Here is a 251,169-nt window from a genome sequence, read left to right on the forward strand (position 1 = left end):
ATTGCCAGCCTGCACCATAGTCCAAGTGCGTAAGAAGCAGGGTGTTAACTGATGATAACTTACATCTGCAAAGAACGTTTCCTGAAGAGACTTTCTGAAGTAGCTCTCACAGCTATTTTACTTATCTGATACTTTTCCTTAGAACACAGACATGAATTTTCTCCATCAATAAATCTCAAGCAAAAATTTTAATCCTGAGAATTTTTAACGCATTGGTGTTTCCTATTGAAGCCAATGTTTATTAAAATATTGAAGTAAATACCTTGAACAACTTTCATACTCGAATGGAATTTAAAAAGTTATCACTGGAAAATTGCCCTAAAGTCTAGTTGTAACACTGTAATACAAACAACAAAAAATAGTTTTCACTCATCTAAGCCTCCTTATCTGTCTATTGTTTTTGGGTTTCATTCAGTTTTTCATGGTCTCAAATGCATGTGTTCTTGTTTCTGGTGGGAATTCTTGCTAAGTGATATGTGTCTTTCTCTTCCTTTGGGATTTGAACTATCCCAGAACCATCTTTTCTCTTTTTTTTCCCATAAATTCTGCTCCTGGGATGACGGTGTCCGTGTTTGGTTTCACAAACATCTGAATAAAATGTGTTTATTTTCCTTTAGAAATATGCATTGTAAACCAAGTGTACTTTCGTTTTTAGAAAAGTACAAGGTGGTAACTCAAGGCCTAGATAGACAGAGGATTTTTATATTCAGAGTAAGTCTAAGAAGAGTAGACTTATTTTCCAAAGATTTCTGTGCTGAACAGCATCTTGAGATGAGAAATAAATTTAATTAGTTTGGATAATTTTATCTGTCTAGCTATTTGGCTTTTGATCAACAATTTTGAAGCAAAGATTGCCTTTTATTACAGAAGATTTTTCTTAATTCTTATTTTATGTTCTTATCAGAACAGTAGTCTAATAGATCAAAAATCTCTAACTGATGGTGGCAGCAGAGTTGTTCTTGGGAGGTGTTGAGTGCAAAGCATTTTGTGTTTGGGGAACTCATTACAGTCTCAAAACTTTCTTCATTTTCTAAGACAATTAGGAAAATAAGAAATCTTGACATCTTAGGACAACTTCTATTAGATACACCAGGAGGAAGCTTTTAAAGACATAATTTAGGAGCACACAAGAGATCAAGTAACTTCAGAAAAGAAACTTGCACTTTAGTTTCAGGACAAGCTATAAAGTTGAAAATTTTGTGATAGTAAAATACTAAACTTGAGTAAATTATAGGCACTGATACTTTAGTCTGAACATATGTTTAGAAGCAATCACCACCATCAGTGACTGTAGACACGTGCCAGTAGGTTGGATTGCTGAGAATCATATGTTTTCATTTATTTTTGAGCTAACAACTTGAGAGTTTCATGGCAGTGGGATTCTGACAGTATTTGGAGCAATCTGCTGCTATGACGTCTATATAAAGATTCATGTGGATTCCTAGGCCTGACGTATATTTGAGAGCCTGAGCTCATGCGCATCTTCTATGATTTGTGAAACTGGAAGTAATGACAATTTTCTTTATTTAGAGAGAAATATTTTTAAAAGGGTCATTAAAATATTTAATTTTAATTTTACCTTATTTTAAAACATCAAACATAGATTAGGTTATTATCCAATTTGATTCAGATTCAATTCAATTTTTGTTTTTTAAGAAAACATAATTTCGGGCACCTGGGTAGCTCAGTCGGTTAAGCATCCAACTCTTGATTTTGGCTCAAGTCATGATCTCATCCCACATTGGGTTCTGCACTGGTAGCGTGGAGCCTGCTTGGGATTCTCTCTCCCCCTTTCTCTGCCTCTACTCCACTCACACACTCTCTTACAAAACAAATAAATAATCATTAAAAATTTTTATTAAAAAAAAGAAAATGCAATTCAAAGATGCCAAATAGCAAGAATAATGCCCATAACCACAAAACATGCAAAGGATTGATTTTATATTTTTTATGAAGAAACTCTACCAGTGACCACTAGATTTTCCTTTTTTCAACAATATAATTCTGTGGTAGAAACTGCTGAAATTTCTACCCAAACATGAACAACTACTTCTTGAAAATTATTGTCATCTAGTGCTGATCAACCTATGACAGAATAGAAATAGAAGCAACAATTATACAAAGAGAAATAGATTTATGTAATATTCCATATTTATTAAAAACTCTTAATTGACTATCTACTAAAATGAAACATTAAACATTAAACAGAAAAGTCTTTGTCAATAGGGGTTTCTGTTCTAGGGGCACCTGGTGGCTCAGTTGGTTAAACATCCAACTCTTGGTTTCTGCTCAGGTCATGATTTCACAGTTGGTGGGTTCAAGCCTCACATCAGGCTCCATGCTGACAGTGCAGAGCCTGCTTGGGATTCTTTCTCCCTCTCAAAAGAAATATATATATTTTAAAAAGGAGTTTCCATTCTAGAGGGTGAGTTTAGGAAAGAAACAGGTACTATATAATGCAGATATTGAGAAACTATCACTCAAAGACCAAATATGGCCCACCACATATTTGTGTAAATGTTATTTTATTAAAACACAGCCATGCCCATCCCTTTGCATGTTAACCAGTGGCTGCTTTTGCACTACAACAGTGGAGTTAAGTAGTCATGACTGAGACTTTGGCTCCCAAAGCCTAAAATATTCACTATCTGGCCCTTCACATCAAAATTTGGTTGACTTCTGGGAATAATGTGTTGATGGCAATAAACGGTTTTAAAAGGCAGGGTGAATTTTTGTGTAGAGTGATCAGGGAAGTGCTTTCTGAGAAGGTAACATGTGAGCAAACCCGAAGAAAGTGAGGAAGAAAGCAAGAAAGCTCTGCAGATTTGACAGAAAAGAATCCCGAGGAAGAGAACAGGAAGTACAAATGAAGTGGGAGTGAGCTTGTCATGTTTGAGTAACTGCAAGGAGGCTGGTGAAGCTAGAGTGTATTGAGCAGGGGGACCATGATAAGAGGGCTGTCAGAGATAGCAGAAGGGCAGATAATGGAGGACCTTGTAATCCAAATAATGAACTTGTTTCTACTCTGAGACAGTAAATCACTGGGAGCTACAGAGTGGAAGAGGGACATGATATGCCTTATATTTTAAAAGGAAACCTCCAGCAATAGCTAGAGGGAAAACTGTAGGGGAATAGTGGTGGAAATAGTAAGCTCATTTGGAGTACTAATTGCAGCAGTCCAGGTGAGTGACCATGGTGGCTTGGACTAGGGTGGTGGTGGTCAAAGTGGTAATAAGTACTTGGATTTAAGACACATATTGAGAGTAACCAACAAGATTTGCTAACTGACTGGATGTGATGTGTGAGAGAAAGACAGCCACAAATGACTCTAAGGTTTTTTTCCAAGCAATTGAGAGAAATAGGGTGAAATTTATGAGATGGGATCCACTAGAGGAATAGCAGGCTGTTTTGGAAGCAATAAAAAATGAGTTCCCTTCCCTTCCCTTCCCTTCCCTTCCCTTCCCTTCCCTTCCCTTCCCTTCCCTTCCCTTCCCTTCCCTTCCCTTCCCTCCCCTCCCCTCCCCTCCCCTCCCCTCCCCTCCCTCTTGCTTTCTTGCTTTCTTTCTCTCATATTTTCAGACCTTTTATTTTTAGGTCAACAAAATCAGATTGAGACTTGCAAAAAAGAAGGAAAGAAAAGAAACTTCTTTAATAGACAATGTAAAGACATTGGAAACACTTTCTAGAGCAGCAGGTGATGACTAACTCATAGCTCACTCTATGGCTTCTAATCAGCTTCCAGGCACTTTACTTGGACCCCTGCCTCATCTCCCTTCTCTTTCATTTCAGCCTAATACATCTTCTTCTTCTCCCCTTCTCTTCATGAGTCCAGCTGCAGCAAGTAGGCCTCATGGACACATGCCCACAGCTGCTAAAGTCTGCTTTTGAACTTACAAATTTTGATATGACCATTAGCATCCAAGTGATCATGTTGAGTAGGTAAGTAGATACCTGAGATGAGTTCAGGGAAGTAGTCTTGGCTGAAGAAAAAAATTGGGGAATCATTTGGGCATAGAGATCATAGATCATGGCACTGTTGGAGACGACCTGGGAATAAGTGTATGAAGAGGGAAAAAAAAGTGTAAAAATACAAGGATTCCCAAGAACCATGTTTAGGATGATGAGGAAGAACCAATAAAGAGAATGAGAAATGCAGCTGGGCAGGTAGAAAGGGAACCAAAAAAGTTGGTGTCCTGGAAGCCAAGTGAAGAAGTTGATTGAAGATGGAAGGAAAGGTGCGTTTTCTCCAAGGCTGCTGAGGTCAAGATGAGGAGTAGGAATTGACCTTCTGATGTGGAGGTGTGGAGGTCATATAGGACCATGTAAAAAGCTATTTCAGTAGAGGGACAATAGCCCAGTTAGAGTGGCCTCAAGAGAAAAAGGGGATATTCATGGAAATAATGTGTCTGTGGAGCAAATGGAGAGAATGAGAACAGGTAATCTTGTGAGAAGATTTTCAGTAAATTCAATCAGGGAAAGGAAGCAGTTGCTAGAGGGAGTTAATGGGTCAAGAGAGGATTTTTTTTCTTCAAACAGGAACTATTATAGTAAGTTTTTATATTAACAACAATGACTTATAAAAAACTAGAATGTGGCCTGAATGAGGTCCTTAAGTAAGCAAGAGCAGTAGAATTCAGCGTGCAAGTGGAAGAGATAGATTTACACAAGAGCCCAGGAGGTTCATCCCCAGAACGGGAGGAAAAATAAAGTGCAGAAGCATCCAGAAAAGACAGTGTGATAGGTTTTATAGTAGACCCATGTGGATTTTCTCTTGTAATTTGATTCATATTTTTCAGCAGAATAAGAATCTAGGTCATCAACTCAGAGTGCAGAGCTAGGAAAATGGGTAAGTGAATGAATTAGGGGAATGAGTAGAATTGTCTGGCAGCATTAAGGGTCTATTCTAAGTTAATAATCATCATTTTATTTATTTTTTATTTTTTTTAATGTTTATTTATTTTTGAGACAGAGAGAGACAGAGCATGAACGGGGGAGGGTCAGAGAGAGAGGGAGACACAGAATCCGCAACAGGCTCCAGGCTCCGAGCTGTCAGCACAGAGCCCGACATGGGGCTCGAACTCATGGACCGCGAGATCATGACCTGAGCCGAAGTCGGCCGCTCAACCGACTGAGCCACCCAGGCGCCCCAATAATCATCATTTTAAAGTGAGACCAGTCAACATGGTTGAATGCATTTTTTTTTCCCAACTCTGTTCGCCTCCTTTGGTGCATAAGAAAACTAGACACAGGGTTGTATTTAACCAGGTGTGGAGTTTTGGCAGAGGACTACTATGGAGAGGAAAAAAGGTGAGAGGGCATGTGTATGGGAGTAATGGTACTGATAAATTGTAGAATCTAAGCTGGATAAGAAGGAAGTGAGAACATGAGATGGATAAGGGACAGTGAAGAGGTTGTAGAAAAATTGGAGGTCCAAAGACAGGTGGAAATAAAGTTGAGCACCTAATTGTTAGAGTCAGGGAGAAAAGTACACAATCTTAAAAGGTAGGATGTGGGGCTGGAGAGAGGTACATTTGAAACTGAATGGGGTAGTTATTGGTAAAGCATATGGAAGATATCATTGTGCCAAGGTGAATTAGGCAGAATTAAGGACAGGCACAATTCAAGAAAAGAGGCATGAATCTGAAAGGACAAGATAAAAGAGGGCTTGTCTACCTGGATAGGAAAACCACCAAGAATTATGGCAGAAGTCCTTTTGGACTGACCATTGCTGACCTCCCATGGGGGTGGTCCTGGATATCCACAAATGACTGGAATAAAGAGAGATAGTGAATGATATTGTCTGATGGCATGAACTGAGAGTTTTAGATATCAGCCCAAGAAAAGACTAGAAAATGCATAGGCCAAAATTCCCAAATTTTGCTGCATCCTGGAATCACCTGGGGAACTTTACAACACCTGGATCCCCACATCATAGCCCATACTAATTAAATCAGAATATCTGGGGATAGGAACATAGCATGAGTATGTCTTTCCAGTTCCGAGGTGATTTTGGTGTCAGCATAGTTTGGCGACCACCACCAGCGTCAACCCTACATTATATCATTTGGTGAGAATTAAAGTAGAACAAATTGATCTTGGCTGAAAGGCTGATTTTTTTCTGAAAATATCTCTATGTAAATGGAGAGCAGGAAATGAAAATAACATTGAGAACAATAACAAAAACAGCTGTTGGAAATCAGCCGGAAATGGTGAGGTTGTTATGATAAGAAAGTTGACAGTTTGAGAATTGGAAGGAGTGTTTTAGTTTAGATAATTAGCTTTAATATCCATGTGGCCATGTGCCAGGTACTTAACTTTATTCTCAGGTTCCTCATTTATAAAATGGAACCAAAATATATACCTTTCAACTATTGACAGAATATGAATATCTTGGCAGAATTCCCTTATTGAATTCTTCCATTGAACATTTTTGTATCTTCTGCATAAATGCCTATGTACTATTTCTTTGATACAGATATTTTTGTTTTATATATGTATATATAATTTATATATGTTATATGTAATTTACAGTGTATGTGTATGTATGTATGCATCTGCCAAATAAAATCACGACAGCAAGCCCTATGTGTAAGAATTTCATCAGGCTGAAGCCAGGTTCAATTCTTTTCTCTCAAAGTCATTGTCTGATAAAATATGAGTGTACCAAGCTCCTCATCTTCTCTTGCTTTGTGAAAGGATTGTAAATAACATTTCTGGAAGTGAGAAAGGGGAAAGAGCTCATCACTTGCCTTCTAGCTTCGCTCAGACCATGTAGTATGGTCAAGTGTTACAATCACAGTGTAAAGTCAGGCATGGGACTAAGTTTTAGTTGTATAGTTTTTAACTTAACCTTTCTGAATATTATTTTAGAGCTGTTGAGATAATATATGTGCCAATTGAATAAATTAGTAATTGGCCTATAGTAAAGAGGAGTATATGTTTAATAAATGATCACTATTACTATTCACCATTTTTAGCCACTTTATTTATTAAATAATTTCTAAATTTTAAAAAATATTTATTTTAGAGAGAGAGTGAGAGTATACAAGCAGGGGAAAGGACCAGAGGGAGACAGAGAGAGAGAGAGAGAATCCCAAGCAGCCTCTGTGCTGTCAGCATGGAGACCAATGCTGGGCTTGATCTCATGACCCTGGGATCATGACCTGAGCCAATATTCAGAGTAGAATGCTCAACTGACTGAGCCACCCAGGCAACCCTAGCCACTTTAATCAAGGCCATTTACAGTTTTAAAGTCAATGTTACCATTAGAAGAATTCAAAGCAATGTGTGAAAAATACAAAAATTCCTAATGTTAGAAAAATTGGCGTTTCGTGGGTTTTGAGAATTTTTCTGACACTTTGTTTACACAGGACATAAAGATTGCAAGGACAGGTATTTAATTTCCTCTGACACAGAGGCTGGCAGGAAGTTGAAAAAAATCAAGATGGATTGTTCCATAAGGGCTTGATGTTACTTAAGACATGAACGCCACCAGGATAGAGACCTATCTAGGGAAATGGTACTTCTTTTTTTTTGTGAGCCAGTGACCTATTGTCCCTTCTTACAATTTGCTGAATGTGATCTTTGCTCAAGTTAATCACAGAGAGCCAGTTTTGCAGGGTTCCAACAGCAGCCTTCCAGTGGTGAAGGGCCAATGGCAACATACTGCAATACTCGCAGGAAATCCACTGCTTTATGGGTGAAATAGGCTCTCCAAAAGAATCTTTAATAGCATGGTGTTGTTTCACATGAAGCTATTAAACTGTCTACATGAGAAAGAGACCTGCACTCCAAAGCTCTCTCTGGTCCCTTTCACTTTGATTTTTCTGGCTCTTATAAACATATATAAATTCAGTTTGAAATTTTCAAATCCTGTAAACGGCTCAGAAAATTTCAGATCAGTTAACAAAAACCCAGTTAAGCAGTCTCTTGGCACAATTCTGTAATACTTAACAGGTTTCTTTGGGCCGTAAATTAAACAGCCCCTCACAGGAGTTTAAATAGCTTATGGGGAGGTGGGGTGGGCTGGTGGTCTTTGACAAAAATAGCCAAGGAAGCGATATATTGATCTAAAAAAAGGTATGATTTAATGTCTTCTATTATTTTCTTCTTAGATTACCAAAACCTTGTATTCCACAAAATTACTTTATATGTACCAATAGTAGCAGTTCTTGGTAGATAACGTGTTGCCATCTTCAGAAAGTGATAATGTTTGATTGCAAAGGTCTTGTTCTGTTGACTGTATAAATCCTAAAGAGCGAAAAGGGATTGTTTTTCTCTGCAACTAACTGAGAGTTGGTAGGAACTTCCAACATGGCTTTGAAAGGCAAACTTGGCAACAGTGGTTTCCACTTTAATCAGAGAGTATAAATCTTTTTAAAATCTGTATTAAAGAGTCATGCAAAAGAGAGGAACTTAAGTTAAATTTCTGCCTCTATTTTTAAGAGCTAAAAACTTATATCCACGTATCCTTCACAGAGGTCCAAGTCCTATTGTTTCTAACTAACTTATTAATGGTGTCATGTTTGGCAAACTACCTTAACTCTCTGGGTGTGTTGGCCTTTTTGGAGTAACCGTAAAGAGTGAATGAAATAATGTGTATAAAATGCCTAGAACTTAATAGTTGCTCAATAAATGTTTACCCCTCCGTACCAAATTTGGGCTTTATAGGATTTACCATGACTAGAAAAGTACAGGCACCTTGCTGAATCAGTTTGCTCTGCTTATTTAACATATGCTTTCTGCATCTCATTTCTTTTTCCAAAAAGCTAAAGTGAAAGTGGGACCTGAGATCTTGTCTGCTGTAGGTGGGCTCTCTGTCTATATTCCTACTCCTTTAATGGTGGGTACATTTTCTAATTCATTATGTGTGTTGTGGGTTGATGTCCCTGAGAAACAAACTCTAAGATGGACATCAGCATGCAGGAGGGATTTTACAGGGTGTCCTTAGGATCAATGCTTATGAAGAGAAGGTGAGATAGAGGAAAAAGTCTAGCTTCAAGGCACTCTCAATGACAGACTCAGTAAACTCTATGGGAAGTTCTGAAGGACATGCCACCTCCCTTAGTGGAGATGAGAGAGAGGGGCCTTTCTAGTCCCATGCCAAACACTGTTAGGGTTTGGGACATCCTTGAAAAAAACTTGACTTGGACAAGTTGACTCTCTGCAGTTGAGGAAATATTTGAAGGAAGCTGGTACTAGGAACCATCTGGAGGCCGTACTCCCAGCAGCAGGGGGAATAAGTCTTTCATCATAGCCAGAGATCTAAGCATATACCACAGTGTTCACTAGTGCTTGGGCCCATGCCAGGAGCATTCTGAAAGCCTGTAATGCCTTCAAAAGCAAGCTCATGCCATGACTATGCTAAGGTGAACAGATGTGCTTCCTTGTTCATACAGGTTTATGCTGATGCAAGCAAACACAAGCAGATACTTATCCCTTGGAATAATGAATGGTTATGAAATAGACAAGATTAAATACTCATGTGTGAAAGGATAAAAGCATTTATCGATAATGTATAGGGTACTACCACTGAATGTTTGTTGAATGAATAAGTACAAGTAAAGGAGATGTTGCTGAGGTCATACCATCTTTGAAGGTGCCATCAAGGAGTGAATGTAACCCAGGGAAGCTGTGTGGAGGAAACAGTAGTCACAGAAAAGGGCTGAACTTGGGTACGTTTTTGGATATACATTTGGCATAGAAGTCCAAAATAAGAAACATGAAGTTGTTCAAGAGGACTGAGATTGAAAGGCTAGAGGATGATTTTCTGTGAATCTAAATCACAAAAGAAGGGAAGCAATGTACAGTCACTTGGTGAACACTTTGGTCATACAGTTTTAAGGAGTGGACCTGGGCATCATAGACCCAGTAAGGCACTAGAAGGTGGTGTGGACAGTTGCGTTCGTTTTACACACAGGGCATGAAGCAAGAAGTGCTGGAGATTGAGATTTGGAGAAGGGGGTGTTTCAGTAATTGCATGAACTGATTAAATTAGCTGGGGTAATAATGGTGAATGAAGCAGAAGTTATAGGCAGGAATAATTTAGAGAATTTGTCTGGAGGCAAGTTGAATTTTTCTTACTTGGAAAATAATGTACACAGGGCTTCAAATAATTTGGGGTTATATTCAGTTTGTATGTAGCTATGAAGACTGAGTTGTGAAAAGTCATGTACTATATTCCTTTTTTTTTTTTCCTAATGACACCAGGATAAAAAACTGCAGATTTGGAAAGAGCTCTAGAGATTATTTATTTCAGCTCTTTCATTTTACACGTGAGAATAGCAAGGTGGAGCAAAATTAATGACTCGTCCCTTGCAGTGGTGGAGTAGTACAAGTGGGGCCCTCTGTTGCCTGGGGTATTTTCTTACCTACAATTCCAGACTGTGGTACTACATTTACAAAACATTATTAAAAAAATCTAACAGGTAAAAATATCTCGTACTAACCCTGTGCCATTATAATATATACTGGGGCTCCCCTCCAGGTTCCAATCACAACCATCTGATGGGCTTTTTTTTTTCTTTTTTTTTCAACATATGAAGTTTATTGTCAAATTGGTTTCCATACAACACCCAGTGCTCATCCCAAAAAATGCCCTCCTCAATACCCATTACCCACCCTCCCCTCCCTCCCACCACCCATCAACCCTCAGTTTGTTCTCAGTTTTTAAGAGTTGATGGGCTTTTAAAAATATGTAGATTTCAAAGTATATATTTTGAAGTTCTACAAGTGGTTTTGTTTCTGAAAAGAAAGGTTTAAAATGTTAATATCCTAACAAACCAAAAAGCAAAAGTAATAAATCAAAGATATTACACCCACAGGAAAAATTGTATTATGCATGTGAAAACCAAATGGAATATGTTTTATATGTATATTTGTGCATTCTCTGAAATCTTTTGCTTGCATGAAGTTATTGGCAGGAATCCTGGCTCTTCTAGAGCATTTTACAGACAGACACAGATTGGCTCAGTGCCCTCTGCACTGTGTCTTCGGGAGACTAGGGAGGGTGTAAGTTTTATGACTCCTCCAATGTAAAATATTATACTTATGAAATACTTAAAATAGCATATTTATGCAAAAACACCATATACTGAGAACAACCCAGTTGGTGCATATTTAAAGATATGTAAGGTTTTCCAATATTTTTCTGTCTGGCAGTTACATGAATCAGTGTCCCAGCGTTGGGCAGATGGCACATTCAGATAAGAATCATTTGAGGATGGTTTAAAAATGGGTCTATTTACATGGGTGTGGGCAGGGTGTAGTGGAACTACAAAGGAAAATGCATCAACCTGGCTAGGGTCAGCAGAAACTTTACTAGTCTTTAATCCAAAGGAATGAGGGGAAGAAGAAGTTACTAGAAGGGTAGAAGAACATGGAGTGACCTTAAGCGAGTGACCTTAAGTCAGGGGACACAACTGATTCAAGGTGACTTTACAGGGAAGGAGGGAGTGGGGGATTATGTGCACTGGCCTCAGTGTCCTCTCTCCTTCCAGTCTCCTGTCACCGCTGTCCACTGGCCAAACCAGCAAGAAGTTGGAGTGCAAGGGAGTGGAGGTAGTGGAGAGTGGATTCGGGGAACAAAGGGAAGGTATCTAGCACAGGAGTTGAGGGGGAGCAGTGAGGCCTTGGAAAGGTTAGTATCTATTGATGACATCATCAACTTCGTTAACTTGTTCACCACACGTGTACGGAGTATTCACTATGTGGCGGGCACTGTTACTTGTCATTGGGACACAAAGGTAAATAGTACCAAGTTCCTGTCATGAAGGAGCTCAACTCCTTCATGGAGAGAACCGAAAATCAATGCAAGAGTGAAAATACCTGTAAGTGCAAGGTTAAAATCCCATTTTGAAGAAGAATGGCAGCAACTGCTTTTGATATTTTCCTCCCAAGATTCCTTAAAGATAACAGGAAATCCACTTCCAGGAAGAACCCGGAATCTCACGGGTGATCCGAGAGAAGAAACAATATCAGGATGTTACATCAAGACCTGATAGCAAGGAGTGACGTTGATAAAAGTCCAATTAGAGAAGTTCTGAAGAAATACGATATTCTTCTAAATCCGGGAAGGTTTGCGTGTGTCTGTGTATAGGGTGGCAGTGCACTTATACACGGGGTGTTAGGATGGAAAGACAGGAAGCAGATAAGTGTTTACGAGAACCTTAGATTCTGTGTCAAATGTCATCATGGAGAACTAATTTAGGGAGATTCCTTGTGTAATTCAGACACCAGTGGGCCTTCCATGTTCCCTCCGTTTGCACAATTTCTCTTTCCCTCCTGTGTTAACCTGTACCCACGAACTCAGCCCCTTCACCAGTTTCTATATATGCACAGAACTTTGTCATGGTAGGGTGTGGGATATTTATGAAAAGTGTGCCACAGTCGACCATAATACTTGCCTTCTTTTCCCTTCTTCTCCTTCATTCCTTCTCTCTTTCTTCTTTCAGATTCTGCCCAGGTACTCAATTGTTTCCTTCTATCATTGTTAACCTAGTAAAAAGCAGTGGTTCCCAAACCAGCATTATCACAATCCCCTCAAGGGTTTGTTAAAACACAGATGTCTGGGGTTCTAGAATTTTAATTTCTAGCAGGTCCCCAGATGATGCTGATGCTGTTGATCTGGGGACCACACTGAGTACCATGGCCTTAAGTTCTAACACCACACATCTCTGGTAGCCATTTTAATCTTCAGGTGATTTCGTTTCTCTGCTGATGTCACAAGGATAGGTGTAGATAGAAGCCTTCAGAAAGACACCTCCGGTAACTTTGGGAAATGATGTCTCTTTTCACTAGACTGAACTGAGTCCTCTACCCTAGCCATCCTGAGCGTAATGTGTCAGGTCATGGTCCTTCTTCAGCTGGGACTTACCCAAAAGCCAAATTATAACACATTCCTTGATTTTGTTAGTTGCACGAGACTCAGAGGAAGACAGAGATAGACTGGAGATCATTACGTGATTTTTCCTATTAGTTTGCCACTCAATAGTACCAATATTTGATATAACTGTGTGTGTACTTTTATTGTTTAAAAAAATAGACCATCAGCCTGAAAGCAAGTGTTGAACACAAACGAGAGCTAAATCTACCTGAAACATGTCTCAGTGTTCAAGTTACCCTTTGATTTATTGTATCTTATTAAACTAGTATTTATCAATTCCTGGTATATGCATAGTGCTTCCCTGTCTTGGAATGAATATGAAATTTGGTGGAGAAAACAAACATACACACAGAAAAGGGAGCAAATAAATGATAGAAAGGAAAAACATTGCATTATGTAAAGAGAGGAAATGGCTGACATCAAAGTACCTAGCCAAACCTTGGTTCTGTAACTTGTGAACATTTAAATCTTTGATTGATGGTGTTTGGGACACAAGAATAGATCACTGTCCCAGGATTAAGCTGGGCTCCAACGGCCAGTGTCTATTGGCAATAGCATAAATAAATAAGGATTTATTTTCCTTTCATAAGTAGTTGTCTGGAAGTAGGTAGTTTGATGTGGGTTCAGGAGTTCAATTTCATTGCCGAGATTTGTTTTGCTTTGTTTTGCTTTGTTTTGATTTAGATTTCCCCTTGTGGCTTTAAAGTGGCAGCTGCAAGTTCCACTATCCTCTTGGTCACATTTGGGGCAGGAAGAAAGGAGGAAGGAAGATTTGGGTCAGTCTTGTCCCTCGTTTCCTTCTGGGAAAGGTTAGAAACACAACCTTTCCCAGAACCACCCTGCAGAATTTAATTTACATATTATTGGCCATGTGTCATGTGGCCAGCTGTGGCAGCAAAGAAAGATGAAAAAAGTTTTTAGGTAGGTATATTCCAACCCCAAACAAAATCTGGCTTCCATTGCAAGGGGAAAGGGAGACAAATAATGTCTATCCCAGCGAGGTATCTTGGGAAGCTGTTTGTAACTGTCAGGCTGACAGTACCTGCCATCTGCCTGATCTTGCTGTCCTATCAGGATTTACACTTGGGGACGTAGAGAATGTAGTTAAAATCTCCAGCTCTAGCATCCCATAGCTCTGTGGTTTAATCCAGGGTTAGACACAAATAAGCTGGGTGACCTTGAGAAAGTTAATTGCCTTATCTGAGCTTAAATTTTCATAGCTGTAAAACAGGGATAATAATATTAGTATCTTCATCCCCAGGGTAGAGGTGATTTTAAATGAGGCACTGTATGTAGCACCCTTCCTTCAGGGCCTGGCTTATAGTGGGTACTCAATAAATTAAAGACTTAGAGTTTTAGTTGCTGAGATCCTTCTCAGGGAAGTGAAAGCATGGATGTCCCAGGACGGCTGTAGCAGAGGATCATGTTGGGATGCGAGAATAAATGATAGACTAACCCATAGCTCATTACAGTCTCTCAAATTATTATAGTTGTCTACATAAGCAAATTCTTTCCAGTCTACTTTTAGCCTGGCACTGTTCACACTACTAACTTTTACAGACTTGAGTGTTTATGTGAGCCAATGAAAATGAACTGTAACTCAGGAAATGTAACTAGAAGAAGTTCAGTGCGCTATTGTAGTGTGCATGCAATAATCTGTCGGATTTTCTCTGAATTCTGTTCTCATCCTTGTGAAGCATAGAAGGTGAGTTCTTCGGTAGTTGTAAACAACTTCCTCCTCATGATTCAATTCACTTACTTGACTCTAGAATCTGCTTTATAGTTTTGCTTGGTATTATGAAAAAATGAGTGCCATATTTGTCCTGGTAGTATAGGAGACTGCTTCATGCCAATCACCATTATAAAACAACAGTGCCATTCTTGGGGACTTTGTAGAATGGTCATGTGAAGTAAGTAAGCTGAGGTCCCCGTGGCTGAGATTGGGACGAAGCAGGAATGTGCCACATCAGAGCCCAGGGCCTCTTAGAGCTGTTGGGATGAGGGAAGGAATGGAGTTTCTCGTGGAGGCCAAGAATTTGGTACTGAAGAGGACAAAGTTAAAGCCATGCTGAGGGGGCAGGACAGGACCAAGGGCTCAGGGGGTCCATCTCAAGTAATGGCACAGCAGCCCCTGGTGCTGCAGAGTCATGTAACCTCTACCGTAGAGGCATCAGCTCTTTTGCCCTTTGTTGCAGGACCCCCTTCCAGAAGGAAAACCAAACGGCTCTCCTTCCCATGTCACCACTTAAAACTCATCTTGATCAGTCCAACCCACTTTTCCTTTTTATTGAAATCATAGTGTTGAGCCCTTGCTGTGTGCCAGACCCTGCTCTGGGCAATTTGAACTTGCCGTTCCCACTTCCTGGAATTCTTGTTCCTCAGATATCCACATAGCTTGCTACTTTAAATCTTTCCTCCTTCAAGTCTTTTATTCAAGTATCACATTCACAGTGAGGCCTTTCCTGGCCTAGATCTTTAAAATCATGCCCTCCCCTCTCCCCTTCCCTATTATATATTTCATGGCGTGTAGCAAATGTGCTATGAGATTTACTGATTTGTGATGTGTGTGTGTGTGTGTGTGTGTGTGTGTGTGTGTGCTCTCTGAAGAGAAGGTAAGCATCACAAAGGTTTTTGCCTGCCCTGTTTGTTTTAAAATATGTTCCATCACTGTTGCAATTCATTGCCTAAAAAAATGCCCACCACATAGTAACCTCCCAAGGAGAATTTGTTAAATGAAATAATGAAATACACTCCAGACAAATCCCTTGGTATTCCAGTGTTAAACAGTCTATGTAGACATTATTTTGTATATTTGGACTATGTACACTCTACTTCAACCTTGGTGTTGATATTGGGTTTTGGTGGTAAGCAGCACCTTTTATAGAATATGATCTTAACAGGATCTTACTCTAATAGTGTGTATGTATCCATGTTACATTCTCTGAACGTATAGATGGGGCTTCTTAGTTGCTGCAGTTTCCAAGGTAAATGAAATTTTATGTTAATTGACTTCCATAACTACTTTTCTTTTATTTTCTCCTCCTCTTCCTCCTCCTCTTTCCTCTTCTTCTTCTTCTTCTTCTTCTTCTTCTTCTTCTTCTTCTTCTTCTTCTTCTTTTTGAGACAGGGAGGGCTCAAGTGAGTGAGGGGCAGAGGGGTGGAGGGGAGAGAAGTGGGGCTTACCCAGGGCTCCTGTATTTTACCCAAAGCGGGGCTCTGGCTCACCCGACATGGTTCCTGAACTCAAACTGAGATCATGACCTGAACCGAAGTCAGATGCTTAACGACTGAGCCACCCAGGTGCCCTCCACAACTCCTTTTCAAAGTGCTAACACTAACCCTTATTTCTTATTTCTACCCTCCACTATTGGAAGGATATGAACCTCACCTTATCTCACTAGCAGGGACAGATCCACCATGAAGCTAATGAAGTTTAAGTTTCTGTGATCCTTATGTATATGGATCCCATCTATATCACAGTATTTAATTGTGTATTAAGTGTAATTTATATATTATATTATTATAATAATGTATATATAATAATTATGTATATTATCTTAAAGAGAACCTCAAGTTGTTATCAGCTTCAAGATGCACCAACCTATACCCACTCCTATTCAACAGCTATGGTCTTTTTATTGAATGGGTCCTATGTGAAAGAATTGTATCTCATGGAGTTCCCTCTAATTCTCATGCTCTATTTCCCTAAAACATAAAACAAATGCTTTCATTTCCTTGAGATTTCATTGTAGATAATTTTAAAATATATCTGTCCACTCTCTTTCATTATTTTTTCTAGCATGATAAGCTTGGACAGTGTGTAAACTTGAAGATTACATTATTTAAATAAATATGCTATTAGATTATATTATTTAATAAATATGGTATTCAATAATAACACTCACTGTTATTGAGTGTGTACTAAAGATCCCCTGTTGTTTTTGCATTTTACATACATTAACTAATTTAATTCTCATGATAACTGTGCATTATCCCCATTTAACAGATGAGGAAACAAAGGTTCCAGAGGTGTTTGTTATATGTTAGTCAAAGCCTAAATACCACGTAATTTCCATAGCAGGGTAAAGACTGAAAATTTGTGAATTGTATGATAGTGTAGGTGTCTAATCACAAAGCTGATTATTTGTCAAACTTTTAGCACCTTTTGGAAAAGTGACAAGAATAGTATTTGAGGTTTTTGGTTTTTCTGGTTTCTTGAGACAGGGTGACATTTATATCCATATGATTGCATATACAATTTACTCTAAAAGGAAAAAAGAAAAGGAAAAAATAATCTTACTGGCTCACTATCCTATGCATCAAATAAAGCCAGTGATCATGAAGGCAAGAAGAAATGGAAAGTGGAAATTAGGAAATGAATGCACACAAAGAATTATGCTTAGGAATTAAGCTAAGCATCATTTGCTTTTCCTAATACCATGCAATAAAATGTTTTATATATACTGCTGCTAAAAAATGCATCCCCATGATTGCTAAATGTAAAAAATCTGCTTTCAAAATTCAGTCAGGTGGCTAATTCTGAAACTGGATAATATGCATTGATATTAATAATATGCATTGATAATCTTTATGATGATTATTTCTGGTATCTCTTAGCCTTTTATTGCTTAGAAAGGAAATCAACATCAAAATTCACACCTGCGAAACGTATATCATTTTCTTAGCTGTTGTGACTTATGATTCATGATTCGGTTGTTTGTGTGTCTGGCTAAAATTGTGAGTTCAATGGCTGGGATCCTATTCTCTGGATGTCTTGCCTAATGCTTAGCATTAGGCAAATTATTTAAGTCATAACCCCTAACATTCTTGTCTAGACAGTCTTCCATGTGGTGTACTTGTTCTTATTTCCATGTTTTCATCAATAATAGCAGAATGAGTTTGAGGTTAGATGCAGATTTTTTAGAACAAATTTTTAATGTTTATTAATTTATTTTTGAGAGAGAGAGAGAGGCAGAGAGAGAGGGAGACAGATAATATCAAGCAAGTTCTGTTAGCGCAGAACCCGATGCAGGGTTTGAACTCATGAACTGTGAGATCATGACCTGAGCTGAAATCAAGAGTTGGACACTTAACTGACTGAGCCACCCGGGTGCCCCTAGATGCAGATTTAAAAAAAAAAACACAGCTTCTCCAAATAACAGAGTGTGAACCATTCTGGGAACCATATTTTGTAACAAAGAGCATTTCAGAAAAATTCTATTTAATTTTTATTACAATTATATATATTATATATAACTATATATATACAGTTTTCAAGTTAGTAGTCTTGGCTTTAGGAATAGAATCCAGTGATTCATCACTTACATATAACACCCAGTGCTCATCCCAACAAGTGCCCTCTTTAATGCCCATTATCCATTTCGTCCAACCCACATCAATCCTCAGTTTGTTCTCTGTATTTGTCTCTCATGGTTTGCCTCCTTCTCTGTGTATATCTTATTTTTCCTTCCCTTCTATGATCATCTGTTAAGTTACTTGTATTTCACATATGAGTGAAATCATGTGATATCTGCCAATCTGTCAAGAAAAACTCTATTTAGTTTGGAGAGTTTCTTTCTTTTTTTAATGCTTTATTTTTGAGAGAGAGGTAGAGAGAGAGAGAGAGAGACAGACAGACAGATAGAGGGAGAGAGAGAAGGGTGGGGGGAGAGTGCGAGTAGGGGAGGGCAGAGAGAGAGAGGGAGACACAGAATCCGAGGCAGGCTCCAGGCTCTGAGCTGTCAGTACAGAGCCTATGTCAGGCTCAAACTCAAGAACCATGAGATTATGACCTGAGCCGAAGTTGGATGCTTAATCGACTGAGCCACCCAGGCGCCCCTAGTTTGGGGAGTTTCAAGAGTCATTTTCATATCAACTGGGTTTTAACAAATAAAGTCTTTATGGTATAGAAATCTGAGGCTAGGATAAGCAGTTGCTATCTTTTCCAATTGATTCTGTGTAATGATTAATGTGTGGGCCTCCTCCACATAATGAAACTTCTGTTGTTTAAACAAGCACTCAGTTTTGTTAAAGGTCAGACCAATTAGTTACACACAGTCTTTAGAATTCAGAATTATTGATTTCTATTTCCAAAGGCACAAAACTCTGCTACTAATAGCTTCTTTATTTTTCCTATATGTTGAAGTATATTTAAGAACAGTGAAATGTAAAGATGTCATTCATTAAAACACAGCTATCATTTATATCTATGACTGTCAAACAAGACATGACAACTTTAAGAGCAACAGGATTATGTATGCCATATAAAGTATGTTGCCAATCACTTAAAGATCCCAGAAAAACATCCCAGAAGATAACTAAGATGTTTGTGGTGTTCCCTTGCTTGTTTGGCTCTGGAAGCCAGCTCCTTTAATTTGCTTAGTAAATTATCCTCCTATTTGAACATGAAAGTCTTGATCTGAACTTCAGCAGAGGGCAAAAAAGATAAACAGCCAAGATAGGTCATGTGAGGATAGTAAACTTGGCTGAATACTCTCTCCTCTTCTGGAGTTTGATCAATATCTGTAGGTGAAAATAGTTCTTATTAGGTCACTAAAATGTTTATGAGCTAGCTAGTTTCAAGTTTTCTGCTTTCCCAACTTCCTGGCATTGTAAACGTTCAGTAATTATCTAATGGTGACTTTTTTTTTGAAAATCAGATACGAATTAAAAAAAAGACTTATTTGGGAATCACATAAACCCTGGAACTTTCATGATCTTTATCCTCAAAAGCATATAAACAAATATTGATCCCATACCACAGTCATTTAAAGACTATTGAATTTCAGTCATACGTTTGGCCTGCTGGTTTCCTTCTACATTCCTTTCTTGATGCCAAAAACCCCACTTGGCTCCAGTAATTCCAAATTATTCCAGCAACTTCTTATTTGATAAATATTATACTCAAAAACTATAAAGGCTAAGAAGGAGAATAATTAAGAAATTATAACTCATTATTAAGGGTGTTTCCTATTTGACTCAAATGTATTAGTTATATGGAGGGGTTTTTTTTAACCTAACATTTCGAAGACTTATTGTGGCATAAAATAAAGGCTTTTTCAGAATATTTAGCTCCTAGTGAAAAAAAGAAGTTAGAATTATCACTAAAACACTTGAGATCACAGTTAATTTCTAGATGGTGTCCATACATGTTACCACATTTGATCTTACAACAATCTTGTCAAGTGATATTATTTCAATTCTGCAGATAATATATATACATGTTATCTGTAAAATTTAAATTTTTTTTACAGGAAATATTTTTATTTTTATTTTTTTAATGTTTATTTTAAGAAGAGGGAAAGCATGAAGCAGGGAGGAGCAGAGAGAGAGAGGGAGAGAGAAAATCCCAAGCAGGCTCTGCACTGACAGTGTGGATGTGCTGGGCTTGATTTCATGAATTGTGAGATCATGACCTGAGCAGAAACCAAGAGTCCAATGTTCAATCGACTGAACCACCCAGGCGCCCCACATTATTTTTAAAAGTATGTCTACATTTCACAAACTCGTCTTTAGAAAGTTGGCTAAATAAGTCTCTGGTTGAATTTTTAAGGAATTCTACAATCTGGTTTTATTAGTTTTAAGATGTTTTCATCCGTTCTCTCTTCAAATATTGTTTTTGACCTTTCCTTTCCCTTCTTTCTGGGACTCCAAATATAAGTATTGCTATTGTTAGTCTCTCACTCTATCCTCTATGTCTTTTACTTTCTCTTTTAGATTTTCTACCTATTTGTCTCTTCATGTTTCATTATGGATTTATGGTTTTAGTTTCTGATCTCTCTTTCAGTTCGGTAATTCTCTCCTCACTCTTTCTTACCTGCTGCCGTACCCTTTAATTGTGTTACCTATTGAGTTCTAATCTGCTGTTAGATATGTCTATTTCCAATTCACTGTTAAAATTTTTAATCTTGTCATTTCCTTGAACCTAATGAGTACTGTTGTTTTAAAGTACTTCTCTGATAACTCCAACATCTAGAGTTCTTTTGGGTCTATTTCTACTGTCTGTTATTTCTGCTAGTTTATTCACATCATTTTGTGTCCTTATGTATCACCATTTTGTCTTCACCTGCATAGAATTGGTGAATTCCTCTAGGTAGAAAGTAGCTTTAAATTCTAGCTCATCTTCCTAGGCCTCCCTCTTTCCATGGATTTCATCTCATAATTCTTTACTATTTTATTAGCTCTCTGATGCTTTCAGCAGAATTAAAAAAATACTTCACCAATTTTTTATTGTCTTCAGCAAAAGAGTAGTTTATTTAATCTGTGATTGCTCAGAAGCAGAATTTTTTAATGCATTTTTCTATTAACAGCATATGTGCTAATTAGGTTTGGAGGCCCATTCATAAAAAAAATCTATTGTCCCTATGTTTTGGGTGTAGTTCCTAGAAGCAGAGTCAGATCTTGGGATTCTTTTGCAGGTCATTGAGGTAGTTCTCTCAGAGGAAACACCTGTAAAAAACTGAGGGAAGCAGGGTAGGGCATGGGGAAAAGTCAAGCAAAGATATTCAACTACAGTATGAGCTCACCAATCCCATGCAGAGTTCTAGAATTTAAAATGTGCCACTGTATTGTGCCAAATTGAGGTAAGGGGCTAGGCTTTTATACCCCTAAATTAATCATTCATTGGCCTCAGGCTAACCCTAAAGAAGGAAGTTATAATTTTCCAGGCAGTTCCATACAAAGTAGTTCCTGTCAGACCATGGTAATTCTGGGAAAAAGGTGTAGTGCTGAGCTCTTAGTAGCCAGCTCAAAATAGATGAGGGATGGGTGCCCTCTTCCTAGGATCTGGGCAGGACATCAGCAGCAATCTTTTACATCTCATAAGCCACCTGAAGTATAAGGGAGTATTTTCAATTTCTAAGAATAAATGCATTTGTTTGAGAATATGTATTTAGATTTTATACTTTGAATACCTGCCAGGCTTTTCTCTCTCTGCTGGGACTTGAGCAACTTTTTCCACACTTTCCAACTGCCAGACAGAGAAATAAGGATTCCTTAAACTACAAGCCATGATGGTAGCTCCAGTATCCTGGCACAGAGTGTCCTGGAAGGAAAATAATAGAAAGGTGAGAGTCTTTAGGGGGGCAGATAATGAGTTCTGGGTGCTAGTGAGGAGCTAGAGAATGAGGACTATTCTTAGACTTTCTTTTCTTTTTTTTTAGATTTGTTTTTAATGTCTACATATTTACTTTTGAGAGAGAGAGAGAGCTCACAAGGGAAGGAGAGACAGAGAGAGAGAGAGGCACACACACACAGAATCAGAAGCAGACTTCAGGCTCTGAGCTGTCAGCACAGAACCTGATGCAGGGCTCAAATTCACGAACCGTGAGATCATGACCTGAACCGAAGTTGGATGCTTAACTGACTGAGCCAGCCAGGCACCCCTTTAGACTTTCTAATTTCCTGGTTACCTTCTGTTATCCGCACCCCCCCGACCCTCTCTTGATTTCATTTCTTACTTCTCTCATCTCCACCTGTTGTTTCCTCACAGGGCTTTTTTGTATGCCTCTTAATCTTTTGCTGAGATTTCATTTGAAAAAACCACCTCTCCTAGTCTTTGCCTATTGTCTTTCTGCAGAAGAAGACCTTCACCAACCCTGGCTAGGGGTTCCAGGACCTCTCCAACATTTTTTGAGCTCTTGCTTCCCTGGACAGTTGCATGTGAAACTGTACTCTGATGTGCCTGGGGACAAGCCTGTTTCTAGTAGCTTCCATACTATGCCACCAGTCCAGTCAGCATTTGGCATCAGAAGAGACAAAAATCAGTCTAATTAGGCAGATCCCCGACAAGCCAGAACATTGGATGCATGGTCTACTCCTTTGTTTTGTCCAGAAGGAAAAGCCCTGTTATGGAGAACCCCTTCCCAGTTGTGCTGCACTAGCATTATAGCCCATGGGGAGGGAGGTGTGGACTGATACACAAAACTTGCAAAACGATTTCCACCCATTTTCCTGGAATCCCTTCTTGGTTTTACATTGGCCTGGGTGCTGTGCCTTCTCAACAGGTCTCTAGAGGTCACAGAATTATTCTTGTCTGTATATATTTGTTAACTCAGTTTCTCTTTGAAGGAAGGAGGGCTTGGTGCTTCCTCGTCTGCCATTTTGCTGATGTCACTGTGTGGGATTGTGTTTTGTAACATGAGTGACCATCCCAAACTCATTTGTTTTATAAATCCTTATTTTTATAAGTTAATTTTTCTTAAAATTGAGTATATCACCATGGGAGTCATTGCCTCTTGGTCTTTGTCTCTCTCTGAGGAAGCTGCTCCTGTACTAATAGTGGTATCTTAGCAGAGTACCTCCCCAGGACAGTTATGTGCTCTCTTTCTATATTACAAACCACAGGTGAAGCTGCTGGCCAATATCTTCTACGTCAAGCTACACATTCTAGCTATTTGGAAGAGCCTCTCTTGTGTTAAAGTCACAACTGCAAAATATGTTTTAAAATAATTGCTTAAGTGCAAACTTCTATTATTGAGCTTCTAGTTTTCAAGGTTTATGAAATTTGAAATAAAGACAGTCTGTTGTCTTCTATTACTTTATAAGTAGATACAGTCATGGCTTACATGATAGATTTCTGGTTAGGTCCTTGCCAAAACTTATTTGATAGCTCACTATCAGTTAGTAAATCATAAGGCATTAAGTGCCTTGCCCAGACCTTAAAAGAATTTGGGTAGCTCAGTGAAGAAGCTATTTTTTAAAATAAAATATTACTTATTTGTGTCTTAACACGAGTAAACACTGAATGCCACGAATATAGAACATGAAGTAGGACAACACTTACTTTTGGAAATCTGTTTTACCATGAAAATTCCACCTGCCTTTCAGCCTACCTGATGTAGCTGGAAATGTGCTGTACTTTTTGCATGGGTAAATCACTCCGTTTTTCTTTTTGATCATTAGGAGGTGGGACATACTGATTTTTCCCCCCGATTATTCTTCCAGTCAGAGTGTCTTGAATAAATTTTCCAAGAGAATGGAGCATTAAAGGATCTCTTTCCTATTTAGGCCTGGAGAATCTATTTCGAGTTTGTGTTCTGAGATGTCCGAAGAGTGATTAGGGAGGCTTGTCTAGGACTCTGGGTGTGCAGCTTTAGGTGGTTGCCTCTCATCCTCCATTCTCCCTTTTCCACCTCTGCCCTGTAGTGACGCCAGCAGAAGCAGCAGGCTGGCCTGTCTTCCCTGAAAGATTCTCCCTTGCACAGGGTGCCATCCTCCAGCCTAGGCTGCTTCACCTGATACCCATGTTGAGTCATCTTGGGGTTTTCACCATGGTGCCTGTTCTCATGGTCCTAGACAAGCTGTTGCAGTCTTCATGTATCTTTGGTAAGTGTGCTGGTCAGCATGATTTTTGCATGACCTCAGATGGCAGACAGGACTGTATTTGCAGGAACCAGCAGTGGAAGGCTTGCTCCAGAAGCAGAGTGACAATTTACAGTGTGTAAACTCAACGGCCTGGTGGGTGTGCCCTAGGTAAGACAGTGACCTACTCTAATTTTGTTTTCACTCTTTTCTTATGTACCTTTGTCCCTTTTTTCTCATCTTGTCTTTCCTTCCCCCTTCCCCACTCTCTAGACATGAGGATTTCTGGAGATGGTGAGATCATGGCTTACATCCATGTTTTTATAACTCTCCTCCAAAGCCTTTTGAGAAGGTGAAGTCAGATGCTCCAAAATTTTCCCTCTGATGTTTCCTTTCTAGCTACAAAGCTCTTTTACTGCAGTTTTCTTTCCTCAGCAAAGTGTCTAAGAAAAAGTAAAAAAATTAACTAACTCAGAAATTTTTGTCAATGACTAAAATAACATAAGATGTTATCACCCAAGGTGTATTTACAAATTAGAAGTGTGTGTAAGAGAGGCCTATTTTCCTAACCATAGGCATGCGTAGCAAATACCTGCTTAATTGTTAGTGTGCTGAGGAGAGAGTTAAGAAGGGTGTCCTAGAGTGACAACAGGTTCCACATTACAGAAGATCAATCCAAATTTGCTTTCTGCCTATCCCAGATGTTTGTGTTGTCTGCAGAAGGCTTACCTCTCGCATTGCTTCACACCCACTTAGGACCCACAGAATCACCTGAGTTTCCTTTCATTTCAAGGGGGTTGTGACCTCTATCATCTATGATGCACTGGAAGGAAAAGGGAATGCAGTAATGTAGGTCAGCAGTTCTCAACTGGGATTTCAGACTGGTGGTGGGGGTAGGAAGAGAGGAAGGGTTAAAATTTTTCGATCTTCCTAATTTTATTTTTTTAAAAAACCTCTACTGCAGTGAATGGTGCTAGCTGAGTATAGGCTGAAATTTTGTCTTTCCAGACATGTTCTAGAATAAGATTCCACAGTGTAAGAAGCTTCCCTTGGGCCTGAGATGAAAACAAGGTCATTTTCCCAGGGGAGTAACCCATCGAGCAAGCGTTTAAAGTAAACAAACTGCCTGGCTCTGGCTTGAAATGAGCTGTAGTTATCAAGATTTATTGCAACTGACTTTGGACCTCATCCAAATGCTGAATTAATACAACCTTCTTATTAACTAAAATGGAGTCTCCCTTTTGGCAGATGCAATAGAAAAGTTCCTTTTCCCATATTCTGGAAGATTCAATTGCCTTCTCACTCCCAACATGGGTCACTAAGCATCCTAAGTGGAGAAGCAAGTACTTTCGGTAAGCATTGTATACGTGGTCTGATTTCAATGCTCATAAAACAAAATAGCACAATTCATTTATAATATGCAAAATTAGGACCTCTTTTCACGTTAGTTGAAAAAATGTAGCAATTCAGTTAAAATAACATCGTATATCTGGTGTAGTTTAGTGTAATACATGTGATACCTATAATTTTGATAAGTATGGTATGGTTTTGATATTTCTGCCCTTTTCCCCCAACTATATCATTATACAGTGGAGAAGGCAGAATACTAAAAGCCAGGCGAATTGGTTTGACCTCTCCCAAATGACTTGACCTTTAGGATGCTTGTCAATAGAGAAAAGAGAGTTGCCTTACATAACCTCAGAGCTTCCTTTTAATCTTAACTTTCAAAGAATCTATAATTTCCTCATCCTTCTCTGGAAGATGAGAAATAACTTGACATTTCTAAGGAACCCTCCTGTGCCTGCCTTGCTAACAGGCACTAAAATATAAGGATGCACAAATAGAGATACAATCCAGGCACAGATTCTAGTGTCTTCAAATAATTGAGGTTTTGGAAGTAAGTGAAGTTGCTTTATTTAGGGAAATAGAGAGAGAATGACTGAGAGTACAAATCCTAAACTAAAACAATAGGCAAAGTGACCACTTTGAAAAAAAAAGTTGTGGTGTCTGGGTGGTTCAGTTCGTTAAGCATCTGACTTCGGCTCAGGTCATGATCTCAAGGTTCATGAGTTCGAGCCCCACCTCGGGCTCTGTGCTGACAGCTCAGTGCCTGAAGCCTGCTTCAAATTCTGTGTCTCCCTCTCTTTCTGCCCCTCCCCCATTCATGCTCTGTCGCTCTCTCTTTCTCAAGAATAAATAAACATTAAAAAAAAACAAAGAAAAAAAATGAACTAAAGATGTGGTGTGGTAGGATGCACATGAAATGGAACCAGTACTTAGATCAGCTAAAAGGGTTCTGGGTTCTAGGCGGATGGTGTGGGGAAGGCTTTAGGAAATGCCCACCTAAAGTTTTTGTCAGTCTTGCATGTGTAAGATGATGATTAGAGGGACTTTCTCTTTTCCCAGAATTGGCAACTGGGGCTCAACAGTGAGGTCAAAGAATACTACATACCCCATGTCCTTATTGAATTGTGGGAACCCCATAGCCTCTTCACCCCCTACCCCTAGCATTTATAAGAGATGACAGAACCCAACTCCCATCGCCAGCCACAGTCTCCAATCTGTCTGCACTTTCTGTGCCTATGTAAGACGATTGTGAGAAGAGGAAAAATGGCTAATGTCACGTGTTAGTGGGGGTTCTGTGGCTTTTCCTCCCATTCTTTATGAGACAGGGCTCCAAGAGAGCCCTCATAAAGTCTAGGGTTGCCTGCAAAGTGTGAAGACTGCCACCTCATTCTCTGGATGGATGTTTGCTAAATTGTGATCCTCTCAGCATGGAGCGCATAGGTGACTTTCTGGCAGTTTTATTCATGCTCTCTGGAGTTTTCAAAGCCCTTTATGAATACTTGGTCTCATTGTTTAGAGAAGTCTGAAGGTATAAGTCTTACTAGAATTGATTGTGACAATGGAGTGAAGATATTGTGGTATAATGTCCCTGGGAAAATGAGAGCAACTTCACCCAGAGTCTCTGTGGCCTTTGCAGGATGCAAGAGTGGAACTCAGTTCTTTCTGAGGCTCCAAGTGAAGGAGTTAGGGATAGAGGGTGGGGCAGGAGGAAGAGGGTGGTCCAAATGTCTATGGCAGGTTGACTTTAAAATGTCCTCTAATGATCTCAGTCTCCTAATATTCACACCCTGTGACTTCTAACTAATAGAATATGGCAAAGATGATAGAATGTCACTTTCGGGATTTTATTACTAGGGTTGTAATTTACGTCTTGCTAGCTGACTCTCTCCATTGCCTTCTTGGCTTGCATGCTTTGGTGAAGTATGCAACCGTGTTAGGAAGCCCATGAACTGAGAGTGACTACTGGCCAGCATTCAGCCAGGAACTGAGGCTCTCAATCCAATAGGTTGTAAGGATCTAAATCCTACCCACATCCACATGAGCTCAGAAGCAAATTCCTTTCCAGACAAGTGTTCAGATGAAAGTTGTTTGGGCCTCATTAGAAACTTTGAAGCAGAGGGACATAACTAAGCCATGCCTCGATTTCTGAACCTCATAAACTTTGAGATATTAAATGTATGCTGTTTTAAGCTATTAAGTTATATAGCAAAAGATAACTAATACAGAGGCATTGAAGGCATGGCCACTGGAAAAGGATGAATGAAGAGTGGTAAACCTCTCACTGAAGGGGTACTCAGTAATATAATGGTGAAGCTATAATCACCCCAAGAAAAATACACACACATCATGTTGATAGAGACCACGACACTGGCGGAGGCTACTAGCAACACATGGAAACATACTGGGCACCAGTTATATATTTTTCTACTATATCGCTTACTCACCCTTATCTCCCCAATACCCATGATGCCAAAAAGGAAGAGAGAGGAGGTGTCCTAATGATAAGACTTTTCTCCAATGTGAGGGAGAGGGAGGAAGATAAAAAAGAGCAGGCCACATCCACTCATTTATTTCCAGTCCCCTGGGCTACAAGCCTTTCTAGGGACAGGAGAATAGAAGTTATTAATCTGATATGTGATTGGAATTTTTAAGTGGAGAATGTTTTTGGAAATTGTGCAAAAATTTGTCACGAGATTTTCTTCCCCATCAGAAAGGGAAATTTGACATGTTATACATAAGACAGTGCTTGGAGAAAGCATAATCTGTTTCATGTATATATTCCCACCACGTTTAGACTCCATGAGATGGGTAACACATTAGTACAGGCAAGAAAGCATCTGAAACTCTGAAAAGTGGAGGTTGCCTTGGGAAAGGGATTTTAAGCTCTGAACTGTGAGAAAATGCTTCAACATCTGAGAAACACCAAGATATCTTTGGCTGCTAATATGGAACCAATTGGCTTAATGTGGAAATTCCCAAGTGTTTGATAGTAGTGGGTCAATACTTGCATATAGCCTCTGATGAACCTCTTGAGTCATATGTATCTGGGTCAAATCAGGATATTGAATCACCTTAAAATATGATTTGAAAATGACCATAGTGACTCAAAGAGATGTATTTTCCTAACTTTCTCTGTCACTTCGATACTATTGTTCATTCCCATCCTTTGGGGAGTTCTCCTGTTTTAGGGCTTTTGTGACACATTTCCCAGGTTTTTCTCTTGCCTTTCTTATACTTCTCTATCTTCTTTACAGACTTTCCCTTCTTCCTATCTCTCTGAACTTTGGCAAGTTTTCTTCCTGGCTCTACTTAGCATTTTCCCTCTTCTTTTCCCTGTCAGGAATATCCACTTCTGTGGTGTCATCTGAGTTGTCTATGCACATGCCTTCCAAATATACACATAAACACACATGTGTGCCTGCACACACACACACACACACACACACACACACACACGTGCTGCTTTCCATCCTGGATCTTCGAATGATGAAAAAAAAGACATAGATTATACTTACTCTTCTTTGACCCCTGTTGCCCCCTTGTCTTCTCAATAAATCAGCTTCAAAATTTCATAGTTTTCCACTCTCACAATGTCCTGTGCATCTAAAAAGAGTCAGGTGCCCCCATAGCTTTTTTGGCTTTAATGATAACTACCCTAATCCTAGTTCAAGCCCTCATTACCTGTTGCCTCGGCTACTACAATTACTTTCAATCTGGTCTTCATGCCTCTCCTTTCTCTGCACCATCCAACAAATTGTTAATGACATAGTTTTCATAAAGTAGAACCACTGTTATGTCCTTTGTTTAAAAAAGCTTAAAGACTTTCTCTTACCTTCAAATGTAAATTCATACTCCTCATCCCAACACTCAAAGCCTTCTATAAATCCCTAATCTACCTTCTGAATTCATCCTTCTTCCTCTCATTTATTTTTCCCATAAGACTTCATCTTGTCCCCTCTTGCTATACTTGAGCAAGCCCCTTTGTCTACCACTTTGCTCACAGCCACCAGAATAAACTGTAAACATATATGTATATATATATATATATATATATATATATATATACATATCTATTAGGCAATGATAATCCCTGCTTAAATCCTTTCAATGCTTCCCCATAGCTTCGAGAATAAAAATGGAGGCCTTTTGTGCTGACTCTCCAAAGGCTCTTTCACTCAGGCACAAGGCCTTTGTTCTATTCCTCTGAACAAGACCTGTCTTGGGCTTTTACACTTCTCATTGCCATTCCCCTGGCAACTTCTTGTCCATACCTCAATAGAAATGGTGCCTTTTTTACAATCTTTCCGGCATGATCCCACCTAAAGGGTTGTCCTTGACCCACCCAGTCAGGTACATAACCCTGTTTGTTTCCTTCATCACTTTTTATATCCAGCAGAAATCATCTTGTGGTTTAAATATATATATTATAATATTTATATTATATCTATTATATAATATATTTATTATCGTATATATTCGATTATAATATAATATAAAATTAAATATAATACATATATACACATATATACATGTATATACACATATATACATGTATATGTGTGTGTGTGTGTGTGTGTGTGTGTGTGTGTGTGTGTATTTACCTTTTTGTTGTTTGTCCTCCTTCACAACATGATAAACTCCATGATGCCAGGGATTTTTTTTAAGTTTATTTATTTATTTTTGAGAGAAAGAGAGAGAGACAGAGCACAAGTGGGGTAGGGGCAGAGAGAGAGGGAGACACAGAATCTGAAGCAGGCTCCAAACTCTGAGCTGTCAGTGCAGAGCCCTGTGCTGGGCTTGAACTCACGAACCATGAGATCAGACCTGAGCCGACTGAGCCACCCAGGCGCCCCCTTCAGGCCAGGGATTTTGTCGTCTTGCTCATGGCTGTGTTCCCACCTCGTTTAACATAGTGCCATTCCTTATTTAACAAATATATGTTGAATGAATGAATGAATGAATGAATGAATGAATGAATGAATGATTCAGTGTCATTTATTCTGAATTGATATACTCCTTACTCTCACTACCTGTTGAAAATAGTGGTCTTGCCAGGTTCTGCTTGTTATTTTAAACCTTCTATCATCTGTTCATTAGACTATAATTTTCTTTAGCAATGCAGTTTTATTATATTCATCTTTACATCCAGTTACTGTGCCAAACAATTATAATTACATACATAGCTGATATATTGAATTAAAAGGCAAGAAATACCACAAGAAATAATGGGAAGTTTTCACAAATGATTTCATAGTTCTGTTGGTTTTATTTATTTATTTATTTATTTATTTATAATTTTTAAAATTTTTAAGTAATCTCTACACCCAACGTGGAGCTCGAACTTACAACCTCCAGATCAAGAGGTGCATGCTTTCTGACTGAGCCAACCAGGTGTCCCCATAGCTATGTTGGCTTTAATGGTATTTTTGTCTCTGGCGCTAATTATTGATACAGGAACTGATAATGTCCACTGGTACCAATTAATAGTTGTAAAAGGCAGAAAATGTAAATCACATTATTTTAAAGAAAAAAAATCAATGATAAAGAATTTTCCTTTTTGTTTTTGGAGTCAAATAAATGGTTCCATGCATGTGAGTATCTAATAGGTCTAAAAGGACCATAGTGTGAACGTGACTTGAATTTAAAAAGTACAAAGTGGTAAATAGTATCTATCTAAAATTAGCAAAATATCAAATTATATTCAAGTATAATTTGTGAAAATCCCATTAGTGCCTGTTTCCAGAAGCATCTCTTTTACAATGATATAATTCATCTTATTTCTGCCATTTCTCACTCTCTGTTTTATGTATTTGTTTATTTTTTGTATTCTTGACTTTAACTGGATTTGTTTAGTCTTTTTTATGTTTATTTATTCATTTTGAGACAGAGACAGAGAGAACATGTGAGTAGGGGGAGAGGCAGAGAGAGAGGGGAGAGAAGCATCCGAGGCCCTGTGCTGTCAGCATGCTGTCCAATGTGGGGCTCCATCTCACAAACCACAAAGATCATGACTGAGCTGAAGTCAAAAGTCAGATGCTTTACCGACTGAGCTACCCAGGTGCCCCTCCTTCGCTAGTCTCTACCACTTATGGTCTCTTGATGGGCTAGATATTCTATACCCTGCCTAATAATTCTAATCTTGTTGCTACCTTGTAGTGTTATCGAATATATATAAACTTTTCTGTCAGTTTTTATTTCTAATTGCCACCGAAGATAAGCATTACCCTGGCTGTGGCAATACTAATTTTGGAGCATGCTGATGACATGAGGACATTGTTGTTAGTTTTGTTCTGGGTGTGATAATTGCTTGTACAGATTCCATATCTTTTTAAAGTTTGTTTATTTGTTTTTGAGAGAGAGAGAGAGAGAGAGAGAGAGAGAGAGAGAGAGAGAATCTCAAACAGACTACGTGCTGTCAGTGAGGAATTCATGAACAGTGAGATCATGACTTCACCCAAAATTGAGTCGGACTACTTAAGTTACTGAGCCACCCAGTAGCCCTCCATATCTTTTTAGATATGTAGTAAAATATTTATAGATAAAAGTATATGATGCTGGGAGTCCTTCAAACAATGAGAGAAGGAAAGAAGGAAGCATAGGAAGGTAAAAGAGGAAAAATGATTGGTCCGTTAGTCATTACTGAGGTGACTGATGAATAAGTGTAGTTCATTATATTATTCTCTCCACTTCCACATATGTTTGAAATTTTCTCTAGTAAGTTAAAAAGAAAAAAGAGTTACAATTTCCCCCAATGAAGTATAATTGACTTTACTGGTAATTTGCAAAAGGAAATCGGAGACAAAATAATTTTATTTTGAATGAGCACACAGAAAATCTTTGATTCAAATGCCAGAAATTTTATTTAAATTTGATAAATTCTGTGTGTTAACTGAACAGTTGTTCTTTGTTGTATTTATGATATTTGCCATTCCAGCATTCCAGATTAAGCTCTCTATATGTGTTTCTCCGTAATGTTGCTTCTATCATGACGCACATTTCCATGGCTACTGCAGTGTCCTGCACAGCCTAGTTTTAGTCTTGAAATCATCTTGCGATTTCTCCAAAATGCAGGGTAATACCATTCAACTGCAAAAGAGCAAAGTTACCCCAGAAATCCTTTCTGCCTAATGTAGATCCACCTAAAATGGAAATATAGTAACTTGAGTTATGTTCCTGGGTAATTGTTTAAAAAGGTTTAATGTCTGTACCAAATGTAGTTTCTTTAGAAAATGCCAAAATTGTGATCTGTCAAAAAGTGTATCAACATACATAATCTTTAAACATAAGTTGTGACCAAATGTTAGGAAACTTCAAAGGGCATTGAATAAAACTTTTAATCCTTGGATTAAAAAGATCCTCTTTCTCTCCGTATCACTTGCGATGGCCCAGGTTATCTGCAGGCTGAAAGCCCCCGTGGCCTCACTAGAAATTAACCTGAGGGTAACGGATGCCTAGTTACTTACAGGACCAATCAATCATCACTGTCTGTCTGCAGAGCATCACGCATCTGCACAGCCCCGCACTGTCCCCACATCATTGTCTGCTCCTGCTTCTGCTCCCAGCCCTATGGTCTATGAACTTTGGATATTTCCTGACCTTTGTGAAAAACTACTTGTCTAGAGACTCTCTACCTTCTTTTTGGTAAATCTGGGTAATATGACTCAGCTCTGACTGATTTTCGCAGCAAGTCCGTTTCATCTTCTTTACATTTTCCAGGGATTCCTCGGGGTTTCTCTCCCACTGATAAAAAGATCTCTTATTTATGGGACTTCAATAAATTAATTATGATTTAAAAATTTTTTTGGTTTTCTTATGTCAGTGACAAGAGGACAAGCTTTAGGCATAGCTTATTGTTTTTCCCTAAACATCCTACTCGTACGCACTCAGTGTTTTCATGCTTCTCTGATCCTAAGCCACTTAACCTCTGTATGTGCCTGTTACCTATGACATAAAGATGGAGATTAATATGAGAAGAGATTTTTGATAGCCTCTCTCTTTCCTTTCTCTGCCTTTAAACACTCATGTCTAAGATATGTCTGTTTGTGAAATTAGACACACAACTTGGGGAGGAGGAGGGACTTTAGGAGTTGATAGCCTGGTAGCAATTTTCAGTGTCTTTGGTCGAAGATGGGATTTACCCTTCATTGTATTCCTGTGCAGTCACAGTGGATACTCTAAGAGCTTGGGGGATGATCTAGAATAAATTTACTGGTCTTCCCTTTTCATGGTTTCTTATTGCCTTTTCTGCTAGATATCCTTTTTTCATTTCTGCCTTTTGGTTAACACTACTGTGGGAGCATCACACCATTCCAGCTGCTGCCAAAATAGTAGTAATTATAATGATATGCTTAAGATTTACTGAGGGTTGGGGCATCTGGGAGGCTTAGTCAATTAAGTGTTTGACTCTTGATCTCAGCTCAGGTCATGACCTCATGGCTGTGAGATGGAGTCTTGCGTCGAGCCCCATGTTGACCGTGGAGCCTGGTTAAGATTCTCTTTCCCTCTCCCTCTGCCCTTGCCCTGCTCATGCACCTGCACACATGTGCACTCTCTCTCTCTCTCTCTAAGTAAATAAACAAGAAAATAAATGATTCATTGAGGACATAAACTGTGTTGAACACAGTTGAGTGTTCTAACTCCTCAAAATATGAAATATGTTATATAAAATAAATAATTGCTATATTGTAACTATATATAATGGTATATATGATATAATTACTGCCTATAACTATATATACTATACAGCATTATAATACATATGCATTATGTGTCTTATATGTTATATGTATTCTATATGTTAAATATGTTATATAAAATTATATATAATATATACATATTGTATGTGTTATATATGTATTATATACACAATAACATAGAAATAATATAATTAAATGTAATCCGTTAGACTGTAGGCATCTTGCGATGACTTCATTATCATTTTGTTCCCACAGTTTAATACAGTGTCTGACACTGAGTAGTTGATAAATAAATAATAAACGAATGATTGTATTCAGGCTTTAGCATGAGCTGTAAATCTAATAGATTGTGATACCAATGGAGTTAAGTGAATTTTAAATAACATTAATTTTGTAGGATCTTTTGATAGTCAATTTAGAAAAATTCAGTGCATTTATCACATAATTAGAAAAGTAGAATTCTATCAGTGTTTATTAGTTTTAAGAGATTCGTTTTTTGCCTCTCATTGTTTTTCTCTTTAATGTATTTTGTGTGCTGAAATTCTTTTAAATTTTATTGAATGGAACTGTGGTTATAAAAAAGTGCACAAGTGATGATGTACAGCTCAATGAATTTTCCCAAGGTAAATATACCTAAGTAATTAGCACACTGTTCAAGAAACAAAACCTTAACAGAACCATGGAACCCCCCCCACCCCATGCTGTCTTCCAGGTACGATCCTTTGCCCGTTGCCTTCTGAAGGTAAATGACATCCTGACTTGTAAACACCGTGGAGTTGTGTTGGCTGTTTTTAACTCTTTTGATTTGCTCAACAGTGTTTATGAGATATCTTCCAATGTGAGTAGTTGTAAGTTTTTTATTCTCATTGTGCTATAGAATTTTATCATATAACTGTACTGCAATTTATATATCCATCTTATAGATAAACATTTGCGTTGTTTTCCTGTTTGGGGCTGTAATAATGATACTATAAACATTCGTACACAAGCCTTATGAGAATATACCCAAAGTGGAATTGCTGAATCGTAAAGTTTCTTATATTTAATTTTAGAAGATCCTATGAAACAGTCCTTTAAGGTGCTAATGGCATAATCGCGTTCGACTAGTAGTATATGAAAATTCCTCATCTTCCCCAACACTTGTTTTTTGTTTTGATATATATTTACTAGTTTTTATATAATAAAGTCTCCAATAAAGGATACAGATGAGTGGCTAGATGAAGGGTTGGATTATATAGGGTAAGGACTTAAAGGGTTCTACACTTAGGAGCTTCTGTCCCTGTGAAGTTGGGATACATACCTCTCCAGCACATGGATGTGTTCACCATCCTGGAAACTCTTCTAGCACTGAGCCCCATACTAACAGAATTTTGGGGGGAATTTGCATATCACTCATTTTAAAAAATTTTTTAAAGTTTTATTTTTTTGAGAGAAAGAGAGAGCATAAGTGGGGGAGGGGCAGAGAGAGGGGTGAAGAGGATCCAAAGCAGGCTCTGCGCTGACAGCAGCAAGCCTGATGTTGGGCTTGAACTCATGAACTGCGAGATCATGACTCGAGCTAAAGTTGGACACTCAACCGACTGAACCACCCAGGTGCCCCGCAGAGCACACATTTTTAAAAACATTTCTTCCAGTTTTATTGAGAAATAATTGACAGAGACTACTGTATATGTTTAAGGCATATAGCATGATGGTTTGATTTACATATATTGTTAAATGATTACCACAATAGGTTTAGCTAACATCATCTTTGCATCTAGATAATGAAAACAAAGAAAAAAAGAACAAAGAAGGAAACTCTCAACTTGTGATAAGAACTCTTAGAACTTACTCTATTAATAACTTTCCTATATATTATACAACAGTATTAACTATATGTTATACATGACAACCCTAGTATTTATCTTATAACTGGAAGTTTGTACCTTTTGACTACCTCCCTTCACCCCTGCCTCTGGTAACCACAAGTCTGACCTCTTTTTCTGTGAATTTGCTTTTTTGTTTTTTAAAGATTCCATATATAAATAAGATCATACAGTGTCTGTCTTTCTCGGTCTGACTTATTCACTGAGTGTGATGCCTTCAAGGTCCATCAATGTTGTCACAAACAGTAGCATTTCCTCATTTTCTATGGCTGAATACCGTTCTATTGAATGTATTTACCATAACTTCTTTACCCATTCATCCATCATTGGACATTTGGATTGTTTCCATGTCTTGTCTATTATAAATAATGCTCTTTGATCATGGAGATGCAGATATCTTTTCAAGTTAGTATTTTCATCACCTTTGGATATATTTCCAGAAGTGGAATTGCTGGATGACATGCTAGTTCTATTTTTAATTTTTTGAGGCTCCTCCTACTGTTTTCCATAGTGGCTGCACCAGTTTACAATCCTACCAACAGTGCATGAGAGTTTCCTTTTCTCTACATCTACTCCAGCATTTATTATCTCTTGTCTTTTTGATGATGGCTGTTCTAAAAGGTGTGAGGTGAAATCTCACTGTGATTTCAATTTGCATTTCTCTAATAACTAGTGATGTTGAGCATCTTTTCATGTACCTGTTGATTTTTTGTATTTCTTTGGAGAAATGTCTACTCAGGTACTTTTCCATTTTTTAAATTGGGTTATTTGTTTGTTTTCTACTGAGCTGTATGAGGTCTTATCAAAAAAAATCACCACAAAGACCCATGTCAAGAAACTTTCTTCCTATGTTTTCTTCTATGAGTTTCATAGTTTCAGCTCTTAAGTATTTAATCCATTTTGAGTTAATTTTTGTGAGTGGGATAAGATATGGATCCAGTTTCATTCTTTTACATGTGACTATCCAATTATCTCAGAACCATTTATTGAAAAGACTGTCTTTGCTCCATTGAGTATTCTTGGGTCCTTTTCAAATATTAGGTGACTGGGTTTATAGTGGGGATAACCCAGTGGGTGACTGGGTTATCTGGGTTCTTGATTCTGTTCCATTTGTCTGTTTTTCTGTTTTTGTGCTAGTGTGATATTGTTTTGATGACTAGAACTTTATAGTAAAGCTTGATATCAGGAAGTATGATACCTCCTGCATTGTTCCTTTTTTTCCCCCAGGATTTCTTTGGCTATGCAGGAAACTTTTGTGGTTCCATATTGATTTTAGGGATTTTTTTTTCCAATTGCCATTGGAATCGTGATAGGGAATGCATTGAATCTACATATGACTTTCTGTAGTATTGACATTTTTATAATATTAATTCTTCCAATCCATGAACACAGATACCTTTCCCTTTATTTGTGACTTCTTCGATTTCTTTCATCAATGTCTTATAGTTTTCAGCATGATATTTTTTGCCTCCTTAGTTAAATTTATTCCTAAGTATTTGATTGTTTTTGATGCTATTGTAAATTGATTCAATTTATTTATTTCTTTTTCAGAAATTTTGTTGTTAGTATATAGAAATACCACTGATTTTTGTATGTTGATTTTGTATCTTGCAACTTTGTGTAAGTCATGGCTACGTCTAACAGGTATTTTTGGGGGGTGGGGTGAGACTTAAGATTTTGTATACATAAAGATATTCTTTATATATGGATTTTTAAATAATTTATTGTCAAATTGGTTTCCATACAACACCCAGTGCTCATCCCAACAGGTGCCTCCTCAATGCCCATCACCCACTTTCCCCTCTCCCCCACCCCCCATCAACCCTCAGTTTGTTCTCAGTATTTAAGAATCTCTTATGGTATGCCTCCTTCCCACTCTGTAACCTTTTTCCCCATATGGATTTTTTATATATAAAAAGATTTTAAAGATTTTCTGTATATAAAATCATTTTGTCTTCTAATAGTGACAGTTTTACTTCTTCCTCTTTGATTCTGATACATTTTATTTCTTTTTCTTTACTGATTGTCCTAGCTAGGACTTCCAGTATTATGTTGACTAGGAGTGGTAAGAGTGAGCACCTTGGTTTCTCCCTGATCTTAGAAGAAAAACTTTCATCCTTTCACTATTGAGTATGATGTTAGCTGTCGACTTGTCATATATGGCCTTTATTATGTTGAGATATGTTCCTTCTATGGCTAATTTGTTGAGTTTTTATCATGAATGAATGTTGAATTTTTTCAAATGCTTTTCTCTGTTTATTGCTTATTGAGATAATCATGATTCTTTTCTTTCTTTCTGTTAGTAATTTGCTGTATCACATTGATTGACTTGTGTATGTTGAACCATTCTTGCATCCCAGGGAGAAATCCTACTTGATCATGGAGAATGATCCTTATAATGTGCTGCTGAATTCAGTTTGCTGTATTTTATTGATAACTTTTGCATCTACATTCATCAAGGGTGTTGGCTTATAGTTTTCTTCTCTAGTAGAGTCCTTTTTTTGGTTTTGGTACCAGAATAATGCTGGCCTTGGAAAATGAATTTTAATTTTTTTCAGTTTATTTATTTATTTTGAGACAGAGACAGCGTGAGAGGGGGAGAGGCAGGGAGAGAGGGAGAGAGAAAGAGAATCCGAAGCAGGCTCCTTACTATCAGCACAGAGCCTGATGTAGGGCTTGAAATCATGAAACTGTGAGATCATGACCTGAGCTGAAACCGAGAGTCTGACGCTTAACCAACTGAGCCACCCAGGTGCCCCAGAAAATGAATTTTAGAGTGTTCTCTCTTCTTTGATTCTTTGGAAGAGTTTGATAAGGAGTGGCGTTAATTTTTTTTTAATATTTGCTAAAATTCGCCAGTGAAGCCATTTGGTGCTGGGTTTTTCTTTGTTGAGAGATTTTCGATTACTGATTCAATCTGTTTACTAGTAATTTGTATTTAGATTTTTAATTTCTTCCGCATTCAGTATTGATAAGTCTGCATATATATATATGTATGTGAATATATATATATATATATCAGAGAGAGAGCACAAGTGGGGGAGAGTGGCAAAGGGAGAGAGAGAGAATCTTAAGCAGACTCCACTCTCAGTGTGGAGCCCAATGCAGGGCTCAGTCCCACAATCCTGGGATCATGATCTGAGCTGAAATCAAGAGTCAGACACTCAATCAGCTGAGCTACCCAGGTGCCCTTATAAGTTATATATTCCTAAAAATTTTTCCATTACTTCCAAGTTGTCCAGTTTGTTGGCATATAGTTGTTCATAGTGGCCTCTTCTGATCCTTTGATTTTATGTGGTATAAGTTGTAATGTCTTCTCTTGCATTTACAATTTTATTAATTGGGGTCCTTTGTCTTTTTTTCCTTGGTTAGTCTGGCTAAGGGTTTGTCAGTTTTGTTCATCTTTTCCAAGAACCAACTCTTAGTTTGGTTAGCCTTTTCTATTGCTTTTCTTTTCTCTATTTTTATTTATTTTGCCTCTAATCTTTATTATTTATTTCCTTCTGCCTACTTTGGACTCAGTTTGTTTTTCTTTTTCTAGGTCCTTAAGGGGTAGAATTAAGTTGTTTATTTGAAACTTTTTTGTTTCTTAATATAGATGTTTGTTGCTACGAACTTCCCTCTTACAACTGCTTTTGCTGTATCCTATAATTTCTTCTATGTTGTGTTTCCATTTTCATTTGTATCAAGAAACTTTTATTTCTGGGGCACCTGGGTGGCTCAGTCGGTTGTGTCACTTTGGCTCAGGTCATGATCTCATGGCTAGTGAGTTTGAACCCCGTGTCAGGCTCTGTGCTGACAGCTCAGAGCCTGGAGCTGCTTCAGATTCTTGTCTCCCTCTCTCTCTGCCCCTCCCCTACCTCACGCTCTGTCTCTCAAAAATAAACAGTAAATTTTTTTTAATTAAAAAAAGAAATTTTTACTTCATTTTTAATTTCTTCTTTGATCCATTAGTTTAGGATATTGTTGTTTAATTTATATGTGTTTGTGAATTTTCCAGTTTTCCTCTTGTTATTTCTATTTTCATGCCATTGTGATAAGAAAAGTCTGCATCAGTTTGCATTCCCATCAGCAGTGCAAGAGGGTTTCCCTGTCCCCACATGCTTACCAACTTGGTATGATTTCAGTCTTCTTAAACTTGCTAAGAGTTGTTTTGTGACCTAACATGTAGATTATCCTCGAAAATGTTCAATGTATGCTTGAGAAGAATGTGTATTGCTGTTGTTGGATAGAATGTTTTGTATATGTCTTAGGACTGTGATGTTCAAATGCTGTTTCCTTATTGGTTCTTTACCTGTATGATCTATCCATTGTTGAGAGTGGGGTATTAAAGTTTCCAACCATTATTATATTACTGTTTGGTTCTCCTTTTAGCTCTGTCTGTTGTTGCTGTATATATTATATATTTATATTACATTTATATATTATAAACTTATATACCCAATGTTGGGCACATAAATATTTACAGTTGTTTTACTTCTTGATATACTGACCCTTTTATTGTTATATAATAACGATTTTGGTGTCTAACACTTGCTTTTAGGTTTTTAAGATTAAATTTTCTGTTGATATAAAATGGTATTGAATTGTGGTTATTTGCATTTTTTAGTTACTAGTGAAATTGCACATGTTTTGATATATATGTAGGCACTTTAGGCTCTCTCTTTTGTGATATGCTTTTTCATGTTGCTTGCCAATTATTTCTATTTGGCTGTTTTTACTTTTTATTGTACTTTTTTATTGATTTGTGAGAGTTCTATATAAATGGCAGATATGAGCCTTTTGTAGCATATGAGGATGACAAATGTCTTTTGCTATTCTGTGGGTTGTGAGTCCATTTGATCTAATTTAGCATTGTAGTATTTAGGATAAAATTTAAGCTTGAGTGTAGTAGTAAAATATACAAACATGCAAATTTTGAAAAACTAAAAATACCCCACTAAAATTATATATATATTGGGGCGCCTGGGTGGCTCAGTCGGTTGAGCGTCTGACTTTGGCTCAGGGAATGATTTTGCAGTTTGTGAGTTCGAGCCCTGCGTTGGGCTCTGTGCTGTCAGCTTGGAGCCTGGAGCCTGCTTTGGATTCTGTGTCTCCCTCTCTTTACCCTTCCCCACTCATGCTCTGTCTCTCTCTGTTTCTCAAAGATAAATAAATGTTAAAAAAATTAATATTATATATATAATATTAAATATATATTTTTATAAATTAAAATATATATATTATATATATGTAATATATATATATTTCTTTATTTCTCATGTAACTAACTGTCTAAAGGTAGATAGTCCAGGCTAGTGTGACTCTATTCCACAAAGTCATTTAGTGTCACAGGTTTTTCCATCTTTTTGCTCCTTGGGTTTTGTCATCATTAGCCTGGTGAAAGCTGACCTCCACCACATACGTGTCTGGTCCATGGGAGGGAAAAAGAAGGTGCAGAAATATAAGCTCAGGACATTTTCTTATTATTTATTTAGCTATTCATTTGAACATTAAAAGTATTTACATTTCAATTAGTTAATGTACAGTACAATATTGGTTTCAGAAGTAGAATTCAGTGATTCATCACTTACACACAGCACTCAGTGTTCCTCATGACAAGTGCCCTCCTTAATACCCATCACTCATCTAGCCCACCGCCGTCTACCTCCATCCTTCAACCTTCAATTTTTTCTCTATCTTGAAGAGTTTCTTGTGTTTTTCTTCTCTCTATTCTCTTTTTCCACCTTCCCATATGTTCATCTGTTGTGTTTCTTAAATTCCACATGTGAGTGAAATCAAATGGTATTTGTCTTTCTCTGACTGACTTATTTTGCTTAGCATAATATATTCTAGCTCCATCCAGATTGTTGCAAATGGCAAGATTTCATTCTTTTTGATGGCTGAGTAGTATTCCATTATATATATACCACCTCTTCTTTATCCGTTCATCGATTGATGGACATTAGGGCTCTCTCCATTGAATTTTTCACAATGCTGCTATAAACTTTGGGACGCATATACTCCTTTGAATCTGTATTTTTGTATCCTTTGGGTAAGTACCTAATAGTGAAATTTCTGGATTATAGAGTAGTTCTATTTAGTGTTTTGAAGAACCTCCATACTGTTCTCCAGATTGGCTGCATCAGTTGCATTCCCATCAGCAGTGCAAGAGGGTTTCCCTGTCCCCACATGCTTACCAACACCTGTTGTTTCTTGTGTTGTTAATTTTATAAGCTCAGAATTTTTAAAAGATTTATTTATTTTTTTTAAAATTTTTTTTTCAACGTTTATTTATTTTTGGGACAGAGAGAGACAGAGCATGGACGGGGGAGGGGCAGAGAGAGAGGGAGACACAGAATCGGAAACAGGCTCCAGGCTCTGAGCCATCAGCCCAGAGCCTGACGCGGGGCTCGAACTCACGGACCGCGAGATCGTGACCTGGCCGAAGTCGGACGCTTAACCGACTGCGCCACCCAGGCGCCCCAAGATTTATTTATTTTTGAGAGAGAAAGAGAAAGAGCAAGTGGGGAAGGGACAGAGAGAGAGAGAGGAGGACAGAAGATCCAAAGCAGGCTCTGTGCTTACAGCAGCAGCAAGCTTGATGCGGGGCTGGAACTCATGAACCGTGAGATCATGACCTAAACCAAAGTCGGACGCTTAATCTACTGAGCCACCCAGGTGCCCCTAAGGTCAGAAATTTTAAAGTCAAGAAAGGGAAGACATCCATTGACCTCTGTCCATGGGCTGTTGACCCCAATTAAGCATGTGACCACAACTAACAGCAACAGAGTCTGGGGAAGGTAGTATCACTAGCTAGACAAATTTGTTGCTGTGAAAGGAAGAATAGATTTGGGGGAAGGTAACTCTCAATTTGCTGTTACCATTTATTTGTGGTAAGTAGTTTGGGAACAGACAGACTTTTAATCTAGTTAGGAATATGAAAATATGATATCAAAACATTATATAGTACCAGTTATTATGAAATGACCAATAAACAGGTACACATTATGGGAATGAAGAAGTACTTAAGGTGGAGGATTTGAAAAGGCTTTGTAAAAGCTATAGTTATGGTGGATAGAAAAAGCACAGATTTCAGCCTCAGAGACTTGAGAGACTGAATGGAGCATTCAATAAACTTGAAGCAGTATAAGGTATTGAGGAGAGGGGCAGGATTGCGGACGGAAGCTGGGAGGTGAGGCTGGAAAGATGTGTTGGAATCAGACCACAAAGAGCCTTGAGTATCATGCTTAAAGAATGTGGGCTTTTATCAAAAGTCAATGAGAAATAATTGAAGCCTTTTTTTCATGAAAAGGCTATTTTAACTTCAGTTTTACAGATAGCTATTTTATCTTCTACATTTTCAATATTTATTTAATGCAAACCAAAGTAATCTAATAGTATATAGAAATCCAGCCTTAATATTTTTGTTTTTTCAAGTGATTAAAATAAACACTGTGCAAAGTAATAGTTTCATTTAAATTACCCCAGAGAGTATTAGAGTTGGGGGGAAGGGTGTCATACTGTACTGCCAAGAAAATCTTCATGAGAACTGGGGCAACAATCAAAAAAGAGTACTAATGAAGATGTGAATAATCTGCCATGAAATTTGGCTCCGATGTGATATTTTGATCTGAAGTTAAAGACTGATTAAGATTTTCATGAACTTAAACTTGAATCTGTGCAGTAAATTATCAAGGGGTGTAATTAGAGTCACTTCCTTCCTAGGTCTACGGGGAAATTCCCATCACCATTGATGAGAATTGTGCGTAAAGATCATGGGAAGAGCATGGCCCTTGGGTTTCCTCTTAAACAGCCTGTAGGATTTGTTATGGTTATTTTAATGCACTGGTCCTTAGAGACACTAATTTCAGATCTGCCTCTACCTTCGACATGCTGAAAATGACAAAAGTTGGGAGTGGGAACCCCAAGAGACATAGATAACTTGTCATTCTTCTTCAGCTATAATTAATTTACTTGTAAAGAGGAAACTTCTTGTTTCTTAAATGCCAAATTATTAAACAACAACAACAACAAAAATGATTCATATCAATGGAGGGGAAAGAATACTGCCTCGTGTTGACTAAGTGGCTAGCAACTTCTCTGGGAGTTAGACTCTGGGAACTGAGGTTATTTCTTTAAGTCACTGCTGGTTCTGAGACACTTATGTGCCAAAACACTTGGCCAGGGGTATTTAGAAATGTTTGTGGCTTGGGAAACAGGATTTTTACTCAGGAAAAGTCTTGAGACAAATGGCAAATGATGAGAAATTATAGAATAAAACTGATATTGGGATAAGGTAAAGCAGGAAAACAATGGTAGTTCTAAGGATTAACAATGTTCTGGTTTCTCATGCAGCTCTCAGCAAAGCCATATGTGCAATGGCCCTGGATCTTCTGTTGTCTTCCCATGCCCTCTTAGTAGCTAAGGGTAGGTCTTAACTTTGATTTTGAGATGGAAGTGTCTTTTTGGTAATTCTTTTTTTTTAATGTTCATTTATTTATTTTGAGAAAGAGAGAGCAAGCGTGAGGGGGAGAGAGGCAAAGAGAGAGAGAGAGAGAGAGAGAGAGAGAGAGAGAAGGAGAGACAGAATCCTAACCAGGCACCCAACCAGGACAGAGGCTAGTGTGGGACTCGGTCTTATAACTAACTGTGAGATCATGACCTGAGCTGAAACCAAGAGTCAGACACTTAACTGACTGAGCCACCCAGGCACCCCTCTTTTCTGTAATTCTGATACACAAGCCAGTGTTTCCTCATACTTTCCATCTTAGATTACTTAAGAGCAGAATCAGCACCTACCTTGCCTATAAATTTCTGGTCCTTTTTCATAAAACGAAACACACCTAGCTATTTTTTGCCAGATGGTAAATGTCAGACATTGAAAATATATTGCCAGATGAATAAACGAATGATAGATATGTAAAACCAGAAATATCCTCTGTATATAAAATATTTCCTTTTATACATTATAGTGTTTTATACATTATACTAGTTGATGATAGGCAAGTGGCAGTATCAAAGAATCAAGAAACACAATAACTGGAAGTGGGCAGATATAAGGTCTCTGCTGCAGATTTAAGAGATTAGATTTACACTGCAAAGATCTTTTGTCTCCGTCTTAGAGAACAAATGTAATGCATTGAGTTACTCATTTACTAAGAGTGCAACTAATTTCAAGGCAGTCCTTCATTTCAAGCTTTTGTTCTGGGCAACGAAATTAAATTCTTCTGAGCCCTTTATACATGTTAACTCACTCTTTACAAAATCTTATGAGGTAGGTACCACAATCATTCTGCTTTTATGCATGGGGAAAATGAGGTGCAAAAATTAATTTGTCAAGACCTCACAGATGCTAAGTACGGCTGCAGTCTATTTCCTTAACCATAATATTGTATTGTCTTATGAGACGGCACTCCAGTCACTAAATAATGACAGGAGAGGCCCGTGAGGCTTTCTGGGAATAATGCTCCAGGTACAAGCAAATCCATGATCTAAGAAAGTATGTATGGTTCCTTTTCAAAGAACACCAAGGCCAGTGTGGTAGAGAAGGGAAAGAGTGATGAGACGTAGTGGCTTACAGGCTTTGGGAAAGATTTTGGTTTTCATTGTTAGAAAACCGGAAAGCCACTGGAGGGTGTTAAGCAGAGGTGCGATGTAGTATTACTTAAAACAATATTGAGGCTCAGGGTGTCTGGGTGGCTCAGTTGGATAAGCATCTGACTTTGACTCAGGTCATGTGATCTCACGGTTCGTGGGTTCAAGCCCCTCATCGGACTCTGCTGAGAGCTCAGAGCCTGGATCCTGCTTCCGATTCTGTGTCTCCCTCTCTCCCTCTCTCTATGCCCCCTCTTCCACTCGTACTCCGTCTCTCTCTCTCTCAAAAATAAACATTAAAAAAATTAAAAAAAAAGAATATTGTGGCTGCTGTATGAAGATTAGGGTGGGAGTAGAGACTAAATATTTAATATAAAATAATACTTAAATTCAATACATAAGTCAAAATTACCCCCCACACACACACATACACACAGAGTCTTCCTGTTTTCTAAAACTAAATAGTTCTGAAACTTTTTAGCCAGTTAAATATATTTTTAAAAAAACATAGGTTCTCAAATTCTTGTAGTATCCTAAAACGTTTGTATAGTTTTAGGAATTATTACTGTGATCTTTTCTTTAATGTGGCCGTCACCAGCTAAATGATGTCCCTGCCTGAGCCATGACTTGACATAGGAGGCCCCATCGAAATTCTTGGTTGACTTCCCCATTGAACTGATGGTCATTAGGTGTTTGGTATTTAGTATTTGGTTGCAGCTGGAAGGGGGATGGAGGAATTGCTCACGCTCCATAGCTAAATTTGCCCCAGTGCCAGGGAATTCTGTATCACTTGGACTCAAAAATCCTGCATTTCAGTCCCACTGACTGTACCCAACACTACCTACCCTGTAGCCTGTGTCATCTCCGCTAACATTGGCTTGTCATGGGGCAGCAGGCAGGCATTATACACAGTCTTACTGTTGGTGTGGCAGCTGCCTTTCTGGGTCTGTTCAGCTGCCCCAGGGTGAGAGTGGGGGACCTGCACCTGTACCAGAACTGCTACGAAGTCTGATACCAACCTCTGAAACCTCCGTTGGGTGAAGTCTTATTAAGATCTATTTTTTTCTTTGGCATCCTTTTCCAAAAATGGTTTAATATTCTAACAATTGGTAGAGCTGCATCTATATATTCTGGGTAATGAGCACCCAGCTTGAACTATGGAGGGAGAGGTAGAGAGAATTGGTCATACTCTGGATGTATTTCCACCGCAGACCTAACAGGTTTTGCTAATGCATGGCATGTGAGGTATGAAAGAGAGGTGTCAAGTATGATTCCCAGGTTTTGGCCTGATTGGAAGAAAGAGTGGGGATAGGGGGTAGGTTTTGTTAGTGAAAATGGAGTGTTTGGTTTTAGGCACGTTTTAAATGCATATGGGGTAACCAGGTGCAGCTTTAAGTACCTGCTTGCTACATGAGTCTGGAGTTCAAAGGAGTGGTTAGAACTGTTCAGAAATGATTAACTCAGTAACTCAACAAACAATTTCCATTCATCGATTAGAATCATGAGTCTTTTGTTTAATTTAGGATTTTAATATATTTGTGATTATCTGCCTATTTCAAATGTTCATAAATGAAGTAAAATAAAATCTCCAAATCTGTGTAAAAGGCTGTACAAGAGCTCAGCTTTCTGATGTTTCTGATGTGAAACAGAGCAAACCCAGAGCCTCTCAACTAAGTGCTTGTCTTTGTGCCCTCATCCCTTCCTTGAAGAAACAGGAGCTCAGGATGATTAGCTCAAGCTTTGATAGAAAATATCACTTTAGCAAGTGAAATAAAGCTAAAATTATGTATGGTAGGCCTGAATTCAGGAAGGAAGTATATTTTTAAGACGGAAGGTTGGAGATTCAAAGAAAAAAGGTTGTAAGATTTCCATGATACACCAGGCTCAGAAAGAAGAGCTAAGAAAACATCTCAAATCTTGGAAGGAAATAAAACCAAAATGAAAGAAAAAGATGTAGTGCCCTTGGAATAACCAATTGCAAAGGCAAGAAGATCTGAGAGGTATTATCACTGTATATCTCTTTCACATGCCTCTAAAAATGCTTTTTTTTTCCCCTTGAGCTTTGACTAGGGATAATATTGTGAAAGAGAAATCACAAAACTACAGTGAATACAAAGAAAATATTTTAATAAAATATTCAATACAGTATTTCCCTATGGGGGCTTGTAAGAAGTGAGAAGCCAAAAAAGTAACTGTCACTTTTAGCAATCCAGTCCTAAATGGGACAGGAATGCTCTTACTTTTCTCTAAAGCTCCTTGCCCAGTTCCACCAATAGGCTGCCATCAGGAGGATGAGGAAACCTGCAAAGGTCATTGTGAAGAAGTAACTGAACAGACCTGTTTAGAAGCAACTAGAGACCAGCAGGTTTTGCCTCAGGCCTCTCACCAGGTACGGTATCTGGGAAAAAAAACAAGAAGAAGGCAACATAACATACTGGTTGATATACAAAAGGTGTTAACAACAAAATTTTGGGTTTCCATCCTTTATCCTATTTGCATTTCCAGAGTGACCAACAGAAACAGAGAAATCTGTTTTAACCTCTTTTAGTGGTTTTAACCTCTAAGCATTTTGAACAGATCATTCCTTGGCCAACTTTTATATTCAAGGTCTATTATGCGATTCTTGGGTTTCAAATGGAGAAAAATGAGAACATACTGTTTCCTATACATAATATAACTGCAAATACTGCATGTATGAAACAAGTGTCAGCCATGAATCCTCCACCTTGTGTGTTACTGTTTATTGACACAGAAAGTGCTGTTGCTTGAATATGAGTATCATCTAGTGCATGAAGATATAGAAGGACAATTTACTGTGTTTCCATTCTGGAATAGTCTGACAGTGCTTTGCACAAACTATCAAAACTTGATAAAAGACTTTCTTGAGGTTGTCTTGCTGTCATGATTCTGATGTGTTTTGATTTCCTTCAGGAGTCATAAATTGCACCTTTGGCACAATGAGGGATGAGTTGTTCCTTCGAATAGAGTTGTTTCTCCTCATAGAATTGTTTCTTCTCATGGAATTGCGCTTCCTCAGAGAATTTTGATGGGATAGTTCACTCTTTTGGAGAGTCTGAATAAGGATGGAAGGCTTCTCATCCAGCTCTCGGGCACTGCACCTTGGAGCAGCTACTTTAACAGTGTTGCCAAATTTGGAGTAATCCACAGAATACACTCCTTCCTCCTCAGTAACAATGGACACAAAGCGATGGCCCCATTGTATCTCCTCGGCGATATAGGAGGTTCTTGCTTGTGTGGTAATGCCAGTAGTCTCGACCACTCCTTCGAGAATCACTATGACCTCTAGGTCTTGGTTGGCAAGGTCAGTTGCTGAGATATCATACAAGGGGCTGCGCTTGTCAATCACATGGCAGATGATCAAAGGGGCTACCAGAAAAATGTTATTGCTCTCAATTGGGTTATCAACAGGAATGTCCAGCTGGTGAATAGGCACCACCTCCCCTTCAGGTGTGGTTGTTTTCTTGACCACCTGGATGCGCACTGAGGCACTAATGATCATACTTTTCCTTAGGTCACCCACTCGGAACATGAAGCACAGCTTGCCATTTCTAACGGCAATCACAGCATGGCGGCTGAAAATCAAGGTTTCCGCCCTTCTGTGAGCCTGAGCTGTTTTCATGAAAATGCAACCCAACATGACTGCGTTGATTATCAAACCCACAATGTTCTGGAGAATCAAAACTGTGATGGCCAGGGGACATTCCTCTGTCATCATTCTCCCTCCAAATCCAATTGTCACTTGAACTTCAATGGAGAAGAGGAAAGCAGAGGTGAAAGACCTGTAAGGAGTGATATCAGAAAACGGTGCCATCAGATCAAATTTTGAATAATGAAATAACATGCTAAGCTGAATTTTCCATTTTCTTCCTCCAAAAGCTATTCAATACTTTTGGAAACACCTGGCAACTTAACTTGTCAAATGTCTGATTCTAAACACAAGCACTTTCTCTCTCCCCCTCTCTCATCATAATGCCTCCACTTTCAGACTTCTGGGATACAATTCTGTTATTTTCTACATCACACAATGATGGGCCTACTTATATGAAAGCATTAAAAGAATAAGTTAAAATAATAAATACATATTTGTATCTACTGGCATATTTTACTTTGTGAAATACTTTCACAAAGGCATAGTTTACTTGGTGAAACTTTCTATGTTTATTATTTATTGCATATCTGTGTTTAAGTGACTTGAGTCATATGGGAAGGTATTGAGTAATAAATGAACATTTTATTATTTACAACCCTTAAAATCATACTCATTGGCTAACACTTATTGTATACCTTATACAGACAAAGCATGGTGCTTAAAGGTGGTACAAAACACATGACTCAAAAATATTAGTATTTTTAATAAAAAAAGAATGTTTTGCCATTCGGAAAGAAAACTTTTTTTTAAATTGATTGTCCCATTTTGTTTTCTAATTCTAGTGAATACTGAAGCCGTTAAAGGAAAAATTTGAGAAAGAGATTTGTAAGTGGCTATGTCAAGATCACATAATTAATGAGAACTTGAATTCTGTCACTTCTAGCTTAGTGATCTTTTGAAAGAAGCAAAAGGAAAGAGTGGACAAGTGTCAGTATTTTCTTGGGAAGTTTTTTCAAATTGTACCCCTCTTCCATATCTAGTGCAAACACTGGTTTGGTAAGTTCAAAGTTGACTGGGCAAAACTTACAAAAAGCTCTCAGGTTAGTCTGATTTGTTCCCCTGGTTAAGATACACCACATTTGGTTATTCTTAAGGTTAATTTATTCACTTACCCACATAACCTATATTGCCATGGCTTCTTTACATAAACAAGGTTAGTCCTATGTTTGTCCCCAATGCCAATTCCAAAGTCCTCTAATTTTATAGATTAACCATGCGTAGGCTATCTGCCAGAGTATTATCTATCTATAAATGCCATGCACAATGAGTGGGCAAAATGCTTAAACATTTGAATACTGAGTATATGCACTGCCCTTTGGTGCAACACCATGAGGGGTAAGCATATATGATGCTGTTGATTAGCTTTCCAGTGGAATGTGAAAAATTGCCCTTTTTTACCCCTTTTGCTGCTAAAAAGATTCATGGAAACCACAATAATTGCTTAGTGCACTAGCTACACAGAAGATGTGTTATATGATACAAAAACTCGTAAAGATTAAGAATGGACCCCAGGGGAGGAACTTGGATACAGCACTGATTTCTAATAATGTATATGTACTTCATGGAGCAGACTGACGGTGAATATTCCCACGTTTCATTTTAATGGCTTGGGAGATTATTCATATGCTGTATTTTATGTATTGTTTATTTTATGAAAGAATTTAATTCTAAATATTACGTGGTACAAGACCCAGCCTTTTATGGACACGTGTCATGCTAAACACCCTCAGAAGATGAAAGTGTTCAGCTGTTCATTTGTTCTGGTACAGAGGGAGTTAGGTTGAATGAAAGAAAACATGTTGGTTTATTTTCTGCCTCATGTTGGAAAGTCATCCACATGAAAGAGAAAGTGAGCCATCCTAAAATGAGAATGGTAGAATGTTATTTGGACATACTGGTGAGTAACCATCACTCTAAGTTGTTTCTAATTTTGATGACATGGTGGGACATTTAACTTACTAAAGGTAAGGAAATGTAAAGAATAAGAAATATTATCAGACATCTTTTAATCCCCTTTGGGAGAGAATGGAGATTTTCTGGTTCTATATTTTTGGTGAAAAAATTTTTATTATGTGCAGTTGGTTATGATTAAACTAAATGTTGAGATGAAGTATAAACAGTAGGAAAACGTTAAAAATAAAATTAGTAAGATTTTAACCTTAAAAGATTTCAAGTTATTTTTTTAGGTAAGAAGCAAAACTAAAAATCAAAAATTGTCATGCTGAGGAGATCAGCTTTGTCTCACTGTATTTGAGACGTCATTTCTCACAGTAAATGGAATATTCATACCAGCAGGAATACATCAGCGTAATGAAAATGCTTCAGAACACATCTTGTGAAAAATAAAAGCTAGCAGTAAAACAGCTTTTAGCAACCAGTGCATTCTATAAAGTTCTTTTTAAAAAATCATCAAAAGGATGTTAGTTTTGATGCTATATCTTTCTAAAATTTTTTTTAACATTTATTTATTATTAAGAGGCAAAGATAGAGCACGAGCATGGGAGGGGCAGAGAGAGGGGGAGACACAGAATCCGAAGCAGGCTCCAGGCTCTGAGCTGCTAGCACAGAGCCAGACGCGGGGCTCAAACTCACAAACCGCTAGATTATTGACCTGAGCCGAAGTCAGGCGCTCAACCAACTGACCCACCCAGGCGCCCCAATGCTATATCTCTAATAAACTGCTTCATGACTTCTTTTTCACAGGAAAAGCCAAAATATTTGTCTTGTAAATAAAATCTGCCATTTATTTTTGAGGTTTATTGTTTTTTACTCTCTTTTTATGAGTTATCTACTGCACGTTTGTTAAAAATTTATCTTGATATGAAATTGGTTCATCAATATCAGTGTCCATACATTTCTTAAAGAGAAATATTATAGAAAATGATACTTGGCCTACAGATACCTGTTAAACACAATGTTTTGTTTCTTTTATATCTGGTACGCTGATAATCACCGACATTTTTCATCTATATTTTCTTTCAGAGAAAAGTTTGTGAAAAGTTCAAGACACAATAATATCTACTTGATGATAAAGGCAATGGATCAATTCAGTATATTTTTCTCTTCTCAAAATCTGAGCTGAAATCTGTGATGTGTGATCTCTGCACACAAATGTTGCATCTCTTCCTGATACGCTGGCATTGAAGTTACTTAGGAAATGGAAGGACGGACAAGGACAAGTTCAAAGTCTGGGTTTCCGCTTCTGGCAATGGTATGCTAAGTTCAGAAGATTTAAGGGTCAGTAAAGGTCTCATTCTTTACAGCTGCCTGGCAGAATGGTGCTTGTTCAAGTTGCTTTGCTTTGTACACTACGCGAATTTGTAATATTACTCAGAAAATGTCCTGGCAAAGTTTCCAGTATTATTGCCATTGTTTTGCTTCAGAGTGACTATTTTTGCAATTGATATACATGATCTCTTTGCACCTTCCAACAAAAATTAAAGGACAGATCACCCCATCTAAATGTTCTTAGGCCATGTGAAAATATGTTCTTAGGCCAAGTGAAATCAAATTCACTTTACTTACCACTGAAACACTTACAAGAGAAAGAAGCAAAAGCTAGGCAGTCTGAGGACGGTCTTGTTTTTACTCTATTAAAACTTGTAAAGAAAATAACAACATTAAGGTACTTCTGTATAATCCCTTCCATGAAAAACTTGGATCAATTTCCATTAAAAGTTAATTTTTTTCTAGTTCTGCATCTTAGCATAACCAATGCTAGCAACCAGCTATTATATAAGATACTCTTGATAAAGAAGGGCTTGTAGCTACTTATTTCAATTTTAGTGGATTTTTAACCTAGGACACCTGTCCGCCAGTGTTTTCCCATTTCCCTCACTATTGCTGGAAATGTCATGGGCATTGGAACAATATTGCTAGCATTGACACAATATTTTTTGTTGTTCAGAGATATTTACCCGTGGACACTAGAACTATGGCCAGCAGCTTTTTCATACTGAAAACTAAATATGTGCTTTTTCCGAGTGAGGCATTCTGGAATCCTCTGAATCATAACCATTTTTATAATAACCAGTGCAGTATTTTTAAAGCTAGCCAGAGGGATTGAAGCTCCACGTTTGCAGAGACTCCTCATCCGTAAAGCTTCCTTTAAAACGATTTTAATGTGTCAGATTAGTTTTGTTTTTTTGTTTTGTTTTGTTTTTTTACTTCTTTGTGCCCGAAGGTACTAAAGGAATGCTTTATTTCACTTTCCACAAAAATAACTGTAAGAGGAGAGCAAGGGCAGTTTCCTATTTTTTTCCCACACCGTTTTCAATCCCTGCCTCATCCCACTGCATTCTTACCTGACGTTAGTCACACAAACAGTGGACTCCAAACCACTTTTCTCCATTCCGCTTTTCTCCATGTAAGCGTAGATGTCCCCATGGGCAAAGGCCACGAGCCACCACATGATGGCGAAGAGCAGCCAACTGCAGAGGAACGACATGGTAAAGATGACCAGCGTGTGGCGCCATTTCAGGTCCACCAAGGTAGTGAAGATGTCCTGAAGGAATCGCCCTTGCTCGCGGATGTTCTTGTGCGCCAGGTTGCATGCCCCGCTCTTGGCGATGAAGCGGGCTTTGGGGAGGCGGTCTCGGACGCGCGGCTTGCGCAGATTCTCCGCGGCGATGCGCGCCAGCACATACTCCTCGGGGATGATGCTCTTTCTGGCCAACATCGTCCTGTCACCATAGCCAGCTTATTCACCTGTCTCTGACCTGACTCCTCTTCCCTCGGGACGTCCTCCTGCATAAGGCAAACGACGATTTTAAAACTCCCCCCTCCCCCATTTTCTCACCTCTTCAGTTCTTGCATTCAGGGATATGTGTATACGTTCCAGGTGACCTGCAAAGCTAAGGTATGATTTTATCAATCCCAACACGATTCTAGTTTTTGCGCTTGAGTTCTGGAGTCGCGGAGAAATTATTTGGTACGAATCGGAAGTGTTTCAATTTTCCGTATCGTTATGAACACGGGCAGAGCCTTAGTGAAACAAAACCAGGAGCCGTCCTGTAAACAGCAGGCTCAATGATAATTCCGAGATTAACCGCGTCTGTAGATTAGTGCAAAGATACAAACACGCGGCGTCTATGGTGGAAATTAAAACCAGCTGGGTATTACGATCCACTTATTATTTAGACGATATAGCAATATGAAAAGTACAGAGAGGAAATTCTTCCTCCGTTATTTTTAGAAGTAGGCAGAGAAAAGGCCGTGGCCTCTTGCGCAGTATAAATAACATGTTTAGTGAAATTTGACAAAATAATAATAAGCGATGTGCTATGTAACTTGAAAACGATGGAGAAGTATTTTAAATTTTAAAGAAGTATGAACTGCATTAAAAAAAGAGAAAAAAATCCCATTGGAATTCATAATATTGTAAATTGAAAACTTCACAGCGAAGGCTTCAAACAAACATACAAGCCGCAGGAAAAACCCGGACAGTAACCTGCGGATTGCAAGATAGAGTTAGAAGAGTGTGCCCCGAAAAGTCCCTCTAATACTGTAAAACTTCTGCTGTGTTTGGCATTTTAAATCATTTGCGGGGGTGCGAGCAGCCTCCCCCTCCCCTCCCCGGGAGGAGCGTTGAAACTTACAGACTCTGGGCAGCGGGTGCGGCAGCTGCACCTCCCTACACAGGCCGGCCGACCGCGGGCAGGTCCCTCGCTCTCCCATCCCGGCGCGCGGGTGCAGGGACCGCGAATGCCGGAGGGACAAATCCGGGGACCGCGTGTCCTAAGGAGAAGAGTTAAAATAATAAAAGGTGCAATTGAGTCTGAATGCGGGAAGGCTAGAGGAAGGGGGATGGGTGTAGATCTTCCCCTCCCCCGGTTCAGCGCTACTCCCCTGGCCGTTGCAGTGCAAGGAGGAGGGGCTGGGGGAAGAGAACCTTGGGGGTGATGCTCTACAAATCAGCCTCCCGGTTCAGGCTTTGACGCGCGCCAGATCTATGAGGCCGCCGGAGTTGGCGAGATAGAGAAGGGAGGGGAGTGGGGGAAGGCGCAACCCGCGGAGGTAGGGAGCTGGCCAGGGGAGGGGCAACCGGGAGGGGGGTAGGGAGGGCGGGACCTGTAGGGCCAGTTCTCTTCCAGTAGCGGCGACCCCCCGGGCCTCCAGTTTGACACGCAAGTCTTTAAAAGGCTCCCTGCTCAGGAGGGAGAACTTGCTGAGTCCAAGTTCACTGACGTAAAGAGAATTTATTTTTTATTTTGTAATCTGGTAGATAACTGGGCTACTTAAGATTGAATAAAACCAGGTATAGAAATCAGAAAACAGTTTTCCGAGGTGTTCACGCTGTGTGCACACATATTTATATACATTAAATTTCGAACTAGTGGGGATGATACAGGTGGAAGATGTTCTGAAACCCAGTAAACTGTTTCTTCACCAGCCAAAGCTAGTTCTCAGGAAATTAAACGCGCACGTGCACACAGGCACACTAAGACACCCGCCCCCACCCCCCAACCTACAAAAACAAAAACAAAAAAACATTTGGGGTCCCTTCCAGTGAGAAAGTTTACCCCCAACAAAAAATCGCTGTCAACACTTAGAACTCAAATGGCCATTTTTCAGTAATTGGTTGCTTTCTGAAATGTTGCAGCTTCTCTATCTTGTCTAGATGGTCTGAAAGATAGAGCAATTGCGCACAAGAAAGATTATACAGTGAATATCTTTCTATAGCTTTTTGAATAGGAGCCAGCAAAGACAAATGTGCTTTGTCCCATAGATCAGGCCTCCTGATTTGGCACTTGTGTTAATGGAAACTTTAATTCTTGGAAATTTCACGTATTTTCCAAGACTCAGGACAGAAAGTGTATGGAGAATAAACAGTATGTTCACTTAATTTCCAAAAGACCTAAAATTAGTGTTTAATAATGGCAGTGAAGAACTTTTTCCTATTGTGGATAGATCTTAGTGCCTTTCAGCCTGGGGATGCTGGTCTGTTAGTGGTAGCTCTCCTCTCTACTGATGTTAATTTTTCCAGTAATTTATGTCATAGATTTACTACAAGTGTGGGGATCTATTTGTATAGTTAATCCCCTCATTGTTCTATTTTACAATTGAGTTTGGTGTACAACTTTTTCCCTATTATGATTTTAGCTCAGGGAATATTCATTGAACACCTATTTTGTAAAGACTTTTTGTTTTTTTTGTAGATATATATATATATATATATATATACACAGTCATAGTTGCTGTCTGAAGAGGCAAATGGTTGTAGTGATAGAAATGGGAGTTTGATAATAAATTCCAATACAAGCAAGGATGTGAACCAAATGAGAAGAAGAAATACAACCAAATTGCTATAGGAATTCAAATGAGAGCTAGTAAGACAAAGACAATAAGGAAAGCTTCATGGATGAATTGACGTCTGATCCAGTCTTTAGACAATGTATATTTGGGGTATGCAGAAAGGCAAAGATAAGACATTCCACAGAGAGGAAACATCATGAACAAAATTATGAAGTACTGGCAGGGGTGGGCTATGATTTAGTAACAGAAACTAAATGAATTACCATCGATGAAGCAAGGTCAACAAGATGGCAGGATTAGACACTTGGCGTTCAGTGTTGCCTGGGCAGCTGTGGTCACCACTCTTCTCAACACATGGGTTATTCGTGTACTTGTCTCCATGCCACTCACCCCCCCATGAAATGAGAGTTACTAGAGGGCAGGGCTAGGAGTCCTTTACCTCTGGGTCCTAACTAAACCTCTAGCTTACAGCTCAAATGACAGAGGTGCTAACAAAATACTTTGGAATCAATATGTGGAAAAGGTAAGGCTGAAAACCGTATTGGGGACTTGAAAATAAATGCATTGATGGCCTTAAATGCTCAACAAAGGAGTCTGGGCAGTTTTCAATGCATAAGGGTAAGCCATGGAAAGATTTTGATTAGAAAAAACACAGTAAGAGTCTGATTTAGTAGGGTTGATCAGGAAGCAGGGGCTATGATGGCTTTGGGAGGTGCATTTCTGAGTACAGTCCCTTGGGCTCCAAAACTCTGTGATTGGCAGAGGGAGATACTGGAAACTATTATATTAATTAAAAAAGGAATTGCGGTCTGGGGCTGCTAAGCAAATATATACAAAAAGAATGTTACATAGAATCAGTAGTGGGAGAGGGAAAAGTCAGAGCTGACTGTGATATTTACTGTGGTGACAGAAAAATACAATTGACACTTGAACTGCATGGGTTTGAACCACACAGGTCCACTTCTAGGCAGTTTTTTCCCAATAAATACAATACAGTACTGTAAATGTATTTTTCTTAATAACATTATTATTATTATTTTCTTAATAACAATTTATTTTCTCTAGTTTACTTCATTGTAAGAATACAGTATATAATGCATATAATATACAAAATACATGCTGTTTGTTATTGGTGAGGCTTCTAGTCAAAGTAAGTGATTAGTAAAGTTTTTGGGGGTGTCAGAAGTTATATGTGAATTTTCAACTGTACATGGGGCCGGCACTTCTAACCCCTAAGTTGTTCAAGAGTCAGCTGTATTTATTATTGATCGATATCTAGTTTCTCTCCTTTTTGATCTTCCTATTCTCATATTATGGCCCAAATAGTGAACATTTAAATTTACCTTTGAGAAGCTTGTTAAAGAAATCAATGTTTTAAGAACACATTTACTACTTAAGGCTTATTTTATTGGTCTACTTGTTTAATCATTATTTTGCTGTCATCCACTAACAGTTACACGTGTTTTCTTTACTCTTCAATAATTTTCCTATTTGTTCTTTGATTAGTGAAGACTAATTTGTGCTCCACTCTTGAGGAGACCAGTAATAAGTTTAGAACAGAGCTAACTTTTAAAATCTTGTGATTTTCTTGACTTTAAGATATTAAAAATTCTGTTAGAATCTGCTCATGTTGCATACCAGAGGAATTTATGTGACTGGGAAGCAATTCAAGGATATCTGTTCACTTTTAAGTAAACATCTGTTAGGTTCCTTTTAGACCCTATGAGCATTTTATTTGTGAATAAAGAAGTTTCTGCAATTCCTAATTTTTCTGAAAACAAAGTTTGTCAGGTGCCTTCAAACAAGTAGAGAAAGTATTAGGCTGATGCTTTTCCCAGTTGTCTATGGCTTTGATTATCAAATATAAATTGGTGAAATCCTTGAAAGTACTCTCTAGATAAAGGGTGAAGTCCTTGCATTTAATGTGCTTGCCTTTGACTAGACTTGTGAATATCAAACTCTTGGATTTCCTGAGCCATATTAGACGTAAGAATTTGGAGAGTCTTCAACATGACAATGGAAAGGATTCATGTTAGCAGCCCAAGTAACAGTTGGTCTATTTGCTTGGTATGCTGCCTTATTAGTGTCCTCATATAAACCACTTTGGAACACATTGCTTGGGAATCAGCTTAATAAAACTCTTACATAAACTAGTAATCAAAACAGCATGTTATAAACTCACTTTTTTTGAGTTATCATGAAATGGCAATGACAGTATAACTCTTCTTACTTATCTGTTCCAATGAGTTTAGAGACCATTTCTTTTTGAGATGTGTATCTATTTATGTACAAAAAAGTCTCCCTGTCCTTGAAATTAGGTCACCCCATTTCTTCAAGGATATCCATCAGCACCATTCATGAAAAAGAATCCACCCAGCTTGCATGCTCAGCTCCTCAAACTTATGGCAGCTCAAGGTGTGGATCCACAAGTCAGGAAGGGAGGCATTTGTAGTAATCACTACCTTTTAGTACACATCTAGGTGAACAAAACAAAGCCTCTGTGCCAAGGCGTTCTTGGGGAGGAAGCAGTTAGCAAACAAGTAACTGAGTAATACATTGTGTAGTTATCAATGGTGTCAAAATTTATAAGGAGAATAAAACAGAAAAGTATTGAAAGTAACTGGAGCCAGAAATGGACAATTTTACATATGGCTCAGAAGAAGCCACTTTAAGAAGGAGGAATTTGAAGGAAGGATTAGCCAGCTGATCAACAGGGGGAAAGAGTGCTTCAGGCAGCTCAAGAGCAAGTATAAAGGAAATGGTTTGGTATATTCAAAGAACAGGAACAAGATCAAATATAGAAAGGAGAAGAGGGAAAACAGACAAGTGGGGGGAAAGTGGCAAGAATATTCACTTATCTATCCACCCCTCCATTTACCCAAAGAATAGAGAATCTGCATATACTAGGCTCTGAAAAACATTGACCTAATCCTTTATACAGCTATGCTGGGTTGTTTTCTTCCTTTCACACACGACTCTATTAAAGTATGGCTAAATAACTTACCCCATATCAAATACCTAGTAGATGAAAAGCTGCAACAAACTCAAAACATCTGAACCCAAATCCTGTGCTTTTCTCACTGGACAGTATCTCAAAGGGATGGTTGTTATTCCATCATCCAGCTACATGAGAAATACCTGGTAACATTATTTTATGCCCCTCTAGGCTTTTATTGAGCAAGAATAGAATAAGATATAAAATCTTAGGCCCCCACATGAAAATATCTTTAATGAGAATGCTTAAATACTCTAATGAAATAGAGCCTATTTAAAGGTTCCCCTGGAGATTCTCTTGCCCACTCAGGTATAAGAAGCTCACAGAATTGTTATGAGGGCAAGATGACACAATCCATATCAAGCACTCAGATAGTGACTAGCCTGTTAAAAGTACATATTAAATGTCAGTTCTTATTAATGTAGCAATGCTGATTTTGGTTTGGTGATGGTCGAAAGATCTCAGAGCTGGGTGTGGAGGTGGGAAGGGGGGAAGGTATAGACCCACAGATTCCTAATAGTTAACTACTAGTTAACTATCTTCCCTAACCTAAGACTGAGAAAAAAAGACATGACCCATGTCATTTTATAGACTTGAGTATTATTTTTGAGAACTCACTGACCTTCGGAGTGTTCACTAACCAACACTTGCAATAGTGTCTCCTCAACTCTTGAATTTAATCAAGACACCAGGAACTGAAAAGAAGCCAGCCAAGACACTAATAAAATAAGGACCCAGGAAATCAACATGTCTGCTTTACTATAATAGTGTTTCCAAGAGAAAAATGGTTCCTTCAGTCAAGTGGAGAGTACCTGTGGTAATTATTTTCTGCTGGTAGGGCACAAAATGCTAGTACTAAATAAAACGGGTAGGGTCTTTTCCAAGAGAAGATGAAGAATAGTGGCCTTGAAATTATGCTTTGATATTCTTGTGCCAAGAAAGACAGGTTTGCATGAGCCTGGGATCTGTCTTGCTATAGGAACTCTTTGCAGGCTTGTCTGAAGCTCTTAGGGAAAGAGCAATTCCCAACAATGTCCTGATCTGTTGCTAAGCTTTCACGTCACAATGTTTTGAAAAATCAGTGACTCATATGGTGCTTGGAAAGGGAAATCTGACATTTTCCAGAACTCTCAGTAGGGTGACTCCTTATTGCCACCTTTCATAAATGCCAGTTGCAGAAGGGATTATAGAAGTTGAAAGTTTTAAAATGATATTTAGACTCCACGATTATTTGCCATGATTTTTTTCCCTGCTACTAAATCATCTGGATTTTCCTTTAGGTAAAAATTATCTGTGCCAGAAAAGCTTTCACAAAGTCATTTTTCTAAACAGGTTCATATCAGAATTAAATAGTTGGTATTTGTTACTAATTTAAAATGCCAAGTTACCTCATTTATTGTTAGAATAAATGGGGTAAGGGGTGCCTGGGTCAGTCGGTTAAGTGTCTGACTCTTGGTTTCAGCTCAGGTCATGATCTCATGGTTTGTGGGTTTGAACCCCGCATCTGGCTCTGTGCTGACAGCACAGACCCTGTTTGAGATTCTCTGTCTCTCCCTCTCTTTCTGCCCCTCCTATGTTAGCTTTGTCTGTCTCTCTTTCAAAATGAATAAGTAAGCTTAAAAAAATAAAAATAAAATAAATGGGGTAATGATATAATCTTTCTGTAAACCTACAGAAATTTATTATGCAGTTGGGTAAATCTTTTTTTTTTTAATAAATTTTTAATGTTTATCTATTTTTGAGAGAGAGAGCATGAGGAAGGGAGGGGAAGAGAGAGAGAGGGGGAGAGAGAGAATCCCAAGCAGGCCCTGCACTGTCAGTGCAGAGCCTGATGTGAGGCTTGAACCCATGAACCGTGAGAACGTGACCCCAGTTGAAATCAAGAGTCAGATGCTTAACTGAGCCACCAAGGCGCCCCTGGGTCAATCTTTTTTTTTAAAAAGTGAAGAACTGGGGAAGATGCATGAAATATACTGTAACCTTTTAAGTTCACATAGTTTTAGAGTCAGAAAGATGTGGGATCAGTTGTCAGTTTTGCCTCTTCCTTAGTTGGTGGCTTTGAGCAACATACTCTATCACTCTGAACCTCATTTCCTCTTCTGTAAAATGGAGACACTAACGTCTGCCTCTCAGAGTTGTAGAGCTGAAATTAGGTGAGGATGTAAGGGATTTAGCACACACCAATATACTTAAAATGTAATGTGTTCTAAAAAAATCATAACTTTGAGACAGCTTCCTTAATTAGTATTTAATCAACTTATCACTATAACTATTTTAATATTTTCTTAACCTGCATTTGTTAATATTTTTGGATCAATAGTGGGTAATAATGGTGGTAACAGGCACGGTCTTCTCCTTAATGATTTTGAGACAATGCTTCCAGAATATGTAATTTACATAGTTATCATTTCAAGGTAGATAGGTGTTCTTTCTACTTTTCTAGGTTTTTAAAAATTAATAATGGCTGGTGAATTATATAAAATGCCTTTTTAGCAAATGTCAAAGTTATTTATTTATTTTTTTTGTTTCTTCCTTGGCCAATTAACTTGGCAAATTAAGTCACTAGATTAAAAAATGTTGAATTATTTTTACATTCCTGAGATAAACTGCACGTGGTCATGGTGAATTATTATTTTAATATAATGCTGAATTGCATATACTTATTTAGGATTTTTGCATAAATATTTATAAGTGAGACTGGTCTGTATTATTCTCTTTGTGTTCTCTCTGCCTGGTTTTGGATGAATGTTATGAGCCTTTGTAAAATTAACTGATGCATTTTCCTTCTCTCTGGATCAGAATAGTCTAAATAGAATAGGGATTAGTTCCTCCTTGAAAGTGCAATAATTTTGAAATCATCTGAGTCTGATTTTTTTTAGGAATAGTTCTTGGCTCTTTAAATTCTCTTCATTCTTTGTTTGTTTGTTTCCCCTCTGAGACACCTGTTTCAGAACTTCTAATACGTTCTCCATATTTTCTTATTATGCTTCATATTTTTTATCTGCTTGTTCTGTGCTGCATTCTGGGTACCTTCTAGATCTGTGTCCAATGGAAAAAAAGTCCCTCATCATCTAAGCTTAATTACTATTTAATTTGTCCATTGAGTTTTTAATTTAATTCAATTTTATTAAAAAATTTATTTAATGTTTATTCATTTTTGAGAGACAGAAAGAGAGCGTGAGTGGGGGAGGGGCAGAGAGAGAGGGACACACAGAATCCGAAGCAGGCTCCAGGCTCTAAGCTGTCAGCACAGAGCCCAGCGTGGGGCTCAAACTCATGAACTGTGAGATCATGACCTGAGCCAAAGTCAGACACTTAACCGACTGAGCCACCCAGGCACCCTGAGTTTTTAATTTTAATGGCTCTTTTTTCTTTGCTAGTTCTATTTGGCTATTCTAAATTAATCTACTTTCTCTCACCTTTTAAAAACCTGTGCATACCACCATTTAACCACTGCATGGATCACAGATCAAGACAAAATATACCTATCACTCTAGAAGATGTCCTGCTGCTCCTTTCCAGACTGTCATTGCTCCCTACCAGAGCTAGCACTATTATGACTTATTTCATCATTAGTTTGTTTTGTTTGCTGTTGAGCTTTGTATATGTGGACTCATAGAGTAGGTACTCTTCAGTACCTGCCTTCCTTTACTTAATTTTGTGTGAGATTTGGCTGTGTTGTTTTACATGTATTTCAAAGTGCTACTAAACCACCATTTATTTACCCATAAATAAATTTTTTGGGTTTTTTTTTTTTTTTTTTTTTTTTGCTTTGGGTTTTGGTTTTTTTTTTACTATTATGAATAAAGTTGCTATGAACGTTTCTGTACAAGTCTTTTTGTAGACATAAGCACTGATTTCTCTTGGATATATGCCCAGGAGTGGAACTGTAAGTCCTGGTATAGGCACATATTTAGCCTTAGTAGAAAAAGCCCATTTTCCATACAAGTTGTGCCATTTATACTTCCTTAAGCGGTGTAGGAAAGTTGTAACTTCACCAACACCTGCTACGGTTTGTAGTTTTAGTCTTTTTATTGCTAGTCTTTGTAGTTTTAGTTGTCTTTATTTGCATTCCTGATGAAGAATGATGTTGAGTACATTTTCACATCCTCATTGGCAAACATACATATTTTTAAATCTCTTATAGATTGTTTTAATATTTTTAGTTCTTAGGGCCCCTGGGTGGCTCAGTTAGTTAAGCATCTGACTCTTGATTTCGGCTCAGGTCATGATCTCACGGTTTGTTGGTTGAAGCCCTGCATCAGACTCTGCACTGAAGGTGTGAAGCCTGCTTGGGATTCTCTCTGCTCTTCCCCTGCTTGTGCTCTCTCTCGAAAGAAATAAATTAAAGAAAATAGTTTAAAAAGTATTTCTAGTTCTTGTGCTAATATTTCTATTGTGTCTCTTGCTTCTCCTCATGGTGGTTCATTTTCTCATGTGGTTTTAATTTTGAGTGTGAATTAATTTTATTGTTTGTTTTTCATTTCCAGGAGATCTAGGTTATACCCCAACAGACTGATTTTGCATTTGCTCTTTCCAGAACCCCATGGCTATCAATATTCTAGAGCCATTTTTATATAATATCTCAGCTTGACTATATCATCTCACCATTGTAAAGTTGGAAGCATATCAATTTTTTAAGAGGGAAAAAGCTTATTTTGTGACTTAAAAAATAATCCCAAATCATACTATTAAGATATGGTATATGTAGTGGATTCTCAAGACTAATATCATATCAGAATGTGCTTTTCAAATCATAAAATCCTTTTACCACCATTTAATCAGAGATTCACAAAAACTTGATGAAGCCGACAGAGCAGTTATCATGCCTTTTTGTGTTGTTTTTGTTTTTGTTTTGTTTTGTTTTGTTTTTTTGTGAATGAATACTTGGAAACTCAGGCTTAAAATGATTAATCCAAGGCCACACATCCAATATGTGATAGACCCAAGACTAGAACTCAGGTTTTCTAATTCCCGATCCAATTCTTTTCAATATATTCTCCATAGGCTAACATATTATTCTTTATTATATATCACAGATCATATAAATCATTTATTTCCAAGAGAAGTTCATAGATTCGCTAAATGAATCCTCAGTCTAGTATAGTGCATGGCCAGGAGTGTGGGCCTTGAGGTCAGATTGCCTAAATCTCTGTTCCACTAAACCTTGGGCAAATTAGCCAATCTGAACCTCAATTATAAAATAGTGATAATGTTTACCTTGTAGAATTGTTGTCAAGATTAAATGAGATGATACTAAAAGGCTCACGTCATATCTGCTCAACCTGTTCATTGTAATTATCCTTTCATCAAATTTTTAATGAAATGGTTTATGCGATACGCATTCTACTGATACCCTAATTGATTTTACATTGCTCTTTTCTTCTTTCCCCCAGGGATTTTGCTTCTCTCGTGTTGTTTGATACAAGATGGTACTAGACATTACAGAGATATGATGTTTAAATCATAAGTCATTATGTCATCTCTCTGCTTTATTGGCACACATAGCTAAGCTTTATTAAAATATTCTTTAAGCCAAGAATTTCTCATGAAATATTAGGCTTGCTAATTTTTTCCCTACGTTTCTGGCCAAAAGCCTAGATGCCTTGTGTTTCCAATATAATATTTTACTGAATTTAATATATGCTAGAAGTCCAGTGAAGTGGGAACAAAGAAAAGGAGCTCCTATTTTCAGGTGAAATCTTGTCCCAAGTCATAGTCTTTTGCTACCTCTCTTTTCCAGTTTGCCAATGACACAGCAAATTCAGTGCCTGGGCCAAGTGCTTGGCATTTGTAAGTGTCTGAGAGTGACAGGTCACTGGGAGGACTTGGTGCCTCTATCTAAAATATGCTAGTAATTGTCCTATGTGTTGAGGATCCTAAAATGGATGAGAGAGTGCAATTCTAGGTGGGTGTTACTGCTTGTTTTGAATGGGTGGTTGTGAGAAAGCATCTCACAGGCTGTGAGCTATGCAGTCATTCCCACAGGGAAATAAAACTTGGGCTTAAAAAGTCAATGTTTGGAGGTGATTACTTATGGCAGGAGATTTTGTTTTGTTTTCTTGGTTAAAAGAAAATTACATTCTTTTTTGGACTTTCCCTCTCTCTCTGGAGCAAAGGTAGGGTGTGGGACCATGTAAAGAATGTCCAAAGGGTTTAGTCAACCAGCTCACTCTGCTGCTCATGTGATAGAAGAATGGGTCTCCCTCCCTTCAGTTTTTTCTTTTATTCCAAAGGAAAATAATCAGTAGCCAGCTTGGTATCATCACTCTTTTTCTGAAACTACTGGTTGTGATTTTGGTTTGTATTCTTGCTTTCATGTCACTCTCCAGACTGTGTTAAATTTTCTCAGCATAAGATATTACTTCCAATTGGCATATACTGCCTGGCCACAAGCTTTTTAGGTCAGAGGTCAATCCCTGACCCAAAGTGAAGTAGTACAAAGTGGGCTGGTCATGTGTAAGATAGAAAGATGAGCTGGACAAAGGAGATTCCTTGCTTGATACTTTGAAACTGACAATCTGAGAAGTGGAGATAGTTGTGGGCCCCGGTGCTAGAAGCCTTCATCTGAGATAGGAGTGGTTGGTAAAGGCTACATGCAAAGTGAGAAAGAAGTGGACAGAAGGATAGAATGCACAGAAGGGTAGAAGGAAGCTGAGAAGCTTGAGACAGAGAGATGGAATTAAGGGAGTGGACTGTCTTTAGACAGGCCATTAGACCTGGCCTAGTCGTCACTTCTGAGATCTGACAATTCTGCTTTCCTTAGATTCCAATGCAGAAGTGTGTTTTCAACACATCCCTGTCTCCCACTCCCATCCCCTGGTGCTTGAAGTGCCATCTCTGGAGATAGATCAGTGATTTGGGGGTGATAGACTTAAAATTTAACCTCAGATCCTTACCTGTAAAATAAGTAAAATAAAGATAGTTATTTCAGAAGATTTTATACTATTTTTAGGGGCACCTTGGTTAAGCATCTAACTTCAGCTCAGGTCATGATCTCACAGTTTGTGGGTTCCAACCCTGCATTGGGCTCTGTGCTGACACCTAGGAGCCTGGGGCCTGCTTTGGATTCTGGGTCTCCCTCTCTCTCTGGCCCTCCCCTGCTCACTCTCTGTCTCTGTCTCTTTGTCTGTCTTTCTCAAAAATAAACATTAAAAAATTTAAAAAAAGATTTTATACTATTTTAATATACAGTAAAGCTTTGTGTTACCCTGAAAAATAATCTCCTTGAATCATACTTTTTTTACTCAAAGGTGAACACATAGCAGATATTCATAACAGTATTACTCAAGATGAAAAACCAGTTTGTTTTCATGTAGCATCCTTTAATAAGGAGATAGCCACCTTTCTTTCATAGATGCCCTGCTCAGTTCATTACCCTTATGACAACCATTATCATCTCTTTGTTGAACTAAAAAAAGCCCACTCAACATAACCCAACAATATGTTGCCATTGTTATTTTTTAAAATAGAAAAAAACAGTTGAATTTCATATCACTGGAAACACATTTTATGATCTATCCATAAGTGAAATGTCCTCCTAAGGTGGCCTTAGGGCTAGAAGATCACTTATAGATTATTGTGATAAGAATTTCTCTTTATGCTAGCCATTGTACGCTTATCTATGCATTTGCATTAATATGTGATGCAAAGGTTAACTCAACTTTATTCTTCTTTAGGACAGCAAGATAAAATGTGAACATATGTGTGCATGTGGAGGGTGGCATGCATATGTACTGAGGAGTTGGAGGATAGGATGTAACCTTTGAAAGAGGGTTAACAGTACACCTTAAGAATTTAAACAGTTGAGAATTCTATTTATGTCTACATTCAGACTTGATAAACATTTTGGGTGTCTGAAAGATTAATTTGTTTTAATTGCTCCTTAAACTAGTGTTGGAACAAAGCCCCAATTACTATGGGTCAAAGAGCAAATACCTAGATATGGAAGAGCTGGTCTAAATCCACTTGACTCTGATAATATTAAAGGTCAATAGTCTTTCACTTAACAATAACTGATGTGTATAAATAGTGCATAATGTGGCTCTAAGAGAAAAATGGGAATGGAGTGGCATTAAGTAGCATTGTACTATTGCTGCATATAAACACATTACTTATTTTATGCAATGGGCAGATTAGGTAGGTGATAAAAAAAATGATCGGAAAACAAAGCTCTTTGTCATTAGTGTGTAGTGTATAATTGGACATGATCTGTGATGGTTGGTGGCACGAAGTTCACAGAGAGCATTCTTCTTAGAGTCAGCTAACTTATTTAGCCAGGTATGACTCCTTTGACTTTTTGTCAATTTAGGAAGAGGGCACTGGTGACCATGGTGTGAACGGCAAAGGGAAATTTGCTACTGCCTGTAGAAAAAGAAATAATTTAAATCCTATGTAGTAGATATATAAAATGAATATATCAACATTTATGTATCAGTGATGATGACAAACACCTGTAGAAAAAAATGTGAAGATGGAAAGGTGAATAATCATCGCAGATAACTCACCTTCATTCCACAGTGTGAGGTATCGATAGTGAAACTTACCCAAACCCCTCACATTATGGACTGTGAACATTTGGAAATATGATTCCAAATTCATCAGAATAACATACAAATGATTCAACACCTAACTCAGATGTGGGCAGGGGAAGCTTTGTATTTTTGTGAAGACATTTTCCCCTTAGATTCCATATTGCTGATTAAACCACAAAACAAAAGAAAATACATTCAGAACCCATCTTCTTGGGTAATATTCAGTTCATTTAACTATATGTTTCAATGATGGAACTAAGGGGTTCGCTCAATGACACTGAGAGGCTTGTTTTAGACATCTGGAGTGAGGTAATGTCAGGAAAGAGAGGAAACATGTGAAAATCACCTTCACTATTCTCTGACTTCACATTATGCATAACAAAAGGAAACTACAGTGATGAGTGAGGTGGGTCAGTGATTCCCAAACTTGCCTAGTTATGAATCTCATCTGGAGACACTTGCCAGAACAGAAGCCCTTTCACTGGAAAGTTGACCCAGGTGATCCTTACTAGTGCTTGAGAAAAACCATTGTGAATGATGTGCAATTACTAAAGAAGAAATCAAACTTAAGTTACAGGACCCATCCTCTTGACTACTGTTTCTTATGCTAAAATGCTAAGGTTAGAAGATTGCCTTTAACTTTAGATAAATCAATAGGGATTTATCATAGTACTATAAATCACAGAACTCCAAAGAATGTAGTACAAAATCAGTGATAAAAGATACATTGGAAGACAGCTATAAAAATTGATCAATAAACCTTAGGGAAAAGTCCAGACATCTAGCCATTTCATTAGAGATGTCATAAAATTTATCCATATAGCTGTTTCACTTAATGGAAACTTCCACATAGGACCTATATATAAAACTAATGAAGTGCATGACTGTGGCAAATGTGAAACAAAATTGTCAAAGCAGGGTATTATCTCAGCAATTGGTGTTAATTTACATCTATTGATCACCTTGGTTGATACCCAATGATACTATAAGTGAATGAATAATAACCCTATTTAATCAAGCAAAGAAAAAGAGTAATTTATGATATAATACCAAGTCAGTATAATTTCACAGTAGAATAAACATAACCCAGAAGGTGAAGGGAATAATCCATAATACTAGGCACATGGCTAGTGGTAAGATAATCAGTGGATCAATAATCTACACTTATTAGGGCCTACTGCAAGCTAGACACCATTAAATGCAAAGGGCAGAAAGACAAAACAGACATGGTCCCAGATCTCAAATATCAGTTACTTGAACTCAAATACCAGTCTTCTGGTATCTAATCTAGAGCTAAGTTGACTTTTAAATGGGTGATGAGTAGTAGCATAAAAATAGAGGATGCACAATCCTTTAAGAGAAATTTTTTTTTATCTCTCAGTGATATTAGTTACCTTGTTAGTTTTCACATAAATTTTATGCATTAATTTATTTTATCAAATATTAAGGAATTAAAATTTATAAAATTAAGTTTGGTTAATTAAATGTAAAATTTGTGAGTGTAAAATTTGATTTGGTTAAGTCTCATCTTTTATAGATATGCACCTATTTAGTAAAGAATTATTTCAAGATGAGTCATTTCTATATTCAATAGATCAAACATGTGATATAATAAATGATTAAACAGTTAAAAAAATCATCCCTGACTTTATTCAGTCAGTTTAGTTTTGTAAACAAACACTCAACTTAAGTGACTAAAAGTTATGAGGGAACCAGTGACCACTCGGGTGTTAGAATGATAAACGTGATTCTAGGTTTAGTGTAATTAGCTGCGGATCTGTTGACATTGCTGGTACAGAAGTATAACTTACAAATATTGTAAGGAATCACTCTTATGGGTAAGTCCCCATTTCTCTGTGAGAATGAGCTATAAGTTGATAACAAGCGTCATGTAAATGCAGCCTTGTAAAACATTCCCATGTCAGAAATACTTGGAGGAGATTGGTAGAAATTTTAGAAAATATTTTCAAGATTGATTTAATAGTTATTGATTCCATTTTGTTTACCTTTTGGGGAACAGTAAGAGGATTTTTCTCCCAATGAAGTTCTTTATATGCAACAAAGAGTGACAATTTAAGCAAAATAACATAGGACATTGTGTCCGTCCTTGTGGAACTTACTAGGTAAACATCAGGACTCTATATTCAGGTAAAGGCCCAGTCATATATTTTGGATAAATAAGTATTACATATTTCCCAAGAGTGAGTACATAATATAATAAACAGAACACAAGAACTATATGGAGGAAGCATAAATTCTCTTTTTCCATCAGTCATAATTCTTCAAAATCTAACAATGCATATGGATCTTCATATGAGAATCAAAGGTATTTATACAAGGTGGGCACAGAATTATAGTAGAATGCTTTGGCTGCTAGCATGACAAGTGCAGATAAATTTGGTATTTTAAAATTTGTTAATTTATATTTAAGCAAAACAGCATTAATATTCCATACATTTTTGATGCACTCCTAACACACATACTAATATTAAAATAACATTTTGATTCCTTTTTACATGTACGTTAAAATTAGAGCAAAATGGATACATGTGTGACACCACTGTGCATAAAAAGAGGTATACTCTTCCATCTTGAAATAGACACTTGTTATATATATACTTATATAGGCAAATATAAATTTGAATCTTGAATAATGTGGAATTTTAGGGTTCGAAATCATAAACACATCTAATGATGAGTTAAATCACAGAGAGCATTAGCTGGTCTGCTACTGAAGGATTGAATCTATTTATTCTTTGAACTTTAGTCTGGAAAAAACACATTATGCCTGATACCTTAAGAACTCTCTCCTTACTAGACAGGGAAAAACAGAAGCTTGAGTATACTTTTTCAAATATCCAAACTCTTTTTATGATCTTTCCAGTTAAGGCTTTGGCTTTACAAAGCTACTATAAATGTGGTGACTTCTTGGTAACAGAAAACAATTTAGATGAGGGAAAAAAAAACTGGTTAAGGATGCATCAGTATTACTAATATTAATGAACACAGAACATTCACATTCAGTAGATAATGAATTTGAGTGTTTTATTTTCTCACTGATTAGAAACCTGTTCTTTTAATCCTCTTCCAATAACAACTGGAGACACCAACAAAAAGGAAAATATATTCTTACAAATAAGAGTACAACAATACTGAATACTCATGATAACCTCTATACCTGAGAGCTATTTAACAGACTTAAAATTATGAGAAAATATAGCTGTTGACTTACCACTTAAAGTAGCTTACATGTTTTAATGCAACCTGCTATTCTTAAAGGTAAAGTGGCTTAATCATTAGAAAAACATCAGTAATGAACCTATTTAAGCAGTAGAGTCTAGGAAAGAAAAACAAAAAGGAAGTATCCATATAGGAAATACAGTAAAGTGTCATTGGTAAAGTGACATTTTTACTAAGTACAAAGTCCCACAACACAACAAATAAGCTTTACGAAAGAGTAAAAATTTAAGAAGCCACTTTATGAAGGTCAAGCTGATGATCCATTACGTAGGTTATGACTGCATTATTTTAAATCCATGTATTGTTTCAAGACATCCTTCACATGTCTGCACGGACAAAAGAAGCAAAAACTCCATCTTCTCTAGCCAAGAGGCTTTCTGGAGTGTCATATTCTAAAATATTTCCTCGCTTCATCACAATAACTAGGTCTGCCGTCAGAATAGTGTGAACCCGATGCTGTGAGTGAAAAAAAAACAACATGTATTTGTTACAGATTTCAAGGTACAGGCAAAGCTATGGAATATGCATATTTCATCGATTATTCAGGGACAATTCTTTATCTCAGGGCACTAGGAGGTGCACGAAACACAGCCTCTTTTTCTTATTTAACATATCATTATTTACATACTTTTAAATGCTGGCCAGTGTAACTGGGTTTGGGATGGGCTGTATTAAATTGAGTGTAGCTAATATAGTAGTTTCAGTACTGTCATGGATGTGTAAGGAGGCTAATTTTGTTTGTCAAATAATTAAATGACAAGAAGAACCATCATGGACCATTTGGGTTATCATTTAGTCTAGACTAAAACGATCTCTTGTGTGGAGTCAACTAATTTGTGGGCTAACACACATCTGAAGAACCTTGGAAGGTGGTTCAATTCTGGGAACACAATATGAGGAAATCCATTCTGGCATGCAGTATTAGAATGAATTATCCGGGACTTTAGACACGCCATGCTTTAGTCTTTAGACATCACTGCCACACACTTGTTCTCTCTTTCCACCTAGTACCCTTTGGAGAGAAGCTTTGGGATTAGTAACTAATAATAAAAACTATCACTTACTGAGCATATGCTATACTTTAAGTGCTCCACACACATACTTGTTAATCATCAAAACATTCCTCAAATGTGGGTGTTATCTCTCTCTGCTTTGTTTGCAAGACCACTGTGGCTCACAGAGATAAAGCAAAATCAGGAGATCACATAGATAATAAGTAGCAGAACCAGGATTAAAACCAGACTTATTAACTTCAAAGCATGAGATATTCCCACCCTGCTATCAAACTGTTTTGTAGGGAGTATCTGGTACCTTAGAGGATTGTTCGCCTACCATTATTAGTGTTATGGTTAAGAGCATGGACTTTGAGGTTAGACTGGACTTGTATTTTGGTTTCATCATGTTTGGTTGTGCGATCCTGATCAACAAACTAAACTTTTGTATGCCTCAAGTTCCACATCTGTAAAATGATGGTAATAATATAGTACCTGCCTCACAGAATGGTGGTGAGGATCAAATGAGATTATCCATGTAAAAAAAAAAAATCAGCACCTTGTCTGACACATACAAGCAAATACTAAATGTCAGACACTATTATTTTTTTTTTTATTTTTAAAATTTACAAGGGAAAAGTCTGTGCTGTGGGCTTTTCACTTCTCTTGGTAAGATAAGTGCTGAGAAATAGAAATATAATGTGAACCACAAATGTGAGACACATGTAATTTTAAATTTCTTAAAAGCCACATTTTAAACCATAAGTACACAGGTGAGATCTATTTGAAGTTAAATTAAATCCAGTTGATTTTTTTAAGTAAGCTCTACACCCAGTGTGGGGCTTGAACTCATAACCTTGACATCAAGAGTTGCATGCTCTACAGATTGAGCCAGCAAGGCATCCCATGAAATCCATTCTAATGATATATTTTAGCCAATATATTTAAAATATTTCAATATATAATCAACTTAAAAATTATTAATGATATCTTTTACATTTTTCTATAAGTACTAAGTTCTTGAAATCCTGTGTGTTTCACACTTACAGTATCTCTTAATTTGGACTACTCACATTTTGAATGTTCAATAGCCACGTATGGTTCAGGGCTACCATACTGGATGTGGACTATGCAGGTCAAAACATCAGAATGCTGATGGGAGTGACGGACCCAGAAAAACCATCTGTTTATCTGATACACAATTTTCCAAAGTTCCTTCTCCTTACAACCCAGCATCCAACCTAAAACCATCCCCGGGACAAAGGCCTATCTTCTTCCCTGGGCCATGTAGATGGAGTAGTCTCAATGCTTATGCTCTCAGAAAAGCAAAGAGACATAGGTGGACAGCTAAAGGTGAAAAGAAAGACATATACGGAGTATAATAAAGATGCCAGCTTAGAACATGTACCAGTATTTCACATATCCATAACAAACCTATCATTTACTGACTAGCAATGAATGATATAGGGGCACCTGGGTGGTTTAGTCTGTTAGCGTCTGACTTCAGCTCAGGTCATGATCTCGCAGCTTGTGCGTTTGAGCCACGTGTCTGGCTCTGTGCTGACAGCTCAGAGCCTGGAGCCTGCTTCAGATTCTGTGTCACCTCTGCTCTCTGCCCCTCTCCCGCTCATGCTCTGTTTCTCTCTGTCTCTCAATAATAAATAAATGTTGAATGATATATATTTAGGAATTACCAAAATTTGTAGGATACTGCTTATTTTTGAGAGAAGATCAGAATCACTTGTATACCCATGCATTTAGAAAAAAAAAAACTTAAGGTTAATGAATTGTTTAATATCTGCTGTGTATTTTCCCTCCAAAAAAGATTATTCTTCAATCATCATATCATAGATGCTAAAAAAGGAATTTGGCCTTTAAATCCATAAATAGAATATTATAAACATTGCCTTGTTTTACTAAAATAACATTTACTTAAAAAATAAAAATAAAAACATGGAAAAATCTTGGCCAATGAAATATGTATGTGGTGTCTATTCAATTAATCAAAAATATTTTTTTCTTGAGAAACTGTGGTGTCAATTATAATAGCATTGATGCAATTTTTGAAATGCTCTAGAGAAATTAATTAAGAGTGAAGAATAAATCACTTTCATAAATAAATGCCATGCACTATTTTCGTGCATGAAGGCTTACTTTCAGAACCCAAAGACATTTGTCTTTTGAAGTTCTTTCAGTTTTCAGTTGCAGTCAACAAATTTAACAGAACAGCTTTTAGCAGGGAAGAAAGAATAGTAACTGTTAACATAGCTGAGAATCATTCTACAAGGGTTCTGTCACAAGTTGGTGGTTTTCTCTTTCTGTTAAGAGCCTGTTAAGAGAAGTTGGTCCCACGGTAATTCATCCTACCCATGGCTTTCTGTGTTCCAATGGGGAGGTATCCTAGTGACTACATTAGTGGTCTTGAAATGAAGAATGGGTGAAAGATACAGAAGTCTATGAAAAGTATTCAGTGAATGTAGGCAGATAAGAAAGAGAACATAATTTTTTGGTTAAAAATAGAAATTTTGCTATGGGGTGCCTGGGTGGCTAGTAGGTTGAGTGTCCGACTTTGACTCAGATCATGATATCGTGCTTTGTGAGTTCCAGCCCCATGTTGGGCTCTGTGCTGACAGCTCAGAGCCTGGAGCCTGCTTCGGATTCTGTCTCCCTCTCCCTCTGCCCCACCCCCGCTCACACTCTATCTCTCTCTCTCTCTCAAAAATAAATAAAGATTAAAAACAAATTTAAAGACATACAAATTATGCTCAAGTAATCTAGGTGTGAACTAAATGGGGCTACTCAGCAATACCATGCTTCATGCAGAAGACAGAAAACTAGTCTTTTAAGTAGGCAAGGGTCTGCTTCCCCCACCCCTTTACCTGCTCATTTAGGGGCAACAGGAAGTTCTTTCTCCCCCCAAATATCTCCCTACCTTCTCCAGGGAGAAAATTCTTGAAAATATTAGAGAACTGTTTTTCAAGTTAGCTAATTCTCTCACCCATTAATTCCTTCACACTCCAGTGTGAATGACTTAATCAGGTAACTCTCCTCCAGGACAGAGTTCATTGGGAAAGTGAGAAAAAAGTGGCCTTTTCTTTACCTAGGCCCAGTGTATAAAAGGTGGGCCCTGATGGGAGTCATTTCCTACCACTTTAAGAAAAGCTGCACTTCAAAAGGTTCTCTTTCCCCATGTATCAGTCACAAAAATGGAAGCATACAAGCACTTCATACATAGCTCCCAGTACTCAACGGTTAAACATAAATAATTCTGTAAATTAAATAATGCAATCTTCAGGGCACATAAGGAACATGTACAGTGTTTTTAAGGACACTTACAATATATCCTCAAAGAATAGTGAAATTGGTCCATAGGACAGAGGTAAATCTGATTCTCGGGTTTTTGTAAGTACTACCTCCTGCATATATACATACTTAAAATTATGCATGTGCTTCATTAAGTATTGAACATAACTGAAGCAGCAGGTTGAGCTGATTTGCATGAGAATACCCCAAAGGCATTTCCTTCACCATATCCCCATCCCCTTTAATCCCTGCATTAGTCCTGCCTGACTGAGGGGATGCCACTAGATAACTACCAGAGAATGGGCTAGTTGGCAGAGGAGCTGATGACGGTCTACTTGTTGGTCATCACCAAAGTGGAAAAGAGGCCATTCTTGTGGGCGAGCAAGTTTGGAACATTATCACACTCCACTAAAATACCCTCAGAGAAGACTAAAACAAGACCTGCATCCAAAATAGAAGAGACACGGTGCTGGAGAGAAAAGAGAAATGGAAAGACAAGAGTCAGCAAGACGGAAAATGTCCAGGTGATTCATTTAAAAAAGTTATTGTTAAACATTAAGCCTAAATGCGAGCAAGAAACCATCCATCTGCAGACAGGAAGAAGAAAACCATGGCCTACATTAAGTAAGCTATGACAAATACAAAGATGTGAGCAATCCTTCAATTTGGTGCTCAGAGAAAGTATCTGCCTCAGCTGTATCTCATTGCTTTCTTGTTTAAACAGTTAAATGAATAGAAACATAGAAATTAAGTGTAAGTAGTAGCAGAATTGGTAGTCATTTTGAAGAATTTTGCTTCTGAAACTGCTCATCAGATGATTAGATTATCAAAAAGAGAATTACCCCATGTGAATTACCATCTGTGTCTGGTGAAAAAACACAGGCATTCCTGCTGGAATCCTTAGATTTAGGATATCACATCATTAGGGGAGGTAGGCAGAACAGACAGTTTGGGGAAAAACAATATAAAGACTTTAGAGCATAGCTGTGTGTATGTGTGTGTGTGTTTCACACATACAGAAGCATTGGCAGAGAAATATATCATTCAACGTACGTATACTTGAATTGCCCAAAAGTTAAGATTATTGAATCTTGGAACAAAACCCAAAGAGGAATAAATAACCCTGTCTCCAATACTTACAGCTATTGTAACAACAGTGCGGTCTGCAAAAGCCGTCATTACCACTTTCTGCAAAATGTTCTCCTGTCAAAAAATAAATAAATTAAGTCTGAATTTTCTCTGGACTTCTTTTTCTTGCCATACTATTCCTCCCTAAGACCAAAGACCCCCAGGCTTCTGAGAATTCCTGGCTCTTGTCTTCTGAGGAAGGTATGACAGGGGGCAGTGCCAGCAGCAAGCTTATGCTGGGTTCTGTATGTGTCTTCAAAAGGCCAATAAAACTCAGTGATCAACCCAGAATGACTGATAGACTTGTTAACCAGGGAACTGGAAGGGGAAAATGAAATTAAATGGGCATGGAAATGCTCACTTGAGTTATACCAAACAGTATGTATTCAAAACTAATAAAACCCTACAATGGTGTTAATCTTTGGGTTAGAAAAGGGAAAAAGTAAAAATACATGCCCCAATTCAGATTTTGACCCATAAAAGAAGAACCATCTAGGCAAAAACCATTTTTATCCTTACCACAAACTGTTACCATTATACCCTGAAAGATGTTTTGGGTAATGATTCTCTCTCTCCTAGGGGAAAACTTGATTCCTAAGTCTTCTTAAGTTTATTTATTTATTTGAGAGAGGGAGAGAGCGAGCGATCAGGAAAGGGCAGAGAAAGAATCCCAAGCAGGCTCCATGCTGTCAGTGCAGAGCCTCATGAGGCTCGATCCCACAAATCATGAGATCATGACCTGAGCCCAAATCAAGAGTCAGACACTTAACTGACTGAGCCACCCAGGCAACCTGATTCCTAAGACTCCTAAGTCTTAATATGAAGACTTCCTTCCAGTTCAGGTGGCCTATTGCCCATTAATTCATTCTCTCTTTCTCTCTCATCTCTTTTAAGGCTATATTATACTTATGATAATCCCCAATATTATAAATCATTAGTAATTAATACTAATTTTGATGTAGTTATGTTTATTTAGTGAATTGGCTTAATTAGAAACTATTTTATATGCTTCAAATTATGTTAACTTTGAGAAGGAGATACAACTTTCTGTAATTGGTTAGAATTACTAGAAAGAAATGATGTCAAATTAGCATCTCCATGTATAATTGATTCTTAATAATCTTGAAACTATTTCATATGTCTGGATATTTTTTACCCAACCTAAAGTGTGCAGCAAGAGAATACCATACGTTTGTGGATGTTTTTTATTTTTGTCCTTTCTGATGCCAAACGTCTAATATCAAGTTAACTTGTAAAAGAACAACATTAATTGCTAGCTCATACAGTTTGTGGTTTAATGTGACATTTTCTCCACTCCATCACATTCTTCTAGACAGATCCTTCTTGGGTGTATTTAACAGTTTTAAATAATTTCTTTCAAAAGCTAAAGTTTCTGGCTTGTTCCTGTGATCACACTGAGAAGACCACTGTCAGTTCTAGTGAATCCTTCTTCTTCAAATTGCTTTAGAAAATAATGATTGATTTTGTTTATCAATTTCTATTAAATAGAAATTTGCATACTTCATTTTACAACTTCCATGGCATAAGACTTGAACACTTGAGTACAGTACAGTACTGTTGTCAACTGAGCATTGGAATTTTACTGCTTTAAGAATTTATCAAAAACTGGGGTGTCTGGGTGGCTCAGGTGGTGAAGTGTCCGACTTCAGTTCAAGTCATGATCTCATGGTTTGTGAGTTTGAGCCCCACATCGGTGTTGATAGCAGAGAGCCACTTCAGATCCTCTGTCCCCTTCTCTCTCTGCCCCTTCTCTGCTCTCTATTTCTCAAAAATAATTTTTTTTTAAAAAAAGAATTTATCAAAAAGTGATGGAAAGTTTATTTTATGTTTACTGGTAGTAGGACTTGCTTTAAAAGTGTCATGTCTCCTTTATCATAATTTTCAATGTGCTATCATCCGTTGATTAAAGAAATGAATGAGAAGACACTCAAAACAACAGTACTGAGGATTCTGAACCCAGTTGGGGAAAAATAAGTTGTAATTTTTACGTGTGTCTCTCCAACTCTTCAATTTAAAAAGCGTAGATAATGTACTCACTGTGGCCATGTCAATGGAAGCTGTTGCTTCGTCCATGATGAGAATGCTGCTTTTGCGGACAAAGGCCCTGGCAAGGCAAAACAGCTGTCTCTGTCCAACGCTAAAGTTCTCCCCACCTTCAGTGACAACTGCATCTACATCAGAGAGAGAAGCAAGGATTTCACTAAAGAAATGCTACTGACATTTTCCTTGAGCAAAGTAGGGGAAAATAGTTATGTCCTACAAGAGCATGCTGGACCTCACTGTACTGCTGCAAAGATTTCATAGTGGGAGGGCAAAGAGGAATTTTACTTTGGGAAAATGAAGATGATCCTGGGCCATCTTATCTTTGACAACAGATTGTAAATTACCTCCTTATACTAGGATATAAAATACATTCGGCATCTTGAAGACTGGAAGACCTTAGAGGTCATTTAATTATTGAACATAATTATCAAGGGGGATTATTTATTATAATTATCTGAGGCCCAGAGAAATGAAGTGGCTTGCCCGTAATCACATAGCTAATTTGTAGTAGAGCTTGATGAGAAACAGAACATTCTTGACTCTAATATCCATTCTTTTTTCATTATACCATCCCACTGGACTGTAAGGTCCATGTGGTTAAGGACTGGGTTTGTTTTTCTCCATCAGTGTGTCCATCTGACATAGTGGCTGAATAAAACATTGTATGGATAGATGAATGTTACATCCTCATTATCATTTTTGTTTGCTCTCATCCATATGTCATAAACTGTCCTACTATGAAGTTAAGATAAATTCTGTTTCCAAAACATCTCTTTTATTAGGTTTCAAACACTTCTTCTTAGGGTCCTGGAGGTAAATTTCTATTGATCATATTCTCATTGCATAAAATTTTTATAATTTTTCACGCTTGGGAGCTATGCCTTTATTCTCCAAATTTTAATTTACATAATAAATAAGGAGGGTGATGGAGGTGATGAATATTCTTTATCAGAGTTGGCCTGAACCAGATCTTTATCAAGCAGTTGATATAATCTTTATGGGGACAATGAGCATAAACAACACTCAATTACATTGTGTAAATACAATCCCCTGTTGCTTACACTGTACCATAACCCTTGAACATCATGCCCATGATTCAAAACAGGTGCATGCATCTTTCATGTGAAGTGAAGAGGACTATAAAGTTTTCATTGCCTGTATTCCAACTACTAACGGTGTGTCTGTAACACGAGAAGGGTATATACGCATTATCAATTTCTCAAGTAGACTTATTGGGCTTACCATCAGAGACGTCAAAAATTATGATAGGAAAGTTCTTCCAGACCTCTGGAATTGCTCCCACGGTCTAACACTGGCAAGGTCAATAAAACTACCCTTAAAGACATGCTATCTCAATTTCTCTTTGTGGGATGCCTTCGCCTTGGAACCAAATTAAAATCATATTGTTTTTGAGTAGGTCCTCCTAACCAAATAAACTAATAATAAACATGGTTTTATTTTGGAGGCTGATTTTCTTTCTAGATGCCAATACAACACAACCAATATGGGAACTACATGTTATTTATTAAAATTAAAATTTATTAAAACAATTTTTATTAAAATGAAAATAAAATAAAATTTATTTATTATTCATTAAAATAATTAAAATAATTTATTAAAATCTAATTTAATAAATGTTTAATTTATTAATATTTAATAATTAAGTTAAATTAATATTTAATTTATTACTATTTAATTTAATCAACCAGCTCTGATCTTTCTGATTACTTTCTTAAATGAGTTCAGATTTTTTTTAATGTTTATTTATTCTTGAGACAGAGACAGAGCATGAACAGGGGAGGGACAGAGACAGAGGGAGAAACAGAATTTGAAATAGGCTCCAGGCTCTGAGCTGTCAGCACAGAGCCTGACGCGGCCCTCGAACCCACGAACTGTGAGATCGTGACCTGAGCTGAAGTCGGATGCTTAACCGACTGAGCCACCCAGGCACCCCATAAATGAGTTCAGATTTTAAGTCCAAAACAATAAATATTCATTTTTATGAGTTGAAGACTGCATTGTACACTTTGTTGTTTTGGTTTGTTAATCACTTTCTTTCATTATTCAAGTTGTTTTATTCTGTCATCATTTGTCAGAAGTTGTCTACCTTACTCTTGAGCTAAATTTGTATCAGTGATTGTTTGAGTACGTGTTTTATCCCTTGCACAGATGGCTAAAACTGATACTGCAGCAAGGTCATAGAAAATGATGTCTTCACAAAATTATGTTATGTTACATAAATATAAGAAACAGTCCCTCCTGGGAACAAAGAAAATGGTTGCCAATGTGGAGAAACTGCCTGCTCCTAAATGGTACCTCCTACTTTGAACTTAGTAGCCTCTTCAATCCTTTTACTCATTTACTGAGGGTTAGAGGTCATGTAGATCATGTGAGTAGAATAATCACAAGGAAATATTCTGATTAAAATGACCTGTACCACTAAAGGTGAAAAGACTGAAGAGTTAAGTGTATTAAGAGGAATATTTTGGAGTGTTCATATAGAACAGAATTTGTTATAAGGTTCATCCTTTTGCATCCCATGCAAATCATTAGATTTTAAGTGTCCTAATGACCTTTTGGAAATTATTTTAAATATAAGGGGATTTAATATGAATTATGTAATTCTAGCATAAAATATAGATAGAGATATATAGAATTAATTGCATATGTTAAAATAAATGTATTCTTTAGAAAACATACCTAGACCTCCTGGCAGGGATTTGACCATATTCTTCAGCTGAGCAATTTCTAGAGCTTCCCAGAGTCTGTCATCTGTGCATTTACACTCTGGATCTAAATTAAATCTGTAGGGGAAGAAATAAGTTATTTAGTCAATAAATAAAAATAAAGGAATTTTTACATATGCTTGCTTATTGCTATTCTTTCCTGAAAATGTAAATCCTGGGGTACCTGGGTGGCTCAGTTGGTTAAGCATCCAACTCTTGAAATCAGCTTAGGTCATGATCTCAGGGTCGTGAGATGGAGTCCCTTGTTGGCTCTGTGCTGGGCATGGAGCCTGCTTAAGATTCTCTCTCTCTCTCTCTCTCTCTCTCTCTCTCTCGTTCTCTCTCTCTCTCTCTTTCATTCTACCCCCGGCCCCCTGCACTCACACACGTGTGGTTTCTCTTTTTCTAAAAAAAATGTTAAGTCCTGTTTGTTTTGGTTATTATTATATCCCTGGTACCTAGAACAGTGCTCAGGATAGAGCAGGCATTCAATTCATGTTTGATGAATAAATGAATGACCTCAATGTTATGAACAATGTTTTCTGATGATACAGTTAGTATATTTATACGTGAGACATGACATGGTAAAATTCATTATGTGGATTTATCCAGTTTCATATTATGTTTATGTAACTTGAATAATGTCTAGCAAAGTGTTTCCACAGAACTGATGATTATATGGGAACATATAATGATATCTTAGATGAGCTGTACTGCACCAACCACAATAGTAGTATTCATCATAAATATATTCAGAGATAGAAATTCACTATGGTATCACTAAATAACTTGATACATCCACAACTTTTATTTATTTTCTTAAAATTCTTTTTTTTTGAGAGAGTGTGAGTGGGGGAGGGGCAGAGAGAGAGGGAGACACAGAATCTGAAGCAGGCTCCAGGCTCTGAGCTGTCAGCACAGAGCCCAACGTGGAGTTCTAACTCACAAACCATGAGATCATGACCTGAGCTAAAGTTGGACTGTTAACCCACTGAGCCACCAAGGTACCCCTACACAACTTTTAATTAAAATGATTTTACCGCTGAATATTGAGCAACCTTACATACATTTTCTCTTCAAGACAAAAAGAAGTGGCAAATACTTCTTTGTAATTAAGGTAGAGGAGGGGAGCCAGAGAGAACAAAGGATGTATGGAATGAGAGACATGACCCGGCAGATAATGCCATGGTGGGCTTTGGAGTCAGACGAACATTATTTGGAATTGGAGTTCTACCACTTACTAAGTGTATAAACATGGACAAATTAGAGCTTCTCTGAGGTTTAAAATTTTCGTATGTAAAATAAGGATAATAATATGTATACTAGAGCAATGCTTTGAAGATTTAATGAGACAATATATTCAAAGCACTTAGAAGATAGTAGATACCTAGATACTGCCATTCTTTCTTTCTTTCGTTTTCTTTTTTTACTGTGGGAAACCATAAACCAGGTATCGAGAAGATTGTAGCGGCTTCTTAAAAGCAATTTTGGCTGAAAGAGTAATTGTGAGGGATAGGGGAGCCAAGGGATTCACTGAACTTAATATCTGCTGAGCCCAGGCCAGACACATAAGCAATAGGCAGGATATCTGTAAAGGCAGAACACCTTAGAAATGTCTGTCAACAATCACTGCTCCAAGTACAGAAGAAAAAGTAGCTTTTGTGGAGTCAAACTTAAAGAGCAGAGCTCCTAGAAATATATAAGGGACTGGCTTCTATAGGTTAATTCAGCAACTCTAGGGTTTCCCAATCCAAACTGTTGGTCCTTATTTTGTTTGTTTGATTGCTTTTTTATTTTTAATTAAAAATTAAAAATTTTTAATTATTTTGTATTTTATAATACATGTGTAATGTATTTTAAGTAGGGCCACACCCAATGTGGGGCTTGAATTCACAGCCCTGAGATCAAGTGGCTTGCTCTATCCACTGAGCCAGCCAGGTACCTCTCTGATCTTATCATCCTGATAACATTGTTCACACCTACCTGAAAAACAGTTCTGAGTAAAACCCTCCCATGAGCCAAAAGGTAAATCCTGAGGCATACAGGTTTCTGTTGAATACATCACCTACCTAATAGAACCACTGAATAGTATTGGATCCTGCAAAATGATTGAAAGTCTAGAACGTAGTGTGTGCAGTGGTAGTTTTGAAATGTCTATCCCATCAATGACAATCTTTCCTGTTAAAGAGAAACAAAAATTATAAGCACGTAGTAAAATCAAAAGAAAAACAATATTGTTTACAAACGGAAAGTACTTGCCGGGTTCAGGGTTGAAACTCAGAAGATAAAGCTTTCCATTTAAGTATTAAAAACATCATTATGCATCTCGAAGAAAAATATACATTTTGGTGATATTTTATCTTATGTATTTTCCCTTAAAGAGATTCTCAGTTTCTATTCAATTTCTGTGGTTCATACAAACCAAAAGTACTTTTTCTCCTTAATGGGTCTTCTTTCTTCTGATATTCCTTTACCTTCCTTCCTTGTTTATTTTCCTTCACAAGATATTCTATATACATTTACCTATCTGTTTTAATTGTCTTTTTCTCCTAACCACAATAATAACTCCTTGAAGACAGTGATTTTTATCTAAATTATTTACTCTTGTATTGATTGAACAGAACACTGCTTTGCAAATAAGAAAGGAAATTCTATGACATACAAATCAAATTTTAATGAATTTCTCCATACTGTGTTTAGACTTATCAGAGACTTGTGCAATCTTGATGTTTTTTCCTCAAATTGATAAGCTATTTTATCACATCACTTTGTGTAAAGACAGTATTGCCCTATGAAATGAGTGGCCAGGTGAAAAATGGCAGGCGGGAGTCCCTTTTCCAGCTAGATTTAGATTCAAGAAGAAGCAAAGTGATCAACTTAAACTTTCTTTCGGGAGTACCACATTATCTATTAAAATCTTAGTAGCTTAATGCTAAATAAGAGAATCAGTCATTGATAGTTCACATGGAGCCTAAAATCATGTTTCTGGATTCGTGAGGAAGGAAAAGGCTAATCTAATATGTACAGTTACAGCCACAGGTTTTTTGTTTTTGTTTTTTGAATGAAAAGTGTCAATCAATTGTCTTTGGATTATGTCATTGACTTACAATGCAAAACCACTGAAAGTCCTCAAAGTACCTGTGTATTATTACTCGCCATGGAAGGGCAGGCTGCTAACCCAGTGGCTGATGCCTACTCTGCTTCTGAGTCTAAACCCTGAAGAGACTTCAATTCCTGTTCATCTGCGCTGTTCATAAACTGACCTCTTTATCTCACAAAGCTGTTGTGTAGATTACACTAAGTAATATAAACTGTCAAGTATAATAAAAATGTGAAGTACTATAATTGTCAGCATAATCATTTCAGATAATAATAGGAAGCACTTCCTTGAGCTCATGATCAAGCACATTGCTGGATCCCCTTTTATTCAAGATTGCTTATGTGCTGGGCTATTTATAGGCCACTTGATAGACTAAATAATGTGACATATTTTTTATAAAGCAAAGATTAAATTATTTCCACGTATCATATTATTAGTAATTTTGTGGATGCATAAATATTTTTGTATGTTTTCAACATGTGCTTGGCAGTTTGCAGCTTTGCTGCCTCCAAAATGTTCAACATCATTAAACCATGTTACTAAGATGATAGTAAGAGTCATGCAGCAAAATTAATAATGTAGATTACTTATCTCCTTGCATTTTCTTCCTTTGATGGGAATGGATATATTTTTAGTTTCCCCTATTCCTTTCTCTTAAAATGCCACCTGAATCTACTGCTGTTCAAAATGGATGGTACTGTTTTCGTTTTACCAGTTTATTAGAATTCTTCAACAACAGTCTCTAGAGTTGAGTTCAAGGCTAATAATTTTATTAGCAATTCTATGTTCATTCTTTACTTCTAGAGTGTTTATCAACCTCAAGCCATGGGTTGCAGGACACAAAGTCCTTATAAATATTCGTTTATTATTTCTGCAGGATTAGGTAAGTTGATGTTGCATTTTTTTAAGGAAAATCACCATATAGTCATGAAAAAAAAACTGAGTTAGTAACTTACCATCAAATATATCAACCATTCTGAAGAAAGCCAGAGATAATGATGATTTCCCACTGCCAGTTCGGCCACATATGCCCACCTAAAAAAGCAAATGTCACCCAAAGAGAAGAGGACACAGAAAATGGGCAAAAGTAGTTTTAATTTAGACAAGATACCATGGTGAAACTGCATTTCTATTTAAATAGTTATAATAAATCATTATTCTTTTCTTAGGGCTCCTTTATGTATTATCATTAAGATGAAAACATAGAATCCTCACCAATCTTCAATGACTTCATTCTAGCTCTTTTGATGTGTATGTGGTTGTGTTGTTTTTCCTTTATGGCTTAATTTTTGTGTTTAGTGTATTGTTGGTCTAATAAGTATTCAACTTTATCTTAGAAGTGATGATATTATAACAAACAAGACTGATTCAATTTTTTTCTGCACATTTTCTCTTTTTAAAGTAACTAAAACAAACCATTTTGGGACTAGAGCTAGTACAAATGCAAAATTTCTCAAGGGGATGTCCAATATGGCTTTGAGCCAGAAGCCAAAAATTTGGAAATACACATGTATTGTTGATTTCCCTGATCTTCGTGGGAGACTAATGAATGGCAATATAACTTAGAGAACATGTATTTTATCCTGATCCTATCTCCCCTCTCTTTTATGTAGATAATTTGATCTGTAAAGTACCAGGAGTGTTACATGAGCCCAGTGAGAATGTACTTGGCTGGATGTCTGAAGAGCTTAGGTAGTGATAAAATGGCTCCATCAAAGGTTTTGTATGAAACAAATGGTAATGAATTCCATACCTTTTGCCCAGGTTTGATGTAAGCCTTGACGTGTTTAAGAACAGGTTTCAGATTATTTTCGTATCTGACACACAGATCATGAATCTTGATCTCCCCTTCCTGTGGCCAATGTTCTGGAACTTGAGAAGGGTCTGGGGGGTGAGGGTGGAGTAGGGGAAGTCAGAGAGAGAGGAAGAGAGAGTGGAATGGAGGGAGGGAGAAAGGGACAGAGAGAAAGAGAAAAGGAAGGAGAGAGTGACAGAAAGAAACATACGCATACTGATATACATTTATACATACAAACATATACTTTTTTGGTAAATTTAAAGTAATACTGAACCAAATGCTATGTCTTTTTAAAATTAAAATTACATTCAGAGTAAAGGCCTATTGATTAAGAACTTTCAAAATAGTTATTTTGTGTTTGTTTTGGAGCATGAACTATCTCATGTCTTTTCTGCATTCCATAATTTGATTCTCTTTAAGATAGTTATTCATTCCTTTGTTCAGTCAGTCAGTCATGAAACATCTGAGTACTTAAAATGTGAGAGGTATTGTGCAATGTGCTGGAAATATGGAGATGAAAGACACACCTCATGGTGCTCACTGTGTCCTGGGGGAAGCATACAAGTAAGTTGGTGTCTGCAACACTGCAAGGAGAGTCAGTGATGGAGGCCAACCCAAGGTGCTCTGGGAGCACAGATGGTGGTAACCTGAGAGTTCCGGGAGGGTTTCCAGAGGAGATGGTGGCTGAGATGAGTCTTACAAGGATAAGGGGTGGTGAAATTTGTTTCAAATATATATAAAGAGAAAAAAAGATAAAAAGAAAACCATAGAAAGAAACCATAGTATGTTGGTATGGCCAGAGTAAAAGGTGTGTAGATAGATGATGAGAGATGAGACTAGGGTAGGTGGGTAAGGATCGACTAATGAGGAGTCTAGTGATCTTAGCTTAACTTATCTGGGTTCTGTCCTTGAAGATCTGGATAGCTATTGAAGTATTTAGGCAGAAGAATGCATTTTAAGCATGAAATTAAGAAAGATCATTCCGTCTTCAGTATTGAATTTCCTGCCAATTTTATTCTAGCAAAGCTGAGAATCTCAGTGAGTAGTTTTAAGATCCAAGTTTCTTGACATCTAAGTTAAATTGATCTTGAGAAAGAAAACACAATAGTTCATAGTTTAGGCTGGTAACTAATGTAATAAAGTCCAAATACTTTTTATAATTCTCTTTAAATATTACTAAATAATATCTATTTGGATTCTGGTTGTATCCAAAACTTTTCAGGCCTAAGTAGTCATATTATTTCAGGTATACCTTATAAAGCAAAGTCAAGATGAGAAGGGATTCTCTGGATATTAAAGTGGAAAACAAAAGCAAAAAAGACAGTGTCTGACACACAACTATCATTTATATAAAATAAACACTTAAGTGAAACAAAATAATATTCAGAACAATACCCATGGTGCCTTCATAGTTCTCAGACTCCATAGTTAAGAAACTGTTCACTTTCTTCACTGCCCCCATTTGGACCTCCAGGTCAGCCAAGTTCCTCACAACCCAATTCAAATAATTGGTTATCTGTGTCAGGTGACAAAAAAGTTAACACGTTTAAAATAAAGTAGCAATCTTTGTAATCACTGGATATTTTAGGATAGGATGACTTGGACAGTTAGTGTACATCATGTGCTATGACTTATAAGTGCTGCAAGATATCAGAGACCAGGGAGGGTATCATGGGATAAAGCAGGCAAAGAAAGTGTCCACTCTTCTTCAAGTGTCCTCAAATGTCAGTGTTGTGTAAACTGTCCCCTGCTTCCCTGCACAAGTTGTATTACCTGTTTGTACTTCTCTCATTTATATTCATATTCATTTTAGTTTCTCAGAATGGGTTGTCAATGACTTAGGACAGGGATTTCACACCTCGGGAGTGCTCTCACCATAGAGTTTGAGCAGTTTCTAAAAACTGACTCACAGTATAAGAACTTAATCCACACTGTCCTAAAATGCTGAGCTTGTGCCCCATCCTACCATTATTTGCAAGATGTCATTTCATTATGAATTTCAAACTGCTCCTCTAAATCCATGGATAAGAACTGACGATGACTATAGAAAGCACCTCCAACACCACATGAAAAGAGACATTTTCATCCATACCTACCGTAAGTGCATACAGAAGACCCAAGCCCACCAATCCAGAATTGGAAGACCCGCTGATGGATGCAATGGAAGCAGTGAGGACAATGCAAGCTCCCAAATAATCCTAAAAAGGAGCAAGTAAAAAAAAATGCTAAAAGATTTTCGTCGAGTTCTCATACAAAAGGTACCAATCAATTTAGAGAGGTGGGTACTAAGACAGTACACATAAATTTCAGGGGAAGGTTACCTAAGATGCGGATGAATGACAACTCACAATATTAGGGCTGGAGTGGGAGTAATTCAGCACTCTCATTGCATCTGTGCAGAAATGGATTCATACAAGTTAAATAACTTGCCAGAAATTAAGCTGCAGTTGGTGGCACCACCAGGATCAGACGTAGGGTTTCTTTTTCTCCTCCCCCACCCTTGCTATAGCATTGTGTTGCCGGACAAGTAATTATTTCGAAACTTGATTTACTACCTTCAATTTCATGTGTGCTTATGTCAGAGTTGTGATCTAGCTCCCTTGTGCTATATAGTAAGGGCTTGGCAGAAATTTGCATCTGGTTAACTTTAGATTCTTGTCTAAACTGTTTGTCAAATATCTAGGCTTAGAGTTTGGGACATTAAGTCTCCAGATTTCATGTAAATAAGGATAAGGGTTTATATTTGTTCTTAAATGGGAAGTGTGGGCCTGTCTTAGAGCATCTGGATGAGCTATGACTCAATGGTAAACTCTTCTGTGAAATTTTTAAAAGTTCACTGAGGCCAGTCTTTATCTCAAATAAGAAACAGGGCACAACCATCCATTTTCAAACACCTTGTTCCTTCCCATTTCCCAGCAGTCTTAGTCATTGTTATGTCTTATCATTTGTGAAAGAAATCTTTCAAACTTTTCATGCTGATGAGTCACATGTTCCAGAAGCAGGTAGCATTTCAGGCATGAGCACTTCTACAGTTATTTTAAGTCTCATCTCACTTGTGACCTTTCAAGTCTAGATATGTCTCTGATCCCTCAAAAAAAAAACCAAATAACTAGATGCTAAGACATTAATGACAGTAAAAAAAAAAAGACTTTAATGACAGTAATGGACTGCTTAACATACTGGAGTAACAAGTGAAGTTACTCAAATCATCTCCCATGTGAGCTTTCCGAACTCTTTTTAAAACAGCTCCAAAGACCTAGTTCTTGAGGAGCAATCAGTAATCCCAGCCTTGAAATCAGAGATCTGGGCTCAGACCCTGACTTTGCCAATTACCAAATAAGTTAAACCCCTTTGAAACTCAGTTTCTTTGGAAAATAGAAATGATACCTAATTCAAAGACTTTGAAAGGACTAAAAAAGATTAAATGCCTGTTAGATTTCACCACCTCCATGTATCAGGATGTCTTTTTTCCTCTGGATGATTTTCAAACGTTTGAAGCAAGCTTAAAAGTTTATGTGCATCATAAAACATCAAAGGTTAAAAGAGGCACTAAAATTTAATTCCATAATGATTCCCATGATCTTTATAAAGAATAAAGAAAGAAATCATGCAGAGTTACTCTCTTGAGGCAGTAAATTCCAAAGAGGTAGTAAATGCTCCTTGGATTGCTTCTTCCAATGGGACCATGTGTTAACAACTTGTCACATCCCAATTAGACAGTTCTTCTTCATTTTCCCTTTATTTGAAGCAACAACTACATGGATGCATAATCTAACCAGTCTGGGCCACTCTTACATCTTACAAATGCCAACATGCTCCCAAAATACTTCTAAAATATTTACAGCAATATGAATTTTTCCTTCCAGCCCTCTGTCTAAAGTTAGTACTTTTGAAGTTATGCTGTAAATTTGTAATTTCTATGTTATCTTTTTAAAAAGGACTTATAAAAAGTTTCTGTGATAAGTACCAGAAAGCAAGTTAGTATACTTTGAGCAAGGTCCTCCTTGCTTTGAGCAAGGTCCTCCTTCTCAGTTTGATATAAATAAATACACCATTCAGCTTCTGAGAAATTTCTGTGGGTAATGTACACATTAAGGCTTTGAAACAAGGCACATTTTTATTAATTTTATTAATAAAATTATATTAATTTATAATATTAAATTTATTAATAAATTTATTAATTTATTAATTTATTAATTTATAATTTATATAAATTATATTCTCTACTTTCTCCCAGCTGGCCTTATTGGGAAGAAGAGCCTCATTCATTCATTCATTCATTCATCTATCTATTGATTTATTCATACATTCATTCATTTATTTTCAAGTCTTTACTTAAATTCCATTTAGTTAACATACAGTATAATATTAGTTTCGGGAATAGAATTTAGTCATTCATCACTTACATACAACACCCAGTGCTCATTACAAGTGTCCTCCTTAATGCCCATCACCCATTTAACCCATCCCCCCCACCTTCTTTCCAGCCTCCCTGTTTGTTCTTTATAGTTTACAGTCCGTTTTATGGTTTGCCTCTTTCTTTCCCCCACCCCCACCATATTCATCTGCTTCATTTCTGAAAATCCACATATGTGTGAAATCATATATGGTATGTGTCTTTCTCTGATTCACTTAATTCAGTTAGCATGATACACTCTAGCTTCATCCATGTTGTTGCAAATGGCAAGATTTCATTCTTTTTTTATGGCTGAGTAATATTCCATTATATATGTCTACTACAACTTCTTTATCCATTCATCAGTTGATGGAAATTTGGGCTTTTTTCATAGTTTGGCTCTTGTTGATAATGCTGCTAAAAACATCTGGATGCATTTGTCCCTTCGAATCAGTATTTTTGTATCTTTTAGGTAAATATCTAGTAGTATAATTGCTGGATCATAGGGTGGTTCTATTTTTAACTTTTTGAGAAACCTCCATATTGTTTCCCAGGATGGTTGCACCAGTTTGTATTGCCACCAACAGTGTAACGGGGCTCCCTTTTCTCCACATCTTCGCCAACATCTGTTGTTTCTTGTGTTGTTAATTTTAGCCATTCTGAAGGTATGAGATGGTATCTCGTTGTGGTTTTGATTTGTATTTCCCTGATGATGAATGAAACTGAGCATCTTTTCATGTGTCTTTAGCCATCTGGATGTCTTCTTTGGAAAAGTGTCTATTCATGTCTTCTGCCCATGCCTTAACTGGATTATTTGGTTTTTAGGTGTTGAGTTCGATAAGTTCTTTATAGATTTTGGATACTAACCCTTTATCTTTCTGCTGTGCAGAAGCCTTTTACCTTAATGAGGTCCCAACATTCATGTTTGCTTTTGTTTCCCTTGCATCCCAGACATATCTAGTAAGAAGTTGCTATGGCTGATGTCAAAGAGGTTGCTGCCTCTGTTCTCCTCAAGGATTTTGATAGTTTCCTGTCTTATATTTAGGTGTTTCATCCATTTTGAATATATTCTTGTGTGTGATGTAAGAAAGTGGTCCAGTTTCATTCTTCTGCATGTTGCTGTCCAGTTTTTCCAATACCTTTGTGGAAGAGACTTTTTCCATTGGATATTTTTTCTTGCTTTCTCAAAGATGAGTTGACCATATAGTTGTGGGTCCATTTCTGGGTTTTCTATTCTGTTCCATTGATCTGTGTGTCTGTTTTTATACCAGTACCATACTGTCTTGATCACTACAGCTTTATCCAGAATTGTGATGCCTCCAGCTTTGCTTTTCTTTTTCAAAATTGCATACATTCTTTTAAAAATATAACAACAAAATAATCACTGAGTCTCAACAATGGAAATTAGACAGTAGCCCTAATATAAACATTATAAAGGAAATGCAAAACATTATGTACTCAATCTCTCTGTCTCCTTCTGTCTCTTTTTCTCTTTCTCTCACCCCTCTCCCCTTCCATTAAAATGACTATGGAATCGTTATATTTTATATTGGGGCTTAGATTCACTTGTTATAGAACTAAATGGTAAATGCAATTAGATGATTATTTAAATTATTTTCTATTACATTAAAATGGTAATTCTGGTAATAGATAGTTTACCCTGGCAATAAAGCCAGCAAGAGAAGTAAAAACAGATGAAGGAGGGAAAGGAAAAGGCTGATCAATAAGTTTGAGTTAATATATATTTTCTGGCTCTCTTTCATATGGCTAATGTTTTTAAAACTGCTTGTAAGGTTTCCATTATGATAATTAGACACTATTATTTTAATTATTATCACAGTAAATAAAATATGCCAAAATTTACTTATAAGAGATAATGTTTTTGGTTTTTTGGTTTTAAGAGATAATGTTTTTGACATCTCAGTGATAAGGCATAGCTTCTTAAAGTAAATTTATAGCACATTTTCAGTGGATGAACACATTTTCAAAATCTACAGTCCACTAAATTCGAATAGATATGAGGGCTTAAAAGCCAGGATGTCTGTACCTATATCAAAGCTATATCAAAGTTATTTTATTTATTATAAAAATATTCTTTATCTTTTTTTTTTTTTAGAAAGTACTATCCATGTTGTCTTCTGGTTAGACCAAACTAGATTATTTCCACTGCTCAAAGAAATTTTTTTGTAATGAATTTGGAATTTTTTGGAGGCATTTGATCAGAATTTTACCTTGATCTGCATAAGAAAGGAAGCTCTTTTGTGTACAATGTTTATCATGAGAACTCATAGCAAAAATACTAAATTCTATTAACTTCCCTTCAAATAGGACAAGAGTATAGGTGTGTGAAATTGGTGGATAATGTAAGAGTTTATGCTAGCTCCCTACTTTTTGTTTCTTTACCATTAAACTTAAGCAATGTAATGAATTACAAAGTGATTGTACAGTTATACCTTCTTTCCTTTCTTCGCAAATATGTGAACAACAAAATGGCTTCAAGGCAATTAATTAAGAAAGGAGAAGCAGCTGGTCTGAATAACTCACACAGGAGATCAAATACTTAGCACTTAGTGGTCACTAGGCAGCATTTATTCTACTGCTAAGTCCTTACACATACTAATCAATCAATTCACTGAATAAAAGCACCTGTGGTCAAAACGATACAGTGGAATGACAAATTCAGTTTAGGAAATAGAAGCTACTGCTTATGTGAACTGCCAGTTCTAAAAGAGGTCCCCACCAGAGGACCTTTTATCTGTCTAGTGATAAATTATAACTTCCATCGAGTTTGTGAATTCAACACTTCCCTCCAGAAGAGAAGCCTTTGATTTTCAAAGCTAAAAGAGAGGCCTCTTCTTGGATTTCCAGTGATTCAATGGCATCTATCTATCTTTTCTATAGTGAAAACTATAATTCTATAAAACAGACTTGCAAATAGTTAATAGAGATTCAATCTCTTTCCTTTTGTAGCCCTCAGAAGTACTGGTCTATGGCACCACTGAGTATCTGGGGGAATATATCAGGGCCTCCAAAGTATAAGATCAGTGCACACCTGTCTGTTGTGGAGTTATGAACACACAAAAAAGCTCTGTGTTGCTTCATAAAACAGGCTCTCGTGCAAGCTCACCCTGAATACTATTTTCACTTCAGTCTGTTGATTCTAAAGACTTTCTTTTTGGCTTCCTGATGTGAATTTTCTTTTATCCTTTCACCACACAGCAAGACAAAGCCTTGGAAAGACAGCTTTTAGATAGAGTTACACAATTTTTGCAAATGGAAACACCGGTGCCAAAGAACTGGAAGTGTTTAGTGCAGAGGGCTGAAGAGAAAACGCCATGTCGAACCAGAGAACGTAAGCAGCATTCAAAGGTTAGGCTGTAGTCACACTCTGCACGTGATTGTGGCCCCCTCCACTTGGCACCCACAGGAAAAATGCTCCCCTCTCTGCCAAAGCAACCTGGGTGGTCACGGTCTTGCTAGTTTTCCTCCAGCCAATTAGTTTGCTCTTTTAGACTCTTGTCCTTTTTCGATGTGAGTGTATGGTGACCTTTATCTTTTTTGCTAATTCAGAAGGAGTATGAAATGAATACAGTGGTCAGGGCTACCTCTTCCATAGGGAAAGCTGTTCACTCAGAGAAGGGGAATAACTTGTGATTGTCTTAACTCTCACTTAAGTTGATGAGGGAAAGAAATGAGAGCCATATATTTAAAATAAATTAGAGAATGAACAAAAATTGGATGGGGCTCATGGATCTTCCCGAATCCCACAAAAGGTGTTTTTCTCTGGTTTCCCTTCCTTTCTTCTTGAGATTTTCTGTCCAGGGAATCCAGTGACATTGCTTTTGAAAGCTCAAATTGAGAATGAAGAGAAAGGGAGGCAAAAAATAGCCACAGAAAACCACAATAAATTTTCTCCCCTTTCTCTTCATTAAGGTGATGAGTGAATTAGAGTTGGTGAAATTCCTAGATCTGCATCAGGATCTCCCCTCACACAGGAGAGCAAACACTTGCTTCTTCTGATTCATGCCCAATGCCCCAACCTTCCTTGTACCACTTTAGTTGTGTTTCTGCTCTGAGAACTCCAAGAATATTTGCTATAAGCAAATATTTTTCTTAATTTGCTGAGTAATATGGCAAAGAATAGAGAAAGGAGGAGTTATGTCAATACTGTGGGTTAAGTAAGATCAATGCAGATTCACTGCAACAAATAGAAGTTTTCATTACTTATTTTTTTAATGACTTACAAGACTATGTCCACAGCTGTCGGGGTCAGAGAACAGTTCACACCCTAGTCTCCAAGGTCCTATATCTCAACATTCATGTTTCTGACAAAAGGTCCATTTATTTCAAGCTGAAATTGTGTCTCCGGTGATGTGGACATGTCCACAGGAGGACAGTAGTAATGAGTTCTTTATATGTATACAATTAGGAGAAAGGTTATTTCCTAATAGGAGTTATCTAGTTAATTTATTCAATACTCCTACTGTAGCACATGTTCTTGGATTACAGCATTTATATTCAAATAAATATTCTGATATTTACATACTCTAAATAACAGCCTGGTTCTAACGAACACTCTCAATGTACTCAGAAAAAAAAAAAACAGAAAGAGAGTGAATCTGACTAGTTTTAAGTTGGATCACTGAGGGCTGTCTAGAGGGGTGTGTGTGTGTGTGTATGTGTGTGTGTGTGCGTGCACACCTATATAAACCTATATACACCTATATAAACTTATTGACACACACAATTAGGCAAAAGAGACAAATCATATACAAAAGACTGTGGAACTTGATTTCTGTCTGCAGATATGCCTGGAAGTTTGCAATGAATCAACAAGTTCCTTACAAAATTTGCTTTTATCCATAAGAAATAGAAGCCAAAGATTCCTGATTTATTTTTGTATTGGTTTTTAAGGGAGAGCTCTGGTAATGAGATTAGACAGCAAATGTTGGAAGGGTTATAATACACAGAAAACAAAGACAAGACATACTAACAAATGTATTATAAAGGAACAAAATAAGATAGCAAAGTCTGCCCTTCCTGTTTCAAATACCAGTATTTTCTTTCAGTTTCTACAGTTGGAACTAGAATTCTTTTACATTCAGGTTGGTCTGCTGCCTTTTCACTTGGGGGTTAAAGTAACGGGCCATGAGTCAAACTGACCTAAGCCATTCTGAATCTGGCCACTCTTCCTCTCTAATTTTTCCTGACTTCCCCTTCTTTGGCAGTCTGAAGGCTCTAATATCTTGTCTTCTGGCTATGAGAGTAGAACATACGGTTTGCTTGAAGATTCTTGTTAAACACTTGTCCATTAACCTGACAGTAGGAAGTGCGAAAGAGCAGAAACAGGAGTCTGGTCACACATTCACCTCAAGTCCAAAGCAAACACACTTGCCCCTTAAAAAACATGCTTGATCTCCAAGTTAGGAAAAATCAGATAACAAAGGTAACTACTGATATTTTCCCTTGTGGTTTGGGGACATTCTTTCATTAAGCTATTTCATGATTAATTCTGTTATTCAGATATGATTGGGTTTTTTTCTTCCTTAGAGAAAACAAATTTAAACAAATAGAAGTTTAAAACGAGGAATTAGGGTCTGGATAGGATCTAGAAATAAGGTCTTAGTCTGGTTATAAATCCTAAGCAATACTTCATCTGCTTTCATGCTATCTATATATAGGTAATTCAGGAGACATTTTGTCCTGCCCCAGAGCTACCTGGAAGGAATTTCTTAACAACAACCAATCTAAAATTTGTAAAATATAATTGTCTTATGTCACTGAATAATTTCTATATTATTACTAATATAGTGGAAAAGAATCTCTAAACCAGCAGAAAATCATGACAACTAAAGCTCACAGGGGGCTCTAAGAATCTATATCAATTTGTATCCGTCTATCAACAACTCAAGATTATAACCTAGCCTCCTTCATTTTAGCCTCATCAAATTCCTTTCACTATCTGCCCTCTCTGGTCTGTTGAGTTTTGAAAGCCTGCATGCAGTAGGGATGTTTAATTAGTAGACTCGATGTCCTTACAATAGTACAGATAAACTTACTTTTCCTTTTGACAAATGGACAGGTAATTATTTTTTAAAAAGTTTACAGACAACTCATCATTACCACAAAAATAGCATATTTATAGTGCTGATTATGCAGACTAGTCTGCAAACTACATTTCCTTCCTTTCTGGAATTTGTATCTCATTCGTCTCCTGGTTCATACTCCAGCCGGTTAGCTTATGAACCACTTACCAGGGTAGGTGCTGTTTCCACTCATTTATTTATTCATCCATTCATTCAAAAGTCATTTGTCGAGTGCATTTGCTAATCAGTGAACTAGAGGACTTATATTATTATTTTTCATCGCAACACCCCCATATTCTTGTTTCTATTTTACAGATGGGAAACAGGACTCAAATAAATTAATTAACTTGCTAGATTCAAGTCTGCATGAGGCCAAAGCATGTGCCTGTTCTCCTACTTCATAAAGGAAAGAAGAAGGCAACAGATGATTAATTGCAGTTTTTTATGTTTTGTGCTAACGTGATCCTCCAATGGCTTAAAACATAGAAAGTCACCATCTCTTCTAGGCTTGTCCTGCTCAATGAAGGAAAATGAGTACATCTGTTCACTTGTCAAATTTGCTTTTTTGAAAAAAAAAACTGAAGTTATACAAACATTTGCCATTCCATTAACTTATGTAATCTAGAGACTAAAGAACACAAAATGAATTTTTGCTTTTTGGGCTATTTGTCTTGCCATTAGCTAAAACATTATGACAAATTTCATCTGTAACATAAACAAACCTGAGCTATTTTAATGTCTGGAAAAGTGAAGTTAGTGCTGAATCTCAGTGCAAGACTAATTTTTACAACTGTCTCCCTCTTTGCATCAGCCCCCTTTTTTTGTTTGGTTTCCATTTCGAAATCATGAAATGAACGTACCGTTCTGACCTCTAGCCATCTGTTGGCTGCTGAGAGAAATAAGTAGGCAATGTTGTTTGTGTCCGTCAGTTCCAGCATACGTTGCTTAAATCTGGTTTCGTGCCTGTAGAAAACAAAATTATTATCATGCTAGCCACACAACAGGAGAAATAATAAGAAACAGTCACACTTACTACTACACTATTTACTCGACAGTGACAAACTGATGGGATGGAATGACTAGTAAATAGACTCCGACTTCAAAATAAAGGCCAGCTGCTACTGCTTTGCTGTATGCTTGCTGGAGAGGGTGTGGTTCGGTGTTTCCTCCTTTCTCAGACCTCCGCTATGAAAAAGAAGCTTTTGGATGACAAATTCCTATTAAAGATCATTTCATAAATTTCCACATAATTTTGTAGCCACAAAGACAAGGCATGGCCTATGTTGCAAGGGCCTTACAAAAACCAGAGTAAGTTGTACAGTAATGCAGTATGCCTACTTTTTATTGCATATTTTACTTTTCCCAATGACACAGAGTTGGGTGGGAGGTGCTGGATGAGGACCAGGAAAGACAGGAAACTATGCACGTGTAACAGGAAAATATATACTTTTAAATATCTACTGCTGCCCGGTGTTTCTGGGAACCAAAGAAGGAAACTGGGTGGCAAGAAGTGGAGGATGGGGGTCCTTGGAGGTGGCAAATGTTCTTGCTAGATGTGGTATCTTACACTCAAGATTCTAAAATGTTTGTAAGGATGGTCATTGCATGGAAGGAACTCTTAGTCTATGGTACCTACAGGGTTTTATGACATATACAGTTTAGATATTGATTCCTGACCAAATTAAGTTCATTCTTGGCAACCAATGCCATCAGACCAAATTCTGTGTAATCCATGTTATAAATGAAACTTCTAAGAAAAATCTTATCCATTTCAACATGTGAGCTACTCTCTCACAGAACTCATGCTACATGGTGATAAATCTAAATAACAGAAATAGTCTCTTTTCATTTTCAATTATTTTTCCCTGAATAACCAAAACAATGGAAAGCTGGATAACATAATCAAAATAACTGGTTTGAAGGTTGGAGGAAATGCCATATCAAAATGTGGTCTATCCACCCTCTGTTCTTATATGGACTGCTTGACTACATGTTGCATTTATGAGGAATAGCCAAATTTCATTTGACAGCCCAGCAAGGATTCCTGTTTGATAACAGATTGCCCAAAGTTTCCCCAAATCTGCAAATCAATTTGCAGAACTTTATATTAAACCATCACTATATCAAAGAATGAAAAAGTCCTGGATGGGGTGTTCCCTTGGCCCATGAAGCCATCTATACAGGCCAATATAAAGCAGATACTTGATATCTGTCCAATTGATCTGATCATTCCAATATGCCAAACCAGATAAATCAGATAACTGAGTCAAACAGCAACATCTGATCTACAGTAATCAAAGGATTTGGCAATCAGAGCCAAATAATTACCTCACTTTGAGTTATGAGTTTGCAGCCTTGATCTAAATGCCATGTACAGGGGGACCTGCCCTGAACAGCAACACATTTGAAGGGGGCTGAGCAGTCAGAGAAACATGGCTACCTTGTCCTGTGATGACCCTTTTAGAGATGAATAGAGTGAATAATGAAAAGGTAGAATGGCTCACAGGATTATAGGATTTACTGAGAATAGTGGATATGAATTGTAAAGAGATCTATCCATGTAAGAGACAATCTTTCTGTTTGCAGTGTTATGTCGATTTTCATCCACTCATTCAGAAGCACTTAGGAAGCACCAACTCTAAATGAGACATTAGAATACCTACATGAATGAGACATAACCTCTCCCTCGAGGAGCCCATTCTTTAGTGAAGGCGGTAAACATGGTATTAACAAACAAGGATGGCACAGCACAGAATCTAGTCATAATGACTCCGTGCACAAAATGCTACTTGAACATTAAGGAAGGGGGTGATTTGTATTGACCAGAGGGTCGGGATGGCAGGGAATGAGGTGAGGAACGGGGGGAGAAGGAGGATTAAGCAAAGTTTCAAAGAGCACTGTGGGGATGGTCCGAGTGAAGTTTTAAAGGATGAGCTGAATTCTTCAGGTGAACAACGGAGGACAAAGCACTGGAAGCAGTAGGAACAACATGAGCAAAGGAACAGAAATGAGAAAACTCACGTTCTGGGGCTCAAGACAGGGTTCTCTCCGTAGAGGACAGTGGTAGTGGAGAGATTGGAGGTGGGGCCCATTGGACCAAAGCCACTGGGCTACATTTGAGATAAACATCAAACACTTTATTCTGACAAAGTGCTTTGTCTGGGACTCTTCTTACTCCTCATTTAGTTTTGGGATATTGTTTCAGATACACTCTTAAAGAGTTTGTAAATGGAATTGGCAATGGTCTGAAGCAGCAGCGAGAGGGGAGGGGTGGAAATGCAGTGAACATTCTTTCTGTGTGTTTCTATTTGGCAAGAAACCTTCTGTTTTCCTAATGGAAACTTTGACACACTCAGTCTGTATCTTTTCATCCACATCCAGCTCATCTTCTGAACATTCTTAGACCTTTATTCTGTTGGACACAAAAAAAAAAAAAAAAGGAAAGGTCCCTGAAATCTCAGTCTAATTTAACTGTGATGCTTTCGTGGTAAACTACTTGAGGGAGTACACTGCTGTGTGTGAGTACACCATGATCCCTGAATGCAGGGGAGGAAAAGCAGCCTAATCAGTAAATAATAACTTTCCAAAAGAGCTGAAGACTCTGGGGATCCAGGGAGCCTGAAAGGAAGGAAGAAATGGAGGGAAAAGAACATGTTTGATTCTTGACCACAAGCACCAAATGTAAAGACTCTAGAATTTTATTCATGGCAGCAGGACTAGCCCCACATTTTGAAACTCCCTTTGGCTTAAAAATGCTGATACTTGTGGTATTTAATATTTACTTTAGAAAGGAACCCTGGAAGATGTAAACCTGGATGATTATGATGCAGATACTTCTACCCAAAAGTTGTCTTTTGTTTCTTTCAATCATGATTCAAGCGTGAAGGTTTAACACGTAATATTTGGTTCTTTTTACAACTACCTAGACTTCTCCTCATGTAAAATTAGGAATAGTCATGCTAAATTCTGTCCTTGTGTCTAGTGACAAACGTAAATGAAAAGCCTAAACCTTGACTCTTGGTCAAGTTTCTCTCATTTGGAACTGTCATTTCCTTCATGACAATTTACCTGATTCTAGTCCTCTCTTAGAAAATAACCTCAACTAGTTCAGAGAGAAAACAGAGCAGGGGCTATTATATGTTGAACCCATCAGTATTCTGTTGTCCCATTGACCAGCTTGACTGAATCCAGTAACTTCTTACCCCTCACTTGCCATGCTATCTTGTTTTCTTTGTGGTTTTTATCTGGGATGGAAGTGGAAGGCCATGTCTTTTTCATCATTAAATATCCACATCAAGAGTAGTACCTAGCATATATTCAATACTCAAATAAATTAACTTGAAAGGACTTATTTGGTGAAAAATGTAATCTTTAATATGATGCACTTATGAGTACCAGTGGTCATTGCTGGCTACAATGTCAATAAATAATTTTGCCATCTCCAATAAGAGGCACTCTGATGGGAAAACACACTACTGCAGAAAATGTGAATGTTTCATGATGAAGTCTATGTAGATTTTATGTAGAAATTCTGTGATACACGTTGTGGATGGTTATATCTCTATATCTCTATATTCTACTTTTTTAAAGTTTATTTATTTATTTTGAGAAAGACAGAGAGAGAGAGAGAGAGAGAGAGAGTGTGTGTGTGTGTGTGTGTGTCTGTGTGAGCGAAGGGAGGGGCAGAGAGAGAGGTAGAGAATCCCAAGTAGGTTCCACACCATCAGCACAGAGCCTGATGCGGGACTCAAACTCACGAACCATGAGATCACAACCTGAGCCAAAGTCAGACACTTAACCAACTGAGCCACCCAGGTGCCCCTCTATATTCGTTTTAATTCAAGTTTATATATGTAAAATAATATAAATATGTCTTAGGTTAGAAAAATCTCTAATTGAAATAATTACATATTTGCATTTAGGGTTGCGAGAAGACATAATACTTTAATATGTCAATTTCCAAGATTAAATGAAATATTCAGTGGTACCACCTTCTTTAGTGAGTTTACTTAAACAGGGTAAATAGGGCAGATAATTTTTTAAGTGTTAAGCAAACACTCTTGATCAAAAGCTTGGATTATCACTATTTACCAACATTGAAGAAAATGGATTAAATCCTGAAATAACCTTGATTTAATATTTCTTTTATTATTATCAATAATACATTCATTTTAACTTGTTTATTGGGTGCTTCTTCACTAATCACTGTGGTTAATACTTTACATGCATTTTTCAATTAGCCCAAGGGCCTAAGAAGCACAGTTGATTTCTCCATTTCACAGATGAGTAAACCGAGGCTAGGGTTGCAAAGCATGGTCTACATTATACAGCTAGTGTCTTCTCAATATGGTGTTTCATTCTTTCTTTATTTTTGTTAAAATTTTAGGTAATTAACTCTGAATATTTATTGCCATATTTTTCATTCTTGTAGTTTAGAACATTGCCATGCACACAGTGGGCATCCAAAAAATGGTAGCAGTTATCAGTTATTTGTAGATAAATATTTGTTGATGATGTAATGGCTTAATCCACAAAATGAAAACATGTTTACTCACCTAAATGCCCGAATGGTGGTGAGTCCTTCAGCTGTTTCTGAGAAGTGGCAAAGCAGAGGGAGCTGGGTACTGTCATCAAGTTCCTGGAGGTCCCTAGAGCAGAGAGAAGTGCAAAATTAACTTCTTATGCATTCATGCTCAGAGACTACTGTATTCATCCTCAGGTAGGTTTTTATTTGCCGTTGCAACTTATTTCTTCTAGAACCCAGTTAACAAAAACTTTAACAGCTTATAATCTAAAGAAGAAGAGAAATATGGGTACATAATGAATTTTTGTCTAGGCCAAATATATGTGTTGTTAAAAAAAAAAAACTACTTGTGGGGCACCTGGGTGGCTTAGTCGGTTAAGCAGCCGACTCTTGATTTCGGCTTTGGTCGATCTCAGGGTTGTGAGATGGAGACCAGCATTGAGTTCCATGCTGGGCACGGAGCCTGCTTAAGATTCTCTCTCTCCCTCTTCTTTTGCCCTTCCTTGCCTGCACATCCATGTGTTCTCTCTCTCTCTCAAAAAACAAACAAACAAACAAACAAACATTTGCTTGATAAAACAACTAAAAGTGCTGTGAGGACACAGAGGAATGGATGATTATTTCATACCTAGAAGATGGGTAATATTTTTTTTTTTGAGGAGGTAGAATTTAGGCCAAATCTCATCAAGCTTTGAGGAGGGTTTCAACCAGTCAAGAAGAAGTACATTCCAGCTAATGGGAACAAGAGCAAACACAGGAGACTAAAGAACCTAGCAAGTTCAGTCTGGCTGGGGTCGAGTCCTTTGTGAGTGCTAAGGAGGAGAAAGTTTGTATAAAGGAGAGGTGGGACTAGACAGTAGAAGATCTTGGGTGGACTGGACAAAGTCACTGAAGACTAGAAATCATCAGGCTGTGCTTAAGCAACATAACCTGAGAGGCTATAATGGATGAAAGAGAAAAGTGAGTTTGGAGAGTCTATCTCAGAGATTTTTAAAAGTTCTGAATTACTGTGATACTAGTGGGGTTTAAAATAGGGGGAGGATTGTGAGATAGTCTTCCAGAAGTAGGCTTCTAAACTATAACAATCAGCGAGTTGTAGCAGGGTGAGTAAAAGAAAAGAGTCAAATATGGCTTAGCAGACTTGACAGATGACAGTGTTATTTGTCAGGGTGAGGGACACAGAACAAAGCAATTTGAGGAAAAAGACAATGAGTTTGCCTTTGGCCACAATGAGTTTGAATCTCTGCCTTCATGGAACTTTTATTCATAGGTTCTCCAAGGACCTATATAATATCCAATGTATGTTTGGTAGACAAACGCCTGATCATCCCTTTCATAAAGATGCACACTACTCATGAAAACATTTCCTTAAACCATGTAAGCTAGCATTTCTCAAAAATAGGCTAAGAGTTATACTATATGTTTCAAAACATCCTTCTTTTTTCTTTCAGTCTTTTTTTCTACTTTTTTTTTTGTTTGTTTTTAGGTTTGGGGGATTGAGGATTTAGAGTTGTGGCATCAACTCTCACCTTCCGGAGTCAACTGAATTATACTGTTACTTTAATCTTCAACAATTAACTTGGGCCCTACTGGGCAGCCTGTATAGTTCCAAACAAATGCAAATTTATTTCGAGTTTCTACAATGGATTTATTCACTTTAGAAAATGCAGAGGAGGGAAGAAAAAGAAAGAGGGAAGGAGGAAAATGAATATGAAGGAATGTGAGTCGTTTGCTACTTTTTAAACATAAAACTAAGTGGCTATTTGTAAATTTGACACAACAACAGGTGGCCACTACATTTGAGGTTTGTTGTGAAGGGAAAAAATTAGGAAGGAGAAATCTTTGTTTATAGGACTACATTTTGTGAAACCAAACAGGTGACGATATAACTTGACCTTGTATTCTTGTAAGAAACACTTCCTTACAGAGCTAACCACACATTAGATCTTTGATTTCAGATATTCTAAATTCCATGACATTTCCTGTCTCCCACTTTAATTCCTTGTGGTGTTTAGAAAGCAGTCTGTTAAGCTGCTTGAGCTTTTCAACATGAGTGAGTCCGGTGGAGCCTCAACATCTAGAAGGGATTTTTTTTTTGTCTGTGAAATTGAATGTCATGTGGCCATATTTACTCACTTTCAAAGAATTTCAAATAAGAATGGTTCATAATCCATTATTAGTGTTAATTCTTTAAAAGTGATCATCTCCTCTATATTTTGGTCACTTACTACCAATGCTAATAACAGATTATTCCTTCTTAAAATAAACAGAATTCACAATTCCAATTTATAAATGACTAGGAATATTTGCCTGGCCTTTGCACTCAATTTGTATTGTGAAGGGGCAATAATAAGGCCAAATGAATATGTGACTGAAGTAAGACATGACTGTAATATTTAATTTAATAGTGAGAAGATAAGGACAGATTTGGAAATAGTCAGCAGAAATGCAGTAACTAAACTTTTCGCCCCTCTAGGAAGCAGAATCCGCAATAGTACTGTAAGAAATGAGAGAGTGAACTGATGACTAACTTCTCCCTTTCGGTCTAAATTTGCTACAGGAAAATAGGATGAGGCTGGTAATGAAAAAATACTTAATACAGATCTATAACATTTGAAGAACCCTAACTCATAACCTCTAGGGAGAAATAACTATATTTTTTAAATTAAAAACTGTTATATGATATATTGAGAGCCAACTATAATCTTGGCTTTCTTGTTACCTTCCCCAAATTTTCATCATCATCCTTGCACTCAAGTCTTATTAAATATTTTCATTTTACTGAATAAACTCAATATCTACCTTCTTATTCCAGCACTTAATCCACATACAAGGATTACTATATATGTGTATATATATATATATATATATATATATATATATATATGCTTCATTTTCTCCAGATTCTAAGTTTCTCAAGAACAGGTTCTTGTCAGGTGGATCTTTTCATCTGCCACATGGCTTACACAATTATTTTTCAACACAAAAATGCTTGATAAGTGTTTGTTGAAATAAAGTGATTATTGCAATGATATAAAATTTACTATTTATAGCAAGACTTCAAAACTAAACTGGAAATTTTAAAACAACTGGTACTACATTTCATTTAACTATGATGCATCTCAGCAAGTGATAAATCTTACATTAATAGAAGAATTTAAGATTCATGGCTACTTTTATTTATATTCAGCTGGGTACTCACGTACATGTTAAATGATCCAATTTGGAAAGTTCCAATCTCTTAAAGTTACAGCCCTTCTATCAGACACTCAGGGTTATCTACTTTTCTGGTCATCACTCTGACTTATCACTTTAACCTTTTTAAATTCTTCTAGTTTTTTACAGAATGCATTTTAGCATTTTACAATATTTTATCCCTTTTTTCCCACTTGTGGAATAGAACAATATTAAATCACTTACCCTTGATCTTACAGGTTTTCTGTCAATGCTATGTTAAGCAAAAGGACCATATAATGAAAAATTTGGCGTAGTTTGTGGATTCAAAACTCAACAGGTCAAATCCACATGTTAATATATATCCAGAGCTATGGAAGGTTTACACAACCAATTATAGAAACAATTGTTAATAGATCTCCAAATGAAGCATAATATAGGTTTCATCATGTTAAAAATAGGTTGCATTTCCAAATTCCATACCTAATCTTGAAAAACACTATAGCAAATCTGGATCACAGTAAATCAAATATATAGGTTTTTGAAAATGAACAGAACTTTGTTTTACTTACTTGGAGGCCACTCGAAAGTATTTCTGGATAAAATAAAAGGCGACCCCAAGAGGCACAAGAGCAACCAGGAACACAGGGGTAGCATAAGAAATCATGCCAATGGCAGACAGGCAGAGCAGTGTTGAGCGAGTTAGAGATTCCAAAGTTGGAGGGATGTGCTATTAAGAAGGTAGTTTGAAAGGAAAATGTTTAAGCTCAAAGAAAATTTTGGTTACAATGCAATAAAATATTCATTTTATATTAATGTTATGTAACTAGTTACAAAAGTAGTATATGAATCTTTTCATTGTAAGCAAGTCTTCACTCCAACTTCACTAACTTCCCATAGTTTAGTATCCATTTATCTACCTATCTACTTATCATCAGTCAGTGTATCAGTCTATTTATCTTGGGAATTTCATGTAAATGGCACTATACTATAAATCTTATTTGTCCATGTGTTCTTGTTTTATTTTACTGGACAAGATAGATTATAAATCTTCCCACATAACCATATACAAATCTCTTTCTTTAGAATGGCTGATACTTTTAAAAAAAAAGCTATTTCTCTCCAGTAAGACATTTACATTAATTTTCTGTAACTGCTTGTTCATATCCTTTGCATGTTTTTGATTGGATTATTTACCTTCCTTTTGATTTTTAGATACTCTTTACAGATTATGGATGTTTTCCTCTTGCTTTATATATGTTACCAGCTTTTCTCCCACTTAATCTATTATATTTTAAATTTGTCTTTGATGCTTTTAGCTCAATAGAAATTTAAAATTTTATATAGTCATTTCTGTTGGCCTTTTTCCTTATTCAGAGTTTTGTGTCTTACTTAAAAAGCCCTTTTGTACCCCAAAACTCTAAAACTACTCTCCCACATTTTATTTATAGCTTTATGTTTTTATATGGCTATCTTTATTCCACATGTCTTTGCTTTGTATTTTATGGATAGCTAATTGTCCCAACATCCTTTATTGAAAAAAAAATCCTTTCTTACTGATTCCAGATACCACACTTATCCTATGTTAAATCTCTCCATATGCTGGTATTTCTGAGTTCTCCATTTTGTTCTTTTGATCTACTTGTTTTCTGTGATCACCAGAGTATTTTATTTTTATACTGTTTTCTGGGTATCTGAAATGGAAATTCTCTTTCTCTATATAGGATTTTTAGGATTTCTGGGATTGTTGGATCTCTTGTCTTCATTTAAGGTTTCTAATTTTGTTTTTGTCATTAGTATGAATAGAATTTATTTTTCACTTAATTTTTCACTTAGTGTAGAGAAAGTTACTGAATTTTATTATACACCTTATGTAGACACTCTTCTGAACTTTCAAATTGGGTTTTCATTGTACCCATTGTCTTGGACTCTCCAAGTGGCAATCATGTCCAAATAAGGACTCTTTTATCTCTTCTTTCCCCATATTCATTCCTTATGAAGAGTTTTAGATGCATTGTGACTGACACCAATGAAACATGAAACATTTTCAACATACTTATAGTCAGCTGCATGCATCAAGCATTCTTTTTCTAAATTGAGGATAATTTAGTTATTCCTAAAGCAACTCTGAAAAATCAGAAAAGACAAGTGCTAGATTTGATGGATTCTTTTGTCCAGTTAACCTAAGAGGTCTCTTCTTGGAGTGATCCAGTTTTAGAGATTGAGGACTTTAATTTCAGGACCAACTTCTAGAGGCATAAGGATCTAAAACTAAACTGGGTATCTCTGTAATATTTTCTAAAATATCACACCATTGCCTCATGCAAGAGCCCATCTAATTGAAATAAAGGACCTCTAAGACGCCTTGGCATTCTATCCTTTGCTTATGGAAGACACTCTGCATCAATATTAAACTCTTAAGAACTTTACTATGAATGGAAACACAACACTGACAAAATTATTCCTTTTTTAATAAAAAATTATATGTTAGTTTATTCTTTGCTATTTTTCTTTATTTCATTCTGATCCCCTAAGTATCCTCTTCCCACATAAATTATTTTGAATTAAGGTTTCCTTTAAGTTTTGATTCTAGAAATCATTTATGCATATAATATTGATACTATATCATCTTTCATTTAAGTTTTCATTTAAGTTTTAGATGTTCTCTATGGCTAACAAGAAACATGGTTTATCTTAAATGTTACTTTGCTTATAATGAAAAAAATTATTTTTGAACTTGGAAGTAACTCAGGCACTTACCTGATCGATGATATTTGTATCAGCTGAGAAGCGATTGAGAATCAGTCCCAGGGGGGTGGTATCAAAGAATCTAGGCAATAAGCAACACACTGGAATGTATAATACACATACATTGGGATGTATAATAATACTAAGCTATCTGGAACCTAAGCAACTAATGGACATCTTGGAGTCAAGTAAATGAGAAGGTCCCTATTCATTTATTTAAAGACTGAACAAACGCACTAAAATTTCACATTTCACTTAAAGATTCATGTTTTTATGATTTTATGTGGGGAAGTAAGAAATTAGTTACTTTTTTACCTTATTGGTCCAAGAATTATCTTATTGAGGAGATTGTGGTGAAGATTTTTGGCAGCTGTGAGACCCATCCATTCTACAGTGAGAGATGTCACAAGGCAGAGGAAAATACCTGCTCCGCAAAGTATGCTAAATCCGGCCACATAGTAGGTCTAAAAACAACCAACACACAAAAGACACAGCTTTTTCTTACTATAACACCAAATATCGAAGTCAGACAATATCTGTAACTTCATTATCTTGAGTCAATTTAAGCAGTTTAAGGAGAGCGGTTTTTGGAGAACTAAAGATAGTACTGCAACCATAGCCCTAAAGCCAAGTCCCCCACCTATTTCCTTCACTCTCTTCCAAGCGCAGATGAGACATTAGAATCTGTTTTCAGGTTTGAAATATTCTTGGCTTTCTACACTGTAGAGCTCCTCCTTCCTATCCCTAATCTCAGAATGACCAGCTAATATATTGGCATAGGTAGTTAAAATCAATACCATCAAAACAACAACAAAAGTGCTGTGTATAAGTTACAAACACACACACACAGACACACACACACACATATCGAGTGCATATACCTCCCCTAATCCAAAACCAAACATTATCATTAAATGTTTCTTACAATAAATTTTGAAACACAAAAGTTATCATAATAAATTCCGTTTTGACAGTTCATTCTATTTCAGGTCCTGTTCTAATTAACTTACTGAGTCATTATAAAAATCCTATGGCATTTGGGATTCTAATATCAAACTAAATAAAAGGGTATCACTGTTAATCTCAGCATTATTTCCTTGATGATTTAAAAACAGAATTCATTATACCTGATCAGCTTTTCCAGTATTATTTATACTGTACTCTGAAGTCCATGTGGCCAGCCAGTAGTCTATAGCCACAATGACTGAATGTTTCAAAAGCTTAGAAAAAATCATCAGGAAGAGCAAGAAGAATCCTCCAGAAGTAAGGTACCGCCAGCAGGTTTTCCACGGCATTTTAGTCCTGAGCCTCATTACAGTGGACATATTATCATCCTCATCTTCCTCCTCTTCTTCCTCTGCAATAAAGTATTAGTTTAAGCTTTATTCAGTCAACAGTAGATAGAATTTGTATCATCCTACAAAAAAAGCATACAAAAATATCCCTCAAAATTCTAGAAATACAAATGTTAGTCTTAGAAATTGTGAATGCTTTTAGCAGGGAAAAACTTCATTTAAAAATGGTGAAGAATGAATGAATGGGCAAGGCAATAAGCAACATCTATATCTAGATGAGATAATTTGCCAATTTATTACACACCAAATTGACAGAAGTGTAGACTAGAAGTTTACAAGGTTACTGAAACAATTGTGTTGCCAATAAAACAGTAGCCCTGTTATGCAAACACAATTTTTTGTACTCTAAATTTCTGGATTCATAAAACTTCACCAGAAGGAAATAGACTCTGAAATTTGTAGATACCCAAAAGGGCATAATCTATAGTCTCTATGACCCATTTTAGATGCGGTCATGGAGGAGAATGAGCAAGAAGAAACCTTCCAGAGGGCAGAGGACAGTAGGCAGGGAGTTCCTCTCAGATGTTTAAACCACCTGGCAACTCCAAGATGGCTGTCCTAAGAACACACTTCATTATGAAGACAGGGAATTTTGGCATTTCCTGATTGGCAAAATGTGATTATTTGTGTGGTCCAGGGTTTGTTGTGCATTGCCCATCATTTCCTTTTCCAGAGATAGTTTTCATTGCAGTTGTCTGTTTATATATATTCCACTACTGTATACTGAGCAGGTTGTGGGTAGGAAAGATGGATAACCTGTCTTTGGTTTATAGCTTCAGACCACACAGATCTAAAAATGGACACTATGGGAAGACTGAGCATCACCAAAGATCCTAATATTTTGAGCTGGATGCAGTAAATGAACAGATCTCAGATAATCTGTCCTTTGGTAGAGGTAGATTCAATGTGTGGTGGCTGGAATGGACATACTGACCAGGACCTGGAACAGCAACCTAGTGGGAAATATGTACCATACTGGGCTTTTGAATATTCATTACCTCATTTTATTCTGTAAGAAAGTAGTACTGTCTTCTTTTATCCTTGAGAGAATGGATTAACACAAGAAGCCCAGGGTACAGTACCCAGCCATATACCCACCCCTGGAACACTGGAGAAAGTAACATGGCATGACTCCACATTTAGAGTGCATTAGAAATAACTGGTTTAAAATTCTAGAGGCTGATGTCTGTTTACAGCACCAGACATTCTTTAAAAATATTTTTAAATCTAAGGAATTGAAGTGAAAAATCAATTCATTCATTGTTCATTCATTCATTCTCTCCATGAGTATTTGCTGAAATACTAAATAGTTCTCATCTGAAATGTAAAGGTAGCACATTTTGGTGTTCTTTGGCCTGAAATTACAATTTTCTCTGTTTCTTAATTGGCTTGTAACAATGCAGTCTTAAGCAAAAACTGTATAGGAAACATGAAGTATAGTGTATTTACCTTAAGGACTTAAGTGCAATTTATCTTATAAACTTCTTGGCAACAAATGTCAAGGCAATGTAATTATTTCATCTCATTCCCCAATTTTCCAGGAACTCATTTTTTTTCTCTACTGTACATTAATAGATCCAGACAACTGAAACATAACAAACGGCTTTTGTGGAATTCTCTTATTCTTCATTGTTGTATTGTCATGAAAACTCCACAAAGACTTACTGAATGATTCAAATATAAGGATTTCAAAATGGTACTTTCTTCCTATTCCCTATTTATTGTTTATTTCTTAAGGACTGACATTTTATTAATAGCTTGATTTGGTCATTCTACTAGACCTTTCCAACTTCTACGAACAAGGGCCTAGATCTACTTACAAATACTGCCTTTTCCTTTCTGCTCTCTCTCACACAGCACAAACACCCTGAGACACACTTAGAAACCGCTCATGATGCCTGTTGATGGATTATGTACACCTTTCCTTTGCTCCTTTTCTTTTCATTTCATTTTCAGTATTATGTATTTGGTTTAGGTCTTTCCCCCCTGGAAAGTGGCTCGTTATTCTTCACAGCCACACTCGTGCTTCAGTTGCCAAGGTAGAACAGTCACATCCCCCTTAAATGTTTCAGATACAAAAGAAAGATCTACCTTCATCTTCATCCTCCATTTGGGCTTTGGCCTCTCTCGAATACATGGCTCTTCGGAGGGTTTTCCTCTCTAATGTTGTTTGGTCCGCTTCCATATCCTACAGCAAACATTGTACTATCATTCAAGAAGCTCACAACCACAGGAAGATTTTGACGTACCAGTCAGTGACCCACAGGTACCAATCGTTCGTTACCTTTGTCAGTCTCGGGCTCTCTGTAGAAGAGCCACAACTCCTACCACAGGAGTACTTGTGAGTACTTTGTAAAGCTTCAGAGTTTAGGGGTGTTGGGCAGTAAGAAGCCAGGAAAAGTAGCAACAACACAATGGAGCTGACTCCAGAAAGAGGGACACCTCCTCCCACCTTAAAGTGCAATTCCACCAGTGCTACTTCTTCTATCTCTACATCCTTTTCAGATACTCCCTGTAATTCTCTAGCTAAAGATTTATTCATGGTAAAAAATATCTTCCTTTAAAAATGCATGCAGTTCTAGACTGGTTTAAGTACTATCACTCATCCCCTCTTATTATAAATTATTAAATCAGAGTGAGTTTCTTTAGCATCTCACTAAGGTAGCTGCACAAAAGAAAAGGAATTCAATAGGTATTGAAGGAAGGTAGGTAATTTTGAAGCAAATGAAAAATGAGGGTACTTAGGTGCTTAGAAGTTTAGGAGGAAGCCCCAGGAGGAGAAAATACACAGAAAGAGAAAGGAAATGTGCCCTGAACAGACTTTGTGAATTTTTCAGGGTTGCTTCAGACTTGTTCTGTGTTCAAGAAAGGGAGGAGAATTTCATTTTCTCCACTCCTCTGCCTCGAACACCCTCATCCTTGTGGCTTTGGAACTGGACTAGTGGTATCTTTCTGATACACTGTGGGTTAAGTCAGCTGCTGCTGGACAGTTTGGGAAACTAACCATATCCTTGTTTCTATGGGAAAATGCATTCTGAGTTCCAAAAAACTGACCCACAGACTTTTGGAATCTGGTAAATTGAGGGCTTTCTGTATATGTGCTTCCTCCCCCTCTCTGACACCCACACACACCCACACACACAAATTGCAGTTTGTTACATCAATAAACTAATAAACCCTTATTGGTCAGTCTCTAGGTAGTGATCATGGTGGTTGTTGTTGTTGTTGTTGTTGTTGTTGTTTTGGCCTCTTACACAACATGTGTGATACAGGATACTTGCTAGAAGGCTCTATTGCCTCCAGATTCTTGGTTAAAAAAGAATGAAAACTAAAGTGTCTCTTGAATAGTGTTTCTTTTTTCGGAGACAATTTCATATCAGCTTTAATTCTGCCTAATGATATGAAAACTAATGCTTACAAATGTGATTAAACACAAAAATAAAGATGACTTGTTCCTTCATGTGTAACGTGATCAAATTGGAAAACAGAAGATGTGGTTCTTGTTCAACTCTCCATGCTGTGTGAGTAAAAGATTTAACATCTAAGATGCTTTAAAAAAATCTTTACTCATTTCTCTTATAAGTAAATGCACGTATTAAGCTCATTACAAGTTAAATATTTTAAATTATGTTGATATTTGGCTTAAGTATATGTGAATTTAGTTTAATTTATCTAATAAATATTTATTGAATAGTTGTTAAGGATCGGATCAGGGGGAGGGCTGGAGACTGGGGGAGGAAACATCAAATGATGCTAGTTAATTTTGCTTAATATTATGATGAAGATAATGGTTGTCATCCAAGCTAGAATTTTTGATAACATTTAAGTCAGCTAAAAGTGTTAACTCCTTCTCTTTGTTATAGTTTTCATTGCTATCCTTTTAACATATTCTTTTGTTTCCCCCTTACCCCTTATTAAACTGACAGTTCTGTCCAAAGCTCAGTGACAGGATACTTTGTTTTGCCATCCTTCTCTGCTTGCTTGATCTGCTTTGGCTCTAGGTTTGTCTTTCTCAACCGTGGCACTATTTACATTTTGACCAGACAACTCTTTGTTGTGGGGGCTGCACTGCAGGATGCTAAGCAGTATCCTTGTCTTCTACCCACTAGATGCCAGAGGCACCTGCCCCTCCACTGTGACAACCAAAAACATTTTTAAATGTTGCCAAATGTCCCCCAGAAAGCAAACTGGGCCCTGGTTGAGAACTGGTGCTCTAGGCAAACACTCGATCCTGCCACACAACAAAGTGAACAAGAGACTGTTTTCCCCACAGTGTGATTCTCCCTGCTTTTGGATGAATTTCAGGTGTCTGCCCTTCCTTAGGTGGCGGTAACCACTCTCTATCACCAGGTGAGGATTCTGGACAGGTGCATGGTTCATACTGGCTTTTACTGGCCACTGTTCAACCTCACAACTGCATTTGCTCTGTCCACACTCTAACTTGCTCCATATCTCCACCAGCTGATTTATAACCCTGTAATGTGTCTTTAATTATAGAGCTATGCTATCTCAAGTGATCTCTTCATTTCTAAATACAACTTAATGGACTTTCTTCCTGGCTTGTTTAATAGTCAGTATTACTATAAAATCAAGCCAACAACTTTCTCCCTCTTTTTTTTTCCAGATCTTTTTTCCAAAGTAAACCATAAGTGGCCCCACTCCTTAAGTTTACGTCATATCCTTTTGTCCCTGGCATCTAGGTCACCATAAAAAAAAATGTCATTTGGAGCCATCCCAATAAGTTTATAATCAAGTTTCTCACAGTATAATTCCTAAGTGGGCTCTTGCTGATTGTACCTTATATATATTTTTTGATGAATATTTTCATTGGAATGGTTCTGTGATTTTTCCTATTCTACTTAAAGATTTTTACTTACATCTTTTCTTCCTTAGGTAATTTGTTTTTGAGATCTTTGGCAAATCTGGAGAAGACAGACAAATGCTAGGGTCTGTCTGACTTTTAATCTTCCTCTCTCTATGGAAACATAGATCCTTTTATTCTTTTATAAAATAAGTCATTTTAATTTCTGGATATTCTCAGAAATTTGCTGATGTAAAAATTTCATTTTATAATGCTCATTCCATGCCAGGAGTAACAAATTCTGGACACTTCCTAGGCTCGACTCAAAAAACACTTCAAAAATTTACTAATGTAATTTATAATTTCACCTTTCAACTACAAGTTGTTCTTTCATGTACTCAGTCTGGTTTCTGACTCTGTTATCACCTCATTCAATGTAATATAACATCATACATAACACTATACTGGAATTACATTGACTACAGACTTGGGTTTAAATCCAACTAGTACCACTTATATGTACTACACAACTTATAAGTTATGTAACCTTTCCGGGCTTCAGTTTTCTCATCTCTAAAAGTGAGATAATATTTTCTTTACTTATTTCCCATATTGTATTTACTTTTTTTCTGGGGATTTGTGAAAATTAAATGAGATTGTGGACTTGAAAAACTACATCCATGTAAAAGTTAATTGTTATTTCCTCCTAATCACCTTCCTTCACTTCCCAGCCCTATTCCAGACATGCTTGGCAATTTCACCTACAGCTCACAGTTCTTCCTTCTTTCAAAATCATCTTAGATTTTGTTTTGATCACTGCCCTCCATTTGTAGGTGGTGAGTGAAAATTTCCTCATATTACAGATGAAGAAAATGAGATACACAGAAGGAAAAATAAGATAAAATAATGATATGCCATGCTTTAGAAAATTGTTTTTTTAGACACATAATTGTAATATCATTCAAATTCAAATCACAATTCTCTAAAAACCTGAGACTACTTCATCCAAAAATATCATTAGAATTTTATAGTTTCAAAGTAACCTATTTATTAACTATATTATTAATTATATACATATACACATACAATTACTTTGGGTTTCAAATGAGGACCATTATATCATCAATATTAAATAATAATACTTATTTAGAAGAATTTTTGATAATTATACAGTATATTTATGACTCTTCTGGAGTGGATTCTGAACTCTTCTGAACTATGAGCAATTACCTTTTCTAATTCTTGATCTTGCCGATTCATAAGTGTTTTCCAGTGTTCATAAAGCTCAACATCTTTGGTTTGAATGTCCTTCAAAGTCCCTTCTCTTAGTACACTTCCATCCTTCATGGCTATGATCTAAGCAAAGCACATATTAGCAGAACTGTGACAAAAAGCCCTAATTGGCCAAATGAATTACTTTTACCTCAGACAGGATTTCGTAATGTGCCTATTTACTTATATGACTATAACATTAAAATTAATGTTTTTTTTCTTTTCTTTCTTTATTTAAATTTATTTATTTTTAATTTACATCCAAGTTAGTTAGCGTATAGTGCAACAATGATTTCAGCAGATTCCTTAATGCCCTTTACCCATTTAGCCCATGCCCCCTCCCACAATCCCTCCAGCAACCCTCTGTTTGTTCTCTGTATTTAAGAGTATGACACTTCTTTTAAATTCTTACCCAGTCAGCATGTGTTAGATACTGTAATTTGTGAGTTACAAGAACAAGTGTCCTTTTGTCATCTTGGAGAAATTTCAAAATCCCTTCCTGCATTAAGTGATCACTCAAGTGAATGTCCAGGGCAGAGAATGGATCATCCTACAACCAGTAAAATGGAGAGAATATGAAACATTTTCTATATTCTGGATGTAACTCAATTTCTTTAGAAAGTAGAAATACAAATAACTAAGAGCAAATTATCCTTAATATATTTATAAAAAAACAGACTGTATATGTTTAAATTGTTGGGAAAAAGTATTAAATTAAAAAGGAAGCTTTTATTTTCTCTTTTACCTTAAAAATTATTCAAAAAGTGAATAATAATATCCAAAGTGGTTTACATTATTATATCTAGAATCTTCAAGCTCAAAAAACAACACTTCATGACAACCTTTAGCAATAGACTAAACAGGGGTGCCTAGGTGGCTCAGTTGGTTGAGTGTCTGACTCTTGATTTCAACCCAGGTCATATATCACAGTTTGTGGGATCAAGCTCCACATAAGACTCTATGCTGACAGCATGGAGCCTGCTTGGGATTCTCTCTCTCCCTCTCTTTCTCTGTCCTTCCCCCGCTCACATACACTCTCTTTCTCTCAAAATAAATAAATAAACTTAAAAAAAATAAAAACCCCACAACAGACTTAACAAAAAATAAAATAATTCTAGAGTTGAAATTTAGATAATAAAAATAGGCATAGACTCCACATCAAGATGGCGACATAGGAGGCTCCTAAATTTCCCTCCTCCCATGGATGCTTTGACTATGCAGCTACACACAGAACAATTCCTTCTGAGAGAAATCCAGAAACTAGTTGAGTGACTTCTACACACTGGAAAACTGAGAAAATACCCCATTTAAAAGACAGTAAAGGCTGAGACAACTCTCACCACAAACCTTACCCTCTGCGCAGCACCATACAATTGGAGAAAATCCCCAACTCCCAACTTCTCTTTGAGGAGTGAAGGGTTGGGACCACACAGCTAGTGCCTCAAATTTTATGGCTGCTATCCAAGGGGCAGGCCCCCAAGTCACTTAGCTTTGAAAGCCAGTGGGGCTTGCATTGATAAGTCCCACAGAAATACAGGAAGCAAAAAAGCAGTTGTTAACACACATGTGAGCACTTACTACATCTATCCTTCCAGGGCTCAGAGCCAAAGGGACAGGCAAAAAACAAACAAACAAACAAACAAACAAAGAAAAAAACAAAAAACAAACCCTCTTCCCAGTCTTTTCCTGAGCAGAGTTTGCATACTTTACAAGCTACTACCTGAGGGCACAGCTTCTAATTAGCATGAATGTGGGTACTGATTGTGATCCTCCCTGTAGACTGAAAGAGCTATTGGAAGATGGCTCAGGTCATGATGTCATGGTTCGTAAGTTCAAGCCCCCCACATCAGGCTCACTGCTGTCAGCACCAAAGCTATCAAGGCAGAGCCCTCTTTGGAGGTTCTGACCCCTCTTCTCTGCCCCTCTCCTGCTTGTTCTGTCTCTCTCAAAAATAAATAAACATTAAAAAAAAGAGAATGAACTACAGAAAGGTAAATTAAGAAAAAAAATCCCATTTACAATCACTCAAAAAAAATTAAAATACCCAGAGTGAATTTAACCAAAGAGGTGAATATCCATCCATATACTGAGGATGTTGGTGGAAAAATTAAAGAGATGAACAAATGGAAAGATACTCTGTGTTCATGAACTGGAAGAATTAATATTAATAATAAAATGTCCAGCTAGTGAAATCCTTAGCAAAATTCCAATAATATTTTTCTAAGAAATAGAAAAAAAAATCTTAAAATTTATATGGAACTACAAAAGACCCCAAATAGCCAAAAAAAAAAAAAAAAAAAGAAAGAAAGAAAGAAAGAAAGAAAGAAAGAAAGAAAAGGAAAAAATCTTGAGGAAGAACAAGGGTAAAGACATCACATTTCTTGATTGCAAACTATGTTACAAAGCTATAGCAATCAAAAGTATGATATTTGCATAAAAAGTGACACATAATTAATGGAACAGAATAAAGAGCTTAGAAATAAACCCATGTGTATATGGCCAATTAAATTTTGACAAATGAGCCAAGAATATACAATGACGGAAAGATAGTTTCTTCAATAAGCTGTATTGGGAAAATCACAAAAGACTTGACGAAACTGGACAACTTACACAGCACACAAAAATCAACTTAAAATAGATTAAAGACTTAAATAAAAATCTGAAACCGTAATAGTCTTAGAAGAAATTATAGGAGGCAAGCTCTCTGACATTGGTCTTGGCAATGATTTTTTTGGATTTGACACCAAAAGTAAAGGCAACAAAAGCAAAAATAAACAAGTGAGATTACATCAAATTTAAAAGCTCTGCACAGCAATGGAAGCCATCAACAAAATGAAAAGGCCACCTATAGAATGAGATAAAATATTTGCAAACTACATATTCAGTAAGGGGTTAATATTCAAAACATATAAGGAACTCATACAACTCAATAGCAAAAAAGCCCAAATAACCCAATTTAAAAATAGACAAAGGACCTGAACTGACATTTTCCAAAGACATACAAATGGCCAACAGGTATATGCAAATGTGCTCAACATCACTAGTCATCAAGAAAGTGCAAATCAAAACCACAATAAGGTATCACCTCACACCTCTTAGGACATCTATTATCAAAAAGACAAGAGATGACAAAAGCTGGTGAGGATATGAAGCAAAAGGGAACTTTTGATGGGAATATAACTGGTGTAGCCACTATGGAAAACAGTATGTAGATTCCTCAAACATTTTAAAATACAACTACAATACCATCCCACGTCTTCATATATGTCCAAAGGAAATGAAATCATTCTTTCAAAGAGATATCTGTTCCATGTTCTTAGCAGCATTATTCACAATAGCCAAGGTATGGGAGCAACCTAAGTTTCTGTCAAAGATGGATAAGATGTATGAATAAAGAAAATGTTTCTCTCTCTCTCTCTCTCTCTTTCTCTCTCTCTCTCTCTCTCTCTCTCTCACACACACACACACACACAGATACACACTTGAGTATTATTCAGCTATGAGAAAGAATACCCTGACAGGTGCAATAACATGTATAAACCTGTAGAGTATTATGCTAAGAGAAATAAGACAGACAGAGAAAGATAAATACTGCATGCTATCACTTCTATGTGGAATCTAAATTAAACAAAAAAAAGAGTCAAACTCACAGAATCAGGGTAGAATGGTGGTTGTCAGGGGCTGGGCCTGGGAGTAATAGGTAAAGTTGGTAAAAGAATATAAACTTTCAGTTATGAGATGAAAAAGGTCTGAGGATCTAATGTATAACATGGTGACTATAGTTCATAACACTGTATTATAAAATTGAAATTTTCTAAGAGAGCAGAACTTAAGTGCTTTCATCCTGCCTTGTCCAAAAATGTAAAGATGTGAGGTAATGGATGTGTTGATTAACTCAATGATAGGAATCCTCTCACAATGTATACATATAACAAATTATCATGCTGTACATTTTAAATATGTTACTAATTATTTGTCAAATATACTTCGATTAAAAAAGAAATTTCAGGTGGCATCTGACTCTAGCTAAGTTAACTTCCTTTGCTAGAATAAATCAACACTCATCATAGGAAACTACTAAGAATGTAGAGGCTCTACAATATACCACTTACAATATCCAGAATACAGAAAACAATTAACACATATATAAAGTAACAGGGAAGTTTGAACCAGAGTAAAGAGAAAAAGCAGTCAGTAGAAATTGACTCTGGCTCAATATGGCTCAGATGTAAGGTGGCCTTTTGAACAGTTATTACAGATATATTCAAGGACTTAAAAATATATGGTAAGGGGTGTCTGGGTGGCTCAGTCAGTTGAGCGTCCGACTTCAGCTCAGATCATGATCTCACAGTTTGTGAGTTTGAGACCCGCATCAGGCTCTCTGCTGTCATTGCAGAGCCTGCTTTGGATCCTCTGTCCCCCTCTCTATCTGCCTCTCCAGTGCTTACTCTCCTTCTTTCTCTCTCAAAAATAAAATAAACATAAAAAAAGAAAAAAATATGGTAAAACAGGCATAAAAATATTAATTGGATTAAACGAGATAATACAAATAACATACTTAGTATATTACCAGCTAAATAACAGATACTAGGTAAATGATAGCTTTATTATATTATTGGTAGTAATAGTAGTAATGACCAGAATACCATACCTACCACTGACCTGACAATTGTCTTGGGAAGAAAGGAAGCTTTCATGTACCAAGTGATTAAGTCACTTAGAAAATGATTTAGGGAATTATATTAATTGACTGGTGATGACATTCCTATTATTTATTTTAACATACATTTTATTTCTATAATGTTACATACAGCATCAAAGTAGATGCTTGACATTTTGGAATTCTTCAAAGAAGAAAACTAGAAACTATTAGAGAAAACTGGAATCTTTCCAGAAAATAATGAATTATAAAGCAAAGTTACCTGCAGAGAGCATGGTGAGCAGATAATGTAATTACCAGTTGGAAGTGCTACTCATGGCAGGGGACTGAGAGAAACTCAGGGAGTGCTAAAGGGACAAGCAGTAGAAAACAGTAGAGGTTTCTGGTAAAGAATTGGGAAGAGCGATTGGAACAGGGAAAAAGGAATTCATAAATGTCTTCTTCATCACACTTACTTCTTTGCTGTTCTTGCATATTGCACTTGCATGCAATATGAAACAATTTGTACTTTGTCTTTTAGGACCAAAAAAGAAGTCTACTCATTCTACTACACATATGCTACATAGCAAAATAGTTAAAAACTGTAACTGGGGAAAATTTTCTAAACAATTGAGTAAGCATGGTTATAGTATATATACAGATAAATTGCACTGGATAATTATCTGGACAGTGAAAAGTAAAAGCAATTTCTATTGAGATAGAAATTGTTATCTGGAAGTTAGAATAAATGCATGTATGTGATCATTATACCAGTGATATGATTACTCAATAATTTCACAAAAGTCTCCATCAATCTCTGCCCGCATCAACAGAAGCTATAAGCAAGATGGCTTTATTATAGTATTTAGGAGTAGCCTGTATGAAAAAGAAATATTAACAAGGCATTTAGATAGCTAAAGGGTGATTTAAAATCATAACAGCTTATAAAAAATCAGTTTACTGATTTCATAATTACAAATAAAGAGGTGATGTAATTAATGTCCTCAAACAGCTTTTATAGGAATACATTTAACAGTGGAGACATGCTTACTGTAATCTCATTTGTTTAGATCATTTAAATAATGCAACATTTTGGACATGTAATAAGTTGACAAAGTGATATCAACACACACGTATATACACATATACATACATATATTAATGTGAGTATATATATTTTAAACACGGTAACTAAACACAATGCACTTAATGACACAATTATCTTGACTGTCCTGAAATTTCTTTGGATGACATGGGAGATATTTCAAAATCTTTCAGAACCTATGGATCATCCTAATGAACGTTAATTATTTCTGAAATGTTCCAAGATGTATGCATAGGAGATTGAATTAGCTTTCTACTACTGTCCAGTGAGTTTCTTTTTTGAATCATCACAGACATCAGCTTTTCGTCACTTAGCTTCTTTTAGTAACAAGAAGAAAATCTCTTATTTGAATTTTCTAATTGTTAGATTTTGGATAAGTGATAGAAAGATAAATTACTATTATATGGAATTTCTTTTAACATAGAGAAGTTCTGATGGCACTTAAGAATTACTTTAAAAAGGAGAGTTCAGGTATCAGTATAAAGTGATGTAGACTAGGGGCACCTGGGTGGCTCAGTTAGTTAAGCGTCTGACTTTGGCTCAGGTCATGATCTCATGGTGTGTGAGTTTAAGCCCTGCATTGGGCTTTGTGCTGACAGCTCCGAACCTGGACCCTGCTTCAGATTCTGTGTCTCCTTTTCTCTCTGTCCCTCCCCCACTTGTGCTCTGTCTCTCTCTGTTTCTCAGAAATATATAAATGTAAAAAAAAAATTAAGTGATGTGGGATAAAGCAATGTTTCCACAGCAGTGGAAAAAATACCATTAGTATCAGGGTTATACTGGTGAAGTTTTCTCTATCTCCATTTCCAACAAGGTAGCAAGGATATAATACCAAGACTTAGCTACCAGCATATCACTGATTTTCCAAAATCAGATAATGATTATAGAGGTAATCTGATTGTTTCTGAGACAACCTCCTGCCTCTGTTTCCAATAAGAACCGTAAGACTCCCTTGCGATACAAACTATTCCAAATGATTCTGAGAAGTTTTCATGTAGAAATAGCACATGAACTGGAAACGAGTTCTTAATAATAATTCAGCTTGGTTTTCTATAAAATTCTGACTTTAAACGTATAAGATAGTAAGGCATAATGCAAAGTCCATTATCTCTAAATTAAGAGCCTCAAATTTTAGTCATGACTCCACCTCTCTGACGCTGGGTAATTTTCCAAACTCAATTATTTCATTTGCAAAATGGGGATAATAAAGAAACTTTTCAGAGAGCACATAAACTTTTTGCAAAGATCAAATAAAGTAGCACGGGAAAAGTTTCTGCGGAGTGTTGTAGAAGTGTTATTTTATTATTACTTTCTTATAAATAGATTCTATACTTTCTTATAAATAGATTAATACTTTGCTAATCCCTTTCAAGCATCACAATGAGAGTTTATTGACTTCTAAGAATCTCTTAATAAGGAAGGTGGTTAAGAACATAGGCTATGAAATCAGGTTATCTGGGTTTGTAACCTTGCTTCACTATTACTATCTATATGACCTTAGATAAATTATCCCCCAAAGACTCAGTATCCTCAACCATAAATAGCAGTAGTAAAACAATAACGATAATAATAATAATAATAATAATCGTAATAATGCTAAACCTAATAGGGTTATTCTGAGAATTAAGTGAGCTAATATGTATAAAGTACTTAGAATCATGCCTACATCACAGAGATCCCTTAAGAATGGTTGCTATCATTTATATGCCATAGCTTCATTAAGGAGCATCTTGGTGTTACAGTCAAATGTAATCTTTTATACAACTTAATAAAAATCTAGGTTATATGGGTTGGGAATCATTTCTCAAGATTCAGTTTGTATATTAACATTTTGGATTTAGGGGAGATACTTTTTAAAAAAAATATTTATTTATTTTTGAGTGGGGTGGGGAAGAGCAGAGAGAGGGAGACAGAGAATCCTAAGCAGGCTCCACATTGTTAGCACAGAACCCAATGAAGGGCTCGATCTCACGAACCTGAGATCATGACCTGAGCCGAAATCAAGAGTCTGACACTTAACTGACTGAGCCACCCAGGTGCCCCAAGGGAGATACTTCTTTTAAAGAAAGTAAAACAATTTGTCAAAAGCCAATTCAATGAATAAACGATTCTTCCTTTTTTCAAGAGCATATTATTATTTTTTATATACGTACATACAGTTCTCACTAGTGTATTCTTCTTATATTCAAAGAATATCTATAAATAGTATGTATTTTTTGTATGGATATATTTTTGGAAATAACTTGTAAGTATATTCACTGATACAGCACATTTGTATATGCCATAAAGCTTCAAAAATAACTAGTATACTTCATACACCATTAAGAAGTTTCTATTTGGCTTTGATATTATGTAAAGGCTAATGTGATAAAGTTTAATTAGAGTAAAACAAAACATCATCCAAGTAATTATTTGTACAAGATCCTGAAAGATAGGGGAAAAGCCTTTTTCTCCTTTGTTTCTTCTGTCTAACACAGAAGTTGGCACTGAGGACATTCACTAAATATTAATGGATGGGAAGATGGAAGGAAGAAAGGGTGGAAGGGAGGAAGGGGAAGGGTTTGGGAAAGGGAAGAGAGGGATGGGAAAAGGAAAAGAGGAAGGTAGGAAGGTAGGGAGATAATGGGAAAAGGCAAAAGGAAGGGGAAAAAAGGACAATACAGGTGCTAACTTGACAGTAATAATTTTTTTTAATACTAGAGATTCTTAGCTGATCAGAAAAAAATACTCAAAAGGCATGCAGCTCTAGCCCAGACATTGCCACTCACTAGTCATTAGTCCTTGGGTAAGGCACTCTATGCATATGTTTCTTCATCTAACATGAAGATACCATCTACACTCACAGCAGTCATAAGATCAAATGGGATAACACTGTGGTTCAGAGTACTTTGTGAATTTTTCTACAAAGAAATTATAGGATATAATTCTGAGGTAATTATTAAAACACATCAATAATATTTTTTGCTGCTAAAATATTCAATTTCAGGTTGCAATGAAGTAAATATTTAGATCATAAGATCCAATAGTTGTAAGGTTATCTAAGCTGATCAGAGTGCATCTAGAACACACTTTTTCAAAGGGACTCTGACAAATACTATTATACCCAGGATTAAGAGAAGTTATCAAAATTATATTATTGTGGAAGAATTAAAAATACTAAACTTGCTTAGCTTAAAGTAAATTAAGACAAGTTATGAAAATAATATTAAAATGTTGAATATGACTGCATAAAAGAAATATATTTGCTGCTGTAGAAGCAGAAGGAAAACCAATTAATGAAAAATCCAAGGAAGTAGATTTTAATCACTTAATAACTTCCCGATAAGAGCCATCTGTGGTAGGCAGAATAAAGGCCCCCAAACATGTCCACGTCCTAATTCCCAGAACCTGTAAATGTTACCTTATATGGCAAGTGGGACTTTGCACATATGATTAAGATTAAAAACCTCTAGATTGGAAGATTGTCCTGAATAATCCAAATAGGTTCAAACTAATTACATGGATTTTTGAGAGAAGAGAACTTTCCTAGCTGTGAAGAGAGGAAGATGTGACTAGTAAAAATGGTCAGAGATAGAAAGTTACTGGCTTTGAAGATGAAGGAAGGCAGCCATGAGCCAAGGAATGTGGGCAGCCTCTACAAGTTGGAAAAGGCAAGGAAATGGATTGTCCCCTAGAGCCTCCAGAAGGGAACACAGCCCTAACGACACTGATTTTAGTTCAGTGAGATTCATTTTAGACTTCTAACCTACAGAACTATCAGATTATTTAAACCGCAAAATATAGCAATTTGGTATGGCAGCAATAGGAAACGTATACAGTGACCAAAAAGGCCACCTGAAAGTGAAGCAATCTGTCTTCAGAGTCATCAAAAAGCTGTTAACAGGCACCATGAAAAGTAATCCTATAATGAATGGATGGGAATCTACAATAAGTTAACCCTATGAATTCTTTGAATAAGTTAACCAGACACCAATCTGGATATCCCAACTCTCAACACCCCAACTCTCAACAACTCTCAACTGATTCTACAATTGTAATAAGTAACAGTCACTAAACTGAAGGCAGTGGAATGAACAGGGATAGAATACTAGACCCAGAAGACCTTGGTCTCTTTCAGATTTCCAAGTCACTTCGTCTTCAGGCGGTTCAGCTATTAACTGATCCTAAAATTCAAGAAGTCATTTCCAGTTGTAGGTCCATCCACTATGGAAGGGATTTACAAGTACATAAGTTACTGCTAGATCTTGCTATGGTTTTGTGGTGTAGTTTTTCTGGAGAATTTTGGTGACAGGTACTCTTAGGGAGATTAACCTAAAGTGAATTTCCAGTATGTCCAAATTCTACTCCTATCCCCAGCAATAGACCCACATTTCGTGAGACACTTCAAAACCAACCTACTTTTTGAAGAGCTTATAGATTTTAGATGGAATTAAAATTATAAAGAAGTCTGGAAACCGGAATTACAGATGGTTAATAATTGCACAGAAGGAGAAGGCAGGGGAAGGATGCATTTACATACTCTGCTGGTGTCTAATATACTACTTAAAAGTTCAGTTATTTTGGCTACCTCCTGCTAGAAGAACCAAACTAGGGCAAAATTCATAATCAATATAATCATCAAAATCTGTTTGTGGATCCATAGGTAGAACAAGATTTTTTACCCAGTATATACAGGAGGGTCATCCATGTAGCTTTTTTTAAGACCCAGGCTCTAGACTCTGCCCTTATAAATTATGATTCAGTAGGTCAAGGGTGGTACCAAAATTTCTATAGTTTTAGAAAGCTCCTCAGTCAAAGCTTATGCACAGTCTGAGCTGCACACCACCGTAATGGAGTACTATGCTTACTTCCCCCTATATCCACCAAGAGTGCATTTTCTAGCCTTTCTTTCTTTGTCATCCAACATAAATGAGAAGGCATATGATCTTGTCCAGTTGATCCAACACTATACAGACTTTTCCATTAATGATACTCATGGTTAAGAAACTCACATAAGCAACAATTTAGGGCACCTAAGTCACTTGGACACCAATCTGGATAATCCAACTCTCAGCCTTATGGGTTGATCTGATTTGTGCTGTGAGATTTTGTTTCCTTTATGTTCTTTATTATTTCAGAAGTTAACCCATCTTTCCTTGAGTAACCTGACTTGAATTTTTAAAGTCTCATTTGTCCAGAGGGAAACATGAAGTAGAAACAAAGATCATATTCTCACCAAAAAGACAATGTTGGTATTTTGATAGAGAGCTCGTGCCACACAGATTCTTTGCCTCTGACCCCCACTCAGGTTGATGCCCTAGAGAAGAATAACTGTAAGTATCCAACCTTTCCAAAAGCAAATGATCTGACGGTGAAGAATTCTCTTTAAAATACAAACTTGTTTTTCAAAAATTTTAAAGTAATGGTAATTTATTGATTAAATTGTGATAGCATTAGTAAGATAAAATAAAAATTGTCTATTAGTCAATACTTGAATCATAGTTCAGAGAATTTTTGAGTGGTAACATGAATTCTTCTTTCACTCTGATAGACAGCTCTGCTGTACAAAAGCTTTAATAACCAAACACATGGTTAGCGCTAAACACTGCCAGCAATTCCAAAATTTTTACTAGTTTTGCAAATTCTATCTCTAGTTTACTTAACATATACCTCTTAAAATTTATATTGCCAATTATGTTCAACAGTCTATACAGCAATATGTTTTTATAAACAAGTACCAATTATAACAATTTTTAAACTAGTATTTATTGACCACTTAGTATGTGCAGACTTGTGTAAATGCTTTTACATTCCTTGTTTCTTTTATTCCTTATAGCAATTCCAATGTCTAGCATTATTCCCTTTACTTTACACACAAGGAAACTAAGGCTCAGAGAAGTCCATGCTCTTAAACAGTATATTATGCTGCAATCAAGAACAGCCATTAAGAACACTGACTATAGGGGTGCCTGGGTGGCTTAGTCAGTTAAATTTCAGACTCCTGATTTCAGTTCAGGTCATGATCTCATGACCATGAGTGCTCTCTCTCTGTCTCAAAATAAATAAACTTAAAAAATTTAGCCAAAATTGTTTTAAAGATTGTATGCAGGCATAAATATTTTTTAGCTGCTCAGAACAGTATGACATCACCATTAAACATGTTTACACAAAGAAAAAAGGATACTTTAACAAGAATAAATAGAAGTTGACAAGAATGGAAGAAGTCGGAAGCAATCTCAATTTCAGCTCCAAGTATGTAAAAATACATTTGATCAAAGGCAGGAACTGCTTTATTTTCCTTGAGAACTCTCTAGTAGCTAGCACAATGTTAAGTATATGGTGGTTACCCAACAGATACTGAAGACTGGCATTAAAGCTCCTGTGCTCCTATTTCTGGAACCTGCCACTAAGACAACACACAGCCCCTAAGCTCTCAGATTTCATTATGCTCCATTAAAGGTTAAAGACAACCAGAAGACTTTTTTAGATGTTTGTTTTATTTAATTAAGCTATATATAGCTCACCCTCTCTCCAATTTCAGTTTGGTCTCCAAAAGGTAGTAAGTCAATATCTGGCTGAAGAGAACAGGCATCCGTAACTGCTTTGTACCTTTGGGAGAAATTGTTTTGAATTTTTAGATCACTATTAATATACTAACCATAAAGTAAGTCCCAAGTTCAATATCTTGGAAGCCAAAATACAACATTTGTTGAACAACTTGGTATCTATTCGCCTCTACATTGGGTTTGTGGAAACCAAGATAAATAGATTTTGGTTTCCACTCTTATAAAACTAGTAAATGGAGAAGGCTGATAAAGAAACATATAATAAAATGGATCTTATTAGGTGCTACAGCTGATGTAGGTGGAAAATGCTTCTAACATACATAGAAAGAAATGGTTGACCACTCTAAGAAGTCTTTGCAAAGGAGGCAACATGTAAGCTGTATCTGGAAGATGGGTTGTAACTTGGTAGGAAGAAAATGATGGAAAGGAGGGAGACTTCAGGAGCTGCATGAAGGTGAAAACGCCATGGTGCATCTCAGGGACAACAGGAGGCTCACAAGAGCTAAAACACAGGTTGTGGGTGGGTGTCTGTGCATATTATCATGCATGCTGAAGGGAAGAGAAATGGAAGGTGTTGAGGATTGATGATACTCAAACAGATTTAACACCTGGACTGGAAATGATAAATTGCAAGTATAGGAGATAGGGAGCACTAGGGAAAATATGAATAATTTCATTTTCTCAATCACCTAGTCTTAAAATATTAAAAAGTCATTGTTGATTCTTCCCTCTTCTTCTCCCTGCTCTTATTTTTCCATTCTTATTCAAGAATTGTTTTTTTGTCAGCCGTCTCTTCTTTTCTATTTCTGCAGTCACCCCCAAGGGCAGGCAATGAACACTGCATGCCTGGATAATTATTCCAACAAATGTCTAAATGTCTCCTTGCTCCTAGTGCAGATTCATCCTTATGTATCTATCATTACACTTTCAGATTAATCATCACAGTTACTTCATTATTCCCCTTTCTAAAACTTGCTGTGCCTCCCCAGAATGCATAGAATTATATCAAATTGGCTTTTAAGGCATCCGCTACCTCAACTCAGCTTTCATTTAAATCCATTTTGCCACTGTGAATATACATAAATCCTTTTCTGTCTGGTTTGTTCCCAGGGTCCCAAATGATCCCATGTAACTTAAGTTCTTCCTCCCACACTATCTGATTTCCTCTTCCCTCCCTTCCCTGTGCCTCCCCCTTGAACTAATTCTCCTTAACTTTCAAGGTTTGGCTGAGGGTTTTAAGACCCAGCCTTCTGAGGCTGGCTTAAGGGTCATGCCTTTGTACACTCTGGTGGTATTTAAAGACGGTTGAGAGATGGCGTATTCTGGCTGCTGTTTGTAACTAGAACCTCTCAGATCCCACATTCTTCCTTTTCTTTCCACGGGTAACTTTCTTTCTTCCTTGGATTTTTCCTTCTATTTATCAATAACCTCACCACCCTCCCAACCACCAGCCCCTCCACCCCTCCACACTCCACCCTCCATGATTCCATTTCAGCAGCTTAGTTTTGGTGTACAATAAGTATACAGGATGGGCTGAAACGTCCAGTCAGACTTCTATTTAAAAAGTTGATTCAAAAGACCTGGTGATGAAGATGGACACAGGGCATGCAGGGGAGAAAGGAAGGCATGGCTCTGCAGGTTCCAGAAACCATGGACCAAACATAAGCATTAGATAGTTGCTCATTTTAGTTCTAAATTTTACATTCAAAATTACCTCTGTTTGTTGAAAGGACTTCCAAAAGTAATATTTTCTTCTACTGTAGCATTTAATAGCCAAGGTTTTTGAGCTGCGTAAGCCACAGAATACCTGTTCCTACTGGAAAATGGAAAAGATAAACAAAACACCGAAGGTATAAAAGGATGTTGTGCTGTATGTGTATTTTAGTAAAACTAAGAAGAACAAAAGTGGATGAAATATCTTGAACACAGAAATGGAAAGCTTCTAAGAAAGAATATTTTAATAACCACCAAACTTACTATTTATGGTTAAGTATTTCACCTGAATTAGAAAGATTAGAATTTAATCAAAATGTTCCTCAATGTGCAAAATTTGATTTTGCTATGCTAAAGAAGTGTTTAGAGGTATAAACTATAGGTTGAAAATTTATTTTGTAAAATAACTACAATTTTTAAAATAATTAAAAGGTCAATAGCAATACATTCTCTCCAATAGCCACTGATATTTTACTTTATATTAAAAGCACCTTACATAACTCTGAATTTTATATGCAGACCTTAGAAAAAGTAATTGGTACTGTGTCTGTGGCTTATTCATGTTAACAATGTTTTAAGGTAGTAGATAATATATAATTATTTCAAAGCAATAATACATTGAGGAATCCATTTCAATGTTGAAATAACTACACATTTAAAAGCTACATATTTCAAAACATATTGAAATAGCTTATTTCCTAAAAATTATAGCCTCTTCCTCATCCCCATTTTTTTTTTGGTTTACACATTCTACCAGATGTCTATACATCAGACTTTAATTTGCAATCACCAGGAAAATACATGTGAGTTGAAGATAAAGAAGATGATGGAATTGGGGTAGGAAAGGGGTCAGCTTAAAAGTCACACTTCCACAGTTAGTTCATGGTCTGTAAGTACTAATTAAGGAATCACGGTTAAAAGATAGTAAGGTTAAGAAAAAGAGTAATTAGAAATATTCAGTGATCATCCCGAAACATGTCTTAGGAGTTTAAAAGATATGATGATATAGAGTATGCTAGTAGTCTCTGAGATCATTATATGTGCAGTGGAACAGTGGTTCCCAACTTCTGACATGTCTTCTTCTTCTCCCCCTGGTCTTTCCATCTCTAGCTTATGGACAGATCCCATCACTGTTTAACTCATAAACAATATACATATTCTTGTACTTTTATTTTATGAAATTCCAAAAACAATTTACTGAGAACAGTTTGAGTTTCGGCCAAAGTTGAGACATCTGTGACTCATGGAGAGGAAAACCGTTGACACAATGGGCCATTTTGTTTGGCAAATTAATTTTTTTAGCAGACTGTAAATGTTGGGAACCACTGCTATTGGAAATATGTTGGTACATTTTAATAAATAAATTGGTACATCATCAGAATGAATAAAATGACTAGGAGTAAGAGTCTGAGTATTAGGTAAAGTCTGAGGAAGAAAGTTATTCTTATTAAATGCAGAGTAAAATAGAAATAATACCTTCTGGTTGCTTCAAAAGAAGGTTCAGATTCATTTACACTGCAAGTATGGCAAACAATGTTCATTAATTATGAAATATAAATATAAGAATGAATGTGTGCATATATCAGATAAAAATAAAATAAACATTGGACATATTAATAGCTATGTTTCCCAAATGGTTTCTGATATTAATTTCAAAGACAAACCAGACAAATAATAATTTTCTTTTATGTCTTCATCAGTGAGGAAATAATTGCTTAGTCAGCTTCCAAAAGATAGATAGCACTGTTCTGTTTCATTACAACATCTGGGTTCATACAGTGACCTGGGTTCTACACCACCTCTGTTCTATCTAGCTGTATAAATTTAGGTAATCTTCCTACAATAGTTTCCTAGTCTGTATAAGGATTTGGTATTTCCAAAGTCTCCCTACCTTTAAAATTGAAATCTAATCTGTTTAGATTCCTAATTAGCCATCCTATGGCATGAAAAAAAGAACTACTTTTGGGGCTCTAAACTTGAAAGGTTTAGACACAGCTTGGTCCTTAAGGAATCTTAAGAAAGATAGACATGCACAATAGGTCAAACCACAACATTTGGGTATGGTTATTGTTTGATATGATTTACGTACAAAGAGATGTTTTCCTAATAACATTTAGTTATATCTATATTATGGGGGAGAAAACACCTATTCATTTTATTGTTCTAAATTTGAATAATGTAGTTGAATTCAAGACCTGAATTCAAAAACTACACACAAAATTAAAGTCCAGTGGAACTCTAAAAGTAGATCTCATTTGGCTCTGGAAAGCACCATATGCTTTTATGGAGAAAATATACCTAAGTATGTTGTCTAGTAATACTTAGCTTAGAGCTACTAATGATAAGATTTTCATGCTTGCATACTGCTAATGACATCCTGGTAAGGTTAACTAAGGCAGGAAAAAACAATTTCAGACTAAAAATCTCCTCTCAATAATGATTATTCTCTGACCCAAGTTGCTCACATACCAAAAATAATGAAATCTACATTTTCCCAAGTGATATTTGCTTATAATATGCTTTAGTATCAGGAAATTTGGATTTTCAAAACCACACTGAGATACCACCTCACACTGGTCAGAATGCAGGAGACTATAGATGCTGGCAAGGATGTGGAGAAATGGGAATCCTCCTGCACTGTTGGTGGGAATGCAAACTGGTGTAGCCGCTCTGAAAAACAGTGTGGAGTTTCCTCAAAAAATTAAAACTAGAACTACCCTATGACCTAGCAGTGGTACTTCTAGGAATTTACCCAAGGGATACAGGAGTGCTGATGCATAGGGGCACTTGTACCCCAATGTTTATAGCAGCACTTTTAACAATAGCCAAATTATGGAAAGAGCCTAAATGTCCATCAACTGACAAATGGATAAAGAAGACGTGGTTTATATATACAATGGAATACTACTTGGCAATGAGAAAGAATGAAATCTGGCCATTTGCAGCAATGTGGATGGAATTGGAGGATATTAGGCTAAGTGAAATAAGTCAGGCAGAGAAAGACAGATACACTATGTTTTCACTCATATGTGGATCTTGAGAAACTTAAGAGAAGACCATGGGGGAAGGGAAGGGACAAAAAAAAGTTACAGAGAGGGAGGGAGGCAAACCATAAGAGACTCTTAAGGGCTGAGGACAAACTGAGGGTTGATGGGGGATGGGGGTGAGGGGAAAGTGGGTGATGGGCATGGAGGAGGGCACTTGTTGAGATGAGCACTGGGTGTTGTATGGAAACCAATTTGACAATAAATTATATTAAAAAAAGAAATTTGTAGTTTTTAAATGTTTATTTATTTACTTTTAGAGAGAAGGAGATAGAGAGCAAGCAGGGGAGGGGCAGGGAGAAAGGGAGAGCAGGGAATCCCAAGCAGGCTCCGTACTGCCAGTGCAGAGCCTGACACAGGGCTTGAACCCACGAACCATGAGATATGACCTGAGCCAAAACCAAGAGATGGACGCTCAACTGACTGAGCCATCCAGGTGCCCCAAGTAATTTGGATTTTTTTTTAAATGGTAAAAAGTTAATGAATGACCTCAATGGTTTTAGTTAATTTGAGGAAGACAGAAAACAGATCAAAAGAAGCAGGTGTAGAAATTAATGGATTACTCTGTAGCTTGTTTCATAATAGAAGAAAGGAATGGGACCAAATAGAGAAAACTAAATTCATCGGAAGTTATCTGCTTGCCTGGAGAGTATACATAGAGGCAGAAAAAAAGGGGACAAAGTTAGAACCTGAAAGATATCACTATTTAATGAATGACTAAGGAAGAGAAACCTGAAGAAAGGACCAAGAGGAGCAGGCAAATGCTTTGAGGTAAACTCACCTGTCAGTCAAAATTAAGCAAGGAGGCATTTTGAAGCAAAACTTATGGGCAACAATATCAAGGGACCAGGAGGTCAATTAACACAATGATCAAAAAGTACACAGTGAATTTAAAAATTAGGATGCCACTATGGACTTAATAAGAATAGTCTCAGTGGAGTGGCAGAGGTAGAAACCAGAGTGCAGTGGACTGAGACAAGAGGAGAATAAGAGGAACTGGAAAGAACTTGTGAAGATTTTTCTCATCTACAAAAGGAAGGGGCCAGGGTGGTACCTGGGGGTGGGGGTTGAAATTAGAAAGATAGACAGAAACACGATAGAGACAGAGACAGAGATGGGAGAGTGCTGTTTTTCCACTAATAAAAGTAGAAAAGAGCCAGGGCCTGGACTAGATGTAAAGCAGATAAAGAGAAAAAGAACATGCTTTGGATATAGGATATAACACACTAGTTACTTAAACATAGTTCAGAGGGATCAGAAGAGACAGTACATTTCAATCTGCCTAGGAGAATGAGACAAGGCTCTGTCAAAGAGATAATATCTGATTTGACACTAGAAAAAAGTGAGACTAACTATCTAAGGAAAGGAGTTACACAGGAGTGTGTGCATTTGAGAAACAACTTGCAGTTCAGGGTTACTGGAACACAGTGCTAAGGGTGGGGGGATTAGACAGGGACCAGATCATGAGAGGTCCTGATATAGTATGCAAAGGTCTTTGGAATATTTCTTGGCCAGTCAATTGCAAAAATTATAAGCAAGAGGTAAGTAATTAGATTTTCATATCAGAAAGGTACATCTCATAACAGTATGAAGAAAGGTGAGGGAATAATTACTGTGAATAGTTCACATATGCAATTCTCCTGAACTAGGACAATTAATATAGGCATAAAAGTGTTAAGGACAGACATAAGAAAAGTGACTGGTTGGACTGTGTGGGCAATGGAGAGAGAGAAGAATTCAGGTTGGATCTTTGAGCTTTGACTTGGGCATCCACGAACAGATTTCAGTGGGTGGGGACACATTCCCGCCAAGATACAGGAGAAGTAGGTATTGGAGATAATGAGGGATATGAGCTCAGTTTAGATGTGTTCAATATTCAGTTTATACATAAAGACTTTTTGGAGGAGCTATTAGATCTTCAGAAGAAAGATGTTGGCCAGAAATGTACATTGGTGTGTTGTTAATACTTAGGGAGAAACTGAAGTCAAAGATATAAATTAAACGCCAAGTAAAGGAAGAGTGTCCTACAGTAGACCACAGAAAGACTGAAGGAGAATCAGAATATTCTTCTTCACCTTCTATCTCCATTTGTATTACGGCTCTTTACTTTTTGACTCATTAATTTTGGTTTATCCTTAAAATATAAGTTCAAGTATCATTCATTCATGCATCTCCCTAAAAAAGGCTTGTTGACCCCACAGACTCAGCTCAGTAAGGTTACCTATTATTTGCTCTTATAAAACTCTGTCCTTCTTCCTAGCACTTATAAAAATTTGACCAAATAATTACTTATGAAATTATTTTCTTACTTCCTTGTGGCCTTCCCTGCTAAGCAGTAAGCTTCATGAGAACAGTGTGTTCAATTATTTCCTCCCCAACAACTACCACAGTGATTTTTATGTCAAAGATATACTAGTCTCAGAGTAAGGAAGATATGGTAGATATTGGTCCGTTTGTAGGTAGTCATCCTCCATGAACAAACAAAAAGAAACCCTATTCTTTCATTTTTAATGAGTAATATTAGAGTCCTTAACTTCTAGAGACCACCTCTATAATCTCACACAACAGCAATATGTTTAATCTAATTCAAAGGATTTCTTTTTCTCTTACAAAACAAATACACTTATTTCTGAATTTCAACATCAGATCTTAACGATTACATGAAAATCACTGGGTCCATGTCCAGACCCATCCTCCACCATTCACTGTGGTAGTGAATAGCACTGAAAGCAGCAAGAGAAAACAAAGAGGCCAGATGGAAAATCCCCTTGTGGAAAATAGATTTCCATTCTGTATGCAGGACTTGTGTGTATTTTCCTTCAAGAATAAAAATTAAATTTAGTAGCTAGCAGCTTTCAGGTATCATGGCTGATACCTTGTGGAATGGGAAAGAGTGAAGCTTTGCAAGCTTACATCAGAAATAATATTTAGAAGAATGGGAGCTAGATGTGGGCCCAAACACACTACACTGCATCTAATCCAGGAAAGCTGATTCAGTGTGTTATTATTCCTTCATACCACATAAAGTCACATGAAAAGGAGTAACTCCTCAATTCACCGGTCTTAGAATAACTGAACCACTGTTATAAAGCTGATTACATCAAGATGTTAGAAGATAGAACATCAGCACATATGAGGCCTGACAGGAGGATGGTTGACAGCCTGGGCAAGAGAGAAAGAAAAGAAAAGGAAAACAAAAATAAATGATGGCTGTGTCTCACATGATTATCAAAATTATTACACAGTGTAGACTCTGTCACTGGAACCACTTGTCAGGTAGAGCATTTTAGTTCCAGCTCCTAAGATGTCAGTAGGAATTATTGTTTATCAAGACAACTTCATTGCTGTATTGTTTATCAAGACAAATTCATTCAGGTAGAGCATTTGCTTTTCAGCAAATACAGAGCACACCAGATGCAGAAATAAAAACCCTGGCATTCTAACAATTTTGGAGAATTTTTTAGTCCCTTCCTCCTTTCTCTGACCCTTCTCTTCTGAGGTTACAACATGGCTGACTAGGTCAAAGGTAGCAATTTCCAAAGAAATGTCTTTAGAGGTCTTTGTACACTTGGTTCTACTCATGTAGGTGTGCCTTGGGTGAGCAGCAATACCTTCTTTCCTGCCTAAAGTAAATATTTATCACCACAAGAGGACCAAGTACTTATTGGACTTTGCTCATGCCAGTCTATGAGGGCACATTTGAAAATAAAATTCATGCAGCCAGAGATACATGCAGTGGTGAAATAATGGCAGCAAGGCACTTGACACCTTATGCTAACATTTAGTTTATTGGGTTGTTTTTTTTTTTTGAGCTTCCAAAAAACATCAAACAATTCAGTGTGTTGAAGTAAAGCACTTCTTAGGTTTTGTACTTCATCAACCAATAAATATTGGTAACTTCTAAATTAGCTTTGCTCTAATAACATTTCTCTGCCTTTCCTTATTGGGTGAGGCACAACAGCCTTTTATGGAATGAAGAGTAATTATAAATAACTCTTTAAAAGAAGATCAGTATCTTCTGAATATTACCAATAGGAAAATATGTTTTATCAGATATTAAGGATGCCATAGAAGAAAAAAAAGTAATTCTTGTAATAAAGGAAAATAGAATTTGTGTTAGCTTATCCAATCTCTTAGAGGCTTAGTTTTTAAAGTCATGTGTGCCTAAGCCAACACAAACATTTTTTGAAGAAAATCTTAGTCCTTCTGCCATTAAGAGATGGGAGTATAGTGAATGAAGGCAATGTTCATAAAAAGATGATTTTTAAGTTATGAGGATTTTATAAATACTTAGAATTATCTAAAATCCTTTTACACACCTTCATCCCTTTGGCTCCATCTCTAAGACATAATCTTTTATTAGCTTTATTGTTGGGACCCATGAGAGTTCTTTCTTTCTTTCTTTTCATGAGAGAGACTTCTTAACCTCTGTTGAGTAAGTGTATGTTTTTATCTCTAGTTTCCTCTTTGCTTAGCTTCAATGAAGCTCAGAGTGGAATCTGTGGTCCATATTTTATCAATACACAGGATTCCAGAGCATGCATTTCTACCTATTTACTTCTCAGATTATTATTTAAATCTTAATTTTTCTTGATATCTTTATCTTTATTTTTCAAGCTTTACTACACTATGTAACTTTAAATAAAATAATTTCCTACCTTTGTGAAATGAGGTAGGAATGCAAAAGAAAAAATACTAGATTATGTAAAATACTTCCCTAATTCTCATATCATTTATTTATCAGTTAGCAAAATGATGAAGATTATTAATGATAATATTGGAAGTTGATCTGGCCTAAGTGGAATCCTAAATAACACAAGGGAAGACTATATTAGAAGAACATCCTAGAGGTCTGAAAATAAATCTCAAGCTTCTTGAGCTTCTCAAGCTGTCACTGATTCCCATTCTTTCTCTCTGTTTTAATGACAAACAAAGGTGAAAATAAAACCCAAGTAACTTGATGATGGCTGTACATGTCACAAAATAGAATTTAATCCAGTAAAATCTGTTTCTCAAAACCTCTAGTCATCCAAGATGGAAGGAGATAGTGGCAGGGCAAATTGCCTGGTGCCTGATCTTAGTGATCAACAAGAACTTGTCATGAAGCAAACTGCAGGTGGCAATTATTTACCAAGATCTCTTCTGGATATTCACTAAACAGTTTCATGTCTACTGTCTTTTTTAGATTGGCCCAGTAGGAATAAAATGTACACTCAACATTTCCCAACCTCCTCCTTTCACTCATGATACTTAAAATAGGATGTTTCCCATTCAAATTTCACATCCAAGCATTTCCATCTCTTACCTGAAGTTTAACATAGACTCTATTCTAAAAATGCTCTTAAATAGTCTTTACTCATTCTTGAGACATACCTGTGTATGTAAACAGCAGAGTAAGCAACAATAGAGTTCACAGTGGTAGGGGCAAAATATTAACAAACGTCTATAGATCTAGAGCAAGGTTTCCCAACCTTGACACAACTGACATTTGGGGTCAGATGATTCTTTGTTGCCGGGGCAGTGGGGAGGGGGTCCTGTGCATTGTAGGATGTTTAGCAGCATCCCTGGCTTATACCAACCAGATCAGGAAAACCTGTTTCCCCCAGTGTGACAACCAAAGATATCTCCCCTGGGAGAAAAATCATACTTGGTTGAGAAACACTGGTCTATAATCCAATTTCTTAGATAAGGTATAGCAAATTTCTTCATAAACTGCTTATGGGGAATCTACTAGGTAAGCCGAACTGAGTAAATTGGTTTAACACTTTACTGCACAATTATATGATATTATGGTTCTGAGTCACTTCATTACCACAATGTTTTTCAAAGACCACCATTCAAATATTCAGGAGAAGCACCATGCTAGATACCTCCTTTTTCATGTCTTTACAGTGGCATAACACACCACTTTACCCTCTCCATGTACCTCTTACTAGATATTTCTAGCGCCTACTTTAAGTTGGGTGTGAAAAGAAATGGCTGATTTCTCAGCCCCTTGTGAAGATTTTTTAAAAGATTATTTGGTAGTTCTTCACTGAACAGTGAACCATTACAGCTCTTTTGCATTTAAGCTTTATGAATAATGTAAGTTTTCCATAACTTCTTTTAATATAGGATAAGTTTTTAAATTATTTCTTTGATGTTATTCCTTTTAACTTTGAAAATCTATCTTTACAAAATCCCAATCATACTAGTTTATACCATGATAACCCTCTGTAAGAAACTGTTTTCTAATTTTTAATTTATGACATTTAAGGTTTCTACTAATTTAATTTTTTAGAAAGCTGCACTTATTTCTGAGGGGATCCTCAGATTCCTAATGTAGGAATCTACTGCTCTCATTTCTTCCCTTTGTAAGATCATCGGATGGATGATAGAGCAATAGAAACCAATTAAAAATACACATACTTGCTCCAGTGAACTTTGCCTTCCAGTGTCTGCATCTCACCAAGGATAGCAAGGAGAAGAGAGGACTTCCCACAGCCCACTTGGCCCACAATCATGGTCAACTGACCTAGAGAAATTAGATAAAGGATAACAGCAAGAGGACATGGAATTCTAGTAAAATAAAACCAAAATACATTTAGAAAAGGCTGAGGCTTCAAAATCAATAGCCCACACTTGGTCTCCAGCAATAAGGTATTCTAAATAGCTCCTTTTTCTGATACATGAGTTTTTTTTTGACAAAGGAGAGAAAAATTAAAAGATATAGGTCTTGATTTACTGTTTCCAACTATAAGAATAGCTGACATTAGTGAATAGAGCAACGAAATAATTGCCTAAATAATCTCAATTAGTTTTAACTTTTTTATTCAATTAATTCAGGTGAAGAAGGCAGCTTTGACTCAACTTGATAATTGAGATGAAAGGGATTGGGCTGGTATTTAAGACGACTTCTCCAATTTCTTACTTTGATACGCATGTAAAATAGAAAAATCTCAATCTATTGACCATCAGGCCAGATCAAAACATTTTTTCTATTCGGATATCTAGGCATCTTAACCAAAAATTATTGGGTATTTGAGCCTAAAATAACTTGACCACTTTAGTTGTCTCAGGGATAGAAAATAATTTTCTTATATAGTCTTTATTTAAATCCTTTTTCAAACAACATGAAAAATCAACTACCCCATTATTTAAATGGCCAAATCAGCAACAAGCTGTTATCAGCTTCTTTGGACAGTAAATAACTTGTCCAAATGTCTACACATTTTGTAGTGAAAGGCAAGTCTTATTTCCAATCACTTCCATGATGATACAGTGGCTTATGAGCTACATGATGCAAATAAACAACTATAAATAACATTAATAATGTTTAAACAATCTTTTTTTTGTTAAGATCAATTACCTTGGAAATCCATACTTGTCATAATTAAAAATAAAAAATAATAACAAATGTCTCTCACCTGTTGGAATTCGAATATCTATATTGGATAATGTAGCTAAACCACTGCCCCATGAAAAGTAGCCATTTGTGACCTAGAAAAGAAGAATATATAAGTTAAAATATAAAATTATGTATGTATTTTTATTTTAGAGAATAATTCCAATAAAATACATTTTGTCTTTAAGACACTGGAAGACTTTCAATATAAGGTAGAACACACAGTGGTGAAATTCTAATTTAGAGTTAGCTAGAATTGTAACTATTGAGAGGTATATATGAAAAAAAAAGAATGGAAATGAAAGGAGGGTCTTTGAAGAATTAGTGATACTATGAAAAGGCTAAAAATTACAATTTTCTCTGAAAATTTGGGATTACTAGATCATTTACGTGTGAGCATTCCTAAAAAGTAATCATCCCAAATATTTTCCAATGTAACACCAGCATTGATTATTTTCTCACGGCTAGGCTATTTCCAGAATCCTAATGATGCAAAGTATAGAGTGGAAATCATGTCAAATTATTCCAACAAAATGCCTCTGTTAGCCAAGGAGGAAGGTTTTGTAATAAGGTTTTGAAGTGTGTGGATTTAGTGCCATTTAATGAAGTTCAAGGAATGAGTAAAAGGAAGAGAGGAATAAAGCACAGAAATGAGGTAATATATCTTAGTGGGATAAACCTCAACAAGCAGCAAAGATCATTAGACCTATAGTCACCCAAAGCAATCTATTTGTATTAAGAAGTGTGAAGTGGACTTGATAGTTTTTTGTTTTTAGTTTTTATATAAAGTTTATTTATTTATTTTGAGAGAGTGTGGGCACTCCACCATCAGTGTGGAGTCCGATGCAGGGCTCAAACTCACAAACCTCGAGATCATGACCTGAGCTGAAGTCAGACACTTAACTGGCTGAGCCACCCAGGAGCTCCTGGACTTGATAGGTTTAATAGTTACAAAAATGGGAAATGAGAGGTACAACAAAACCCCCGGATTGAAGTTGCTTGAAAAGTCTAAATTGTAATTTTCCATGTAGGTTTTCTTTAGCTTGTAAGATGTGTGACATTTAGTACTGTCTATCAAATAGATGTGCAAGAAATTAGCCCTGGAAGGAGGGTGGCACGGAAGGGTTGAATAACTGATTGCTTTACAAATATTTGCTGAGCACCCATTCTGTGTGAGGTGCTGTGTTAGTATCTATGTAGACTACAAAAAAGGTATAATGCATCCTCCCCGCTTGCTTGGAGCTTGCAACCAGTTGAGTAAATAAACCATGGACAGAAGCAAATACAACACGACAGACACAGATAGAGGTGAGAAGACAGAGCTACTGGAGACTGAGGAAACTAATGCTGATGGGCGGCATGTAAAGGATCACCAGGAACTACTGAGGGGCAGTGGAATGGGGAGGTCATAAATATGTGTGGCTCTGCCAACTGGTACATTGTGTCATTTCCTCCATAGAGTTCAGCAGCCTGTTCTAGGAGCATCAAAGGCACAAAGTTGGATTGCTTACAGAAAGCGCTGAAGGACTGACACAAAAGGAAGGGGCTCAAGTTGCTGGAGGTCTCAATAAGGTTAAAAAAGCAGTGTCAGCAAAGGTGAAGCCCGAGAGAGTTGGAGGTAGGGTTGTGGTGTCAGTGACTGACTGACATAAAGGAGTTTATGATTTTGGAGGAGCAGCAGTTTCAGGTGGTGGCCAGGTGTGAGCATAGGCAAGGTTGTGGAAATGGAGTGAAAGCAGAGCAAGAAATTTCTGGGCTGGGATACTAGATAGCTGGGCCCTTGGAAGTTTAAACCACATCCATGCATGGCACCAAGTAAGCTAGAGAGATGAACAAGGAAACGGGCACCCAAATCTTCAGCAATGGTGTGGAGGTGCTGATGAGGTCCTTTGATAATAGATGTGATAAAGATAGACAATGCCAAAGCTTCACAAGGATGCAGGAGAAGAAAATATATGGTCTGAAAGGAGCAGAGAAGAGCTAGAAGAATGCAGTGTCGCCTCTTGATTTGGTGCTGCACAGAAGTAAAAGAGAACAAGCTTCCTTCAAGAGGGATAGAGGAGGAGAGTCAACATTAGTCTCTCCTGCTGCAATCTGCACTTCCACTCCCTCCTGCCTTTTACAAAATAGTCTCATGTGTCCACCAGGGTTAAAATCCTGGTTCCCCTAACTAGTTGTTTGACCTTGGAAAAGCAGCTAACATATAAATCTTTGCAAAGGTTCAGGGGAGCCTGGGTGGCTCAGTTGGTTAAGCGTGCAACTCTTGATTTGGGCTCAGGTCGTGATCTCACAGTTTGTGGGACTGAGCCCCGCATTGGGCTCTGCGCTGACAGCAAAAGCCTGCTTGGCTCTCTCCCTCCCTCTCTTTGCCCCTCCCCTGCTCACAGGTTCATGCTTTCTTTCTCTCTCTAAAAATAAATTAAAAAAATAAATAAATCTTCGCAAAGGTTCATAAAAGGTTAAGTACAAAAATGATCATCTTAGCATGGTTTGTGATAGAAGGAAGATGGAGGCAAATCCAGTGTCCATCACTAGGGGATAAGGAAAATGCAGTGATTCATACTATAGAACACAGTAGTGCTGTGAGAAGTAGCAAACCATCATAAAAACACTTCAGGACACCGAAAGCACATGGATGCTTATCACATATTTTACAAGGATATGAGAGTATATTTAGGCATAAACATTGAGCACATTACAACTGGTACCATAATGGCAGGGGAACGGTACAGAATAGGAGTGAGGATCAGGGACAAGGGGAAATGTATTAAAAGTAAAGGAAGGGGAAAAAAAGGAAGGAACGGGATAGATATGAGTTACCTATTACATGACCCATTTATATAAAATACCCAGAACAGACAAATTCATAGAGACAGAAAGCAGAATGGCCATTGATAGTGGCAAGAGAGCAGGGTAAATGGGGAGTGACTGCTTAACATGTATGGGGTTTTCATTTGGGGTGACAAAAATATTTTGCAATGGAAGAGAGGTGGTGGTTACACAAGATTGTGAATGTTCTAAATGCCACTGAATTGTTCACTTTAAAGTAGTTAATTTTATGTTATGTGAATTTTATCTCAATTAAAACAATTTTTAAGAATTTAAAGGCAGGGTCTTACACAGACCATTGTTCATTTCCTCCTGCTGAAAATAAGTAAAAGTAAGTAAAAATGCTGAATAAAACGTAGTGTATAAAAAAGCTCATTAAAGCAAGGAGTAAGGAAATACCAAGTCAAAGTATAAATAAAAGGACAAATTCAGAGCTGTAAGCCCTGAAACATGTAAGACGTTTTCCCACAAAAGGGATAAGAGAAGCTATTTTAGAAGAGAAACAGTAACATGTAAGAACACATCCTAAAAGATGCCAATGTTTATTAGAAAGTTGTAGTGATCATAGCAGTGGAATTTGGGACAAAGAAACAAATGAAAGAAAAATAAATAAAGGCCAGCAATCAATCGACATATAAGATCCCTGATGTGTGTATAAGACTACACTGACTGTTGGTGGGGACGGTGACCAATATGTGGGATGAGGGCAGCCAGATATCATATAAAAATTAAATCAGACCTTTCTTACTACTAAATGTAGTAAAATTACCACCACTGAATTTACTACTGCTAAATTTACAACCCAAATTACTTGTTACTGATTTCCCTACACATCACATCCCTACTTTTTACCAAACACAAAAATGTATCCTAGGTTGATTAAAGAACTAAAAGTGAAAGGTGTAGCTTCAAAGATTTTAGGAGCTACTATAAATCATCTCTATGACCTCTGGAAGGAAAACTTGTCTTGAATGAGACAAAAAACAAAGCATAAGCCATAAAGGAAAACACTGAAATGCTACACAGTAATGAGAAAGAATGAAGTACGACTTCACAGGACAATCTGGATGAATTATACATACATCATGAGCAAAAGAAACAAAACACACACAAATACACACACATAGTTAAACTTAAAACAACTACAGTGTGTTTTTAAGGAGGTGTGCATAGCAAGGGTAATCAAGGAAATGATGACTATAGAAGTCAGCATGGTGACTGTTTCTTGGAGATGTGAGAGAGAACAACAAATGTGTGTGTTGGGAGGCCCTTCGGAGGAAAATGGCGATGTTCTTTTCCTGGTGTGGGTTCCATAGGTGTTCTCTTTTTTACTTAAAGGTGTATATATATATATATATATATATATATATATACACACTCACATATATATATTTTATGTACTTTTCTGAAGGCATGTTTTATTTTTATGTAATAAAAAATGATTCAAAGCAAATGAGTTATTACCAACTTGAGAATTTCCAACAGGAATAAAAACTGAAAGGCTTGCTGGTGGGCCTGAAACTGTAGTATCCATTGCTAAGCAGTTTTTCTGGGTATTTTTGTGTTTTTTTGGCAGAGTTGTTTTTTTTGGTTTTTTTTTTTTGTTTTTGGGTTTTTTTTGGGTTTTTTTTTGTGCGTGAAAGGTCAACTTTAGAAAAAAATAATAGCCTCTATTTTTTTTTACATTCGAAATAAAAACAAATTTAGCAAGGCACATGGAAAAGATGTATTTTTAGATTCTTACTATATTGAACAGAAAATGTTAATAGAAAAAAACTGACCCTGTGCCTTTAGTCATGCATGCATTACTTGCTATCTGGGCGTAACTGGAAGTAGAAGCACAGAGGACCCTTCCTAGTCTCTCATTCCATACTTTGTCATGGCCTAGTACTTCACACCCCATCACACATTCTAATTGTCTAGGGAACTACTAGAACTATTTTTTTAAATGGTGCCTGGGATATATATATATATATATGTATATATATATACACATATACACACATGTATATGTATACATATGTATACATATACACATATATGTATACATACGTATACATATACATATATGTATACATACGTATATATACACATATATGTATATATATGTATACACACACACACACACACACACACACACACACACACAGCTTTCTAAGAGATTCTAATGTATAGCCAGGGTTAAGAATCACTAAAGCTCTTTTAAGATTCCCATGTGACATATTTTAACCTTGAAACAACCATACTAAAATGGCATCTCTACTTCAAGATGGTCAAACCATAGCTCAGGGAGGCAAAGTAATTTACCCAAAAGGCACACATCAAATCGAAGGCAGAGGTTGGGCTAGCTAGCATTAGCTTATTCCATCCAGTAACACATTTGCTCCAATTGCTAAGTGCCTATTGTGGGACAAGCATTGTGTCAGACAATACAGAAAGAGATATTTAAATGTAGCCTTTGGCTCTGTTATACTCCCCAGTGAGGCTCCCCCGCTCTCTGACTGGCCTGGGCAGTACAGGGAGTTGGATAGCCCCACAGTCAACACAGCTAGTTTTCTAAAAGGGCTAATTTCCAGAACTCTGGCTGCACTAATGTCCCAAAGCCCTTGACTGCTCAGGCATCTGTTCCTGAACAGCACTGAGCCCTCCTTGGACCTTATCCCCACTATCAATCCTCAGCCGCTGATTCCCTGGTGGCCTGTTCTACCTAAGCACACTTGCTTGGGAGAGTACAAAAGGCTGTTTGAAATTAGATCAAAGACACTTACTGGGAAACTGGGTGAATGCATGCAACACTGGTCTAAGCCTCTCCTAGTTGAAGGAAATTACTATCTATTTCCTTAAAAATTGGATTTATAATATTGGTGTTCTCTATAAATCAATTTATTAGGTAGAGGAACATAAGAGTATGAAAGGAAATAACGTTGGATGCTAGCTTCTAACACAGATTCAGAAGAAAGGCTCACCCTCCAGTTATTAAAACATACTGCTGGAGCAAGAAATGTGGTTTTGAGGTGACGAAGAACTGAGAAGTGAACTCATCAGAACACTTTGAAAATGTTATGAGGATTAGTGATCACTGTAAAGAGACTTTAAGGGCACAATTTAGGACACTTATACAGAACTTCACCATAAAATAGTACCATAAATGTTTCTATTCGTGCAAGAATCCAGGAAATAAAATAACCTTTATTGCAATGTCCTCTGTCTCTACAGGACGTAGGCGCCTTGTTGATTGCTCATAGCTGTCCAGGTGATATCTTCCAGGCTGCTTCCTGTTTATAGTTTTCGGCTGCTGCATTCCAAGTGGGAAAAAACACAAATTGAAGTTTTATGCAAAAAAAAGAGGTTTTACTAAACATTAAGGCATATTGCTACTTCTCCACTTGAATTCCAAGAAAAAGAAATAAAGAAAGTGAGCATGATATTTGAATTATTTCAATAGCTTCTCCAAATAAAAAAGCAAATAATAACAAAAAGTGTTAAACTATAATTTTAAACCTAATTCACAAGCCTTTTAAGAAAAATTAAAAAAACAAAAATGTGATACTTGCAACAGATGGAATTTAAAGTGTGGAACCCCAAACTAAGTTTTGGATACTCTTTCTCCAGCTCTCCGGGTAAATATGCCTGGGCAGTAAAAAAACTGCATGCATGTCAAAGCCAAACAGACTAACTCAGGTTAAACTAGAATCTACTTGTAAGACCATTTGGCTTGTACATGCTCCAACAGTACATTTTTGGTCGCCCTCTGAATCAAGAGGATTTTGAATCTCCTACACTCATGTAACTCAGATCACCCAGGGATCCACTACGGAGTGAGAAAAAGCGTAACAATCTAGGATTTTTTTTGGTCCAAACATGCATGGATATTGTTTCATAAGTATATAAACATTATATAATGCTGATGTAAGCATAACAAAATGATCCAGTCTTTCCCAAATGTTATAGCATTGTTCTTGGTCAAAGGACTAAAGCATTTCATTATACAGAGGATGCCAGTCGAGGTTGGACAGTCTTCACATACTTAAAATGAACTTGAATTAGGTCATAGAAGTTTGTTATTCTCTTAACTTGACTTCAATTCTGTGTATATTGAGACACATGGCTAAAGAGAAGGTAGAAAATTCAGTTCTGTAAACTTCTAATTTAGAAAAATTTATAAGCTCAAAGTTTGATCTAGTGAACAAGTATTTCAAAAAAAATTATCCGTCTTACTTAACTACCTTATAGATTTTATGAAGGCTAAATAATAATACACTTTAAAACTGTTAAATTACTGGGGTGCCTGGGTGGCTCAGTCAGTTGAGTGTCCGACTTCAGCTCAGGTCATGATCTCATGGTTCGTGAGTTTGAGCCCTGCATCGGGCTCTGTGCTGACAGCTCAGAGCCTGGAGCCTGCTTCAGATTCTGTGTCTCCCTCTCTCTCTGTCCCTCTCCCCCCCATATTCTGTCTCTTTCTCTCAAAAATAAGTAAATGTTAAAAAAATTTTTAAACTGTTAAATTACCTATAAGAGCAAAGTATTCTAGAATTGTGAAACTTTTTTTTTTTTTTGGCCTGGAATTGCAGGTTTAGTTTTTTGAAAAATCCACCGAATTCTACTATGGGAATTAAAAATGTCCTTAAACAATCAGTAATTTAATCCAAACAAGATACTGCTCTTCCAATTTCCATCAATTGTTATATCAACAGAACATCAAATTATCAAGTAGTACATTGCTAGGCTACATGCAAATAAATACACAGATTAAAAAGGTACTGAGCAGAGCGAGCAGTGATTCTGTCCCACAGAAAATACTGAATGTATTTCACTTAAAAAAATAGAGATTATTCCTGAAATTTTATTTTAGTTTTGTTTTTCTTTTCACAGTCTCACAGATGACCCTGGAAGTATGTCACATGAGATACATAAAGTCACTATCCTTTAAGCTAAGTGTATCTTCCTCACGAGACAGGTCTATGCCTTTACATAAATCCACTGTCTTCTAGAGTCTTTAATTCTATAGTAGTATTGCCCCAGAGGTCCAAAAGGAATGACGTCATGTTCTTCACAAAACCAAGGAGAGGGTGGGAGGAGGAGATGTGTTGACAGAGATTTGAGTCGGAGTTCCACAGATGTAATTTGAAGAGACTTTGGCTCTAGAATGTCACTAATTCTCCATGGAGATTCTACAGCCAAAACCACTTAACTCTAAGCTTTTACAGAATACATAGCATCTTAAGCTCTCAAGAAGAAGTTTCCATTAGTGTTATTTTCAAACACACAGCTTTTTTCACTCCATTTAAAAAAGTTTGTCGTTTGTGGTTTGGCCCATCAGCAGTGATGAATGACCCTGAAAGACATCAGAAGTCCAGTCTGGTTTCAATAACCCTGAAGATATTGAATGCACTTGAAGGGGATTCTTTTTTCCTTCCAGCAACCTTTACTCAGTTCAATTTTTCTTCTATCCCTCATCTCATGCAAAAAGGTTCTTCAGATTTCCCTAACTCCACAAACCTGACCTACCACATCCCCGTTCCTGGGGTCATTGACTCTGCTCATCCTCACATCTCTGAGAGATGATCTAATAAGTTCTGTGGTTATCTCCTACCATCTCAAAGGATGACAATGCCAGTTCTAATCAAATACTTGACTTTCCTGCTGCCTCAAAGGAAACCTTTTTCCTACACTTTTTCCTCCACTCTATAATGTGTTCTTGTTTTTGTGTCCATGGCCACACAATAGCAAACAAGCATTTTGAAGCATTGTTACTCCAGTGTATACAGGCATGGGTGGTAGCTCCTTCTCAGACAAAATCACACTCGCTCAATAAAATAACTTAATGGAGAGTAAAGAATAACTCCAGAAAAGCAGAAGAAAACAGCAAGTCTAAATATAATTGAGTGCTCATCTCAACTATTTTTAGTAGTTTTAAACATGATTTAAAGAAAAATTTAATATAGCTTGACTTCCTGGTAAGAGGACTTTCCAAGCCTCAGTTAATTCCAGTCAAGAGATGGCATGTGCGATTTTGTTTGCTTATACAAGTAGTAAATATATTCATATTTTGTCTCATAGTAACATGAATAACTAATATTAATTATAACATGACTCTCTCTAGAATATAACATCTTTCTATATTTTATTGTTATGAAATATATACATATAATTACAAAGAATTTCTTCAGAATTATTCAGACATACCTTTCAAGAAAGTGGTTTGATCAAGTCTCATTGATTTAAATATTAATTAATGGCTAATGATTCTAAAGTTTACATCTCCAAAGCTGACTTGTCTTTTTAGATGTCAATCGGTATCTCAAAATTACCATGTGCAAATATGCCTTTCGATTCTACCTCAATTTCGACCTGCTCACTTCTCAGCCTCCTTATCTAGTTGATCAGCAAGTCTTTATCAGCTCAACCCAAAAAAAGGTACACTGAATTTGATCACTTTCTCACAATGTCCACTGCAAGTGCCACAAAAACTAACTCTAACCATCATCTCTTGTTGCCTATGTGATTATAACAATCTCCTCACTGATCACTGATCTAGCTGTTCTACTCTTGTTCCCACTGATTACTGTCAACCTAGTAGCCTAGTAGCCAAAGTGATCTTTTAAAAATATAACCAAAATTAAATTAGTGCCTACTTTAAACCCTCCAATGGTTTCCTATTGCATGTCAATACAGTCCAGACCCTCAATCCTTGTTCTTACGTTGTCTTGTCTCTGCATTCTTCACCAGGCTTCAACAATAGTGTCCCTCTGTTCCTTGAGCACACCGAATTCATTCTCACCTTAGGGTCTTTGCAACTATTAGTTCTCTGCCTGAAATGCTTTTTTCCCCCAGATCTTTGTTGAGAAGGTCTCAGCCCAAATGCCAGCTCTTCAGAGGGGGCCTTCTGGGAAATGACCACTCTACTTCCAGTATACCAGTCACTCTCTCATCTGTTATTTAATTTTCTTCAAAGTGAAATTATCTCGTTTTTTAAACTTATCATCTGACTCTTGCCTTCAGAAAGCAAACTATGACAAGGATGAGGTTGTCTGCCTTGTTCATAGCTACATCCCTTGTTCATATCTATACCCCTGAAATCTATAAACACAGGCAAATACATGGTACATGTCACATTACATGTAACAAATACAGAACAAAATAATATTGACCATGTTTCCAGGCTGTGTAGATACTGAGTAAATATTTGTGTAGTGGATAAATAAACTGGTTTAAGGGTTACAAGACTCAGGTTTTAATCCTTGCTCTGCTGCTTACTAATATGGCCATATTCAAGCCACACAATACACACACTCAATATATTCAGTTGAAAAATAAAAATAGGTAATATAATGTTATATTAAGTGAGTCAAAGATATAATACATCAAAAAGCACTTCTTAAACTAAAAAGTGTAGCTCAAAGGTATTGGAAGAATATGATATGGGAGTTGTTACACTCATTTTGTATTGTTTTTATATAAAGTTTCAGGTAGACAGCCTTTTTATAAAGTTTATTTATTTTTGAGAGAGAGAGAGAGAGAGAGAAAGAGAGAGAGAGAGCTTGCGCACCTGCAAGCAGGGGAGGGGAAAGAGAAAGAGGGAGAGAGAATCCCAAGCAGGCTCCACGCTGTTAGTGCAGAGCCCAATGTGGGCTCGATCCCACGAACTGTGAGATCATGACCTGAGCTGAAATCAAGAGCCAGATGCTCAACCCTGAGGTTAAGGTGCCCTGGGGTAGACAACCTTTTAATTTTTTTTTCATTGAACATGTTCTTTCCCTCTTGGGATAATTCTTTGACGATTTCTAATATCAAGCCTTATACATATGTTTATAAATTTTAGACTTTTGAAGTTTGTTGTAGAAGCAGGTGGCAATTTTTCTTCATAAAGGTTAAAAGTAAAGCTTACAATTTCTTCTAACTGCACTCACTGAAAATCATCCAATATTGGGACTGTTACATATTCACAGCTTCAGTAAGAAGAAAAAGCACCTACCACTGCAGTGTGTTTCTTACAGGACTCAAAAGGGAGAGAACCTTCACCAGTTCGCCAGCTATCCTCACCAATCTCATCACTCAAGAGAAACTCATTCAGCTTTTGAACACTGCAAAAACCAAACAAACACACAAACAAAAAAAAGGGGTTAAAAATAAAAGTGCCAATGATGAAGTTCTACCAAAATAAACAAGCATCTCCTTTACCAATTATCATGTTGAGCAAGTCACCTCTGAGAGTCATTTCTCAACACCAACTGGGAATTTAGCTCAGAGGAACAAACATCCTAACTAAAATGCCCAAGAATGATGGGCTCCCAGGACTGAGTACTTTCAGTGCTAAAACTAGAAAAGTATCAGAAAAATTAGAAACAATTTGTCACCCCCTTGAATTCAGTTAACTTTTTCGCACTTTTTTTTTGCAATTCTGTTTCTTGTCAAAGCCAGTAGAGTTGAGGAGGAACTTGAAACAGAGAGGTTAAAAATAATAATGCCAATGAGGTAAGGACCCATTATTCTAATTATACAAATGAGGGGAAATAAGTTATAGAGAAGTTAAGTAGCCTGCTTAAAAGCATTTAGCATATAACACACAGATCTGAGGTCCATGACCATTCTGCCATCTTGCTTCATTACACATATTTTTTGAACCTGGCAATAAGAGGGGCCTCTAGACAGTTGTTGCTCAGTATTGGCAAAGGACCAGAAGCATCAGCATCACCTAGAGCTTACCAGAGATTCTCTGGCCCCACCCGAAACCTACTGAATCAAAATACTCATTTTCACAAAGTCCTAAAGTGCTTCATAAGCACATTACAGCTCTCGAAGAGTGGTTTGCAAACATTCTTTATGATGGTCTTCTTGGGTAGGGCACGAGGATCCTTGGCCTGCCTAGGAGGCATTTTTTAAAACCACTGTTACAGAATCAGGAGCAAAAAGAAAGAACCAAATAAAACAATAACATGATTTGAAAGCATCCACCTATAAATAAAATAATATGCTAAAGAAAATTCTGTGAAGGGGCGCCTGGGTGGCGCAGTTGGTTAAGCGTCTGACTTCAGCCAGGTCACGATCTTGCGGTCCGTGAGTTCGAGCCCCGCGTCAGGCTCTGGGCTGATGGCTCAGAGCCTGGAGCCTGTTTCCGATTCTGTGTCTCCCTCTCTCTCTGCCCCTCCCCCGTTCATGCTCTGTCTCTCTCTGTCCCAAAAGTAAATAAACGTTGAAGAAAATTCTGTGAAGCTGCAGAGGAAAAGAAATGTTCCTTTTAGCATGCTAGGATGCTAAAAGTAGATACACTGGCTTGGCACATGCAGCATCAGCCACAGAGGAAATATTGCCTTTGGTAGGAAACTAAGAAAGATTTGAAACAAAAATTAATATTTTTTTCATTTAAGCTTGTAGTCAAGTGCCTCCAAATAGGTCTGCAAAGCTTGTGGTGTGTGTGTGTGTGTGTGTGTGTGTGTGTGTGTGTGTGTGTCAGACTAATAAAATGAAGAAAAGTAAATTTATCTCAGTCTGTTGCCTATCATCTTTAAGCCCGGTGGCACTGAATGCCAAAAAAAACTGCTTCTTTTCATTGGAAACATAAAGGTAAATAAAATCCATTGTGCTGGTCTAACTGTTAGCTTCCAAAATGCATTTACAGAGAACTAAGAAGTATAATTGTTGAAGAATTTTGGCTGAATAATACTCCATTGTCTGTATATACCACATTTTATTTATTTATTCATCCATTGATGTATATTTGGGTTGTTTCCAATTTATGGCTACTGTGAATAATGCTGTTGTGAACATGGGTGTGCAAATATGTATTCAAGTTCTTGCTGCTTTGAATTTTGGGGGGCATATACCCAAAGGTGGAATTGATGCATTGTATGGTGATTCTATATTTAATTTTTTGAGGCACCATCGTACTGTTTTCAATAGCACCTGCACCAGGGTTCTGGAATTCCTGACTCAATGTATTAGAGTTATGATAACAGGGATGAACCTTGAAGACATTATGCTAAGTAAAATAAGCCAGGCACAAAAAAGCCCTCACAAATACTGTATGATTCCACCTATATAAGGGACCTAGAATAGTCAAATTCATAGAGACTGAAACTCAGTTATGGTTTCCAGGGCTTGGGAGGAGAGGCAAACAGGGAGTTATTTTTTGATGAGTAGAGATTCAAATGTAAGGAGCTGAAGAAATTCTGGAATGGACTGTGGTGATGGATGCACGGCAATGTGAACATACTTAATACGATAGAACTATACACATAAAATGGTTTAACTGGTAAATTTTATGTTATGTATACTTTACTGCTATTAAAAAAATTAATTTCAGACGCCTCAGAAAGAAAAAAAGAAAAAGGAAGAAAGGAAGGAAGAACGAGAAAAGAAGAGCTTTAGTTTGTGTACTTTCTTTGTCTTTGTCAGCAAATACTGACCACATAGAACTTATAGAAAGATGCCTTAGAAATGCCTTATGAAATGGTAGTTTATAAATCTTAAATGTCAGCCTTTTCTTCTGTACTTTTTAAATTGAGGTATCATTGACATTTAACGTTTATATTAGTTTCAGGTATACAACATAACGATTCGATACTTACATATATAGCCATCTGATCATCACAATGTCTAGTTAACATCGTCACCATACATAGTTAGGATTTTTTTTCTTGTGATAGGAACTTCTAAGATCTACCTTAGAAGTAGTAGTAAAAGATCTTCTTTACCTTAATAGATTTTAGTTGTCATTCTGTTCTTATATTTTGAAGAGTGGATTTTAGGGAGCACAGCTTTGCCATTCAAAAAAATACATTTTAGGGGCGCCTGGGTGGCTCAGTTGGTTGAGCATCTGACTCTTGGTTTGGGCTCAGGTCATGATCTCATAGGTTTGTGAGATCCAGCCTTGAGTCAAGCTCCAAGCTGACAGCCTGGAGCCTGCTTGAGATTCTCTCTCTTCCTCTCTCTCTCTCTGCCCCTCCTCTACATACACACACACACACACACACGCACACACACACACGTGCTTGTGCTCTCTCTCAAAATAAATAAATAAATAAGCCTTTTTTTTTAAGAATACCTTTTAAACAATCAGACATTGTGTCTTTGCACACTAAGGAAGTCCAGAGACCAGGCTCATTTGCCTTTGTAACTATGTCTAGCTGTTCCTGGCATATATTGCTCAATGAATGCTCAATAAATCAAAGAAGGAATAAACCAATAATTCAGACATTTAAGTCAAGTCAGTTGATTCAATTCTCCATTTCACTTTTCTAGTAGACACACAAATCTTACTGAAGCTTTCATGGAATTAATGAGCCCCATTCTTGCTAAACATCACAAAGCAGTGGTCTCTGAGTGTAACTGAGGCATGGAGAGAACCTTCTTTCCTCTCTGTAACACCTCACTTCAGAACTCCAATTACAATGAATATCAGAGGATCCCAAGATGAACACTTCTCTGAACCTCTCCTTCCTTTCCCCGCCCCCTGGGCCCATCATTCTAGGCTGAGGGTCCCTGGCAGTGCTGTTTTATAATTTTTTGTTATCGTCTATCTCTCCCATCACACCGTGAACTCCTTAAGAGCAAAGATTTTCATCTTCAGAATCTAGCCCAATGCCAAAAATACAACACAGTAATTTCTCAAGAAATGTCTGGTGAATGAATAAATGGGCAATACAAAAAGCATTTCTTATTCATATGAGGTCCTTTCAGAAATCACTGAGGCAAAGCAATTATGGAAAATGCAGGAATCCTGACCAAGGGTGAAGTAATTCCCACCATGCTGCCAGAGTTATATATTAAAAATCCATTTCTCTCCTTAAAATAACAATGGCACCCCTTTGCCTTCAGTGTCCTTAGATCATTTACAGGCTGATCAGGGTCTCACTCTCCAGCTTCATCCCCTGACACTTTGCATATTAGAAAGTTTCACCAATTACACTCAACTAAATTTAGTCCTCTGAATGTACCAAGATTTCTCACCTACTTACTCACCCCTTCACCGTGAATATGTTGTTCTCTCAGATTGAACATGTTTTCCCTTTTTCTTCAACTGATCGAGTCCTACCTATTCTTTAAGATCTTACTAAGGAACCACTAACTGTTTTAAATCTTCACTGACCAGACTGTCTGCCTTCTCTCTCAATGAGCTTTAGTGAGCCTTACATATGGGTCCATGGCATTCTGTGTAGAGCTCTGTAATAGCATAACACACCATATTGTACTTAGTTTCCCTTCTTGGTCTCTCCAACTGGACTGTGGGTTCCCTGCAGTTTTCATTCTACCTTTCATTTTTGCAATTCCTAATACCTAGCAATGTACCTGAAGTATTAATGAATGCATGTGGACCCACAGAAGATATCTCTCTGAAGCACAAAGTGGGGATTAATAAAATGTGCGTAAATTAGTAAAACAGAAATGGGTAGAGTACCTAAAATATTTAGGCAATGTGCTGGGCACTCTTCATATACTATCTCATTTAATTATCTCAATTACCATAAGTATAAGCTATTGTGCTCATTTGATAAGTGAGGATGTTGAGCTACAAAGACACTAAATAACATGCTTGAAGTTGAACAATGTGTATTCTATGGCAGTACTAGGATTTGACAGCAGGTGTATTTGATACCAACCAATTTCCTAGCTTTCCTCCACCATTTTTATAGTTCAGTGTTTTACTAATTTTTCATGTGTTTGGATAATTCATACAAGTATTTAAGGTTTTAGTTACACATGTCACTTTTTCACTTTTCAAGCTTCATTTTGGGTTTATAGATAAAGCTTGAGTACCTTGGACAGGTGCTATTAAGTTCACTGGTAATAAATTATTTTATACTGGCAATTGTATGCTTTTCCTGTAGGAACTATGAAACTTTTGTAAACAGGGACAAGGTATGCATGCTCCATGATATGCATGATGATATGCATGTATGCATGCTCTATGATCAATATCAGTAACAATTTATTTGATCAAATGTAACTGTAGTGGACTAGCCAAGCTTACATTCCTTTCTGAGGTACATGAAAGAAAAGATACAGAGTTATTTTCTGACACAGCAAGGGATTGGTTTTACACATTTTTCTCTTAGCCAATAATATTTTTGGACATAGATATTGCATGATACATCAAATACCAGAAACCTAAACTGAAATTATTTATAAAGGATACAACATATCAACTTATGTTCTCCTCCAGAAAAGCAAAAACACACAAATTATGTCCTTACAAATAAAGCAAAGTGGAAAAGTGAGGCAAGCATCCTGGAAAATCACTGATACTCAAGTATTTTAATACTTTGTTTTATTTATTATTTTTTAAATGTTTATTTATTTTTGATAGAGAAAGAAAGAGGGAGACAAAGGATCTGAAGCAGGCTCTGCACTGAGAACTGAGAGCCTGATGAAGGGCTCGAACTCACGAACCGTAAGATCACGACCTGAGCCAAAGTCAGATGCTTACCTGGCTGAGCCACCCAGACACTCCAAACTAAATATTCTTATTTTTATTCTTTAATGTTTATCTATTTTTCAGAGAGAGAGAGCGCGCACGAGCAGGGGAGGCGTGATGGGGGGGAAGGGAACAGAGGATCTGAAATGGGCTTTGGGCTGACAGTAGCGAGGCCTGTGTGGGGCTCAAACTCACAAACCACGAGATCTCTACCTGTGCTGAAGCCCTAAGCTCAATCGACTGAGCCATCCAGGCACCCCCCAAACTAAACATTTTAAAAAGAAAGTGTAGAATTTTCATGTAGGAATGAATTTTACATGGCATGGAATTTTCCTACAATAGAGAAGTATGTAAGTCTCTTACAGGCATGTATAACACGAGTTTGGGAGTATGCTGTGCTCCATTCTAACCCGCTGAATTTCAGAATGTATTTAAGAATGCAGCAGAGAATTTATGACTTCCACGGTCCTGAACAGGAGGTTTCAAAATCAGCTCACCAAAATCTCCAATTATAAACAGGCTGCTCAGCTCGTTGTGGGCCAACTGGCATCAAAGACAGGTCACGGGCTCCCAGGCACAGAAGAAAATGCCAAACCCAGTCAAAACTGGGAAAAAGCTCATTGGGGTTCCCAGAACCAGCACACAGGGGGGAAAAAGCCTGGCCTCCCCTGTTGGTCGGTCATCTCTGTAGGACCCACAAATCAACCACTGAGACTCATTTTAGAGAAGCAAGTGTTTATAAGCTGATTTTATTCGGCCTATGGCTTGGGAAATCTGGAGCTGAGCCTTGAAAACAGACTGGTCTTTATCAAACTGGCAAATGCCTTTCCCTGAGACATAACGAAGAAAGAGTGCTATGCAGAAATATATAACGAATATTATCCACTCTCAACTTTACCGGGATTTACTACTGCAGGATTGTATACTACGAAGTAGGAAGGAACTCCTAGGTTTTTTGATGGGTTTTTTTTTCTTTTTTTTTTTCAAATACACTCTTAAAGTCCTTTTGATGCTTGGTAACCTCCTGACTTCATAGAAGTTATCTGTTATAAGTTACCAACTAACTGTTTTCTATCCCCACTTGTGGTACAAAGTCAAATTCCAATTAAAAATGAAACCATGAGAGGGACAGCGATTAAATGGAGAAAATGAAAATAAGGACCAAAATAGCAGACTTTGGCCATTTATCAATTTTATTGTTTGAAGTAGCTTCCCTTCCAGAGCACTGCCTAATTTGGAAGTGGTGCTACAAAAATCAGTCAGTGTTCGGTACAACTGTTTCAGAGTCAGAACAGAAAGAAAAGAAAATGAGGCAGATGAGGCCAGAGGGAGTGATCTTTAAACTCTAACAGTTCCAGAATTGGTTACTAATGACACATCTTACAGAAGAGGATTATACTACTGTAACCAATCAGAACTTGAGTTTATAATAAGATAATGCATATGCATTTGAATGTTGTTTGGTATTAAGCCATTGTTAAACCAATATAAACTATTGCCTAAAACTGAAGATTCTGATATTTTAAGTATCAGATACCAGTTTTCTTAGTAATACATAGCCATTGGGAAAATTATCTCATTTAAAAGACCTTACAAGAAATGTTCAACATTTATATCAATGACAACACCAGGCGTCATATATTTAAGGCCTCCATTTTCCAATTTTTCTCAGTATTGCAGTATCTTGACGTTTCTTTCAAAAGCCAGACATGATATGACTGTTTATGAAACATGCTGAGGTTTATAGGATCTTATACAATAAGCAAAATACTACTTTAAGACTTTCTTGCTTGTAATGCAGCATAAGATGCAGTAGATTGTGGCACAAACAGCATTATATGATATAGTTTGGTAGCATACTTATTTATACAATACAAGAAAAATGGTGGGAAATGGTCATTATCTTATCACATTTATTTTCATTGTTGTGCATTGTGGGGAACTGTAAATCTGAGACAAACTATACACTGGCTAAAAACACTAGAGAGCACATTTAAAATGAGAAAAATGTGGAGTGGTTTTGCAGAGTCTTTCCATTTGCAGAAGCCATGAGCCTTACTTAAATTTTTTTCCAGATTAAATTAAAATTAAAACAGTAACTATGGATTGATGGGAACACTGTCCATCACTGCTAGTGCAAATATAAACTGACACAGCTTCACTGAGAAATATTATGGCCATTTTCATTAAAAAATCTTAAAAATGTGTACACCTTTTGACCTATCACTCTGTAAATGGAAAACAACATAGCAATATTCATTAAGGACCTTAAAAATATTCTTACTGTTTATACAAGTGAACACCCCCCCCAAAAAAACTCCAAATCTAATGAAAAAAATGGGCAGAAGACATGAATAGACAGTTCACCAAAGAAGACCTACAGATGGCCAATAGACACATGAAAAGATGCTCAACACCATTCATTATCAGGGAAATGCAAATCAAAATCACAATCGTATTATTATCTCAAAGTGTCAGAATGCCTGAAATCAAAAACACAATAAACAACAAGCGTTGGCGAGGATGTGGAGAAAAAGGAATCCTCTTCACTACTGGTGAGGATGCAAACTGGTGTAGCCACTGTGGAAGACAGTATGGAGGTTCCTCAAAAATTTAAAAATAGAACTACCCTACAAATCCAGTAATCCCACTACTAGGTATTTTCCCAAAGAATACAAAACATTAATTCAAAAGGATATATGCACCCCTATGTTTACTGATGCATTATTTATAATAGATAAATGATGGAAGTATCCATGGATAGATGAATGGTTAAAGAAGATAGATAGATAGATATAAAGAGATATGCACATACATATGCACACATACACAATGGAATATTATTCAGCCACAGAAAAGAATGAAATCTTGCCATTTGCAACAATGTGGATGGAGCTAGAAAGTATTATGCTAAGCAAAATAAGTCAGTAAGAGAAAGACAAATACCATACGACTTCACTCATACGTGGAATTTAAGAAACAAAACAAATGAACAAAGAAAAAAGAGACAAACTAAGAAACAGATTCTTAACTATATGGAACAAACTGATGGTGGGGAGGGAGAGGGGTGAAACAGGTGAAGGGAGTTAAGAGTACACTTGTCTTGATGGGCATTGAGTAATATATGGAATTATTGAATCACTATATTATATGCCAAAAACTAATATAACACCATATGTTGACTATACCGGAATTAAAATAAAAACCTTAATAAAAATTTTAAAATTATGCATACTGTTTAAACTAGTATCCCCACTTCTAGAAATCTGTCTTAAGAAAATAATCAGAGAAAAGTTTAAAGACAAAAACAGACATTTATCTCAGTGTTAGTTATATTATTTATGTTAGGTATAAAGTAGAAACATTCCAAATGCCCAATAAGGAAGTAATTGTTAAATAAATTAGAGTACAGGACTTCAAAACAATAGACTATCGCGGAGCCAATAAACATCATGATCTTAATGAAGAGAAAAAATAAAACCAGTAAGTGAAATAATGAATCAAAAGCTACATAAATTCAAAATTTTTACTTTAAAATCATAATTCTTTTCATCTAAAAATAGTTGTAAAAGACTGAAAAGTAGCATATTAAAATTTTAACAATGGGCAGTGATTTGAATCTTGTTCTTTATACTTTTTCAAATTTACTACCATGAGCATATATTATTTCCATAATCAGGCAAAGAACTCCAGACATTCCAGTGCATACCTTATGATGGCTTTGACTGCAAATCTGACCACTGTAGAGAGCAGGAACAGTGGGGTGACCAGGATATGAAAGAGAGACAGTGAAGCAAAGGCCTCTGCAGGTTTTAGATTGTTCCCGCTAGCATACGCGTGGGTAACAAATGTCTGTGCAAAGAAAGAAGTTCTTTAGAGAAAGTTGGAGAAAGTTTCACAAATGCTTACATTCAATTTTAGAAACCTAACATATTCTGCTACCCCAATATGTCCATTGCAAATATGAAAACAATTGCTTTATCCAAATTACTCCTGAGGAAAAATAATACTTGTTATTGGTAGAGTACATAATGGTTTACATGCCATCTTAGCAAGAAACTTGTGAGAAAGGCAGAATAGATTCTATTTATAGATTAGGAAACTGACTTCTGTCAAATTACTGAGTAGGGGGAGTAACTGTGAAGTGGACCTAGGGTTCTTAACAACCAGTCAGGTTCTTTCCAAGCAATACTAAATTTTCTAAGAGCAAACTAAGATATTCCATTGCTTTAGGGTCCCTATTATGTATCTTTACTAAAATTGCCAACATTAGTGTTTGATGCAGATGTATTTACATTTCTAAATAAAATACGAGTTCCCAGGTTTGTCCTTTTAGTCTGAAATATAATATAATCTTCTGGTTGTTGATGTAGCATGATTCTGATGTAAGAATGTCTGGGAACCAGGTTGTGGAGATTAGAACAGTTTAGGTCTCAACTACTGTTAATTTTGCTCACCAGGGCACATTTGGCAATGTCTAGGGAGTGTTAATGGTCTCTAACTGGTAGAAGCCAGGGATGCTGCTACCCATCCTCAGGCAGAGGAAAGGCCCTAACAACAAAGACTTATCTGGGCCAAAAAGTTCATAGTGTCACAATTGAGAAACCCTGGATTAGAACTATTACGATGGGGACTGTAAAGAGAAAACTGGCAGAGGTGAAGTAATATATATTACCACCCACACATTCCTGCTCATGAATCATTTCTAAACACTGACTCTGTTCCATGTTCAAAAGCAAGAGAAAGTTTCTTACAGCAAGAACAGCTGCTATGGGGATTGCTGCGTTCATGAAGACTGTGGAGAGAAATCGAATATATTAGGTTCGTTCAACTATGAAACATTTTCAGTAACTTTAATGCATCATCTATTATTACTTTAACTTCCCTTGAAGACAGAGAGGACCAAGTGCATTTTGTCTGGAGTCCACAAACGTTTCCCAGTTGGTATTTCCTTGTTTGCAGGTGTATGAGCTCCCCCCACATGAGTCTTAATCAGAAAATATTTTCTATTACTGAAAAGCTGTTTTTAATAAAATGTTATAAGCCGCAAAATTCAGATAAAATGCTCCTTTAATGGTGCAAATTATTAGACTTTAACAAATGTGCATTCTAGAGGTATTCTCTGTCCGTATTTCACATGGTCCACTAAACTAACTTAAATGTATGAAAATTAAGCTATTACACTGGTAAAAAAAAGAATTTGACATCACTTCACATTCTGCCTCCAAAAGTGATATTTTCACGTATAGACCTTTTGCTTAACAAAACAACTCCATATCCTGAACCCTCTGCTAGTTTAAATGTCTCTCCAGAAACATATTGCACTAATACTTGATACACAGGATATGCATAACTGAAACAAAAACTCATAATTTAGGCTAAAATACTAGTATTTGGAGGTCACAGTAAAATTACAAAGTCAAATTGATAATTTGTAGTTATATTTTTTATAAACCATAGAAGTTTAGGGGCTGGGGGCTAAAAGATTAAGTGAACTACTAACAGAGTGAGAGCTAGAACCTAGTTTTCTTGACATGCAGGACAGAATCTACCCACAAATAAATCATCATCAGTCCTCATGATCCACTCTCATGAACTACCCTGACCGCTGAACACAGAATCAGATTGTGATTTTGCAGGTCCAGATGTGGCTTGGTTATCAAATCCAAATTCTTGTATAATACTGGGAATCCAAACACTGCTCTGAGTTTTATAACAGCACAGATGACGAGCCACATTTCTGCCTCCATCTTGTTTCTCAGGCTACTGTCACCCTGTTCTCTAAGTGTATTTCTTTCTTTACCCCTCATCATTGTTTATAATTCATTTTACAGTCCGCATCTTTGAATAAGTAATCCCCCCTTAATGAGGAAGAGCAAGAACAACTGCTATTTGATTGAAAAAAACATTTATACAGCAATCTGCACCGGGTACATGTAGCAGGTACCCTTCCAATGCCATTACAAAGATGAGAATGAGAAGCTCCAGGTCACACAGTAGGGATTCAAACCAATGAAGACTGCTTGCCACCACCTTGCTCTGCTGCTGACAAGTCACCATCATTGAGGTATGATAAAAGAGTGCTTTACATAGTTCTCATATTTAATGATTACAACTACTACACACAATAATAAGAAAGCAGCTTAGGTGCTTAGGGTGTTACTTAGGTGAGTAACATGCAAGATTCCAAACTAGGAGGTGATAGAGCTTGGATTTAAACTCAGATCTATTAAAGAGAAAAAAATTTAATACTGTCTTTTCATCTTTTACCAATGGATTAAATCCATAAATAGCACATGACCATTTGGCAATGGAGACTGGGAAACTAATAGAATTTCTCTTCCCTTCAGATATTATCTCGACTGGCAAGAACACTGATTCACAAAAGCTGGATCTTCTGTTCTACTAGTGAGTGTCCTGTTTAACTGCTTTTCAATATTTTCAGATAGCACTGATTGAGCACTTTTATGTTTCAGGTACTGTTCTAAACACTTTATCCACATTATCTTATTTAATTCCCCAAGATCCTCTTAATACTTCCCAGCTTCTTGATGAGAAAACTGAGATTTTACCAAAGACTGACCAAGGCTGTAGAGCTGCCAAGTTGCTGAGGCAGTCTTTCATTTCAGGTCAGTTTGCCCTGTAAGACCCAACAGTAACCACTTGTTAGACAGTTGACTTCCTTCTTTCATTATTTTTGTCTTCTTACGATGCTCTACAAATACTATTTATAAAATGTTTTTAACAGTTACTGAACAGTGTCACATTCACTGCCTCATTTGATTCTCACAATATACCTGTGATAAGGATTTATTATTATTACACCATTTAAAAAAATTTTTTAATGTTTATTTTTAAGAAAGAGAGAGAGACAGACAGACAGAGTGCGAGTGGGGTTAGGGCAGAGACAGAGGGAAACACAGAATCTAAAGCAGGCTCTGAGCTGTCAGCACAGAGCCCAATGTGGGGCTCGAACCCACTAATCAGTGAGATCATGACCTGAGCTGAAGTCGGACACTTAACAGACTGAGACACCCAGGCGCTCCTACACCAATTTTTAGATGAGGAAACTGAGGGATGGAGGTTGGTGAGCACCAGACCATTTGCCAGGTGCTTGGTATGAGGTAATGAGTATGAAGCACTTGACCTCGTGCCTGGAATAGAATCAACAACTCAGTCAACATGTACAGCATTCATTATTTTAATCTTTACTACAGTCCTACATGGTAGGTATTATTATCATCTCACTGTCCAGATGAAAAATATTGAGGCTTGGAAGACATAACTAACTTGGTCAAAGTCATACTGCTATGAAACGGCAGAGTTGAGATATATAGCCAGTTCTATGCATCAACCATAGTTCAAGCTCCTGATCACCAAGAATACTGTATTTAACCATATCATAAAACTTGGGGGTGCCTGTAGCTCAGTCGGTTGAGCACCTGTCTCTTGGTTTCAGCTCAGGTCATGATCTCACAGTTTGTGAGTTTGAGCCCCATGTCAGGCTCTGGTTAACAGCATGGACTCTGCTTGGAATATTCTCTCTCTCTGCCCCCTCCCACTTGTGCCCTCTCTGTCTCTCTCAAAATAAATAAACTTAAAAAAAACTTAAAAATGGTTCAACTGGAATTTTACACCATTGACTCAAGAATTCCTGCTGCCTATAATATACACATGCTTCTGCATTTTTACTTTCATGATCTGTTGTTTTTCTCCCCTGTGATGGCCTCTTCCGTCCTCTCCTTTTGTATCTGGCATTCAAAAAACAACCCAAATCTCATATCTGGAGACAGGCAAACTGGATTAACAACCCAACTCTGCCATTTAGTAGGTACATGATGTAAGAGAATTTCAGGCTACTTAAACTCTCTCCACTTCCATCTTTTAATATATAAAACAGAGTTAACAGTGGAATCTAAATTATTGGAATGTTGGGAGGATTAAATGGGATGAAAAGTATAAAGCCACTTATGCCAATAATTGGCTGGCTATCTCAATGTATTTTTATTATTGTCATTATTTTTGGCTGCAGCCATCCTTCTTATTAGTATTTCAGTCTATTGCAAAAAGGAATGTATTGTCAGGTCAGCAGCTTTGAGTACTATTATATAAACAAGTGGATATCAATCATTTCATCTTCTAGTATTTTGACACCATATTAGCAGTGGTGCAGAGCTGGAAGATAAATCTCCTTCCCGTTTCATTTCTAATGCATCAGGCATTAGGGCTAGAATAAATGAGCTATATAAACCAAATATTTTCTCTAAATTTATTTCACAAAAGAAGTATTTGTAATGTCTAAGAACTAAGTTAGTTTAGAATTTGAGAGGAAACAATGTATAAATCTCCAAAACTTTAATTTGTTCAAGGTCTTGGGAACAATAGAGATAAGCAAAACTGACACATAAACCAAATCAAATGTTGGTGGTAGTAGTTCAGCTAAATTTGTAAGAAATGTACTAACATAAACGTAATTATTCTTGAGAGTACTCAGTGTCACTCTGGGGGAAAAAAAAACAATTTTTTAAATGATTGCTTTATAAAAATTAGAGTTGAAGATAAAAATGCTCCATGTTTAAAAGTTCTTGAAAATGTATTGGAAAAGAGGGTTTTATATGAATGTAATTTGGCTTCTTTTACTTGGAAGCATTGACATTTTTTTCGTCGATTTTCAAAAATAGCATTCTAAGTATAATTTTCAAGAAAATATAATATCATAAGCTTCCAGAGATATAGGTAAGACAACTGCAGATAATTTTTGAGGATCTTTGAGGATAAGAAGGTTAATAATAATACAGTCAAATCAACTTAAATAAATAACTTTTTACTGGAAACCTATTCATCCCAACTGTAAATGGTGATGATTTCAATAACAGGTACTGTACTCATCCCATCCCATTTTACAGATGAAAAAAAAACAAGAATTTCAGATGTAAAGTAATATGACAAAAGCACACATCTTATAACGAATCAAATTTAGGTCTACCTGACTCTAAGCCTATACTAACTCTGTTCTTTAAATTTAAATAGACTCATGTGGCTAGTGGCCTACTGAACAGCACACATGTGGAAAATAAATGGGCTTCTTCTGATGAGTAGAATGTCTCAGTGTTCACCACCTAAGCTGAATAGACCACATGTTTTTTGGTGGTCCTTCTCGCCATGGCAACTTACTGGAGAGTGACGTATAAAGTGCAAAGGTTTTGAGACTGGATAGTTCTTTCATTCTTGTTTCTTCTACACTTTTACAAAAGATGTGCTCCCAGGCATACAACTTTAGAAGTTTGATGCCTTTCAATATTTCATTTGTTTTCTTCAGTCTCTCAGTAGAATAATCCTATAAAACAAAAAAATAGAAAATAATGCACGCTGCATCCAAGTGACTCAAACAGGCAGGACCATATATATAACAGACAGGGATGGACCAGATCTTGATTTCTGCCTGGCTCTGCCACTGATTATGGCTTTGAGATCCCCTGGAGAAGGGGTCAAATCCTCTGTGCTTCCACCTCCGGGTGTAAAATGAAGAGTTGAATGAAATGGCTTCCAATTTCTTTCCACCTAAAACCTCTCACGCTCCTGTTACTTTGAGTTAAATAAAAGCAGTTTCTTAAGTCTCGCGTGATTTCCTTGAATAATGTCTGCAGATAGTAATTATAAACATTTATGGAAATGATACAGAGACTTCCAATGATTCCTTCTAACATCAAACTTGTTTTATTTTCTTTTCAGCACTATCACTCATACTTAGAAGAGAAAACAATGAATGTAAGAAAAGTTAGTTTGCTTCTTATTTGGGAATGTCAGGGTTGTGTATGCTCATACTGTGTGTGTTCACATTGTGTCTTCATAATACACTTTGTGAAACCAAGGCTATTCCCTTTAACTTTGAGAGATTTCCACATACTTCTTCATAAGCTCTTGTTTAAGGCCAAAATTAGATTTACTGATTACTAACAATTTGGGTTGAGTGTAAAGAGATTTTTAGCAGTTACAAGAGCCACAATTTACTCAACCATTGCAATTTCCACCACCACCAAATACTAGAATTTCTAGTAAGGTACATTATAACCTATGAACTATCAAAAGGAGCAGTGCAAGTGGACAAAAGGCAGATAGGAGGGAGCAAAAGTAGCAAATGGCTTGGTTTTTATTGACCTTCTGGTCTCTACAGGGTCTTAGATGCCTATCACATGATTGTTACATGAGTAAATGAGTACAGTATGACCAGCTAAACGAAAGACGGATGTTTGAGGAAAGTCCTGTCTTCACTTTGTGCTCCTCTTCCTCACCTCTCTGTATTCATGTCCTAAAGTAAAGACGGGTAGATGGCTCAGACGGAAATAATGAGTAATGTCACCAGAAGTAGCAGAAAAACGGTGATGAAAACCACCTGCATGACATGCAACTTGCTTGTCACAGTAGAAACCAACTTGGGCAACAATTCCATCAGTGGCAGCATCCCTATATTTTATGCCTGATTTACAGGCAGCCTTGCTCATATTTAATCAAACTTTACTTCTGAACATGCTGTCAACAATTTTATTATTTACAAATATTTCTTTAAAAGAAGCCAATTCTTGCTCAAATGAAATGATTTCATGGAAAACTGAAGCCAGAAGGGGTCAATAATTGGGCTTTTTCTTGCTTGCCAAGTTGACCATGAGCATACTCGGCCAGAGCAGCTGCCTGAAATACTTTAGTGTAACTCTGTAGATCATCACGTGGTTTGCTTCAATTCTAGGGATATTTCACTTCAGAAGCAATAAACCTGATGCTTTATTTATTCTTTGATCCAATTCTCCCATGTCAATAATTAACATGCAGGGGGTTCAAAATGGATGTAGATACATTCTCTAGACCAATGATCTAGAAGAAGTTCAAAGCCTCATCACCTCATGGCACTTAAAACCATCAGGAATTGTGATTCTGGCATTTTGAGTTTAAGATCATCAAGTCATACATTTCAAATCCACTTTTAAAAAGTGCACTTGCGGGGCACCGGGGTGGCTCAGCTGGGTAAGTGTCTGACTTTGGCTCAGTTCATGATCTCATGGTTCATGGGTTTGAGCCCTGCCCCTGACTTTGCACTGGCAGTACGCAGCTTGCTTCAGATTCTGTCTCCCTGTCTCTCTATTCCCCTCCCCCACTCGTGCTCTCCCTCTCTCTCTCTCTCTCTCTCTCTCTCTCAAATAAATATAAACATTTAAAAGAAAGTGTTTTAAACATAAATACTTAAAATAAAAATATAATACACATTTGCTGCCTAAGAATTGAAATGAAACATAATAATTTCCAAATTATTCTGAGTGGCATGTATTAATTTCCTATTATTTTGAAAATGAGACAGCTTACTAGATTTTCCTAGTAAAGTTTCCAAAAGATGTTAACTTACAAGAGTGCTCTTCTGAGCCTCTGCCAATTTTGTTGCGATGAAGTACTGAATGGGTGCCAGAAGCACAATGACAGCTGCCCCAACCAATGCGCTTGATCCAAGTAAATTATAGAGCAGAATCACTCCCATTATGATCTAGAAAGGAAAACATATGGAAAAGGGAAAATGAACAGGGGCATGGCCACTGCAGCATGAAAGGCAATGCATTTTGGTGAACGCATAGGATTTCTTAATTCTTAATTAGTTAACTAATACATATACGTGGAAGTCAACTCAACTATGAACAGCTAGGTTTTACTATGATTTATTTGGGGAAAGCTAAGGAGTCAGAATTTGTTGTTAGGATGATGTTCTGTGCAACTGGTGTCAAACCAATTTGCTGCATGAAGCTACAGACTGGTCCTGTGATGCTTCCGACCTTTGAAGGCAGTCTTCACATTTTTTATTTATTTATTTATTTATTTATTTATTTATTTTTTCAACGTTTATTTATTTTTGGGACAGAGAGAGACAGAGCATGAACGGGGGAGGGGCAGAGAGAGAGGGAGACACAGAATCGGAAACAGGCTCCAGGCTCTGAGCCATCAGCCCAGAGCCTGACGCGGGGCTCGAACTCATGGACTGCAAGATCGTGACCTGGCTGAAGTCGGACGCTTAACCGACTGCGCCACCCAGGCGCCCCAGTCTTCACATTTTTAAAAGGACATGAAATGTTTCTTGAAAATGTTACGTACCAACTTTTCCAGGTGAGAAGGATGGAAAGCAGGAGGTGACATCATAATGTGAGTACTGGATGGTTGTTTGCAGACTAAAGGAATAATCTGAACTCCTCACATCCTCAATGATCCCAGAAGTCACTTGATGACATGAAACCTAGGCTCAACTAAAACTGTGGAGAGGCTAAAGGTGGCACCCCATCATACCTCACTTCCCTTTTAAAATTTATTTCCCTTGGGCGCCTGGGTGGCTCAGTTGCGTAAGCCACAGACTCTTGGTTTCAGCTAAGGTCATGATCTCAGGGTTTCATGGGTTTGAGCCCCACATTGGGCTCTGAGCTGGCAGTGCAGAGTCTGCTTGGGATTCTCTCTCTCCTTCTCTCCCTGCCCCTCCCCTGCATCCACTGTCTCTGTCTCTCTCAAAATAAATAAGTAAACTTTAAAAAAATTTAAAAAAAATATTTCCGAAAATCCAGGGCTGACCCACGTAAGCCAACCCTCTCAGGTTTGTTACTTTCTTCTTCTTCTTCCTTTAAAATTTAGGATTTGACCCTTCAATCTTCTCTCTTTGCTTTTCCCCCACAATAGCTCAGATTATCATGGCTAAAAATGTCAACTAATGAACTATATTCATGCAGTTAAAGCATTTAACTTTTGAGTGTATGCCAATGGTAACAGCTTAATAGTGGCCGTTTGGAGGCAAGCGCACATATTTACTGCCTAACCAATTAGGCTTTTTATGAATTCCAATCAAAATGAAAGTTTCCTTAACGTCACTCATGATGCAATCATTCAGAGGCAGCCTTTAAATTGTACCACATAGGAGGCTACTTACTTGACTTGTATATAAGTACATTTTGATAAAATGAGACCGAGCAGACTTTATATCCTACTTTGTGTCAAGCACTGCAATGATACACACTTTTGTTTGACTTGGATTTCCATTTAGAACTAAAAAGGTGGGGCGCTTGTGTGGCTCAGTCACTTTAGTGGCCAACTCTTGATTTCGGCTCAGGTCATGATCTCAGGGTTCATGGGTTTGAGCCCCACATGGAGCTCTGTGCTCACAGTGCAGAGCCTGTTTTGGATCCTCTGTCTCCCTCTCCCTGCCCCTCCCCTGCTCATGCTTGTTCTCTCTCAAAAATAAATAAGCATTCACAAAAAACAATTTTTTAAAGATAAAACTAAAAAGGCAAACAATACATTTAAAAACTAGCATATCTTCTTTATTATTGCATGCATTTTAATAAACATGGTACACAGGGACATAAGTGACAGACTGGATCAAATAAGATCTACAGTTGGGGCACCTGGGTGGCTCAGTCGGTTAAGCATCTGATTCTTGATTTTGACCCAGGTCATGATCTCATGGTTTGTGATTTTTAGCCCTGCATTGAACTCGGCACTGACAACACAGAGCCTGCTTTGGATTCTCTCTCTCTCCCTCTCTCTCTGCCCCTCCCCTGCTCTCTTTCAAAATAAATAAACTTAAAAAAATAAGACTTACAGTTTAAGCTCCATCTACAGGATGCAAACCTCAAGGTAAACATATTCAGCATCACACAGAGGAAAGAGCTAAAAACATATCTTTTGCTATTTTGACCCAATTAGGGGGAAAATGCATCTTTCCTAAAATACTATTTTCCATTAAAAAAATAGCTAAATAGCCCTCCAGCTTGTTAGTGTTCCTACCACCTTATAAAATTTGGCATTGTATAATACATCAGCTATTGAAACAATGGGATGGATTACAACTGTTTTACTTTAGAAATGCTACAAGAGAGTCTGTCAAAATAAAAGGGGTCAAGACTTGGCTCCATGACTTGCATGGATTTGGTCAACAATGATAACAACTAACAATTACTAAATGTCCATGAAGTACTAGGCACTGTGCTAAATGTGCTACACATACTAACTTATTTAGTCTTGATGATGCCAACAATTCTACAAGGCAGATACAGTTATCATTCCAATTTTAAAGCTAAGGAAACTAATATTTTGAGGATTTAAACACTTGTGCAAACAGGGTAGAGCAGACATTTGAACCTAAGCAGGAGAATTTCAAACCCCACTTTCTTAACCTGTCAGAGCATTTCTGAGTCTCAGTTTTCTTCTCTACAAAAAGGGTATAGGGGGCACCTGGTTGACTCAGTCGGTTAAACATCTGACTTTTTAATAATTTTTTTAATGTTTATTTTTGAGAGAGATACAGAGTGTGAGTGGGGGAGGGGCAGAGAGAGAGACAGAGACAGAGAGAGAGAGAGAGAGACAGAATCCAAAGGAGGCTCCAGGCTCTGAGCTGTCAGCACAGAGCCCAATGTGGGACTCAAACTCATGAACGGCGAGATCATGACCTGAGCTGGAGCTGGATGCTTAACCAACCGAGCCACCCAGGTGCCCCTAAACATTTGACTCTTGATTTCAACTCAGGTCATGATCTCACAGTCATGAGATAAGGCCCCATGTCAGGTGCCATGTGGGTGTGGAACCTGCTTAAGATTCTCTCTCTTCCTCTCCCCTCTCTCTCTCTCCAAAAAAAAAGCATAATAACATTAGCAAGTTCAAAAAGTTACCTTTTACTGAGCTAAATATTTCATATGCCTTTTGTTTTGTTTCCTCTGCAAATGAGAATATTACTTATATTGATTTACCTGAACAGGCATTGCCCATAGATTGGGACACAGGAACAAGAACCACATGAGTTGATTGGTTTCAATGGCAACCAAGTTATTGATCTGTCCCAGGGTCATCTCACCCATGGATAAATTAGATGTAGACAGCCTAAGAATTTTATTGTATATCATGGCCTGCAAAAAAAAAAAAGTGTATTTGAAGCTCTAAACTTAATCAACATTATGTTTATTTACTTCCATTGAAAATATTACATTTTAAAAAAATTTTTGGAAAAAAAAATCCCTGTAATGACATCTTCTTCAGTCAACCACTATTTTCATTTTAGCATAGTTACTTTCAGTCTTTAGCTAAACACAAACCTAACTGGCCATATGATCAAAACATATATTTGACTTTAAACATATTGAAACAGAGATCATCAAATGAAAGATTTCAAAAGCTTTCTTAATATATATTAATACAAAACTTTTTAAAATTCTGTGGGTCTACTAATTAGTTCTGTTTCTTTTATCAAGTAGCTCCTAGAAGTGTTGAAGTTGCAGTGTCAAAGTCAAACAGAAAGAGAAACAAAACTGAGACCCCTACCCTTCCTGTCATTGAATGGCATGTGGCATTTTCAAGAAACAAAGATCATTCAAAGCTTGTACATACCAGCAGAGCTCCACGGAGGTTAATGCCAGTCTCTATGGTTACATAGTAGGAAGCCTGCAAAAATGTCCTTTGCAGAATAAGGGCCAAGAAAAGAAGAACTGCTAGTACATAAGCATTTTCAAGAAATTCCTTTGATGAAAGGGTTTCTGAAATCTTGTCCCAAAAGAAAAAGACATAAATTAGAACTGGTCTTTTCATATACCAGGTGTACAGATCACATTTATCAAACGATACATAATTCTTAAATATAAAAACTCAATGTCTTTATAATGCAGCAGTGGAATGAGCCAAGGTAATTTTGGTTTTTCTTCATCATGTCCACAGATACAAATTCAAACTAGTTCAATGCATAAAATCCCAAATTGATCATTAAGATTGCTGGAAATGCCTGATTGTAGTAAAAAGGTAAATTTTGATTTAAAAATGTACGTACATTTTCAGAAAAGATGTATTTAGTCTTGAGAAGTAGTAATTGAAGATCAAAGTTAATTTAGACTGTAATTTATTTGACTTAGTCTAATATTCACATAATTTATATTAAATGATAAATGATAAATGTAATTTGGGTATTGATTTCACCCATGTTGACACTTCCAATGACAAAACACAATTTATAAAATTGTTTCAGTAGGAATATGACTGAAGTCATCATAAGGATATACAAAACTGATTGCTTTTTGTTTGGAACAATACTGTGTGGTAACTTGGTTAGAAGAGAGAGAAAGGTAACACTCAAATAAGGACATCATGTCAGTTTGGGCAATACTTTTGTGGGTTAGATCCATTAAATTCTACTTCTGGTCCCTTCCTTTTCTTTCATGGGTATACATACAAATGTGTAAGTTCTTCCTTCTCAGAAAAATGTGTGATTAATATGTGTAAGGGAGAGGGATGATAGAAAAATTATATGTGGAACTTATGGAATGCAATGAGGCTAGTAGAGACAAAACATCACAAAAGTGCATTCAATGGTGAAAATATCTGGTTCATTTCAAGATAACTGAACACTACTATATGCAAGCAAAAGGGCTACACATTGTGAACACAGATATGAACAGTTCACAGTCATTCTGTTTAAAGAGCTTACCACCCAGAGAGATAAGCGTATCCATAAATAACATGCTTCCTTATAAATAGCATTTACAGCAAGTGCCAAGGTGAAATCAACAATGTGTTGGAGAGTATGAACGAGAGTCAAATTCCAACCAGAACAATCAGAAAAGCTTCATGAAGAGATGGCATTTAATGTAGGCTTTGAAAAATGCATGAAATTTTAATAGGTGAAGAAAAAAGGACAGGAAATCAGATTGAGAGAATAGAAAAGGAAAATTGATTCATCTAGACTAGATTTTTCTATCTGTGAAACTAGGGAAATCAATTCTTATCTTAGAAAGAAACTAGGAAGTTCATGATGAGATTTTCTTAAGAACAGAAAATAAAAGACTATATTTACAACAGCAAATATGTAATATCTTATACCATATATCCCCACAAATATTAGCATAATATCTAATAAAAATATCATAATGCGACTTGCCCTTATCATTGTGAATCAAGGTGATGGTGTTTATCATATAAGAAAAGAAATATGTATATAGTACAAATCGCATTGCTAACATGATTGGTCACAGGCCTCTAAAAAAATGACTCAGCCATCCCTCATGTACTCATGCATGAAAATTCTTCTAAGGGTTGCTAAAAAGATCAAAGAAAATAATCAACGTGAAATTCCTGAGCATGGCTTCTGGCACACAGTTGATACTTATCAAATGCCTGTAGGCTCTGAATCTGAGAAATAATTTTGTTGAACAGATCCATTCAATGAATACATAAATACATGATTTTCTCTACAAGGAAAATTGTTTTCTTTGTTTTAAATGCATTCAATTCTCTGTAAATAAGACTGTAAGAACTGTTCATAGAACTGCATTAATAAAAAGTAACAATTACAATAAAATCTGCCAATAATATGTTCCCCTTCAAAAGCACCACAGACTTACTCCTGTTGTGTTATTTGTCCCATTCTGGGTTTCATTCACACGCTGAACTATTCCAGAAATACAGAGAGGTCCAGCAAAACCCAGTAAATCTGCAAGATAACGGAATGTGCTACTAAGCAGAATTGGTCGCCCAAATGCTCTGTACATTGCTAGCCATATAGATGGAGTCCGGTTTGGACGATCTGCTACTTTTTTCTGAAAGAAAAAAACAGATGAACCAAAGATAAAATGACTGGAGCGGCATTTAACCTCACCAACTATGGGCAATTCCTTCTGATATTTCTGATGATATGTTAAGTTTATAAGTAAATGTTAAGGAGTCCCTTTAGTATAGTCTGCATAACCCATATCCTTGCACTCTATGCAAACAGTAGCCACTGAGTATGGAATAGAATGAGGAGTAAAAAGGCCATTTTCAAAGACTTTGCCTTATTTTTAGTTGTCAAAGGATAACCCAAAATTCTTAAGGCCAAATTAATTTTTTAATTCTCTTTGGTTTGGAAAATGTATTTCTGTCATGACTGTTACCAAATACCATTGTATGGAAAAGGAGATAGTAAAATACTAGGATCAAGATTATTGAAAGATTAGTCAAGATTTCTGGAGTTATTAGATCACAAGAGATCTACTACAAGCTAAAGATATTTTACTCCAGATATTTTACTACAAGCTAAACAAAACAGATCATCCTAACTTCAAGTTGTTTCTCTTTCAGGTATTTCCTGTCTCGGTGAATAGTAGTCAGTACTTTTTAAAGTTGTGTTAGACTTGTGTTTCCTAGTTATTCAACAAAGAAATGCAAAATTGAAGAATGGCATATATGCTTAAGCCAACTCATGGCTTCACACATATGTTGTTTGTTGAAAGGATTTTATGACCTTAATAATTATAATTAAGTCTTAGAGAGGAGGTAGATAAAGTTTTTTCACTGTGGCAAAGAAACCAAGTCAATGGAAGATAATTCAGTTGTGTCTCATATTCAATTCCCTGTTAGACGAACAATACAATTATTTTTAAAAGTTTATTAATACAAGACATTAACACACCAAGTTCAAGCTGATCTTTGTAATAAAGAGTACTAGGAACACTTAAAATATGTTTAGGCTATACTCTTAATCTTTACTTTAGCAGAGAAGTTTAAAAAATATTATGCAATACTTTTCCCAGAGGTGAAACCAAAGAGATGACTCAAGTTCATTTGTAGTAACCATTTCCTGCAATATTAATTTCATAACACACATTTTTGACACAAAACAGAGGTCATTTTCATCATTTACCATAAATGCTTTGTTGTCTTGATTTAGAACAGACAAAACTCACACCGATTCACCATACCCTACTCCTTTCCAATGTTGTTGTGAATACCAATAATTTAAATTATGATAATATTTATAGATGACTGCAATATAAAATACATCTACCACCATGTATGGTATACATGACTGTATAGAATGATTATAAGACAAACTGAAAATATCTAAAAACTCTATTTAAGGTGTTTAAAGTAATTATAAATGCTCAAAGAAAGTACCAGAAGAGACCAGTTTTGACAAACATATAGGAATGGTAGACAACTTTATTTAATTCAGTTTCACAAGTTTGGAATACCGACTCCAAAATATAGTCAATAATTAATTTAAGGACTTTGGTTTCTTAAATGTGGTTATTAATGATATGATCTATTTTTACTGTTATATAACAAAATTATTGACAAGATACTTGGAAAAGCTTCATAACAACAATTCCATGAATTATTAACATTATATGGGAATAATGATCATATATACATGACCATTAAGCTTAATTCTAACTTTCTAGTTGGTTTCAGAAAAAAGACAGTGTTCCCTCTATCCCTCCTCAGGTATGAACTGGGCAACTACCACAATATAACTTTATTTCATTGGCCCTTCTGGTATATTCTCATTGGCCCAATTCACATCACTCAAAACTACTGGGAAAGACAGATGAAGAAAATCTTCTCTTCCTCAACCATAGATATTTAAGCTTAGTGACTTTATATTTAATAGATCTATTTTCTACAATTATGGGCATGAAAAACAGATACTAAATTACCTTTTGTTCTTCATATGCATCTTTCAGGCAAACATAATTTGTTACTGCCCTCATTGCTATTGGCAATTTTCCAATTGCCTTCAGATCAATAGGCTTTTTATGAGCAGATATGATAAGCGTGTTCATCCACCAGTATGTTGCTTTTGACAATAAATTCACAAACGGTTGAAGAAATCTCACACCCAGATCTTGGAGGTCTTCAGGAGGCTTTACTTTCTGAGGATTCATGAAGAATACATATCTCTGTGGCAAGAAAAATTCCACAGAATGATAATTAACCCAATTCTTTTCCCACATATTAAAATAAAATTTTAACCTTTTCTACATTTTCATTTCAACAGGCAAAAATGTTTATTTTACTAAACATTTTCATTCCTTTGGAAATATTCTTTGAAATACTTTCCTTTCACTGTGACCAGATTAATTAGTTAAATACCAGAATTTCACATTTAATCCCGCTTAGAGACAATTCTAAAATTATAGATTATCCCTTTAAAATATAGCTATTGCTAAGAATCAGTCTTTCATGATATACTGTGATAGGGTCAATTAAATAAAGATTTTTACATTATTTAGATTTTTTTAAATGTGTTGACATCATTATTGAGTCACTCTTTGATAATTCATCACTTGGTTGATGTTCACTAACTATACTCCACTATTCCTTGCAGCTTGTATCTTGACATTCAGAGCAAACTCAAAGCGCTCTGGTAGAAATGAATATTAAAAAATCATTCACAACTATGTCACACAACATAACAGCATTATGTGATGCAAACTACAACAGGTTTGTAATAACAGACCAGACATGACTCTTGGCTATGCGACTTTGGATATAGCTAGAGTTATCACTGTAGAAGTTTCTTCATCAGTGGAATGAGTAAACATATTATCTTCTTTTCATTTTGAAATTTCTAGGAGTACAATAGTTTGCTTAATATAGGTGTGCTTGCGACACATCATGGATGATGTAATTTTCTGATGAAGATTGAGATACATCATGGATGATGTAATTTTCTGATGCAAACAGTTTCATCTATAATATGAACTGAGATTAATGTTTGACACACAATCATTCAATCAATATTTACAAATGAATAAATAGATGCTAGGGTTCTGGAATACCAATGGTCTGAAACTTAGTGATTAGTTCAACTTTTATACACATAGATGATACACATTTGTTTGTCTTCTTAAATACAAATGATTTCTGGCTGACTGTAATCTCTAATATTCAAGTCTTGAATTCTGGTAATTAAACAAAAATGATTAGATACTTACTCTGACCCGAATTACATTGATCTCCACAGCCATCAGGAGTCCATTCAAGATGACCATCATCCCAGTGATGCAGAAACGCAAGTCTGATACTCCCCAACCAGACTGCCAGTACTTGACTAATTTTATGGTTTTTGTAATAAAGGCCATTACCCAATACAGAAATAGGGCTGGAAAAATAAAAAGGAAAAGGAAAAAGATGCATTTTTTCCCTGATTTTAAAAAACTTCATTGAAATTTCAATATAAATATCATACTCTTTAAGAACAATATAATTTTAAATATTCTATTTCCACATAATTTTATTTTTTAAGAAAACAACATATATGGAGTTTTGAACTAAAGGTATGGTGATGACTTTAAAATGCTAGTGCTTCTGGACGCCTGGGTGGCTCAGTCAGTCCAACTTCAGCTCAGGTCATGATCTCAAGGTTGGTGAGTTTGAGTCCCACATCGGGCTCTGTGCTGATGGTGTGGGGTCTGCTTGGGATTCTGTCTCCCTCTTTCTCTTCCCCTCCCCTTCTCCCTCTCTCTCTCTCTCTCTCTCAAAATAAGTAAATAAAACTTTTTTAAAAATGCTAGTGCTTCCACTCTGATTATATGTAATAGATGGACAGATGGAAAGAGACATGTAAATAGGAATAACCTACACTCCGGAACTTATGTGTAATTTTGTAGACTTTAAAATTGCTTTGATCTCCTGGTCTTGTTTTTTGTGTTTTTTTCTTATGAAGCCTCAATTATATTATATGAAGAATTCACAAGTTGTTATCTGTGTAACCTATCCAATAGGTAATCTAATGGTATTATGCTGGAATTATTATGGAATGCATATAGCTTTATAATGGGGTTTCTGCTTTCCAGATAGCATTCAAGTAGTAACTCATCTCACCCAAATGGTTTAAAATACCACATGCCTCCACAAAGAGAAGAGAAGAACAATGATCCTACAGAACAAACTCAGACCTTAAGTAGTGGGATGAGAAACGTAGGCATCTATACCATCTCATACCCACAGCCAGCCTTTTATAGCAAATATGAGATGGGCACAGAGACTTTCCTAGAAATAAAAGGTTCAGTATACTTCACACTTTAAATAAAGGTCAGTACAAATAAATATGGGATGAGAAAGAAGAAATCCAAAACACATATGAGACGATCCATTGTACAGCACTTATCAGAATTATTAAAGTTTAAAGGTGGTCACAACTTCCTTAGAAAAAGAATTGAACACTGGCATATAAGCTCATCATCTATCTTGTTTTAGCATAAAATGAAAAGTTCCAGAATATATTTAGAAAGAAAAAAAAAGACTACATGCTAACTAAAGATATTCATCTTAAATATAAAGAAACAGATAGTAAGTAGATGGAAAAAGACATACAATGAAAACAGTAAACATAAGAAATCTGAGTGGCTATATTAATATCAGATAAAGTAGACTTAAAGACCAAGAGTATTATCATAAAAAATACTAACCTAAAAGGATACATGCACCCCAATGTTTATAGCAGCATTATCTACAATAACCAAATTATGGAAACAGCCCAAGTTTCCACTAGTGGATGAACGGATAAAGAAGATGTGGTATATATATTCAATGGAATGTTAGTTAGCCACAAAAAAGAATGAAATTTTGTCATCTGCAACAACATAGACGGAGCTAGAGAGTACTAATCTATGTGATATAGCTCAGTCAGAGAAAGACAAATACCATATGATTTCACTCATATGTAGAATTTAAGAAACAAAACAAACAAGCAAAGGGAAAAAGAAAGAGAGAGAGAGGCAAACCAAGAAACAGACCCTTAACTACAGAGAGCAAACTAATAGTTACCAGAAGGGAAGCGGACAGGGGAAGGGGTTAAATAGGTGATGGGTATTAAGGAGGGCACTTGTGATGAGCACCGGGTGTTGTATGTAAGTGTTAAATTACTAAATTGTACAACTGAAATTAATATTACACTGTATATTAACTAACTGGAATTCAAATAAACACTTGAAAAAAAGACAAAGAGTATTACCAGAAATTTTGAAAACTTTTAATAATGACAAAGTGTCAGTCGATTTTTCAGAGAGACACAACAATAAAAAAATACACATATGCCTAATAAAGATTTAGAAGATCTGGTAGCTATCAACCACTTTGAACTGTTTGATATTTATAAAGCTATATCATACTTAGTATTATAAAAATACACCCAAACACCTGCAGCATATACATTCTTGTTAAGTGCACGGTCCTGGCATAGGCTACATATTTAGAAAACAAGAAAAAATAAACTTAAAATGACAGAAATCATATAACATATGTTCTCTGATCACAATAAAAATAAATTATAAATCAAGGACAATAAGCATATTGATTTTCTATTGCTGCTAAGCAAATTATGACAGGTTTAGTTAGCAGCTTATACCAACACACAATTATTTTCTCACAGTTTCCATGGGTCAAGAGCCTGAGCATGGGTCAAGTGGGTTCTCTGCTTCAGGGTCTCACCAGACTGCAATCCAGGCCTTGACTAGGGCTGCAGTCTTTCAACAGAAGCTCAACTGATTTGATGTCTTCATCTTTGCCATACTCTATTGGCTAGAAGCAGGTCACAGGTCCCACTCACACTCAAAGGTAGAGAATTATACAGGGTATGAACACCAACGAAAGAGATTATGAAGGTAAACTTCAAGTCTTTCCACACAATAGGATATCTATAAGTCTCCAGATATTTGGAAGTTAAACATAGTTGTAATTGACCACATGTTACAACATAGTTGTAATTGACCACATGTTAAAGAAAAAATCGCTAGGGAAATTAGTATTATAGCTAAATTATAATAAAAATACTACATATTAAAAATTTAAGGATTGCAGCTAAAACAACACTTAAAGGAAAATTTATGGCTTTAAATATTTATTTTAGAAAAAAAAGACAGATCCAAAATCAATGATCTAAGCTTCCATCTTAAAAACTAGGGAAAGAAGAAGAATGAACAAAATAAAAGGATAAAAATGATAGAGATAAGAGTAGAAAGCAATGAAATAGAAAAAAAAATAATTGAGAAAATTAACAAACCCAACCAAGCCAAGCAGGTTGATTTTTTTTTAAAGATCAAGAAAATTGCTAATTCAGCTAATTCCCCAGCTAGACTGATTAAGAAAAAAAGGAAATCATAAATTGCCAGTATTAGGAATGAAAGAAGAATTATCTCTACATATCCTGTATACTTAAAAAGGATAATCAGGGAATATCTTGAACAACTTCATGACAAATAAAAAAACTTAGATGAAAGGGAAAATTTCTTGAAACCTGTAACTTACCCAAATTGACATGAGAAGAAATACTCTGAAAAGTCTATGTCTAATAGAACAGTAAGTTTATAATTTAAAATCCTCATTTAGATGACTAGGCAGGCAAGAAGGACATATGCCCATAATAGAGAGTGTGTACTCTGAATAAAAGAATCAAGATTAAAAAGAAAAAAGAAAAGGATTTCTAAACCCTGGAAAGACTGAATCTAGCAGAATGAAATTTACTGTGCATAAATGCAAAGCTTTATGTTTAAATTAAATATTGTATGTGTGTTAATAAATAAACACATAAATAAATAAATAAATAAATAAATAATAAAAATAAATAAAATCCTCACTTAGTTAAAACTCCAGGCCCAGGGGCACTTGGGTGGTTCAGTTCATTGAGCGACCGACTGTGGTTCAGGTCATGACCTCATGACCTCATGGTTTGTGAGTTAGAGCCCTGAATCTCGAATCTCCTTGCTGTCAGCCTATCAGTGCAGAGCCCTCTTCAGATCCTCTGTCCCCTTCTCTCTGCCTCTGCCCTGCTTGCACTCTCTCAAAAATAAACAAACATTAAAAAAAAATCTCCAGGCCCAAATGATTTCACTGATGAATTATTTTGAACATTTAAGGAAGAAATAAAATTAATCATACACAATGTCTTTCAGAAAATAGAAAAATAGAAAAAACTTTTCAATTCATTTTCAGAAGCCAGTATAACCCAGCATATGAAAACCTCACAGACATTACAAGAAAATAGACCAATATGCATCACAACATGGATCTAAAAAAACTTAGCAAACAAAATCTAGCAATATATAGCATGGATAATATATCATGACCATGTGTAACATAGCCCAGGAATTCATGGTTACTTTATCATTTGAAAATTCAAGCAATTAATTTAGTACATTAACAGAAATATAATTGTCCCAATGGATGTAGAATAAAATCTTTAATAGAATTCAACATCTATTCATGATTTAAAAATACAAAAACAAAACCAACTCTGAGAAAGCTCTGAATAGAAGAAAACTTACTCACCTGATAAAGGTCATCTACAAAAAGCCTATAAATAACTTTATATTTAATTATGAAATGTTGATGTTGTTCCCCCTAAAACTGGACACTAGACAAAGATTTCACTCTCCCCATGTCTATTTTGCATTTTACTGGAGGTCCTAGCTAGTACAATACGATGAAAAAAGCATAAAGTTTGAAAAGAAATAAATATAACTGTATTATCAGATGATATGTTTGTATATATAGAAAATCCTAAGAAACCTATAAAGCAATGTTTAGAAGAAATAAGAGATTTTCCAAGGTTTCAAAACATAAGGTCAATATACAAAATCAACTGTATTTCATAAACATGACAAACAACTGGGAAATGAAATTTAAAATACAAGTCTATTTATAATAGCAATGGGAAAACAAAAAAAGCTAATAATAAATTTAGTAACACATGGAAGACCTCCACCCTGAAAAATAGAAAACATTGCTAAGAGAAAAAAAAGAAGACTTAAATAAATGAAGAACTGGTTGTGAAATTCAATATTGTTAAAATGTCAATTCTCCTTCAAACTGTTGTAAACATTCAGTGCGATCCCTATCATAATCCTACTGAAATTTTTTGGGGAGAGAGTAGAAATTGACAACCTGATTCCAACCATATATGACAATACAATAGAACTGGAATATCCAAGGCAATCTTGGGAGAAAAGCAAAGACAACAAGTTGTATGGTATACTATATGATTTCAAGACCTCCAAAGCAGTAGTAATCAAAACAGAATAGTAATCTTATAAAACTCACAAATACATCAGAGGAACAAACTATAGAGCCAAGAAACAGATCATACTTAAATAGTAATTTGACTCAATATTTTACAAAGGTCCCAAAGCAATATAATGAGAAACGGAAAGTCTACCTCACAAATTATGCTGGAATACATGGATATCCGCTCGGGAAAAACAAAAAAGAGCCTTGGCACCAACCTTACACCACAATTAATTTTAAATGGATCATAGTTCTAAAAATAAAAACTAAAACTATAAAGCTTCTTTTAAAAAAACACACACACAAGAGAATGAGGGAAACATATTTAGAGCAGAGGCAAAAATTTCTTAGGACCCAGAAAGCAATAATTAGATGTTAAAAAATGACAAATTATGCTACATCAAAATTAAAATCTGCCCACCAAAAGACCCAGCTAAGTAAGTGAATGTGCATGCCACAGACTTGGAGCAAAATATTCTCAAAACATAGATCCAATGACATACTAGTATCTAATATGTACAAAGTACTCCTGCAACTCAATAAAAAATGGGCAAAATATATCAAAGAGACACTTTACAAAAATCACAAATGACTAATAAACTTATCAAAAAGTGCTCAACATCATTAGCCATCAGGGAAATGCAAACTAAAACCACAATGAATTATCGGTACATACCCACCAGCATGGCTAAATTAGAAAAATTAAATCATCAAATGTTGGTGAGCATGTGGAAAAACTGGAACTCCTACACATTATTAGTGAGTATATAAATTAAACCACTTTGGGAAAAGAACTTGTGGGTTCTTAACAAAACATAAACATTTACCTACATACCCTATGACCCAGCAATTCCACTCTTAGGTATTTACTCAAGAGAAATAAAAACATATATCCAGGGGTGCCTGGGTGGCTCAGTTGGTTAACTTCTGACTCTTGATTTCAGCTCAGGCCATGATCTCATGGTTTGTGGGATGGAGCCCACATTGGACTCTGTGCTGACAGCAAAGAGCCTGCTTGGGACTCTCTCTCTCTTCCTCCCTTTCTGCCCCTGCCCCACTCATTCTCTCTCTCTCTCCCTGTCTCAAAATAAATAAATCGCATGTGAATGTTTATACCAGCTTTTCTTCCATGATAGCCAAAACCTGGAAACAGTCCAGATACTTACTGTTAAGAGAACGGAAAACTGTGGTATATTTATACAATGGAATAATACCCAACAATTATAAGAAAAAAATATTGATCTGTAGTACGTTATGAATGAGCCTTAAAAAATCATGCTGAGGGGCGCCTAGGTGGCTCAGTTGGTTAAGTGTCTGACTTCAGCTCAGGTCATGATCTCATGGTTCATGAGTCTGAGTCCTGCGTCAGGCTCTGTGACAGCTTGGAGCCTGGAACCTGCTTTGGATTCTGTTGTCTCCCTCTCTCTCTGCCCCTCCCCCACTTGTGCTCTGTGTGTGTCTCTCTCTCTCAAAAATAAGGAAACATAAAAAAAAAAAGAAAAGAAAAAAATGCTGAGAGAAAGAAGTGGTTACACAAAAGAATTTATACTGTATGATTCAATTTATGTGAAGTTCTAGAACAGGCAAATCTAATCTTTGGTGGAAAAAAATCAGATTAGATTTTGCCTCTGTGGAGATGAAAATGAGAATTGACTGGTAAAGGGACACAGGAAAACTTTCATGGATGATGGCACTGTTCTGTATCATGATATGGTTATACAGGTGTGTGTATTTAGCAAATTAAAATTTCTATACTTAAGTATGCAAATTTTATCTCCCAAAAAGAACTGTAGAAAAATTTTAACTCTAGTTAATGATATGCATGCTGAAATAATTAGGAGGTGAAGCCTATTAATGTCTGTAATGTACTTTAAAATGTATCCAAAAATAAGATGGCTGGATATAGGGATGGAAAGATGTAGACATGTGATAAAAATAAACAGAATAAATCGTAAATTGAAGAACTAAGTACATGAGTATTCTCTTGTTTTTGTTTTTTTTTTCAACTTTCTGTATATTTGGTGATGTTCATAATATAATGTTGGGACAAAATCAGTAGTTTTTTGATCTGAAAATAAGTGTAATTTTTCTGGGCCCAAATATTTCTCTCCTAAAATAATGAGAAACTTAGACTTTTATCTCTGTAAGTCCATCCAACAATATGATCAAATTGTGCCCTCTGTCTTGTATCTGCTCTGATCTCCAAGCCAGACTCTGATCACATCTCCTTCAAATATTATTAAGATGCATATTTCCCTTCTAATTATATCTTACAACTCTTATATCTTATTCATCATCAGTTTTTCAAAAACTTAAATGTCTAGCATATTGGATATCCAATGGTATGTATATATATTTTTGCTACTGCTGTTAAAAATTTCACTCTTTTTCTTGGCATCCTCATAAAAAGATTTCTGTGATAGCATCTGCTTATCATGTTGTACTAGAGGGCCTTCTATTAAGATAATTCAGACTTTGACAAGCCTTTTAAATTAATATTTAACCCAGTCTACTTATTTGTGTTAGACTGCCTTTGCCCAATCATCTGATGTGGTGCAACACAATTAAATAATCAGTATTTCCCACTAATACATTTAAATTTTTAATGTCCTCTGGACAGGCAAATAAAATATTTGTGCGGTTTAATTATTATTTTTACAAATTTCTATATTCATCATTGAGCAATCAGGTGAACTCTCTGAAACTGATAAAATTGTAAGCATTCATTCACACACAGATAGGTCTGTCTGCTGTTTTAGGATATTCACAGGTCCTTGAAGCCGAACCATGATCCATGTTCTACACCTTCATCTTAGCTCTCTTTACGCAAATGCACCCTGAGCTTCTGGGTGGCTCAGTCGGTTAAGTGTCCAACTTCCTCTCAGATCATGATCTCACTGCTCGTGGGTTCGAGCCCCACATCGGGCTCAGTGCTGACAAGCTAGGAGCCTGGAGCCTACTTCAGATTCTGTCTCCGTGACTCTGCCCCTCCCTTACTCACTCATTCTCTCTCTCTCAAATATAAAAAATAAAACATAAAAAATAAATAAAAAAAAAAGAAAATGTACACCAAGGAATGCAAGGATTGGTCAAAGTATTAAATACCACTAATTGGATAAGTGACATTATTTCAATGTGAGGCAAAAATAAAATTAGAACACCTTAGAGAGGCTCTTATTTCCATAGGACAAGGAAGCAAGAGAGGCTAAAAAAGAAAAGGTTAGGCATGAAGCAGATCTGAGGGGCCATGCTTTGGGGACAGTACAGTTTTCAGCATGCTGCGAAGCATACTCTGCTGCACGAAGTCCCCTGATACCTCGGCAGCAATGCTATGAACAGTGTGACATTGCCCCCGCCTCAGTGAAGGCTGAGACCTTCCGAAAATGCCTCAGGACTCCAAGCCAGGGGCAGAAACACACAACCAGACACACCAACTTGCTGCTGGGGCAGGATGGTGCACGGGTTCAGATTCTTAGAGTACAGCCTCTACTAGCCAGAAGGCTAGCACACCCGTCCACTTTGTTCCTGCCTCACACTAACACATCACAAGGGGCATCTGTGAACGGATGTCCTGGGGGTCGAGAGTTTTCACAGCCTAGAGCACTCAGTGTATCTTCATCTCCCCATTCACCAGAAGACTAGAGAAGAATAAACTACAGTGTTTCTCCCATGCTTCCCAGTCCCAGCCCCCCACAGACAGAGTGTACTAGGAGGAAAAAAATAGTTCTGGGGTTGAGGGGGACACTTGATCATACTTACCTAAAAGCAATTTAGGAAAATTTGATGTTTCAATATTATGATAATATACTATTGATGTTGTAGTGGCGACAAATCCCATCACAGCTGGCATGAAGAGGTGGAGATGCCGTGATTCCCGCCGTCTACGGAGAGCGGTACAGTATCAGTGTCTAGAGCTGATGGTTCCAGATTCTCATTTTGTTTCCATTTGTTCTCTAAAACTTTCTCTTAATAACAAGATATTTAATATACAGAATGCAGTAGCAGTGGCTACGAGAACATGCAAAGGTAGACTCCATTGGGAGACAATTCTGCTCAAAGGGTTTATCCCAACACAGAGGAGCAGGTACCACAGCTCAACAAGACCTTAAATACTCACAACAAAAGTAAGTATGTAACTACTCCTATTCTGAAGGGCAGAACTGCTGAAATAATTTAACACCTAAAGCAAGTAAAAACTACCGGATGAATGTGAACTCTAATGTATGTGAGAAGTACACTTATTCTTTTGATGGCTTTCCTAAACTATATGACTGTTAGTGATTTCTCCATTTCTATTAATTCGTTCAACACAAATGTGTGTGCTGTGTCCAGGCATGATTAGTTGTTGAGATGCAATAGTGAATGTGACAAGATACAGTGTCCATAGTCATAAAGCCCAGAGTCTGTTGGTGATACCAAGAGTAAGTAGGAAATTATCGCCCAGGTGAAGGGACTATAAGTGCATGCAGGGTTAGTGTCTAAGGGAGAGAAAGCTGTGTGAAGGAACCTACTTCTGAACTGAGGCCGTAAGAATGAGGAACTGCTGTTCAGAGAAGTAAGAGAAGACTGTTCCAGGCAGAGGATCCAGACATGTCTAACACAAGCAACTCAATATGATTGAAAAGAGACCAGATTTCATTCTGAGGGTAGTAGAGAGCTTCACTCGGATTAGAAATATGACAGAACCGGATTTACATGGTGGACAGCCCTCAACTCCATTTACATTAATAATGTAAGCTGGTAAAACATTTAACTGTTCTCAAATTACTTAAATACATTCAGACATAAACGGTATAGGGAGTGATTAGTTTGAGAGTGGGGGAAAAAGGAGCATTTGGGAAAGTCGCTTCAGAAGAAGTACAGTTGACAGTGGAAATGGAAATATGAAAAGGAATCCACTAATCAGGAATGTGGAAGAAGAGCATTTTAAAAAGAGAGAACAGAATATGTAAATACATAGAAGGAGGAAACTGTGTAACATGTTCAAAATTCCAAGTAGTTTAATATTCTCAGAGAGTTTGAAACAGGATATGTGGTGAAAGGCTCTGTATGCCATGGTAAGGAGCCGGAATCTAATCTTTTGGAAAATCTAAATAATTTAACAGGTAAGTGGCATGGTCAGATTTTAGGGGGTTTTAGACAAATCAATCTTGTAATAATGTGGATGATGCAGTAGGTAGGTAGTGTGTGCATCTGAGGAGAGGGGAGAGACATACAAGGAAGAAAAGCAGTTAGCAAACTGTGGGTATAGACCAGGCAAGAGATGACAGAAGCCTGAATTAAGTTTCAGCAGCAAAAACATGAAAGAAATACAACATCTGGAAAATATTCATTGTTAAAATGGACAGGACTTTAATAGTGTTAGGGTATGAGGGTGAGGGTGATGGAGACGTAGAGAATAATTACCAAGGAGCCTGGATGGGGGGTGGGTAACCAAATAAGACTTCAAGAGGATGAGCAGATTGGAGAAAGGAAGCCAATAAGTTCTAGCAAGGCCACGCGGGCTGTGAAGGTGTCTAATAAACATTCAAAAGGAGTTGTCTAATAAGCCAAGTGTATGCAGAGATTTGGAACATGACCACTGATATTCCTGGAATCATTAATATAGACAATTTTAAAGTACCATGATAGCGTAAAAGCTGGTTTAAAAACCACCTACCATCCCCAGAAATACTTCAAAACAGTCAAAAAGTAGGAAATAAATATTTAATCATTACAGAAATTAAGAAATGCTTCCAGCATTCTTTTACTACTGAATCAAAGAAAGAATTAAAAAATCACTTACATAATATTTAGGAAATTTAAAAATGAGCATACTACATATCAAGGCCTGTAAATAATGTTGTCAAAACCATATTCAGAAGAAAGTTTATAACCTTAAACATATTCAATAAGAAAACATTGTAATAAATAAATTATGTAGTCAATTCAAGAGGAAAAAGAATGACAAAACATCATTAAGGAAGGCAATGGTAAAGGATGAATAAAGACAGCAACAGCCACAGTAAGGTTTTATATTTATATTGTGGCATTTCTTTATTAGGGATTTGATGTGTGTTTTAAGCATGCTAGTATCTGTATTAGGATTGCTATTATATTGTTAGTTGTTTACTTACAAACTTGTATAAGTTTCGAGTAGTGTCCCAACCCTATTCTTTCCTTACGCTCTGTTATTTTTAGAGTATGACTCACAGACTTCAAGGTTCTGGTAGATGCACATATATCACATTATAGCAGAAAATCTTTACTCAGAAAGTAAGGAAGAAAATCAAAATGCATTGATTTTGTCCTCATCATGGAGGAGAAAAAATGATTTAAAAAAATATGAAAAAAATAAAAGCTTAAATGAAAACAATAATAGTGAATATTTTAATACACACTTTTAGAATTTGAAGAATTAAATAATACAAAAGTAATCACCACACAGGACTTGAGTAATCTAATCAGTAAACTCAATAAAATTTTATCTCCAACAAGGAAAATAGAAAATTATTTTCTAATTCTCATTAAAAACATATGAAATAATCAAATATTTAACTATAATGAAAATGTTAATAAGTCCCAAAATGTATTTAACAAATTACATGCTTTAATAATTTATCAACTATATTAGACTAAAAAGCAAACCAAAAATGATTCCTAGACCAAGGAGAGTAAATAAACCAGAACTACAAGCTATTTAGATAGAAACATAAAAAATGACATTTCTTATAAAAATCCATGCAAAACAGATAAGGATGTTTGTTTCAAAAGAAAAAATGAATAAATTCAATATTTGTATTACTAAAAAAGAAAACCAAAAATACAATTTGGAAAGTCTTTGCATTGTTTCACTAATTATAACAAGCATTTGTTATATTTTAAGAAAAGAACTGTTCACAAATATTTTCTTAAATAAGAAGGAATGAAGGATCAGCGGTGTCAAACGTAGTAAGTATGATAAGGAAGAAAAGGTGTACATCAAGGTGTCATTAATGTTCACTAGGATTCTTGTGGAAGCAGTTTCCAGAATAGGACAAGGCAGACAAGAAAAGAAACTAAATTTTGGAGGTCAGGAATCATTGGAAAATGACTTTTTGAGAAGCTTGGATGAAAATGGTAAGGGAAAGCAGTCTGCAGCTAAAGAATGGGAGGAGGTAACACAAAATCAAGAGTGTATTTCTTCTTGGTTTCAGGACGGGCCTCTAATACACTAATACACTAATACACTAATACACTAATACACTAATACAAATACACTGAAGGGTTTTAAACAGTAATCAATAATAGTCAACTAAGCTTCCTTAAAAAAAATATTTATTTATTTGTTTGTTTATTTATTTATTGAGGGGGACAGAAAGAGAAGGAAAAAGAGAGAGAGAATCTGATGCAGGGCTTGATCCCACGAACCATGAGATCAGGACCTGAGCTGAAATCAAGAGACGTGTAACCAACTGAGCAACCCAGGCACCCTGCCAATTAAGCTTCTAAATGCTTGGAGGCATGCAATATCTTCAGAGTCCCTGATTTTTCTTTTTATCAGAAACTAAGATGTGCATATCTATGAAAAGAACTGTCATAAAACATTACAAAATAGTTGGCTCTGTGACGAAAGTTTAGAAGTTTCATCCCTCATTAATTGCAACAGAAAAACATAAACAGATGTCAGGGAAGGTCCTGATTAGATAAAAGGAAAATGATTTCAGGGCTTTCTTTAAAAAAAAAAAACAAAAAACACTTTCATATCAATTCTTTAATTAAAGGTGTACCATTTAGGGGCGCCTGGGTGGCTCAGTCAGTTAAGCACAGACTGCTGATTTCTGCTCTGGTCATGATCTCACTGTCATGAATTAGAGCCCAAAGCCTTGCCTCAGGCTCTGCTCTGGGTGTGGAGCCTGCTTAACATTCTCTGTCTCCCTCTGTCCCTTCCCCATACACTAACTTGCTCGCCTGTGCTCTCTTTCTCTCTCTCTCTAAAAAAAAAGGTGTACCATTTAGCATAATTTCAAAATTCTATTTGATACTGCCTATCAAAATTATTTCCTATTTTTTGTTAGTATGTGATAAAAATATCCTCCCCACATTATGTTTAAATTTATAAGTAGAATTCACTATATTCTAACTGCCAAATGCAAACTTTTTTTTCATTCTTATAAATGACAAAATTCTAGGGCACCTAGGTGGCTCAGTTGGTTAATTTGCACACTTTGGCTCAGGTCATGATCTTGTGGTTCATGGGTTCCAGCTCCACGTCAGGCTCTGTACTGACAGCTCAGAGCCTGGAGTTTGCTCTGGATTGTGTCTCCCTCTCTCTCTGCCCCTCCCCCTCCTAGGCTCTGTCTCTGTCTCTCTCTCAAAAATAAATAAACATTTAAAAAAATAAAAAAATAAATGGCAAAATTCCTTCAAAAACATGAGCTTTATGAGAAATCCTGATTTTAAGACAGTTTTGTGTTTTGCCTCAATTTGTGGTTATATTCTCACTGGTTCTCAGACATCTTTAATGCCTGCCCCATCTACCTTTGCTTCTTTATAAAATAAACTGAAACACTTGAGAACTGGTTATATATTTATATGTAAATATATAACTCTTAGAGCTATATGTCAATATAGACAATCTTTCCATGTATATCTATGTTGGGAATATAAACATCAAACTGTTTAAAAGGAGAGAACTTTCTGCAAGGGCTACATAAGTGAAGGAACAAAGAAATAGAAAACACATGAATAAGCGCAAGCCACAGTGATCTGAATTTTTGTTATCAGAGAAATTATGTATCAACATAAAAACACAGACAAAACACATAATTATCAAAGGCAGCAGTGCCCCCTTATCTGTGGGGAATATGTTCCAAGATCTCAGTGGATGCCTGAACTCACAGATAGTACAGAATCCTATATATACTATGTTTTTTCTTATACATACATACCTATGATAAAGTTTAATACATGGATTAGGCACAATAAGAGATTAACAACTAATAATAATAAAATAGAATAATTATAATAATATACTGCAATAAAAGTTATGTGGATGTGATTTCTCTCCCTCTCTGTCAAAATAATTTATTGTACTGTATTCACCTTTCTTCTTGCGATGATGTGAGATGATAAAATGCCTACATGATGAGGTGAAAGACATAGACACTGTGATGTAATGTTAGGCTACTACTGACCTTATTGACCTTGTGCCAGTACATCAGAAGGAGGATCATCTGCTTCCAGACTTCGGTTGATCATGGGTAAATGAAACCATAAATAAACAGGACTACTATGAAATGAGTGACAGCTGTTGTTCTTAATAAGTCATAACTAAAAAAGTTAAGCCTGACCTGGTGTTCTCTTAACTCCCATCCATATCTTCATACTCACTAGTATAGTGTAATGATAGTAACTATGTTGAATCACTTACGAATCAGAAACAATGCCTTCTGCTATTTCACAAACATGCACAAAGAGAAGAGCAAATGTAAGAATCCATCTCAGGTTATGTCCAGGAAAATGAAGCCATGTGTTGTGATGAATTTGTACTTTCGAACTTTGACTTCCCCACCCTGGAAAAAAAGAGAAGAAATAGAAAGATGAAAGTATTAATTATAATCATGGGAATAATTCACATTGTGATATCATTTGGGGGATGGGTGGTTCCTCAAACAGGAACGAGATGTGCTTTCTAGGGTAGCAATGAAAATCCTGGTCTATTTTCATTATGTTAAAAAAACTAACAATTTCAATTGTTATGAGACTGCCTCGATTAACACATTGACATTTGCTGCACTGCTCAAGAATAACACCAACTCTGGGTGGTAACATGGTTAACTCATGCTAATCAGAGCTCTTACTGACAGGTCCCTGATTCATTCAAAAGGAAACTGAGTTAATGATGATGTTAATAAAAGCAATTTGGTGTCTAAACTCTTTCAAAACATGGGATCTGCAGGGGGACTAATGAAAAAAGCCATATTTGGTAATGAAATGTAGAACTCATTACTTGAGTCAACTCAATCATATGCATATCATGTGAGAAAAATTATAACCTATAAGTGGGCCAGCACTATTCATCAGAGGTAGTAGTTTTTCTCAAAGAAATTTTTTGTCTGTGGAGAAGCCTCACATACTTCAAGAATGAATCGGGGTTTGCACTCAAAATATTGCGGGAAGCAATTTCTGCAAAAACAAATGGGACCCCTGAAGCATTCTTTGAAAAGCAAATTTATTCATGTCTTAGTTGTTCCCAAATGAACTTCATTATTGAAATATTAGTTACATTTAAAATATTGAACTGGAATTTATGCTGTAAACTCTTGCAGGCAAGCTTTCCTTATACCTGATACTTCTTTAGGATTTATTTATGATCTCTCACTAGCTCAAGGAGCCAATATTATAGATGAACAGTCTGTATTTTTCCCCACCTCTTTGACAATGTTCACTCTGATTCTACTTGAGTCAAATACTCTTTCGCCAGCCTGTGTTTGAGGCTCGAGATGCAAACAGACAAGACTGTCACAGTAATTGCCCTGAAGAAGTTGGATGAATGTCAAAAATGAATAATTAACTGTTGTATTGCAATAAAAAAATATATAGGCTACTTTTGGCCAAAGGGCATTGTCCTACCAGCAACACCATGTAAACAACAATTCGTGTTTTTATATATGGCCATCATAGTCCAAATATTTAGTGTCTATATCAAGAGTTGCACTGGCCTCTGCATGATAAGATATATAACAGAAATTCTTTGATCACTGTGACAATGCCAGGTATATAGTAGTCTCTCAATTAACATTTGTTAAATTAAGAAATAAAATCATACAAATTATTTTTAAACCTCCTTTTAAAGCAGATTGTTAACCTATGCTAATTTTCTTAAGAAAATCAGTCTGGTAGCTTTTTCATTTATTTTTATAAACAACATTGTGCATGGGAGTATCAAACACTAAAATCAGATAGTGGTTACCTCTTGAAGGGATAGGAACATAGGATGTGGGAAGAGTAACAGGCTCAGGAAATAGTACACAGAGGGATTCACTTATATTCTCACCATTAGATTCCTTAAGATGAGTGATGATAGACTCAATAGATGTTTATTATATTAGTCTTTGTCATTTTTGAATTTTTTTCAACGTTTTTTATTTATTTTTGGGACAGAGAGAGACAGAGCATGAACAGGGGAGGGGCAGAGAGAGAGGGAGACACAGAATCGGAAACAGGCTCCAGGCTCCGAGCCATCAGCCCAGAGCCTGACGCGGGGCTCGAACTCACGGACTGCGAGATCGTGACCTGATTGAAGTCGGACGCTTAACCGACTGCGCCACCCAGGCGCCCCATAGTCTTTGTCATTTTTGTACATGAAATGTATTTTAAAAAATTTAAGTTAAAGGTCTATTTTGGTTGTTTTGGGGAAGTGATGCAAATTATATATAATTGCTCTAAATAACTGGGTTTTTGTTATATGTAAGCTGAAAAATAGTAGGGAAAACTGTATTTTTAACTCCTTTCCAAATACTTCACATAAGTATTCTTTCTACCTGGAATGCACCCTTATCACTCCTACTCAAATTTGCAAGTTCTGTGTCCTCAGGTCCCCAAACATGTCACTTCCCATGCAATCTTTCCCACTAGTCCCAAGAATTAGTTGTTCTAGCAAGTTAATGCCCAGGAAAATGTATTTCTATATCTGCACATCAGCTTACAATGTGGGATAGTCATTTTTCTCTTGACTTTGATGCATCTGTTTCACTGGACAAACCCAGTGAATATTCCAGGTCAAGTACTATTCCAGGCCACTTCTGAATAGTGCTGGCCCACTCATAAGCATTTTACCCATCCTCCATTCTCTTCAACCAGCACAAAACAAGTGCTCAACAAAGGATTTAGATCTATCGCATATAATTCTCTTTCCCCCTTCTTAAAAAAACTGCTGCTACTACTTCAAGTCCATTTCTAAGAAGGTATCTGACTTCTATTTTATCAACAGAATATCCTATGCCACAAATATAAATAATTGGGAAGCACAAGATACTTGTTTGTTCTTTTCCCACAGATTTACGCATAAGTTTTCATGTCGGAAAAATTAAATAAACATTATACCAAATCTCAGCCACTAATAAGCCTTTTAAAATAAATATTAGGTGATGAAATATAGGACAGTAGATTACTTACCAATAAACAATATTGGAAAAGTGATAAACAACAGGAAGACATGAGGGACCAGGTTGAGGGCATCCACAAAGCAGGGATTTTGTAATACACCATGACAGATATTATATGAAGAAATGTTGTTACCACAGAATGAAAGGCTCATTTCTTCTTATATGGTTTACTCTAAAAGGAAGAGAAAAGAGAAAGAGCCTCTTATTATTAAATTCCCTTTTATAAAATCATAGCCCTAAGGAAGAGGTTTTATTATAAAATTAACCCCCTTTATTTTTGCAGTTGTGGAAATAGGAAACTGTATGCCAAAATCATTTGAGAGTTTCTTAGAAAGGCCTGTGCATTCTATAGATCATTCTCTTTCAATCTTTTTTTTTTCAGAGAAAGATATTTTATTTTAACTTGGGAGATATGTCATTATTAATATCTACCAATGATGGTACCTTAAAGAAGCGTGTGTTTGACTAAAATGATTTCAAAGAACAAAAATGGTCATATCTCAAGAAAAAGAAAGAAAAAATGAAACTATTCACCGATATTACAAAATAGTGTAATATCAAATCCTTTTTCATCTTCTCTCATTGAAAATGCATTAGCAAACAACTTAAGTTTGGTAAAATTTACCGTCACTTTTCACTGCAGGAAATACGAATACACAGAGACCAATGTGGCTGCAAACAGCAATCAGCCTTTCTCTGAAGGATATTAAAACCAAGTGCTTCAGACAAATTAAATATAACTCAAGTGACAATTTAGTGAAATTACTCAGGTCCCACAGTCAGAGAATATTCTTACATGAAATGCACCCTATTCAAGTTTTAAAACAAAAAAACATGTCTTTTAATTAGAAATCAATATTACATTAGAGTAGAAGTAGACAGATTTAGAAAGGAAACAAGATAAACCAGAGGTTTTTCTAGCTATTGTTGAGACTTTGGCTTCTACTCAGTGAAATGGAGCCACTGGGGGGGTTTGATCAGAGGACTGACATACTCTGACTCACATTTAAAAAAAAAAAATTAAGTTTATTTATTTTGAGAGAGAGAGAGAGAGAGAGAGAGGGTACACTTGCGAGCCAGTGGGGGAGGGGCAGAGAGAGAGGGAGAGACAGAGAATCCCAAGCAGTGCAGAGCTCGATGTGGGGCTAGAACTCAGGAACCTCCAAGATCATGCCCTGAGCCAAAGTCGTACGCTTAACTGACTGAGCTACCTAGGTGCCCTCTGACTCAAATTTTAAATTAATTCCTCTCATTGCTGTGCTGAAACAGATGGTATAGGAGCAAGGGTTTGCTTCATCAAAATACTACTATGAAATTCTGGAAAGTTTTAGCCTTCTGAAAAAATCTTTTATAATGCCTCCTATTTACTCAGTCTCTGCCAAATTCTGGGCACTTTGCATACACTATCCTTATAACAACCGTGCGATGTTAATTATTTGTATTTTACATAAGGGCATCGTGAGGTTCAGTAACTTGCCAACCAGTAGAGAAGTGGTGATCCATATCCATGTGTCTGACTTAAACTATTTTTCTCCCACTGCATCATGCAGCCTCCAACCTATTTTTTTAAACATCTTCTCTACTGTCATTAAAAGAGTAGAGTTTAAGATTTTAACCTCACTGGACTTTGGAAAGAATCTACACATATATGTCACACTGGATTCTGAGTTAGATTATCAAAGGTTGGCGAAAGTTTAAATGAGTTTATAAGTACCTTTTCTCTCTTCCCATTCATTGAGAAATGATTTAGCAATGGTCACAAACAATATTTTTTCCTAGGAAAAAAATAAAGAGTGTTACACAGAAAATACTGGCAACAGTAGGTAATCTGTTGGAGAAACCAAATTTCAAGCACAAGTTTTATAAGCTTTATATTACTAGAACTAACTAAAATGCCTGTGCTTACAGTCTGTAGATACTTATATGGAATTCCTCTCACATATTGTTTCTGTTAAGCCCTTTCATTGAACATCATTGATATGATCTCTAGTTGAGACCTTTTCTCACTGAAAAAATTATATTAAAAACAACTCAAGATGAGGGTATATACTTGGCAAATTCTTAGCAACTATTAAGGCTCTAAGCCTCATAGAATAATTAAAAGCAGTGTGAGGTTTTTTAAATAACAGTAAAATGGAATTTGTAGCTATATGAGGTGATGGATTTTAACTACACCTACTGTGGTAATCATTTCTCAATACATCTGAATTAAACATCATGCTGTACACCTTAAACTTATACAGTGATGTATGTCTGTAAACCTAGAAAAAACAAACACCTAAAAAATAATAGCTACTAATGGAACTTCTAAGACTATTTCTTTTATTAAGTAGAAATGATAAAAAGAAACTTGATCTCACTCTTACTGAAAGACATGTATAAACTGTTTCCTAGAACGAACGGGAAATAATTTTTACTTTTGCTAATTTTATAATTTTATTCAAAATTCTGCTATTCCAATTGGTCACATTTATAAATCTTGACATTTAATCATTATCATTGCACCAGACACTAAAGTATAATTTGAATTTGCAAAACATATATTTCATTGGCTATAGTAAGTCTGCCTGCTATGTTTAATCAATCCTCAAACCTACCAATCAAGTAACCTCTGGATAAATGTGTAACGGTGGAATGAAACTATCAGAGCACTACTGCAAGTTGAAAAAGTCAAAGAACGTTTCCAGTCATGTACCTGATGTCTGAAATTCTGGGCCATTAATTAACTATAAAAATACTTACTGATGCTAAACATGTGCTAGGCACTGGGAAACCAAGAGTGCATATGACAGAAACAGTACCTGTGGTCTTAGACTGTATAAATCAGACTACACTAATCCCAATAGTTCTTGGTATAATGTAAAGGTTATGATCTACCAGACAGGGAGCTATACAATGATATGATCATACTAAAGCATACACTTCAGATTAATAAAGTGAAAGCTTTAGAATGATTTCTTCCTTCTACCATAATCTCTAACCTCACATTCCCTGGGGCTCCCAACCTGTTCTCCACCTCTCACCACATCTCTCCTTTTGTTTTTGTTTCTGTCTTTTCCTCCTCCATCCATTTCCCTTTGACCCTTAGCTTCTTTCTCCAACATACAGTGCACGTGGCACATCCTAACAGTCAGCCCATATTATTACAACTCAACATGGGCAAAAAGAGGAAAGGAGTAAACTTATAGATATGTTGATAATTACTGTGTTTACCAAAGGCATTTTATTCAATCAGGACTTTTAATTAATTTTTAAATCTCTGATTGTCATTCAGGGTTTTCCCTCCCAGAACCCTGATTAAGTCAGGGACGCTTTGGAAACAGTGTAACGTGCTGCTGCTCTTGCTGGCTAAACTCTGTCACGTGACCCCCCTGAGTCCTGCCCTTTCTGGAGCTGTCTAGTTCAACTAAGCACGGACAGAGGCCCAAGCATCCAGGAGGAGGGAGAGGAAAAAGAGGCCAGATGGGAAGACATGACACTTTTCTCCCCACGAGCACACATCTACTGAAAGATGTATGACAGCAGACAGGGTCGAAGAACTTGACTGAATGAATCTTAAAGACAAATGTCAAAAGTGAAACTCTGATTACAGGGATGGTCTGCAAAACACAAAACACAGAAAGAAAATACTCCTTGAGGACCAAACTTACGATTTCATCACAAGAATCCTACCCTCAGTATTCTTTGAAATGCATTATATGAAGTTCCACACCCTCAGGAGTTATAAAATTGGGATTTAGTTGATGACTATAAAGTAAAGTAAGTAAAAACTAACACTCTTTCCTGTTCACCCAGAAGAAAGTGTCAGTTTTAACGGAGCAACAGCCACAGGGAACTTAAACATGCTGGAAACACCTGAAGAAAACATGCTAAAAGCAATATAAAAACTTAATTCTTATATACAACATAACTCGTTCTTTAGTTATTCAGAGATTAACTATACACTATGAGAGAGAAACATGGCATTGTAAAGAATGTAGGGCATGTAATCTAATAACCTCTGAAATTTCTCAGTCAGTGGTTCACAAAATATGACTAAAAGATGTCTATCTATCTATCTACAAATGACAGATCCAAGTAGGAAAATCACTAGCAAAAATGACCACTGATTCCTGATTTAGTGCCTGATCTCAATGCACCCGTTGGAGTTCTATCGCACACTAAAGGAAATGGTACTCAGAAGATAAGATTCACACATGCCAGTGGGATATATATATTTTTTAATTCCAAACTTAACAAAAAGGAAAAAGTAAATACCTTGGGCGGTCGCTTGATGCTGCTTCAAACCCCTACTCGTGCACTTGCACTACCTTCAAAACACCGGCTTCCTACACTGTTTTAAGTGTAAATTTCAAACCCAGACGCAGAACTCCTAAAAAGTAAAGAGTAACAAAAATTAAGCAGATAGAAAACAACTTCATGAACAATATAGGAGAATGTCTCAGAGAAAAAAAAATAGTAATAACTCTCTGCACTATTCCTGGCTGGTTTTAAGTAGGAGTCGGCAAAGTTTTGTAAGTAAAGCTGGAAACCTGATCCCCACGCCCTCTCTTCCCCGGCTGGGGCCGGGTGCCTTAATCCTAGAAATAGCTACCCTGAAGTCAGAGCGCCATGTGAGCGCGCGGGCGCCTTTTGATTGCCAAAATCGACAGTTTACAGTTACTCTTAAATTTTTTAAATCATGTTTATGTAAAAAATACAGACGCACTTACTCCGAAGGCAGTTTTCCTCCCCTAGGCGAAGCACGCAAGGCGACGGAGCGGATTATTTTTAGGGTGGTGGGAGATCAGCTGCTGCCTCCTATCGGGTTTCTAAATTGCACAAACTGCTCTGAGCTGGGGCGGACACGACAACTCCGAGGCAGGAAACTGGGCAGAAGCCCCGAGTGCAGCCGCGCCTGGGACTGGAGACCCTCCCCACCCCCGCTCGGCCCTGCTTTCCGTACGGGAGCGACAAACTTGGGGTGCGCGATGCGGCGATCTCACAAACACAAGTAATATGTGTGCCCCAAACTTCATTAAGCACGGAAACTTGCAATGTATGAGTCAATGATTCTCTGGAGTCAGGTTTTCAAACGTCAAAACATGCAAGGTACTCAACTTGCACTTGTAATTTCCCTCCAGGTTCTATATGCCTTTTATTAACCACAAAAGGAAGCGGATCTGGGGAGGTCACCTTTTTCCCCCCCGAGCGGACCTGGGAAACGAGGGGCTCATTCAAGGCAGAAGACCCCGCTGCCAGGCTGTGTGGGCGCGTGCAAGGGTCTCACAGCAGCCAGGCGGGCTCAAATCTAATATTTGCCCCAGCGACCGGGAAAACTTGGTTCCTCCTCCGGACCGGCCGCGGCGCTTTTCCGAAGGGCGACCGTCACCCTAGCTCCCCGAAAGTAGGACTTCGGCTTCCACATCTGCACAAACAGTTCCCCCACTCTTGCTCCCTGCGTGCGAGAGAATTAATTCTCAAGGAGACAACGTGTTTAAAATACACTCACCCCACAGTAAATAACTGCCCCCAGGGCGCAAGCTGTTAATTTTGTCCCCGGGCAACCCTATTTAATTAACACGCGATTTTCTGCGGGGCCAGCCTTCGATCAGCTTGAAGTCATCATTGTTCTCAACCATTGTCCTAATAGGACACAGGATGGTAAGCAGGCGGGCTGGTGCCCCCCAGGCTCCGTGCGCGACCGCCCAGGGGCACCGCTCCAGGAGCGCGGGCACCCGGAGCGGGTCCTCGGACCTGCGCCCTAGCCCGGGCGGCCACCCCACCTCCACGCTTGGCGGACAGAGACTGACCTCCGCCCTGCGAGCCCCGGGGATTTCCCGCGGGCGCCTCACTCTCGGGAAGGTCGCTGCGTTCCCTCGTGAGAGCCGGGCCTCCGCCAGCGACTGAAGCTTGTACTCGCGGCCGCTAGAGGTCTGCGGGGCCTCGCGGGGCGACATCTGGAAGGGTCCCGAAGACCGTGGTCCTACGGCCCCTGGAAGTTTGCCAACTGCACCCCGGAGCGGTCTGCCACGGCGCAAGCGCACAGAGAAAGCGTGCTTCAAGAATGGGGATCCGGATACTGTGGGTGGATCCCGGGGAGACCCGGTGAACTAGCCGGAAGGGGGGCCTAGGGCTCCCCAGGCGGCTGGGGAGAGACACCTGGAAATAGTGGGTGCAAATAATCCCCAGATGTAGACTCTGAGTGTCACTACAGATAATCAGGTTGACTCTGAGACTTTATATCTATATCTATATCGATATCGATATATTACTATTATTAAGACGATTTTTAAAGATTAAAAGTCATGCTTATTGTAGAAACTGGAAATTATGGAAGAGTATAAGGGAGCCCAAGGAGCCCCCAAACCTATAAAACTGATAACATTTTGTTACATTTTAATGGTGAGTTAAAGCACGGACCTGAGGGCGAAGCTGCTATCAAACCCTGCTACCTGACTCAGGTCAAACACTTTGGGCAAAATACTTAATCTTTCCTTGTATCCGTTTCCTCACCGGTTCAATGGGGAAAACTGAAAAATATATATGGCTTCATAGTTTTGAAGGGTAAATGGGTACATGAGATAATCCCTTTAAAGTGGTGAGAGTGTCTGCCCTTTCAGTAAAAGCTACTATGTATGCCAACATTATTATTTTTTCTATCATATTTTATGTTGTTCCAATCACAAAATAATTTGTCTCCTCACAGTACCTTTTAAAACAATTATTTTCTGATAGAATTTTAAAATCTTTATAGAAATCATTTAAATGGCTGCATAATGCCTTGTCTGGCTATACCATAATTTAAAATCCATATTCCTGGATTATTGGACATACAGTTGCCGATTTTCCACTACCATATTATATTTTGATGAGCTTTTAAAATAAAATTTCTTCTTTCTTTGCAACAGATAATTTCTTTAAGGTACATTTTTGGAAAAGTAAGTGCAGGGTCAAAAGTAGTATTTTTTAGGGCTGTGATATAGAATATGAAATTACCTTTCTAAAAAGTTTGTGTTAACTACCCCCAAACTGTATGAAATGACCTATTACACTTATGCTGAAACCAACATTGAATATTCTTATTTTTAAAAAGCCTGTAATTTGGGGTGCCTGGTGGGCTCAGTCAATTGAGAGTCTAACTCTTGATCTCTGCTCAAGTCATGATCTCAAGGTTGGTGGGATCAAGCCCAGTACCAGGCTATGAGATGACAGCACGGAGCCTGCTTGGGATTCTGTCTCTCCCTCTCTCTGCCTCTTGCTTAATGCTCGCTCTCTCTCTTTCTCTCTCAAAATAAATAAACTAAAAAAAATCCTGTAATTTGACAGATAACATGCAATTCTTTGTTATTAATATTAACTTTTTTTCAAATGTTCGCTAATCTTTGTTGTATTCCCTCTGTTGTTGAATAGCTTGTTCATATACTTGTCCATCTAATGGGTCTTAACAAAGTTTTTTATTATTTGCATGAACTTTTTACAAGAGTATATTAATCTTCACATCTACATGACCAATATGTTTCCCAATTTGTTGTTTAAGAAAACGATTGTGGTGCTGCCTTTACAAAAAATAAAAACAGTTGTTTTTATACATTCTATAAAGATTTATTAGAGCACATACACTGGCTAGATCTCCTGGAGGTCACAGAGGTTAGTGATGAGTCAGACCTCCAGGGTCTCTGCATTCATGATGCTTTTTTTTTTTTCTAAGGGAAAGTTTACTTAAGCAAATTTGGTGCCTTTACTATTGCATTGTATTCCAATGCTTTAGTTAATAAATACTAACTTTTTATTTATATCTGTTTAAAAGGGTTTTTTTTTCAACTTTTTAATGTTTATTTATTTTTGGAGAGAGAGAGAGTGCGAGTGAGGGAGGGGCCGAGAGAGAGGGAGACAGAATCCGAAGCAGGATCCAGGCTCTGAGCTATCAGCACAGAGCCCGACACAGGGCTTGAACCCACGGACCACAAGATCATGACCTGAGCTGAAGTCGGATGCTTAACCAACTAAGCCACTCAGGCGCCCCTTAAAGGTGTTTGTTTGTTTTTTTAATTCTGTTCTAGAATTTATTTTGGCATATGCTATGGGATGAGAACTTAAGTTAATATTTTATTTATTACACAATCACCATTTAATCTCTTTCCTCTGCTCTGTTGTGTAATACCATCTTTGATCTTTGTCACTTACTTATTATTTTATAGTAAGATCTGTTTATGGGCCACCTATTCTGTTTAATGAATCATTTTTTTTCATATTTTTTAAAACTATATTACGATGATTTGATGAATTTGATTGTTATAGCTTTAAAGTATATTTTAACTCTGCGAGTTCCAGTCTAATTTCCACTCCTTTCAAAATTATCTGTTGACATTTACCCGAGAGAAATGAAACAGCTATTCTCTGTTGGGCATTTTGTTGGAATTTTATTAAATTTAGAAAATAATTTACAAAAAAATCATATTTCTAGTGTTCTTTCTATCTGAAAACATGGTTTCCCATTTACTTAAGTCTTCTTTTTATCTTTCTATCAAATTTATATAGGTTTATACATTTCTTGTAATGATCAATCATACAAATTTCATATTTTTATTTCACATTTTGTACTCCCATTAAGAATGCCTTATTTGTTTATATTTTCTGATTATATATTTACCTTATATTGAGCAATTTTGCTAAGCTTTCTCAATAATCTCAGTGTTGTTTTACCATGTTACCTTGACTTTGCAGAAAATATTTTATCTGCAAATAGTGTTACACTTGTATTATGGAGTATATGTTTGCGTTCCCCCCCAAACTTCACATGTTAAAATAACCTCCAATGGCATAATATTAGGAAGTCAGTCCTCGATAATTATATTTAGATGAGGTCATGAGCCCCATGATGGGATTAGTGTTCTTATAAGAAGAGAAAGAGACTAGCATTTGCTCTCTCTGCTCTCCCCTATGTGAGGACAGAGTGAGAAGATAGATATCTGCAAACCAGGATGAAGGCCCTCACTAAGAAACAAATTTGTTGGTACTTTGATATTAGACTTCCCAGCCTCCAGAACTGTGACAGATAAATGTTTGTTGTTTAAACCATCCAGTCAACAAATTACTACCCCAGTAATTTGTTACAGCAACCCAAACTAAGACAACTTACTTACCACTTTCAAATACTTATAGTTTATTTATATTCTATCTCTAATTTTAATCAACTCTCTTTTCCCATCACTAGCTGGATGTCTTGCTCCCACCTTCAGACATTCTGATTTAATTTATACAGGGTACAGCCTTGGCATCAGGTTGGTTAAGCGTCCGACTTCGGCTCAGGTCATGATCTCACAGTTTGTGGGTTCGAGCCCCATGTCAGGCTCTGTGCTGACAGCTTGGAGCCTGGAGCCTGCCTCAGATTCTGTCTCTCTCTCTCCCTCCTCCTCCTCTTCCATTCATGTTCTGTCTCTTTCTCTCTCAAAAATAAAACAAATGTTAAAAAAAATTTAGAAAATGGATTTGGTAGTGGTATTAGGTCCATCGGGTAAAGTGCAAAATTCGTATGTATTTTAAGTTGAAGCATAAGACCACAAGAAATTTTGATCTTGAAGTGGATTCCTTCGGATTGAACCATCATGTCCATGAAGGTATTATTCACTCTTCTCAAGTGCTCAGGGTGACTCTTGGGAAGAGCTGGGGAGGTAAGCATGGAAAGCTGTAGAAGTGTGAGAGCAACGTGCCCTGAGGTACTTCATGGGGCAGGCACAACATTCCTGCTCTGTCTCTGAGTGGCCATATTTGTGAAAGTTCCACAACGTCTGGGAAGTAGATATTGTCTTCATTGAAACTAAATTCAGTTTCTGGCCCAAAGAAACTTCTTGTGGCCCCTGAACACTAGTGGTGCAAGAATGATTTTTCTCTTTGTTTTGAGTTTAAATAGAGAGCTGAAAAGGGCTGGAAATATCTTTTTACCTTTCTGCACGCTTACCCTGAATTGAATGCCTTGTTAGATATACAGAAGAATACTAATAGTTTTTAAATATGCTTTATTAGATTTTGGAAACTGCATGTAACGTATATGGTATAGATAGGCACATGCACACAAAATACACATCTGGAGGGGTGCCTGGGTGGCTCAGTCAGTTAAGTGTCTGACTTCAGCCTAGGTCATGATCTTGCTGTTTCCGAGTTCGAGACCTGCATCTGGCTCTGTGCTGACAGCTCAGAGCCTGGAGCCTGTTTCAGATTCTGTGTCTCCCTCTCTCTCTCTGCTTCTCCCCCACTCATGCTCTGTCTGTCTCTCAAAAATAAACATTAAAAATTTTAAGAAAAAATAACAAAACAAAATGCACATCTTGAGTTTTATGTATACCTAGATGAATTCAGAAAAGTATTAAAAGTACACATACTGAAATATGCTCTGTAAGATTTAGTTAATCAGACATACTATATGGCACAATAAGAAATTACTTCTAGAATTCTGCCTGCTAAATTCTTAAAAAAATTAAACATATTAAAGAGGTCAGTTTTAATAAAAATAACTAATTACAGAATTCACAAAGGGAAAGCAATTACATAACCTTTAATGTGATTTAATTTAATAATATAACATCTCTGAATGTCTGTTTAAAGGATTATATGGAAAATACATAGAACTAACATATCATATTAACAGGTTTCTTTTAAAATAAGTATATCAGGTTACTTTTTTGAGTCATGTAATTAATAGCCTTGAAATGTTTACAATACTAATCTGATGAGCTATTGTCAAAAATACTCCAAATGTAAATCATGTCATCAAAATTGTTATAATACTCAAATTAGCAAGGTCTAAATTTATTTATTTTTATTATTGTTAGAAGCAAAAAGTTTTATTATTTTCAGTTTGAGTAAATAGAAATAGTTTCCTTAAGCATTCCATTTAACTAATGACAAAAGTATGAATTACTAATTGTGGAGATAATTAGATTTTGCTAGCAATCCTGTCTTTACTAAATTTGAACAATGTTGGAGCCAGCCCAGTCCCTTTACTTTGACAAATAAAGATGAAGTCTCTGTCCCATTTCTGAATCTACATTTTTAATCCTTGGTATCATTTACATAATTTTTGTTTATTTGTGTCATCAAGTCAATGTCAAAATTGCACCAAGATATAAGCAGAATATTTAGATTTGCTTGGCCAAATTAAAAAAAAAAATCACTCATGAAGTTAATGTTACTGAGATTTACTAGCAAGCCAATGAAAAGACAATGTAATAGATACGCTCTAGAAAAGAATCTTAGCGGGAAAGTGGATGTTATTGCTTCCTGATGTGTCTCTGATTGTTTATAGACATGCACCTGAACTTTGGGGGTCACTGTGGCCTATCTAGAGTGAGGAATCCTCCAGTTTGGAGGAGACTTAGACTTAAGGTTTACATGCTATTCAGCCCAGCAATGCAGTTCTTTGTTGTCCCTCAGGGACATAGTTTTGCATTCTATTCCTTTCTGCTTCACTTGGCCTAAAGTAGCACATAGAAAAATAAAGAGTAAAAAAATTCACTTTTCATTCAACACATATTCATTGATTGTTTGCTGGGTAATGCAATAGATATTGAAGCTATAGAGTTGAAAACGACATGGTCCAAGCTTCCAAAAATTTTAAAATCGCATTGGAAGAGAGACACATAAATAAGTATAATGAAAATGTAGCTCACTAAAAGATATAGACACCAGCAATTATAGAGCCTAAAGACTATAATTAACAAGCCATGTTCAATAGCTGGACAAAGAAGGGAAGAGCGTTTAAGACAAGTGGAGCAAAAGCATGCACTGTGAGTAACTTGTCCTGTGAGTATTCTGCAAGAACAGTTAACGTATCTAATCAATTTTAATTTGGTAAATGAGTGATGTGTTACAATAGGAGTAGTATGTGACACTGAATGTCACATGACCACAACTAAGCCAATGGTTCTTCTCACACACGTGCGTGCATACTGCAGGATTGTGGGTGATAATCTCCCATGCTTGGCTACTCGGTCTCAGGCCATGGTGTTTGGCAGAAATCAGTGAGTTTTCAGAACATTAGAAAGTGCCCACAACTGGCACTAGTGTATGTTTTGTCACTTCAAAGCACCTATGGACAGTCCTCTGCTTTTTCATGCAAAAGTAAGCTTAGGAATGTTTTCCTTCATTCTAGCTCAGACTGCCTGCAGATATAGACCCTTTCCTCTGCTGTCTTATTGCCAGTTACATTAAATATAGCATATGACAAGAGTTTGTTAATACTGTACTGTAGTCAACATCTGTGTGAGTGTATACAATGACCCTCATGCAGAAAAAGATTCCATTGAAGCAATAGATAGCAGTTTTTCCACTAGTGATAGTGAAAGTCATCCTACACAATAACCCTCCTCTCTCTGGTCTCCCTCACATCAGCCCCGAAGGTTTTCAAAGGTAAGTGCAGGTTAATTTGTTTATTTTTCCTCATATTTTGTATTTTCTTTATTATTTTGTATTATGTTACAGTATTGTAATCATTTTTATATGAATATTTTTGGGTTGTGGAATGGATCCTCTGAGTTTCCATCATTTCTTATAGGGAAATTCGCTTTGAAATACAAGTGCTTTGGATTATAAGCATGCTTACAGAATGAATTATGCCAAACAAAAGTTTTACTGTATTAGCAAATTAAATCTAGGAATATATAAAAGGGAGATGATAACATAACCAGGAGGAATTTATCACTGGAATCCAAGGTTGGTTTAATACTAAAAAATCCATTCATTTTGGCATATTAACAGAATAACATAACATTTACAGAAAACATAACATTAACAGAAAGAGCATACAATCAGCACAATAGATGTATAAAAAACATTTGACAAATTTCAACATCTATTTATGATAAACTCTTTCAACAAACTGAACAGCAGGAAATGTCCCTGATCTGACAAAAGGGATATACAGAAAACCTACAGGTGACATCACACTTAATAGTGAAAAATTGAATCCTTTTTCAGATTAAGAAAAAGCCAATTATACCCACTCTCATTATTTCTATTCAACATCATACAGGAGATACTAGCTAGTGCAATAAGGTATGAAAAAGGAAACAGGAGACTGACCGGAAAAAAGTAAAACTTTCTTTATTGGTAGATGACATGATCATGAATGTAGAATGTTTTTAAGGAATCTGCAAAAACACTAGAAGTCATAAGTGAATTTAGCAATATTTCAGGATACAAAGTCACTTCCATATTCTAGTAGTGAACAATTAAAAAATGGTATTCAAAGAATGCCATTTGTAGTAGCATTAAAATGATAAATTATTGTAGGGTAGATTCAATGAACTATGTGTAAGACATACACACTGAAAAGTTGAAAATACAGCTGAGAGATAAGAGAAGACCTGGATAGAAAGATGTATTGTGTTCATGGTTTGGAAGACTCAATATTGTTAAGATGTACATTCTCCCCAAACTTATTTATAGATTCAAGACAATTAAAATCAAATTCTTATCAGAATTTTGTAGGAATTCTCAAGCTAACTTTAACTTTTATATAGAAATGAAAATTGCATTGAAAAGTCCAAATAATCTTGAAAATGAAGAACAAATTTAGAGAACTAATCATACCTGATTTCAAGATGTACTATAAGGCTATAGTACAAAAACAGAGTGGTAAAGGTAAAAGGATACATATGGGTCAATGGAACAGAACAGAAAGTCTAAGAAGAAATGTATATTTGTTCAAGTGATTTTTGACAAAGGTGCCAACATGATTCAGTGAGAGAACAGAACTATTTTTTTAAACAATTTATGCATGAAAAAATGAACTTCAACTTCCATCTCATACCATACACAAAAATAAACCCCAAATAGACCATAGACCCAACATAAAAGCTATGAATATATTTTATGTTTCTAGAGAAACATATTCATAACTTTAAAGTAGACTAAGATCTCTTAAAGAAGAAAGTCAAAGCAATAGTGAACAAACAAAAAGCAATAATTGGACTTGATCAAAATTAAAACATTTAAAAAACACCATTAAGAAAGTGAAAAAGCAATCCAAAAAATATTGACACGCATAGCTGACAAATGACATATCCAGAATATACAGATAGTCCCTGACTTAAAATGGTTCAACTTGTGATTTTGTAACTTTATGATGATACAAAAGGGATATGAATTCATTAGAAGCTTAACTTTGAATTTTAAAGTTTGATCTCCTGGGCTAGCAATATGCTATATGGTGCTTGGTTGTGATACTGGGCAGTGGGAATAAGCCGTAGGTCTCAGTCAGCCACACCCATGAGCAAAAACAGTGTAGTTACAACCATTCTGTACCCATTCAACCATTCTGTTTTTCACTTTCAGTACAATGTTCAATAAATTACATGAGATATTCAACACTTCATTATAAAATATATTTTGTGTTAGATGATTTTGCTCATCTGTAGGCTACTGTAAGTGTTCTGATCATGTTTAAGGCAGGCTAGGTTAAGCTATGATGTTTGGTGAGTTAGGTGTAATAAATGCACTTTTTTGTTTATGATATTTTCAGTTTACAAAGGGCTTATCAGGCCATAACCCCATTGTAAGCTAAGGCAGATCTATAGATGAAAAGTTGCAATGCAATAAGAAAATAACCAAATTAAAAGTTTGAATAGACACTTCATAGAAGAATTGTATCAGTTTTCTATTGTGGGATAACATATTTCTACAAACCTAAGTGACTTATAACAATACCCATTTATTGTCTTATATTTCTATAGGGCAGAAGTCCAGGTGAGCTGAACTGGAAGTTTTGCTTAGGTTCTCCCAAATACAAAATAAAAGGTGTTGGCCTGACTGGGCTCTATTTGGAGGCTCTGAGGAAGAATCCACTTCTGAGTTCATTCAGTTGTCTTAGTTGGTCACCCAGATGTCCCCAAATCCATTTTCTAAATCAATACTTCCCAGAATCTGATATTCTGCCTGAATGCAATAAGTATTTATTGAATGGCCAAATAATATATGCAAGTTGACCTCAGTGAAAAAAAAAAAAGCATATCTTCTCAAATCTTCCAGTAAAATCAACACACTAGGAATATGCTCCATGATTAGTCTGTTGTGTCAAGGGACCAATGCCTATATCCCAGTTTGAGAAACACCGTGGTAGAGTGGCTTCACAACTGATTGTTTACCAGGAAAACTTCCAGAAATATTTTTGCATACAGGTAATGATGCTGAATCATGGTGCCAAATACAGCTCTTGGTCTAAAGTGATTAGAATTTAACTGTATATCCTTATTCAGTTAACAATGGGCTAATGAAATCACTATTTAAATAGTCAAACCCAAATTTTCTGTTGCTCAGGTGGTTAGGGCCTCTCTTCTTTTATGTCAGCTCTTTCTTTGTCCAAACTGTGAAGTAGGAAGCTGAGTAGCCATCCTCATAACTTAGGTAATAGCAAAGTAGTGGGAAATAGCGAAATTATAAGATTATTTGGGAATATAATAAGGAATATACTGGGAATATAATAAGGATTTTCCCGGCCTCCCTGAAGACTGTAGAGAACACTGCAGAATAAAGATAAGTCAACAAGCAATTGCAATAAGGGTTAGACATAATTTTGGAGGTCAGTAGAGAAAACCCAGAACATCAGTGTTGGTCAGGAAAAATTTCTCCATCTCTTTAGGACCTTGGTAAAATCTAAACTCTCTTTTCTGAAATAAAGTGTATATTTTTAGAGCTTTGTAGTCATAATAAAAATGTAAATATCTATAGTATATTAGTATACTGTATTATCATTATATAGTATACTCCTCTTTCTCTGTGTCTCTTTCCCCACTCCTAAACTAGCCACACCTCCCAATTCTTTATTTAATTGCACTGGTAATCAGATTTAAAGCCTTGGAGTAATCTTGAATTCATCGCCCACTTTCTTTTACTCTTCCTCCTCCATCCTCACAGCTACTAAATCATTTATGTTACACTTAGCAATGACTTCCATCCACCTCTTTTCTCTCTCTGCCTCCCTTCTCTCTTTGAGTCTCATTATTTATTGTATCAACTTCTTAATTGATCTCTCTCTGCCTAAACCATTTTACACATACATATTACATTCATCTTCCTTATTATCGTGATTCTAAATTCTGGTTCAGACATCGTGCTTGTATCTGTGTTGGTTATGTCCCTGGCTGTCGTTTCTTCCTGCTCTTTCTTTGGGGGTGAATTCCTTCATTTCATCATTTTGAAGGGAGAAAAGGAATTAATGAAGTAGAAAAAATTTAAATTAAAAAAATTAAAATTAAAAAAATATTAAAATTAAAAAATAAAAAACAAACACACACACACACAAAATAGAATAAATTATGCTAGATCCTAGGTGCGTTTTGGTCTGGGTGTTGAAAGTGGCTTGATATATTAGAGAAAAAAGGGGAAAAAAGAAAAAAAAAGGAAATGGCTTGAAAATATGAAAAAATGAATACACTGAAGTAGACTGCTGAATTCCGTGGTTCAGGTTGTGCAGATTGTTGTGTAAATCCTCAGGTCAGTTTTCTAGGTGTGCAGGATGGTTTAGTGTTGGTCTGGCTGTATTTCATGGACGTAAGACACACAAAAAACTTCCATGCTGTTCCTCCATCTTGGCTCCTCCTCACATTCATCTTCCTAAAACTCATCTCCAAACACTTCGCCGCCACACTCACACATCTTTCATGACTCCTCTGTCATTTAAGGTCCTCCCAATGACCCCTTCTCATCCTCAGTGACCCCTTCTATACCAACCAAACTCTACTACTTACAGCTCTGATACACCTCCTGTACTAACCACATCAATATCCTTGCTTTTGCTCATCCAACTGCCCAAATGATCTCTTTTATGCTTTTCCCTCTCCGAATCCTTTCCTGCTTCAGTACTCTCCCCCAAACAACTCATTTCCTGTATCACCCAACTGTGGATCTAGCACAGCATTTACCACATTGAGGATATAAAACTGATTGCTACAGAGGGTTTTTTTGGTAATTGCGGTCATAGTGCCCCCTCCATGGTGGCATTTGCAGTGTTTCCCCCATGAGGCACAGACTCCAGTTCCAGCCAGCACACTTGTCCCTAAGTCAAGGTAACCTAGAAGACAGAGGTCTCAGTGGCTGCTACTCCTTCTCTTCTCCCTTCAAGTGCAAACCATAGATTACCCAGAGGACAAATGAGAAAAGGCTGGTGGACTCTAGCCAAACAAATAGTCTTCTATCATCTCTTAAATCATGCCTTTGCTCACTAGCTCATAGCAACTTTCATGGACAGCTGGGTATTTTCTTACCTTAAGCCTTTTGAAAATGAGAGCAGAGATTCACCTGCAGAGAACTGCAGAAGGTAAGAGCAATGAGCTGTGTTCTTGGAGGGATATCAGGGAGGACGCTTGTAGGTGTGAGCCCAATAGGATTTTGAGTCAAGTATATTGTCTTTAAAGCAATGAACTTTTTTCCAAATCATTCTATTGTTACGTGAGTCTAGCAATAGAAACCAGAGAGCAGCTCCTCCAAAGATGGTTTGTAGGAATGAAGGATACTCATAATGTTTATACAAAACAAAAGCATAAGTAAGATCTATATCTCCATTACTATGTGTCCTATAATCTGGAAATACAGACTTATACACATGCATTTAATACTGAATATTCAATGGCCCTTACTGAGGATGTGAATGTAGACAAACTTCCTTAGGAAATGCTATAAAAGGACATAAGGTTACAGTCAAAATTAGAAAAAAAAAACACACACACACACAAAAAACCCAACAACATGATGTTGTTCCTGGAACAACAGATCACAGAGGCTAATATGGGAAACGGATCCTGAGGGCATTTAATAAACTTAGATAAGCCCTAACGATTACATTGGCTGAGTCACGTAATAACATTTTTTTTTATTCTGCAAATGTGAGCCTTTTAAAGAGTGCATTTCCTTTTTTAATGATTCATTTGGGAAAAAAGATATCCGTGTTAAGACAGAGAAAGTATAATTCATTGGTCCTTGGTAAAAATAATGTCTTGAAAACCAACAGGTTGATCTTGCTTCCACCAGCTCCAATGAGCTATTATTTCTTGTAACGAAAAGTACTGCGACTTGGATTAATTTATTCTTTCAACAAATACTTACTGACCATCTACTATGTGTCTCATATGTTGTTGGAGAAAATAGCACTACAGAAAGTAGACATACCTCCTGCTTTTCTAGGACTTTAAGTCTAGCAAGGAAGGAAACTGTTAAATAAATAAGAATCATTATTTAAAATAAAATGGTGGTCTTACAAGGAAAAAGTATACAGCATATAATTGCCAGACCAAACCTAGACCAGGAAGTTTCCCTATGTAAATTAAATTTAAGCTGTAGCTTGGCGGGTGAGAAAGAGTATACCAGGTGAAAAGTAAGACAAGTTAGGGAAGATAATTATGTTTTTTGTTTTGTTTTTTTAAAGGTTTACTTTTTAATTTTTATTTATTTTTTAGTGTTTATTTTTGAGAGAGAAGCATGAGCAGGGGGGGAGGCAAAGAGAGAGGGAGACAAAGATCTGAAGTGAGCTCTGCACTGAGAGCAGAGGGCCTAATGAGGGACTTGAACTCACAAACCATGGGATCTTGACATGAGCCAAAGTCAGACGCTCAACTGACTGAGTCACCCAGGTGCTCCTTATGTTTTTATTTTTGAGAGACAGAGAATGAGCAGGGGAGGGGCAGAGAGAGAAGGGAGCATAGGGTCCTAAGCAGTTTCTGAGCTGACAGCTGTGACCTGGATGAGGGGCTTGAACTCACCAACCATGAGATCATGACCTGAGCTGAAGTCTGGATGCTCAACTGAGTGAGCCACCCAGGTGCCCCAGGAAAGATAATTATGCTTGAAGACAAGAAAGCATGTGCAAAGGTCCTGAAGTATAAGAGGCTGTGTGCCTATTGAGGCACCAATAGAAGATCACCCACTGAAGGATGGTAAGTGCAAGGAAGAGCAAGGTAAGATGACACAAACACGCCCGGTCTTGGAAACTCATGGTAATGAGCTTAAATTTTATTCTAATATCAATAGGACACCAGGCAGCAGGCAAACATTTTTTTTTTTTTTACTTCAGCCTATGTAGAAGTTTTTTATACTCATCTCATTTCTTGTGTTGAATTATTTTTTCATATAATACTAAATCAACTTACTGATTACGTGGTAGAAATATCTTCATTTCTCATATTATATATTAATATCATATGTACTTATAATTTATCTTTGGAAAAGCAATACCTGTGAGCAAACTACTATCACTGCAACCTTCAGCATTATGATTTTTCTTTTACACATTTTGCTAAATTATTAAGTATGTTAACCAAGGTAATGCTAAGCTGCTCTGTCAAAGAGACCCCACAACCTTATTCCTTATTTATATTACAGTTCAAACCTTATGTTCCTGATGAACAGATAGTTTTCCTCCATGTGGTGACTCAAGACCTCAGCTTCTTCCAACTGCTTGCTGTGCTGTCCCTTGGGATAGAGATTCCCAAGCTTTGCTGGAAGAAGGTGATTAGAATCACCTGAGAGCTTTTAAAAATCCTGATGCCAAGGCTGTACCCTGTATAAATTAAATCGGAATGTCTGAAGGTGGGAGCAAGACATCCAGCTAGTGATGGGAAAAGAGAGTGGGGAAAAGGCATACATGCTTCCTAAAAGTCTCGTGTCAGAAGTAACACATATTCCACTGATTGAAGCCACGCACACAGTCATGCATTATCTGTAAATAAAGCTGGGAAAAACAATCCAGCTATGTGCCCAAGAAAGCAACAGTCAATAGATTTTGTTATAGAAAGTATAGAAACCATCTCATTGTGAAGGCTGCTTTTAGGCAACAGGCTTCAGCAATGGAAACTTGAGCAAGGCAAAAGGGCCCATGGTGCCCTCTGAGCTGAAAGCAAACAGCCTTAAAATAGCCAGAAGCCCTAACTGACCAATGACAACAAGGTACAGTTCCTAGGATTACCAAAAAAAGGAAAACTCCATATGTTCCCATACTTCCTCACTCTGCCTTATAACTGTGGTCCTCCACCACCGTCTTTTGGCCGTCTCTCCTTTGCTGTCCTGTCCCGCTGCTCCCTTGCAGGGTATTCAATAAACTTCCAACTCTTTTGTTCTTCTTTGGGTGAATTCTTTCACTGCCTGTGCTGCCAGCCCCCACCCAACTGGGACACCCAACATTTTGTGCCCCCCCCATCCGATTGTAGAGCCCCACACTCATGTGTTGCTATTATGTTAAGTCCCATTTTTTAAATTACTGTTGAATTTGATTTTTCTTTTTCTACCCCTACATATCTGAAATTATTTCAAACACCTTTGTTTCTTTAATTTTTTTCTGGGTTTGGCATCTAGAAAGCCATAAGTGAATATTTGCTGAATTTTATTGTGTTCATTGATACTTAACTAGACATGGAAAAATCTTGAGTGACGATCTCATAACATGTGAGCCCATTTGTTTAGTATCAGGGATGAATTCTGAAGTCAGAGTCACTGGTTTTGGTAGAGAATCAGCTCTCATGGCACACATTTATCTATGCAAGCTGTGCACATGTGTTATGTTTTTCAAAATTTTATTTGTACTTGGCTTTCAAAATAGAATTTTGGGCTAAGACCAGCAGATTTCAGATACCAAAATGTGGAAGAACACCTGGTAGCACTTGGAAAAATTAGCTAGCCAAAACCAATCATGTAACTCTTAATGGTTCCTTGACCACAGGAGTCAGGAGTTAGAGCATAGAAGGGGATTTCTGAAGGGGACTTTGGGAACAGTCTTTTAAAAGAGCCCCCCTAAAGAGGAAGAGTATGAGGAGTTTCCTCCTAAACCCAAGCCATGGGAGAGGCGATTTAAGGAAACCAATTGCAGAACTCCATGTGTGCCTCCTGTAGTTTGAGGGACAGAGTGAACAGACATCACATCACCCGTGGTAATTCTGCAAGGCGAGAGGCTGGATGGAAAGGTGAAGTGTGAGATATAGTAGAACTCCACTCCCAGCAGTTGTACTTGCTGGGTTGTGATTTGTGACTGCTCTCAAGTCTCTGAGCTTCCCAGAAAGTGGGGGAGGACTGTCCTGTACATGTTTGGAATCTCTGGGCTCTGTTGTCTTAAGGTCTCAAGCAAGACTTCCATTTTCACACTCTATTACACATCATTTTAATCTTCTTAATACCATATAAACAGGAATCTGAAAAGTCCAAAAGGAGCAGTTCAGCTTTTGGGGTATTTTTAGACAAGATTAAAAGAAGATAAAGTGAAAGCCCTTAACAAACTGTAAAACACCATAAAATGGTAAGATGTTAGTGTTATTTGGTGCTCATTTAGTATAAATACTTATTACACTGAAAAGATCCCTTATCAAAATATAATATAGGGATATGTAACCATACTTGAACCAGGTTTAGTTTGTTTGGGGCTTTTCTGTATTTAGTATTTAGTCAAGACTTCATGGGTTTAAACTTGGCAAGGAAAATGAAAAGAAGAAAAAAAAAGAAAGCTAACTTAAAACATTTTCCGTAATTCCCCTTGTCTTTTCGTCCTTCTCCCAATTTTTTGTTTCTCTGGAAAAACACCAGGGAAAATATTTCAAGTAGTTATTTTAAAAGACAAAGAGGAAGTTAAATGGAGTGAAACCTTTCTTTCAAAACACAGTAAACAACACAACGGATGTAATTCTCATCCAAAAGCTGAACTAGTAATTATAAAGACCAAGAGTTAATACCACTTGTCATAGGAAAATGGCAACAAAACTTAGTCAATAGATGGGAAAATATACCAAACTTTAAGGAGAGAAGATTTACTCCAAAGAGAGGCAGAAGATGAGATATGATTAAAACTAGAAATTCTGAGGAGAAAGGGAAAATGTGCAAGCAAATTTTATAGTGCTGGGGATTTCTTTTTAATAGGAGGAAGAAAAAATAATGTGTCATCCATTTTACACGTTACTGGTAAATTCTTCTTATAAAGGAACATAAAATCTTGACATAAATGTAATTAAATCCATGCTGTCCACAGTGAGCATGAAATGCGATCTCTGACTCTGGAACTGTTGGGAGGATGTCTAATTGTTTCGCACATAAGTTATATATATCCAGGTTTCCATCCGGTGAGGGATCTGTTGCTAGCTCAGTCCCATACTGGAAGGATGAAAAGATAGGGGCTCATAGAAATTTATAACTTGATCAAGTTCCTATTGTTAAGCATAAGGCAAGGTTGGGATTCAAACCCAGACCTAGTCTGAATCCAAAATCGGGTCTCTTGTAACAGTACCCAATTCACTGGCTGCATAAGAAATAATTAAGAAGGAAGGTCCTGGAAGAGAAGGATTCTGTGTTGCACAAAATATCATAACACAGAACTGTATGGAATGAGACAGTGTGGGATCCCTTTCCTTTTGGACTCTAGAAAACAGGTACCGAGATGAGTCAGGTGTGCAAACTGTTGATTGGGAAGTATAACACCTTAAAAGAAAGAGGAGGAAGTAGGATTGGACAAGGGGAACTGTCAGACCATGACACAGACCTGACAAAAGCTCTGCCAGCCTTGTGACAGGACTCTCCAGAGCAAAGCCATGCCCCTGTAGCCCCATGTTGCACCACTTTGCTCAGTCATGGGCTGGGGAGCACACTGAGAACAATCTTGATCTTTGTTCAAAAACCTATGCAGATCATAAGGAAACCAATTGCTGGAGAATTGTCAGCTCCCACCCCCATCTCCTTGTGGTGGGGTAGCAGGCCCTTTGAAGGGGATCTGAACAGCTCACCTCAGCATCTGCCACAGATACACAGAAGAGGAGCAGAGTTTGGATGAGTCAGGAAAAGAAAGCAGAACAGAGAGCATTCTTCTGACCATACATATGTCCCCTACGTTTCCTGAGTCATAACAGTTTGAATTTAAGAACAAGATGATAAAAACAACTATTAAAAAAGAAAAAGCCAATTGCTTGGGTGGCTCAGTCGGCTAAGCATCCAACTTTGGCTCAGGTCACGATCTCACAGTTCATGAGTTTGAGCCCTGCATCGGGTTCCTGCTCTCAGCACAAAGCCTGCTTCAGATCCTGTGTCCCCCTCTCTCTCTCCCCTTCCCCAGCTTGCTCTGTCTCCCTTAAAAATCACTAAACATGAAATAAAGGAAAGAGAGAAAGAAAGAAAGAAAGAAAGAAAGAAAGAAAGAAAGAAAGAAAGAAAGACTATCTATCTATAATCCTACTTACTCCTCAAGAAATACAGCATCCAGAAGACCTTTCCAAATAAATTTGAGAATATCCAGTGGGTTTCTCACACAAGTTTTGTTTTTTAATGTTTTATTTTACTTTTGAGAGAAAGAGAGAGAGAAAGAGCACGAGCAGGGGAGGGGCAGAGAAAGAGGAAGACACAGAATCTGAAGCAGGCTCCAGGCTCTGAACTGTCAACACAGAGTTCAACACTGGGCTCAAACCCACGATCCGTGAGATCATGACCCAAGCCAAAGTCGGATGCTTAACCGACCAAGCCACGCAGGTGCCCCTCACATGAGTTTTAATAACGTTCGGTTGACTACCTTGGGGAAACCTACTACTTTTCTCAGATCCTGGTCCAGATCATTGAGATAATGTGTCTAATTGTGCCTAAGTTAAGAATAGCAGCTATGCCATTGTTACCCATTGATAGTATCACTGCCCAGACACTGCCCCACTGATGATGCCAAGTAGCCCAAGACTTGATATCTAGTCAGGGCTCCTATTCCAGAGAATAGAAGGTGTTGAAACCACCTCTTTCTTATTATCCACACCACTAGTGCAGCTAACATTCTGTCGATGTGTCCAGATTCCACCATTTCCAGAAGACTCATTGTCTCATGGAGGTTGTAGAGAAGCAGCTTTCTGAGATTTTGCTTACTTTTTTACTGTAGCTCCCATGCTGTCAGGCTGGGGATGACTGGGCCAATTGATAATCTAAGTGACAAATGCAAATACACTCCCTTTTAACAATAATATATTGGATTTGACCAAACTTCTGTACTTCTATTTTCTCTTGCCTGGGGAGTTCTTTCTTGGTTGGAAAACAGACCCTTGTTCTGTTTCCCATTCCTAGTTTTCCAGACTTATGCAGATATTTTTATATCTGAGGATGCAATCTGAGATAACTACAATATTTGCTTAAGAGTTTTCTCCAGTTCCTAGGGAATGGGAAACTAATATTAGAAAGGAATGGAGTAGCTGATAATTTTTACAGCATGATTTCTGTAAGAAACTGAATACAATTATCATCTACAGTGTAAGTCAGTTATTCTCAGCAAACCCTTTTTATGTCTTTGTAAAGAGTTAAAGAACTCTTCCTGACAGAATAGCAGGCCTCACATGACCATAATTTACAGGTCTGCTGACCAAATTGGGCAGAATCAACTCTCCTCACAAATAGTCTTGAATATTATATTTGATTTTTCCATGTGTTACACAAATACCAGCTTAGAATGTTTTCAGTCCAGCTATTTGCATGTGAGGAAATCAAGATAATGCTTAATACTTTGGAACTAACCTTGAAGTTCAGCATCAATCCTACAATCTACATTGGAATCATTTGTTAAAAGTGTTCCTCGCTGGAAGCCTAAATGCCCTAAAATGCACACCTTTATCTGGGTTGCTACCTTATAAGACAATGTTAGGAGGGGCAGTATTGGGTCAGCACTTTCAGGAAAGTACTGAAGAAAACCGTTAGCATTCAAGACTTTAAGCTCATTTCTTGTCATTCATTCAGCATATGACAGTTTTTCAGTTTCCTTGGGATAGAAGAGAAACTGAGGCAAGTAGCATTTTAGTTTTTTCCCCAGCTCTCTCAGAAACCTCCAATTATTTTCTAAGAAAAAGACAACAAAAGAGAGGATTCCTTACCAATCCTTTTCATGCTACAGAAATCAAACACATCTGTAGTCCAGAGAGCACACAACTATGTTCACCTCCTCTTCTGGTTACAGTGGTGACATGTTCTTCCTGTCTATCCTTCTTGAGGATATCAGGTTTTCCACACTTCTGTCTCTGGAGCTCTTTGATCTCACAGCTTTGTCTACACTCTCTCTCCAATTTTTTTTTTGTCACTGATCTTAACAATTAAGGACAATTTAGGACCCTGCTGAGCACCTAAGACTACAGGGTTCTTAACCAAGACTGGAAGGATAAAATCTTGCTTACAGTTTGAATTTGAAGTTCTTTCCACATAAAACTCATCTGCAAGAGAAAAGAGACAGAAGATCCACACTGAAAGATTAAGAAAAAAAAATTTTTAAATTAAAAAACAAGGAAACAAAAGAGTAAGAGTAAGAGCCATTTCATAGACACAGCCCCAAGTCTCTAACCAGACTAGTGTGCAAACATGTTTGCAGCCCTCAGAAGTGGTAGGAGAGGGGTGTGGAAGGCTAACGAGACCAGCTAATACCTGGATCAGATTTTAATCCTTACACAGAACACGATTAAGGTATAGAACTGAATGAAACCTTGCTGAAAGGCCTTTCCTGGAGAAGCTGTCCCTAACGTAGATCTAGGAAGGGGAAAAAGTGGCTCAGCAGCCAGGGCACTGACACGCAAGCTCATTGTGGCTTGCACTTTGGGAGAAAACAAATGTTAAATGAGAAATCTATTCCTTTGGCCTGCACTTTTCAGAATAGAAACCTGCATGGTATCAGAGAATCCTCTAACTGAGAAGCAAACATAAATATTGGTCCTCAGCCAGTTGTACTCTTAAGTGCTAAATCGGATGTAAAATCACCCTGCAGAGACATCTTGGTGGATAATGTCAGTGTCTGGGCTTCACCCAGATCCCCCAGATCCATTTTTACTGTTTCTTAAGGCAGGGACTCCCTCTGGGGTATGCTTTCCCAGCCAGCACCGCTGGACCTCCTGTTTCAGAGCACTGCCCTCCAAGACACATTCTCCCATCCGATTTTCATAGCTCTCTAGTCTCATTTGCAACAACTTGGCAACATAAATTAAACTCCAGAATCAGGCTGAGATCTTTTTCTATGGGACTTTGCCTGAGGTCACACCCTTGCTCAGACTCCTCCTCTTCTCTCTCCTATTTTCCTCCACTCCCTCACCAGCTTGCCTAGAATACTCCTTTAATACACACTACCAGTGAACCCTCATCTCAAATGTCTGGTTCTAAGGAACGTGACCCAACAAACTCCCGTGAGATTCTCTCAGGAAAATAAACAAGCACCTCTAAAGACACACTCTCTAGAAAAAAATTACAAAACATACAAGGGAAAAAATCTGTCTGAAACAGAGTGTGCAGAAACAACAACAGAAGTATTTAGTGCTACTAAGGACTTCATGTAACAGAAAAACAATTTGACAATATATAAATTATCCAGGATAGAGATGGAGAGAACTAAAAATGGAAAGTATGACAGAGAGTTTAAGAGAGACAGGAAAACAATGAAAAGCTTTGCCATACTTCTCATAATTCCCAAGAAGAGAATAGAAAGAATGGTGGAGAGGAAACATCTGAAACAATAATGTCTCAATAGTTTACAAAAGTCATGGGAGAGAGGAAAAAACACAATTCCAAATAAGACAAAAAAAAAAAAAAAAAGAAAAAGAAAAGGAAAAAGTAGATACATCTGAAATAGACATTGCAAAACACAAAAGCAGAGAGAACATCTTAAAAGTAACCAGATAGGAAAGACAGATTAACCATGAAGAAAGAATCATTAGACTACCAGGACAGCAATGACAGAGGCCAGAAGAGAGCAAAATTGTGTTTTCAAAGCGTAAAATGACCATCAGTATAAACTAAACCAAATTAAAATATCACTAAAGAAGGAGAAAACAAAAACATTTTCAGACAGTGACTGTGAGATTTTATAAGGTAGTTAATAGATTTTCGCTAAAGAAAGAGATTGACCCCAGGAGGAAGGTCTGAGATGTAAGAAACAGTGCAGAACAGAAAAAGAAAGTGGGTAAACAAATATGGTTCAACTAAATTAGCATAGACACTGAAAATTACCATCCCTGCAACAAAAATGCTCACTGTGGGGAGGGGAGGGCTTAACAGCAAGATGAATTTCAGTAACAATAACACACATAGATCACTGAGGAGATTAGAGTTAATTCATTCCACCAATTTTATATAATCTGAGAGGAGAGGAGAATGCTGGTGATCTTTACACTTTCTATGCCATATGGGAACACTGTGAACTTATCCACTTAAAGGATAGAAAGTGAATACATTTTTACCATATGATAATATAAGAAGAACAACAGGATATTTTGAAAAAAAACATGATTTGTGCAGTAGGAAAAGAGAAGAAAAGATACAGAGTGAAATATGGGAAGTAGAAAACTGGAATGAGATGACAGTGCCGGTGAATGTGGCCATATCGGTATCAGATGAGAGACATTTGGGTGGGAGGACAGCACTGTTATATTTTGAAAGGGTTGTATAAAAGGAGCAATTCATTAGGAAGATGTATCACTGTTGAACTTGTACATGCCCCTAACGACATACATGTCTATATAGACCCATGTTTTCTTACCATAAAAAATGAAAAACAAAATAACAAACAGCCCATATATTTGGGAATTTAAGAACATATTTCTTCAACGTTTATTTATTTTTGGGACAGAGAGAGACAGAGCATGAACGGGGGAGGGGCAGAGAGAGAGGGAGACACAGAATCGGAAACAGGCTCCAGGCTCCGAGCCATCAGCCCAGAGCCTGACGCGGGGCTCGAACTCACGGACTGCGAGATCGTGACCTGATTGAAGTCGGACGCTTAACCGACTGCGCCACCCAGGCGCCCCAAGAACACATTTCTTAATAATTAAATTGTCAAAGAAATACAAATTGGGATAAAACAGTTATGTATTATAAAAATACTGCTTATCAAAACTTATGGAATAAAGTCAAAGCAGCACTTAGAGAAATTTTATAGTGTCATATTCATGTATTAGTGAAACTAGTGAAATTAGCAAAAAATAATAAGTAAACTGTCAAAATCAAGAAGTGAAAAAAAAAACCCAAAGTAGACTAAAAGGAATAATAAAGATAGGAGAAGAAAACAATAGCAAAGTTTCCACCTGCTTTTAATGGCTTCCTACTGTACCTTAGACCAGAATCTATAAAGTCCTATCTTCCTGTCTGACTGCACTTCCTAGTGCTCTTCCTCTGGCTCCCTGGCCTACTTTGTGCTCCTCAAACATGCCAAGCTCCTTCCTTCTGTAAGACCTTTGCACTTGCTTTTTCCTCTGCCTGGAACACCCTGCCTTTGAATTCCAAAAGTATCCATTGCATTCATGGCTGTATCAAAAAATGTTTATTGAGGATCAGTTATGTTCCTGACACTGTCCTTGGCCCTGGGAATACAGCCATGAAAACAGACAAAAGACTCTGTTACTATAGAGTATATGCCCTGGCAGTTTTATGATTCAGAAGGTCTTTCCTCATCAGTGACCTAAATGTCAATGCTATTCATTTTTTTTGTCTTCCTATTTATCTGTGTCTTCCTAGAAGTGTGCCACTTCTTTGAGATGAGGGACCTTGTCTAACTTTGTTCATCACTGTACTCCAACGGCATGGAATGATGCCTGAAACAATTATGTTTTTGGGAAGTAACATTTCATTTACATAACATAACATAACATTTCATTTACATAACATTTCATAACATTTTGGGAATGTTAAAATGAATGTTGAAAATTAATGAAAATCAATGTTGAAAGAAAGAATTCATGGAAGGTATTTCAGAGGAGGAAAGTGTTATAAATACAATTGAGGAAAACAGAAGAAACTGCCTATAGCAAAGAGACCGTGTGTGTGTGTGTGTGTGTGTGTGTCTACAAGAAGAAAAAAGACTCTGTGTAAAGGCAAGAGAATGGACATCATGACTGAAGAAGAAGAGGTTGGATGAGCAGACAGGTACCAGATCTAAAGTCTCTATGCAGCACAAAGGAATTAACATTTAATCTTACAAAAAGTCATGTGTATGATGGCCATCTATTTCAACAAAAGATGGGAATTTTAAATCCATGTTTTAAGATTTGATTTAAAAAGTAAAGAATGTTTTTATTTTGTTTGAGTAAAATAACCACTTTAATGGTTATAATTGTTTATTTTTATGGACTCAATTTTAACTGCATAACTATATAATTGGTAAAAGGATATTTAATTAATAACTAACTTTATATTGTGCTTTGTATAAACATAAACATTGAAAAAGGTGTAAATCAAGCACTGGAACTCAGTTATGTGCAAAATTAGGATGTATTTTCCCTAACTGGTACCAAATTTACGAGCCTGCTTGTATCTGGGTGGTGACTTTGTCATCACCACCATCATTATTATATTTAACATGTATTAATTGTTTCTTATGTCCAAGATACTATTCTAATTCATTTAGTTTTTTCAAAAAACTTTGGTGCAGGGACAATTAATTGCTTTAGGTCAGATAGCTAGTGAACAGAGTAGCCAGGATTCAAACATAGTAGTTTGACTTAAAGACTGAACCACTACTCATGCTGATTCGGTCCTTCCTGATGAATTCAATCCTGCCCACTGAAATGTGTCCCTTAATCTTTTCATGGAAATGTATACTGTCCAGCTTTAAGTCATATTCTCATGGCATCCTTCTCCACCTCCCTGATTTTCTCTGCCCACCTCTTATCTGTTCCTCTTCAGGGGCATCTGCCACCAATGTTACCCTCTGGTTTGACCACTGGAATTGGCCAAAGACAAAGTCACAGTCAGGTGCTTTCAGAGGGATGAGAGGAGGTCCCTGTCCTCCATCAGACTCAGTGTGATGTCATTGGTTCCAGTGACTTGGGAGTCTCCATGTAGACGGCATCTGGGGTTTTCTTAGCCAATGTACATCTCCCCAAACCCTCATCTGTGGTATATATATGTGTGTGTGTGTATATATATGTGTGTATATATACATATATACATATATATACATGTATATATATATGTATTACATATGTATATGTAATACATATATATATATACACTCAGAAGGGTGCATACTGAGTATACATTCTGAGTATACTTCTACTGAACAATAATCTAAGGGGCTCCTGTCTCTCTGCTCAACTTTGGGCTATCTCAGGTGGAATCTTGAATACTAACTTCTGTGCCCCCTAGGAATAAGGGTATGGTGGCCCTTAATGTCTTCTCTTTATAGGCACTCTATGCTACTTTCATGCCCTGCTGGCCTTCTGCTTCTGTGAACCCACTTACAAGTGGGCTTTCTGTCTTCATAAATCTCCAGATGAAAAGTCAATGGTATTCCTCAATTTTTAGAACCCAAATTTAGGAACATGCAAGTCTAGTGCCTCCTCCAATTTGGGGACTAGGGGCTGGTTAAATATTTCAGTAACTATACTCTCAAGAAGGTGACTATTTTTCTCTTTCCCCTCAGGGTTCTGTGGGAACCCACCACTTTGTAAATTGAACAATAGGGTGCCCCATTAACTTAGGAGTAAGAGAGAAGGGACATTCTTTGTGCTTAAAAGATGAATTCAGTGTCTTTTGTTCTCAGTTGTGAGTTTAGTATGTCCTACTCACCAGTCACTAACACCAGGGGACACTGGAAAGGATCTGAGTTGGTACATCATATCCTCATGTCCACATCAACACATTAGTGTTATGAAACCATTGAAAGACAGGGACATCAACACCATCTGAATCAGCATAAGGAATTAGAGAGAGTTTATAGGGTATTAGTGACTTTTGATAATAAACACATCCTCTTGATATATTCAGCTCAAATAAGTTAAGATTAAAACCACCACTTTTAAAAGTTAAGAACCATATGGGCTGAGCTTCCTCTTTTGGTAATAAAATATATGGTTTACTTTTGAAGAATTTATTTTTCTGTGAAATATCAAATACCAAATACTACAAGTTTTTCTCAGATAATATGCACTTTCAGTGTTTGCATTCAACTTTAAAATAAAGTTAACCATGTCTTTCTACTGTATTTTAATAAAGTCTTCATCTTCTAAAGCTATTTGTCAGGGTAAAAATAAAATTAAATTAAAATTAAATATAAAATAAAGTTAACCATGTTTTGTATAGATTCTGATCATATTTATTATGTAAATATATTATAGTGAGAAAAACAAATAATTAAGTATTAGTGTAATGCTTAGCTCAAACAGAGCCTGTGTTCCAATTTGAAAAATATGGTTGGCATAACCAATCTCATTATCATCCGAGGGAAGCCTAAATGACAACATATATAAAGCATAAGAATAGGCACTTGGTCCAAGTTTGCTATTTTTCCGTCCTTAGTATTGCAATCTATTTTTCCCATAATTCTTTGTTTTCGACTCAAAATTTCTTGAATTAAAAAAAAGTTCTAGGAAATAACATAGTATGTTCTTTGCATTATAAAATTATCATTCATTCTAAAAGTCTTTCGTTTTAGGGACTTAGTTTTAGTTTTTGGCCAAGACCAGGTCATAACTGTATTGCTCTTGGCCAAAAACTGTTCTACCTACTTATCCTTGCCTTATCCCTGCTGATTAGCAAAACTTGGCAGCACAGTCCTTGAAAGTGATATGTCCTAGTTTCCTGGAGACTGTTTAATGTATGGACTCAAAAAGTTCCAGTCTTGGAAAAACTTCCCTTAAAAAGATTTCAGTAACCCAAAGCAGCATAGTCAACTTCCACCATCTAACCTCACTTAGAAAGTATTTTCCTGACTGGTTATGGAAGTTGCTCACCATCACAAATCTGTGATTAGACATCCTACCATTTCTCAGCCATTCACTTCTGAAATTTTGTAATTTTCGATATTCCTATAATGGTTGTGAAACTCAAATTTTGTTTTTCTTCTGCAGTGTTGCTCCCCCTAGTGCTGAGTCAAAACACTGAATATTTGTGAAACAACCTAAGCATTTTGCTAAATGAACTAATAGAAAAGGTAACTGCAGAAAGAATTCTAGCATTTACACACTAAAAGTATTTTATATGCAAATCAGGGATAGGGTCCTTGTCATCACCATATCTCCATCTGGGAGTGCAGCATTGACCCCTAACAAATGTCCTTTCAACCAAACTGCGGAGAGAATACATAGAATGGGGAAAAAATTAAAACCGTTTCTACCTTAAATTTTTAAATTTAAAATATGCCTTGTATAATGGCATCTAAATTTTTAGAAACATCTTATCATACAACAGCATTATTTTACTAGCTATGAAAACATTGAATAACTAATTCTTAAAAATTTTTCCACATTTTTCAAAGAATGAAGTACATGATTAAAATACACTCAGAAAGAAGCAACTTAGCACTTTCCAACTTAGCAGTGAAGTGACTCTGATGGTTGGACATTGTGTCCATAGACTTTTGAGGAATTTGTCTGCATGTCACAGGCTAGAACTACTGGATAGCCATGAATCCCATGATCCTTTAGGGCTAGTGATAGTTTCTTGCAAAACTTATTTTACCCAGTCAGATTTACCCAATGAGAGTTCTCTTGCACTCTCTCAACAGCCTGCCATTTGCTCCCAGTCTTTTCTTTACTTTTCACCTTTCCTACCCAACTCCCCTAAATCTATGTTCCTCCACCCTCTGGTTGACCAAACTTTTTGACTTGCATATTGTTGACTGGGATCATTGTAACTGCCACTTCAGATTGGATCAAAGACTTTGCATTTGAAGTAACAGTGTTCGTAAAGGATACACAATTGGCCTATGAACTACTCAGGGGCTAGGAGAGCCGACCTCCCCCAGGCGAAAACCAGTGTAGAACATTTAACCTCCCAAAACATAACTACTAATAGCCTACTGTTGACCAGGGTCTTACTGATAGCACATACAGTTGATTAACACATATTTTGTATATTTATTACGTTGTGTATTCTTACAATAAAGTAAGCTAGAGAAAGACAATGTTACTAAGAAATTGTAAGGAAGAGAAAACACATTTGCAGTACTGTAATGTATTTATATATTAAAAAATCCGCATATAAGTGGAAACCCATGTTATTCAAAGGTCAACTGTATTTCTTATGTTAAATAACACATTTCAAAAATATTATTGAGGTGCAAACATTTAGGAATGGCATACTTCTCCATGTCTGGATATCATATACATAGCTTACACTTCAACAAACATGCTTTCTGTACTGAAACTATCATATTAATCAATCCCAGAAGTTTTTGGTTCACTAATGCTCCATTTCATATTTCTAAATACAATTTTTTATGTAGTGCTAGTGTAAGGAGCGCTTACATTTTTTCAGGATGAAGGAGCTGCTTTGGAAGAGGTAGTTTTCCTACTTGTAAGATACAACAGTAAAATATAATGAATGTGCATATGAAAGAATCTTCCAATGCACAGCAGAAAGAATCTTCTGCATCACTATCATCAAGATCCTGCTTCAGAATGTGGGTTCTGCCTAGCAGTCTGCTGCTGGTTTCCTGTGCCTTCTGATTCTTAAAATAGTTTGGCGTATAACCAAGAGAAAGAAAGTGTGTCAGTTAGGACTGGAGTCAGTGCATATAACAGAGACCCTACTTACTAGAGAAGCTAAAAAGCATAAGTTTGTGCTAATTTATGTTTAATAAAGATCAGAGAGTGCAGCCCAGGCCTGAAACAGTGCCTCCATGGAGTCACAGGGATTCCAGAGAAGCACTGAGTTCTCCCATCCATCATGCTCCCAAATGCGTTACCTCTGCCTCATAGGCAGCAGGAAGGAAGAAATGGCAGAAAGGCGAAAGGGTGCACACCATCTGTCTTTTAAGAAAATTTTCTGGTAGTTACACACTTCCATGTTCACATTATTGATGGTTATGAATAAGATTGAAGTAGAAAGAGAGGGAATAAATATTGGAATAGGTAACCAGTAGTCTCTACAGCAGAAGGTGGTAATGACACAGCATAAAAAGGCACCTTGAAACCTGTAGATGAGTCATGGGAAAATATAGTAGTATAAGCACAGCAATAATCATCTTTCTTTAGTGTAGGAGGATGAACAACGAATTCCTTTCCATTACTCTCAATAAAATATGCGAAGGATGTCACCATGAATCAATAGCAGCATGGTTTAATGACTAGGATCTGGTTCCTCCTTCTCAGAGGCAAAGTGCTTAATTAGAATGATGTGTCAGGAATTTTAGAAATCTGACAGTGCACATTTTTTTCTTTATTCTCCTCCCCTCCCAGTTTTCTTTCTTTCTTTCTTTCTTTCTTTCTTTCTTTCTTTCTTTCTTTCTTTCTTTCTTTCTTTCTTCCTTGGCTTTATCACCCATTTATACTTCCATATACATTTTACAGTCATTTTTTAGTTAAAAAAAGTAGGATTTCAAAATTGCACTTTCTTTTTTGAAATAGATTAATAAAAAATCTTGGCTCATGACACACTCTTACTATTTGTTTGTGAATGGTCTGCTCCTATGCATTTAGTTAACTATTAATTTTTAACAATTAAATAAGCACTTGCAAACTACCACGCAAAACAAAAGCTAGCATCTTGACAACAATCTATTCTATCCTTGGGTTTCTCCCACCCAAAGCCACCATTGTACTTCTAATTACATTCAAAGATATTTTTCAACTTCAGTAAATTTTAATTTGTTCAAATCTTATTTTATATGCCCAAGAACAAATCCTCAGTAGTGATCAATATTATGTAATTCTAAATGCTATTTATGGCAATGATTACTACTTGCCAACACGAATATTCATTGTCCTTTTCTTAACATTGATTTGATTCAAGATGGCAAAGTGCTCTGTTAAAAGACTATATTCCCTTGCCTTTCTTATAGCTAAGTGTGGCCTGTGGCTAATTTCTGGCCAGTGGGACAAAGTGAAAGTTGTTAGATGACACTCTTGAAAATTTCTATTAAAGTGGAGACATACAGATAGGATGCATGCACCATGTGACCTTCACTTTCCTGCTTTTTTGGTACTATGAGTGTGATGGTTGGAGCTCCAGCAGCTATTTGAAACATGGAATAAACTTGATATTGAAAAGCTGCTCTGTAAGAATGACAGACAGAAAGAGATAAGCCTAACAATTGTAGAGCCATAGCAACTCTGGGCTACCTATCTCTAGGCCTCTTTTTAGTGAAAGATAAAGAGACTCTTGTCTTATTTATTCAACTTCTATTTTCAGTCTCTGTTACTAGCAGCAAAATGCATCTCATAACTGATACAATATTGTAAATGTAAGGCTTTAAAGTTGTATTTTATAGGTTGTGATGGTTCTATAGGAAAATTATTATTTAAAAATTAGACATTTTAACAAACTGTTGTTAGCAACAAAATGCGATACCTAACCCTTATACTGGAATGAATAGAACATCTTGAAGTTGTATTTTATAACTTCTGATTTTTATTTTTTTAACATTTTTTAAAATGTTTTATTTACTTTTGAGACACAGAGAGGCAGAGCATGATTAGGGGAGGGGCAGAGAGAGAGGGAGACACAGAATCGGAAGCTGGCTCCAGGCTCTGAGCTGTCAGCACAGAGCCCAGTGCAGGGCTCGAACTCACAAACTGTGAGATCATGACCTGAGCCGAAGTCGGCCGCTCAACCGACTGAGCCACCCAGGCGCCCCTATAAATTCTGATTTTTAAATTTAGGAAATTAATGGCTTTGCTTATTTGTAATGAAACTGGAGAACTTACTGAGCTTTTGCTGTTGTTGTTCTAGTAGTTTCACTGTTGAATCCTTGAACTTTTTTAAGTTAGTCATCTTATCATTTGTAGGGGAATGAATGAGATCCTGACACAGAGATGGGATCATCTGAAATTCTTGAATCCCCAAATTCCCCTGCCATGTGAGCCTCAGAAATAGCTTACTCCTCCCCACGAAGGGGGGATCTACCCTCACTTGCCCTCCCAGCTTTTAGGATAGCAGTCACTCAGCCAAGATATATTAGACCTGATAAAGGAGAAAAGGCACTCTACCCTAAAGGAGCTGTAGAATCTACATGGAGCTGAATTCAGAGGGTGGATCAAAAGGGGTGGGACATAAATTTGAATTCTCTAGAGAACACTTCCTTGAGACACAGGATTTAAAACCCTGGCAAAGAGTGAAGAAGATGGTGCAAACATATTAGGATGGCTCCTTAGAAGCATATGAAAAGTGATGGCCCACACTACCTGAGGCCCACACTATATGATGGCCCACACTACTAAATAGATTTAGGAGAATTTTCTCATAGCACTATAAAAATATGATGACTACCTATAAAAGTAATAAATTCTGTGCAACTGGAAAAATTGAAATTTATAAATTGGTATTATATAGTCATTTGCATGAATTTGGTTTTGCCTCTTGTAGTAGACTTAAAACTCTATGAGGTCAGAGAATATGTGTTTTTGTCAACAGTCTATAGACCCAATGCCTAGCAGATAGTAATAGGCTCCCAATAAATACCTCTCAAACAGATAAAAGAAGGAACGTAATTAAGGAGAATTGTACATCAAACAAGAATAGACCAGAGAGAGAGAGACACGAGATAGCTTTGAGAATTTTTTCTAGCTAATCTTTTAAATTTTTAATTATGCAAAGAACTTTCTAGAATGTTAGTGAACATCTCGAGACACTTACATAGAATGCTTTTGCTAGGCCAACTGTCCCTTTGCCTTTTGTGAAGAATACTTATTTTGGGTACAATACCACAATGTGGTGCTTAAAAGGATACACAAGACTTACATGAGTTTTGAGCAGTTTGAGGAGAGCTCTTGTTCATGAAAGTAATCAAGAACCTTTCCAAAAAGAACATATGGACAAAGTTAGTTCTGTGGTGCTTGCCCTCTTTCATTACTTCTCTTCATGAAGGAAATGAGTAAAAATTTATATCAGTAGGAATGGGAAATATCAGCAGTTTTAGCCCTTGAATGGCTATAATAGTGAAGATAAATGCTTTCTCTGGTTACATACAATAGCTTTCAGCACCTAGGTTTATCCTGTACTAGAGCTATTAAGGAAAAGTTTTTGTCTTGCCACATTGCAAAGACCCATTAATGACAATAAAGACTGAATCTGAAAGGCTCCTTCCATCTTGAGAGAGCCCCCAGAAAGGGCAGGAAGATGGAGAAGAGTTAGTTGAGTCTTGTCTCAGAATAACTGATGTGCTGCTATGGGTTGGTTCTTCTCTAAGGTTTTCAGTAAAGAAGAATCTACTGTGACTAATGTACCCTTCTCACATTCCTCTCCACAAAATAAGATTTATATTAATTAATTAAAGTTTTTTTTCTTGAATCCAAAGATTTTACAAGTTGTTGTTTGTTTCCCTCAATTCATGTGTTTCCATTACATTCTTCATATGAAAAAATCATCAGTTTTGCTACCGTGGGAATGTCTTGCTGCTTAAAACAGATGTTAATGACAATTTTATTATAAGGGAACATCAGAAGAGTCAAAATAACTGTGGGAAAGAGTGTTAATACTCTTTGGGGTTAGAAAAATATAGCTATGTTGTATTGACACACTTGGAGGACTAATGTCAAAATTCTTCCTTTAGTTGTCTATGTGAAACAGGCTTGTGAAGCAATTCAGAAGCCTTCTATGCCCACAGACATTTTCCTAAATGATTGGTTTTGAACTTTTTCTGGGGAGGGATAGTAAAAATATTCTCTCCAGTTACCCTGGGCTATTCTCTCCCACCCCGTTATATTCTACACTTGTAGTATCAGAGGCTGTACACCAGTGATAGTCTGGGGTATGGAGAAAGGATGGGAGAAAACCCAGATGGGGCTGAATGAAATATTTGCTAAGGACCTAGATTCTGCTTGATCTTCCAAGATTCCCTTAATTATCCTACATCAGAGACTCTTACATCCAGTCAAGGTGTGACCTCTCTGGGTTGTGATTCATTCTCTCCACCTCAGCTCAGTGTCATGGAACCTCTACTGAGGTCTTCTGACAGGATGCAGGGATTTCCACTCTTGAGAAATTTTGCTTGACCTATACATAGATTCTTTTCTTGTACTTTCTTCTCTTTCCTTAGCTGGCTTCTCACCAAGCTGAAGGCTATAAGTGGTGTTTCTCAGGGTCTTATCAGTTCCCCCTTTGCTTCTTGGATGAGGCTGCTGAGAAAGAAGCTCAACCACCTCACTCTTTGGCTTCCATTATCGACAGATAAAATTTCTGACATTTTGAAATGTATGCCCCAATCTGTTCTGTGATTGGTTTGTTTTGGTGAATCGTTAGCTTTGCCTATCATTATCATTTGTGACTAGTCTTGTTTGGGTATTAAGGGAGTAAGATTCGAGATCACTACATCATTGTGCTATCTTAACATACAAATGTTCTCGCTTTACTCTTCACATGCAGGAAACCTCCGTGGAGAATTCTGGCTTTGTGGGGAAAGTTTAAATAGGGGATACAGGATAGAACCTTGAACCAGTGATAATCTGCCTGGACCATAGTTCCTCTGGAATAAGATGATAAATTGAGGTTTCTATCTAATTTAGTCTTCTTACATGGAAGGGAAGAGTAAGAGCAAATTTGAGTGTCAAAATGTCTTGGACTTTCTTTGTCAGCAATATATTTTGGTACAGTGGGGTCAAATTTATATTATGTAAACAAAGAAAAACAGTTATGAGCAATTATCAGTTGAATTTAGGCAATGAACAAACTATCTGCTAATTATCAGCCTTAGCTATTTCCTTTGACTAAATTCTTTGGAAAATTGCCCAACACACTCCTACATTTAACTTGCCATGGATTTCCAAATAATTAGAGTCCAATTTCAATTTTAAAGGTCTGATGTTATACACACATTCACAGAGAGAGAAAGAGAGAGAGAGAGAGAGGATGGGAAAGAGAGGGGAAAAAGAGAGAAAGAGACTTTGAAACTAGGAAGAAAAGTGAAACTATATAGTCCTTTTACTTCTTTAGAAGATAAATTTTATCCTAATTCCTTGCTTAATGACATACAAATTATAATAAAAATAACTTAATCCATAAAACTATTAAATTAGGAAAATATTAGCATATTAAAAGCTTTGTTTAATTTCTAAAAAAGTTCTAAAGATCCTTTCAGCATGTAATTTTTTATTTGCAGGTTAATGAAAGGATAAGATTGACAGAAGAAAACACAAAGAACTACCATTACATTTTGAAGACCTGTTAGAAAGAAGATTTTTACCTAATTCTTACAGGCAAATCTAGTAAACTGAAATATAGTCATGGGGTGCCTGGGTGGCTCAGTCAGTTGAGCATCTGACTCTTGATTTCAGCTCAGGTCATGATCTCACAGTTTGGTTCACAAGCTAGAGCTCCGTGTCAGTCTCTGCGCTGACAGCATGGAGCCTGCTTGGGATTCTCCCTCTCCCTCTCTCTCTGCCCCTCCTCCACTCAAAATAAATAAAATAAAAATAAAAACATTAAAAATAAATAAATAAATAGAAATATATTCATAACTATGGGCAAAGTGACACCCAAGCCGCCCCTGAAATAGTAGCTCTGCATAGAAAAGGGTTCCTAAATTTAACCAGGAGTTCAGCCAACAGCTGTTTTTCATTCTTTAAAATTGCCAGGAGCCATTTGCAAAATAATCTGTATCAGCAAAAAGAACTGTTGCAATTAGATTTAGGACCCTCTTAGTGAAATCTCTAAATGTGCAGGTATTAATTACTTTTAGATGGTCCTGCACAAGTTGATGAAAGGACTGACAACATTTAAAATTGCTAATTAGAGTGCAGCAGCCCTTGAAAGATATTCAAGATCCATCTAGTAACCCATGGAAATCCTGTCCTATTTGGCTCACAAGTATTTATTAAACAACTGTTATACAGAAGGAACTTAAGGTTTAGTCTTCCTATAATATGCCTATAATAATATAGGTATTATTATACCTATATTTATTTCTCTCACATCAATGTTCTATTCTTACTTGTCAACAAATAAATCATTCACAAAAAAATATATATTTTTGGGGCCTAATATCTTTTCTCTTTCCAAGATGCATGACCAAACTTGGAAACTGAAAACATGAAACAATTAATAAAAGTTACTGATTTAAATGAGTGATTTATAATAAATACACACATTACAGCTTACTTTATAAAATGGTTGTCTTTGGGCACATTCTTCTAAAAATAACAACTCAATTTTCAAGTAGATGCTGATTCTCCTTCAGTAGATCATGTCTCTTGGTTTTCATACAGTTAGTGATGATAAATGTCAACAAACATTTTCTGTAAATTACATATCCTTCATGAGTTATTTGATAATTGGAAATTAAGTATTTGACTTTTCAGTGAATATGGACTCTCGTGGTGACAGCTTGGAGCCTTGAACCTGCTTTGGATTCTGTGTCTTCCTCTCTCTCTCTCTCTCTCTCTCTCTCTTTGCCCCTCCCCTACTTGTGCACAGTCTCTCTCTCTCTCTCTCAAAAATAAATAAAACGTAAAAAAAAAAAAACCCTCTGAGACAGACGCTAAGCAGACCGGAGAACATGACCATGGGTGTAAATTGGGACTTTTCAGGTAAACCAGAATTTAAGATTATTACCATGGAGTCTTCCAGGCTTTTTGATGTTTAGCCCCTGAAAACTATTTAATAGGCTGGACCAATACCCTGTGTAATCCTTTGCTTCTTGGTCACAGAACAGCTGGAGTTCAGCACTTGGGATGATAATGTTCTTATATGCATAAAAGCTTCTGGTTGCAGAGGACAGAAACTCCACCTGAGCAAGCTTAAGCAAAAATCACAACACACCAGCAGCAACAACAGCAAATGGAAAGCCATACAGGAGACCCTACTAGAAAGCTGCTAGTGTAGCTTGCAGAATTAAAGATGGGAAGCCAGGCTGCAGGAAACCAGGAGCCAGAGCAGTTTGAGGACCCCCAGGGATTAGAATCAGGAATTTGAGGCCATCAGTTCTCTCTCAATCTCTCTCTGTTTCCCTGTCTCCCTGTCTCTCTGTTTCCATCTCTCTCTCTCTCTCACTTTTGTGTCTTCCTGTGTGTTGGATTTATTTCCCCCATTGTGAACCAGCATCTTCCACATGGCTGGGTCATGACCTGTGGTAGCTACATGTGTTACATCCTCCCAGGTTCACTACCAAAGCAAAGAACCTTCTTCTCTTAAACATCACAGGTAAATCGTTAAAGTAGCCAATTATATTAAAAAATTGTTATCATTGTCATTAAAATGATAATAAATATATATTTTCTCTATATCTTGCAATCCCATATGTGTTCATAGCTTTATGATCTCAAAGGGAATTGTTTTATTTCTTCTAAGTGTTACAGAAGCTATAAAATGAGATAATGAACTAACTGAAGAGCAGATAAATAGATCTCCAGAACCAGAGTTCAGAGACAAAGCTTATTTTCAGCTATTCTCATCCCAACTTTAGGAGAGATTAAAAACAGAAAAGAGGGGCACCTGGGTGGCTCAGTGGGTGAGTGTCTAACTCTGGATTGTGGCTCAGGTCATGATCTCACGGTTGTGAGATAGAGCCCCTTGTTGGGGCTCCACACTCAGTGCAGGACTTGCTTAGGATTCTTTCTCTCTCTCAATAAATAAATAAGCTTAAAAATAAAACAGAAAAGAAAGTGACTATTCAGGACAGGCAGGAAGCTGATTTGTTTTTGATATTCTGTCTTTTTAAGGATAGTTTATATGTGTATGTGTTTTTAAAAAATTTTATGCTCTGTAATATTTTATCACTGTATTAAAAATTAATTCTTACCTACACTTTTACTAAACAAATACTTTCTTCACAGTGTAAAAGCAATTTACACTGTGGAAAAAAGAATAAAAAAGAATATTAAGGCATAACAAAAGAAAAGCATGTTTAGGCTTTGAGGCTAATTGAATCACATTATCTAACACTATTTTGAAGCCTGATTTCCTGTTTCCCATTCAAACACCACCACTAAAGTATCCCCCTTCTCTGGCTACTCTATAGAGCATATATATTCTAGATATATAGTACTTTTCAATGTCTTGGCAGAAATTATATCAACAAGACAGCATTGGTTGATTTCCCAGAAAAGGAAGGATTAAAAAAAAAACAACACAGATTTTTCTTAACATTCCAGCCTTCTCCAAATCATTCTTTTATTTGAGAAAAGTATTTGACCTTAATTAGTACATTGATACAACCCTGTTCTTTCAAGTGGAATTAAAGCTTTGTTAAATTCAAAGCCACTCTGGCAAACGCAAAGATATTTTCATTTAGCAATTATACATAAAGCAAAAATGCTTGTTATTAACAAATTATATCTTATCATTTTTGGTCACTGTTTATACCTTGGCTCAGAATCCCAATATAACCACTTAATTGATGAGTAACCTTGGGCAAGTTGGTTAATCTCAAATAATTTCTTCCTCTGAATAACAAGAATAATATCAGCTTCTTTAGAGAGCTGTTACCAAGAGTCAATATAATGATATATGGACAGGCATTTGATATAGAACCTGGTATAAAGTAATATTCAATGCATTTCTCTGTAGGCTTTGTTGTAGACGGAATTTTATCAGAATTTTATGTGAAGTAGAGTGAATCCCCATAGTATAAAAAGAATGAGGTCTTCCTGAGTCCTTGAGATATGAGGGCTACAGGACACTATGGGGGCTCTGATAGTACAATGACTAAAATAACAACAACATTTATCAAAGAAACAGAATGCCTCCATGAACCCTTCCAATTTCACTCATACTCAATTTTTTTTTCTGTTTAGAAAATGTCATAATTTGAGTTTCATAGGAGTATAATGCAGTTGCATGACAATATAAATTATGTCCTGGAGATAGGTAAACTATTTCTCTATTTCAGTTTGCTTTGGATGGCTCATTAGTCTAGCCAGTTCATTAGCTAAAATTGCTAATGCATTTCATCCCTGTGATTGAGAGTGGCCCACAGGGATAGCATCATTGTGTTGAAAGTGATTGTAAGGTAATCGATCATAACTACTTGTAGGTATTATCCTTGCTTTTGGTTTGTGAGGTACCATGTTTAAATTCTAGCCCATTTTTTTCTGTTTAGATGGCAAAGCTCATGGCAAGGACTGAATGTAACTCACCTTTGAATCTCCCACAACTAGCTTAGTTCCTAGAATATGGATCTTAACATGTGGCAGTTGACCTGAGTTACGCCATAGTATATCTCAGTATATCTTGTATGAATGCCTATACCTATGTAATTATATCTCCTTACCTTTTCTTTTGTATCACCAGGCAAATATGGCATGAAGATAATGCCAAGCCAAATACCACACAGAACAATCTTTTCTCAACTCATAGAGATTTGCATTTATCGTTCGTTTCCTTCCCTTCCCCCACATACTGGCATAAGAGGACTTCTAGGGTTAAATTACTTAGACTTAAATTGGCCCCTCAGCTGCCAGAAAATTGAATTGAATCTCTTATAAGCAAGGAAGCTGTTCGTGTGGGAAGTGTCATTCCCATGGGATCTTCTGTACAACTGTGCAAATTTTAAACAATATATCTAGGGAAAAGAAAGAATGTGGGAAAAATATAGTAAGTTTTCTTGTGTGTTTGTATAATTTTGACTTTTTGGCCAAAAGGAGTAATATGTAATCAATGGTTACACATTTTTCAGTACTTGGTCCCAAGCCAAATTGAAAAATAGCTCCTCTCCCACTGAGGATCGTCCCAAGGCTTTAGTGTCTCCTTTGTGTTGTGAGAACTACTTCCCAGGATGTTTCCCTTGTTCTGAAATGGGAAGAGTGGACGTGCAGACCTGAGCACTGGGGCCTGGTCATTAACACTCACCAGCTGTCTCAAGACGTGAAATCCCAAAATAAAAGGGACATGAAACATCCCCAGGCCTAAAAAGTCACTTTACTAACACTGGGGCATGAGAGAGGAAAGAACTTTCTGTGACTCTGAGCTGTAGTTTAAGTGCCAGAACACTTTTCCTGATGGTGTGGCTACAGAACGGGTGTGGAGACAACGTGGGTTCTGTCTGATGAGCAGCAGCCTCCAGAGGTCTGGGGTGGAGAGCCAATGTGTGAGCTGGGCAACCTCATTTCACTTCAAAACAGCATATGATCTTTGCAATCTTTGCATGTACTTTGCTTGTAATTTTCCCTTGGAGTCATTATGAGCCAAAGTAGGTACCCGAAGAATGTACTTCGGAGAAAAGTATTTTGTCCTATTATTATTTTCCCATCCAAATTTAGGTCAGGCAATAGGTTAATTGGGGGAGGGGAGTCAAAAAAATCTATAGTGGCTGTTAAAGTGTAATCAGGCTGATTGTATCCTTCTCAGGATAATTTTACTATACAGATTAAACCGCTTTGTTCTTTATAAAAGGACTAAAGGGTTCAATGTGTAACATGACTTGAAATAGTCTCCCTCCACTTATCCAGATCTAGGGTATATACATAGAAACCTAACACCAGTGTTTCATTTTCACTTATTTTTTTCTCAATTAAAATAAAATAAAATAAAATTCATCCTGGAACTAGGTGGGAACTAGAGGTAAATCCAGAAGCTGAGGTAACTCTTGGCTATAAATATTCAAGAATCACTGGACAATGTGATTTTTTTCACATACCTGGTCTTGACATAATCATATTCAAACATATTTCCCTTTAAAAATATTAAAGAGGCAAGGTAGCTGGTGTCCTAAAAGACTGTGAGCTTGGGGAGCAAAGCTGGGTTTGAATCCCAGCTGTGCTACCAACTACTATGTGATGTTGGTCAAGTAATTTTAAGTCATTTTATCTTCCTGAGCAGAAAACTCCATGTCAGCAAAATTAAGGCAGCATGTTCCTCACAGAAATGCAAAAAATAAATGACAATATATAAGTGAAAAGCCTATGCTGTCATATGTATGTTGACAACCCAGTTAATGTCCACGTCCTTCCTTACTAGACAACCTAGATATTAAACTTCCCTTACATATTAGGCACCTACTTACGAAACCTTAAGTTGTGCAAGTTATATTTTTAACTAGGACATTGCCAATTATTTTGGAATTTCATTCTAGTGAGTCCACCATTGTTTCCACCAGCATTAAAAGAAATAACAAACTATCATAACAATGAGTCATTCTTCAAAATGAGTGATAGTTGCTATGTGAAAACCAAGTGATATTTAGAGATCCCAGTACTGAAAGGATTGTGGTGTACTACCTTCTTCACCACTTATTCATGTGTTCATTCATCATTTACCAAATATTTATTGGTTATCTACAATATGCCAGGCATTGTTCTAGGCACTGATAGAAAAGCGATTCAAAAAGATAATAATGTCTGCTCATATGAAGCTTATATTTTAGTGCAGCAAATAAATAATACAATAAATATTTTATCAAAGGTGACAGGAACTTTGGAAAAAAATAATACGGTAAGAGAGATGGGATTCTGGGGGAGGGATAAAGTTTGAAATTGTAAACAGGACATTCAATGTACTCCTTGGTGTGAGAGGTGAAGAAAGCAAGGAGGTAAAAGAGCAAGACATGTACATACTAAGAGGAGGGACTTTCAGGAAAAGGGAATGGCCAGTGCAAAGGCCCTGAGGTAAGATTGCAACTGTTGTGTTTGAAGAAAAGCAAGGAAAAGGCCAGTAGGACTGGAATGGACTGACAGAGAGGAAAAGGAGTAAAAGAAGAACTCAAAGTTGTATTGAGGGCCAGATCTTATCTAACCTTGTAGTTCGTTATAAGCACTTTGATTCTATTCTGAATGAAGTGTGGAGCCACTGCAGAGTTTTGAGAAGCAGAGTAACATAAACTGACTTACATTTTGATAAGACCACTCTGGCTGCTCTGCTGGATATAGAATGGCAGGCAGTCAGAGTGGAGGCTGAGATACTGGTTGGAAGGCTACTGCAATAATTCACATGAGAGACGATGATTGATTGGACAAGTGTGTTAACAGTGGAAGTGGTGAGAGATGGGTTGAAGTTAAAGGAGCCAACAGGACTTCACGACAGGTTGGAAATAGAGGAGTCAAGAAAACTTTCAGTGTTTTGGCTTCATCAACTGAGAGGATACAGAGTTGATGTCAACTGAGATAAATAAGATCATGGTGTAGGAGTCTTGGAGATGGGAAGAAAATTTGGGCATATTTGAGATTTTTAGTAGATATTGATAAAACTGGCAGATGAACAGTTGACTATATGTCTGGAATTCAGAGAGTAGGTCGAGGCTCGAAATACAAATTTGAACATTGTCACCACGGAGGTGGTCACTGCACTCAGATGACACACAAACTCACAGCAACACATCCCGTAATTTTTTAGAATGTAAATATCACTCAATTAGTAATCACTCCTCTTCTTTTGCATCAAGCTAACCTTAAAATACTGCAGCAATTCCTTTTATACAATTGAATCTTTTGGACTCCACCTAAAATGTGGACATTTTACTTGCATTTAAAGTGGCACACCTGGATAATATCAGTAAGGAAGTGAATGTATACAGGAAAAAGAAGTTAAACCAATATTGGGGCCCTCCAACATTAAAGATTAGAAAATGAGAGCGAAGACACAGATAAGACAGAGAAGCAGCAGCCAGTGGGGTAAAAGGAAAACCAGGAGAATGTGGTGACCCGAAAGCCAAGAAAAAAAGATGTTCTCAGAAACAAAAAGTGATCAGCAGTGTGAAATGTTGCTAAAGGTCAAACAAAATGAGGCCAGAGAAAAAATATCTTAGCAACGTAAAGGTCTTTGGCAACTTTTCAAAAACACCATAAAAAATTCAAAGTGAAAGAAAAAAATCATAGCATAAGTTGAGAGAGACCAACAAAATTCTGATTTTGACGTTGAGACTTCTTTGAAAATTTTTTAAGTATCAAAATCTTTTTAACATGGGGGATGGGTAGTCTATTCATTGGTAGTTAAGGAATATATACAGTCTGCGTTTTTGATAGTCTACAACTGAAACGATTAACCTATCAAAATTACTCACCGTGCTGAATTAAAATGTGGAAGTGTAGACTTTGTATCCATAACATCATCTTTATGGACATAAAAACCTTTAGTAATGACAACTAATAGTATTTCAAATAAAATTGAATAGAAATTCTGAATATACCAGAAATATATTTCTAGACAATGGTCCATTCCTCTTTGAACAGCATTAGGCACAAAAACTTCAAATATTAAATAATATAAATTACATGTTGGAGTTCATTAGAAATTAATTTGGCTTTTAATGAGTGTATACTTATAGTGCCATCTACTGTTTGGTAGTAAAATCATAACGTGCTGGCAACTAGGAAAGAGAAATAAAATACAGGTATCTTCTTATTATCAGTAATCTCTTTCTGGAAATCAGGTATTCTGTGTAATAACACTAACCTGGAGAATACATCGCATTATTTGAACAAAGAAGAATTATAACTAACATGCTCCACATCAACCCAAAAGTCAATTTTATAAAATGAGTGAGTTTTGTTAAAACTCACTGAAGCATTTGTGTGTATGCACATATGCATATATCATACATATGTATGTACCAAACTATAGCTTAAAACATTACTTTCTGATTACCAAACAATTATCAATATGGTTGTTTAACAAACAACTGTTTTGCACGCAGTAACATTTGTTGACCACAGGTACATTTTTCATAAAGTTTATAAGTGATTTCAATTTTATTTGGAATGCAAGGCCAAATCTTTTTCCTAATCATCCTGTTTAATATATTATATTTCCTTTAGAACTGTCTCTGGGATATATTGTTAAATGAAAAAAGTAAGGTAGAGAAAATTGTGTATAATTTATCATTTATCTAGGAAAAGAGAGAGAGGATATTATGTATTATCATATTATGTATTATCGTGTTATAATTTTGAAAACGGACAAATAAAAAAATTAAAAGTAATACCTTGCAGAAGAAAGAAGAGATTAGATCACAAGAAACAAGGATAGAAGCAAGACTTCCTTAAATATACCTTGCTGAGTAGACTCAAGTACATAATTATAAACCACAATTAAGTATTAAAAGGAATTCTAATAAATAAAGTGAAAAGAATAAAGTTATATTGCATTTTAGTAGTATGAATAAAAAGTTTATACTTACAGAAACATTGTAATGAGAGATAAATATATCTATGAAGTTAAGGTGTGAAAAACCAGAAGTCATTTTTGATAGGAAAATATTAAACAGGGAGAGTTCTGTGGGGGGGTGGCCTTTAAGCTTTGGCCTACTGAGGAGACTGAGGACCAAATTCTGTAACTAATATGTGTTATACACACTTTTCTCCTCCTCTTTGATAGACAATGACCAGACCTGAATTAAAATATTATCATTAAATTTCAAATATTCATAGACCTCAACCAAATTTGATATTCAACATCTTTTCTTTTTATTCTCTCCTTATTTTTACTTCCTTTGGAATCGACACAAAATATTATATTCATTTCATAAGATTAACTTATAGACTCTAGCAGGACATAGGTCTTTGTGTTTTCATAATAACAGAATGTCATTGTTTTACTGTTTTGTTTTCTTCCCTCTGTGCTTTAAACACTCAGCATCTGTTAGGAAATCAAAGATCATCTCATCTGTCAATACTTCAATTATTCTGTAAGTCATTTATAGAATGGTAAATGGTGAACTTTAAAGATGAGGTTAATAAGTAAAATGAAGAAATTATAAATGCAATTATCTTGATGCTTTCCTCCCTCCCTTCCTTCCTCTCCCCTATGCTTCCCTTGTTCAGTCACTCAACAAGTATTTATTGGATTTCTGCTGTGTGCAAGCTCTGGGTGTGCAATGCTGAGCAAACTTTGGCCTCATGGAGCTAAGTGTGTACTATAACAATAGGAATGGTGAGGAGGAAGCCAAGATAAACTACAGAAGCTGATGGTCCTACTAACTATAATATACAGTAATATGTACATACGTAATATACACATGCTATTTATAAAATGGTAAGATAAATCATTAAAAAATTAAAAATTAAATTAAATCACCAAAAAATTAAAACATTTGGAGTGTCTGATAGGTAGTGTCCTGTCAGGTCCAGTCCCTCTGTAGGGCTCATTTCAAAAGGCCAGGTACTCCTTGAAATTTTTCCTTATACTCTGAACTCAAAGTAATTTGTTTTTCCTTTAAAGACCCAAACTCTAAGGGTATCAGGGTGGTTCAGTCAGTTGAATGTCTGACTTTGGCTCAGGTCATGATCTCATAGGTTTGTGGATTTTAGCCCCTCATTGGGCTCTCTGCTGCCAGCATGGAGCCCCCTTTTGATCCTCTGTCTCCCCTCTCAGCCACTCCCCCACTCGTTCTTTCTCTTTCTCTCAAAAATAAATAAAACATTTTAAAAAAAGACCCAAACTCTATTACTTGTCCTTTGGTACTCACATTCCTCCACCCACTTTCTGTTAACTCTACTCATATAACATCCTTCAGTAAATCTTTGAGGACAAAACTTGTCTCTTACTCATTCTAGCATCTTCTACATAATAAGAGTTTAAAAAATACTGACCAGACTGCACCTTAAAAAATCATAATTTGTCTGCCTACAACTAAATGTTACACAAATCAAGTGGCTTGTTTATCTGTTGTCTTTTAAAGGTGTGGAAAAAATATACTCAATTCAAAAGCAAGTGTGCGTGTATATGTGTGTGTGTGTGTGTACATACACTCATACATCATATAATCATTTGTGTTTTGTACAACTATATATTTCATCTGATGAAATGTTCCAGTCAATATTACTCACAGTTTATAAATGGATCCCTTTAAATTTACAAAGTCACTTCTTGAGCACCCTCAAACAGATCCCACTTGAACGAAAAAAAATCCTTTTTCAAGTTACTGAGCCACTTTGTCATCTTCAATTTATAAACTTTTATGAGGAAAAATTAAGTTGTGATAAAAAATTCTTTGGTTATCTGAAACCTAGTAGAAGGTTGTATGGCCAAAGAGTGTGAGGTATACAAAGGAGTGATGTGTTTGAAAGACTGAATCAAAAGTAGACAAAAAAGATAAAAGATTTGCACAATTTTGTTTACTTGGCAAACTAAACAGTATTAGAAAATCTGTCACACCATCTAGAAGTTGAAAATATGCAATAATCTCCTTTTGTAGTCCTCTCTGCAAACTGCTTATTCACAAATTTTCTGCAAGAAATGTCTGTGAAGTAAGGTTAATAAAAACCAAGGAAAGTGGCAGGTTGTGAAGAACAAGGTGAGAGAAATAGTCCAGACTATTTTTGTTTTTATGAAATTTATTGTCAAATTGGTTTCCATACAACACCCAGTGCTCATCCCAACGGTGCCCTCCTTAATGCCCAACACCCAATTTACCGCCCCCCCCCATCAACCCTCAGTTTATTGTCAGTATTTAAGAGTCTCTTATGGTTTGCCTCCTTCCCTCTCTGTCACTTTTTTTTCCCCATTCTCCTCCCCCTTGGTCTTCTGTTGAGTTTCTCAGGATCCACATATGAGTGAAACATAATGTATCTGTCTTTCTCTGTCTGACTTACTTCACTTAGCATAAAACTCTCCAGTTCCATTCACGTTGCTACAAAAGGCCAGATTTCATTCTTTCTCATTGCCAAGTAGTATTCCATTGTGTATATAAACCACAATTTCTTTATCCATTCATCAGTTGATGGACATTTAGGCTCTTTCCAAAATTTGGCTATTGTTGAAAGTGCTGCTATAAACATTGGGGTACAAGTGCCTCTATGCATCAGCACTCCTGTATCCCTTGGGTAAATTCATAGCAGTGCTATTGCTGGGTCATAGGGTAGATCTATTTTTAATTTTTAGAGGAACCTCTACACTGTTTTCCAGAGCGGTTGCACCAGTTTGCATTCCCACCAACAGTGCAAGCTGGTTCCCATTTCTCCACACCCTCGCCAGCATCTATAGTCTCCTGATATGTTCATTTTAGCCACTCTGATTGATGTGAGGTGGTATCTCAGTGTGGTTTTGATTTATATTTTCCTGATGAGGAGTGACGTTGAGCATCTTTTCATGTGCCTGTTGGCCATCTGGATGTCTTCTTTAGGGAAGTGTCTATTCATGTCTTCTGCCCATTTCTTCACTGGATTATTTGTTTTTCACGTGTGGAGTTGGTGAGTTCTTTATAGATTTTGGATACTAGCCCTTTGTCCAATATGTCATTTGCAAATATCTTTTCCCATTCCATCGGTTACCTTGTAGTTTTGTTGATTGTTTCCCTTGCAGTGTGAAGCTATTTATCGTGATGAGGTCCCAATAGTTCGTTTTTGCTTTTAATTCCCTCGCCTTTGGAGATGTGTCAAGTAAGAAATTGCTGCGGCTGAGGTCAGAGAGGTTTTTTCCTGCTTTCTCCTCTAGGGTTTTGATGGTATCCTGTCTCACATTCAGGTCCTTCATCCATTTTGAGTTTATTTTTGTGAATAATAAGAGGAAGAGAGTGGTCTGATTTCAGTCTTTTGCATGTTGATGTCCAGTTCTCCCAGCACCATTTATTAAGAGATTATCTTTTTCCATTGGATATTCTTTCCTGCTTTGTCAATGATTAGTTGGCCATACATTTGTGGGTCCAGTTCTGGAATCTCTATTCTATTCCATTGGTCTATGTGTCTGTTTTTGTGCCAATACCATGCTGTCTTGATGATTACAGCTTTGTAGTAGAGGCTGAAGTCTGGGATTGTGATGCCTCCCACTTTGGTCTTCTTCTTCAATATTACTTTGGCTATTCGGGGTCTTTTGTGGTTCCATACACATTTTAGGATTGCTTGTTCTAGCTTCAAGAAGAATGATAGTGCAAGTTTGATTGGGATTGCATTGAATGTGTAGATAGCTTTGGGTAGTATTGACATTTTAACAATATTTATTCTTCCAATCAGAAGAATGGAATGTTTTTCCATTTCTTTGTATCTTCTTGAATTTCCTTCATAAGCTTTCTATAGTTTTCAGCATACAGATCTTTTACATCTTTGGTTAGGTTTATTCCTAGGTATTTTATGATTCTTGGTGCAATTGTGAATGGGATCAGTTTCTTTATTTGTCTTTCTGTTGCTGCATTATTAGTGTATAAGAATGCAACTGATTTCTGTACATTAATTTTGTATCCTGCGACTTTGCTTAATTCATGTATCAGTTCTAGAAGACTTTTGGTGGAGTCTATCAGGTTTTCCATGTATAATATCATGTCATCTGCAAAAAGTGAAAGCTTGACTTCATCTTTGCCAATTTTGATGCCTTTGATTTCCTTTTGTTGTCTGATTGCTGATGCTAGCTCTTCCAACACTATGTTAAACAACAGCGGTGAGGGTGGACATCCCTGTCATGTTCCTGACCTCAGGGGGAAAGCTCTCACTTTTTCCCCATTGAGGATGATATTAGCTGTGGGCTTTTCATAAGTGGCTTTTATGATGTTTAAGTACGTTCTTTATATCCCGACTTTCTCAAGGGTTCTTATTAAGAAAGAATGCTGAATTTTGTCAAGTGCTTTTCCTGCATCAATTGACAGGATCATATGGTTCTTATCTTTTCTTTTATTAATGTGATGTATCACGTTGATTGATTTGCGAATGTTGAATCAGCCCTGCAGCCCAAGAATGAATCCCACTTGATCATGGTGAATAATTATTTTTATATGCTGTTGAATTTGATTTGCTAGTATCTTGTTGAAAATTTGCATCCGTATTCATCAGGGATATTGGCCTGTAGTTCTCTTTTTTTGCTGGGTATCTGCCTGGTTTGGGAATCAAAGTAATGCTGGCTTCATACAATGAGTCTGGAAGTTTTCCTTACCTTTCTATTTTTTGGAACAGCTTGAGAAGGATAGGTATTATCTCTGCTTTAAATGTCTGGTAGAATTCCCCAGGGAAGCCATCTGGTCCTGGACTCTTATTTGTTGGGAGATTTTTGATAACTGATTCAATTTCTTCACTGTTTATGGGTCTGTTCAAATTTTCTATTTCTATCTGTTTGAGTTTTGGAAGTGTGTGGTTGCTTAGGAATTTGTCCATTTCTTCCAGGTTGTCCAGTTTGTTGGCATATAATTTTTCATAGTATTCCCTTATAATTGCTTGTATTTCTGAGGGATTTGGTTGTAATAATTCCATTTTCATTCATGATTTTATCTGTTTGGGTCATCTCCCTTTTCTTTTTGAGAGGGCTGGCTAGAGGTTTATCAATTTTGTTTATTTTTTCAAAAAACCAACTCTTGGTTTCATTGATCTGTTCTGTTGTTTTAGATTCTATATTGTTTATTTCTGCTCTGCTCTTTATTATTTCTCTTCTTCTGCTGGGTTTGGGGTGTCTTTGCTGTTCTTCTTCTAGTTCCTTTAGGTGTGCTGTTAGATTTTGTATTTGGGATTTTTCTTGTTTCTTGAGATAGGCCGGGATTGCAATGTATTTTTCTCTCAGGACTGCCTTCACTGTATCCTAAAGTGTTTGGATTGTTGTATTTTCATCTTCATTTGTTTCCATATATTTTTTAATTTCTTCTCTAATTGCCTGGTTGACCCATTCATTCTTTAGTAGGATGTTCTTTAACCTCCATACTTTTGGAGGTTTTCCAGACTTTTTCCTGTGGTTGATTTCAAGTTTCATAACATTGTGGTCTGAAAGTGTGCATGGTATGATCTCAATTCTTGTATACTTATGAAGGGCTGCTTTGTGACCCAGTATGTGATCTATCTTGGAGAATGTTCCATGTGCACTCGAGAAGAAAGTCTATTCTGTTGCTTTGGGATACAGAGTTCTAAATATATGTGTTATGTCCATCTGATCCAATGTATCATTCAGGGCCCTTGTTTCTTTATTGATCCTGTGTCTAGATGATCTATCCATTGTTGTAAGTGGAGTATTAAAGTCTCCTGCAATTAGCAGATTCTTATCAATAAGGTTGCATATGTTTATGATTGTTTTATATATTTGGGGGCTCTCGAATTTGGTGGATAGACATTTATAATTGTTAGCTCTTCCTGATGGATAGACCCTGTAATTATTATAAAATGCCCTTCTTCATCTCTTGTAACAGCCTTTAATTTAAAGCCTAGTTTGTCTGATATAAGTATGGCTACTCCAGCTTTCTTTTGACTCCATAGCATGATAGATAGTTCTCCATCCCCTCACTTTCAATCTGAAGGTGTCCTCAGGTCTAAAATGAGTCTCTTGTAGACAGCAAACAGACAGGTCTTGTTTTTTTATCCATTCTGATACCGTATGTCTTTTGGTTGGAGCATTTAGTCCATTTACATTCAGTGTTATTATTGAAAGATATGGGTTTAGAGTCATTGTGATGTCTGTAGGTTTCATGCTTGTAGGGGTGTCTCTGGTACTTTGTGGTGCTTACATTTCACTCATAGAGTCCCCTTAGGATCTCTTGTAGAGCTGGTTTAGTGGTGATGAATTCCTTCAGTTTTTGTTTGAGAAAACCTTTATATGTCCTATTCTGGATGACAGACTTTCTGGGTAAAGGATTCTCAGCTGCATATTTTTTCTGTTCATCACATTGAAGATTTCCTGGCATTCCTTTCTGGCCTGCCAAGTTTCAGTAGTTAGGTCTGCTGCTACCCTTATGTGTCTACCTTTGTATGTTAAGGCCCGTTTACCCCTAGCTGCTTTCAGAATTCTCTCTTTATCCCTGTATTTTGCCAGTTTCACTATGATATGTCATGCAGAAGATTGATTCAAGTTACATCTGAAGGGAGATCTCTGTGCCTCTTGGATTTCAATGCCTGTTTTCTTCCCCAGATCAGGGAAGTTCTCAGCTATGATTTGTTCAAGTACACCTTCAGCCCCTTTCTCTCTCTTCTTCTTCTTCTTCTGGAATTCCTATGATACGGATATTATTCTGTTTGATTGCATCACTTAGTTCTCTAATTCTCCCCTTGTACTCCTGGATTTTTTTATCTCTTTTTTTCTCAGACTCCTCTTTTTGTGTAATTTTATCTTCTAATTCACCTATTCTCTCCTCTGCCTCTTCAATCTGCATTGTGGGTGCCTCCATTTTATTTTGCACCTCGTTTATAGCATTTTTTAATTCATCATGACTATTTTTTAGTCCCTTGATCTCTGTAGCAATAGATTTTCTGCTGTCCTCTATGCTTTTTTCAAGCCTAGCGATTAATTTTATGACTATTATTCTAAATTCTTGTTCTGTTATATTGCTTAAATCAGTTTTGATCAATTCGTTAGCTGTCACTACTTCCCGGAATTTCTTTTGAGGAGAATTCTTTTGTTTCATCATTTTGGCTAGTTTTCTGTCCCTTATGCATTTTAAAAGCTTGTTGTGTGCTCTGCACCTGTGAGCCCTGCTATATTAAAAGTGGGTCATACACTGTCCAGGGCCTGGCTCTTCAGGAGGTGTTTTTCAGGGATTGTTACTTGATCTCTGTTGTTGTGACTTTGGTTATATTGTTAACCTACTCTTAGTAATAGTTTGGACCCTCCACCAGGTGTGCTTTGGTTTGTTCCTTGGAGTAGCCCCTGTCTTCTTCAGTTCAGCCCCAGCCTCCCTAGCATCCCGAATGGCTTTCACATTTTATCTCTTCCAGTACAAGTTCAGAAGTCCGGATCTCTTGTCTCCATCTTGCACAGGCCCTCCCCGCAGGTCTCAGAGGCTGACATTAATTTATTTTAGAACCCTTAAGTTGAGGGGTCAGAAAGCACAAAAGGATCTCCAGCTAAAATGAAACTGGAAGCTGTGAACTGGTAAACCTCACACATGCGTGCTAGTCCAGACTATTAGAACAACCGTAAGGTGGTTAGTGATAGAACCCAAAGGGCTTAATGTGAATTTAGAACTGTAATCACAGGGACTACGATATTGGCTATATAAAAATCTGACCCAAAATAAGTGCTTTCTAAAAGCTGAAGAGAGTAAACGTCTAGTGAGGCAGCAATTCTGGTTAGGATTTTTCATTTTCATTAAAAGATTGCCACAAATAGCTTATAGTAGTAGTTTAGGATTTAGTTAATAAATTAAGACAGAGTAGGAATTTATTACATTCAGGGAGAAGGAAGGATGAAGACGTCTAAGAGTGTTTGAGATGACATTTGTAATATTTTCTGAACACTGGGTTCAGGTTTGCAGGACATTGTTCTTAGTTAAACTAATAGACTTTTCTTTCTCATTTCACTCAATTCTGATTTTTTAATTCAAAAATGTAGGTTATTGTTGCCTCTTAAGAATTCAAAGCACTCTATTGAAGAGTTTTTAAATGTAGGATCCTTAGTTATGTTTGTATCATTGGAGTTTCTTCTGTTGTGATCAGGGCTTCCAATAGCAAATCAAAATTAGTTGATAGCAGATCATGTTGGTGATAGGATCTGACATAATGAAATATAAAGTCTCTATATAAAAAATCTATATATAATTTATAAATATAAGTAATACTAATAAGTTTATAACTTGATTTAGGTAACATAAATTAAAATGATTTTTTGTATCAGCTTGTTAATTAAACTCTAAGTACTTTATCATCTTTATATTGCTTACATATCTTGTATACATTCTCAGTAAGTGCACATTGAATTGAATTGGTTTCTACTTAAACCTTAAGCAAACAAGACTCCTAATTTGGTTGTCTTTTCTTACATATGATAATCAAATAATTCACACATATTTTTGGCAGGATTTGTGAGAAAAGTATAATCTGGCTATGGGATTACATTTTACATTCCTCCAGATTTGTATTATCTCATGAATACTAATTTTGTTCAGTTAACTTTTTATTTTGTATCCCTTAAAATTGAAATAGCCAATGACATTTATGACATTCAAGGTCTTGAGATTATGTATGATAAAAGAAAAAATATATACAGACATGGTCATTAAACCCCAGTCTTTGGAGTTTTGACCTTTATGCCACCTGGTATATTATCAAGACAACATAAAATATCTTTTGAAAACACTAATGTGATACTAAAATATATT

The 251,169-nt window shown here is 36.8% G+C and overlaps 2 protein-coding genes and 1 long non-coding RNA gene across 10 annotated transcripts; 1 reads left to right on the plus strand and 2 right to left on the minus strand.

Moving 5' to 3' along the window:
- Positions 1-47,778: 47,778 nt before the first annotated feature.
- Positions 47,779-54,016, minus strand: KCNJ8 (potassium inwardly rectifying channel subfamily J member 8). The gene is made up of 2 exons (XM_015064302.3): positions 53,643-54,016; positions 47,779-49,468 (listed from the first exon to the last, which is right to left on the minus strand). Exons 1-2 carry the CDS (start codon positions 54,014-54,016, stop codon positions 48,568-48,570), a joined length of 1,275 nt encoding a protein of 424 aa, XP_014919788.1. The 3' UTR covers positions 47,779-48,567.
- Positions 54,017-54,036: 20 nt separating this feature from the next.
- LOC128316366 (uncharacterized) lies at positions 54,037-173,949 on the plus strand. Of its 2 annotated transcripts, XR_008300175.1 has the most exons (4): positions 54,037-54,196; positions 162,852-162,909; positions 166,234-166,269; positions 168,643-173,949. It is a non-coding gene; the product is annotated as an uncharacterized LOC128316366 (long non-coding RNA). The 2 variants fall into 2 exon arrangements; XR_008300174.1 differs by lacking the exon at positions 168,643-173,949 and having other exon boundaries at positions 166,234-167,675.
- ABCC9 (ATP binding cassette subfamily C member 9) lies at positions 70,265-200,443 on the minus strand. 7 transcript variants are annotated; one of them, XM_027035706.2, is made up of 42 exons: positions 200,240-200,443; positions 199,939-200,072; positions 198,705-198,819; positions 196,162-196,222; positions 194,458-194,619; positions 191,711-191,852; positions 186,079-186,200; positions 177,252-177,418; positions 175,971-176,213; positions 173,898-174,092; positions 171,898-172,050; positions 171,264-171,419; positions 167,897-168,031; positions 165,676-165,838; positions 161,256-161,296; positions 160,211-160,353; positions 151,063-151,171; positions 146,275-146,382; positions 140,281-140,353; positions 139,283-139,388; positions 131,307-131,345; positions 129,832-129,933; positions 128,076-128,160; positions 126,788-126,868; positions 116,241-116,378; positions 115,787-115,912; positions 111,847-111,943; positions 109,528-109,757; positions 108,716-108,864; positions 108,413-108,482; positions 106,225-106,382; positions 102,510-102,602; positions 97,815-97,917; positions 88,569-88,670; positions 87,868-87,988; positions 86,428-86,558; positions 85,631-85,709; positions 83,644-83,752; positions 81,549-81,652; positions 78,843-78,976; positions 76,797-76,859; positions 70,265-71,817 (listed from the first exon to the last, which is right to left on the minus strand). In XM_027035706.2, exons 5-42 carry the CDS (start codon positions 194,597-194,599, stop codon positions 71,680-71,682), a joined length of 4,650 nt encoding a protein of 1,549 aa, XP_026891507.1. In that variant the 5' UTR covers positions 194,600-194,619; positions 196,162-196,222; positions 198,705-198,819; positions 199,939-200,072; positions 200,240-200,443; the 3' UTR covers positions 70,265-71,679. The 7 variants fall into 7 exon arrangements, with proteins under 7 accessions (XP_026891507.1, XP_053081952.1, XP_014919786.1 ...); XM_015064298.3 differs by lacking the exons at positions 199,939-200,072; positions 200,240-200,443 and adding exons at positions 75,950-76,125; positions 199,160-199,509 and having other exon boundaries at positions 71,680-71,817; XM_053225977.1 differs by lacking the exon at positions 200,240-200,443 and having other exon boundaries at positions 199,939-200,220.
- Positions 200,444-251,169: the final 50,726 nt, after the last annotated feature.

The sequence above is a fragment of the Acinonyx jubatus genome, chromosome B4 (genome assembly GCF_027475565.1).
Source record: "Acinonyx jubatus isolate Ajub_Pintada_27869175 chromosome B4, VMU_Ajub_asm_v1.0, whole genome shotgun sequence".
NCBI lineage: Eukaryota > Metazoa > Chordata > Mammalia > Carnivora > Felidae > Acinonyx > Acinonyx jubatus.

Bases quoted from the DNA above. Each gene is read 5' to 3' on its own strand.
- KCNJ8 (XM_015064302.3), bottom strand. From the start codon at position 54,016: ATGTTGGCCAGAAAGAGCATCATCCCCGAGGAGTATGTGCTGGCGCGC. The intron at 49,469-53,642 runs GTAAGAATGCAG...CACTCCTTACAG, and splicing joins GTTTGTGTGACTAACGTCAG to GTCTTTCACCTCTGCTTTCC.
- ABCC9 (XM_027035706.2), bottom strand. From the start codon at position 194,599: ATGAGCCTTTCATTCTGTGGTAACAACATTTCTTCATATAATATCTGT. The intron at 172,051-173,897 runs GTAAGTCTGTGG...TTTTGGGACAAG, and splicing joins GGACAAATAACACAACAGGA to ATTTCAGAAACCCTTTCATC. The intron at 87,989-88,568 runs GTAGGTATGGAT...CACCTGACACAG, and splicing joins GTCTTCTGTATGCACTTACG to ATAACCAATTATTTGAATTG.